This window comes from Felis catus, chromosome D3, assembly GCF_018350175.1.
Source record: "Felis catus isolate Fca126 chromosome D3, F.catus_Fca126_mat1.0, whole genome shotgun sequence".
Lineage (NCBI taxonomy): Eukaryota > Metazoa > Chordata > Mammalia > Carnivora > Felidae > Felis > Felis catus.
In genome coordinates, this window is record NC_058379.1 from 51,482,521 (window position 1) to 51,770,878 (window position 288,358).

The window sequence follows — 288,358 nt, forward strand, 5'->3', positions numbered from 1 at the left end:
TCTGCCTTTGCTTTTTCTTTTCTCTGTATTTCAGAATTATTCCATACAGTTATATAGCTTTATGCTATTTCTTCATGGATAATCTCTTTCCTGGATCTCTCTTTCTGGGTGACAGTTTTGTTAGTAGCTACGTGTGGAACGATTCCTTTGTTCTAGCTTATAATTGGTTCCCCAGCCACAAAACTTTACTCCAGAGTATTTTCCAAAGTGTCACAGATTTCTTAGCTTCTTTCTCTGACTTTACCAGAGACCCTTACTTTTTTACCCTTTCTGTTTACTGTCTTATGAAATAAAGTTATGAGAGAAAAATATCCCTCCAGGCATCATAATGTTTTTATCCAGAGTAGAACACTTATCTAGGCTGTGATTTTTTTTAAGCAGAAGGTAGTCAGACAGCCATTTATGAATTTATGATGGATTTTCATTTGTTTCATGAAAGATTAATTTAAACTATACCTGTACTTATGCATTTATTGCACAGGGTTTTGACATGGATATATTGCATTGAAATCTATTATTTTCTTTTAAGATCTGTATAATTAAGGAGAAATCACAGAAAGGTCACAGTTACTTTTCACAAGTACTGATGGTGTACACATATCTTTTGTTTCATTTAAAACCTTCCAGGTTATAGAAAATACTTCACTTTTGATGACATTGTTAAACATTTTTTCCCCATTTAACTAAGTGTTTTCATTAGTCACAGAGCACCTGGTACCCACTTAAAAAGGAAAATATCACTATTTGTAAACAGAAATGTGAACCACTTACTGTATGAAAATGAACACAAACACCTTCATGCTTATCCATTGACAGTGCTTAAATCTTAATAGTGCCTACATACATTCCTCGCATGTGAGATTCCAAGTCAGTGTTAAAATGTCATCTGGGTAATGGTGACCATGCTCAACCTTAACTCCCATGCAGTTGAAGGAGCATCTGTAGGGAATGGAGTTCAGGGGTCCACATCTTAATAAGCACCTTTGGTAATTCTTTGCATATACAATAACCATCTGTAGAATCATGGATATTTTCAGTAATAAAGCATCTGTGTCCAGTATTTTCACACCAAGGAAATGTGTTTTCTCTATACACTTATTGCCATCTAAAATATCTGGATTTAATATGTTGTGCTAATATAAGAAAAAAAAAGTGGGGTCATACACATTCAGTGAATGTTTTGTTTCCTATATTTTGATCTTGCACATTTCTTCTCTTTAGCTTGCCTATTTCCTGTACCTGGATTTTTATTATAATTCTAATCTTATGAACTGTATTAGCTCTTTACCATATAAAAATAACAATTTTTTTTATATACAATTTCTTTTTGTAGTAAGATATACCAATACTCTGTGCTTACATTTGTGGGTTTAATTTTCAAAAAAAAAATAGTTTTCCGGTCACATATCAATTCACTTCCAGTTTTTGTATTTAAGTTTCCTCATCTGTAGCACCTAACAGATTAGTTATTAGACTTATTGTAAGCGTAAGTACATACAGCAGAATGCTAGTAAATGTTAAATAATCAGCTTTCTGCAGACAAAATTGAGAAAATCCTCACTTGTGCATTTGCCAATTTTTATAGTGTAAAGCACACAAAAAAGTACCAATTGCCCATGTGAAACTCATGTCAGGCTACCAATATAACGTTTAGCATTTCACACAATTGTGAAATTATTTCACGCAGGTCTTACCTAGCACAAAATACACTCCAAATAATAGCTTCCTCTTATAATTGTTATTTTTACATTTTCGCTTTTTTTTAATTACTTATTTATTTTGAGAGAGATGGAGAACAAGCAAGAGCTAGGTAGGGGAAGAGAGAGAGAGAAAGAGAGAGAGAGAGAGAGAGAGAGAGAGAGAATCCCAGGTAAGCTCTGCACTGTCAGTGCAGAGTCGATGTGAGGCTTGAACTCACAAACTGTGAGATCATGACCTGAGCTGAAACCAAGAGTGGGAGGCTTAACCAGCTGAGGCACCCAGGCACCCCTGTTTCGCATTTTCTAATACTTTTGCAGCTAGTTTTTATTAACTTAAGTTTTGTATATATTTGAATTTTATTTTAATGTAAATTCGGTGGGGAGGCTTTAATTTTTATAACTTGTGGAAATATAACCAATTATCATTCATTTTTGCAAATAATCTGCTAATTCTCCACTGGTTTATGATCATGAACACTTCCTTTACTTGTTTGTATCTATAAGCTCCCATTTTAAGTAGTAAGAGCTATGAAAATTAATGGGAGTCATTTCATTTATGAAGACATCAAACTGTTTATAGTTCAAAGACTATTCAACATTTATAATTTAGAAGAAAAATTTCTTAATGATTCTCTATTACACATAGTAATTTACTAGTGAGGAGACTGAAAGAAATTAGCTATCTTGAGCAAGGACCTACAACTAATCATACCATTATTTATTGAGTTTCTTGTTTCCCAATATAGCACTTTCCATCTATACCATTGTTGACACTATGAATATCAGGGTGAAATTTTATAAGTAGCAGCTGATGAAAATATAGTTATATAAAATTAAAAAAAATACCTATGTCTGGTGCATACTAGTATCTTCCAGGGAATACATTCTAAAATTAAATTTATCTTTATATTACATCAACCTTCTACTGAAGAAGATATGCCTTCCAAGTACTGAAAATTCCATACACTTAAGAAATGCAGGAAACTCCACAGTGACAAATTATAAGGCCAAATTTTGAATTTCACTAGTCTTCTCTCAGAATTAACATCTCCTCTGTCTTCTAGTTGTTATATATATATTATCCAATCATTAGGTCCAGATGGCACTACATAAAAATTCAGGTTGGTAGTTATTTAGAAATATGAGCAATGGCATAAAATCACATAAAGATGCTAAAATTAAAAACTCGCATTTTTATTTTCCATTGAGTAATCTGAAATTCAGGTAAAATTAACTCCATGATTGTTAGTGATATACTCAGTCTGGAAGAATTTTGTAGGGTGTAATTTTAAAAATGATTCTGTTCTGAATGAACAGATTCTTTGTATTAGAAACATGGTACTTAAGTAATTCCTAGTAGTATTTAACTGGGGCTTATCATGAAGCCACTATGTTGGCTTCTTGGTTAGATAGAGATTGATTTGTGAATATTCGTAACCTTATCCCAGGTTTTGCCATTTAATATTATAGATTTGTTGTGATAAGTGAATTTAGCAAATATTGACCTTTTGGTTAAAGCAATTATCTTTGGGGAGATCATTTATAGCAAATGTATTAAAACCTTGGAATATTCATTACCCAACACATAGTTCACATATTTCTAAAAGATGATATAATCACCTCCTGGAAAACACTTTTAGATGATATAAAGTTCAGGAAACTCTTATTTTGCCTGAATATATCTCTGGGGTCAGTATTTTATAAGGAACTTTACATCACTACTGAATAAATAATTTCTATTTTACAGACGGAGCCAACATGTTAAGTGAGGTCTGAGTGTATGATGTCACTATGCCAAACTTATTTTGCTTCATGGTTGTATTCAGATATGGAATCATATAGCTAGATAATATAATCATTCTTACATATATGCATATAAATTATATATATTATATAATCATATCTTACATATATAAAATATGCATAATTTCTTATGCATATATACCTTAAAAATGATTTTTATTCCAGCACATTTATCTAATTCTATGCTTATTAAAAGAATTTAATTTAAAAAAAACCACAGACACAAAATTAAATTTATGTTCTATGTACAACTTTATGAACATACATTTAAGATTTCACAATGGTTATATCTTGGGAGTACATGCATGTCATAAATGTATTCAAGAAAAGAGAAAAACCTGGAAACATAAAAATTAGGAAAGAAGTCAGTAAATGAACCAAAATATTATCTCCCCAAAAGTGTCATATCACATGATAGCATTGTTGAGGTATTTTATACATAGGAAAAAAATCCCTTTTGGTATAAAATATCCAAAGTACAAAGGAAGACATCTTTACACTCTGTCATGTGAAGTTCATATCAACCAGAAACAAAAATAGGACAAATAAATGGCCATAAGTGGCTACTATGAGTGCAAAAAGATTAATAAATCATAGCGAGTGTATAAAAGAAAAGATACCTTAGTAAAATGTTTTTTAAAATACTACAAGATGAAAAAATTACAAGACAATTTAATATCAAAATAACACAATGCATTTCATCACTTCATGAGGTCAAAGGAATGAGCTGTTCGAGTATTTCAAAATAAGTCAAAATGTCAATCCAATTTAATCAAAAATTCTTAATATACAAACACCTTTCACAATCCTCCTTTGCAATGATTAGTTTCATTAATTTGAGGCTGTATACACACATATATCTAGGTTTGCATAATATATGTTATATATATGAATATATATATAATGCATGCATATTTACATGTATTTTAATTGAAATTAAAGAAAACATACATTGCTGCCTTTTATTCTTTAACAATGTTTGAGATGTTCATATAATGGCAATAAATATTGGAATAGAAATATGAAACAAAATTTTAAAAAAAGGAAGTATTGTTTTCCTAATGAATACTAATCAACTGAAATACCATTGGAACTAATAAGAATTCAAGTAATGTGACTGAACACAGATAATTACGCAAAATATTTTCAGACATTTCACATTTACAGTTGCTGCCTAATTGGTAAACAAATAGAACAACCTTCATGAGAGATGTATGAAACTGTGTTAACACTACAATATTTATTAATTTTTTTCAAGTTGGCTTTTCCCCCTTTGGAAAAATGGAGAAATGTTATATGATCCTGGATGGAAAATCAAGTGCTCATTCATCTGCCATACAAAAAGCTGCCAAATACCAATCTTTTTTGGAAAATTGCTTAGTGATAAATCCTTATATAAAGTGGCATGAACCTTTTTACTGCTCTTTTCTTCCCTTTCAGAGCAAAACCACTAGGTTTGATTATAAGAATTTCTCTACAGTATTTGTACAAGCCATATGTAGCATAGGTCCCATATTAATTCTCCAGAAGATGAAAAATTCTGAATTTTGAAACACATCAGGCCTGAAGAGTTTTGGATAAGAATTTTTTTTAATGTTTATTTATTTTTAAGACAAATGGAGACAGAGAGCAAGTGGGGGAGGGGCAGAGAGAGAGGGAGACACAGAATCTGAAACAGGCTCCAGGCTCTGAGCTGTCAGCACAGAGCCCGATGCGGGGCTCGAACCCATGAACCGTGAGATCATGACCTGAGCCGAAGTCGGACGCTCAACCGACTGAGCCACCCAGGTGCCCCAAGATAAGAGATTTTTTAAGATGTCTTTCTTTTGCAAATTAGGTGACATATTTAAATTCAGTGAAGGACAGCGGAGAATTACAGGCTTTTAGTTATGGAATGATTAAGTCATGGGAATTAAAAGGTACAGCATAGAGAATATAGTCAATAATAGTATAACAGCATTATATGGTGACAGATGGTAGATATACTTATGGGGAGAATAGTATAATATATAGATTGTTGAATCACTATGGTGCACACTTGAAACTAATGTAACATTGTGTGCCAACTATACTAAAATAAAAATAATAATTTAAATAAATATATTCAATGAAAACCATAGTCTCCAAAGGATTATTTTGGAGTGTGTGTCAAAAAAAAAAAAAAAAAAAAAGAAGAAAATAAAAGTATTTTACAAAAGGGTGATTCTTAAGAGAACTTAATAATACTTAAGATACTGTTTTTTTGTAGAAAGGATAGGGGTCCTCACAAGGGAGGAGAATCATACAAATCATACAATGAGTCTATATTTTGAATTGGTTTTCAAGTGTTTGTGAAAAGAATCTTCTGCCTTGGTAGAGTAAAAAAAAAAACAGATGCCAAATAACATTAAGTTTAGGTTATTTTCCCTATCTGTAGGATACTTTAGCATTTGCTGGTAAAAACACTTTCTGGCAGGCTGAGAAAAGTAATTTGGGGTGGAGCAGAACCTCCCAAAGTTTTGGGTAGTAACAGTGACAGTACACAGAGGATAAGTATAGTACAAGGGACACCAAGTGATGAACTAAGAAAAAGTAGCAGGATAGACATTTAGTGAATAAGAAAATCACCTCTTGAAAATTCTCAAAAACATAACTCAGAGGAATTGTTCATGAGTGCCTCCAAGAAGAAATTTCATTTCCATAGCATCTGTTTATCTATGTGACATTGTAAGCCAAGGCAGTTGAATTCTCGGGACAAAGACATGGTGTTACCTCAAAACTGCCTAATGCTCCTGAATCTGGCTGCCATAGTGTGAGGGCCAGGTTACTAGCATGTGTTAGGATTGTGTGGGGCAAAATTCCAATGAGATAAATTCCAGTCCTGTAATTCACCATCTGGGGGCTTTTCCTTGTATCAGACATGTAGCTGCTTAGATGAGCAACACCTGGACACAAGTGCCCTAGCACTCTGTGATGTAACCTCCTTTCTCTGCCTGGAAATGTTCATTGCACTGGGACCAGCAGATACTACCGCATTTAGCCAACTATTGTGACGGTTCCCCTACCTTGCTCTGAAAGAGTCCTGATGCTGCTGCCAAGGGGAGGGATAGTTAGGCTTATTTGCTCCAAGTTTTGTGTGTGTGTGTGTGTGTGTGTGTGTGTGTGTGTGTGTGTATTCTGATATATATATATATATATATATATATATATATATATATATATATACATATATATATAGATATAGATATATATAGATATGTATATATCAGATAATTCCATGCTCCTTGCAGTCTGAAATAGTTCATGATGAAACACTTCATGACACCATCCTGCTACTGCTCCCAAAGCAAAAGATTATCCAAGCCCAGTCATTGCACTACTTTATGGAACTCTGTGACCTATTGATTAACTGTATTAAATAACTAAAAAGGCATTCCAACCATAATGGATATTAACTTTGGATAAAGCTACATGAACAAGATAGCTTAGTGTGATAATTTCTGTTGAATGCTTGAAGCATGGTCACTTTAATCTTTTCTTAAGTGGGAAGCTACTGACTATTTGTGGGAAAATAGAATAGGAGGATACATTCTGCAGATTTTACTGAATATGCCCTGGTTTTTTCCATAAAGGAAAGAAAGGAGAAACTACTTATGCCTAGGCAGCTTTACTCTATATTACTTGAGATTTTAAGGTAAATAACTATAAATTTGTTTCTGATATTTTAGACAGAGAGAATGATTTCCTTACTCTTGGATTCTGCTTATCTTTTGCTGCTTTATATTCCCAGTGTCCATGAATTGGAGAGTAGCGAGGACCTCATACATCTTGCCAAGGTAATAAGAGAAGAAAATCTGTAATAATAGGGTCATATATATCAACTTCTCCATTAATTTTTTATTACATGTGAATTTCTAAGGGCTAATAGGTACATAATAGTACAAGCTCAAGACGGAGCAGGAATGAATAGCAGGTTGCAGGCTCACACCACTGGATATCAAGGTAATCCAATCTAACAACATTTACAAGCAATTAAAGGCATAACCCATTATAGGTCCCAAGTTTTTCTATCACCTTAATGTGACAGAACCAGAGCAGGTCATCTTCAAAATACTTGCCTGAAAAGTCCTTAAAGTATTTGGGTCTCATCTTTCTCAAGAGCATGGGTAAGCCAGACTGGATTAGAGGTCAAGGGACAGAAGACAGAATCATGACTGTCATCCAGAGTCATCACTGTTTATCACCAGCCCATCAATCCATCATCTTTGTTCCATGTTGCCCTCTCCATTTATCAGTCAGCCTGAGTTTTGCTACAGATCTTCCAGGTTTGGCATTTGTGTTGACCTAAATTTCCAGCTCTTGAACTCTGTTCATTATTTGCTTTATAGCTTGTGTTCCCTGGGGTATGATATTTTTAGACAGCCTTCTTAGTAACTGGCCTTTTGGCCGACTCTTAGAAATATCCCTCCTCCTCTAGCTCCAGAGAGGCACTCCTCAATTGTGGACCAATGTAATGAGATATCCTTGGCAGTGATGTTAGGAAACATTTAAAACTACAAATGTCCCAACCAGTAATGTTTTGTACATCACACCTCAACAACATCAAGAAACCAGTATTGATTTGTATCTCATAAAGGCAACACTGTTGGGGCCAGAGAGTCATGGACTAGGTGTGTGGCTTTGTAGTAATCTACCCCAGTAGATGTATAAACCTAGAGAAATCTTGAGGAAGATGCGGGGGGCTCACATTTGTTTCAAAATATCCTTACCAAATGTCAATACCCCAGGGAGACTTCTGAAGAAGCACTATATTACACAAAGATTGAATTTGATATTACGTATCTTAAACTTACTTCATTCTGTTAAAAAAAAAAAAACAATCCATACGGTCTTAGTATCAGATGTGTGGATGAAAATAAATGGTTTATTCGAAAAAAAAAGAATAAAAAGCAGGAATCACGTAAAAGTAGTTGAAGGAAGAGAAATATATGGGCACAGATATTGTTGAGTTGTTGCAATTGAATTTCCTCTAAACACTGCCACTGAAACATCACAGCATAAAATATATATGCTTATATATTATGTACTATATACCACTATCTTCGTATATACTAGAAGTTTCTACTCTAAAATTATTCTAGTTTCTTCATAGGCTATATTTCTAAATTATTGTTCCTCAGACTGATGGTATTTGCACCTACCTTTGATTTGCTTTCTCTGTTCTTGTCTGACTTATTTAGAATTCCAATGCTTCTTACTAAACTTTGAAGATAGCATGAGACATCTGTTGTTTACCTTTTTCTTTTCTTATCTGTTGTTTACTTTTGCAGCTTTTGTTCATCTAAAGTTTCTCTATCTGTATTTCCTCTTTTTGTTCCTTACCACATTCTTAAAACCGCCTTTTTTTGGTTATTCTTCTTTACATTTTCCTAAAGTCCCATTTGCTGTTTCCCTGTCCTTCTGCCTCTGATGACCATCCTGAATTCACCTCAGTATTTACTTTCTGTATTACTCCTTCAGCAATAAAATGAGAAACCAAAATACAGTACTTGTTAAACCTGAAATGAGAAGTAAAACTGGATAACAAAGTTCCCTAATTTGGACTCTGAATTTATTTCTGCTTTGAGGTTTTTTTAATTTTTATTATTGTCACATTCTCTTCATTTGTTAACCCTCTAGTTACTATTCCACATCACCTCAAATTTCTAACCTCTTCAAGCCTAAAACATCTCTCCTTTCCTCCAGTTCTCAACCAATTGCATGCCTGCTATTTCACAGAAAAATAAAAACAATTAAAACATTTCTCTTCACAAAGCTCTCAACTCATATTTTTGTCTCTGCCATCTTTCCAATGAGAAACATTTCTGTAGTTCTGTTCAAATCCAATTCCTTCACATGTTCTCTAGATTCCACAGTCTCTTTTCTACTCAAGGGTCTTGCTCTAGAAAGCCTCTGTCTCCCTCTAACGTGGACAGTTTCCACTTGATACAAGATCAGTTCAAGTGTTCACATTTTAAGATATTATTCGTTTTATCTCATACTTTTTTGGAAGCCACCAAGACACTGAAATAGTTCTTGTCTGTTTTGGGACCAACTATGACTTCCATGCTACTAAAGCCAATGGTCATTTCACATTCTTCATATTACCTGATTTATCAAAGCACTTGACAGAGATGATCAATAACTTCTTGAGATGCTTTTTCCTTTATGCCTCGTAGGGCACTACTCCCTCCATTCTCTTCCTCCTTGACTGGCAAATCCTTCTCTTTTGCTTCTTCTTTTCATCTCCCTGTCTCAAATGTGAGAATACCCCGGGGCTCACTTTTCTGAATTATTTTCCCCCTTCACTTTAGATGATCTCACCCAATCACATAGATCATGAAAAACTAGCAGGAAACCAATACCTGTCCTAGATGACAATAATTTTAAAATATCTGTCTGTTTCCCCATTCTTTTCCCTTAACTCCAAACTTCTATATCCAAAACTGCTTGGAAGTATAAAAAAGCATTCCAAGGTGATATGCTCAAAACTAAACTTTTCCTTGTTTTAATTGAAGTGTAGTTGATATGCAATATTAAATAGTTGACCTTTGAACAACTTTGGGGTTGGGGCACCAATCCCTTCTCTGGCAGTCGGAAATCTACATATAACTTTTAACATCCCCAAAACTTCACTACTAATAGCCTACTATTGACCAAAATTCTTTCCTATAACATAAAGTTGATTAATACATACTTTATATGCTATATGTATTATATACTATCTTTCTACAATAAAGTAAGCTAGAGAAAGGAAACTATTATTAAGAAAATCATGAGGAAGAGAAAATACATTTATAGTACTGTACTGTATTTAAAAAAATAATACATGTATAACTGGACCCCCACAGTTCAAACCTGTATTGCTCAAGAGTCACCTGTATTAATTTCAGGTATAAAACATAGTGATTCACCACATACATACATTGCAAAGTGATTACCATGATAAATCTAGCTACCATCTGTCACCATACAAAGTTGTTACATATTATTAACTACATTTCCTATGGTGTACCTTGTATCCCCATGTGTTATTTATTTTGTAACTGGAAGTTTGTATTTTTTAATCCCCTTTCCATATTTTGCTCATCTTCCCTTCTCCTCCCCTCTGGCAACCACTGGACTATTTTCTGTATGTATAAGTCTGTTTCTAACAAAAATTGAACTTTTACCACATGCGCGCGTGCACACACACACACACACACACACACACACACCTGCTTGTCTCCATTTTAGTAATTACAACTCCATACTTCTAGTTGTTCAGATTGAATACCTTGGAGTCAACTTTGTATGTTTCTTTCTCTCTAATACTGCATCCATATATGAACAAATTTTGTAAGTTATGACTTTAACATACAGAAGCAGAATTAAGCTTTTCTTACCATTCCTACTAATACATTCCGGTCCAAGTTACCAAAATTTCTTGCTGACATTATTAAAATAGCCTTTTAACTGGTTTTTGGCTTCAGATATTGCCTCTCTACGTTTTATCCTTCACACAGCATTAAAATATCCTATCTGATCCTGTCCTACCCTAAAATGTATCTATATATTTTATCCTTTAAACAACTTTTAATCATCTGACATAAAATATTATTTCTGCTTGCTCAGGAAAGACTTAGTAGGACAGACTAATGGTTCTGTTAACCACTGAATCCACTACACAGACACCCCCCTCACACACACACACGCACACACACGCACACACACACACTATCTGGTGTGTGTGTGTGCATGCGTGTGTGTGTGTGTATAGAAGCATATAACAACATGTATATATGTCAATATATTGTTTAAATGAATGTATGTTAAATGAATTAATTACCATCCATGATATATGGACTTAGCAGGATTTGTACACTTACATTTATAACCAAGTATAAAATATTTCTGCCAGTTTACCAAGTACAGTAGTGACAGACCAAGGTAGATTAAAAAGTATGTAAATAATTTTGAATACAATTATCCAATTTCACAAGTTTTTGAGGTGACATTAATGAGAATCTTGATATTACTGGTAGTGTTTGGGTTGATGTTTCTACAATTAAGCATTGACATATCCCTCTATCCTGTATTTTCTTTTCTATTTATCAGAGTCATCCAATGATACTCTTATTGGTTTAAAATATGTGTAGTTTTACTTCATTAGTAAGCAAAACCTGTTGTGATGTTTTTCTGATTAAACGGTACTTGGAAGGGCATAGAAGAGCCAGGATATGGAACCAGCTTAACACAAGGTAAAAGCACTTTTCCAGAGGAGATTGAATTAACATTCTGATTTAAAGATCAGAATCTCTGTATTAGAAATAGGAAGACTACTTTGAATTTATTTTAATTATTTTTTGAGAGAAAGAGCATAAGCAGAGCAGAGAGGGTGACAGAGAATCTGAAGGGGGCTCTGCGCTGACAGCAGTGAGCCCGATGTGAGGCTCCACCTCACCAACTGTGAGATCATGACCTGAGCTGAAGTTAGATGCTCAGCTGAGCCACTGAGGTGCTCTAGCAAACTTCTTGATAAAGTACCTATCCTCAGTTATTTCTTATGAATTACTTTAGTGTATATATGAGTAAACCTGAGATTCTCAACTATGTTTCATATAATTTCCTTGAAAATATTTCAAAATCATATCCAAATCCCACACTTTAGTTCCCAGTCCAATCAGGGACCATTGGATGCCACTGAGATTCAGATGGTGATGATAGCATGTGGTATTTTAAAAATGGTTTTTTAGAGTAATACCAACACAATAACCAATACAAGTTTCATCTGTTAAAACTCATCATTGATCCTCCATTGTTAACTGAATAAAATATATGTGTTATAGCATTTAATGTGTAAGATCATCTATGATAGGGTCCTTGAGCGCTTCCTACCTCAACCCTTCTTCAGGCTTTCTGCCAAAACTTTTCACATTATATTAGATATTTATTTATGAATGAGTAAACCTATGATTCTTAATGTTTTTCTATATGAAAATCACTTTGAACACTTTTATTGAAAAGGATGTCTGTACTCCATACTCTCATCCTCCATGCAGCAGAAAACTTCTGAGAAGGGTTAGGATGGAGGGGAAAATATGCGGTGCTTAAGATGTTTCTTGGTGACTCTGATATGCAATCATTGATTAAAAGGACTGAAAAAATCTTGAATTCCTAGAAAGAATTTTTTTAATTGTGGAGTCATCATCTAGCAATAATAAATGACCATATGTTTTTGATAACTTTATTTTTTAAATTCAGTACATTTATCATAGTCTTTCCAATCTTCACACTAATCATAAATCTCATTTTTACCTTTAAATCAGCACAACTTATCCAAACAGGAAGAGGTAATGGGAACCTCTGATGTTTCAGAGACATGCATTTCTGACTCAACCCTTCACTCTATTCCTGCTCCAGGAAACATATTTACACTCATAACTGACACGAACAAGAAACCCACTCTTTAAGAGATTTCCAAAAGTTCTTTAAAAAGAAGGATAATGCTATCTCTCTTTAGAAGCCTCCTTCATATATAAATATATTTTATACAACAACTATAACATTCCTATAATAAGGCATATAGAATATCAGAGAAGTTCCCTTTTGGATCACTTGCTTTCATCACAAAAGATTTAAATAAGTCAATCTGGACCTTCCTACTTCTTTTTTGAACATACATTTAAGCTTCCCTTTCAATTACAACACAATTGTTGTGAAGGCAACATTGTGTCCTCTTTGTCCACAACTGAAACATAGGCAGTTTAGGGGAAGAAAGAGAACCTTTCAAATTAAGATGCACTTTATCTAATTTAGAAGAGATTAGCAGCTGTTCAGTTGAAATCATAATAGAGTTAACATGTGGAATGATCTAGACATCAACTTCTAGTTTGATTTCCAGGTAAAATGAAAAACAAAAAGGATATATAAAAATGTGGCAGTCAGAATAATACCGACTTCCTAAGATGCTGATGTGTTAATTCTTGGAATGTGACTCTGTTGTATTACATGGCAAAGGGGAATTTAGATTGCAGTTGGAATTAAAATGCCTCACATTAAAACAGAAAGATTTATATTGAGTTATCTGGGCGGGCCTAGTATAATCACAAATATCCTTTTCTTATTTTTTATTTTAAAAAATAATATTCATTTATTGTTGGGAGAGAGAGAGAGAGACAGAGCATGAGCTGGGTGGGGGGTGGGGGGACAGAGAAAAAAGAAGGAAACACAGAATCTGAAGCAGTCTCTAGGCTCCCAGCAATCAGCACAGAGCCAGGCACGGGGCTCAAACCCACGAACCATAAGATCATGACCTGAGCCAAAGTCAGAAGCTTAACCAACTAAGCCACCCTGGCACCTCACAGATGTCCTTAAAAGTGAAAGAAGGAGATGTGATTGTAGAAAGGAAGTCATGAGCCAAAGAATGCAGGTGGCCTCTAAAAACTGGAAAAGGTAAAGATATAGATTGTTCCCTATGCTCTCTAGAAAGGAAAGCAGCCCTACCAACAACTCGATTTTAAGTTTTTATTTAAATCACAGGTAACATACAGTGTAATATTAATTTCAGGTGTACAATATAGAGACTTAACACTTCCCTACAACATCCGGTGCTCATCATAACAAGTGCACTCCTTAATCCCAACCACCTATTCAACAACTTGATTTTTATCCCAACGATATTCATGCTAGAACTCTAACCTAGAGAAGTGCAAGATAATATATTTATATTATTTTAAGCTCATGGTAATGTGTTACAGTCAGTATAGGAAACTAACTCACAATACATTCAGAGGATACCTTTGTGCTTTGATTAGTGGATATAAATCATTTGTTTCTTATTTCCATAGGATACTGTAAGAGAGCTCTTCACATCTTCAATGATCTAACAGAGTCTCAACCCTTGATAATTATGTTTGTTTTGCTTTTTTACATACATAAGCTACACACATATGGTTACATGTGACATTTCAAAATGAACTAGATATATTAACTTAAAACAAATCAAAGTTGGGGCACCTGGGTGGCTCGGTTGGTTGAGCATCTGACTTTGTCTCAGGTCATGAACTCACAGTTGATGAGCAGCCCCTCATCGGGCTCTGTGCTAACAGCTCAGAGCCTGGAGCCTGCTTCAGATTCTGTGTCTCTCTCTTTCTCTCTTTGCCCATCCCCTGCTCACACTCTGTCTCTTTCTGTTTCTCAAAAATAAATAAACATTAAAAAATTAAAAAAAAAAAAACAAATCAAAGGGTAAAGTGCTGTTTTGCATTAAAAATTCCTTTTGTATCTGAAACTTGAACTGCACTGTAAGGTGTTTCCTTGGCTATGACCTTCTATTCCCCAATACACTCCAAATATTAAATCATAAAATGATGAGGTGCCTGGGTGTCTCAGTCTGTTAAGCATCTGACTTCAGCTCAGGTCATGATCTCATGATCTCTTTGTGGGTTTGAGCCCTGCATTGGTCTCTGTGCTGACAACTCAGAGCTGGAGACTGCTTCAGATTTTGTGTCTCCCTCTCTCTCTGCCCCTCCCCTGCTTGTTCTCTGTCTCTCATAAATAAATAAATAAATAAATAAATAAATAAATAAATAAATGTTAAAAAAATTAAAATAATGTGGGAGGTGATCATGCTAAAGAAATATTCAGATTTAACATGATTGTTGCATGTTCTCATAGGTTTTTCTTTTTTCTTTTCTTTTTTTTCTTCTAATATTCATTTATTTTTGAGACAGAGAAATGGAGTGCAAGCAGGGAGGGGCAGAGAGAGACAGAGACACAGAATTAGAATCAAGCTCCAGGCTCCATGCTGTCAGCACAGAGCCTGACTCGGGGCTTGAACCCACAGACCATGAGATCATGACCTGAGCTGAGCCACCCAGGCACCCCTCTCATAGGTGTTTCTTAATAGAGTTTCCAAATTTATGGATGTGGAGAACTAAGCCATTTCAATAGCTCCTGAGCTATCCTTGGAGCTGAGTTGATTATACTCTTAAGGGAGAATTTTAATTTTTTTTTTAATTTGACAGAGAGAAAAAGAGCACAAAAAGGAGGGGGGCAGAGAGAGACAGAAAGACAGAGGATCTAAACTGGGCTGTGTGCTGACAGCAGAAAGCCCAATGCGGGGCTCAAACCCACGAACCGTGAGAACATGACCTGAGCCGAGGTCAGACACTCAACCAACTGAGCCACCCAGGCACCCCAGCTTAAGGGAGAATTTTAAACAGAAGTTCTACTTGATTCCTAAAACAGTTATTTTTTTGGTACGGGTCTGTCAACCTTCTCAAGAAGAAAAGACTCTAGCGGTAGGCCAGCAATTTTTAGAGAGAAGAAATTTGGATACTGAAATGTTCTTCAGGGAGTGGATGAGGAAGACGTCTAGCCTCCATTGTTTAGGTGCACAGACCACCCACTGTATCTTTATGTTGATTTTTACTAGTCATTATATTAAGTGAGTACAACAAAAATAATTGTATAAAATTAATTTTTATGTAGAAATATGTGCTGCTAAAGGCTAAACAAGGTTTCATTTCTAGGATAAAAGAAGCTAAAGTCAAGAAAAATTACTAGATCAACATGTTGAGGTGATATTGCATAACTTCCAAAATATGGATTTTTATTGTCGTTTTATCCTTGTGGAACCAGAAAATGGCCTGAAAAAAATATCTAAAACCAGTCACCAAAAGACCAAACATAAGTAACCAGTAGTATGTTTTCTTAATCTTGAGAATTTTGACCATAAAATGGTAAATTTAATTCAGCAGTTGATGACAGTTTATTTTAAAAAAAAAAAAATTAAGCTTATTTATTTTTGAGAGAGAGAGTGCAAACAGGGGAGGAGCACAGAGAAAGACGCACACAGAATCAGAAGCAGGCTCCAGGCCCTGAGCTGTCAGGACAGAGCCTGATACGGGCCCGAACTCACAAACCACAAGATCATGACCTGAGCTGAAGTTGGACGCTCAACCGACCGAGCCACCCAGGCGCCCCAATAGTTTATTTTTTATAAGTTTATTAATTTATTTTGAAAGAGAGAGCAAGTGAGGGAACCACAGAGAGAGAGAATCCCAATCAGCTCCACACTCAGCACAGAGCCCAATGTAGGGCTTGAACCCACGAACCGTGAGATCATGACCTGAGCCAAAAACCAAGAGTTGGGTGCTCAACCAACTGAGCCACCCAGGCACCTATAGATGACAGTTTTTATATTCTCACAATCCCCAAAGAAATGATGTTGACTTTAAGACTAATACTATAGCAACATTCAGACTTTTGACTCACAGACCTTTCAAAGCTTCTACTACTGAACTCTAATTAGATATTACTGGAATCTTAGCTATACTTAGACATCAGTTTGCTCTCTCTAATCCACTGGCTTCCTCAGACATACACTGTCTTTCATGCCACTTCTGAAGTTTGGTTTTTTATTGAACACAATATAGTCCTCAATTTAACCCCTCCATTTCCTTATGCCTTATCTACCACCATCATCAAAAATACACTGCTTCTTGTTTTAACACTTGATAACTCTGGTTCAATTCAACTCCTGAAAATAATTATATACTGTGCTTTCTAATGTTCTAATTATTGAGTTATCACTAATCAGAGTTGATTGTTAGTCTCATTCCTCTTCAGTGACAAAATCCAACTTTCAGGTAAGTTTCAAAATTAGACATTTCTCAAGATATTTTTTATTCTTTTGGAAAATCAGTGCATTAGAGTAAAGCTGATATGTGATATATATCTTATTTTTAAAAATATGTAATATGGTAGGGAAAGTTAGAAATGTGTTCAAAAAAGAATGAACAATGGCACATAAAGCGTAGAAGTTAGGAAAATGCAGCTGGACTTTATTTATTTAAATGACTTTATTTGCACTTTATTATTTATTTAAATAACTCTGAGCGCAAAATCAGTTTCTCTTTCCATATATCACTTTCTGAGAGTGTATATACCGGTGTGTATGCATGTGTGTGCTAATGTCAGAAAGAGACAGAGTACACTGGTGGAAGGGAACAGGGAAAGAGTACCCTAACTGGAACAAAGGTGTTGTCACGCAAGAGTGAGAAATGCACTCATCCATTCATTCAACAAATATTTAACGAGTACCCAAAATGTGATCCATGGTAGTTTAGGAGCTTAGGAGCTGATGAATCATTGGTGAAATGTAGCTTTGCCAAATATAAGTGGTGAATTGATGAGATTGCACAGAGTAAATAAATTCGATTAAGTCAATTTATATGAGACAACTTCCAATAAGGTTTTTGGAGACAGAGTGAGAAGGGATGTGTTTGAGATGACGAGGTAAGAGAAAGATATGTTGTTGTTGTTGTTTTAATTTCTTTCAATATTTTTATTTATTTTTGAGAGAGAGGGAGAGAGACAGAGCAAGTGGGGGAGGGGCAGAGAGACAGAGAGAGAGAGAGAGAGAGAGAGAGAGAGAGAGAGAGAGAGATGGAGACACAGAATCTGAAGCAAGCTCTAAGCTCTCAGCACAGAACCTGACGCAGGGCCCAAACACAAGCTGTGAGATAATGACACGAGCCAAAGTCAGATGCTCAACCAACTGAGCCACCCAGGCACCCTGAGAAAGGTTGTTTGGTATCACTTTTAGACATTTGTCACTTGACCCAGCTCCTTAGAAACCTGCCTGGGACTTAAAGAGCCAGGAGCGGTAATTAGAAACTGGAAGAACTGCTTTCACACTGAAACTTAGGCAGTACTCACTTAGGGTCAGTTAACAAAGTATGGGGGAAGGTTGCATTTTATTTACTTTTGCACAAAGAAGCCATGGCTTTTGTGCTTTGAACTCTTTATATAATGCAATGACACATTGGTAACTTGAAGGTTTGTAGCTTTTGGGGTGTTATGAGATAAAAGCCTTAACACAAACATCATCTCCATTAGGGCTGACACCACAAGGCTATATTAAAATAATAGAATAAGTAGCAGGCATCCAAAAGATTTGCCGGAAAAGCTGAGTGAAATTTTATGGAGAATGGATATTTTAAATTTATAGTTGCTAACAGACTTTGTTTTCAGAAAGAGCTGGAATTTAGTTCCGCTCTTTCACTCTCCAAGTTTTGAAATATTTAATAAAATCTTTTAAACTAAATTTCGCTTTTATCATTTCTAACATGGAGATAATTAACAATAGCCATGTTAAGGGATTGTTGAAAGGAATATATTAGATAAAGCAGGTAAAGTAATTAACATGATGATGGGAATAGTCCAAATGCCTCCAAAATAAAAATAACTATAGAATATTATTAAAAAATATATGCATTAAAATATTAGGAAGAATCATTGTGTTTATGCACTTATATTGAACAAGATATCTGGAAACATAAGGCACTAGAATATTATATTGGATTAACTCACCTCTTCACATATTTATTTAAACAACAAATTTATTAAGGATACAAACATGAACCTTTCTTTTCCTTTTGGAGAGCTTATTGAGAACAATGATATAAATTAAATATTATTTAAAATGCACTATGGTTAATTCCATTCTAAAGGTGTAAACAGAATGATAGAATTGTATCTAAGAAGCAACAGATTCTGATAAATGCCATAGATTATGCTGAGTACTGGAGGACAAGTAAGACTGAACTAGATGAAAGAGTTTTATGAGAATGTTTTGGACAGAGAAGACATGTGGAAGAAATAGAGGTGTAATAGTACAGTCAAGGCTCTGCTAGTAAGCTAGCTCAGTGGGGTAGAAGATGGAACAGGAGGTGTAAGAGGAGACAATGACCCCATTCCGTTCAGAATTCAGCATGACCCATAATTACAAAAGACTCTGAGGAATAGAGTTCTCACCTAAAGTGAAACCATTTGTTGTTCAGAATATCTTTATTACAGCATACTTTTTTTTTTTACCCATACAGTAGTATTTCTGCTTAGGACAAATAAATGACATTGATGATATGTTGGGTGTTCTTTGTGTTCTTACTACATTATGCAATAAGAATTACAGTCAGTAAATTAACAACAGTATGTGCTCTCAGCCCAGCAGTTAAGCAAAATTATGGGTGCTGAAATTTAAAATACTGTTAAATAAATATTAGTCTTCACTTTTATTGTGGCCTCTGTTGTGTCTGCCTTGTTCATTAGCACATCAATTTCATGATCCAGTGACAATAACACCAGGGTTTTAATTCCTGGCCAGATTTCTCATAGATTCTCTGGCTTTGTCAAAGTGGTCACTACTTGGTAAAATTGATCAATGTAGTTTGAAAATGTGAATAATTTATAAGCAAAAAATTACATTTTCTAATATTACCCAACTACTTTTGCTTTACAAATCTATGTATATTTCTAATTTCTCAGTATCGATGCTATCTATATTCTTATTCCATATTAATATTATTTATAGAGCCCAAATCATTGACCACCATATTTAAACTTATCTATTAGAAATTCAGTAGTTCACATATCTGGCAAACATCTTCCCAGTGACAGCCAGGTGGACATTGTGTAAAATTTTTGAAAACTAAAATATTGCTTGTGTATTATAAGAGCTAAATATAAAATTTTCAAATTGGCACATACAGTACTGGTTTATTATGAATAATGGTACTCATTTCATCTACTTTATTGAGAAATCCACCTTATTATTGAGTAACATGAGTTAATGAATGTTGTCATTGGGAGTAAGGTAAACATAAAACCCAGTATAGGGAATTGTCTATGGATGTACAACACAACTTACTGCTCATTTACATTTCTTGTTAAAGGCAAAATTCTTGGAATGGTTCTCAAATTTATAACAAAGGCAACTGGTTGTGTGATACACCTGTCTATCTATACACCCACATATACACGTATACATGAAAATTGAAGTCAAATAACTGTGATGATATATCTTAGAGGAAAATGAACATATTTTCAACTTCTTGGCTGTAGTTTATTTTTAAGTCTCTCTTAAAAATTGAAATGGGAAGTTTCAAAGAACTTGTTTTTCAGAATATGATATTGAGAATTGTCCTGGGAGATTCCCTTGGGTAAACTCTCTAACTCTCTATCCATGACATAGACTTCTCAGAAGTTACCTTAATTGAATACATATTTCACTATAGTTTCTAACTGAGCAAAATTCTTTTTTTTTCTATATTTACTTATTTATTTTGAGAGAGTGAGAGCCGGCATGAGTTGGGGAGGGGCAGAGGGAGAGAGCGGGAGAGAGAGAGAATCCCAAGCAGGCTCTGTGCCGCTAGTACTGAGCCCCATGCAGGGCTCAATCTCAGGAACCGCGAGATCATGACCTGAGCCGAAATCAAGAGTCAGATGCTTAACCAACTGAGCCACTCAGGCACTCCTAATTAACCAAAATTCTTAAAAAAATAAGTTATTCTGGAAGCCTCTTAGGAAGGTAATTCGAGATGCACCTTGTGTCATATATAAGACAAGTTTTATCATTTTCATGAAGGTGTAACATGGCCTAGAGATCTCTGAGTTACAAATATAAGCATATAAACCTTGGTCCACATATGTTTGAATTAAAGACCAACTTACAGTATTTGTTTAAAAATATCAGGAAGGGTCTGGGGGTCTGTGAGAAGTAAACTGGCATAATATGAGTATGACTTTCTTCCATTTGAAAAAAGAACTGTATGCACATAACCCCCTAGACCTTTACCATTTTCTAATGCTCATTTATGGTAATTAATGTTTGATTGATAAATATTAAATTTAAAATGTTAATATATTAAAGGAAAATGAATAGGAGTAAAAGTAGTAAGAAAAACACTGTGAATGAAAATAGCTAACAGATTTTACATTAATCTAAAATTTGTAAGTAGTTCTACAAACATATTGGATGCATAAATAAATATGTAATTATTTTCATAGCCTTATCTACATGAAGTTAGCATTTAAAATATTTATGTAACATAAACTAAAAATGAATATTAATAAACAACACAAAAACAAGTGGCTAGGTTGGATCAAATTGTAATGTCTAATATTCCCAAACAGATAAGCTGTGCCAGGGTTTGGTATATCTTACTGGGTTTCTGAGGACATATATATTTTAAAAATTGTATTTCTTATTCTGAAAAAGATTCTGAACACAAACACTTCTCATATTTACAGGTAAGTATCCTCAAGTTTGTGAAAAATGGTAATCTAAAACTCTCCCTGCATGCTCTGTAGATATGCAAAGAAATTCTCAGGTAACATCAAATAACATCCTCCTATTACAGTTCTGATAAGGTATGCAGGTATAGAGGATATGTGACCCAGAGAGGAGGTGTAAATATCTTCAGGCAGTTTGAGATAATATGCTCTAACTTAAGCTGTTCTCTAGAGATTGAGGATGGTAAAACTCTGCAAGGTATAATTAGAAGAGTCTGATAATTTTGTCATTTTTTATGTTTAGTTAAGACAATTTGTCTCTGAGAGATAAGAGGGATACAAAGAGTTAATATATGGAATGGATTTTTTCTATCATTACTCAATAATTTTTCACTTCTTGAAGTTGAAGCAGTTCTGTAAATTAAAGGCAAGGCTGTTACAGTATTATATTTGTCATGGGTCTTATCCTCCAATATGTTTTCTCTGTATAACTGTGATATTTAAGTGGTAGTCTTAATGCAGGATTCAAATGGCATATGTTAATTAGATGTGAATTTTAGTATTATCAATAATGCAAAATGGGATAATATATGTCATGCCACAATGATATACACAAGTTCTTTGAGTCAATTAAAAACCAGATAAATGTATAAATTTCGATTAAAATAGCAATATATTGCTTCAGTATAACTTTGAAGGTTTTCTAAGAGATTTGTTTTTCTTTACTTATCTTGCTATAGAAAAGTTAAGCTACAGTTTTTAATATATGGTCCAGAGAAAAGGAAACTTGGTATTTCCTGGCCTTCAGGTATACTGAAATGCCAATATATTGGAGAAAGTAGGATTCAAGTATTTATCCATGCAGTTGGATGTCTATTACATGTATTCAGAGGTTTTCATGACAGGTATGATTAAAAAGTTAAGTTGAGCAATACAGAATTAAATAAGGTTTCTTCCAGTTATTCTGAAATAAATCCTTGGCATCACCAAAAACCTTTTGACTTTGCATATACTTTTGTTTGTAGTCAAATCTTACCAAATTACACCTCCAGTTTCTCTTGGAAATTTCTCCTCTTTTTAAATTCCTGTCAGGCACTAATCCGTCACTTCATGTTGATATAGATTAATGAAGTAGCCTCCTGATCAGTTTCTCATTTTGTCTCCCTGCCACCATTCCATATCCACTATAATCTCTTTCTTTTTAAGCATTGACCTCCTGTGAGCAAATAAAGCTAAGTTTCTTATAGTATGAGAGCTTTTTTTATTTTTCTCCTATATATGTATTTTTTCATAGTCATCCTTCCACTTAGAAAATCTGCTGTCCCAAGTCTACCTATAATAGTTCCTGTTATTCATCAATGTGTTCCTAAATAACTTCCTTGAGTAACCCATTTTGTCTTCCTAGCCCAAAGTTATCTTCTTCTCCTACATATTGCCATAGCACTCTATAGCTCATTTATGTCATGTTTTACCATATATGTGTGTTAATGTTTTATCTCTTTTTCAAGACAGAAGTTCTTTTGTTTCATGTGTGAACATCTCATAACTTACTTCACATAATACTTTGTATAGAGTGATTAGCCATTACCTGGCAATAAACAAAGGAGAAATGAGAACATTTTACGGAGCTCTAAAAATATGACAATATCACTCATTCAAATAAATATGTCTAATATGTCGGGGGGAAATATTTTCTTCTTTCAATAAAGCTCCCAATAAGCCTTGGACAGTCAGTTGATTGAAAAGGAATGGCTCAAAGCAAAAGGAATGACAATTATTAAATGTTTATTAAGCATTAATTATGTAGCAAGTAATTCTAAAAATTTAATATAAATGATGTCATGATTACAAGAAATAATTTTAGACAGAATTAGTAACTTGCTCAAGCTCACACAACTAGCAAATAGAAGAAGACAAGAATTGCCTTGATGTAACTACTCCTTTAAGGCTTCCAACAAAAAAGTTTTAAAATCCCACTTATTATTCAAATGATGCCTCTCTCCCTCATTTTGTTCTCTCAATCTCCTCAAGAATGAATGTCTTCCCTCATCTGCCATTAACTTCATGCTCATTTCTCCTAGGGAGAACTCATCACCATTACCAATGCCTTTCTTATTACATGGACACCACCTCACAGCTGTATCTAGGCCTTTGGCAGGTGTATGCTCCCCTGTGGTCTTTGTGCAGATCTTGTTGCGCATTCATACACTTTCTATTTTTGGATGTTTATTTTTCCACAGGGCTCTTTGTGCTTTATAGGATCTGCTTAGAGATAATTGAAATCAGTAGGAAAAGCAGTAGTAGCAAAAAGTCTAATTTGCTCATTGTTAGCTAAAAAAATTTCTTGGGAATTTATAACAATCCTTATCTTCCTATCTCTGTTCAAGTGAATTTATGGAGTTTGAAAGTAATACATATTTTCCGGGCACACTCTGACCAGTAGCAGTTAAGAAAAATAAAGCAACTATTTAATTTTCATCCATGTTAAAGTTTCTATACCAAATCCATATGTAAACTGAATGACATGTTTAATACTACTAATTTTATCACTTTTTGTGCAATGTGATCTTTACCATAACAAACACTGTTTTTTAGTCATATCAGATACATATGGAGTATAGAGAATGAAAATTATCTATTTTGGAGTAAACATTGCCTTGCCTAGTACATTATAACTCTAACTCTTGAAAAGAGCTCAACAGGTTTCAGTTATTTGACATTACGATAGATTTTTTAGCATTGCTGAATTAAGTTTTGTAGTTCACTAATACTAGTGGACTCAATCTCATTTGAAATTTAAGAGAAGAAAGAGCCAGCGGCATTTTAAAAAAATACAGGATGTGAAAAGAAGTGCATGACTCAGGTTTGCATTCAACTCTTCGGATTGCTCTAAGTTACTGCCAATGAGTTTTATACGAATGCAGAACAACTAAAAAGAGTAAGATAATGCAGTGAGGAGGCCACCTTACATGCCATTAGAGAGGGCGTGGCTATTACTCATTCCTCTTTAGAGGGGGAAATGTGCCGACAAGCTGACTTTGAAGCGACTCATAAATAAGCATTCCTGATTATCAAAATATTTTAAAACTAACGAGGATCCTTTTATAAGAGACTGGCTTAAATTGCCCATACATTTAGAATGAAAATAATGTATTCTGCTCTATATGAGTTCATACAGTCATTTATTTATTCCACAAATATTTAGTGAACACTAACCATGTGCTAGTCACTATTCTAGGAACTGGGGATGTTGTGACAAACAAGAGAGGAAAGGTAACTAAGCCCATGAAATTTATTTTCCACCCATTCTATAATTAAGGATTTCTAAGCAGTCTCAGAACATTTAAGGACCAGAACAAGGTACATTGGCTTATTTCTGAAGTCATAAGGGAAAAGCATATACCTGTGGGAAATCAAAACAAATCAAACAATTAAAAATTATTAGAGAATTGTAGTATATTAGGTGAGATTAAGTTTAAAATGACATTTACCACACTAGAAAAGATCTCAAATAAGATATTGAAAAATGATATTATTTGGAATTGTTATTTAATTCTAAAACTAACTAGCATCATAAAACAGGTTGTTAGGAAAGATGGTTATCTGGTAACATGAGTAAGTTGATTATTACTAGCAATAGTCAAGAGAAACAATGAAAAGAAGAAAAGAGTTGTGGGAGTCATAATTTTTTTTTCTAATTTGAAATCACTACTTACTTGACAGAATTTAATAGTTTTATCAATGTTTTCATTAATGTTTCTCTTTGCAAAGAAAAATGCATGCCTTATGTTGTATTCATATAAATACATATTTATGATTCTGGCAGTTTTTTTTTAATTTGAAATAACCTTTTCTCAGGTGGTAATATATGCTGTGTGATTAAAGACATAGAGTAGATATGTGCTAAGAATTGAAGAATTCAGCATCAGCCTTTTTGATCCAGTGTCAAGAAAACTTTATAATCATTTTCTCTATTAAAAAAAAATCAATATCAATATTACAGTATCAACATTTGTCTCTTGTTTTGGGATCAATTACAATTCCTTTTAAGTTGAAACTGAGTGGCAAGATATACAACTTTGAGCCAGAAATCTGCTAAAATACCAAATGCTGCCAAGAAAAATTATGTTGTTCTTGTTCTTCTTATATTGAAAACTTATTGTTCCACCTATAACTATTTTTGCCCCCTTCTTAACTGATGAATTTTTGACCTTCCATAGTTTTTATCATGAATAATGCATCTTTTACACATACCTAAGCCAATTTGGCTATTATCCCTGCTGTACTTGAGAGAATAGTCTAGGATTACAACAATTATGAAAAAATTGTATTCATAGAACTTATGCACAGTTAGCCCCCTCCATCTAAATGTTTCTACATGTACCTTATATTTAGATTGTATTTTTTTTTTACATATTTTGTATCTAAATTACTAAAGCTCTTTCAACAAGAAGGAAGAGTGAGGAGGAGTCTGTGATAAATATAAGGTATTGAGAGGTTATTACTAAATTGAGGTCTCAAAAATTGCAAGCTTTTGCTCTTTTTCACTATCCTTAGTGACAAATAGGTTTTGGTGAATTTCAAACTAGATTTCTTTCTCTTTCTTTCTTTCTTTCTTTCTTTCTTTCTTTCTTTCTTTCTTCCTTTTTTTCTTTCTCTTTCTTCCTTTCAGAGAGAGAGAGAGAGAGAGAGAGAGAGAGAGAGAGTGAGTGAGAGCGAGGAGTGGGGAAGGCCAGAGGGAAAGAGAGAAAGAATCTTAAGCAGGCTCTACATCCAGCACGGACTTGGAGCCTGATCTCATGACTCTAGGATCATGACCAGAGCTGAAATCAAGAGTCAGACGCTTCACCAACTGAACCACTCAGGTTCCCCATCAAACTAGATCTCTTAATAAGTTTGAAAGATAAAACTAACCAACATAGCCAAAATACTAAACTTGATTTCAAAAATTGTTTAAATTTATTGACTTATTTATTTTGAGAGACAGAAAGAGCACAAGCAGGGAAGGGCAGAGAGAGAAGCAGAGAGAGAATCTCAAGCAGGTGCCACACTGTCAGCGCAGAGCCCAATGTGGGGCTTGAACTCATGAACCATGAGCTTATGACCTGAGCAGAAGGTAAGAGTCAGACACTTAACCAGCTGAACCACCCAGGTGCCCCTAAACTTGATTTTTTTAAGTAAAAGTAAATATACATATTCTTGATATGTGTTTCCTGGCTTTGGTTTTTACTATCAGAGATGCAACATTTGGTATTTTATCGAGAGAAAGTTGACATTTTCTAGGGAAGTACAAGTAAATAAAGGGAAATAAAACTTACTACTTCCAAAGGGGAAAAAATTACAAAAATAAAGAAAAGGAACAAAGTATTTGCTAACAATTCTCAGGGTGAGAATCATGATCCAATTCAATACGTTTTGAAACACCTTGTATAGATTGATTTTATCTTGAGTTCTGTGCTCCCCCTCACTCCAATATACTACACAAAAATTAAAGAAAAATATGACAAATTACAATTAAAGAGTATATATTGCTAAATTACTAAAGTATGCAACTAAATCATCCTATGCAAGTCATAGAGAAAGAATAAGTATCTAAGAAAAAAAACAGCTGATTTTTGTGTGTGCATGTGTATGTGATAGGTGATATTTTTTAGTTCCTGCCCCCCACCCCCAATAATATTTTGTATCAAAAAGAATGGAGTGATTTCTGCGATACATTAAGAAAATAGTCCTGACACATAATAGAGCAGAGATATGCCACTTATATATTCTTCCAAAAAATAATTAACATAATTTCCAACTCATTATTCCAGCTAACCAAGGGGGACCTCAAAATCAGTCTAGTAATGATGAGTTGTACTATAAAAATGTAGCAGTGATCACTGAATTTATTAAAATTTAAAAGGCTAAAAAAATCTTTGAAGTAATATTAAATAACAAATATTACAAAGTTTTAAATAGATTGTAGGTAATAAAATAGTATTAAATATCATATGATGTCTTGGTACAACTATTTCTAAAGCTTTATAATAAAAGTTGGAAGTCTGAAATCATTGGGAAGGTATGTAAAATGAAACAGACACCAAACATCAGCAGGAATGTAGAACAACTGGAACTTTCATACATTACTGATGGGAGCAAAAATTTATACAACCATTTTGGAAAAAGTCTGGCAATTTTTTTTTTACTTAGACATAAACCTAACTCAATTCAAGGTATTCACTCCAGATAAAAGAATATGTCCAAACAAACACACAAACAAACAAAAAAACCAAAACAAGGTGTCAAGCAGCTTGATCCAGGTGTTAGCTTGCTAGGACTGCCATAAAGAAAATACTACAGACTGACTTAAACAAAATAAGTTTATTTTCTCTTAGTTCTGGAGACTAAAGTCCAAGATCAAAGAGTCAGCAGGTTTGGTTTCTTCTGAGGCCTCTCTCCTTGACGTTCAGATGGCTGTCTTCTCATGGTATCCACATATGGTCTTTCCTCTGTGCATATGCACCCATCATATTTCTTGTATGTCCAAACTTCTTATAAGACAGTAGTCAGGGGCACCTGGATGGTTGAGTTACTTAAGTGTCTGACTCTTGACTTCAGCTCAGGTCATGATCTCACGGTTCATGGGATTGAGTCCTGTGTCTGCACTGACTGTGTGAGGCCTGCTTGGGATTCTCTCTCTGCCTCTCCCCCGCTCCTCTCTCTTTCAAAATAAACAAATAAACTTAAAAAAAAAGATTGCAGTCAGATTGGGTTAAAGCCCACTCATGTGACCTCATGTTAATTTAGTCATCTCTTCAAAGGTCCTGTCCCCAAATACAGTCACATTCTGAAGCTAAGGGTTAGGTTCAGCCTAACTAAATGCCTATCAACAGGAGAAAGGACAAAGTTAGGTATATTTATATAGCACAATGCTATTCAATTACTAAATTAAATAATCTACTCATATACATAACACGGTGGATATATTTCAGAAACATGTAGACTAAAAGAATATAGACAAAAAATGCATACTATGTGATTCCACTTTCATGACATAGGAACAAGACTTGATGTTACAAGTAAGAACATGGTTGCTACTGCAGGTTTGGAAAAGGGTCTGGAATAATTTCTATCTCGGATTCTGAGTTGTGGGTACATGGATGCATACAATTTTCAAAACTCATTGAAGCAAGAAATTCAGATATTTTAGTTTTATTGTATGTAGAATTATACTCAATTTCATAAAATGAAGTGGCAGATTCTAGACCAAACATTTTGATTATAATAAACATCAATACATTTAAAACCTTGAACTAAGTATCATAAAAACAAGAGTCACTCAAATTGAAAATACAGGTATTTGCATAATAGATATACATTTAAAAGCAGTGACTCAAAGTTCTCAAGTAAAAGGAACAATGCCAAACACTAGCTAATGCAAACAAATAAGAGACAAAGGTAAAAGTTAGTAAGATTTTATTATTTCGTTTCATTTGTTTATGTCTGTTTTTGCTAAAAACAACTAAAACAGAGGTTTAAAAAGGGAATAATACATGTTTTTTAAAAGCAGAAGTTAATGAATTGAAAAGATAAAAAACAATAGAATTATTAATGATAGATGATAGATTAAAAGACATTAACCCAAGAAAGTGGAAACGCTCAAAGATAAATAAGAAATTATTACTCTTTTGAGGTATAATTTATGACAAAACAATATAAATATATTTGAAAACGAATGCAATGGAAAAGTTTAGGAATCTATAAATTATTAAAATTGGTTTCAGAAGAATTATAAAACCTTAAATAGATGATTCTTTAAAAGCAAATAGAGAATGTTGACAAAAAAATGTTCTTCTCTAAAATGTCACAATCAACATGATTTCTCAAGTGAACAATTTCAAATTCATTGAACAAATAATCCTGGTACAATTTAATTCAGAGAAAATGAAAGATTCCCAATTCCCTTCACAAAGTCAGCATAATCATAAAACAATGTAGAGACAAATCCTCCTCAGATTCTAAACTGCACTACTTCTACAGTGTTTTCTGATACTCCTGGTTGGGCTAGAATACAAATTGAAGCCCCAGGTTTTTTGGCCAGCTGGTCCCACACTCTAAGCCTATTCCTGTGACTGTCATCCTCTTGCCTTTTCTATGAAAGGGCACAATTTGGGAGAGGTAGGTTCATATGGGATGGATTTTGGTCCATGAAAAATGAGGGGGTTTTAATTTTTAAAAAATGCTTTCTCCATTCTTCTCTCTGTAGACTATTTAGATGACGTTTCCTTTGCATGGTGTTATGGACTTAACTGTGTCCCTCCATATTCCAGTGTTGAAGACCTAACCCCCATCTCCCTCAGAATGTGACTGAATTTGGAGATAGGGCCTTTAAAGAGATGATAACACCAAAATGAGGCTGTTAGGGTTGGCCCTAATCCAGTCTGACTGATATCCTTATAAGAGGTAATTTCGACACACACAAAGACACCAGGGATGAGCATACACAGAGAAGAGGACATTTTGAGGACACAGTAAGGAGGTGGCTATCTGCAAGTCAAAGAAAGAGACCCCAGAAGAAATAAAATCTACCAACATCATCTGATAGTCATCTTGGATGACTATCCTCCAGAATTGAGAGAAAATGTTTCTATTATTTAAACCACTCAGTCTGTGCTATTTTGTTATGGTAATCCTAGCAAACTAATACATATGACCAAGCTACTTGTCATGCCTTTGCCTGGTTTGACACCAAGAAGTGGCCAACAATAATCCATGACATCATGTCACATATTTTTGCCTATTTATCTTCACTCCCTCACTCCTATTGGACATACACTTACCAATTAAAGTGTCAGCATTTTAATCCTTTTTTTCAGACTTTGCTTTCTAAGCTAAGACAGCAAACTGCTAAAGGTCTGATTATAAAAAAAACAAACAAAAAACAAAGACCAAGAGCAATTTTAGCAATACAAAAAATCTAAGATAAATGCCAATAAATAAAATCTCTGGACATTAAAATAATAAACAGAAAAATAATTTAGTATTAAGGAATTTACATTAGCTGTTAAATATTTAAATAGAATTAAATAATTCATCTTTGAGTCCAGATCAAAGCTGAAATCTATCATGAATACATATATTCACATATGAAAACACAAACACAATTATGTGAAAGCAAAATCTCTTATCTTTATTTAATAGTAATGTACTTGACACAGTCCTATTAAAATCAATAAAGTAAAAGAGGCAGAGAAAAAAGGAGGAAAAGGAAAAGAAAAATGACATGTCATGCAACTGATATTTACATTGCTCTGGAGGAATTCATCAATTAATTAAACAAAAGAAGTTACAAATATTAGAAAGTAGCAGGCAAAGTTTTCACTATTTCCTAGGGATTTGATTGTTTTTCATTTGAAAGACCCAAAGGACTCAACTAAAAAAAATATTAAATATACGATAATTTGGTGACCTTGCAGGTAGCAATATTCATTCAGATGTAGATAGATGATAGATAGATAGATGATAGATAGATAGATAGATAGATAGATAGATAGATAGATAGATAGATATAAAACAATATATAAAACATTTATGGCCACCTGCGTGGCTCAGTTGGTTAAGCCACGACTTTGACTCAGGTCACGATCTCATGGTTCGTGGGTTCGAGCCCCACATCAGGCTCTGTGCTGACAGCTCAGAGCCTGGAGCCTGCTTCAGATTCTGTGTCTGCCTCTCTCTCTGCCCCTCCCCTGCTTGTGCTCTGTCTCTCAAAAATAAATAAACATTAAACAAAATAATATTGTGGAATTTAACAGTAGATGTAATATGTATAACAAAAATGCCCCAAAAGGTCACTGGTTTGGATAGAATAAAAAAAAAAACAACAATAATCTTTGGTACTTGGACACCCTTAGTCCATTAAAGCATCAAACATCCATAATGCCCACTGTATCTCTTCAGCCTGGAGAAGCCAGGACTCTGTGGTAACTGTCATTCAAACTCAAACTTGCAGGGAGTGCAGAAGAGCAGGGTGTGGAATCAGAATACAAATTTTAGAATAGGTTTAGAATACACACTGGTTCAAGCCAAACTCATCAAGAATTATATATCCACAAAACCTGCATTCAGTGTTGTCATTGAGGGAGCTAGCGATTAAAATACTTCATTTTTTTTAAGTTTATTTATTTGATAGAGAGAGAGAGAGAGAAGGCACATAAGCAGGGAAGGGGGAGAGAAAGAGGAAGAGGGAGACTCCCAAGAAGACTCTGGGCTTCCAGCACAGAGCCTGACTCAGGGCTTGAACCCAGGAACTGTGAGATCATGACCTGAGCCGAACCAGAGTCAGACGCTCAAATGGCTGAGGCACCCAGGCGCCCCAATGCTTCATTTTTTAAGTTCATGTTAATTTACACTAGATGGCACATAAATGGCACAATCCTCATGAAAGAATGGAGAGACATTTGGATAAATCATTGGATAAAATGTATGCACAGCACATCTAACCACTCACTATGTCCTTTACAAGAATCAGAGAATTTGGTGACTCTTGGTAGAGAATTATTGTTCTTTTTAGACTAGAAATGCTGAAGAAAAAGTTTCACTTCCTGATCTCACTGACACGAAGAGAAATTCAGCATGATAGAGTTCATAGGATCCTGCTCCCCTGGCCTATATAGGGGTGCTAATACTTCTCAAACTAGGCTACCACAGAAATTTAAAATTGAGTTGGCACCACAGGAATGGAAAGACATTAGAGCTAAGGAATTGGATGATAATTGTCTCAGGAAATACCACAGTTCAGGAAAACATATCAGGATCTTAGGTTCTTATATTTTTCGAAGCGTGATAATTCCATTTCCCCTTTGATTATATGATCTAACAATATCTTATTTTTTTTAAATTTTTTTTTCAACGTTTATTTATTTTGGGGACAGAGAGAGACAGAGCATGAACGGGGGAGGGGCAGAGAGAGAGGGAGACACAGAATGGGAAACAGGCTCCAGGCTCCGAGCCATCAGCCCAGAGCCCGATGCGGGGCTCGAACTCACGGACCGCGAGATCGTGACCTGGCTGAAGTCGGACGCTTAACCGACTGCGCCACCCAGGCGCCCCACAATATCTTATTTTTAAAATGTTTATTTTAAGAGCACACACATGAGTGGAGGAGGGGCAGAGAGAGAGAAAGAGAGAGAGAGAGAATCTTAAGCAGTCCAATATAGGGCTCGATTCCACGAACTGCGAGATCATGGCCTGAGCCAAAATTCAGTCAAATGCTTAACCAAATGACTGAGCCACCCATGCGCCCCCTAACAATATCTTCTTGCTGGAGTTTGGCAGAGTTGGTTTCTTCTATTTTCTTTCCAAAACCACTTTGATAAACTAATTTCAGTATAATCATATTATATATAATTGCTATGCTTTTTCCCCTGTAGCAGGAATCTTGCACAGAGTCATGACACCTAGGCTTTTTAATTTCTAGGAAACAACTTTGTGCTGGCCCTGCTCAGTTGGGTTCCTATCCAAAGCACTGAGGACCAAACGTCACGTGGCATAGTTTTTTTTTTTAATACATTTTCTATTTCTTTGTCTCCCATATATGGTAACACACACAAACATGTAGTCTGATTAAGTGATCTCAGTTTACAAGGTCATGAGGAATGTTGTCACGGAGGCTCATAGCCAGGTTGCATTGAAGGTTTTTGTTTTTTTTTTCTTTCTCTCTTGTTTTGTTTTGTTTTGTTTTTTCTTTCCTTAGGGAGGGGACCCTACCACATCCCCAGGAGAATTCAAGAAGTAAAACAAATAAACCTGAAGTGATAAGTATATAATATCTACCTTTCTGTTATTGTAATAATTTGTACTTCATCAAGGTCAGAATGCATACAATAAATGTGTCTGCCTGAATTATCTTTGTCTTTGAATTTCATGTTGGCTTTGAGCAGTAGTCCCCCATTTATTCTCTGCATGGTAGTGTCAATGAGAAAAGACCAAAAAAAAATTAAAAAAAAATAAAATAAAAGCCTGAACCATTTAGACACAGAAGTGGCTGTTTAATTGCTCTTGAGTAGTCTCTTGAAACAATGAATGCTTATATTTTAGTATTTAAAAAAAAACAATAGATCATACATTTACCTTATTTCATCAAACCCCAAATCTGATATATATACACATTAAAGAATAAAATTTATAGTGTCAGTAAAGTATACCATGATTCTAATTTCTGAGGATAACTGTTAAGTTACATGAGTATAAAATAATGTCCAATCACAAAAATAGTGCCTCTATTTTTTCATAGATATTTGGTCATTTATTCATGAAACAACATATTCAAGGAAGTTATTAAAGTATTAGGAATGTTAACATTAGTGAAAAATGCATTTATGATTTTATGCAATTCTGAGTAAAACTGAAGAGAATGTACATGTGTAAATTTTAATGCTGTCTTTGGCATTGCCTATTTTGGATACGTGTGTCAAGTACATTATTTTGTACCTTAAGATTCTTAATTTGTAAAATTTGGAGCTTAATACTTTCCGTATTTCACTTTCTTGTCATTATATAAGATGTTTTTAAAAATGAAACAATAATGGAGAACCACCTTTGGAACAAGAACTACAAAAAAAAAAAAAGTAAAGAGACCACTCTTTTTTTTTTTTTTTTTGTAAATGCAAAGAGACCACTGTCAAAATTTGTCCAAATCAACATTTAAAGGACTCCCAAAATTGACCAAAAACTTGTAAAAATCAAAGAAGCATTTATTCAAGAAAAATATCTGAATCTCAGTAAAAGCAATAAGCCTTAGGGTGTTTTGACATAACTTATTCCCATCTTCCTTTCTCCAGCCCCAATACTAACCTTAAAACCAACAATATAACAACTACAGTCAGCATCTTAGAAGCCACTGGAGGGGGCAAGATGCGTTGGGATCCTCCCCAGAGGGCTGTCCCCAGAGAATTATTACTAATGGATCCATCTGGGCTCGTCTGGTGGCAGCCTGATAATTTCACTTCAGGTTCTGTCTTTATTTGACTTGACCTAGAGCTCTCTCTGTACAGAAGTCCTACCCCTAAGGCATTTGTCTAAAATAATCAGCTGTAGTTGTTTCCCATCAGTGACTACAGTGGCAGTAAGAAAGAGTTGGGGCTAACAGGAAGCTAATCAAATTACTTAAAGGAAAAGCTGAGGAAGAGGGATCTTTGAAATGTTCCAACATATTTGTGGAAATCTAGAAAGCACACAGGCACAAATGTATGCATTTCCAGAAAAAAATCAGAGAAGGCCCTAATCTTTCACCTCTGACTGACCTTGAGGCGTCTGCGCAGGCAGGTAGTGGAACTTAAGGCAGAGATGTGGATTGTTCACTAAAGCATTGAGGACTACCCCTAAAACAAACAGAATCCTTCAGCAAAGGCTGGGAGACTTATTAGTTCAAGACAATTAATGCAATATCTATCCAATAATTAGCTGACTACTAGGCTAATTGAACAGATTTCAGAGGCCATACATGACAAAGAATACAGACTTTACAGAATTAAACCAGGAAATTCATTAATAAAAATTACAAGAGTACCACATTATATTATTTAAAACCCAATTTTCTTTTTTTTTTTAATATTTATTTATTTTTGAGACAGAGACAGAGCATGAATGGGGGAGGGGCAGAGGGGAGGGGCAGAGAGGGAGGGAGACATAGAATCGGAAGCAGGCTCCAGGCTCTGAGCTGTCAGCCCAGAGCCCGACGGGGCGGGGGGGGGGGGGGGGGGGGGGGGGGGGGGGGGGGGGGGGGGGGGGGGGGGGGGGGGCTCCAACTGTGAGATCGTGACCTGAGCTGAAGTCCGACTCAACAGACTGAGCCACCCAGGTGCCCCCCAATTTTCTTTTTTTATATTATCAAAAAAAATTTTAATGTTTATTTATTTTTGAGAGAGAGAGAGAGAGAGACACAGAGCATGAGTGGGGGAGGGGCAGAGAGAGAGGGAGACACAGATCTGAAGCAGTCTCCAGGCTCCAAGCTGTCAGCACAGAGCCTGACACAGGGCTCAAACTCAGGAACAGCAAGATCATGACCTGAGCTGAAGACAGACGCTTAATTGACTGAGCTACTCAGGCGCCCCTAAAACCCAATTTTCAACAAAGCATATGAAAATGCAAAGAAATAGAAATGTATGGCCTCTACACAGTAAAATACTACCACTACTACTACTACTACTAGTCAATAGGAATTTTTTAATGATGTCCAGACACTGGACTTACTAGGCAAATGTTTTATTTTTTTTTTAATTTTTTTTTTCAACGTTTATTTATTTTTGGGACAGAGAGAGACAGAGCATGAACGGGGGAGGGGCAGAGAGAGAGGGAGACACAGAATCGGAAACAGGCTCCAGGCTCTGAGCCATCAGCCCAGAGCCCGACGCGGGGCTCGAACTCCCGGACCGCGAGATCGTGACCTGGCTGAAGTCGGACGCTTAACCGACTGCGCCACCCAGGCGCCCCACTAGGCAAATGTTTTAAATGAGAAATTCTAAGTATGTTCAAAGGACTAAAGAAAACCTTGTCTAAGATTAAAGAAAAATTAGATATCTTGCCAAATAGAGAATATCAATAAAAAGATGAAAATTATCTTTAAAAAGAGAACCAAATAGAATTTATGGACTTAAAAACAAAATAACTGAAATGAAAAAGTTAGTGTTGTTCAATAGCAGATTTGAACGAGCAGAAGAAAAAAAAATGATGTTAATTTTAATGCCCAAGGCAATTACAAAGAAAATACTTTTTGAAATATAATAAAACCAAAAAAATTCTAGTATATTTTAAAATATCTAATTTAAAGACAGTAATCAAAGAATAGAAACAAAAACTGACACAATTGAAGGGGGAAATATACAATTCAATAATAAAAGTTGAAGCCTTAACACTCTGCTTTCCGTAATGCATAGAGTAAATATACTGAAGACCAACAAGAAAATAGAAAGCTTGAACAACAGTACAAAGCAATTAGATATCAGATACAGTACACTCCTCCAAAAGGAATATATACATTTTTCTCCAATTACACATGAATATTCTCCAAAATTGACCATATACTGGGCCATAAAATAAGTCTTGATGAAGATAAAATTATCAATGTCATATAAAGTATATTATTCTCAGACTAAAGTGAAATAAAGTTAAAAATCAATAATAGTCATTAACAAAAACCAATAACAAACAGTATTTTGAGAAATATATAAATATATGGAAATTAATAAATTATTCAATAAGTCAAAGAAGAAATCAAAAAGGAAAGAGGAAAGTGCTTTCCAGATTAATAAAAATGAACACACAAAACTCTCAACAAAGTGGGTTTAGAGGGAACATGCCTTAATATAATAAAGGCCATACATGAAAAACACACAGCTAATATCATATTCAGTGGTGGAAAACTGAGACCTTTTCCTCTAAGATTAGGAGTAAGACAAGGATGCTCGCTCTTGCCACTTTTATTCAGCATAGAGCTAGAAGTCCTAGCCACAGAAATGAAAGAAGAAAGAAAGAAAGAAAGAAAGAAAGAAAGAAAGAAAGAAAGAAAGAAAGAAAGAAAGAAAAAAAGAAAGGAGGGAGGGAGGGAGGGAGGAAGGAAGGAAGGAAGGAAGGAAGGAAGGAAGGAAGGAAGAGAGGGAGGGAGGGAGAGAGAGAGAGAAGGAAGGAAAGAAAGCACAACTATATCGGTATGGAAGAAGTTAAACTGTCACTATTTATATATGATATGATACTATACATAGAAAACCCTAAAGACTCCACCAAAAAAATACTAGAAGCAATAAATGAATTTAGTAAAGTTTCAGGATACAAAAATTAATACTTATAAATTGGTGTCATTTCTATACACTAATAGGAAAGTAATAGATAAATTAAGAAAACAGTTACATTTATTATTACACCAAAAAGAATAAAATACCTAGGAATAAACCTAACCACGGGCATAGGAGACCTGCACTCTGAAAGCTATAAAACACTGATGAAAGAAATTAAAGATAGTACAAATAAATAGATATCCCATGCTCATGGATTAGAAGAATATTGTTAAAATGTCCATACCAGGTGAAGCAATCCATAGATTCAATGCAATCCTTATCAAAATACCAACAGTATTTTTCACGGAACTAGAACAAATAATACTAAGGTTTGTAGGGAACCACAAAAAACCCTGAACAGCCAAAGCAACCCCGAGAAAGGACAAAGCTGGATATCACAATTCCAGGTTTGCAAAACTGTAGTAATCAAAACAGTGTGGTACTAGCACAAAAATAGATACAGAGATCAATAAAACATAAAAGAAAACCCAGAAAGAAACCCACAATTATATGGTCAATTAATCTATGATAAAGGAGGCAAAAATATATATACAATGAGGAAAAGATAGTCTCTTCAATAAGTGGTGCTGGGAAAACTGGACAGCTACATGCAAAAGTTTGAAACTGGGCCACTTTCTAACATCATATACAAAAATAAACTCAAAATGGATTAAAGACCTAAGTGAAGAACATGAAACCATAAATATTCTAGAACACAGGCAGGCAATGATTTCTTTGACATTGGCCATAGGAACATTTTTCTAGATATGTCTTCTAAGAGAAGGAAAATCCAAGCAAAAATAAACTATTGGAACTACATCAAAATAAAAAGCTTTTGCTCAGTGAAGGAAACCATTAATAAAATGAAAATGCAATTTAATGAATGGGATAAAATACTTGCAAAATGATATATCTGCTAAGGGGTAAATATCCAAACTAGATAAAGAACTTATATAATGCAACAATAAAACAATCAATTTAAAAAAATGGGCAGAGGACCTAAATAGACATTTTTTACAGAGAAGAAATACAGATAACCAACAAATACACGAAAAGATGCTCAACATCACTCATCATCAGAGAAATGGGAATCAACATGACAATAAGATACCACCTCACACCTGTCAGGATGGCTAGTATCAAAAAGAAGGGGCGCCTGGGTGGCTCAGTCTGTTGAGCGTCCGACTTCACCTCAGGTCATGATCTCCCACTCTGTGAGTTCGAGCCTCACGTCAGGCTGTGCTGACAGCTCAGAGCCTGGAGTCTGCTTTGGATCCTGTGTCTCCCTCTCTCTCTGCCCCTCCCCTGCTCATGCTCTGTCTCTCTCTGCCTCAAAAATAAATAAATAAAAAACAATTAAAAATTAAAAAAAAAAGACGGGAAACAACAAGTGTTGGCAAGGAGAATAGGGAGCCCTCATACATTGTTGGTGGGAATGTAAATTGGTACAGCCAGTATGGAAAACAGTATGGAGGTTTCCGAAAAAAATAAAAGTAAAGTAACTAACTATATGATCTAGTAATTCCACTACTGGGCATTTACCCAAAGAATATGAAAACACTAATTCAAAAAGATATCTGTAACCCCGTGGTTATTGCAGCATCATTTACCATAGCTTGTTCTCCTTTAAATCTCAGAATATTTTGAAATTTATTTTCTTCACTTTAGATTAGATGCAGTAATTAGGTTAAATATTTCATCCAAAATCTTACAGTTCTTAAATGGTATCACCAAGACAGGAACCCAAATCAATTCACTGTAAAGCAAATTCTCTTACCCACTAATTATCATCTATCTATCTATCTATCTATCTATCTATCCTTTAATTCAAGATTAAATGAACAAAAAGCATTTATTCAGACCTATGGTATCTTTTACAGCTATCTTACAGATGTTCCAGAAGATTTATCATTTGAAGTAGGGTTTAATTGAATATACATTCCTATATCAACGAAATGTTGAGGAAGTAAATTTTATTTTATTTTTTTAATTTTTTTTAATGTTTTATTTTTGAGACAGCAAGAGACAGAGCATGAACAGGGGAGGGTCAGAGAGAGGGAGACACAGAATCTGAAGCAGGCTCCAGGCTCTGAGCTGTCAGCACAGAGCCCGACGCGGGGCTCGAACTCACCGACTGTGAGATCATGACCTGAGCTGAAGTCGGCTGCTTAACGGACTGAGCCACCCAGGCGCCCCAGGAAGTAAATTTTCAAGATTTATTACCATGAGCTCTTTTCACCCCATTCCTCCCACTCTGAGGTCACCTATCTTGAGGTGTTGTCTCATTTTAATATGTGTCAGTATATTGGAAAGCATTTAGAGAACACAACAATAATCATTATTCAAATGACAAATAGAAAGGAAATCCCCAAGTAAATATAGAAAGTAGCTAAACAAAAAATTGCAATTACAAATGGGAAGATGGCATTTTCACAGTAACTCAAGATTAAGTAAAGAGTTTATCCAGAATCTAAATTGTTTACAGTGGCTTCTCCCAAGTTATTAGAATCAAGTTTTGACATTCTGTACAGAAAGGCTTTTACCTGAATTTTGGATAATCTTAGTTTTGATGTGGTCTATTTGATTTACGTCTTTCTTGTCCTTCAAATAATTTTGCTTCACGTTCTTTTGTAAAGTATCTCTAACTGATGACTATAAAATCTTCAGAATCTTAGTGGCAATCTAAGCCAATATTATCATTTTACAGGAGAGGAATTTGAAGTCAAGATAGGTTAAGACTAACCCAAATATTTTTCCGTCAATATATGAGAAGTTTTCTTCCATGGGCTTCTTTATGGAAAAGCCTACTTACTCAGTTTGACTGTCAACCTATTTCAGATAATATGCTTGAATTGTTTAAATTTTACTATTATTTTCCCTAAGATTGTACTTCTATTATTAAATTTAATATTATTTTCTTCTTTTTTAATCTGAGATATTTAAATGGGTCACATATTCTCTTTATTCTCATTCTCAAATGACAAATAACTATCCAAACCAGTTAACTGCCAGAACATAGGATACAGGGTTCCTTTTAGCCTCTCTCACTATAATGCTCAGCAATGAAAGATTCTAACCCTCTAATCTTTAGAAATCTTTGAAATCTCCACATTAAAGGATTTTTAATCATGTTGCTGTGCTGGAATAAGAGTGGATATCCTCCACTGCCTTTTCCGTCTGGCTACTTGTATACAAAGAGCATAATTTATTCCCAGCAATGTGAAGCAGTCTGAGATTCTCTCAAGGTCAGAGAAAGTACATACAATGCTATACCTACAACTTATAATGTATATTGTAAAAATTTCTCAATACTCTATAACTTTACCATCATTATTTGCCCTAAATTTGATTCAGAACAATTTACAAGTAGGGCTGTCATTCATTCTTCAATAGGAATTGCACATAAATAAGAGATCTGGTTTCTTTACCATGCATAAGCTACAATTATCTTATAACCTACATATGAAGGATTTTAAAAAGCTAAAAGAATAATTTTTACCAGGATTCAGCTCAAAAACCTCAATAGCATCGATGAAAGCCAAGAATGTACTATAGGCATTCCATAAACATTTGTTCAATTGAAGTACAGAAGATTTACTCACTTTTTTTTTTAGTTCCTCTTATCTAAACCAGTGAAATCTATCCTTGTATAAGCTCATTCACAAGCATTCTACATTCTGGAGTTTCTAAAGTGCATAGATTTAGATAAAAGCAGTTAATTCTATCTTCCAGGCTGCAAGAGGCACAGGCTTTCCAGGCTGATTTAGAAGCCATTAGAGCCAGAGTAGGAGGGTTCCCACAAAAAGTGATTGGGCTTTAGTTTCAGAGAGAAATCCAGAATTACAAACAGAAATGGCATGAATTAAAAGCACACCCTAGAAGAGAAGGAGTTCCATGGGGAGCCAAAGAGAAATAGTATTTTCCTCTTTTTAGGAGCTTTGTTAGCAGTCTATTAAGAATAGGGTGATAGTTAATTATAGATACACACACAGAAATTGGATGTGGCTTTGATGTAGTGAATATGGGCATTTTTAAAAATAATTTACTAATTATATTTTATATACTATAATAATTGTTACTAAACTTATATCAAGTGCTGATCATTAAAGTGAGAACAAATTTTCCTAAGGCAATAAAAATTTCCCTGAATAAGAAAGAGACCACGGAATAAATTTTTGATGGTATTAACTATTTACTTCATTTCTGTCATTTCTTTGGCTACATTCCCTAGTTTCAAAGTTTATTTCTTGCTTTCCACCATACCCTTAGTATTTCAACCTTCTTCCTCATGGTACTTATCTCTCTGATGTCCTGTATTCTAGAATAAACACACTGTCTGCCCACTATAGTACAGATTGATTTTAATCTAGACCTTACTGTGGCATTGACAACCTGTAAGCAAAATGGGTATAGTCATTTCCATAATGTGTGCTTAGTCATTCTTAGCTCAGACATTTTTGTCCTAACAACATACCCTGTTAAAATCTGTTAAAGTGCTGTTGGGGGGAGGGGGAGGTGGGCACTGTAAACTATCATTTTGCCTCATTTTTCCTGAAATTGAAATGAATAAACCAGATGAGTGTGCTTTCAAAAAGTTTAGATCAGACAGAATTCTAGTTGCAGCAAATGATTTAGTAAACCTGCACATGTCATTATTTCAGCTGCTTGGAAAGAGAAAGATTGAGTTGAATTTTATTTTTTAATTTTTTTTAACATTTATTTGTTTTTGAGACAGAGAGACAGAATGCAAGTGGGATAGGGGCAGAGAGAGAGGGAGACACAAAACCCGAAGCAGGATCCAGGTTCTGAGCTGTCAGCACAGAGTCCGACACAGAGCTCAAACTCATGACCTGAGCCGAAGTCAGACACCTGGCCATCCAGGCGTCCCAAATTTTGTTTTCTATTGCAGCATCCATCATCTAGTGATTTTAAAATCATATAGACATATTGTCAATGGGTTATCATTTGCCTTAAATTGTAATTAATGTTTATTTATAAAGAGGGCTCTACTTTCCCCCTGTATTCAAAATTCAAATGGGACTATCAATAAAGCAGAAACAAACAAACAAACAAAGAAACAAACAAAAAAACTGCAGGTCAATAACAGTAGCTTGTCTCCAAAGTTCACCTTTTACATGCCCATTTGGTTTGAATTTTTTTGTCCATTCTCATTCTTCATAGTTTCTTATTCCCTTGACTTTTGGGAGCAACTGTTTGAACTTTTATATGTCACATTTAAATGTCTTTTAATGACCCACTTTGGCTTTATATTTCACAATTTTGTAATGAGAATAATTGGAATCACCAAAAGAACCAGCTTTGCAATATGCTAGGCTCTGGAACCAATAAATAAATCCTTATTTCCTCAACAACTTAACATTTTACTTTGGATATTATATTATCAGAACTCTTATTTCACTCCTTAATTAATACTCTATTGCTTTATAATTCTCAAGAATGGATGCACTTTGAGTAGTATAATTAAAATTGAATAAATACAATGAATATTAAAAAGTATTACCAGGATAACAGATTATCCATATACCAAGAAGGATCCTGATATTATAATTAATATTTTTGAGTACTTACCCTGTTCCAGGTCCTGTTCTACTAGCTTTACACATATTAACTAACTGATTCTTATAATAACCTTATGAGATCAGAACTATTATTACAATTTTACCCATTAGAAAACTAAAGCAGAGAAGTAAAGTAATTTGTCCAACGTTTTACCCAAACACAGCCAGTGAGTGATTGAGGTGGGCTTTAAACTCAGGCAATAGGACTCTGGATCTCAGAAGACTTAACCACAGTCTAGTTCTGAGGACTACATTTGAAAAGATATTGCCATAGAACTTACAATTTATCTTCTTCATTACGTTAATATTCTAGAGTACGAACAATGTGCTAAGCATTTTACTAGACACTGGAACAACAACAAAAAAGAGAATACAGACTTAATTGATATATACACACACACACACACACACACACACACACACACACACACACACATTAAGCTTAAAGTTTACTGGAGAAAAGAAGGCTACATTTAATTTTACAAATATTAAACAATTTTGGTACCTACTTCTAAAGGGATGTAGAGAGATAAGAGGGCATATGAAAGGTAATTTAAGACAGTTGAAAAGAGGAGTGATCAGAGAAGCAACCCTGAAGAATGGGTTGAGATATTAGAAATCATAGAGGTGGTTTGGTGAGATGAAAAAGCAGGAAGATGCCAGTGAATGGGAGGAGGCTGAAAACTCTTCCAGGCGGAGAAAACTGCATGCATGAAATCCCTGAGACAAGCCAGTGTCATGGTTTTGGTGAAACTACAGAGGAAGTATGGACCCCACCTACAGTGTAGAACTCTGTAGGTATGTTGAAGACCTTGGACTGTTGCAAGAACAATGGGAAGCTACTAAAGGGTTTTCAGCAGTAAGCAATTTATTCCCTTTAGCTGCACTGTGGAGGACAAAATGGAAGGGTACACTCATAGAATCTAATAAAGAAGTCAATAATAATTATAATGATTTAGACAAGTTTCTTTCTAGTGCATTTGGATTTATAGTAAAGGGAAATACAATAGTTTTATCTGTTAATAAAATCTTTTAACATTGTAGACAAATCTGTAGGACCACAGATAGAAAGCATAATTTTCCTTGGCTTCTGAGATGCAGCAGAGTGTTTAAAAGAGTGTATTTGTAATCTAATGACAAATTTTGAACTCTACTCTTTGCAAGTTATATAACCTTGGGCAAGCTACTCACATGTGAAGGGACAGTGGAGGTGGAGGGAGGCAAGAAAAAAAAAAAAAAAAAAAAAAAACCCCGACTAAAACGGTCCTTATTGTATAAAGAAGACACATTTGTTCAACAACTGTAGCAATATGAGGTTAATATGTTGCTTGCCTTACAGAAAAACAAATAAGTTCAGTAAAAACATTAAATTCTATTGAATTTATTACTCAAACGGGTTTGTTTTAGATATATCAAGTAAGGTTAAAATTGGCACACAAAGATGTAAACATCAGTTTACAGGAGATCTCCTTTTGTGGAATATCTCATTTCTCAAAAAAATGAAACATGACTTTACATCAAATGTGTGGTATGAAAACATTCAATGAGTTAGCACATATTTATTATGTGTTCTGTGTAGTTCACTAGATTTGACACTTCATAACCATGAGCATTCTTGGTTGATAGAATAAAAGTTCTGTAGTTCTATGCCTTAGCAATTTCTAAGCTGATTTTAATTATATTTGAATTTATGGATTAAGCATTTCTTAATGGGTTTATGAAGGAGATAAGTTTATGCTTCTAAGCAAGATATTTATGGCTTTGCAAATAACCACGATAAAGATATCCTGCTAGAAATACATCCACTTTAAAGGAAAGAAAAGGAAAACAATTCTATTCTTGCCTCAACTAAATTGGATCTAATTCTACTACTAAAAGTGTTATCAGCCCTGTATATTGATACATTTTTTACCAGTAAGTAGAAAAAGTTACTGTGGCTAATATTTGATTGAAAAGGATGTTGCAGCTGTCAGGGGAAAAAAAGGAAAGAGAAAGACACTAGATGCTTGTTCCTCAGGCTAATTTGCTGCCTCTAACCTTGTATTTGTTGACCCTCACCTTTTGTCCACATTTTCCTCTCACCACAAGTACGTTCTCATAAATTTCAGTTCCCAACCTTATTACATTTGAGATTGTAAAATGCCAGAAGCTATGGTGCTAAAAGTGCTGCCTCTCCAACAATTTTCTCCAATGATATTAACCTTGAATGCAAGAGATGTAAGTGATGGAGAGTTTACAACACCAAATAAGTTATAGTCTACTTAGTCTAAACACTTCATTTAAAGGAAAATGACTGGGATAGAGGTCAGGGGAACTCTATAATCACACTGATACTCTTGGTCCATTGATGAGTATATTTAATGTGGCATCACAACAAAAACAACAAAACCACTGTGATTTTAGATGTCCTCATTTAAGAAGTTGCTGTTAAAAATAATTTTAAAAAAAGTTGATCTAGTTGGATTACTAATTTCAGATGACTCAATAAAGCTAAGTCCATGAACATGATGGTAATTCATAGTAGGTAGGTATGTGAGATGTATAGTCTTGGTCTATATACATTGACTACTTCAAGTTTGGTTTGGCTAAATCCCATTGTTTTAATAATTATAAATAATATATAAAACCACCTGAAGTAAGTATTTTGTGATCTTAATGCCTTCATGAAAGCTTTGAATTTTTTTAAATAATCTCTACACCTAATGTGGGGCTTGCACTCACAACCCCGAGATCAAGAGTTGCATGCTCTACCTATTGAGTCAGCCAGGTGCCCCAAAAGGTGTGAATTTTAATATTATGCTGTTATATTTCAAAAGTATGGAAGTCAATCAGCCCCCTTCAAAAATATTTATAAAATCTAGTAATTTTCTAAATCTATAAAACATTTAATTTGAAGATTATGAAATTTATAAAATGTGTCTATTATTAAACCCTTGGAGATATATATATATATATATATATATATATATATATATATATATATATCCTCTTGCTTAAATTTCTCCCATGAGGGTCAATACCAAGACTCTTACTCCCTGCCAGAAGTGTTGGCTGTTAATGGCACAGCTGTACCTCGTACCTCTACCTGGGAATTGGCCTTAGCCAAAGGGACTGACTGCCTTACTCAAGGTTATGTACCCTCATAAGAAAATCTTGCATCCAATGACTGGCAGACTTGGGAGTACATATGACCAGGGCTTTTGCCACAATTCAGGATAATAGTATGTCATCCTACTTCAAGCTTCCTGTGAAATTGACAGATCTTCGTTCATTACCTTGCAGTTAAATTTTTCTCTCTGCCTTATCCTGTTTGACTCACTCAAGTATTGGGTTCTAGAATACTCTTCAATACACTTCACACTTACCACTCTGCATCTCAGAGTCTTTTTTACCCAAGGAATCCAACTTAAGAAAATGGTATTAAAGGTATTCCAAAAAAAGCAAGCTTTAAAATATGATTTTGGAGCAGGATCACCCCCTAGACAGCTGGCAATTAGGATCCTATAGTGTTAGCACTTGGCATGCCATAACAGAACAATCGTTCAATAAAACCTCACTGGTAATGGGATATTAGGGGAAGGTCATGTACTGTCCTTGGCTGATGTAATATCCCAGGCATTTCAGAGGTTCTCAGAAAATAGAGATTATGAAGATAGTAGAATTAAGTGGTAGTGTTGAATTAAATAATTTATAATAACAAAGGCAAAGACAATGAAGAACACTGGAAAAAGATAAAACCAGAAGATGATTAATGAAAATTTTAGTACAAGGTTTGAAAGACACAGGTCTCATCAGCAACATATAGTCTCTTTTCCCCTTTAGCCAGAAAGTAGACAGGCTGCTTCAGGTAGAAAAATCAGTCCCAAGACTGGGGTGCCGATATGACTCAGTTGGTTAAGCATCCAATTATTGGTTTTGGCTTAGGTCATGATCTCACAATTCGTGAGATTGAGTCCCACGTCACGCTCTGTGACGAGAGTGGAGCTGCTTGGTATTCTCTCTCTCTCTCTCTCTCTCTCTCTCTCTCTCTCTCTCTGCCCCTACCCCCTCAAAATAAGTAAATAAACACACAAAAAAAGAAAGATCAGTCCCAACACTTAAAGGATTGCAGAGACTCAGAAAGTCATCTATGATGAAGATGAGGGCCTTAACTGAACAGAAGAGGAATCTAGAATTGGTGACATCTGGGTTGGATCTTCTGAAAACTTGGAAACCTCAGATATCCCTGAACTCTAAAAGCCTGAAGAAGTTTCATGTTCCTCCCTCTCAACTGGTAGTGCTCCCCCACTGTTTGAAGGTGACACAGAGGCCCCTTTTTATGAAATAACACCGGCCCTCCCCTCAGGATATATTCTCATCTTTCTTCCCAGTCACAACCAGTAACTAATGTCGAGTTTCAACCTAACCCAGCTAGAGAAGTACTGGACCAGCTAAGGAAGAAAATGGACTATACCCCAAGGTTGCTTTAGAATGTAGGCACCATGTACAGACAGACAGTCAATGGGAGAGTATATATGTGATGGGGTTCTGAAGGTGCCGGAATGTAGAAGTCAGTAGAATATAAAGTTGGAAAGAAGTGTTTATAGGCATACGCTTTCAACCTGGCAAAAATCCCAGGGGATAGTACCAGCACACTAGTAGCTTAGCTTCATTACTGCTATATAGTTTCCATTAGGGTGGCCTGAAATGCAGCAGGTGAAAACTTCCCGATGAGTACCACTTTAGGCAGTGCATGTGGGATCCATTTTATGTGGAAAATAAATAGTACAAGTTTATAACATAGATTAATGAGCAGTGGTATAGGCTGGTCCCTGATGGAGAAAGACTGGGGCAGAAAGGTATAGGGAAGAGACATGTGAATATGCTTATGATTGCAGACAAATTAAGAGCTTTGTATCACCTGTTAATGCTTTCCTGTGAATCATCCACAATGCTCAAAAGCCAAGTATTCATAATGGCTTAATCATTTGTGATCAACCAGCTTTGCTGGAACTAGTCTTAAGTTTTCCTAGAACTAATACAATAAACCCATGAACACAGTAGCTTTGGGAGCAGTGGTGAAGAATATATACTACTAGCATGCACAACCATCATGGGTTGCTACTCATTCAATGACCATTATATGGTCTCTATCTTCAAAATTTCCTAGAATAGTCTAGGAGCTTAGGGGTAAAAGTTGAAGCAGCCCTGTGTATTAGTTATTGTTATGATAAAGTACCACAAACGTAGCAGCTTAAAGCAATACAAACATTTTATCTTATAGTTCTTTGAATCAGAAGTCTGTAATGGTTCTTGCCAAGACAAAATTAAGATGTTAACAAATTGTGTTCCTTTCTGGAGGACCTAGGGCAGACTTAATTCCTTTGCTTATTTGGAGAGTAGCAGAATTAAATTTCTTATGGTTGTAGGAATGAAGTTCCTGTTTTCTTCATGGCTGTTAGTGTACAACTGTTCCTAACTTCTAGGCCATCCATATCCTTTGGCCTATGGCCCCCTTCTTCCAGCTTCAAAAGCAACTGTGGTTCACTAAGTTGCTCTCATGCTTATAACCTGTCTGTTCCTTCTTCCATGGTTACATCTCTGTGACCTACCATTCTACCTTCCTCTTCCACTTTTAAAAGCTCTCTCTCTCTCTCAAAAATAAATAAACATCAAAAGTTTATAAAAAATGGGGAACTTGGGTGTCTTAATCAGTTAAGCGTCAACTTCAGCTCAAGTCATGATCTCACAGTTCCTGAGTTTAAGCACTGCATCGGGCTCTCTGCTGTTAAGGCAGAGCCCACTTCAGATCTTATGTTTCCCTCTGTCTTTACCATCATCCACTCATGCGCACACACATGCTCCCTCTGTATAAAAAAAATTAAACATTAAAAAAATAAGTTTACAAAAGCCATGTAATCACTTTGAACACACCTGGATAATAGAAGATATTCTATTTTAATGTCAGCTGATTAGCAACCTTAACTCCATCCACCTGCAACCTTAATTCCCTTTTACCCTGTAATACAGCTTATTCATAAGTGTAACACCAGATGGTTAATATCATGGGGCTCAATAACATCTGACTTATCATCACTTCCAGTGACTCACTTTGTATTTCCCTGTCCTTTCAAATCTGGTCTCTGTGATTTACATACGCTGGTTTTCAGAGAAAAAACACTGCCACCAGAGGACACAGCAGGATTCCCACAAAGTTTTATTTTTATTTTTATATTAAATATAATTTATTGTCAAATTGGTTTCCATAAAACACATAGTGCTCATCACAACAGGTGCCCTCCTCAATGCTCATCACCCACTTTCCCCTCTCCTCCAACCCCCATCAACCCTCAGTTTGTTCTCAGTATTTAGGAGTCTCTTATGGTTTGCCTTCTTCCCTCTTTGTAACTCCCCCACCCGCCTGCCTGAGTCTTCTGTTAAGTTCCTCAGGATCCACATAAGAGTGAAAACATATGGTATTTGTCTTTCTCTGCCTTACTTATTTCACTTAGGATAATACTCTCCAGTTCCATCCATGTTGCTACAAATAGCCAGATTTCATTCTTTCTCATTGCCAAGTGGCATTCCATCGTATATATAAACCACATCTTCTTTATCCATTCGTCAGTTGATGGACATTTAGGCTCTTTCCATAATTTGGCTATTGTTCAAAGTGCTGCTATAAACATTGGGGTAGAAATGCTTCTATGCGTCAGCACTCCTGTATCCCTTGGGTAAATTCCTAGCATTGCTATTGCTGGGTCATAGGGTAGATCTATGTTTAATTTTTCAAGAAATCTCCACACTGTTTTCCAGAGGAATCTCCACACTGCTTCACCAGTTTGCATTCCCACCAACAATGCAAGAGAGTTCCCATTTCTCCACATCCTCTCCAGCATGTATAGTCTCCTGATTTTTTCATTTTAGCCACTCTGACTGGCATGAGGTGGTATCTTAGTGTGGTTTTCATTTGTATTTCCCTGATGAGGAGTGACATTGGGCATCTTTTCACGTGCCTGTTGGCCATCTGGATGTCTTCTTTAGAAAAGTGTTTATTCATGTCTTCTGCCCATTTCTTCACTGGATTATTTGTTTTTCAGGTGTGGAGGTTGGTGAGTTCTTTATAGATTTTGGATACTAGCCATTTATCTGATATGCCATTTGCAAATATCTTTTCCCAGAAATTGAATCAGTTATCAAAAATCTCCCAACAAGTAAGAGTCCTGGACCAGATGGCTTCCCTGGGGAATTCTACCAGACATTTAAAGCAGAGATAATACCTATCCTTCTCAAGCTGTTTCAAAAAATAGAAAGGGAAGGAAAACTTCCAGACTCATTCTATGAAGCCAGAATTACTCTGATTCCCAAACAAGACAGAGACAAAAAAACAAAAAAACAAAAAACAAAAAACAAAAAACTACAGGCCAATATTCCTGATGAATATGGATATAAAAATTCTCAACAAGATACTAGCAAATCAAATTCAACAGCATATAAAAAGAATTATTCACCATGATCAAGTGGGATTCATTCCTGGGCTGCAGGGCTGGTTCAATATATGCAAATCAATCAATGTGATACATCACATTAATAAAAGAAAAGAGAAGAACCATATGATCCTGTCAATAGATGCAGAAAAAGCATTTGAAAAAATACAGCCATCCTTTCATAATAAAAACCCTCGAGAAATTTGGGATAGAAAGAACATACCTAAACATCATAAGAGCCATTTATGAAAAGCCCACAACTAATATCATCCTCAATGGGGAAAAACTGAGAGCTTTCCCCCTGAGATTAGGAACATGACAGGGATGTCCACTCTCACTGCTATTGTTTAACATAGTGTTGGAAGTTCGAGCATCAGCAATCAGACGACAAAAGGAAATCCAAGGCATCAAAATTGGCAAAGATGAAGTCAAATTTTCACTTTGTGCAGATGACATAATATTCTAGATGGAAAACCTGACAGACTCCACAAAAAGTCTACTAGAACAGATATGTGAATTCAGCAAAGTCGCAGGATACAAAATTAATGTACAGAAATCAGTTGCATTTTTATACACCAATAATGAAGCAACAGAAAGACAAATAAAGAAACTGATCCCATTCACAATTGCACCAAGAATCATAAAATACCTAGGAATAAACCTAACCAAAGATGTAAGAGATTTGTATGCTGAAAACTATAGAAAGCTTATGAAGGAAATTGAAGAAGATGCAAAGAAATGGAAAAACATTCCATTATCATGGATTGGAAGAATAGAATAAGTATTGTTAAAATGTCAATACTACCCAAAGCAATCTACACATTCAATGCAATCCCAATCAAAATTGTACCAGCATTCTTCTCAAAGCTAGAACTAACAATCCTAAAATTTGTATGGAACCACAAAAGACCCTGAATAGCCAAGGTAATATTGAAGACGAAAACCAAAGCGGGAGGCATCACAATCCCAGACTTTAGCCTCTACTACAAAGCTGTAATCATCAAGAGAGCATGGTATTGGCACAAAAACAGACATACAGACCAATGGAATAGAATAGAGACTCCAGAATTGGACCCACAAAAGTATGGCCAACTAATCTTTGACAAAGCAGGAAAGAATATCCAATGGAAAAAAGTCTCTTTAACAAATAGTGCCAGGAGAACGGGACAGCAACATTCAGAAAAATGAAATTAGACCACTTTCTTACACCATTCACAAAGATAGACTCAAAATGGATGAAGGACCTGAATGTGAGACAGGAAACCATGAAAACCCTAGATGAGAAAGCAGGAAAAAAAAACCTCTCTGACGTCAGCTGCAGCAGTTTCTTACTTGACACATCTCCAAAGGCAAGGGAATTAAAAGCAAAAATGAACTATTGGGACCTCATGAAGATAAAAAGCTTCTGCACTGCAAAGGAAACAATCAACAAAACTAAAAGGCATCTCACAATGCTTTAAACTAATATTTGGTTATTTAAGACTCCCATGCAATGGATAAGGAAAAGGACCCACCATCTATGTGGCAGGAGTGATTGGCCTTAATTATCAGGAGGCAGTAGAGATGTTGATATACGGTAACATTAGGGAAGAATGTTTGACCCTAGGTAATCATTGGGGGTGTATTCTTCTACTTTGTTCCCAGTAATTTAGTACATGGATAAGTTATTCTCCCTCCCTGGGTGCAGCCCATGTCCAATGATGATTCAGTTAGAGTTACAAATATCCAGTCACTTTACCTCATTTGTGAACATCTCTTAGGAGCTTTCCAGCATCAGAGCTCTGGCTTGGATTGGTCAGGGCTTTTATGGTGACTCAGTCATTCTTCAACTGTCCAATTCTATTTTCTCTAACAGGTGTTGTGCTCATGCTACGTCCCTCAAAACTTCTTGCAAGCACATATCCAACTCAGAGTGTGCTTTCTGAGAAACCTCACTTAAGACATCTTGTTTTCTCATTGAAATGCTTTCTTTGTAGACTTTCCTTCAAATACGGACTTTGAAAAAAATAGATTTTATTTGCTTTTAAATCGTGCTTTTGAAAATAATCTTAAGTGAGTTAATTTAAAACTAATAAACTATATAAAGCAACTCAAGGAAATACATTGGATATCAAAATATCATGCTTTTTAAAATTTTTCCTTTGGACATAGATTTTGACAATGTATGCTTCATAGAGTTATTAAAAATGATTTTCATGTGAATTCTCCTTTGAAATAGACAGGGTTATCGATAGTAGCAGAATCATTTCTTATAAACTCTCATTCTGATTTTATTTGTTAATTAGTAAAGAAACAGAATAGCTATTTTACTTTTTTAATTTTTTTAATGTTTTTTGAATTATTTTGGAGAGCAAGAGAGACAAATCACAAGCAGGGGAAGGGCAGAAAGAGAGAGAGACACTGAATTAGAAGCAGGCTCCAGGTTCTGAGTCGTCAGCACAGAGACTGATTCAGGGCTCAAACTTAAGAATCTTTAGATCATGACCTAAGCCGAAGTCAGACACTCAACCAACTGAGCCACCCAGGTGCCCCCAGAATAGCTATTTTAAATCAGTTTTTGAAACGTGCTGGGTAAAAATAATAACAAATTAAAAATTGGAAAATATAATACCACTGGAACCATACTGGGAAACTGTCCTACTTGTTCTAAATTAAGTCCTACTTGTTCTAAAGAAAACAAGTCCTACTTGTTCTAAATTCAGTAATTAATGAATAGGGCAGTCAGATAATTTAATCAGACACAGTGATAGGCACCTGGGCATGAGTACCTTACTTGAAGACATTTTTCTTAAGTACATAGAATATTCCACATATGTCTGCATGCTCCTTAAGTAATATCACAATTCCTTTCACAAAGAGTGCTTTGACCATTTGAATCTGTGTGACCTAGGAAAATCATCTCTATTAGTTCTGCAATGCATTTAAATAAATAATGGGGATAGAATTTGGGGGAAGATAAAATAGACCTTTTAAAATGTTTATTTTAGTTCATGACACATGGTAACCAATGAATAATTTTGCTGTAATTACTAATTATGTTTTAAGTTTAAACCATTTCTTCAATAAATGGGTCAGTGTGTAAATCTTCAAGTCATATTTGGCCAGTGAAAATAATATACTGTACTTGTATGATTCTTACCATGTGTCAGGCTTCTAATCATCTATTCCATATCATCTTGTTTAACCTCCACCGCAATCACCCTGGGGTAAGCTCTATTATGACATCACCATCTCCATTTTTTTACAGATGAGCAAATTATAACACAGAGGGTATGTTACTTCCCAACATTCACACAATGAGTAAGTAGCCAAATTTAAGATTTGAATCTAAGCCATCTTATTTAGATCTCTTATTTGGAGCTCTGGTCTATACTGCTTCCTGTATTGTTGAATTAGAGTTCCAGGAAAAGAATAGAGTCAGGGGGAACCATCTTCTTGGAGAGCTGATTTAAAACTTAGATACTCAGATCAGGTTTCTGGCTGGGTTATTGTCAATATTCATACAGCTGAATTGGGTCTTCAACCATTATCATTAAAAAAGCAAATAATGAAAATAGATGTAACTTATAACTTATTGGTATCTGTTCTTTCCCAAACTTAAGCTATTTCTCCAAGCTGAGACAATCTCTATGGTTTTCTAAAATGTCCTAGGATCATTCTTCATATATCTACAAATCTATTGTTGACCTCAAACTATAAAGCTAAATGTCTCTCCAGCCATCAATGTCTCTTTCCAAATGCAATACTCTTCCTTTACCTCCCAAATTCTTCCATTTAATTTTCTCAGTTTCCACTAACCCATAAGGAAGGTGGTACCCTCAGCATTATAAGAAGATTGAGAGTAAGCAAAAAAAAAAAAAAAAAAAAAAAAAAGTCCTACTCAATGGGACAGTAGCATAGTTCAGTAAAACAATCAAATAAACAACCACAAAACTACATCATGAGGAGTACAGTTAGTTTGGGTTCTATTCTAGAATACAGAGACTCTATGATTTTGAGCCATGTGGTAGTTTTAAAATATATCCTAAAATCCTTTAACTTTCTCCCCTCAAAAAGTAAATGTTAATTTTTCTTCCCTTTGAGCATGGACTAAATTTGGTTACTCGATTTTAATGAACAGAATGAAGCAGAAGTGAAAATGAAGAGCAATCCTAAAAGACACTGCAGATTTCTCCTTTGTGCTCTCTTTCTCTCAGATCACTAGCTCTTGGAGAAGCCAACTGATATTTGTGGAAATCATCCCATGGTAGAGAACTAAGGCCTCCTCTAGCCATTTTAGGGTGCCATCTTGGAAACAGATTCTCCAGCCCCAGTCTAGTCTTCAGATGAATGTAGACTTAGTTGAATGAAATTTTATGAGAGTCCCAAGACAGAATAATCCATGTGAGTTGCTTCCAAAATCCTGAGCCACAGAAACTGAGATAATAAATATTTATTGTTTAACTTTATGGCTGAATTTGGAGATAGTTTATTATGCAGAAATAAATAACAAACATAGGCAAGTTACTAGTAATCTCTGAACCATGAAATAAAATTAGCTAGCTAAAATGTTGGAAGAGGGATAGTTTTCCAAGAGCTATGTAAACAGCAGTAGCAGCAACAACAGCAGCAGCAACAAAAAAGATCTGTCTTTTCAATTGCTGTATTACTTATATCCTTCCTATATTAAAGTTGGAGACACAGAAATTTTCAAGTTTCTATTTCCCTTATTTTCCTCTCAACTTACTTCTTTCTATATATATTACTTATTCTCTACTTGGATATGCAGATATTAAACCAAGGACACAGATATAATCACCTTACAGCCCTACATATCTTGACAGAGAAAACCACTTTTCTAGTACCACTTATTTAGAAAACTACCCTATCATAGACAATGACGTTTTAATTTTGCCACTGGTCTCAGTTGAAAACCAATAGAGTATGCGTTGTTCAGCACCAACTATTTCAACAATACTGGGAAAATAGTGGAAAAGTTCAGGTCCTACTATAGATGTTATGAACACTATTATCTTCATATACAGATGAAAATGTGTGACACAAAAACATCTCTATGACTTAAACACGCTATGAAATTAGAAAATTTGTTATGAATGAGAAAAAAGTTCATTTACCTTTGCAAGTTATCCTTTTATGAACAAGGCTTCAAAACACAGTTTAAATTATTAGGAAGAATTGTAGGCTTATTGAAATAATTTGCATTAAAATATCAGTAACATGTTTTTATACGTTTATTAATTATAAACAACTGATAATATACATTTGTAGCACATTTTCAGTATAATAAGATAGGCCATTTTCTAATATTTAATGTGCAAGAAATGACCTTTGGGCTTCTGTAAGATGAACCACGGTAGATATGCATCGACCCATTTGAAGGTAGAAGTGGCATTGTGCATGGGGCGCCTGGGTGGCGCAGTCGGTTAAGCGCCCGACTTCAGCCAGGTCACGACCTCGCGGTCCGGGAGTTCGAGCCCCGCGTCGGGCTCTGGGCTGATGGCTCAGAGCCTGGAGCCTGTTTCTGATTCTGTGTCTCCCTCTCTCTCTGCCCCTCCCCCGTTCATGCTCTGTCTCTCTCTGTCCCAAAAATAAATAAACGTTGAAAAAAAAAATTAAAAAAAAAAGAAGTGGCATTGTGCAAAACAAGGGGAAAATAAATAAGTGAGAAGCAACCTGTGTTCTAGTCCTTCTTATATCAAGTAGACTTACTCTAACTATTGACCCTACAGTTAATATTGTGCTTGAGTAATAATAGAGTGGTATGAATCAAGGAAATTATATTCCTATATTGATATAAAAATTACAAAGCTAAGCCCTTGTTTACTTGTTTCATTTTTAAGCAATTAGATATAGGAACTCTGAACTTAAACATAAGAATTCAAATGAAATAAAAAATAAATGGAATAAAATAAATGAAAGAAAAAATAAACGGAAGTCAACTACACATCTAATGGAATAAAAAAATAAAAGAAAAGGAATGAAATGAGTAAAAAAGAAAGTTCCCTCATCTGTTCACTAAGAGATTATGTTGACAAAAATGCATTGAGTTGAGTAGTACTAAGTCCTAGGCACTTTATTGAGTGTTGAATATCCAAAGATAAATAATACATGGTCCATGCACTCTTGGAACTCCTTGTCTAGTGTGGAAGGACAGGTGGGTAAATAAAAATTGTAAGACAATGCAATAAAAGATAAAACAGAACCAAGTTCTAGATAAAATAGAAAGAATGGGGGCATCTGGGTGGCTCAGTCAGTGCATCCGACTTTGGCTCAGGTCATGATCTCCCAGTTTGTGAGTTCAAGCCCCATGTCGGGCTCTGTGCTGACAACTCAGAGCCTGGAGCCTGCTTCAGATTCTGTGTCTTCCTTTCTCTCTCTGCCCCTGCCCCGCTCACGCTCTGTCTCTGTCTCTCTGTCTCTGTCTCTCTCTCAAGTATAAACATTTAAAATTTAAAGAAAAAATAGAAGGAATACAATTTTGATTTGAATAAGCTAGATAAGATTTCAGAAAGGCAAGGATTCTTGGACTGTCCCTTTAAGAATCATTAAAAAAAATCACAGGTGAAGAAGATGAGACTGAATAAGGTGAAATAAGAAATGTACAAAAACATGGATATGTAGAAAAGAATTAGATACTTGGGGCTAAAATTTATAGAAAGTAGAAGTGGAATTCTATCCTTAGTTCAATTACTAGCAATATTCTTATTTGAAATAGCTCCATCTGTGAAAGCTTGGTAAAGGCCTTCAGCAAATAAGTTCATTTCTCTTGTTTTTCTTTTAAAAAGAAGTAATAATTTTATACGCCTGAGAGAAAGTATTTAAAATCAGTGAAGAAATTAAAAATGAGAAAATATTAGGGTAGTAAGAGTCCTTTCCCCTAGAAGCCAGAAGCCTGGAAACAAAGAAAATACATTAGTTTTAATTACACTGTGGACTTTGTCCCTAATGGATTTCTTTCCCAACCTACATTGAATAAAACAACTGCTATGTTTGTTTATGTGTGTGTGTGTGTGTGTGTGTGTGTGTGTGTGTGTGTGTGTGAGAGAGAGAGAGAGAGAGAGAGAGAGAGTGTAGGTGAGAGACAGAGAGACAGTAGGACAGAGGGAGACAGCTTGTACACAGATGAATCAGTACTCCTCTATAGAGACTGCATGCATCTGATAAATGAGTGTTTGAACCTCCATTTTCTTAGCCAAATTTTTGAAGAACCATCCAATTCATATGGAAGAGGTATTTCATGAGAATGTTCTACATTAAGAAGCCCTTATTATTTTCTATCCCTTAATAGGTTTAACATGAAAGCATGCTGACTGCTGGTGCCTTTTATCTATTATTAATTAGGTTTCCTTCCTCCACTAAAATGAATCTTCAAATAATCTAAGGGTTACTCTATCTCCATCCATTTGTGCATAGATTTATGACTGTTTTATCATGAATGAAGATTATTTGACCTTCTGTGAATACATTTATTACTGGGCTTGTTCCAGTTCCCTCCTCACCATGCTTTTTATTCTACCCTGGTCCATTCAAGATCTTCACTCAGGGTTCTCCATGTCTCCACAGAACCAGTACTGGAAATCATGGTTTCTTTCTTCTCGTTTCCTTAACCAATTTTTTAACTAGAGTCCCTTACTCATTTTCCATCTTCCATTAACAATATAGAAAATGAAACTCTCCACATTTTCAAAATTTTGTATGATTGACTTTCTCATTTTATAGTTGATCCTTACATAGCTTTGGGATTTTCACAGAAAAGATAAGACTATTGCTCACTTTTCAAAGAAGAAAGTAGTGATTCAGAGATGTTAAATGGCATTACCTCCTTTACCCAGATAAAAAGTGGAGTAGTTGAGATTTAATACCTATTCCAGATGAAATGTAGTGCTTCAAATCTTCCCTGCTTCTGGAAACAACTTAGAAATTCTAAAGTTGCTAAACTTTACTTCTTACCTTATATTCAATTCTAAGTAACCTGCATCTCTATTTAGCAATGTTAGCCTGCTCTTCTTACAACTGATGTTCCCTTCACCTGCTTCTTTCCCTATTATTTCCATATCTTATGTTTAATCTCTCATTTTTACTATTGTCTGAATAATAGTCATAATTATCATGAAAGTGTTTATAAAAAGGATCATTCCTTCTAAAGTTATAAACAGAGGAGCATATATTCTCAGAAAACAAAATCAAAGGAAACAGCAGCAGCAAGACTAAATCTGCATATTAGTCTTCTAAGACCTCATTTTAGAGTCTATTCCATTATTACACTAATCAGAGAGACAGGAAACTTTTGCAGAAACATTTGCAAAGAGTTTACCCTGGAGTGATGGACCATTTCACTAAAGAAAAAAAAAATTCTGGAAGCATGTCCATTGGTAGACATCATTAACCCAGGTGAGAAAGCAAAATGAGTGAAAAAAATTAATTATTAATATAGCACTTATGTGGCTGCTATTATTCAGGAGTCATATTCTAAAAATCCCATTTTCGGCCAGAAATAATTCCATAAAAAGCTCAGTTACGGACTCATATTTAAGTCGTATTTCTAAGTTCACTGAATTGGGTTATGGTGTGAATTCATGATACAAAATCAGTATTCTGGATGTATTCTGTGCATTTTATGTTTATTGCCAAATTTAGATACTGACTTTCCATTTTTTTAATTTTTCTTTCTTTTTTTGGAGTGTCTTTCTTTCAAGGATTGGTGGCTTTCCATTTCTATTGTTTACTCATGACATTATCTAGCTCTTAGTAAATCTGTCATATTTCATAATTTAAGACTTTTGAAAGACTTTTTCCAGTTTTATGGAAATACAATTGGCATATGACATTGTGTAAGTTTACAGTGTATACCATGATAATTTAATACCCATATCTATTGCAAAATAATTACCAAAGCAGGGTTAGTTAACACTTCCATCAGAACACTTCATTAAATGGGTGATGGGTATTAAGGAGGGCACTTGTGATGAGCAGTGCGTGTTATATGTAAATGATGAATCATTAAATTTCTTGAAACCAATATTACACTGTATGTTAACTAACTAGAATTTAAATAAAAACTTGAAATAAAAAAAACTTCACATGCGTGTGTTTGTGTGTGTGTGTGTGTGTGTGTGTGTGTTAACATTTAATATCTACTCTGTTAGCAACTTTTAAGTTATAATACAATACCGTTAACTACAGTCATCATGTTGTACATTAGGTCCCCTTATTCATTTTAAGGAAGTGGAAATCCATACCCTTTGACAAACACCTCTTCCTGCACCCCCACAGTTCCCATGTTACCACAAATCTACTCTCTGTTTACATGAGTTCAGCTTTTCTTAGAGACCACATATAAGTGATGTCTTGTATTTGTCTTTCCTGACTTATTGCACTTAGCACATTGCCTTTGAGATCCATCCATATTGTTGCAAATGGCAGGATTTCTTTCTTTCTCATGGTTGAATAATATTCCATTCAATAGATATAGACATAGATGATAGATATAGATATCGATATCGATATAAAGATACAGATATAGATAGATATGGAAACATCCTAAATGTCTTTCTACAGATAAATGGATAAAGATGTGTGTATGTTTATCTAGCACAGGTTGTTTCTATATCTCAGCTATTGTGAATGATTGTACAATAATGAACATGAGAATGTAGATATCTCTTTGAAATACTGATTTCATCTTTTTCTGATGTATACCCACAGTGGGATTCCTGGATCATATGGTAGTTTTATTTCTATTTTTTGAGGACTCTCCAAACATTTTTCCACAGTGGTTGTACCAACTTACAATACAATCAACACTACACATTAGTTCCCTTTACTCCACATCCTGCCAATATTTCTTTCTTTTTTTTTTTTAGTTTATTTATTTTGAGTGAGAGAGAGAGAGAGAGAGAGAGAGAGAGAGAGAGAGAGAGAGAGTGCTGAAGGGGCAGAGAGACAGGGAGAGAGAGAGAATCACAACTTGGCTCTGCACTGACACAGCACATGAGCCTGATGCAGGGCTCAAACTCACAAACCATGAGATCATGACCTGGGCCGAAATCAAAAGCTGAACACTAACTCACTGAGCCACCCAGGCACTCTGCCAATACTTATTTCTTATCTCTTTGACAATAGCCATTCTGACAGGTGTAAGTTGATATTTCATTATGGTTTTGACTTGCATTTCTCCCGATCCTGATGTGAGTAATGTGGAACACATTTTCATGTACATGTTGGCTATTTCCATATCTTCTTAGGAAACCATTTTTAATTGGGTTATATTTTATTTTTATTTTTTCTATTGAGTTGTATGAGTTCTTTATATATTTTGAATATTAACGGTATAGAGTAGATATGTTTGCAAATATTTCTGCAACTCAGAAATGAATCTTTGCATATACAGTCAACTAATATTTGACAAAGGAACAAAGAATACTCAACAGAACAAGGGAAGTCTTGTCAATGAAAGGTGTTGGGAATTCTAGATAATCACATCAGAAGAATGAAACGGGAAGCTCCAGAGAAGATGGCGGCGTAGGAGGACGCTGGGCTCACCGAGCATCCTGCTGATCACTTAGATTCCACGTACACCTGCCTAAATAATCCAGAAAACCACCAGAAGACTAGCAGAATGGAGTCTCCGGAGCCAAGGGCAGAAGAGAGGCCCACGGAAGAAGGTAGGAAGGGCGGCGAGGCAGTGCGCACTGCACAGACTGGCGGGAGGGAGCTGGGGCAGAGCAGCAGCCTGCTGGCCAAGCAGAGCCCCGAGTCTGGCTGGCAAAAGCGGAGGGGCCAGACGGAGTGTGTTCTGACAGCAAGCGGGACTTAGCATCTGGGAGGTCATAAGTTAACAGCTCTGCTCGTGAAGCAGGAAGACTGGAGGACAAAGGGAGGGAGAGTTGCTGAGCCCCCGGGAGGACAGAGCTCAGTTTGGCGGGGAACAAAGGTGCTCGCCAGCGCCATCTCCCTCACCCATCCCCCAGCCAAAATCCCAAAGGGAACCAGTTCCTGCCAGGGAACTTGCTTGCTCCATGCAAACACCCAACCCTGTGCTTCTGCGGAGCCACCCCTCCGGCAGCAGGTCTGACTCCCTCCCGCTGCCACAGGGCCCCTCCTGAAGTGGATCACCTAAGGAGAAGCGAGCTGAGCCTGCCCCTCCCGCCCTTGTGCACCTTGCCTACCCACCCCAGCTAATACGCCAGATCCTCAGCACCACAAGCCTGGATGTGTGCAAGTAGCCCAGATGGGCCACGCCACCCCACAGTGAATCCCGCCCCTAGGAGAGGGGAAGAGAAGGCACACACCAGTCTGGCTGTGGCCCCAGTGGTGGGCTGGGGGCAGACATCAGGTCTGACTGTGGCCCTGCCCACCAACTCCAGTTATACACCACAGCACAGGGGAAGTGCCCTGCAGGTCCACACCACTCCAGGGACTATCCAAAATGACCAAACGGAAGAATTCCCCTCAAAAGAATCTCCAGGAAATAAAAACGCTAATGAACTGATCAAAAAGGATTTAAATAATATAACAGAAAGTGAATTTAGAATAATAGTCATAAAATTATCGCTGGGCTTGAAAACCATATAAAGGACAGCAGAGAATCTCTTGCTACAGAGATCAAGGGACTAAGGAACAGTCAGGAGGAGCTGAAAAATGCTTTAAACGAGATACAAAATGAAATGGAAACGACTACGGCTTGGATTGAAGAGGCAGAGGAGAGAATAGGTGAACTAGAAGATAAACTTATGGAAAAAGAGGAAGCGAGAAAAAGATTAAAAAATCCAGGAGTATGAGGGGAAAATTAGAGAACTAAGTGATACACTACAAAGAAATAATATACGCATAATTGGTATCCCAGAAGAGGAAGAGAGAGGGAAAGGTGCTGAAGGGGTACTGGAAGAAATAATAGCTGAGAACTTCCCTGAACTGGGGAAGGAAAAAGGCATCGAAATCCAAGAGGCACAGAGAACTCCCTTCAGATGTAACTTGAATCGATCATCTGCACAACATATCATAGTGAAACTGGCAAAATACAAGGATAAAGAGAAAATTCTGAAAGCAGCAAGGGATAAACGTGCCCTAACTTATAAAGGGAGACCTATAAGACTCGTGACTGATCTCTCTTTTGAAACTTGGCAGGCCAGAAAGGATTGGCACGAGATCCTCAATGTGTTGAACAGGAAAAATATGCAGCAGAGAATCCTTTATCCAGCAAGTCTGTCCTTTAGAATAGAAGGAGAGATAAAGGTCTTCCCAAACAAACAAAAACTGAAAGAATTCGTCACCAATAAACCACCCCTACAAGAGATCCTAAGGGGGATCCTGTGAGACAAAGTACCAGAGACATCGATACAAGCATGACACCTACGGACATCACAATGACTCTAAACCCATATCTTTCTATAATAACACTGAATGTAAATGGATTAAATGCATCAACCAAAAGACACAGGGTATCAGAATGGATAAAAAAAACAAGACCCATCTATTTGCTGTCTACAAGACACTCATTTTAGACCTGAGGATACCTTCAGATTGAGAGTGAGGGGATGGAGAACTATTTAGCATGCTACTGGAAGCCAAAAGAAAGCTGGAGTAGCCATACTTATATCAGACAAACTAGACTTTATTTTTTTTTAAATTTTTTTTCAACGTTTATTTATTTTTGGGACAGAGAGAGACAGAGCATGAATGGGGGAGGGGCAGAGAGAGAGGGAGACACAGAATCGAAAACAGGCTCCAGGCTGTGAGCCATCAGCCCAGAGCCTGACGCGGGGCTCGAACTCATGGACCGCAAGATCATGACCTGGCTGAAGTCGGACGCTTAACCGACTGCGCCACCCAGGCGCCCCTAAATTAAAGGCTGTAACAAGAGATGAAGAAGGGCATTATATAATAATTACAGGGTTTATCAATCAGGAAGAGCTAACAATTATAAATGTCTATGCGCCGAATACCGGAGCCCCCAAATATATAAAACAATTACTCATAAACATAAGCAACCTTAATGATAAGAATGTGGTAATTGCAGGGGACTTTAACACTCCACTTACAGAAATGGATAGATCATCTAGACACACGGTCAATAAAGAAACAAGGGCCCTGAATGAGACATTGGATCAGATGGACTTGACATATATTTAGAACTCTGCATCCCAAAGCAACAGAATATACTTTCTTCTCGAATGCACATGGAACATTCTCCAAGATAGATCATACACTGGGTCACAAAACAGCCCTTCATAAGTATACAAGAATTGAAATTATACCATGCATACTTTCAGACCACAATGCTATGAAGCTTGAAATCAACCACAGGAAAAAGTCTGGAAAACCTCCAAAAGCATGCAGGTTAAAGAACACCCTACTAAAGAATGAATGGGTCAACCAGGCAATTAGAGAAGAAATTAAAAAATATACGGAAACAGACGAAAATGAAAATACAACAATCCAAACGCTTTGGGATGCAGCAAAGGCAGTCCTTAGAGGAAAATACATTGCAATCCAGGCCTATCTCAAGAAACAAGAAAAATCCCAAATACAAAATCTAACAGCACACCTAAAGGTAATAGAAGCAGAACAGCAAAGACACCCCAAACCCAGCAGAAGAAGAGAAATAATAAAGATCAGAGCAGAAATAAACAATATAGAATCTAAAAAAACGGTACAGCAGATCAACGAAACCAAGAGTTGGTTTTTTGAAAAAATAAACAAAAGTGACAAAGCTCTAGCCAGGCTTCTCAAAAAGAAAAGGGAGATGACCCAAATAGATAAAAGCATGAATGAAAATGGAATTATTACAACCAATCACTCAGAGATACAAACAATTATCAGGGAATACTATGAAAAATTATATGTCAACAAACTGGACAACCTGGAATAATGGACAAATTCTTGAACACCCACACTCTTCCAAAACTCAATCAGGAGGAAATAGAAAGCTTGAACAGACCCATAACCAGCGAAGAAATTGAATCAGTTATCAAAAATCTCCCAAAATAAGAGTCCAGGACAGATGGCTTCCCAGGGGAGTTCTACCAGACGTTTAAAGCAGAGATAATACCTATCCTTCTCAAGCTGTTCCAAAAAATAGAAAGGGAAGGAAAACTTCCAGACTCATTCTATGAAGCCAGTATTACTTTGAATCCTAAACCAGACAGAGACCCAGCAAAAAAGAGAACTACAGGCCAATATCCCTGATGAAAATGGATGCAAAAATTCTCAATAAGATACTAGCAAATTGAATTCAACAGCATATAAAAAGAATTATTCACCATGATCAAGTGGGATTCATTCCTGGGATGCAGGGCTAGTTCAACATTCGCAAATCAATCAGTGTGATACATCACATTAATAAAAGAAAAGATAAGAACCATATGATCCTGTCAATCGATGCAGAAAAGGCCTTTGACAAAATCCAGCACCCTTTCTTAATAAAAACCCTTGAGAAAGTTGGGATAGAAGGAACATACTTAAACATCATGAAAGCTATTTATGAAAAGCCCACAGCTAACATCATCCTCAAGGGGGAAAAACTGAGAGCTTTTTCCCTGAGATCAGGAACACGGCAGGGATGCTCACTCTCACCGCTGTTGTTTAACATAGTGTTGGAAGTCCTAGCGTCAGCAATCAGACAACAAAAGGAAATCAAAAGCATCAAAATTGGCAAAGATGATGTCAAGCTTTCACTTTTTGCAGATGACATGATACTATACATGGAAAATCCGATAGACTCCACCAAAAGTCTGCTAGAACTGATACATGAATTCAGCAAAGCTGCAGGATACAAAATCAATGTACAGAAATCGGTTGCATTCTTATACGCTAACAATGAAGCAACAGAAAGACAAATAAAGAAACTGATCCCATTCACAATTGCACCAAGAAGCATAAAATACCTAGGAATAAATCTAACCAAGGATGTAAAAGATCTGTATGCTGAAAACTATAGAAAGCTTATGAAGGTAATTGAAGAACATATAAAAAAATGGTAAGACATTCCATCTCATGGATTGGAAGAATAAATATTGTCAAAATGTCAATACTACCCAAAGCTATCTACACATTCAATGCAATCCCAATCAAAATTGCACCAGCATTCTTCTTGAAACTAGAACAAGCAATCCTAAAATTCATATGGAACCACAAAAGGCCCCAAATAGCCTAAGTAATTTTGAAGCAGAAGACCAAAGCAGGAGGCATCACAATCCCAGACTTTAGCCTCTACTACAAAGCTGTCATCATCAAGACAGCATGGTATTGGCACAAAAACAGACACATAGACCAATGGAATAGAATAGAAACCCCAGAACTAGACCCACAAATGTATGGCCAACTAATCTTTGACAAAGCAGGAAAGAACATCCAATGGAAAAAAGACAGTCTCTTTTACAAATGGTGCTGGGAGAACTGGACAGCAACATGCAGAAGGTTGAAACTAGACCACTTTCTCACACCATTCACAAAAATAAATTCAAAATGGATAAAGGACCTGAATGTGAGACAGGAAACCATCAAAACCCTAGAGGAGAAAGCAGGAAAAGACCTCTCTGACCTCAGCTGTAGCAATCTCTTCCTCGACACATACCCAAAGGCAAGGGGATTAAAAGCAAAAGTGAATTACTGGGACCTTATGAAGATAAAAAGCTTCTGCACAGCAAAGGAAACAACCAATAAAACTAAAAGGTAACCAACGGAATGGGAAAAGATATTTGCAAATGGCATATCGGACAAAGGGCTAGTATCCAAAATCTATAAAGATGTCACCAAACTCCACACCCGAAAAACAAATAACCCAGTGAAGAAATGGGCAGAAAACATGAATAGACACTTCTCTAAAGAAGACATCCGGATGGCCAATAGGCACATGAAAAGATGCTCAACGTCGCTCCTTACCAGGGAAATACAAATCAAAACCACACTCAGATATCACCTCACGCCAGTCAGAGTGGCCAAAATGAACAAATCAGGAGACTATAGATGCTGGAGAGAATGTGGAGAACCGGGAACCTTCTTGCACTGTTGGTGGGAATGCAAATGGTGCAGCCACTCTGGAAAGCAGTGTGGAGGTTCCTCAGAAAATTAAAAATAGACCTACCCTATGACCCAGCAATAGCACTGCTAGGAATTTACCCAAGGGATACAGGAGTACTGATGCATAGGGCCACTTGTACCCCAATGTTCATAGCAGCACTCTCAACAATAGCCAAATTATGGAAAGAGCCTAAATGTCCATCAACTGATGAATGGATAAAGAAATTGTGGTTTATGTACACAATGGAATATTACGTGGCAATGAGAAAGAACGAAATATGGCCCTTTGTAGCAACGTGGATGGAGCTGGAGAGTGTGATGCTAAGTGAAATAAGCCATACAGAGAAAGACAGATACCATATGTTTTCACTCTTATGTGGATCCTGAGAAACTTAACAGAAACCCATGGGGGAGGGGAAAGAAAAAAAAAGAGGTTAGAGTGGGAGAGAGCCAAAGCATAAGAGACTCTTAAAAGCTGAGAACAAACTGAGGTTTGATGGGGGGTGGGAGGGAGGGGAGAGTGATGGGTAGTGAGGAGGGCACCTTTTGGGATGAGCGCTGGGTGTTGTATGGAAATAAATTTGACAATAAATTTCATATATTGAAAAAAAATAAAAAATAAAAGTAAAAATGTATAAGCAAAAAAAAAAAAAAAAAGAGAATGAAATTGTCCCGATTTTCACCACTCACAAAAATTAAGTTGAAATGAATTAAAGGCTTAAATGTACGACCTGAAACCATAAAACTCCCAGAAGAAAACATAGGAGGAAAGCTCCTTGACATTAGTCTTTGCAACAATTTAAAAAAAAAATTAAGTTTATTTATTTTGAGAGACAGAGAGAGAAGAGGGTCTGAGAGAGAGGGAGAGAATCTCAGGCAGGCTCTATGCTGTCAGCGCAGAGCCTGATGCAGGGCTAGATCTCACAAACCTTGAGATCATAGCCTGAGCTGAAAACAAGAGTCAGATGCTAACCAAATGAGCCACCCAGGATCCCCTGCAACATTTTTTTCTGAGATGACATCAAAATGACAAGAAACAAAAGCAGAAATAAAGGGACTACATCAAACTGAAAAACTTCTACACAGCAAAAGAAACAATCAACAAAATGAAAGACAAACTAAGAAATGAGAAAAAATATTTCAGATTCTTAATTTAGGAATTCAGAACCAAATATCTACAAATATGGTGAATACTTTCTGAAATAAATATTTTTAAATGATAGTGTTTTTTTTTACAAATGTCAATGTAAAATTATTGGAGTATTCTATATTTATATGTTACCCCAAACTCTTATTTCTGAATACTTAGGCTAAATATAAGATGCACAAATATATGAATCTATTTGGAATTAGATGACTTCAGTTCAAATTTTAGCATTCTGTCCTTTACTGCTATGTGACCTTAGTTACCTACAACTTCTCTAGGGATCAGTATCTGTATCTTTTTTGAAATAGGGATACTGATATTGCCCACTTCATAAAGTGAGAATTAAATGATGTTAAATAATGTAAATTGCTCAAAACTTCTTCGTACATAATATGTAATTAACAGATGTTAAAAAATTATTTTCTTTTATTTTTAAGTTCACTTATTTATTTTTGAGAGAGAGAAGGAGCGGTGGAGGGACAGAGAGAGAGGGGGAGAGAGAATCCCAAGCAAGCTCCACATTGTCAGTGCAGGGCCCAAGATGGAGCTCAGTCTCACCAACCATGAGATCATGATCTGAGCTGAAATCAAGAGTCTGAGGCTTAACAGAATGAGCCACCCATGACTTCCAAAGATTAATTTCTATTATCAAAAAAATTTGTTCAAAATTGATCTATATTTATATTTGTTTATATCAGTATTAGCAAATGTGTTTTTTTAAAGGACTAGAGTAATTATTTTAGGCTTTGGAGATAATATGGTCTCTCTCTAGCAACTACTTAAATCTGCTTTGTGAGAGGAAAGCATTCATACATAACACTCAAATGAGTGTGCGTGGTTTTTCTAATAAAACTCTATTTTCAAAAACAGGCAGCAGGTCAGATTTGAGTGTCAGACTGGGTTGTGAGCCCTGGTTTCTACGCTTAAAATCAAATGCAATGGTTTAGTAAGAATCACTTAGTACGTCCTTAAAACTGTAAATTTTTTTAATGTTTATTTATTTTTCAGAGGGAGACAGACAGAAGGTGTGCATGGGGGGGGGGGGAGCAGAGAGAGAAGGAGACACAGATTCCAAAGCAGGTTCCAAGCTCTGAGCTATCAGCACAGAGCCCAACATGGGGCTCAGACTCACAAACCATGAGATCATGATCTGAGCCAAAGTCAGACGCTGAGCCCACTGAGCCACTGGGACCCAAGAGCCCCAAAACTGTAAATTTTTAAATGAACATTTAAGACTCCCAAGAAGGTATTTCTTTGCCCACAATCCTCCATATAGTTTATCTTTGTCTTAAATTCCATATCAATGTTTATAGTTTTCTTAGCAAATAGAGGTCAGCACAAGGATAAAATTCATTTTTCTTTAAAAATTAAACAATGTCACAGAGCAGTTTGTCCATTGTATATTCGGTGCATATTAAAAGCATTTATAACATCTCTTAGGATTACTAAACACATGAGAAATAAGCACAGAACAACAATAAAAATGTAAATTATTCTACTTCAATGACTTATGTTACCCTTCCCTTTGTGTATAAATGGAACTCTTTTACTCAGACAGGTCAAAGGAAAGTGAAATTATAAAATGAAAAAGAATTGGAAGGAAGCAGGAAATTTATGCCCTCTGATGTAGGTAGATACTATGAAATTATACTGAAAAACTTGTTTAGGTACAGTAACTATATGCCTTTAACTTGGGGCAGATGCCTCACAATTTATTGAAATTAAAAAAAAAAAAATAACGAAGTACCGAGTAGTGATTTCTCAACATACTTGAGGATTTGTAATGGAAGGTCTGGAGGATCAACTTAACAGAGGATTTTGCTGACATGAAAACTGATGATTCTTAATATAAAAATATGAACGCTTCAAATAAGAATAGCAAGATTGCACCAGCTGCTTGTAGATATAAATAAATCTGTTATGCGTTTATTTGATAAATTATGCATTCTGTGTTTGAATCAGTGGACTTCAATTTTACTTTCATTTGTACTGCACAATTTTCTACTTCTTTTCTATAATCTATATTATGCAATCTAATAGTAACATCATATGTACCAAACATCATACACACCAAACACCATACATACCAAATAAATCTTAACTACCTGACATTCATCCCTGCTGCATGCACATACAACCTCTCGCTCTTTTGCGCGCGCGTGCACACACACACACACACACTCACAGGCATGGAACAAAATGGCTTTATATAACACAGAAATTATATCTGTAGAAATTTTAGTATCACAGAGAATAATTTGTTTAAAATAATTTCAAGAGAGTGGCAAATAATCCTTTTCCATAAGAAGTAATGTTTTTTTCTTCTTCTTTTACAAGTTGCTTTAATGAACAAGACTTTTTAGTGTTAGTATTCATGAAACCAACCAGGTGCAACAAGCACAGAGCACAATACAAGGCCCAAAAGGCATATTAGAGTTTATGAACATGATTCTTCCTCCTCCTATTATTTTGCACATTATCCATTTACAGAAGAGTTGGAGATGTGCTCAATCTACTTATCATTCATCCATGATATATGTAATTGATTTTAAGGTGAGAAATTCCAGTTCAAATAGCTTTTGGAATATTCACTTTTAGGTGAAGTGATATTATGTCTTCTACAATGCCTTGAATATTATCCAGATTATTAACATATTACACATGGATTATCGATTATTACATGAAACAGAAGTAAAACTCTTGAGTGTACTACCTAATTTAATTGAAATTTAATTATATAATGCATTGGAAAGTATCTTGCAAAAAGTTATTGTCATGTTTCACTTCTCTAGCATAGTTATTACACATGGTACAGACAACACACTTGAAAACGTCTTGATTTTTTTTAAATGCTGAGTACAATTCCAAATGCAGGCATTCAGAAATTGTAAATCCCCTTACTTTAGTGAATTTGTCCTTCTCCTCTCTCCACAACTTTCCACCTACTCATGCTTTAGTATTAGTGTTCCCCAATTATATTATCTATTTATCTATTTACCTATCTATCTATCTAGAATGTTCTACCACTATTCTACCTTACTTCTAGCCTCTAGCCCCTCCCATATATATATATGGGACGCACACACACACACACACACACACACACACACACACACGCTCACATATTAAAAGTACAGCAGTATGGGGTCTCATACAACCAGATTTTAATAACAAATATGTATTTTAATAGCTGCATGTCCTTAAATAAGTAACTTTTCTGATTTGGAATTTCTATGTCTGGTACAAAGCAGATAATAATACCAATATGATCTTCTTTGTAAGGATTATATTAGCTTTGCAATATAAGTAAACATTCAATAAATGCCTGGTAGTACTTGTTATATTGGCATCATCACACAAAAGCTCTATTTAGAATGTTGAATGAAGAACCGAGAACCCTATAAAGAGGATATTATTTAAAAGGGTTCAGAGCTGCCTGAAGGGATACATAGCCAGTATCACTAGTAGGTGTTTGAACGTGGCTGCAGACTATGGGAAGAAACCTAGTGAGGGTGATAATGTACATTATTCCTATACATAGTAGCAGTATATCCTGGCATTCTTTGCAACATGAAAGTATCACCAAAGTACCACACCTAGTATCCCAACTTTTAAGATCTAGAGTACCAATCTAGAATATCTGTTTGTCTAGATGACCCACAACTGTCTTCTGCCTTTTTCTTGTTGTAGTGCTCTGGCTCAAGGTAGGGACTGTGGCCATGGGTATAGAAATTGTTTAAAGATAAGTTGGAGATAGCATTTTTAAAACAAGACCAATTCTATTTTAAAGGGTTGAGATTTCAACTAAGTTTATGGGAATTCAGTACAGTATTTTAAACTGCCAAATGACAGAAAAGATGCAACCTTAGAATGACTGGTCTGGAAGAAGTGTGGAAGAAGATAGACCAGAGGATAAAAGGCAGTGGTTAAAAGTATATCAGCAATCCAAGTGAAAATTTTAGTTTGGCTGGAATTAAAATAATGGTATATATTCAAAGATAACCAGAAGCTAGATTTACCACAAGGTAAATATTATTGTTGAGAGTTAAGGCTTTAGGCAGCAGGTTAGGATGGAGTGGGGAGGTAGTTTCAGATATTAGATGAGGATAGAGCCAAACATGTGACTATAATAGAATGGGTAACAGCAAATATGTGGCTTCTGCTAAAGACTAACTTGAATTTTTGCAGGAAGTCAACAGGGGACTTAGGCACAGTGGTACAAGATAGGAATAAAGAAGTTAGGGTGCATTGTGGAAGCTTAAACACTAAAAATAAGGCCATTTGCTACTTATAAGACCCAAGGCATAAGTCACACTTGTGGTTGCAACAAGTTTTGTTCAATTAATATATTCTATGTTATTTAACAAAATTTATTGGGTGTCTATGTGCCTGGTTTAGTTAGGCACAGGCATATATATAAAGAGATGGTAAGAAATGGTACAAATCATCCAAAATCTGGGGGCATGGCTAAGTCTTTGGAGCATATGGTAATAGCTGAGGTCCTTAGAAAGCTCTAGTGATAGGCGTTCAGGTAGGCCAATACTCTTAACTTCAATTTTTTTCAATGTTATGCTTGAATTAATTTTATTAAGCAAAAATTAAAAATTAAAAAATATATTTTAGTTACTTTGAATAATACTCCTATTGAACCAACTTTCTTTTTTTTTTCCCCACGTTTTTTTATTTATTTTTGGGACAGAGAGAGACAGAGCATGAACGGGGGAGGGGCAGAGAGAGAGGGAGACACAGAATCGGAAACAGGCTCCAGGCTCTGAGCCATCAGCCCAGAGCCTGACGCGGGGCTCGAACTCACGGACCGTGAGATCGTGACCTGGCTGAAGTCGGACGCTTAACCGACTGCGCCACCCAGGCGCCCCTGAACCAACTTTCTTTTAATGCATAAGATTCTTTTCTTCATCTTTTTTCAAAACTAAGATGTACTCCGGAGTCTGACTCCTTTTTTGATGCTTAACCATTGACAACTTTTAAACCTCACCTCCTGCTTCTCTGCTTCCCCTCTTACCATACATCTGCTTAAGTGGGTAAGAAACCCTATGTGTCCAATCCTGCAACTTCTACAGAAGGAAATGCAAATCGTAGAAACTCTGGCCTCAGACTGAAGAATAAAATGAAACTAGACACATATGTCACACTGTACACAAAATGAGCTATAAACCTAAGTATAAAATGAAAAATTATGAAACAACTAGAAGAAAATATAGGGGAAAAATCTATGTGAAATGAAGTCAAAGAGGTTTTGGATACAACATCAAAAGCATAACCCCATGAGAGAAAAATAGATGTAAGACTTAATTCAAATTTAAAAAAATGTACTGCAAAATGCACTGTTAATATAATGAAAGAAAAGCCACAGATTTGAAAAGATCTTTCCAGTAAACATATCTAATATAAGACTTCTAATAGAAATATACAAATAGGTCTTAAAATTTAATCATAAAAGTACGAGCCCAATTAAGAAGAAGGGGAAAAGAAGTGCCTGGGTGGCTCAGTTGGTTAAGTGTCTTACTTCGGCCCAGGTCATGATCTCACAGTTTGTGGATTCGAGCCCTGTATCGGGCTCTGTGCTGATGACTCAGAGCCTGGAGCCTGCTTAGGATTTTGTGTCTCCCTCTCTCTCTCTGCCCCTCTCCTGCTCACACTCTCTCTCTCCTTCAAAAATAAACATTAAAAATTTTTTTAAAAAAAGAAGGGGGGAAAAATCTTAGTACACACCTCACCAAAGAAGATATATATAGAGAAAATAGGCACATGAAAAGATGCTCAACATTCTTTGTCATTATGGGATTGCATTTTTTTAATAAGATAAATAATAAACCTATTAGAAAAGCTTAAGCCACCTGAAAGCTGCCCAGACTAATTGCTGGAGACAATGTGGATCAAGAGCTCTCATTCGCTGCTGGTGGCAACACAAAATAGTACAGCCACCTTGGAAGATGATTTGGCAGTTTCTTTCAAAGCAAAGACAGTCTTACAGTATGATCAAGAAATCATGTTCCTAAGTATTTTCCCAAAGTACTTAAAAACTTATTTCCCCAAATAAATAGCAGATGAACATTTACACTAGCTTATTCATAATGTCCAAAATGTTGAAGCAACCAGATGCCGTTAAATAAGTGAAGGGATAAACAAACTGTGGTACATCCCTAAAAGAGAGTTATTCAGTGACAAAAAGAAGAGAGTTATCAAGCCGTTTAAAACATGAATGAATGTTAGCAATAAGTTGCTAAGTGAAAGAAGCCAATCTTAAAGAGTTTCATACTGTATGATACCATTTATATGAAATTCCTGAAAAGGCAAACTATAGCATCAATAAACAAATCAGTAGTTGTCTGTGTTTCAAGACGGGAGAAGGTTAATTATAATGGTGGACACATACCACTATGCATTTGTCAAAATTCATATAACTTTAAAACAGAAGTGTGTGTTAATTTAAAGAAGAGATTTAGGAATTCAGGGATCCCAGGATATAATGCAAAATGTGACAAAATAACTCTTTAATAAATGTTTAAAACAAACTTATTGAAGTGGATGGATGAAAAAGGAACTGTCACAAAGATATACATATAAATCAATGGAATATAATTTAGAATCAGAAATAAGCCCTACATTGAAGGTTAATTTATTTTCAATAAGTGTGCAAAAATAATTCAATGGGGAAAAACAATATCTTCAAGTAATGGTTCTGGGACAACTGGATATCCAGATGAAAAAGAATGACAACATAGACAAAAATTAATAAAAATGTATTGTGAACCTAACACAAGAGCTAAAACATAAAACTCTCTAAGGAAAATACAAGAGTAAATCTTCATGACCTCGTGTTAAACAAAACTTACTTAGCTCTTATACTAAAAATACAAGTTACAGGAGAAAAAAGGTAAAGTTGACTTCAAAAAAATTAAGAACCAAAGAAACATCATCAGGGAGTGACAGCACAACCCAAAACTAGGAGAACACATTCATAAAGTATATATCAGATAAGGAGTTGTATCTAGAATAAACAAAAACCATTACAAATCAAAAATAAAAAAGGCTGGGGCGCCTGGGTGGCGCAGTCGGTTAAGCGTCCGACTTCAGCCAGGTCACGACCTCGCGGTCCGTGAGTTCGAGCCCCACGTCAGGCTCTGAGCTGATGGCTCAGAGCCTGGAGCCTGTTTCCGATTCTGTGTCTCCCTCTCTCTCTGCCCCTCCCCTGTTCATGCTCTGTCTCTCTCTGTCCCAAAAATAAACGTTGAAAAAAAATTAAAAAAAATAAAAATAAAATAAAATAAAAAAGGCCAATGGGCAAAGGATCTGAATAGACATTTCTCCAGAGAGGACACATAAATAGCTAATAAACACAAGGAAAGATGCTCAATCTCATTAGTCAAGAAGGAAATGCAATTCAACACAACAAATGAGATACCCAGTAGGACAGGTATAATCAAAATGGCAGATAATAACAAATGTTGACAAGGGTGTGAAGTAACAAGAACTCTAGTACAGTTGTAATAGAAATGTAATATGGTATAGCAACTGTGGAAGTAATCTAGTAGTTCCTCAAAAGGTTAAACTTAGATATGCCTTATGATTCATTGAACACACTTCTTTGTGTATATCTAGGAGAAATTAAAACATTTGTCCATACAAAATCTTGAGCACAAATATTCATAGCTGCATTAGTTATAACAGCCATGAAGTAAAAACAGCCTAAATGCCCATAAACTGGTGGATATATAAAATGGTTACTATCCAAACAATGGACTATTATTAAGTGATCAAAAAGTACTTATATTTGCTACAATATGGATGAACCCTGAAAAGATTCCACAAAGTTAAAGAAGCCAGTTACCAAATAACATGAATTTCATAATTCCATTTATATGAAATGTCCAGAACAGACAAATGTATACAGACAGAAAATAGAGTCATTATTTTCTAGAACTGGGTTCTGGAGGATTGGGAGGAAATGGAGAGTGACTTCTACTGGTCACAGGGTTTCTCTGTGGAGTGTTGGAATTGATTGTAGTAATGACCGTACAACTCTGTGAATACACTGAAATATCTATTGAATTGTACATTTTAACTATGTGAATTGTATAGTATGAATTATATCTCAATAAAACTTGTAAAAATAATCTACAGTAACCTATAGACTACTGTATTACTCAGCATGGGTAGTAAATCTGAACAAACTAGATTTTAATGCTGTAGGTAATTCTCCATTTTTCTTTAGAAAGCATTACTTATTATAGTGATATTAGTCTGTTGAAGTATTCTTTATACTGAAATTACCCTAATAAAATATTTCCCCGGAGACCCATATATATTGATGAGCTGCAAAAGGAGATTATTACTAAAACTTCATGTAGAAAAAAAAAAAAGAAAACACAGCTTGAACAACCATCCCTCTCCATAAATTTCTTATATTCAAAGGTACAAAAACAATATTGGCTCAAAGGACAGAAACTGGCTCAGGAGCTTCATAAGAGGGAAAGGGAGTACATTATGAAACATGCCTGACTAAAATAGAACAACAAAGCTGTGTATATTATGCCTAGCTGGATTTCAGTAATAACAATAGTGATAATTAATTACATGTGCAGTGTTCAGTGCTTCCCTTCTTGACAAGAGAGCAGCAACACTATTATACCTGGCAGAGAGAAATAAAGGCCAAGAGAGCTCACTCTTGAACCACCTTCCTAAAATGTCACATTTAGCTTTGCTCTCTGCGATAAGGACAACCAAAACAGGGCAGGGTTTCAGCAAGAACAAATGGACACATAAACAAACTATAGAGGACATTCCTACACTATTTTTAAAATAGCCAGAATTTCATATTTCTGACAATTATCTCTTTTCTAGTGAGGATGTGTTGTGCTACTTAAATATGTATTTTCACCTTGAATACTGTGACATTCTATAAACTAGAAATGGCATTGTCTCACATTCTCAGGCCATTGAAAGATTAATATATTTAATAGATGAAATAAGACTGAAATAATTTTATACTAGAATACTTAGAATTAAATCCCTTAGACCTGTAGCATTCTGAATAGAAAAATGATTATAGTATTACTTAAAACACAGTAAGAAATGAAATTTGCAAATTATAGCTTTAAAGTTTTCAATAGTCATTATTGTTATCAAAGGCTTTCTTCTTTCTATTACTGACATAATGGAGTTCTAAGTGTGAAGTTAAAGTCAGTAATTCTGGTTTTGTATCCTCTGTTATCTTTTTAACTTAGTATCTCTGGGTTTTGATTATTTATTTGGATATCATGTTGTGACATCTAATCTATAAGGTTATCCTGAGGATCAAGATAGATATTACGTTTGAAATACTGTGATTTTCCATAAACTAGAAGGTATCATTTTGATTGACATACAGAAGCAAAGTTGGGTAAGTAAGATATTAATGACAAATTGACTAAATTATATATAAGTATACTTTAAAAGATAATATTGATAAGAACATTACTGTAGCCCTGGTAGATGCTAATTATGACATTCAGTCTAGGATTTGGCAAGGGCCAGTATGCTAATAAGTAAATATCAAGTTGTTTATTTCTGGCACCTGTTTCTCTGATTACTTTCTATTCCTGAGACAGTGCAACTGAAGGAAATCATTCAAGGATGTCAGCTGTACTCTTACTGCTCACCTAAGCCAGATGTTATTCTGGCCCATCTGTTCACACATTCTCTGCCACAATATGAAAAACAACTGGGGACTGTGAGGTGACACAGTAATTAACCTTGTAAATGACATTAGTATCACAAATGAAACCAACACTTGGTTTTGTGACTTTTGTCAATTAGCAGCAATTAATCTTAGTTGTTTTGCATAATCTCCCTTTAATATTTTATAATTTGTTTAATGGCAGATGCTATAAAGTCACTGTGCTTTGCCCCACTTTTGTTGATGTTTAGATTTCTTTTTGTGTTATAATGAGCTTTGCAAATATCGCTCTTTAAGTTTGGAACAACTCTTTTTACTCCCTTATGAATTGTTGATTTGCTGAAAAAGACATAATGGTTGTTGAAGTATCTATCAAATAATAGTTATAAATAATTAACTTTTTGATAACTTATTGAGTCTTTTATGTAAACCTAATAAAGAAAGTCTGGAAAAATATTTAAGGGGAAAGATTTTAAGTTAAAGAAGAAAAATTTTAAAAGAAGACCCAAACTGATAGATTTAAGAGCAGATTAAATATAGAAGAAACAAAAAATGACTAAGAATTAGTAAGTTGGGATATGAATTAGTGAGGTTATGTATGCTTGAAAATCATACAGAAATAAATAAGAGATGAAAAGAAGCAGTTCAATTAAACTACAACAACAACAAAAAAATAAAGATGCTTTTAAAAATACTGACGAACTTTGGGGCTCCTGGGTGGCTCAGTCGGTTAAGCATCCGACTTCAGCACAGGTCATGACCTCGCAGTTTGTGAGTTGGAGCCCCATGTCGGGCTCTGTGCTGACAGCTCAGAGCCTGGAGCCTGCTTCATATTCTGTCTCTTCCTCTCTCTGCCCCTCCCCCACTTGTGCTCTGTCTCTCTCTGTCTCTCAAAAATGAATAAATGTAAAAAAGAAAAAATTAAAAATATTGACGAACTTTCTGATCAGGAGATCCATATTTAAAAAATGTTAAAAGTCGTTCTTCACATTGAATGAGATATCTCAAACACAGAAAGTGAAGAATTTTATTTCAAATATTAATAAATATATGTAAAATATGAATACAGCAAAGTAAATATAAGGCAATATTGATGGTTTTAAGGATAAAAATATTAATTGTTCAAAGTAAAAATAAAGAAAACATAGTAGGGGGTTATAATATACAGAAAAGTAAAATGTAGGATAACAAGAGGGTATGGGAAGAGGAAATGTAAAATTCTATTGTAAGATAATCACACTGTTTATAACAATATGTTATTTTCATGTAGAATGATATAACTTAAAGATGAACATTTTAATCCTTAGAGCAACCATTAAAAATGAACAAAAAGAGGGATAACTGAAAATGGAAATGCAGGGGATAAGATGGATTCCTAACAGCATAAAATTAACAAAAGTGAAACTAGGAAAAAATTAATAAAGGAACAAAATAGTTAATGCAAATGGCAATTTTAAGCCCAAACATGTCAATAAATATAATAAAATAAATTGAATAAAAATTTCATTTAAAAGCTAGATAATCCCAGTTGTATAGAAAATCAAACCCCTATTTATGTTATTTATAAGAAATAAACCTTAAATAACAGTGTGAAAATAAATTTGTAAAAAAATTTGTAAATACGGCACATTAATATCAGTAAAAGACTTCAACTCAAAGAATTTTGAAGAGATAAAAGGAAATATTTTATAATTGTAAATATTAAAAAATAATCTTTCTATATGTGTAAGCATATATTTATGCCCATGAATTAAAAATTGACAGAACTTAGGATAATAGGCAAAGCCACAATGAAAATAGGAGATTTCATTATTTCTCTTCCAACAACTGATAAGTGAATAAAAGCATCAGGAAAAAATGTTGAATATTTTAATCTATCAAACAACTTTCTATTGATAATTATGCTGTTTAGAATGTTTTATCTATTTTTTTTTTATTTATTTTTTTTTTTTAAATTTTTTTTTTCAACGTTTATTTAATTTTGGGACAGAGAGAGACAGAGCATGAACGGGGGAGGGGCAGAGAGAGAGGGAGACACAGAACGGAAACAGGCTCCAGGCTCTGAGCCATCAGCCCAGAGCCCGACGCGGGGCTCGAACTCACGGACCGCGAGATCGTGACCTGGCTGAAGTCGGACGCTTAACCGACTGCGCCACCCAGGCGCCCCAAGAATGTTTTATCTAATAACTATAGAACAAATTATTTTCAAGTACAAATGGAACCTTCCTCAAAACAGACAAGACGCTAGACCATAAAACTAGTAGCACTAAATATCAATAATGAAATTCTTATGAAGCACATGGTCTGATCACATGGTATTAAATTAGAAAACAATAATAGTAAGAATCCAGAAAACTATAAATATTTTCATATTAAACAAAACAACTTTAAATAAATCCCGGCTGGGATAAAAAATTAATAGGGATTATAAAATATTTTGAAGTTAAATTATAATTTTTTAAAAATACTAAAATGTGTGTCACCAAAAAGTTGTTCTTAAATGTAATTTTATAGTTTTTAATGCATACATTAGAGAAGAAGATCAGAGATCAATAATCTAAGCTTTCATCTTAGGAATCTAAAGAAATAAACAGCAAATTAAGTCTAAAACAAGCAGAAGAAAGGACAAAATAATGTTTAGATTGGAAATCAATGGAATGAAAACAGAAAGCAATAAATAAAATCAATTAAATCACAAGTTGATTCTTTGAAAATTTCCAATCCTTTATCTAAACTGACTTAAGAAAAAAAAGATAGAAAAAAACAGATCAACAATTGGACAACTTATTAATACATACAAAGATGGTAAAATTCATTAAAAAATGGTGATTGAAAGAAGTCAGAAAAAAAGAATATATATTATGTTTCCTTTATTTATTTATTTATTTATTTATTTATTTATTTATTTATTTTTTATATTTATTTTTTAAAAGTAAAACTAGGTGCACCTGGGTGGCTGAGGTGGTTAAGCTTTGGTTTTGGGTTAGGTCATGATCTCACAGTTCATGGGATTGAGCTCCGTGTCCTATCCAGCTCTGCAGTGGCAGCACAAAGCCTGCTTGCAATTCTCTCTCTCCCTCTTTCTCTGCCCCTCCACCACTCATGCTTTCTCTCTCTCTCTCTCTCTCTCTCTCAATAAATTAATACATAAACATTTTAATAAAAAGTAAAACTATTATTTCAAGAATACATATATAGGGGATAAATTTATAAATAAACGCAAGTGAGAATAGTGGTTATCTTTGTGGGAAGGAATAAATACTGACTAACGTGTTGAATCAGGGTGGCACTGAAGGAGTTGAAATGTTCTATTATTGTTTTGGGCTATGGTAAGATGGATATTCACTTTTTGGAAAATCACTGAGCTGTATTTTTTTTAAATATTTCTTACCTATATGTACCGATTTCAGAATAAAAAATGATTTTAAAATAAAGTCAATAGTTCTTATTGAACAAATACAAGTGGTCTTCCAAAATAAATACTTGTAAATGGAGTCTACAGTTGAAAAACAAAAAAACTGTTGTGTACATATTGACTCCAAATCATTAATCTCTTCTTATACAGCCACATTAAAATAACACCTTGGAGGGGCGACTGGGTGGCACAGTCGGTTAAGCGTCCGACTTCAGCCAGGTCACGATCTCGCGGTCCGTGAGTTCGAGCCCCGCGTCAGGCTCTGGGCTGATGGCTCGGAGCCTGGAGCCTGTTTCCGATTCTGTGTCTCCCTCTCTCTCTGCCCCTCCCCCGTTCATGCTCTGTCTCTCTCTGTCCCAAAAATAAATAAAAACGTTGAAAAAAATTAAAAAAAAAATAACACCTTGGATTCTAATGTGAACAAACATAAGACATTTGATCAAAGTTAAGATGTGTATTTTTGTGCTGTATTGGGAACCCAGTCTTGGTTCAATATTCTTTTCTAAACCAATGACTATAAACTATTTAACCATTTGGAGAACATCTTGATAAATGGATTTGAACCTATAAATGTAATCATTTACAACTATTAACTGTACTGAGGTCTTTATATAGATGTGTGTTGGTATGTGTATATAAATAAATTAGTTGTCAAAATCCCAACAAAGTCTAGAGAGTCAAAGACTGCTTCTTGCTAAAACTGCAGAGTTACAAGGGGGATAATTTATAACAAATGAATCAAAAAAGTAGCTATATACATTAAGGACAAATATAATCAATAGTGCTGGAAATGCCTGGACATTAGCTGAGTGCATAGCTATTGGAATACAGAAAACAAGCCAAGTTGAGTGAATAAATCTATTGAATCATATAGATCCTAATGTCTAACAGCTTTCACATACTGAGTGACAGACACTATTCTTGGTGTTGTATATTCACCATTTCCCAAACTTAAAATTTCACAAGAGAGAATTTATAATCTTCCTTTAGATACAAGTTAAAAAAGACTTGAAGGGGAAAGTTACCAAACCTGTGATTCACATATGCAAAGTGGCAGGACTGAGATTTGAATCTAAGTCTATATCCAAAGGCTTTTCACCATCTATCTCACCTTTATTATCACTTTCCACAGTCATTTTCACTTTCACTTTCACCTTTTTGATGAATGTTTTGTAACATAAAATGGAAATCCACAGCAATCTCTGAGGTTATAAACATGCACTCAATTTATTTTTCTTTCATAAATATCTTGAATAAAGAAAAGCATTTACATTTCTCCCCCTCTTGAATATCCAGTGGAACAGTTGATATCTGCATATCTATACTAGAACAGTCTGAGGTTATTTTTTTTTTCTAGTGGTGATTTGATAGTACTTCACTTGTATATTCAAAACCAACAGAGATTTGTGAAGCTGTGTATCCATTCTATACCTTCTACTGTAACAATTAAATTGCCACTTGGGTAAATCACTCTTACTCATCGACAAAAGAAAAGAGTATTTGTTCAAAAAGCTCACCACCTCCCTCGTGGTTTATAAAGATGCTTTGCAGTATTTAACACCTGCAATGGAGAAAAATGTAACTTAATTTACAAGGATCCTTCTCCCTGTGAAAGAAGAACCTCAATAGGAATAATCTATTGTTTTTTTTCTTCTTTTGTAAAAAAAGTCATTTTTGATAAAATCTAGGAAATATACATCCAGCTAGGTAACGTGGAATTTGCCACAAGTCTTATGTAACAGTCATCTGAAAAATCCAATGATTATAATGATAGAAAATCATCTTTTTTAAAATTTTAATTTCATTTTTTAAATTTTATTTTAGAGAGAGAGAGCACAAGTGGGAGAGAGGGTCAGATGGAGAGAGATAGAGAATCCCAAGCAGGCACCATGCTCATCATGGAGACTGACTCAGGCTCGATCCTACAAATCATGATCAAGAGTAGAATGCTCAACTGACCGAGCCACCTAGGTTCCCAATGATAGAAAATTCTCTAGTTCATCTCCTTATTCCTTCACTTTAGTAAAGAGTCAGTCTTTCTTAAGCATATTGCAAGGGTAGCTTATTTAAATAGGATTATACATTTATTGGTCATCTTTAAGAGCGGAATGTAACTCATCTGGTCTCCTATGATGGGAATGGCTTTCTTTGGTTCTATTTGGCTGCCTAGATACCTTTCTCTCCTAAAAGTAGCTTTTACCTCTCTTTCATAGCTCCTAGCTGAGAGGCAGGCCTGGAAAGGTTTTATACATTGCTCTCATTTGACCATGGTTATTTGCATCAAAAGAAAGAAAATTGGACCTAAAGGCACCCAACCATAGACTCTAGTAAGCAATCAAAAAAAAGGGTTTGTGAGAGCTTTGCCCCACAATTCTGATTCCCTATCTTGGTGAATTTGAATAAGAGATAAACTATATACTATCAAAAAGAGAAACAGAAAGGCACTCAGAAACAAGGAAGGGTGGAATTGACAGATGAGTCACATTAACGATCATATGTTACAGCTGGAAGAAAAAGATAAAAGCACCTCTGAAAGTTCTAATACTGAAATTTTGGTTAAATCATCATTACTTTTAAGCTACCAGATGTCGCCTTGCTGGGTGCGATGTGAGAGGAAAGGATCACTCAGAGTCCAAGTGATTTGGCCAGGAGGGACTGTACCAAGAAAAACCCCCTTAAGCAAGATAGGGCTGGGTGTAGCTTCGACCTGGGTAGCTCTCTTGTATTTATTGGACAGTGAACTATTGTATGTGGAAATGAAAACAGAAAAATAAGTTAAAAAATCTTCAAACACTTATCATGACCTTAACTACTTGGCAGCCTATGCATATACATTAGCAAACTCACGAAGAATGCATGGGGTGAAGGGGTAAAGGTGGGCTCAGTATTCCTTGGAAACCTAGGCATTTCATCTTGAAAGGAAAAATATTTCTGCTGTTTTAAGCGTATGGTGTTTCCATCATGTCTTGTTTTTTCTTTGGTTGAGCAGCCACTGTGTCCAGTGTGGGCTACATTCAGCACTGGCTGCTCTTGCCTTACTTTATCTCTTCTGTCCTCTGTATTCCCACAATCAGATCATTTGGTTTGTCCAAAAGATATACTAAGACTTCTTGAAGTCTCTTCACATAAGTGGATATAGAATGCCAGATTATGTTCAATGAGATGAAGGAAATACCAAGGGAGAAATTATGGCAAGTTAGGAACTGGAGAGTTGGGGTTATAGACTACTTTTGATATGATAGCCAGGGAAGCCAGGGAAGAGATGATTATTGAGATTGAATTGATGGGTGGGAAACACTGAGATATATGCAGTGGGAAGGAAGAACAGATATACAGCTCCAGGATTTGAAAGGGCTTGGGATATGCAAAGGACAAGAAAAGAGCAGTATGTCCGGAGAGTGGTGATCAAAGAGGACCATGGTATCAAAGAAGGTTCAAGAGATGAGCAGAAGCCAGGTAATACTGACCTCAGAAATCCATGCTAATAGTCTTCTATTTTATTTTCAGAACAATGAGAAGTCACTGAAAAATCTCAAGGAAAAAATAGGTAGTAAAAACATGTCCAGTTGATAATTATGTGTTTAACGACTCTTACCCCATATTTATATAGCTTCATTTCTATATCTAAAGTGACAGTATTTATTAACAAAACATATGTAAAATAACAGTATGGTTCTGGTATTTTATTCTTATTAGGATATTGGTAAAAACTTTTTGTTAGAAGAGGCTAAAGGATATCTCTGTTTTGGTTCTGGGAAAAGTCTCCACCATAGTCAAAACAGTTCTTGACTTCCATTGATCTAAGCCTAGTCCAAGTGCTTCCGTGGACTGCAGTATTTCTCTGGTCATTTCTTTTTAGAATTCTACTTGTGACAAATTCTCATTGTGTCCGGACATTTTCAAATTTTAGTTTTTAAGTTTTTTTTAAGTTTATTTATTTATTTTGAGAGATAGAGAGCAAGAGTGAGCACACGCTGGGAAGGGGCAGAGAGAGAGAATTCCAAGCAGGCTCTGTGCTGTCAGCACACAGCCTGTGGCTTGAATTCACAAACCATGAGATCATGACAGGAGCCAAAATCAAGAGTGGGTCACTTAACCGACTGAGCCACTCAGGCACCCTTAGTTTTTAAGTTTTAATCACTGTATTTCTAATGCTTTAAGTATTTATATTTCCATTTACCTTCTTGTAAAATTGTGAAATTGTGAAAATCTGAATGTGTGATTATGGTCTAACTCAAATGTTCTGTGTTACTATCCTCTGCAAAACTCTGATGTTAAAAGCTTTACAACTAAAATAAATTCAGAAATATACCATGAAAAAGAAAAAGAAATATACCATGAACTGAAATCAAAATCTCTAGTGATTTTTGTAGTACTATGGAAAAAGCATTTCTAAAGGCTATCTAGATGAATAAATAAAGCAAAACTTGCAAAAATTAGCAAGAAGATTACTTCATTCTAATGGAATTAAAACGATAATATATGCCCACAATAATGAAAATATAGTTGAATACCTTTCAGATTCATTAAGGAGAGAAATATTCTATTGGTACACACAGTAAAAGAAGCCATAGAAAAAGAACAAAACGAAATTTAACAGAATTTAACAAATTCATCCAACAAATATTTATTGATCAACAGTTATATGCTGTTCTGAATGCTTGGGAGGCATCAATAAATAAACCAGAAAATGACCATTGCACTTATAGAACCTACATTATGGTACAGATGAGAGAAACGATAAAATATTATCTTCTCTTTTACTGATGCCTTCTGGCTGAAACCCCTCTCTTCTCCATATGCCCTAAATTGATCTGGAGGCCTGGGGAAGGAGGCTCAGGGTCTACACTCAACTCTATTCCCCTTCCTCCCCCAGAGCCTGCAGGCTCTCACCCTTTGGACCTTGATCTGCCCTTCTGACCCTGGCTCATCCTCTTTTTATTGCCCAACTTACTAATTGTTTATATGTATGACTGAGAGGCACTGCACCACACCTAAGCTCCTGGCTTTTCTCTGGCTGGGTCCCTGCATTCCTTGCCCCTGTCCAGCCCTGGAAAATTGGCTCTAGCTCAGCAATACTTTATAGCAAGCTCAGTACAAATTAAAAATAAAATCCCTCAGTGAAAAAAATATACATATATATTACAAATATTTACATAATTATGTAAATTATATCATATATTTGATGATATGTACCTTAGAGAAAATGGTAAGAGTGTCAGATATATCACAGCACAGAGTAGTAAAGATAGCTAGACTTCACTGAAAAAAGAGATTTGAGTTAGGAATTGATAAAATGTATACTAAAAACAATGTGCATAACATCAAAAGATAACTGTGACTCTAGGAAAAATTATCACAAATAAAGCATATTTGGCTAATGTCATAAAATTATATAACTTAAGTAGACAAGTTTTTGTAATATTTCATGATGTGTATTAAAATAATGATTTTTAACCTTTAAAGCTTGACAAAATGGACATTCAATACTGTGACATATTTTCTTATTGAATTGAAGGCAATGCATATTACCACACCTTTTCTGAAAAACAAATAGCCAGTATATCCCAACACATATTTAAAATACAATATTCTTTTACCAGTAATTTCACTTATAGGAATTTATCCTAGAAAGTAATCAGAGAGGTAGTCACAGATTTATTTATATGGAGTTGCTGCAGTGTTAAGGTAATAAAAGGGGAAACGTGAAAAAAATACAAATACCTAAAAGCAAATAAATAATGAAATACTTTTTGGAACATTTTTTATTCTAATCTTCTCTGCAATTAATCATTACTACATGGATTCAATACTACTATCACCTTTTTCCATTGTCATCATTTGATGACAAGCAATTATCTCCCAGATTTTCTCTATGCATATGTTGTGTAATAAACTCTCTGACCAATGCATTCTCAAGAGGGAATATGGGCGATCTTTATACAATTAAGCCAAACATACTCACACCCTTGCCTAAAATACTGTAAGGGCTTTGTGTTGTTTTTAGAATAAGGAGCAAATCATTAGTGTATCCTATAATATCCTTAATATAGTCTATAATTCCCTGGGGGGCTGGGCCATGACCTAGTATTCAAACTTCATTCACACCAGGTTTCCTCCTCCTGATCTGAGTTCTGGTCAACCCTGCCTTATTTCAACTTTTTTAAAGTACCCATATCATGCTCATTATGGCATAAAGCAGGCAAATACACAGTTTAAAAATGAGCAAACTGATGAATTATTAAAAGAATGAATAAAAAACTAGTGCAGTTTACAGTGGACAAAATACAGAGAATATACTGCCACAGTTTAAACCATAGTCTCTGGGATAACACAAGTGATTGCTTTAAAGAGAATATTTTAAATGAAAAGTAAATATTGTGGGAAATTATAGACATGGTGAAACTGGTGATACAATATTATATTCAATAGACACCATTTATCCGGTAATTTGAATTAAAAAATAGGGTTGAGGTATGAGACAAGAATTGCATATATAAATGTTGAAGTCTGCTCATATGAGATTAAGCTGTCAGCAATATAACTCAAAATGTCTTTTTTATGTATGGGTTATGTTGAAAGCACTTTATTTGGTGATGAGAAAATAAAGCTGAAGCAGGCACATTTCCTAATATATTTTAGTCTTAATAAGGGTATTATACCATTAAAAAAAGAGTATAAGAATACAGAAAATAAATGCAGTGCATATGCATGAACATAGATATAAGGTTTCTGAAAATAGAAACTGTTATAAAAATAGAAGCAGAAATATGTCCTTACTTTCTCAATTTAGGTACACTCAATTTACAGAAATCCTTCTGAATCTAAGTAGTTTCTATTGTCTGGCAAAAACAAAATATAAGGGCTGTGAATATATAGCTAGCTCTTAACTTGTTTTGAAAAATCAAAATGAAGTGATGATGATTTGATTGTAGAATTTTTTTCTTCATGTGTCTAGTCATTGGGGGGAATTTATTAAGTGTAGATGACAAGGGTAAAATGAAAGCTAAGAAGTACCAAAGAAATTCTCTGTGCTTTATGCCAGAAAACTTAGTGATCCTTCTCCCCCAAATGAGTATGTTGACACATTTTAGCAGAGGTGCTGGAAGTTCAGGACTACAAATAAGAAAGAACGTGAAAGTTCTTTTTTTTAAGATTGATCTTTCCTTTAAGGCACAATCAATCTATCACATAGTTGACACCATTTTGTATTTTGTGTCATTATCTGAAGCAATGATCTTATGAAAAATATATGGATCACTAACCTAGTCAGTGAATGTGAACAGATTCACCCAAACTAGCTGAGTGACCTTGCACAGACCACTTAGCCTCTCTGTGCCTCAGTTAGCCAGCTGTGAAAAGATGTTTCTATAAATGCCTTTGCAATTCATTCTGGCTCTACAAATCAATCTGGAACAGAACATTTTTTTAAAAATGTAAATAATAAAATATGCAACATGTAAAATGACCGAGTATAAAAATATTATCCAAAAGCTGACAAAACCAAGTAGATACTCTGGATAAGAAACTGGTTCCTCCAAAAGCTGAAAAGGATAAGGGGGCTTCTGTGAGTGGAATGTTGCAAAGACCACAAAGGATCAGAGACATCACTATAAGCATGAAACCTACAGATAACACAATGACACTAAATCCACATCTTTCTATAATAACACTGAATGTAAATGGACTAAATGCTCCAATCAAAATACATAGAGTATCAGAATGGATAAAAAAACAAGAACCATCTATTTGCTATTTACAAGAGACCCATTTTAGACCTGGAGATATCTTCAGATTGTAAGTGAGGGGATGGAGAATGATCTATCATGCTACTGGAAGTCAAAAGAAAGCTGGAATAAGCCATAATTATATCAAACTAGATCAGACAAACTAAAGGTTGTAACAAGAGATGAAGAAGGGCATTACATCATAACTACAGGGTCTATCCATCAAGAAGAGCTAACAATTGTAAATGTTTATGCAACCCATTCAGAAGCACACACATATATAAAACAATCACAAAAATAAGAAACCTTATTGATAAAAATGTGGTAATTACAGGGGACTTTAATACTCCACTTACAACAATGGACAGACTATCTAGGAAGAAAATTAATAAAGAAACAATGGCCCTGAATGATACACTGGACCAGATGGACTTGACAGCTTTATTCAGAACTTTTCACCTAAAAGCAGCAGAATACACTTTCTTCTTGAGTGCACACAGAAATTCACCAAAATAAATCACACACTGGATCTCAAAACAGCCCTCAACAAGTATAAAATACTTGATATCATACCACGCATGTTTTCAGATCACAATGCTATGAAACTTGAAATCAACTACAGGAAAAAGTTTAGAAAACCTCCAAATGCACTGAGGTTAAAGAACATCCTACTAAGGAATGAATAGGTCAACTAGGCAATTAAAGAAGAAATTTAAAAAATATATGGAAACAAATGAAAATAAAAACATGACAGTCCAAACCTTTTGGGATGCAGCAAAGGAAGTCGTAAGAGGGAAATACATTGCAATCCAGGCCTATCTCAAGAAACAAGAAAAATTCCAAATACAAAATCTAACAGCACACCTAAAGGAACTAGAAACAGAACAGCAAAGAAACCCCAAGGCAAGCAGAAGAAGAGAAATAAAAAAATCAGAGCATAAATAAACAATATAGAATCCATAAAAACAGTAGAACAGATCAATGAAACGAAAAGTTGTTTTTTTTAAAAAATAAACAAAATTGATAAACCCCTAGCCAGACTTCTCAAAAGGAGAAAAGACCCAAATGATAAAATCACAAATGGAAATGGATTTATCACAACCAATACCTCAGAAATACAAAACAATTAACAGAGAATACTATGAAAAATTACATGCCAATAAATTAGACAACCTAGAAGAAATAGAAAAATTCCTAGACACCCACACACTACTAAAACTCAAATGGGAAGAAATAGAAAATTTGAACAGACCCATAAGTAGTGAAGAAATTGAATCAGTTATCAAAAATCTCCCAACAAATAAGAGTCCTGGGCCAGATGGGTTCCCAGGGGAATTCTACCAGACATTTACAGCAGAGTTAATACCTATCCTTCTCAAGCTGTTCCAAAAAATAAATGGAAGGAAAGCTTCCGGACTCATTCTATGAAGCCAGCATTACCTTGATTCCCAAACCAGACAGAGACCCCACTATAAAAGGAGAATTACAGGCCAATATCCCTAATCAAAATGGATGCAAAAATTCTCAACAAGATTCTACCAAATAAAATTCAAAGGCATATAAAAAGAATTATTCACCATGATTAAGTGGGATTCATTCTTGGGCTGTAGGGCTGGTTCAATATTTGCAAATCAATCAATGTGATATATCACATAATAAAAGAAAAGATAAGAACTATATGATCTTGTCAATAGATGCAGAAAAAAAATTTGAAAAAATACAGCATCCTTTCTTAATAAAAACCCTGAAGAAAGTCGGGAAAGAAGGAACATACTTAAACATCATAAAAGCCACACATATAAAGCCCACAGCTAATATAATCCTCAATGGAGAAAAACTGAGAGCTTTCCCTCTGAGATCAAGAATATGACAGCAATGTCCACTCTTACCACTGTTGTTTAACATAATGTTGGAAGTCCTAGCCTCAGCAATCAGACAACAAAAGGAAATAGAAGGCATCCAAATTGGCAAAGAAGTCAAACTTTCACCTTTTGCAGACAACATGATACTCTACATGGAAAACCCAAAGAGTCCACCAAAAGGCTATTAGAACTGATACATGAATTCAGCAAAGTCACAGGGTACAAAATCAATGTACAGAAGTTGACTGCATTTCTATACAACAATAATGAAGCAACAGAAAGAGGAATTAAGAAATTGATCCCATTCACAATTGCACAAAGAAGCATAAAATACCTAGCATAAAAACCTAACCAAATATGTAAAACTATAGAAAACTTATGAAGGAAATTGACGAAGACACAAAGAAATGGAAAAACATTCCATGCTCAAGGACTGGAAGAAAAATTATTGTTAAAATTTCAATACTTCCCAAAGCAATCTACACATCCAATGCAATCCCAATCAAAACAATAGTCAAAGTAATATTGAAGAAGAAAACCAAAGCTGGAGGCATCACAATCCCAGACTTCAGCCTCTACTGCAAAGCTGTAATGATCAAAATAGTACGGTATTGGCACAAAAACAGACACATAGACAAATGGAATAGAATAGAGAACCCAGAATTGGACCCACAAATGTATGGCCAACTAATCTTTGACAAAGCAGGGAAGATTATCTAATGGAAAATAGTCTCTTTAGCAAATAGTGCTGGAAGAACTGGATAGTAACATGCAGAAGAATGAAACTAGACCACTTTCTTACATCATACACACAAATAAACTCAAAATGGATAAAAGATCTAAATGTGAGACAGGAAACCATCAAAACTCTAGAGGAGAAAACAGGCAACAACTTCTTTGATCTCAGCCGCAGCAATTTCTTGCTCAACAAGTCTCTGCAGACAAGGGAATTAAAAGCAAAAATGAACTATTGGGACTTCATCAAGATAAAAACCTTTTGCACTGCAAAGGAAACAATCAACAAAACTAAAAGGCAACCGATGGAATGGGAAGAGATACTTGCAAATACCATATTGGATAAGAGGTTAGTATCCAAAATCTATAAAGAACTTACCAAACTCAACACCCGAAAAAAAAATAATCCAGTGAAGAAATGGGCAGAAGATATGAATAGACACTTTTCCAAAGAAGATATCCAGATGGCCAACAGACACATGAAAAGATGCTCAATGTCACTCCTCATCAGGGAAATACAAATCAAAACCACACTGAGATACCACCTCACACCAGTCAGAGTGGCTAAAATTAACAACTCAGGAAACAACAGATGCTGGTGAGGATGTGAAGAAACAGGAACCCTCTTACACTGTTGGTGGGAATGCAAACTGGTGCAGCCCCTCTGGAAAACAGTCTGGAGGTTCCTCGAAAAATTAAAAATAGAACTACCCTTCGACCCAGCAATAGCACTACTAGGAATTTATTCAAAGGATACAGGAATGCTGATTCATAGGGGCACATGTACCCCAATGCTTATACCAGCACTTTCAACAATAGTCAAATCATGGAGAGAGCCAAAATGTTCATCAACTAATGAACAGATAAAGAAGATGTGGTTTATATATACAATGGAATACTACTTGGCAATGAGAAAGAATGAAATCATGTCATTTTCAGCAACATGGATGGAACTGGAAGGCACTATGCTACATGAAATAAGCCAGAGAAAGACAGAAATCATATGTTTTCACTGATATGTGGAACTTGAGAAGCTTAACAGAAGACCATGGGGGAAGGGAAGGGGAAAAAATAGTTACAAACAGAGAGGGAGGGAGGCAAACGATAAGATATTCTTTTTTTTTTTTTAATTTTTTTTCAACGTTTATTTATTTTTGGGACAGAGAGAGACAGAGCATGAACGGGTGAGGGGCAGAGAGAGAGGGAGACACAGAATCGAAAACAGGCTCCAGGCTCCGAGCCATCAGCCCAGAGGCCGACGCGGGGCTCGAACTCACGGACCGCGAGATCGTGACCTGGCTAAAGTCGGACGCTTAACCGACTGCGCCACCCAGGCGCCCCAAGATATTCTTAAATAGAGAAACTTGAGGGCTGATGGGGGGAAAGGATAGAGGGAAAATGGGTGATGGATACTGAGGAAGACACTTGTTGGGATGAGCACTGGGGTTGTATGTAAGCCATGAACCATGGGAATCTACCCCCAAAACCAAGAGCACACTGTGCATACTGTATGTTGGCCAATTTGACAATAAATTATATTTTAAAAATAAATAAATAAGATGAAGGTGTCATGACTTAGAAAATGCTGAAAAGGATAAGAAAACCTAAGAGAAGAATAAGAGCTATTATTGTAGAAATAGTAAAGAAAACTGAAGAAATATATATTCACTCACAAATATAATTATTCCCAGGTAATACCATTTATAAATCACAGTGAGCAAGTTAAACCTCCCTTCGACACATTAACAATGTAGGGAAAAAAAATCAAACACTAAAAGAAGAAAAAAAAAAGCATGAGGACCTGAATGAATGTTTCTTTAGACTAAGTCACTGAAATCATTCTTTACCAATATTCAGATTTAAAATGTTATTTCTTTACAGTTTATAAAATATTTCCACATATATTGCTATACTTCCATGTATCTCTTTTACAGAAGAAGAAACTGACACTCATAGAAGTAAAATGACTTGTCTACAATCATTAGCCAATAATTGGAAAAAAATAGAAATCAAGTTCACATTTTTTAAATTACAAATCTAAATTTTCTCTTGATAAATGATTTTCAGGGTTAATATTTATATTTCCTAGAGGGGAAAAAAAAGCAAGTTTTCTTATGTCATTAATATAATCAAGGATATTTGCTTTGAAACAAATAGGCCTCACTGATATAGTAAATCAAATAAAGAACCGTTAGCAACCACATAAATCTATCATAAATTAATTCCATGGCTTATTGAGAAGAGCAGGACACTTAATTACAGGCAGTGACCTCGGCATTTGTTTTACCACATATGCACAGATGGGTGTCCTGTTCACCTTTTCCCTCCATCCTGCAAAATACAGGCAGGACTACTCATGATATTTGACCAGATTATAACATAATGTAATGTGCAACACTACAATTTTATCAGCTGTATCTGGAAATAAGATTCACTGGGTATGGTTGGTAAGGCTTACTACATAAGTGAATGAAGGCAGACAAATCATAAACAGTGCTCTGTGACCTTCACAAAATTAGGCCTCTTGTGCTACATAGCCCAGCCTCCACCTTGATTAGGTTGAGAATGCTTAGTTTTGTAAAATCCTGACAAAATGTCTGATACCACTTTAAATGGCTGCCTAGACCTGAATCGCTGTTAAAATAGCTCTCTGTATTTCAATTAGTCAACACTAGAAAAGACGAAATTTCTTTGAGAAGGGATTCCAATACTAGAATCATCATTGGTCTCTGAAGAACTTAAATACAATTTGGAGAACAGTGACAGTGACAATTAATCAACCTGGTTATTAGTTAGCATTATCAGGGGATACTGTGCCAATAGCTTGCTAAACAAACACATGCAATCACTCTATTCTTCATTTGAGGTGCCTCCCTATACTATGTAGTCAAATGGGGATTTGGTAAATGACCAGACTTATCAAATGTGTCATGTTATTAAGAGGAAGCTGTGATATACTAAATATAAGATCATCTTAAAAATTATTATACTATATATATATTTTTCAATATGAATTATTGTCATTATTTCTTCCTCGTCAGAACTCAAAAAAACACTATTGTGAAGGCAAAATGGTATAGCCACTTTGGTAGATAGTTTTGGGGTATCTTTCAAAACTAAACATACTCACAAAAGTATCCAGTAATTGCACTCCTTGATTATTTACCTAAAGAGTTAAAAACCTATATTTACAAAAAACCCTGAACTCAGATGTTTATAGGAACTTTATTCAAAATCTTCAAACACTAGCAACAACCAAGATATCCTTCAGTAAATGAATAGATGAACTGTGGGTGATCCAGATAATGGAATGTTACTCAGCACTTAAAATAAATGAGCTACCAAGCTATGAAAAGACATGGAGGAACCTTAGGTGGACATTAATAAATGAAAGAAGCCAATCTGAAAAGGCTATGTAGTATACCAATCCAATGATCTATTTAACATTCTGGGAAAGGCAAAGCTATGGAGACAACAAAAAAGATCAGTAGTTTCCAGGGGTGTGGGAATGGGACAGGAATAATAAAGCACATAAGATTATTAGGGCAGTAAAAGTATATGATATTGTAATGATGAATATATGACACTGTGCATTGTCCAAACTCATATGGAGTGGGTAACACCAACAGTGAACCCTACTGTAAACTATGGACTTTGGGTAGTTATGATGTGTCAATGTTGGTTTTTTCTTAGGTTAAAAAAAAAATCCATTTTCATGAGCAACGTTGATAATGGGGAGGTTATACATGCACGTGGGGGGGTGGTAAGAGGTATATGGGAAATCGCTATACCTCTCTCTCAATTTTGTTGTAAATCTAAAATTGCTCTAAAAATGAAGTCTTTAAAAAATTAACTTACATTAAATGAAAACACCATTGCAACATATGAATTGGACACATTCTAAAAGTTCAACTATCTTTTTAAATGGTAGTAGGTATACAAATAATTGTAAGCAGTATAAGGCATTAAAGTTAATATTAGTAACCAATATATTAAGTGCTTAGTACATGGCAGTCTCTGTGATGAACACTTCACATCAATTATCTCATTTGATCCTCATGGGGATTTTGTACAGAAGGAGCTACCACTATGTCAGTCTCATAAAGGAGAAAACTGGCAAGAAAACTTACACAACTTAGTCACAAAGGCAGAAAATGCCAGTGTGCTCTGGTGAGGATTCAGGATGCCTGGCTCTACAGGCCTAACATTAATAATACTAATTTTTATAGGACTTAACTATAAGATTTCTGGGTAAAATTTTTTAAAAAACTTTATCAAGTTCTATATTGTAAATCAGGAAAACATGTTTTCTTCTTTTCTCCTTACTTGACAGTCACTGCCCTTGGAGTTTGGTCTCATCAAAGTTGGCAGGGATTCCTGTTGTTTGATAAAGAATAGGAAGGAATTAGAGGCTGAAAATTCAGGAGATACAGAATTTGGGTGATGTGAATCCTCAGAGTCACTCTCATGTCCTGATCATCCTTTTCTTTATTAACTCTAGAATTTTCCTCTCTGTTTTCTTATCCAATATATCACTTGCTATTTAGAAATAAGATTTTTCTCCTTTCCTAATCCACTATAGCATAGCCATAAATATATAGATTTTCCAAACTGTCTTTTAACCTCCAAGACTTCGGAGATTTTCTTAAGGCTGAGTAACAGGGGAAAGTGAAATAATTGTGTTTTAAAGGTGAAAAGATTCACCTGCAAGGAGACTAACAGTAATGCATACCTCTGGCATTTATTGGAGTGTAAATGGAGTTAAGCTACTCCTCCTTGCTGGCTCATGTTTGGAGTGGTTTTCAAGTATATCAATTTCAAAAATATCAACAATTTAGAACTTTAATCCCTGAGTGAAATAAAGTGAATAGAGTGTAAAATACCCTCTAATGAGAAATCTTTGCCTGTTACACAAGAGAACACTGATTCACAAGAGTCCTTGCACGTTCACTTCCTGAACTCACAGGAAGTGAATGTGATGTTGAACATTCTTTCCCGGTCATAAACGAAAAGCATTCATCAAATTTGATGAATGTGTGCTCACCCAACTGCTTTAGTGTATTTATTGCCATTTTTTATATGGATATAATTTTGAAATGGTCTTTGATTTAAATGATGAGGAAATAAGGTTTGTTTTGTTTTGTTTTTACTACAGAGACTTAAGAATGATCTTTTGTATCTAGGGACCTCTAAATATTTTTTTTTACATTTTCCAGAAAAACAGTATACCTTTTGACTTAAAGCAAATATTTAGCCTGTGGCCAATTAAATAAGATAAATAATTGAAAAGTTATTCACATTGAACATGAACAATGATAGATTTATATCTACCATCTCTGCAACTCTTTTCTATTTTCCATTTATCCTTTGTTTCTATTTTCCTTGTTCTTCTGTGCTCTGATTTTAATTGAGCAATTTGTATATTCCATTTGATCTCCTATTGTAGCATATAATTTTTTGTTCCTTTTTAGTGATTGCTCTATTGTGCACAATATTTACTTTTACAAATTTTAGTCCACTTGCATTTAACACAGTATTGCTTCATGTTAGTGTAGCTCCCTTATCAAAAAATATTCTCAATTCCTCCCTCATGTCATTTGTGATACTTCCGTTATTCATTTTATTTCATGTGATATAATGCCCTAGTACACTGTTACCATTATGCTCTAAACAAACAGTTATCTTTTAGATCAATAATGAATAAGAAAAATAAGGAAGATTTTGTCTTCCTTTCATTGATTCCTTCGGAGACACTCTTTCTCATGAAGATGAAAGTTCCTGAGCCAGCCTTCTCATTTCCTTCTGCTTGAAAACTTTCCACTAACATTACTTGCAGGGCAGATCTGATGGCAAAGAATTCCCGTAGTTTTTTTTTGGTTTTTTTTGGGTTTTTTTTTGTTTTTTTTTTTTGTTTTCTGTTTGAGAAAGTGTTTACTTCTCCTTCACTTTTTAAAGTATAATTTTGCTGGATACAGAATTCCAGGGTGATAGTTTGGTTCTTTTGGTACTTTGAATATTTCACTACACTCTTTTTACTTACATACTTTGTGAAGAGAAGCTCAATGTAATCACTATTCTTGTTTCTCTGTAGGTAAGGTTTTCCCTTTCCCCAACTCTGTCTTTGATTTTCTGCAGTTTAATCGGATATGCTTAGGTGCAAAAAGTTTGGTATTTATCTGCTTCATAGTGTCGTCTGACTTCCGGCATTTGTGGTTTGTGTCCACCATTAATTTTGGAATATTCTCTGCAATTATAACTTCAGATATTTCTTCTGTTCTTTTATGTTCCTTATCCTTCTAATATTCTGATTATGCATGTTACACCTTTTTAAATTGTCCCACAGTTGGAGGATACTCTGGGGTTTTTCTTTCCAGTTTTTTTTTTTTCCTTTTTACATATCAATTGTGGAAGTTTCCATTGACACATCTTCAAATACACTGATTCTCTTCCCAGCTATGCTCATTCTACCAATGAGCCCATCAGCAATATCTTTTATTTCAGTAACAGTGTTTTTTTCTTCTAGTAGTTTTTTTTTTTTAACTTTTTCTTTGAGTTTGAATTTCTGTTTATATTACCCATCTGTTCCTACATGCTGTCTTCTTTTTTTTCTCCTTCACTACAGCCTTTAACCATTAGAAGTATTTCTCCTGTGTATAGCTCTTTAAGTCCTGACCCCTTTGGACTGCAGTTTTTCTCCCTCGGTGAGACATTAAATCTGGAAGGCTGAGGTGAGGAGGGGTTGCCATCCATGAACTGAGAGAAGACCTCCAAAATTCTTTCCCATGGAATGTAAGCATCTTTTATAGGAGTGTCTGATGGGGTTTCTGGAGGTAAATCTCACAATCTATGGGGTTTCCTTAAAACTGTACCTTCAGGATTTTTTCACACTCATGCTAGTCCACAGTAGCCTCTACCAACTTATCAAGATGTCAGTTAGGTATTCCTACCAGTTTATGTCTCTAACAGCTTTAGTTCCCTGTAAGCTCATCTTAGTTTTATCTCTCTGAAAGTACCTGTCCCTTCCAAGTTTCAGTGACGGCTTTCTCTGTCTTCAGTTCCCTGACAGGTCCAGGAAAAGTTGTCGATTTTTCAGTTTTCTACCTTTTACTTATAGTAAGAACATGAGTGACCACTACTTGTTTACATGTTAGAGCTAAAACCAGAAGTCCCTGGTAACATTTTTAATTACTTTTCACACTGTAAATCCTATGCATTTGTAATTACATCTTTCTCTTAAACAACTTCCTGTAGCACTATAGTCCTATAATAAAAGGCAGTGCATTTTCACTAGGTAATCACTAGGTAATTTATATCATAAATTACTGTCTCATGGGTTAGATTTAATCTCCTATGCTTGCTGCTTCTGGTAACGTCTAAAGTACTGGTCCATAACTTTTTTCATAAACTTAGATCAACAGGTAGAGTTAAGAGAAACTATTATACATCATCTATTTTGCCATGTAGCATACAACCAATACAGAACATAAGAAATTCTTTTTTTAATTATTTTTTAAGTTTATTTATTTATTTCGAGAGGAGGGAGGGGCAGAGAGAGAGGGAGAGAGAGAGAATCCAAAGCAAGGTCCATGCTCAGCACAGAGCCCCACTTGGGGCTCTATGTCACAACCCCAAGATCATGACATGAACCGAAAACCAGAATTGGACACTTAACCAATTGAGCCACTTTTCCTTTCTCATCTCTGTTGTTCATAGAATTGTTTTCCTTCATTATTTCCAAATTCAGTTATTTGGTTTACTTACGCTTCTGTCTCCCAGTATTTCCTTATAAAATGATAACATCATGCATACATTATTCTTTAATATCCTATAATGACAAATATATTTAAAAAGGAGAAACTGAGGAACGATAAGGTTATTTAAAAATAGAAAAGTCAGGGGCGGGGCGCCTGGGTGGCTCAGTCAGTTGAGCATCTGACTTTTGCTCAGGTCGTGATCTCGTGGTCTGAATTCAAGCCCCACGTCCGGCTCTGTGCTGACAGCTGAGAACCTGGAGCTTGCTTCAGATTCTGTGTCTCCCTCTCTCTCTGCCCCTCCCCCACTCTCTGTCTGTCTGTCTGTCTCTCTGTTCAAAAATAAACATTAATAAAAATTAAAAGAAAAAAAAGAAAAGAAAAGTCAGGGCACCTGGGTGGCTCAGTCAGTTACAGGGCCGACTTTGGCTCAGGTGCTGATCTAACAGCTCCTGGGGTTCAGAGCTCAGTGGGGCTCTGTGCTGACAGCTCAGAGCCTGGAGCCTGCTTTGGATTCTGTGTCTCCTCTCTCTCTCCCCCTCCCCAGCTCATGCTCTGACTCTCTCTGTCTCTCAAAAATAAACATTAAAAAAATAGAAAGGTGGAAAGATAATTATAAATCTTGTACAAAATACTACATTTAAATGATAATTTTTCTATTTCTTGGAATATTAATAATATATACATATACATACACATATATACATATATAACTATTGTTAGATGCAGTATTTTCTCATGTTTCACTCTTTGGTCTTCTCATTTAGTACCTTCTCCTGACATGACATCACCATTATTACAGCTTTGAAATACCATTTAGGGGTTGTTATCCAAAGAATATAAGCTAAGAATATAGTCTGATATAATCTAAGTACCAGATATTATAAAAGCCTAATTGACATATCTATGTGATACTTCATAAGCATGTTTAGCTCAAAATGTTAAAACCTGAATTTATGATTCTCTAACCAAGGGAAGAAATAGAAAACTGTGTAAAAACAACACAAAAAAGAAGGAAAGAGACTGAGATACACAGGGAGAGAAAAAAAGAAAAGGAAGGAGAGAAGGAAGGAAAGAAAGGAGAGAGGAGGGAGGGAGGAAGGAAGAAAACAAGAAAGAAAGAAAATATTCTAATACCCTAGATAGTGGCAGTATTCACCCAACTGCACAAGGCAGAAATCTGTAAGTTCATCTTACGTCCTTTCTCTCAAACTTCCATATCTGACCAGCCACCATGTTTTACAGATTTGACTTCTACATAAATTTCAGCTTCATTCCACCTTCATTATGTCTGCCCTACAACAAGCTTCCATCATATCTTGTCTGGAGAATCTTCAGTGGTAGCCCATTGTTCTTTACCTGAATCCAAACCTTTTAATTTAGACATAAAGAACCAGAAGAATCTAAATATTATCAACTTTGTGCCACTCATATTATACCTTTTTCTCCTTTGTTTTCTTCTTTCTGATCAAATTGCCCTTGTCTTTTTCTCAATGACTATGCTAGTTTCTTCTTTGTATCCTTCTTAGAAGGCATTCATCTTCCAGAATATTCTTCCTCTTTTTTTTAAGTTAATTAAGACTAAATATTTACAACTTATCTAAAACAACTCTTTCTCAAAAACTTTGTACTGAAATTTTCATCTTGATCTGCCCCTTGTCTCATATACCAGCATAACAACCTATTATTATTATTCACCACAATTCCTTTAAATATTTGATGATGTGGTTATTTTATAACTATATTCCCTATTAATATTCCTTTCCAATAGAGCAGGGTTTATATATTTCTTTTTCTTTGGCTTAATATTAGTAAATAGCATAGTCTTGATTCATGGTGGGTGCTCTATTAATATTTGTTAAACAAATAATAGTGATTTTACTAAAAAACAAAATAAAAACATAGTTTGTAATTTATTTTTCCACAATTTCCAACACATATCAAAATGTCGTATGTTCTAGCCAAGATCCTAGTAATTAGATACAGAAAGATGAAACTTTAAGTTATTTAGGATGGCTATACAGGGTTTGCAATATGCCAGTACTAATAAATAAAGTAAGTTGCATTTATATGTAGAGTCATTGTAACCATCATTAAAAAGCATATTAAGATTTACTTATGTTTACACAGGAGCACATATGCTGAGAAAAACAACTTTATTATAAATATATAATATATATTATTTATACTTTTTGTAACTCAGTGCTTCATATTTTATATAATACAATATAACATATGCATACACCATAACATAAATAAACATATAAGTTAAATAAACTACATACATTAATATGTTATATTAATATTACATATTTAATATATTATATTGTAATTGTATATAAATACGCATCACAATTTATATTATACTATATTCTAATGCAGTTAATAATATACTTTGTTAATATACTATATATTACATAGATGTGAAACAAAAAATTGTTATATAAACATATACACTTAGTAGAACATATATGGTGGATTGAGAATATATTACACACATTTAACATATGTTCACATTTCCATTAGAGAGGACTTATCCTAATTTTTTTTAACATTTCCTTAAGAATTTTAACAAACTCCTGCTTTTCTCTAGTTTTCTTATTTCCACGTGGAAGCTTTAAAAAGACCTGATTTTTAAAAGATAATTATTAAAGTCATTTTATGATATCTACAGTAAAGTTTAATTTGACAAGAAAGAGCAAGCCTATTTAAGTCCTTGTTTTAAAAACATAATGTTTTCAAATATTATTGAATCATTTAATGCCCTTTTTAATCTTTAGAGTGACAAATCTACATATATAAGACATACCTGGACATTTAGGTGATACCACTCTCAGAAATAATGCTTCTAAGTTTTTAAGTCTCCAAGAATAAAATAACATTCTGAAGAATCACCACTAGAGAACATCAAGGATTTTATCTTTTGAGTTTTTAAATTAAGCTCCAATTGAACCTTCATAAATGCTTGATTTCAGTCCTTGGTTTCTGAATTCATTTTTCCCTGGGAAATGAAATGCCATTGAACTGTCACTCAAACAGAAAACCTGATCTTTTGATTCCTTCTTACCGAAAGCAGAAGAGGTTAAATAATATCATATTTACTCATGTTTTCCTTTGGATATCATTTAATCTTCTTCCTTCACTCATCTCTGTGAAATCCTTAAATTACTATTGCTTATTTTTCATTCCCTTATTTTGAATACAAATTCTAAATAAATAACTTGATTTTTTAAAGTTATTTTTTGAGATCTTTTGGTAAATTTCTATGAGATGAGAAAAAGAAAACCTACATGAGCAAAAAATGGCATTCACTAATTTTAAATAAATGAGGAAAATCTAATTTGAATTAGTTACACACAAATCTAAGCCATAGCTTTCTTTCAAAATATATGGCTTAATTCATATTAACTGCAATTAGTTACAAATAATTTATTAACAAAGTTCCAAGTAAAGATATCATTCAGCCTGCTTTGATAAATGAGTATTTAAAAGTGTCAATCTTAATTCAAATAAAAGGAGACTGATAAAATGATTTTAACAATTACTGGAAATTAATTTGCTTTCTTAAGCAGTCTAATTACTTTTCTTCATAAGTTATCAGTTTTTTGTTTTTTGTTTAAATAAACACAATATTAGATTAAAGATGCCAATTCTTGGCTACTCTTCCCACTGAGGAATTCTCTTTGCAGGAAATGCTAGGGAGAACTCAGAAAAAAAGTGGGAAAAATGCTACTGGAAATAGTAGGAAACAGAATCCTTGTTATAAAGCTTCAAAATGCTTAGCAAATTGTGTCCTGGAGATATATGGAAAGCAGACCTTGTAAGCAATGGATACAATTTTCAAAATATTGAAGATGTTGCTTATAGTAAAATGGGGGAAGAGGGAGATAAATTAAGAGAAGATCTGCTAAACAAAACTGAACCAGAACCTGATGATTTGGAAAATTCTCAGCCTATCCAGATGACAGAAAAACACTAAAATTAAGAGATTTCTTTGGAAAGTAGAACATAGAGAAAGCTGAGGGTATGGTGGTTTCAATGCCTTAACATATCAGAAAGATCAATAGATATTCAGTCACACAAAATCAAACCAGAGTCATTCAGTCAAATCAGAGGCTCTCTAGACAGTTTAAGGATATTGCCTATCACCCATCTCAGTAGAAGCCAAAAGTAGGGAAGGGATTATTTCGGAAAGATCTGTGGAAGAGCCATGTTCCAATGAAGTGATCCCCTGAAAAATCCACACAAAATCCACCATTTCTTGAGAATTTCATATCAGCAGAAATGGAAAGGAAAGGGACAAGAAGAATATGAGAATATAACAAGAAAGAAGGCTGCTGACCCCCATGTTTCTACGGACAGAAAGCAGTGTGAAAAACTACTCAGATAAAAACATGTACCCAGTTTCATGAAAACAGAATCATGCCTCCTGGGAGTGTAAAACCAAAAGCTCAGAGGGTTGAACACAGAAACAAGAGGGTGGAATGAGAGCCAGGAGGACTCTTCCCAGCCCTGGAAACTTACCCTGGCTGAATTTCAGAATGGCTCTGGACCAGTGCTTTCGTTTTCTTCACACTTCTCCCAGTTTTGAACTCAAATGTCTATTGTTACCTAATGATTGTCTCACCACTGTATGTTGGGAATGTTGTGAGCAGATAATTTATTTCATTATCTTCACAGAACTACAGGTAGTGAAGAGTTGTGATGGGCACCTCATCACACCTCATCTACACCTCATTTGTGTTACTGAGATGCTGAGCTTTGGGACCTGTGAGCTGATGAAATTTAAATGTCATTTGGGAATTTTGAATTGGTGGGATGAGGATGAAATTTTAGACTTTGAGTTAATGCTCTAATGAGACTTCTTAGGACCTAGGGAGGAATGAATGTATACCTTGCATTTGAGAGGGATCGTGGGGCCTAAGAACAGGTAGAATTTTGGCCCCATAACCAGCTGCTGTGCTCATGAGTACACTGTATTCCATGGCAAAGGGGACTTTGCAGATGTACTTAAGATTATAGTATTAGTTTCCTAAAGCTTGGATGACAAATTATAATAAACTTAGTAATTTAAAACAATAAAAATTTAATCCCTCATACTTCTACAGGCTAGAAGTCTGAAGTCAAAGTTTTGTCAGGAACATGCCGCCTCTGATGGCTCTAGAGAAGAATCCTTTCTTGTCTCTTCCTAGGTTCTGGTGGTTGTGGGCAATCTTTGGTATTCTTTGCCTTGTAGCTATATTCATCCAATCTCTGCCTTGGTTATCACAAGACCTTCTCCTTTCTGTGTCTGTCTGCATCTGTGTCTCCTCCACTCTTTTCCACCAGTCATATTGGAATTAGAGCCCACTTTAATTCAGTATACCTTCATCTTAACTTTACTAATCATGTCTGCAAAAGACCTGTTTTCAAATCCAGTAACTTTCTGAAGTTCTGGGTGGACATGAAATTTGGAGGGATATCATTCAATTTAGTTACTAATTGGTTGACCTAAAACTAGAAAGGTTACCCTGGATTATCTGGGTGGGCCCAATGTAGTCACATAACTCATAAAAGTAGAGCTTACCCCCAGCTGAGAACAGAAGACCAAGACAGAGAGATTTAGAAGAAGGAAAAGTTGGAGATTCCAACTGCCTTTGCTAGCTTAGGGACACATAGAAGGCATAAGAAGGAAATGTATTCTTCCAAAACGCTGGAATGATGTTGAAAGTGGATTATTCCCTAGAGCCTCCAGATAAGAATCCATGCCAACTGACACCTTGATTTTGACTTTGTAAGACCTTAAGCATCATTCTGATCAAGACTGCCTGTATGACATACAGAACATTGAGATAATAAGTGCATGTGATTTACACTGCTAAATTTGTGAGATTTGGTATGGCAGCAACAGAAAAGAATACACTCTTCTTCACAGAATTACTATTTTTTAAATAAGCAATATAGTAAAGACAGCAACACATACTGTGTTATTCTTCTCATTGAGAAACTCGCAGAGGAATGCTCATAGCTGAGGCTTCCTGAATTCTTGACTTTAAAAAATCCCAAGGAAAGTAATAAGTTGTTTAGGTCACTAAATTTGGGGATAGTTTGTTATGCAGTAATAGATAATCGAAACAAACTCTATTTTCAGATAACTAATAATTATCTGAGGATATGGTTATGATCTGTACTATACTTTTATATAACATAAGCTGTCCAAGTCTGTCTTGCTGTTTCTCAGAAGTCTACGTTATTTGAGGTTACTAAAGTTAGCTTCCACTTCCATAAATCTCTTTATCTATACATGTTAGGAGAGAATCCTTCATAATTTTGGCATTTTTGCAAATCTCCTGAATAAAAGATACCGAAAGAATAACTGTATTAACAGGCAGCTTTAGAAGTTAAAGGTAGTATCTCCCTAAGATAGAGACAGTGGGAACATTTTGAGCCATGAGACCTTACTCCTCTCTCTCTAGAAACATTTGCTTACTTTAAGGTAAAAAGTACAAAGAAACTTCCTCCTTTTATCTGGAGGAGATCTGGTTAACACTGGATTTCTCTGAAGAGGAGGAGGGATAGAAGTGTTAGCTGCCCTATATAAACTCTCAGTCTTCTATGTTCAAGGTTCCTCTCCTGTGCTACATACAACCTACTGCAGATGCAGGGCAATATCTGGCTCTCATCATGTTGCCCCATGGGGCTTGAGGCTTGACGAATCCACACTAAGGTATTGTTCTAACTACTGCATTTTGCCATGAGCAATAAACTGCCTGTCTGTCTGATCCAGGAAGCCTCGTGTCATCTGTCAGAAAATATATATGAAACTGTGCAGGCTAACTTGTTAGCTTGCAGGAAGAGTAACAACTTATACCTTTCACAGTTTTGACTTAATGCCAACATAACCCAGACTACCATCTGTGACTAGGTGTATTTTTAGCCACACTACCATCATCCATTCTGACTCCATGAAATCCATTTTCCTCACAATTGAGTAGTTTAAAAAAAATAAAAATTTCAACATCTTGTTTAACGTTTTAAATAATGGACGCCATAATTCCAAACTGTATTTTGAGTCACCACTTCTACCTGCCTGTCAAAGATCATCTTAAGGTATACTTCTCCCCATCCTCCATGCAGATCATCACATGGGTGCTTTTTCAGTTCTTAGTGTACAGAATGCCTGTGCCCCCTAGCCAAGACCAAGTCCTTTCATCAGCTGATATTACTTTGAATTACTTCCTCTTCCTCTCCCTTTTTAACTTATTTGATTTTAATCACCAAAATTTCTTAAATTCTCGTCATTTTTATGGTCTCCCTCACTTCTTCAGGGAAGCATTAGTAATCCTTAAAAAAGTATACAGACTCTCATTATTTGTTCTCACCACTCTATATCTTTTCCAGAACTTACCATGGATATGTTTACATTTCATTCTGTGATTATTTGGTCCCTGTCTCTCTACACTTGACACTATGAAAGCGAGCACACTCTTTGTTGTTATGACTATTTTACTCTTATTTCTACCACAAACATGACACATATTAATTGTTTTATGTAAGTCTGTCAAGTGAATGAATAAATTCATGAATGGCAACTCTCCCCTAATAATATCAATTGGAACTTCTATTTATGCCTATAATCAAGTAGGTGAAAAATACAAAATACAAAACTGATGTAACATATTAACATAAGAGAAAGGTACAGGGGCCCTGGGTGGCTCAGTAGGTTGAGCATCTGACTTGGACTTCAGCTCAGGTCATGATCTCACAGCTCATGAGTTGGAGCCCCCCGTCAGGCTGTGTGCTGACAACTCAGAGGCTGGAGCCTGCTTCAGATTCTATGTCTCCCTCTCTCTCTCCACCCCTCCCCCCTCTCCCTCTCTCTCAAAAATAAATAAACATTTTAAAAAAGAGAAAGGTACAACAACATATTTACCTTATCACCATACTTTTTTTTTATTATGTTAGGTAAAGAGACCAGGAAACACCAAAGAAAAATATCAGTGAAATATGCCTTGACATCCTACCTCTCTACTCTATCAGAACCTCCAGAATGGCCTCCTCTACCAATCAATGTCAACAAACAAACATAAAAATAATAACAAAACAACATAAAGATCACAGGCAAAAGTATCAGAAGACCTTCATCCAAATTCTTTCCTGTAAGCTGCGTGATCTTCAAGTCTCTTCCTCTTTATGCCTCTATTTTCTAATTTATAGTGTGGGTATTAATTCCCTTATAAATCTATAGTAAGAATTAGTTATATAATATATACTAATGCCAAACACAATGTATTGTGCATACTAGGTACTCAACAACATTTTGTATGTATAAAGTGAGAGTTATATGGTATGCAGAGTAATTTGTTCTACCAGAGTTAACTTAACTCAACCAGAGTTAAGTAAAGAAGTTGCCCCTAATAGAAGTTGACAGGATTAATAAGGGACAAAAATGTTCCCTCAGTCATGCAGGCCATCTCTCCAGAATACTGGACACCGGGGTCCTATTTCTCTTATCAATATGCTACCTGCCCCAGTTTCTTGACCTCTAAAGTAGAAATCAATGACTGACCTAATACATTCTTCTAAGTTCAACTCTACTGTGTGGAACTTGATTATCTCTTCTATCTCATGAGAAATTTACTTTCAAGAAGAGACCTCGAAGCATTATTTTTAAAAGATAACATTTAAATAATATATGACATTTTTATGATATCACATTCTTATAGAGGTCTTTTGCATTGTAGCTATCTTTTTGAAAACCTACAACTTTTGGATTAGGCTGGGCTTTTGAGTTATCTGAGAACTGTGTACAAGCAGAATTGACAGAATATAGATACATTAAATGAAGACATGTTATAATCCAATTTAGTTTCTTATGATTCAATTCTGTAAGATTTACGTCACGGTTGCCTGAATGAAGAATCTCTACTATGATATTTTTATTTCTTCATTTATTTATTCCCTTCATTTTCTGCTATTGTTGTATGTCTTGTCAGTGTGTAATTATCTTATTTGAATATAGTTTATAAAAATGTACGTGGATGCCATGCACACACACACATAACTTAGGAACACAACATGAAATGAATTTAAAAGAAGACAGATGCCTTAAAAATATATTTTTTTAATGTTTATTTATTTTTGAAGGAGAGAGAGATGGAGAGTGAGCGGGGGAGGGGCAGAGAGAGAGGGAGACACAGAATTTGAAGCAGGCTCCAGGCTCTGGGCTGTCAGCCCACAGCCCGATGCGGGGCTTGAACTCACAGGCTGTGAGATCATGACCTGAGCTGAAGTCAGATGCCCAACCAACTGAGCCACCCAGGTGCCCCTTAATATTTTCTAAAGGTAGTAGAAAATATCAAGAGCAAATGAATTTATATCTTTAAAATTTTTTAAGAATAATATAATTTCCTAATATTATTGGATATCATATTCACTTATTTAGTTCCATAATCTGAATCATTGAGAATGGAATTTCAGAAAGTATTAACAGACAAAGAAAAATCTTCAACAGGTTGCAGAATATCTCCTTGTCAATCTATGCTTTCTATTTAATTCTATAAAAATTGAGGTCAGTTAATAGAAAATGCTTTAACATACTCTTAGATAATATTTTTAATATCTTTGCATAGTTTTAAAATAAAAAAATACCATACTACCATTCTTCATATGTATATTAAATTGTCGTCTGAAGTTTTCTAAAGAAAATATTTATCAATATCAATATCATAAAAAATTTGAAACTTCGGATAGAATGAAAAGATTCAGAAAGTACTTAATTAGCTAGCAACAATATACATACTTCTCTTCACCGTTCACCTACATGCCTTTTCTTTGTCTATACATGAAGAAATTTAAAATAAAATTGACAGCTCAAAATTTGTGTGTATTGTAATGGATGATAGTAAGACATTAAGATTGAGAAAATAAGTACAACTAAATCAAGGACATTTGAGTCATATATTTAGAAACTAATACCTAGCACTCTTTTTGTTATTTTACTTTTATTTTACTTTTGAGAGAAAGAGAACGAATGAGCAAGCATGGGGGGGGGGGCAGAGAGACATGGAGACAGAGAACCCCAAGTAGGCTCCATGATATCAATGCAGAGTACAATGTGGGGCGTGAACTCACCAACCATGAGATCTTGACTTGAGTCCACTCAAGAGTCCCATGCTTAACTGATTGAGTCACCTACATGCTTCAAGCTCGTATTCTACTTCTATCCACTCCTCTTTGCTTACTCTTGAAGTAATGAGTGTCTGCAGAACTCTGTCCATGGTTTTTATCTATTTCAGCTTCCACCACTCTCTCCTGGTGTTCACATGCACTCAACGACCTCTTCCCACATGTTGAGGATATGTAAATCTTCCTAACTCAGTCGTGCCTTGAGCTTGAGCTGTTCCTCTCTAAAGGCCTATTGAAAATCACTCTATAAAACATCTCATGGATACCTCAAAGTCAATACATCAAACAGTATTATCATTGGATCTCTCCTTCCTCAATAGTTATCTTCCTTTTTTGTGCACTCATTTTTAGGAATAGCATCATCTTTCGACCATTTGATCAATCTAAAGAGCGGAAAGTTTTATTGAATTGTGCCTCTCCTTTACTCTCTCCATAACCAGTTTTTCTTTAACGTTTGACAGACTGGCAATTCTGTATCAATTATCCCATTCAGTAATTCATTTAATAAATATGTACTAATCACATACTAAATTTCAGGTACTGTTCTGCATTCTGTAGTTCTAGCACATGAGTTTATATTTTCATGGAGGCAAAGAGACCATAAATGAATAAGTGATATAATTAAATCTATAATATGTTAGAAGATTCTTTTTCATAGTATATTATTGAGTGTTTTGCAAAATCCAGCTTGAAAAGAGCAACCATTACATTTTCTGCAAACTGGATGGTGCTGTGAGAGCAAATAATAGGGAGATTGATATACTTTTTTGGGAATCCAGAAGATGTGCCTAAAAAAGTGATGAAAGAATCCAGAATGATGAACTGGATTTGAAGACATTTTTAGATGAATATAAGTTAAATCATTTAAGAAGGGAGAAATAAGCAACGTATCCTATTTATCACTCAATTTATTCATCTTTAAAATGGGCATATAACAATTACTCTAAAGTTATTAGGATAAAATGAATTAAAGCAAGTTAAGTGCATGAAAAATGTGTTGTATGTGTAAGCATTAGTTGCTGTCAATTTAATATCAATATTATTATTATTTTTATTATTATTAACCATATAGTATGTGAAAGCCATCATGCAGGGTATCATGAAAAAGTGTGTGTGTGTGTGTGTGTGCATGCACGCACGCTCACATGCAATTTCAGTAATTGTTCTCCAAGTTGAATAGATTTACACATTTTTTAATGCTTCTTTGAGTCAATCACAAAGGAAATTTAATTGCACAAGTGGAACACCCTAATTTTTCATCAAAACCACACAACCTAAAAGTAGGACAAGAACAGATAATTTCTAAAAAAATGATTTTTAAAATTCTAAGCTGACATTTCTAAGATTTCAAATGAAATTTCTCTCTCTCTGTCACACACACACACACACACACACACACACACACACACACACACGCTTTTTTCTATCTGGTTTTACTTACAATTTTGCTTCTGAAATAAGATGTTAGCCTAAGGCTTTCTTTTTTAAATAATAGTTATGTTCCTGGCCTGTCCATCCACTGGTCTGCTTGTCTATTGTATTAAAGGCCTGGATGAATTTATTTATAGCCATAATCTTTTCTTTGGGTAATAGCTAAAGCTAATGGTTTATCATCTGTACAACCCCGACAGTCTATCTTCCCTGATTCCTTAGGGTAGCTATCCCCTCCACCTCATCACTCCGTTGGATCTCTGAACAGACATCATCCTTAAAATCCCATTTGTACCATTTGGATCAGGTCAGGAAGAGTAATAGCTCTAATCTTCTTGGAGTGATATTATTAATCTTGAGCAGGTGAGCTCCAAGGTACTTTCTCTAACCTACACATTTAGAAAGCAGAAGCTTTAGGGCTGTAATGAATAAAGCTAAAATGGAAGCCTGCAGCATAAGGGGAAATGATTGTAAGATTAAGCTGTCCTTTAGGTTTGTACTTAAAACTTGTTTACTCTGTTAAATCAAGAGCTTTGAAAAAACTAAAGATAAGTATTAAATGGCTTCCCATGTGAAGTCACTCAGAATAGTATTCCATTATTAATGTTCTTTTTGAGTGGAGACTATACGAAAAATCATAGAACAGTTTAAGTAGTTTTTTTTTTATTCTAAGATAATTACAATGGCTTTGAGAGGCATTTGTTTTTAAACTGTTTATAAACCTGTTTCTATAACTGACCAATAACCAAACACATTTACAAGCCAAAATAAACTCTTTTATTTTCCCTCTCTCCCCTTCTATTCAAAAACCTCATGTTTGCTGATCTAAAAAAATTCATTCTCCTGCATATAACAGAAAGGGGTGTGTCCTCTCTCTGTTATACCACCTGGCTCTCACATTTTTACTCATTAGTACCTTAGATTTTTTTTCTTTGCAGTGTGTGTATTAAACATTCTCTCCTCACATTTCAGTTTTTATTTTTCAAATCCTATTTCCACCCTTGCTAAAAAGTCTTTATGTTTCACTCACCTTGCAGTGAGTCATAAAAGGATATGATCCTGAAGCAGGTCCAGGTAAATAGGGTATAGTTGAAATGTTTAAAAGTTTCAACATACTTTTTTTTTTACTGGGTTTGTATATGTTTAAAAGTAACTGGAAATTGTTTTACCTTCCTTTTATTTTTTTATTGAAATGGCTCAAAATTATCTTACACCATATTTGTATAGTGTTCCCATGATTCATTAATCCCACACTCAGTTTTCCATATTTTATTAGCCATCATTGTTCCATGTATTTTGTAAACTGTAAATACAAACTTCTTTTGTTAGGCATGCCTATCATGGATAGTATTAAGAAATGATGGAAGAATCTAATATATGTCACCTAATATTAGCTACAATGACCATGAGCTATTTAATTATTTCCTCTGTGCCTTAGCTTTCTCTAGTATTAAAATATTAACACTGTATATATTTTTTGGATTGCTGACACACAATGTTTCATTAATTTTAGATATATAGCATAGCTAACATATATCTTTTAGGAAACAATACAACAATACAACACATTATGTTACAGTGTCACAAGCATTATTTTCTTTTCTTTGTTTCTTTGTTTCTTTGTTTCTTTCTTCCTCTCTCTCTCAATCTCTTTCTTTCTTTCTTTCTTTCTTTCTTTCTTTCTTTCTTTCTTTCTTTCTTAGAGAGAGAGAAAGAGAGCACAAATGGGGAGGAGCAGAGGGAGAGGGAGAGGGAGAGGGAGAGGGAGAGAGAGAATCTTAGAGAATCTTAAGCAGGCTCCATGCCCAGCACAGGGCCCAGCTGGGGGCTCAATCTTATCTCTATGAGATAATGACCTGGGCCATAATCAAGAGTCAGAAGCTTAACCCACTGAGCCACCCAGGTGCCCCAAGGCATTGCTCTTAAAGCTCACATTAATCCTCCTGTAAACTCTATCAGCACCATTTTACCTATGAGGAGACTAAGACACAGAAAAATTAAATAATTTTCCAAATTATAAATATATTAAGTTGTGGAACCAATATTCAAACCCAGACATGACTGGGTCAAGTCTTAAGTGTTTTAGTATAACATAATTCTGTTTTTGCTCCATCACTTAAGGTTTGACAGAGATGAAAGAATTCACAAAATGGTGATTAGAACATTAAAAGGGTCTTTATAGTATGACTACTATAATCCTGGTCATAATTATTCTAATATTCTTACTTAACCAACAGTTTTGTCATACCTCTTCTGTGTCAGGCATTATGCCAGGTATTTTTCACTAGTATTATTATTACTATTGGTATCACTAGCTTCATTTTGTAGAGAAAAATATGAAAGTCCTGATCATTTAAACTTGCTCTAATACAAAACACAGATGGCAGATATAGAAAAAGGATTGTTATTAAAAGAATGCATGTTTAAAAGTTTAGGACTGGATTCATCTAATAACTTTATCAATGACTTTGAATGAAGCTAGCTAGTTTTAATTATTTTATAAATATGACAACACAATTTATATATCCTCAAAGCAGAAAAGTAGCATGATTAAAACAAAAGAACTATAGGAAGACTATAAAAAAAATAGACAATTTTTTCTAGAAAAATTAAGCCATAGAGATTATAATAAAAGAAACTGGTCAGAATGACTGTTTTTTAAAATATATATATTTAAAAATTTTTTAAAAGAATACATATTTTTAAAAATATATGATATCTCCAATTACTACCTGTGCTGCAGCAAAGAACCTAAAATTATCCAAAGAAAGGAGAAAACACAGGATAAAATAAAGCAATCATTTATACCTCAAACTGTAAATATGATGAATTATATAAATAACTTCTAATATTAAATATACTTTCCTTTCTTGGGGTTACCAAAGTTGTTCATAATGTTTTACATTTGTTTTATAAATTGCATAGAGAATTTCCTCTAAAATGTATTCAGTAGAACAAAAGACCAAGAAAATCAAGGCAGTAAAGGGAGAATAAAATATGGAAGTATTTTCTAGTAAAATTAAAAGTTATTACAATACCCTATTAAGACAGTACAATTTTGCATACAGATGGCTTTTCTGTTTGGACTACTTAGCAATGATCACATGTATCTTTTGGATAAATAATAACAGTCTAAAAGAGCATAACTTTAAATTAATCCCAATAATAATTTATATTTAGGATGTCTAGTTCAAAATCTATTTCTAATATATCCTTTTGGATCAATAAAGTAAAACATCAAACATTTAAAATTAAATACAACTAACAAATACATGTCAGGAAAGAAAATTGTCATAACTTGTCAAATATAAGCAATTTATTATCTCTTTCATTATCCATTGCTTTTTGTTATTTTTTAAATTATATAAAATTTCTTCCAGTCTTTATGTTTATTCATATTATTCTGAAGTATTTAGTCTTCTGTATTTTAAGGCTCTAAATCATGACATATTATCAAATTAGCATATAAAAGTTTACATTGGCAAGATATACTTTTTTTTGGAAATTACTCTTTGTTAAAATATATCATTATTTTAGAAAAATTGGTTCCACATTTGAAGTCAAATATTTTCTCTATTTATTGTGTTATGAAGATTCTTTGATCTTCAGTGTTCTCATTTTTTAAATGGGATTATGTATCCCCCTATCGAATTTTTCAAAATGATCTAGTGTAATATGCCATGGAAAAGGACAAACTGATAGTCTGTGTACCAACAAATTCAGGAGACAATAACATGAACATGCTTCAGCCTTCTTATGGGTAAAATCTGTATATAGCAGGGCTTGTCTCATGCTTCAATAATAGTTTATTATTTTACTTAAATAACTGTTTCAAAGGAAAATGGCATGATTAGTTAGAAAATTTTAGTGACAAGTGTTTGTCAAACAAGCTTAAATTTTTCTGGATTGCTGGGTTGGTCAAGCTCAAATTGATAAATTTGAGCTCAAATTCACTACCCTTTGAAAATGGAAGACATTGCTTGAGAGTATAGCATAGATACTGTTTTGAATCTAACATAGAGCATGTGATTCTGTCTTCTTAGGTCAAGATCTTATGTATTTTGTGCATGTGTATTCAGCAAGAACTACAGCTGAGTAAAATTAAGAAAGAAATCCTAAGGTTATCCAGTAGAATGTCATTGACTTAGAGTAATTGTTCTTCATTGTAAGTGTCAATATTTAGTGTGCTTTGGGGGACTATCAAGGTTCTGTGCTTATAGCCACAGGATCAAGAAATTCATACTGCTCTAAACAGTTTGATCATTAGAGTTGTAAAAGGAAATGATAAAACAGACCATATTACCTAGGAGGTAAAAATCTCATTTAAGACATTTTGTCACAAGGTTAAAAAAAATCAACGTAAGTAGTAATATCTATCAGCATAAGAGTAATTATATGTTAAATATACATATTTTGCACATTTAGATAATTTTTATTCTTGCACGATTGGAAAAATGATTGTATGCTCTCAATAAGGGAAATGAAATAAGTCCTTAATAAATGGGATATAATTCTAGATTAAGGATACTTTTTAAAGGCAGTTTCACCACATTGATTCTAATGTGATTACAAAGGATTATCAAATGGCTCCCCATGATGCTGGTGAGAGTATAACATGAGTATTTTCATTCACTTCTGACAGAAGCATGAAAGACTGTAAAAAACTTTGTAAATATTCATTATCTAATTTGGATTTATTTCAAAATCAATTAGAAATTCATAAATATAATTTATTCCTAAAGATCTTAATATAATATTAATAAGGAAAAAAAATAACCTAAACGTCTACATGTGAGGGAAAGGTTATACCAATTTTTTGCACAGATGTTAGAATATTATGTATCAATCAAAATGTCTTCATATTATGAAGAAGAAGGTAGGAATAATATTATTGGGTTTACTGCATAAGCTTAAGTATGAAATGCATGTACACAATATCTGGAAATAAATTTAAAATCGTTTTCAAAAAAGCTGCCATTGTATATAGAACATGTGACCTATTCTTCTTACACTTATTGATTCTCTAAGTTTACCACAATAAACAAAGGTCTGCAATCAGAAAAATAAAAGAAAGAAAAAAAATAACTTCAACAAAAATCTCCTATACCTTTCTTCCTTGCCCATATTATGTTACAGAGCCTATGTGCAAAGTCAGAAATAATCCTTTATTCCTATCCTTCCTTGAAACCCCATATCTAACCCAATAGTAAATTACAGTGTCTATCTTAACACTATACTTATAATAAAACTACTCACTCCACCTCCATTGCCATTTTGTAGTCTAATCTACCTTTCTCTCAAGGCAGTATGCTCCTTTGCCTCCCTGCTTTGAGTTTATTCACACCTAATCTTTTCTCTACACAGAAGTTAGAACTATATAATAATATTGATAGAATAATGACACTTCCTTGATTAAAACTCTATAATTCCTTCTTTAAAAATCAAAACTTTTTATTGTGGTCTGGAAGATCCTACAGAATGTGAATCAAGCCTACTTTTCTTATCACTGTATCATTATAATCTTCCTGTCACGTACTACTGTTTGGTCCTGCCAGCCTTCTTTATATCCCTACTATGTTATCCCCTTTCCCACTGCAATACCACGTATCCTCTCTACCAAGAAATTCTATCTCCTGACTCGCTTTGGGGGGCAGCCAGGAGAATTCATCTGTCAGATAGCCAATCACAGAGAATCAAATTTATATTGGCCCTGAAATTTATCTCTGAGTTTCCACCAAAGCTCATGCTTCCCACAAACTGCTTCTGGTCAAGAGATGGACATGGCAAGGATATCAAGGCAGGCTCCTCCTAGGAGGCATGGTAATCCTGTGATGGCTGACTTTGGTTCTAGGACTCCACTTGGCCTTGCCAAAGTTTTCTTAGGCTGCAAGGAGAGTAGAACAATTTCACTTTCAATCTTCCCTTCCTCTCCCTTTGACTCAGGATCATACTTGTAACGCACTCCTACAGCTCTTTCAGACTTGTCCAGACATGTCCCAATTTCTCATAGATTTTCCCTAAGAACATCTCTTTTTAATTTAATTTTAATTTTAATTTTTAATTTTAATTTTTTTAGAGACAGAGAGAGAGCTAGCATGAGTGGGGAAGAAGGGCAGAGGGAGAGAGAGAGAGGGAGAGGAAGAATCTTAAGCAGGCTCCACCCTCAGCATGGAGCCCAATGCAAGGCTGGATTCCATGACCCTGGGATCATGGCCTGAGCTGAAACCAAGGGTTGGACACAACACACTGAGCAACCCAGGTGCCCCTCCCTAAGAAAATCCTTAAAAATTTAAGATCATTAGGGCATCGCTTCTCAGAGAATCTGGACACAGTGATTCTCTCCTTCATGTCTTAATTTCTTTTCAGACAAAAGCTACCTAATATATAACAACACTGATTACTCTGTGTCTATTTTGTTTTGTTGGTTCTATTATTGTTATTATTTTAAACAGCACTTTTCAAAATACAAAATTGTCATGTTTAATGTTTATTTTTCTATTGTATTTCCCACCACTACAATTTCAGCTTTGTAAGACCAGGAATACTTTTATCTCATTCACCAATATATCCTTTTAGTATCTGAGACACATTCAAGCACTCTCAATAAGTATTTGTTAAATTAATTTATTCCTAGCCTGTAACTAACCCAGTCTATAAAATGGACTAAGTGAAAAAAAAAAAAAAGAAAAGAAAGGAAAAGAAAAGAAAAGAAAAGAAAAGGAAAGGAAAGGAAAGGAAAGGAAAAGAAAAGGAAAGGAAAGGAAAGGAAAGGAAAGGAAAGGAAAGGAAAGGAAAGGACTAAATGTAATCAAAGATTATGTAGCAGTTGACTAGATCAACAAAATATCCCTATCAATTCTGCCATATTCTCAACTTGCTTTTATCAACACAGAATGGATCTCATGACACTGATCCGTAGAAATGTGTGTGAATGCTTTGGCAGTTTCTAAGCCACCTCTACAAGCTAGTTATGTCTTTGAAACTAAAAGGGAAAATTAAAAATGGGGCTTCTCTCAGCCTTCAATTTTCTAGCCTACCTGGAACATTTCACACTAATTACCACCACCACTTTCTTCTCTAGACAAGTGCCTCTCTTAATCCTCATTGACTTCACACTCTTCACGTATTCAGATTTACAAACCTACTCCATTACTGGCTCTATTTCATCTTCCTAATTGGTGCATGTATCGTGGTAAAACTTAGGTTTAGGTATTACTGATGAGGGATAGAAGTAGAAAAATGTTCACCTGTAACTCAGAAGGCTGACCTACAGCCTACATAGTTTTCGATAAGGATCAAATACCCGCTGGTTGTGACATTCTTAAAGGGTCTCATGATTGCCTGTAAATTTCAGTGATATATAGTATCGAACCGAATGATAAACACCAGAGAAATCTTGGTGAAAATAGTTTTACGAGTAGAAATTCAAAGACATTTAAGACCTAGTACTCCCTGAAAGTCCTCTCCTCCTTGAGCACTAAGCATATATAACCACCAGACTCATACAATAAAAAGTGCAGCTCTTTCTGTCCACGGGTCCTGTCTCCGTGCTACCTAAATAAACTTACTAATTGCACCGTAAAATGTGTCAAGAATTCTTTTGAAACAGGTAAACCACACGTTATATTCAGAATGATTATGATGTATAGTTACCATCTAGCTCTATTGGTACCTATTATTGAAGGTTAGTAAAACCATCGCTTTCTCCACTCTTTTCTCTCCCCCTTTGGCCACCGTCTGGTGCCAATGTGAAAGGACTGACTACATAAAATACCAGAATAGGAAAGAGAAAGATAAATGTGAATTATTTCAATAAAGCGTAATGTTTTTAGAAATATAAAGCTGCCCTGCTAATTTAACAAGCTGTTAAATGTGTACAAATAAACATCCTTTATCATTTGATTTAAACTTAACATACTTAAACACCATGCATACTTAACATACTTAAGCATACTTAAACACCAAGTTATTTTGGAATACAAAGGGATTTATCTATGCTAGTGGCCTTTTCTGTTAAAAGCACTCACATAGAACAAATTCTGGTCTATGTAGCTCTGAGAGAAATGCTTTCAAACAGATTGCGATTTGTATACCACCCACAAACAGCACTGAGCATTATTAATAAATACAATTCTGTTTCCTTCTCTTTTTATTAATAAAGCAATGATGATATTTATTGGGGCCAAGATAATTGTACAAAGAATTTATACTAATTTTAGTGTTTCCATGTATGAGATCATTTAATACTTTTAAATTAATAATTTATTTTCAACATTTTTTCCTTAGATCCTTATTTCAAGAATCCAGAATACTTTGAAATGTAAGTAAAAATGCACCCAGATTCAGAAAGGATGCATTTTTTCTAACCTGAATTATGGTGAAAGTCTGTTCTCTTTCCAGTAAAAGGCTCAATATCAGAATGTTATATGTGTAATGCCATGCAGATTGACTGTAAAAAAGGAAGTTAATGTGATTCTTTTGGGGCATTATATATGGGGACATCATTGAGGGGTAATAAAACTTTATTTCCTTGTGTTTTTAAAATAGACCAAAGCATATTTTTTATTCATTTAAATGTAATGATACAATCTTGCAAAATGAAAATGTTATAAACACAAACTAGTTCAATTATTTTTATTGATGTCCAGTGCCATAACTTTAAAAATGTTAAACACATAATTTTCACAAATATACAGAGTGAAAACAAATAAAAAAAACTTTAACTTATTAATAAGAGAACAGGAAGATGAAATAGCTGATCAAAAAGAGTATAGAAACTCTTTTGATTTAGATATAGATATGGTTAAAGATATAGATATATATGGATCCTGCAATGAAATTGCCCTGTTAAATCTAAAACAGAGTAACGTACTATAGGATAATAAGACATAAACTTTGGGGTTATTTTATCTAATACTAGTGAAAAAATTCTTTTGGGTCTTTTTAATTTGCATAATGCAACATCTAACTTTATAAAGGCTAAAGGGTAGTAAGTACTATGTAGGTACATTTTTCTAAATGGATAATTCTGATATGGCTTTATTAGGAAATGTTCTAGTATGACATTGTAGGGTTATTTATTTATTTATTGCCTTACTTATAGATTGGATATACTTTTTCTTAAAACTAATTATTGATTATTTAATAAAGATTAATGTATTAATTTGTTAATAAGTAGCTACTTCTATTGATCAGTCTATTAAACACAAATAATAGTTTTACTTTTGGTGGACATAGTTAAACAGATATAAATCCTAGTATTAACATAACTTTTAACTCAGTATTACAGTGATCATTAATAAAACTCTTAATCTTAAAGACTTCAAATTCCTCTGCAGAGATTAATTTCTACCTAGGATATATTTTCATGTCCTATGAAACATGGCCTCCATCATTTGAGCCATAAATTTATTAAATCACATTTAGTGAGTGATAATATATAGGCATGTATTAAATATACAGGGTTTTAAATAACACAGACAGGTATTAGAGTGAAATAAGTTTGTTTAATAAATGATCCTATATACCAAATGCTTAAAATCTACAAGAAAAATTTTAAGGATATAAATAATCAAAATTAAAAGTAATATATCAGACTGCTGATAAAAATAAAACTAGGATCATGTGTTAAAGGAATAAAATATTTCTTGCTGGGTTGATAGGAAAAGTCATTAGCAAAAGTTAGGAGATAAACAGAGGCTTGAGAAAATAGTAGGCTATTGATGCTGTAGAAAAGAATAATTTCATTGTGCTTCTGGTTACCAACATTGAATATTGATGGTTTTCAGTTCTGTTATTAGTTAACTAATGTTCAGAGATCAGAAAAGAGCAATAGGGAAAAACAAAATGACAATAAAACATTACATCATTAGTTGACACCAGAATAAATTGAGATAAAATTCAAGAAATCGATGATTCTTTATACTGATGCCCAACTCATATTAAACACTCAAGAATTTAGTTATCACTTAGGAAGGAAACAAAAAGAAGAAAATTCTCTAATTGAATTATTTTTTCCTTAAAAACAACACTAAGAAAAAGGGCTGGGATGAGTAAGTTGACCATTAATTGGCAAAATTCAATTTTAGAACCATTAGTAGAAATGTGGGTTTAACAGCTACGTGAAATTATTAGGAGATAAATATTGAGATATAATTACAGATAGCAAGAAATCAAGTATTTTTACTCTCTTGAGTTTATGTCTGTAAAAGTACCTCTCAATCCCATCCCCAGCCTAAATTTCTTACTGGCTTTAAAGACAGTTTCCTAATTCTGCATTTTTTCCTTTTCTTCCTTCCTTCCTTCCTTCCTTCTTTCCTTCTTTCTTTCTTTCTTTCTTTCTTTCTTTCTTTCTTTCTTTCTTTCTTTCTTTCTTTCTTTCTTTCTTTCCTTCCTTCCTTCCTTCCTTCCTTCCTTCCTTCCTTCTTTCTTTCTCTCTCTCTCTCTCTCTCTCTCTCTCTCTCTCTCTTTCTTTCTTTCTTTTTCTTCTTTCTTCCTTTCACACCCACATAAAACTGTTAAACTCTTTAATTGAAAAATACAGCAACAAAATGAATAGTGGTATTTTCTTATTCTGCTTTTTTAAAATATTAAGGCTTACCCTCATTCATGAAATGTTCAGTGTGTATTCTCATGTGAGATTCACGGATGTGTAAGGAAACAGGACAGTCTGTTATGAGTATTTTAAGCAACACAGAGTGCAGGCAAATATACTCGTCAAAATAAGCAAATTCACCTAAACAAGCAAATTCACCTAAAAGGTCCAAGGACTTTTTAGGAGGAGAAAAGTACTAGGAAGTTCTGAATAAGCTGAGGCAGGTTTTTTCTGCCCTGCTCTCACCACAGTATCCATTATCCTACATTTCAGCAGAAGTGACAATTTTCTTCCTTTCTTTTTCTTTTCTTTCTTTTTATTTTATTGGCAAGGTAACTCATGTACAGTGTATACAGTGTGCTCTTGGCTTCAGGAGTAGATTCCATGCTTCATCACTTACATACAACACCCAGTGCTCATCCTAACAAGGGCCCTCCTCAATGCCCATCACTAATTTTCCCTGCCCCCTGCCCCCCTCCTGTCAACCTCAGTTTGTTCTCTGTATTTAACAGTGTCTTATAGTTTGCCTCTATCTCTTTTTGTAACTTTTTTTCTCTTTCCCTCTCCCATGGTCTTCTGATAAGTTTCTCAGGATCCACATATGAGTGAAAAAATATGGTATCTGTCTTTCTCTGCCTGGCATTTCACTTAGCATAATACTCTCCAGTTCCATCCACATAGCTACAAATGGCCAGATTTCATTCATTCTCATTGCCAAGTAGTATTCCATGGTGAATATGTATATATAATATATATATACGTACACACACACACACACACACACACACACAGCACATCTTCTTTATCCATTCATCAGTTGATGGACATTTGGGCTCTTTCCATAATTTGGCTGATAGCATAATTTGTTGATAGTGTTGCTATGAACATTGGGATACGTGTGTGCCTAAAATCAGCACTCCTGTAAAGAAGTGATGATTTTCAGGGTGCCTAAGTCAGTTAAGTGTCCAAACTTCAGCTCAGGTCATGATCTTGCATTTTGTGGGTTCAAGCCCTGCATCGGACTTTGTGCTGACAGCTCAGAGCCTGGAGCCAGCTTAAGATCCTGTGTCTCCCTCTCAATCTGCCTCTTCCTGACTCATGCTCTATATCTTTATCTGCCTCTTAAAAATGAATAAACATTAAATATTTTTAAGAAGTGATAGTTTTCAATACCTACTACCCTGTGGTTAAAAACTGATACATTTGGAAAAAAAATGTTCATGTTTATTTATTTTTGAGAGAGAGACAGAGTGTGCACCAGAGAGGGGCAGAGAGAGGGAGACACAGAATCTGAATGAGGCTCCAGGTTCTGAGCTGTCAGCACAAAGCCCCACAAGGGGCTGGAACTCAGGGACCACAAGATCATGACCTGAGCTGAAGTCAGACGCCTCAACCAACTGAGCCAACCAGGTGCCCCAAAACTGATACATTTGAAATAGAGTCAAATTTAGTTTGTTTTTTTTTAAGGTTTATTTAGTTTTGAGAGAGAGAGAGAGAGCAGAGACAGAGTGTGAGCCAGGGAGGGGCAGAGAGAGAGGGAGACACAGACTCTGAACCAGGCTCCAAGCAGGTTCCAGGCTCTGAGCTGTCAGCACAGAGCCCAATGTGGAGGTCAAATGCACTAACTGAGATCATGACATGAGCCAAAGTCGGACACTCAACAGACTGAACCACCCAGATGCCCCATACATTTATTTTATTTTTTATTTTTTATTTACTTATTTCTGAGAGAACCAGAGAGAGGGTATGAGCTGGAGGGAGGGGCAGAGGGGGAGAGAGAGAGAGAGAGAGAGAGAGAGAGAGAGAGAGAGAGAGAGATTCTTAAGCAAGCCCCATGCTCAACGCGGAGCCCAATCTCATGACTGAGATCATGACCTGAGCCAAAATCAAGAGTTGGACGCTTAACTGACTAAGTCACACAGATGCCCCTATTTTATGTTTTTAAAGTAAACTTAATATTAACTTTTTAAGAGCTCTATGCCTTTGAATCCCTTTCTTTCTTTCTCTCTCTCTATCTCTGCCTCCATCTGTGTCTCTCTTATCTTCCTTCCTTCCCTCCTTTCCTTCTTTACCCTACCATCTCTTCCTTCCTTCCACTAAGGATTTCCTTTGAATATTAAAGGTGAAAGCCCTTGAACTATATATACCTTAAACCATACACTGAACAAAATGTGTACTGACACTTCTCCTTAAAAAGGATGGTTGGAAAAGGAGAAGCAAAGGACCATGAGTAGGAAGCATCTGAGAAACACCTCTTGCTCTAGTCCCAGGTATCAGGGAAAGAAACACCAAGTGGAGTGAACCAGATCTGAGAAAACCTTTGCTTTCTTTTCTTGTTTAAGCCAGGGAAAACAACTATTTTTGTGAAGATAAGCCATTATTAATGACATTGAAATTTTAAAAAATCAGTAACTCTATAGGAGACATTGTACCAATTCATATTTAAAAAGAGTTATCGAGTTATCCCTCCTTTGAATTTTCTATACACAAAAGTTTCTCACACTGCCCGTAAGGAGCAAAGAAGAAGAAATAGTGGACACATGGGATTGGTGAGGCTTCTAGGTCAAATTAAGAAGTTGGCAGCTATATCTCTTTGAGGATCATGATCCCCAGAACAGAAGGATCAAAGCACCTTCAGCAAGAATGAAATCAAGAAAATGACCAAGGAACAAACAACAAAGGAAAATAATCAGCGAATCTCATTAGTAGCAAATTTGGACATGGGAACAATAACATCTGAGAAGAAACAGAAGTCCTCCTTATATACATGAGGTGTGATAATTTTGAATAGTCAGGGAAGCCAACACTGAGATATACTTAGGAGCACAAATATTTATTGGGGGATAACACTAGTAAAAGAGAAAGAGATGAAACAAGATTGAGAAGGGGCAGCCTTTAATGGAGATGATTTAACAAACTCTCCATCAATCCAACAGGGATCTTCAGAGCAAATATAGACAATTAGATCAATGTTGGATAGAAATGACTACATCTTTGGATGGCCACCTAGCTGTTATTGGCTTTTTATTATTGGATATTACATCCCTGGATACCACTGTCTTTCTTACTAGGGTCCACCGTGTAAACAGTGTGACTTTGGCTCAAAATCTGAGCTAAAGATGAGGCTCTTGGCTAACTACCTTCTCTGCAGGTAGGCAGTAAGTCCTTTCCTGAAGAGGGATCTGAGTGTTGCATTTTCATGTCTGTCATAACAACATAGCTTTTTTCAAGACCCTCTGACTTTCATATCTCCCCATCAGTTACTCAAGGGTAAGTCTTATTTAGAGGGAAAAGAATAGTAAGGGTGATGATCTTGAACTCCTTATGCCAAGAAAAACTAAGAAAAAAATGGGATTACTGATTTCACTTGGAATTGTCAAGATTGTTTTTCCTTTTTAATAGAAATGAGATTCAAGACCTAGGTAGTATATAATTATAAAGAAATAAGCAGTTAATCTTTGTACACCAATTTTTTCCTATTACAGTAATACCCACTCTATGTATTTTTAAATATACAGAAGACATATATCCAAGAATATTGTGTCATAGATGTTTTAGTTCTTGATTTCTAGATGGATTTAAGTATAGAACTGTTAGATTATTTGCTCCAAGGGTGCATGAGCCAACCACTACATGACTTCAGCATTTCTTTTTCAGAGAATTATAAAGCTATATTCTAGAATAAATTGAAATAAACAGTAATGAATTATTCTTTCAGTGAATCCTACTAAGTGAGCTGAAAAAAAATTAGTGACAACTTCTAAACGTGAATAGAATATATCCACTTATAAGTCCCTGATAGAACCAAATAGCCATGCCATGAAAAAATATATAATACAATTAACATTTTATAGGAAAAAAAATTTCAGATAAAAATGCAGGTAAGTCAAACCAGATGAAATAGATTTAATAAAGAAAAACAAAATCAAGTGTAATAGGATTTTCATCATCATTCACTTTCTCAAAGTTTCTCCAGAAACTCCAGATCTAAGAGAGATACAATAGGTAAATACCCCCATATCATAAATAAGATGCTAGGCTACCTATACAGATGTTCTACGAGACTGTCCAAGAAGTTGTATGACATTATTGGAGTCCTACCTCCTGGTTTTAAGGAACAAGGAAGAATCAAGCAAAAAGATTCTTTTGCAAGGATTTGTCAGTACATTGTGTCTGTTCCCCTTATGTCCCTGGAAGAGGCAGGAGGAGACTGTTTCCTCTAACCGTAAGCCAGGGATAGATCCTTCAAGGGGGTCAAGTACTCAGAGAGTTTTACTTTGGGGGTCATAAAGATGCCATGAGAGGCTACGGCTAAAATGGACTAAGATGCAAAGGAAAGAATGAGGGGAGGTAATGCATTAGGAAAACATTAGGGACAAAGGTACCTGATTAAAGGGGTGACATCGTCTGGAGCCATCTTGAGAGGGAATATTTCTAAGAGAACCATCTGAGAATTTAAAAAATGGGAAAATCACTGATGTCCAAGGAATAGTAGATTCTCAGGGAATAACAGGGCCACCTGGAGAAGACAAATTTTGATCTGGGGAATTGTATGTATATGGAAGATACTAACAAGAATATTTGCAGGAAAAAAATCAAAGGTCCCTAAGAGAGAGTTAGCTTTATATATTAACACCAGATCATAAACATCACTAGCAAAAAGACTGTTCCATTTTTGTTTTCTTTAATGTTACCTCCCCCATAAGTATGACAGTGAAGAGGTCAGAACAGGAGCTAGGTAATGGGCTAAGAGTTAAGTAAGGGAAATGGAAGAAGTCATTCCCATCCTTCACTGCAGCTTCTAAGACTTGAAGATACCCAACCTGGAGAACGGATCTATCTTTTAGTAAAGTGAAGTTTGGAGTCCTGATGGTTATACTGAACACAAATTTAAGGCAAAAAAAATACAAGAGAACGTATGTTAAGTGTATAAGAGTTATAGAGAAAGTTATGGATCCTGCTCCAGCTTTGCCAAAGAAAGTTAAACCAGTAGCTCACAAAATACATTAGAGGATCTATGGAAAAAAGATCAATATTGATTTATGGTTTTGACTTATTGAATTCAAATCATGTAATAATCTAGATAAAAAAAGTTTATATCAATTAAGAAGCAGAAGCAGTTTAAATCAAAGCAGCAGGCATCAATGTTGCAGTAGTTATACTACAGTTGGTTGTGATGAAATTCATACAAATTTCATGGAAACAAGTTTTGCAAAATCTTTTAAGTACTCAATGAAGATAAAAGAGTTTTGTTTGTGGAAACATAACCTGAGGAGCAATCTAATATCTAAATAATTTTTTTTAAATATGCACATCTCCAAAGGTAAGAGAAACAAAAGCACAAATGAACTACTGGGACCTCATCAAGATAAAAAGTGAAGGAAATGATCAGCAAAACTAAATATCAACAGACGGAATGGGAGAAGATATTTGCAAATGACATATCGGATAAAGGGCTAGTATCCAAAATCTATTAAGAATTTACCAAACTCAACACCCGAAAAACAAATAATCCAGTGAAGAAATGGGCACAAGACATGAATAGACACTTTTCCAAAGAAGACATCAGATGGCTAACAGACACATGAAAAGATACCCAGCATCGCTCATCATCAGGGAAATACAAATCAAAACCACACTGAGATATAACCTCACATCTGTCAGAGTGGCTAAAATTAACAACTCAGGAAACAACAGATGTTGGTGAGGATGTGGAGAAAGGGGAACCCTCTTGCACTGTTGGTGGGAATGCAAACTGGTACAGCCACTCTGGAAAACAGTGTAGAGATTCCTCAAAAAATTAAAGGTAGAATTACCATTCAACCCAGCAACAGCACTACTATGAATTTACCCAAAGGATATAGGAGTGGTAACTCATAGGGGCACATGTACCCCAATGTTTATAGCAGTGTTATCAACAATAGCCAAGTTATGGAAAGAGTCCAAATATCCATCAACTGATGAATGGATAAAGAAGATGTGGTTATATATATACAATGGAATACTACCTTACCATGAGAAATAATGAAATCTTGCCATTAGCCATAATGTGGATGGAACTGGAGGTTATTATGCTAAGTGAAATAAGTCAGAGAAAGACAGATATCATATGTTTTCATTCATATGTGGATCTTGACAAACTTAACAGAATACCATAGGGGGAAGGCAAGGGGAAAAATGGTTTCAAACAGAGAGGGAAGTAAACCATAAGAGACTCTTAAATACAGACAACAAACTGACAGTTGACAGGGGTGGGGAAAAACGGGTGATGGGCATTGAGGAGGGCCCTTGTTGGGATGAGCACTGGGTGTTGTATGTAAGTGATGAATCACAGGAATCCACTCTTGAAGCCAAGATTACACTGCATGTTAGCTAACTTGACTATATATATATATATAGTCAATGACATAATTAATTAATTAAAGGACTGAAAAAAAAAAGCATAATAGGACATCTTGAGAATTTTCAGGTAGACTACTCAGCAATGAATCATAGAATCTACTCCCAAAGCCAAGAGCACACTGTACATACACTGTATGTTAGCTTACTTGACAATATATTTTAAAAATAAATATAAAAATGTGCCAAATAATTATCATCATGACATCATCATTCATAAAAAAAAAATGAGCAGCTGGTTTGCAATCTATGTCCCAGCAGATTACTGTCAGGAAATAAAGAAAGCAGGTGATCCAGGTGTGCTCTCTTGGCATTGTCTTAATGCAAAGGAAATCATAAGTTTGTTAAGTAAATTCCAAAATCTCACTGAGATAGAATTGAATGCATGGAAAATGTACAGTGTTCTTTGATAGAAAAAAATAATATGCAGATACAAATTTAAATTTTTGTTTTGGACATAGTTCTTCAATATTTTCTTTTTAATTTTTAAATTATCTTTTTATCACTGTATTTACTACTTATATAATTTCTTCACTATTGTAACATTCCATTAACTAGTTTCCCCTTTCATTCTTTGCATAGTTTCAGGAATGACGTTTCTAAAATTTAAATATTGTCATATTTATCCCTGTGTAAAACCCTTTAATGACTCTCTGATTTCTCATGGGTAAAAGTTCTGACTCTTGACAAAAGAATTCAGCCTCTCCAGGACCTAATGCTTGACCGCACTTCCCAGCCTATGTGTTGTTCTCATGCACCATGCTGCCCAATGCCTATCAACCAAATTCATTCTGCTCTCTGTCTATAATGAATACTCTGTTTTTTGTTTTTTTTGTTTGTTTGTTTGTTTTACTCCATTATCTGCTCAGACAACCTCTCCAGCTCTTTTAGTAATCAGTTCAAAGGTTATTCCTGGTATGAAACTTTACCAGATTCCCTATTTACTTTTATCTCCTACATAAAATAGAACACTTAATGTCTTTGCCTCCCTGAACTTAATACATGATTCTTTCGAAGTACCTATGATGCTTTATTACAACTATGCATTTGCATGCCAGTGTTATTCTATCAGTTTTGCTTTACTGATATTTGCATCCTCAGGCAAATGATTGACACAAATCAGATTTGTGATAATCTTTGAGTAAATGAATTTGTTGTTGAAGTTTCAACTGCATGGCTACATTGATTAGGCAAATACCAAATATATATCTGAAACTCTGTGCTTAGATCATTTGTTGCCATAATGTAATTACATTTCATAATCATTTTTAAAAGTACCATAAATGGAATGCTGTAGTGAATACTATGATATGCTGTCTAGATCCCCTCTCAGACCCCAGCTGCTGGCAAAAAGCCTTAGACTGTGAGAGTTCTTTATGAATTGTCACTGCTGAAGATAATCTCACCAAAGGTCAAGTGATCTTCCTGGGGCATCCCAGGAAGGCCTAAGTCCTTTGCCATAATTCAGTACAATACTGAGAGAAAAAGCATGTTTGAGAGTTCACTTTCAGGTCAGCAGAAACCTTCTATAAGGTAACATTACACCCATTCTCCCTATGACTGATCCTGACTCTTTCCCTTTCTTTACATAGGTGTTCGTCTCAAGAAAATAACTATTATATTTCTCTCATGTTTTTCTCCTTCTCGAAATCTGTTTTCGGAAGATAGATGTGTCACCCTTTGAGCAGCAAAAGTAAATTATTAGCACAGATATTTCAATTTCTTTTCGCTGTAAATGTTGGAGGACATTACAACTCACTAGTGGCTAATATGCAGACTGTCACTGGTTCTCACACTCATACTTGTAACCATGCATCATACATAATATGAGACATAACCTGAGAAGAGTAAGGGTTCCAAATACAGTGGGATTTTATTGAGGTCCTCATTCACTGGTATACCGTTAGCATACTAGGACCTATTTTCCCTTCTATGCTCCCTGTTGGATGAATTTTTAGATTAAATGATATAATTTTAGTTAAACTAACACTTATAAATTGGAAAGATGACTAACAAAGATACTTGCAGAGAAAACGGGTCGATGATACTAATGACACAAGTAAAAGCAAATAACAGTGAAGTTACAGAGATGCCGTGTCTCTCAAGTCTTGCAAAAGTTTTTATTTATTATTATTTTTTTGCCACTAACCTGGTTAAAACAAGGTATAGTCTAAATAAATGTGTTGAGAATTTAGGCAACTAAATTCTACTAAACTACTACTAAATAATTAATAGGTCAAAGAGAATACCCTACTACCAGAAATCCTTAAGTCCTTATTCCTATAGTAGAAAGCCATACTGAGAAGGTGGCAGATTCACAGATTCACTCGACATAGACACAAAAAAACCTTTCTCATGTGACTTGCTATTTTTAATTGCTATTATATTATGCCAACCTTAACAAAGTTTCATTTAAGTTCCACCTTTAACTTTCACTCAAGAGTCTGAATAGTTTACAGGCGATTATTAGCAGGTTGCCTCAGAACCTCCACCAAGATTCCATTCTCATAACTTCTCCCATTAATTTTTGTGAAGTTGTAATTAATACTCCCTTAAGCACGATTTTCATATTGCTAAGGACACTGAAGTGAATGTGCATATTACCTAACATAAAACCTAAAATTCCCAAACCATACCACAAAGCTTCTCTGCTTCAACCACTTCCTATACAATGTAAACAAACATATTTCTGTCAACTAAGCTAACCATTTGCCCTCTGCTTTACCCCAAGTTACCATCCTATCCAAAGTTTTCTTGTTGTTTTCACCATATCAATGTATTTATTTTTATGTTATATTCACTCTTCCCTATGCCTTTATACAAATGTAGACTCATTGTATCTTTTCTTTCAAATAAAAATGTAAATACAGAACAACAACTCAAAGTATTGAAAATACAAGGCCTTAAATTATTTTTTATGATAAAATGTGGCCTATTTTGACCATCATTCTGAAAGTGACAAATTCCTAAAGCTATAACTTCTAGTGAGAAAAAATAAATGCAGCATATTCAGCTACAAGTTTAGAAAGAAACCTTATCACCATTTATTAGGCTCATATTTTTTCAAAAGTACATAGTCACTTGGAAGAGTGATGTTGAGGAATACTATACTTAACACAATGTGCTATTTGAAGACATTATTTCACCCAATCAATAGTCATTGATATTAATTTCATTTTGATCTGAAAATTAAATATAATTTACATGTATATTTAAAAAATATTTTGCATTAGAACAAAAAATGTCCTAAATATATTACAAAGCAAAGTAATCAGAAAGCTCATCTTAATAAAAACAAGAAATAAAAGTGTACATCTTTAGATTTTCTCATTTGTTAAAAAAGTTAACTTTGATATAAATGTGTATGCTTTTTTTCTGTTTTGAATATTCACTTTAAAAATAAGGGCTGTATTCTACTTGTTTATGCAAGACATTATGTTTTAATGTAACAAAATATAAGCTAAAATGTGTCTGAAAAACAGGTCTCTGAATATAGAAATTGAACATTGGATGGAGGCCTTCTAAGTCATAGTGTACCTATATTGCCTTTAAGGCAGCATAAAGAAAGTGCATTTTGATATATATCTTTAATATTCTTTTTATTGAAGTGAGAGACAGTATAAGAAAGTAACTTCTAGTTTCTTGGAACAATGTATTCCCAGATTATTCTATGTGTAGACATCCTTGTTACTTTTAACATTCCCTTTACACCAATAACCCTTTACTTGGAACCATAAAACAAATATTCAAAATCGTAGAGGAGAGAAAATGCACATGTTGCCATGTTTTAATTAAATATTTATTTCATTTTCACAAGTTAATATTTTTTAGAATTAGTGTAGTTACAGTGTATTTCTGAAAATAGAAGTTATACGATTTAATAATTATGTAGAAATAGATCTGAAATAAATCTTTATATATAAACTTTTTGTAGACTCTAACTCTAAAGTTCTCTTTTGCCCAGGAAAAGAGCAGGACACAGGATGAAAAGCAAGAGATGGCTAATGTCTGCAAAATACAAGAGCCCTGAATAACCATCCTTGCCGGTATTTACTAAGATCAGAAGGCTTACAAATGTGATAGGTGTGCACAAAGAGACAGAGAAACTGTAAACATTAACTCATGGGCATAAGGGAAAAGGGGGTTTTGAAGATATATAGTGTTTGGGGTTTGGGCCAATATAAACCAAATTCCTGGCGCCTGGCAGATGGGCAGGTGGTTGTTAATGGCAGACAGGAGGCGTCGTGTCTGTTTATTTTAGCTAGTCTAGGGGATAAGACAGATAGAACAAATAACCTCAGGGTTAACAAGGCACCTTTTCTTTTGTTAATCAGCTCCACTCTGGGCAGCATCACCCCCAAAGCAGCGGTCTATAGCTCTATTTATCTGTTTCCCTAACTTGGTCCTTTCCTCCTTAAATTCAGCTTTGTTATAGCACTAAATTGGGGGGGTGCTTCTGCCCTGAACGCCTAATCTTGCTTACTTCATGTACCTTTGTATTGGGTGCCTTTGCACCCTTCTCTATTCTGAGGCCCTTTGCCCCTCCATGTCTAATCTGGGGGCTCTGCACCCCCTCTCTATGTTGGGTTCCTTTGAACCCCCTCTCTATTCTGGGGTGCCTTTGCACCCCCCTATTCTGGGGTCCTAATCTTGTTTACCCAAACTCGGATGTGAGCATCCTATGGCTTTGTGCTTCTTTATGCCTTGTTAATCCATTGGTATAAGCCCAGGGAATTCTTAAGCTTATTCCCCACATAAACTATCATAAAATCTACATAAAATTATACTAACTTAGGTAGAGTATATCAACTTTTAACATATTATGATAATTTAGAGCATTTTATTAGGTGAACATTGTCAAACTGAACTTAAGTTAAAAGTCTCTCCTAGGACATGTAACTAGCCATTATGTATGTCATTAGCCAATATTTCTTCTAAAGTTTCATCCGTATCATTTGCACTCTGATTATTTCATTTTCTTTTTATCCATTTCCTAAATTTGTCTCATTTTAAGACTTTATCTCTTTGAGCACATACTTAAATATATGTCTTAATCATATTTTATACATAATAAAATCTATTTTTAATGTTAGCAAATATAAACTGCAGCATTGACATATAACTTATAAAATGTTATCATTTTTATTAAGACCACCAAAGATTTCTATTTTAATGTGTGTTTATAGATTTGTTAACAATATGAGTATCATTACCATCTTATTCCAAATGTTTTCAAAATCATTTAGTGATATTCCTTCCAGATGGTCTTATAGAGAGCTGTTAGAGCAGTGTTTCATCTTAATGTTAAAATTCTTATATAATAATAAGTTGATTACATTGTTTAAGTGGTTTTGATATGTTCAGAGGAAGACTTCTACATAATCACTTAGTAAGTTTAAAAAGAGAGAGAGAATAATCCATGGCAAAAATCATATAATGTTGTTAATTTCAATATCTCATTCAAACAGGTTTTAGGTTCTCTTCTGGTGCCTATGTTAGAGATTTGTAAATAACTCATCATAACCTAGTTAGAGGCAGAAAACCTGAATAAATTGGATATAAGCATTTCAACAATTAACCCTATCTTCATCTTCTTAAAACAATTACAGCATTAAATATAAGAAAATAATGTGCTTTTCCTTCTCAATGCCAAATTCATCAGACAGACATGTCTTCAGTTGCTTCTGTCTCTATATAATTAAGAATTTTTGATTCAAATATATGTTTGAAGGCTTATGGCTATCTATATACATATAAACACATACACACTATAAGCTAGTGATTAGATAGACAGATAGACAGATAGATAGATAGATAGATAGATAGATAGATAGATAGATAGATAGATATCAATGGCTATATTCTGACACTCAGAATCAAAAAAGTCTAATATCTACAGTTGATTTACATATTACCATAAGTAAAGTCAGAAATATGAATCTTTAATCAAAGTATATACGTGATATACGCTAAAACCCACTGAAAATGACTTGATTTTTCATTAGTCAAGATAATCACAGATCAACTGTCATACACAATGCAAAATGGTAATATATTTGTTTAAACATTTACGTAACATAATTGCTTTCAAATACTTGGTAGTAGTTTAACTGAACCAGTTAATTTTGGGAAAAAAAATTCTTCTCTATTGCATCCATGTGAAAACATTTATTTTAATAGTCTGCCTGTATTTTTCCAGTGTGTCCAGGGAATCAATTTTCCAAAAGAGCAAGGTTATTCCTTTGTTTTATTTGTTTGTTTGTTTGTTTTAATGTAATGTGAGACTAAAAACATTTCTCTATGACTCTTCCATTAAACCAACCCTGCTAGTCATATGCCCTTTCTTTGTATGTATACACAGATTGACAATTCTCTATACAAATCCATTCTCTTATTTCCTTTCCTTTTGTTACCTTTAATTGTGGTATTTGATTTTTCTTGTAAAGATAACTGTCCCAATTCCAATAAGCATCTTTCTGCAGGCTTACCAGTGTTCACATTTGTCTCCAGATTATTAACTCAGAAAATCATTTGGACAAATTTAGACCTCTAGAGATTAGTTCAGGTCATCTTCTGCATTAGTTTTCTTAAGCAACTTGTCCACTGTGAGTTATTTCTGAGACAGAGATTTGGCTATGGCTTTACTATCATGTGTGTGTGTGTGTGTCTGTGTGTGTGTGTGTCTGTGTGTGTCTCTATCTATCTATATCTATATTTGACTATACTCCGAAGGACCTCAATGATATTCTTACCTTAGAATAAATTTTAGAGAAAATGCAATGTACTTCAGAACACTGTCAAGTCTTTAAAATGGAATGTTTCCATTTAAAGTTAAAATTTGCTAAACACTGAATGTGATTCATTAAAATGATATAATGTTAACTTTGTTCATTTTGATGGGAATGTAGAAAATATTGCCCTATGCCAGTGCAGGTTTAAAATCTAAATTCATGCATACACTTCACATAGTTTCCTTTGCATTCTTATTATACCACCAGCATCACAGAAAGACAATAAAAACACAGTAAGTGTTTTAACTATTATCAGAAGGAGATAGGGACACTGTCCACAAAGGAACTATTCTGAGAATAAAGACAACCTAGCTCTAATTCTGACTGTACCAGTGATTAGCTCTGGGTCTTTAGAGAACTCAGTAAGCAGAGGATCCTGAAGAAAAATTATCTCTAAAGCTGTCCTAAGTACATCATTCAATATTTCTGAGTTTTAGAACACATGAATTTGCAAAAGGAGAAGGCCCAACAGTAAAGTAACTAGCTAGATATGTAATATAAATATTTCAATCATATTCTAGTTTAGACTTCTAGTATCAGCCACTTCAAGTTCCACCAAAGGTAAAGTATCTATTCTATATTTTTCCAAAAATACTACAATGTCAAAAACCTAAGTATATTTCTTTCTCTTAACTTTAGATTCTGTCTTCTTAGCATATTCAAGCAAAAATAAAAGTATTGCAGAACTTCTAAAATAGTTATTTTATTAAACACACTATATGTGTGTCAATTCTGACTTTTGCACTAGTGCTTGAATCAGTTATTTTTTAAACCAGAAATGACATCTGTTACACTGTTACATTGTGAGGTAAAGTTTTCCTCACAATAAAAAAATGTAGGTCTTCTTACTAATTGGTGAAGTGGATACTCAATTGAAATTTACGGATTTACTAATGTTCTAAGAAAAATGTATTTTTTATTGCCATGAATTGAAAGGATTTAAACATTCATAAACTAAAAATTCCTCTTAAAGCAACTAATACATTTTACTGACAAGTTTGACTTAATTCTTTGTCTCTGAAGAGGACTGACTGAATATTTGTATATAACAACTGAGCACATGCCATATTGCTTTGCGGGTTAAAAAAAACTTCAAAGGAATAATTTTCCATCAATCCTGTTTATTAATGCAGCATAATACATTTTATAAAATTATATAATTCCTATACTGATATTTTTGAAGTGAATATTTTGAAATAGGAGATATACTATGGGGTATACATAGATAAAATATTCAAGAGAATTCACCTTCTTAGGTCTGAGAACAGTGCCATAGATAGGGATCCTCTCTAAATATCACATTACTTTCTTATTCCATTGGTAAGGAATATTAATTACATTTTGTGAAGTATATTCAATTTTCTGAGTTTCTATTTAGACAAGTGGTAATTGTTGGAAAAAAAATAAAGATAGCACATCGATAACATTTCTCCCTGAAACTTATCCCCTTACTGGTCTGCTGTAAGGAACAAGAATAAACAATAGTCTTTTCTTCTCTTTGGTCCATAAGCAGGATCCCCAGAAATCTAGGTAAAAGTTCATTGATCAAGTTTTTCTGAACGTTCCCACTTTTGAAGAAATTCTCTGTTTAAAGCCTGGGAAAGTGTTTAATGATAGCTCTCATTATCTCTCACTATGGTATCCTGCATAACTTTAGTGTAGTCTAATAATCATTGTCTGGTAGTTGAAAAGGGAATTCTGACTTATATATATTTTTTGAATTTGGTGGATTCAAGTAAGGCAGAAAATGTACTTTTACTCTGCCATCTGTGATGCCATGGTTCTCATAATTTTTTTTAATTTTTATTTATTTTTAAGTTTATTTATTTTGAGAGAGAGAGAGAGAGAGTATGTGTGTGTGGGGGGGGGGGAAGGGCAGAGAGATAGACTGAGGGAGAGAGAGAAAATCTAAACAGGCTCCATGCTGTCAGTGCGGAGCCACCCTATGTGGGGTTCAATCCCACAGACCATGAGATCATGACCTGAGCTGAAACCGAGAGTCCTATGCTTAACCGACTGAGCCACTCAGGCACCCCTCTCATCATTACCCTTAATGTCAAATAATTGAACCATCATCACTGAAGCCAGGAATAAGACATAGAAGTCTATTAGCACTCCACTAATTCATCCAGTTATTCAGGTAACAAAAATGTATTCTGTGGGATGTAGTTTCCTTATTCTATAGTGCTGTTTGGGAAATTCTGGAACTACAAAAACAAGACAGGTAATTCTTTTTAAAAGCTTAATTTTGGAAATCAGGTGCCAAAATACCATTTATAGATGATTTAGTCATCTATCTACAAAACTCAAAGAATTAATAAAGCACTATTATAAATGTTCAGAAAGTTTAAAAAGACAATTCAAAATCAGCAATATTAAAAATTTTTATTCATAAAATTATATCCTAATTATGTTTTCTCTTTATTTTTATATATTTTTTGGATCTTTTATATAATGGAGAACTTCAAAATACATAAAATTAGGCTATAGTAAATCTCTATCTGCATCTAAGTAAAACCTGTTCTGTCCCACTTATATCCCCACACATCCTCTCCCCATATTATGAGGGAGTTTATCTGTTTAATCATGAAAATTTCAGTATGTATTTCTAAAGAAGTACTCCTTTTAATTAACTGAACTGCAAATAGGGTTATCACACCTGAAGAAATAACAATACTTCCTCAGTAAACTAAATATTCAGTTAGTCAAATTCTCTTCCCATAAATATTCAAAATCAGAAAATATTTCAAAATATTTCAAATATCTCTTTTCTATAATGAACATAATTTTATATTAACTTTCACCTTCATTTTTTCTATATATCCCCCTACAAGTCTACTTGTTATTCAGATATTTTCCTCTATAATGTAATTTAAAAACTGTAACTTAAGTAATTATTCAATATATAAAAAGCAATTGACTACAATAATACTACAAAAACTGCAGGAAATATTTTGTAAGGAAAAGATGACCAAGCAGATTTTAGTGATTTTAGCCTCTAAAATATAGATACACACACACACACACGCACACACACACACACACACACACACACTATTTATGATTGCTGTAGTAACAACTTAGGGCAAGGCCTTCCAACTGATTTTCAGAGTATACTGTCCTAATTTACAATTTCTTTGGCATCCATATAACTCTTTCTGGAACTTCTTCCAGAGGTTTTTGCTGCTTCTCATTCCCAAGTGACAGACGCAAAAATTTGTTTTTCCTGGAGCTAGAAATGTATGACTGTAATAGTACAGTACTTCCAAAAGCCACATTCAGAGAAAGAAGATATTGATGCAAATAGAGGTGTACATCTTGTGCTGAGCTTTGGAGCATTTAGGATTTGAAAATACCCTTCCTTATGATGTCTGTGATGTTAGGTTTCAGATGCAGAAAACTGATATACAACGTGTTTTACAACCTACTCAAGGCTGCAATTGATAGAGTAAATTTAGTCCATCCTCCTAAATAGTTTGAATTACATTTTCTATTTACATTTTTTTCATATTTCCTATCAAGGGCAAACCATCTATGAGTTGTTAGTTTGGGCCCCCACTCCTGGAAACAGAAGAACTAGGCTTTATTCCCATTAAATGTCCACTGAGTATGGATAATAAATAAGGCATTATTTTTTTTCTATACAGCTGTGTGTGACATAATATTGTTAGTGACATAGGAGATACTCATAAAAATGTATACTAATACAGGGTTCTGCATAATAAATATATCTAAACTGGTTTGACATTTCAAAAAAATTAAACAATAATATTTAAAAAATTAAAGACTTTATGTTTTAAAGTTAATATATAGAGTGTACTGATTTAATGATTTTTTCAATAAATATTATTAAAACATTGCATTTTTTTTATTGAGGTATTAACAATTCCCTGAAAGTGGATTTTAGCTTACTTATTGCCCAATGAGTTGCAGTTTTGTTGCTCAAAATGATAATCATGTGCAGCATTTACTAGATGTTTAAATATCCACATATAGATTATTAAACATTTTTAGGGTCCACTTAGTGTTATGAAGCTTAGTCCTTGTTAGAATTTCACAATCACATTGAAAAGGCAAATAAACAAATACAACTAATAGTATAAACCAGTAAATTGTACATTCATGATATATATACCGGATTTGGGGAGTGAACATACTTGAGGGAGTTTAAAGGACAGAGTTGATATTGCTTGCTATTGTCATAAAGTTTTAAAGAGGAGATGATCCACAAATAAATTCTTAAAAGATAAAAAAACCCATAGGGAAATACACTAAGTTCTCAAGCATATTTATGAATTAGAGACCTTCAAAACAATATATAACATCATCAGATAATACAGGAAACATACATCTTTTGAAGCATATTCTTCCATTCCTGCTTTTACTGAAAACCTGTTTTTCCCATGGCAAAAGTGTAATTCATGCTCTAGTGAATCCCCTCTCTAGCAATGTTAAATAGTGAAGAGCTCAAAATGACTTTAGGAATTTTTTTCTTATTAATTCTCACATTCCCATAAGGCAGATGGGAAGAATTACTATCCTCATTAAATAAACTGATAAGCTAGGACACTAAGTATTTGAATGGATACAAAGAGCACAAGGCTACAAAGATCTTTGTAGTATTGAAAATATCCAATCTGACCAATCCACTAACCACAGCACTTCTAACTTTATGACTTTATGTTGACTTTTTTACTCTATCAAATGTTTGCCAGTAAATATTCACTGAGTGACCAGATTCAAAACCTGTTCCTAACCCCAGTTCTTTTCTCCTCTTTCCCCATCTCCATTGATTCCATGATTTCCTCAAATCAGTATCTTATCCATTCCCACTGCCACCATCTTCACAATTCCATATCCAAACTGCCTTAACAGTCTCCCAACCGATCTATGTTATGACAGACCCTATTCCAAATATTCCAATATGCACACATTAAATTTTCTCCAAAAGAACCGCTTTAAGAATTGTAATAACATATGTACAAATAAATTCAATATATTTAAAATTTAAGGGATTTCCTGGCACCTGGGTGGCTCAGTCGGCTGAGCGTCTGTCTCTTGATTTGGGCTCAGGTCATGATCTCAGGGCCATGGGATCAAGCCCTAAATCAGGCTGCATGCTCTCTCTTTCTTTCTGTCTCTCTCTCTCTCTCTCTCTCTCTCTCTCTCTCTCTCCTCCTCCTCCTCCTCCTCTGCCCCTCTACCCCTCTCCCCTGCTCATGTTCTTCCTCTCTCTCTCTCTCTCTCTCTCTCTCTCTCTCTCAAATAAAAAAGTAAAATTTATAAAAAAGAATTTAAGGATTTTGCTCCTCTGATTCCAAGTACAGTGGTGTCACCCTGTGCATACCTTTAAATTATAGAACTGTACTATGTGTCATGAAGAAACCAAAGGGAAAATTAATTTAATAGCCATGGGAAAACCCATGCTGTTCTACTCAGAGAGCTTATGCCTAAGAATGATTACAAGGAGGGTGACTTTTGTCTTTCCAATTCTCAGTGTTCTCAGTTCCATCGTGCTTTTTTTTTTTTTTTCAGGCAAAAGCATATCTCAATAGGAAACCAAATTCCAAAGTTTTAATAAATGTGTTTCTAAAGCATACCTTCTAAACCCATGCCAGCCATTTTATTAGAAGTCCCACTGTAGAAAGAGCTGTCAGGGCACCTGGGTGGCTCAGTCGGTTAAGCGTCCGACTTCAGTTCAGATCATGATCTCATAGTTTGCTTGGTGAGTCCCAGCCCCATGTTGGGCTCTGCGATGACAACTCAGAGCCTGGAACCTGCTTCATTTCTGTGTCTCCCTCTCTCTGCCCTCCCCACTCACACTCTCTCAATCTCTCAAAAATAAACATTAAAATTTTTTTAAAAAAAGAAAGAGTTGTCAAGGATCATTTCTTTTAATAAAGTTTTTATAATAGTTTCAGCGTTACAGAAAACTTGTGGAGGTAGTGCAGAAGAGTTCTAATATATGCCTTACACCCCATACACAGTTTCTACTATTGTTAACATGCTACATTAGTATGGTACTTTGGTCACAATTAAAGAATCAATATTGGTATATTAGTAGTAACTAAAGTCAATATGGTATTCAGATTCTTTTAGTTCTTACTCAATGTCTTTGTATTGGTCCAAGATCCCATCCAGGATACCATGTTATATTTAGTTGTCATATCTCCTTAGGGTCCTCTTGGCTGTGATAATTCCTCAGACTTCCTTTGTTTTTAATGACTTTGACAGTTGAAGAGTACTAGTTAGGTGTTTTGTGAAATGTTTCTCAACTCAGATTTGTCTGGTAATTTTCTATGATTGGACTAGGATTATTTTTTAAGGGACTGGAAAAAGTGTAAAGACCACAGAAGTAAAGGTAACGTGTTATTTCATTACGTTTTCCTTTTATTATTATTTTTTTCATAAGAACATTGAAATTCTCTTAGAAAATTTAAATTATGCAGTACATTCTTATATAGTTACCATGTTAAACATTAGGTCCTCAGACTTTATTCATTTTATAACGGGAAGTTTGTATAAAGGGTAATTTTTCATATGCTATTTTTTGTTTCATACAACTTTAGAAGCCTAACATCAGTACAAGAGGAAACCACACTATATTTCCAACTAATCATATTGGAAATCTCACTTTAAGCCACTCTGGTTAGCATATATAAACATTTTCAGAATTACAGTGTTGAAGATATAGTGGTTCACAAGGAGAATATTATGGTTCAACATAACTTTTTCACTTTATTTATGTATAAGTGAAAATTATAAAACTTATGTAGAAGTAGCATTTTTTTTACAAATGAAGAAGTAAATTGTCTTTTGCTACATTGAAAGAAGTCATGATATGTAAATAATCATTAAAAGATTATAGCTCCAATCTTACCTATCTATAAGTATCCTGAGTTTGTAGTAAATGTCCATTCCTAGTTCCCACCCTCAAAGATCTCAATACAGAATAACAGTGTGCTGCTCAAGAACATACAATTTAAGAAGCATTCCGTGTAATTCTGATTGTTCAGCATATCATATTTGAGAAACAATCTTGTCAAAAAGACAGCTAAATCCCTCCAGTGTCTAACACCTATTCTTCTAGTGATTATCTGTGCTGTTCTCTGTCTCTGTATGATTATTATTTTTCTTTTTGTCAGCTTTGTTATAGCAGCTTAGCTAATACTTTAACAACAATTTTCAGGAATTGGACCAATTCCTTCCAATAGTCATATAATGCATATTTATTAATATTTCAGTATTAGAGTGACCATATATCCTATCCTGACCAGAACTCTCTTTTCTTTAGATGTGCTCTGGTTGAAATGATAAATTAGATAGCCACTTTAGTTTTAAGGGACTTGGCCTGTTCAATGATATATCAGAATCTTAAAAGGCTTCTCCTGAACGTTAAATTCCAATTCAGGTAGAGTTCAAAATCATGTTGACTTCATAAACTTTGATTAAACAAAAGGATTGAACACTCTACACTAATGTTATTATACTATTATGTACATGTAATATTATAGTCATTGATTAGAGGGTAAAAAAGATAAATAGGCATATCTAGTCTAAGATGATTTATTTCTTTTTATTTCTATTTAAATCATTTCACAGCCTCTCCAATCTCCTCTGGCATCTAGAAATTAATGAGCCAGGAATTCTACAGCCCATTGGCAAGTGCCTATCACTCTTCCAAGTTTCTGAATAAGTGGAATGATTAATTCATTTAAATTTATTGCCCTGGGAATATCAGAGGTGACATACTTTTCTCAATACTGATTTACATTGAGAAGAAAATAAAAATTCTGACTATTTTAATTAGGCGAATACACCACTAAATCCAAGACCTTTTCCCTTGCAAATTCTTTAAGAAGTCAAATTGCTCAGCCTATTTGTTGTTGTTGTTGTTTGTTGGTTTGTTTCTGTTTGGTGGCATAAATTTTTGCCATACTTTTCCTTGCCTTAACTGGGTAGATGTCCCTAGAGATTGCTGCCTTGGAAACTGATTACTCTCTAGTCATTAAAGCTCTTTACTGACATTGCAGAAAAGTGGTCCAGATCTCTTCATTAGCCTTCAGATGGGAAGCTTTAGATAAGCACAACTAAACAACTCTAACACCATCCTCAGGGCGTATTAACAATACAAGCTTTCATAGCGTTTCCGGACTAATATTTTCTTCACTCAGATATGTTTTTATTACAGAAATCTGCAGGACTATATATCTGCAGGACTATATATCTGCAAGACTTAATAATACTCAAAACTGCTAATGTAGGACCTGAGAATATTACATAATTGGAACTTGTTATCAGTAACTTCTTCCTACATTTTTTGGTGATTGAAAGTGATGTGACTTTAAAGAGATGTACCAAGTTGATTCACTCTTCTTTTTCTGTAAATCACACTCAAACCAGAAGTATGATCTTTGATTTAAGAATTTTCATTTAATTACTACATTCCAGTCTGTTGTTTTAAGTTAAAAAAAAACCACTTAGGATGTATGTATGTATGTATGTATGTATGTGTATGTATGTATGTATTTAATTTATCTAAAGCCTGGTAATTATCAACAGGATATACCAGTACCAGTGTTCTTACATAACTGCACCTATCCTACCAAACTAAATTTAAGACATTGAAATATTAGTATAGTTACACTACTTAAAATTCCAGTTAAATATAAGCATGTAAATATTATGTCCCGTCGACTTTTCTATTCTCTCCAAATTAATAAAGATAGATATCTAAAAAGGAGTAATGTTCTACAAAATTGTCATTGGTTCATTCCATATGTATTATCACCCTGAGTACCAATATCCACCCTTCCTTTACTTCTTATCCAAATTGGAGAAATGACAAGTTTTATGTGCAATTACTACTCTTTTTCCCAAAGGTGAATTCAATCACAAGGAGGGGAAAAAGAAGTATTGACATAACTCAATTTCATTTCTATTCATCTTTATGTCTCATTAGGTTTATAGTCCTAATATATTTTAGATCAAAATAAGATGTCAGAAGTAATTTCAGTGACTCTTTATATTTACTTTAAACTTATTTTCTTCTATGTCTTTTTCTCAATGCAATTATATGATAGAGTAATAGAAAAATAAAAACTAAAATTTACTTAGAAGACATGAATAGCAAAACATACATATATATATATGTATATATATATATATATATATATATATATATAACTTGCTTTTCAAAGTAATTAAACATATTTTTATTGAGTACTTTCTAGTTCAAGGCACTAACTATAGTAAAACATATGTTATTACAAGAGAAATTGTGACTAGCATATAAATACTAGGAGAAAGAGGAGAGTTAAATCATATTGGAATCTGTGAGAATGTGTTCTGGAACATATTCCAGAACTTTCTAGGTTTGGAAGTATAAACATGCCAGATACAAATGTGGAAACTGCTTGAAGAAAACCACCTGATGCAGCAAGATGTCTCCAGAGAATGGTTCAGTGCTAAGCAGCACTACCCCCAGGCAAGGCACTGATAGATAATGTAGGAGAGATGGGCAGGATTGGTTTACTGCTACAATGTTTTTCTATGATACAATGCCTGAAATGGATTTGAGTGAGTATTCTATTTTTTTTTTTTTACCAAAGTACAGACATAATCACAGATGTAATATGTATTTGAAGAAAAAGAAGTCTGGAATTCACCTAATCCAAACTATCACGCTTGAGAAGAAGACAAGGCAGATTAATTTATGTACCCAATAATTCACTTCTAGTGAGTGACAAATTTCTATTTTACCTAAAACACCTTATATAGGGCAGATATAGTATACATATCTAAAGAATATTTTTATTTAAGTGTATTTTGTCCCAAATTTACTTTCTCAAACTGTCCTTCCCATTTCATATTTTTTGGGATGATACATTTTTTTGTTATGGTAAAACATATATAACAGAAAACTTTCTATTTGGGCAGATTTAGTGGTGTTAAGGTCATTCACATTGCTGTGAGCCATCATCACAATCTGTCTGCAGATTTTTTCATCTACTCAAACTGAAAATCCATTCTATACCCATTAAATAATAACTCTTGTTCCAGAGCCTGGAAACCACCATTCTGTATGCTCTCTCTAGGAATTTGACTAATCTGAGTACCTCACATAAATGGAATTAAATATTACTTGTCCTTTTGTAACTTCCTTATTTAATTTAGTATAAAGTCTTAAAGGTCCATCCATGTTGCAGTATGTGTCAAAATTCCCTTTCTTTTTAAGGCTGAATACCATTGTATTGTAAGAACTTACTAAATTTTATTTATTTTTTCAGTCATCTATGGATCCTTGGGTTCCTTCCATCTTTTGGGTATTGTGAATAATACTGCTATGAACATGAGTGTAGAAATATTGTTCAATCTGCTCTCAATTCATGCCATCTTATTTTGTTCATTGTCATCTTTGATAATCTTAGTTCATATTTCTCATTACTCTTCTGATCACCAAAGATCTTTACTATGACTCAGCTTCATCGTAACTATCAGCTCTGTGAAGACTATTTTAACTAACCACAATAGAATCTTAGACTGACACAAAGCACACATAGTAATTGATACCCATATCATTAACCAAACCCATTATATCAAATTCTGCAGGCAAACTCAATAGATAGCAACATACAGCCCTATCATCAATGTAAATATACTAAACCCTCCTTAGAAATCACATTCAATAGAGTTACCCCAGTCATGCATTAATTAACCTGTGATTTGGTAGTTTTATGTTCCATGGGTTAAACTTTTACCAATGGAAGTTAGAGACCAGAAGGATCCAACAGGTAATGTGCCCACCCTTACTCTTTCTGATCAAATGTTCTCTTTCACAATGATTCCATATAGTCTCTATATGTATGTTTCAAATGTCCAATTAATAACCAATTATTTCTTGAGAAGTTGCAGGCAACTCGAATATATTCAACCCTGTATTTGTTTTCCTCCTTCCCAGATTCACTTCCCATTTTCCATCACTCTCACCAGCATCGGGGCTCTTACTACCCTTAAACCAGTAGGCAATAATCTTCAAAATCCTATACAGAATATCTACTTCAAGTCTACACCAAGAACCAAATACAAGAGCCCTAAATTCCTGAAAAACAGAGCCATAAGTAATGTTTTATTTAATGGGTTTATTATGCATTTTATGTTGTTAACAAAACAAGAACATTTTTTAAATACATGTTTCCCCACATGTCTCCTGTGGTTTTCACCCCTTTGTGATTCAGTCTATACTCTACAGAGTATATTCTGTGTTCCTCTGCTTCTTTTTTCTTTTTTTAAGGATTCAAACACTTGAGAATGACTTACAGTTTTTAGTCTATCTAGGCACTGAATCGCTTTCCGGAATGGATTATGTAGCCTTGCAGTTTGCAACTCTCAAGATACCCATCCACCTATGTTAGTTTCTCCTTCAAACAGCTCACTTGTAGAATGCACTGGTGTGTACCAACCCTTTCAGAAGTTTTAGGATGATGTAGATTTTACACTGCTATCCAGTTTGGCACCATACTTCATGTAAATAATCTCTGATTCCTGATTTTTCAAGTCTCTACCTTTTTGGATTTTGTCAGAAACACAAATTTCTTGATATTATTTTGCAGAAGATCAGCTCTCCAAAACCCTTCTTATTCTAAACTATCTTCCTGTACTGGGCCTCCTGAATATGCCCTGCTAACCAACAGGTTACCTACCTACCTTCAGTGCAGTGACTGCACTTAACTTGCAGAGATTTCTAAATTCCTCTATTCCTTTCTTCCTCTCAAACTGTCTTTAGTAAGTCCAAATATGAGAGTATTAGTTGATTTCCACAATGATTTTAAATATGTTTCTTCTGTTACAAAAACATACTTGGGCACAATTTTGGTTCACATGTGTTTTCTCCCCTACACCCATGTATATGTGTATAGTTATAACTGATGTAGTCATTGTGAAAGATCTCTCAGTTTGGTTTGTTCTGTTAGCTAGTTTCCTTCTCTACACATCTAGTCCATTATTGTGGCTCCTGGACAGAAAGGGGATTGACAAGTATATTATCTCACAAAGGAGATGGATATGACATAGGGAATATTCAGACATGAAGAGCAATGTGAAATCTCAGGCAAGCATGGAGTCAGAGAATGAGACTATTGGGTTAAGAATTTACCTCACTAAAGATTCCTAAGGCAGGAACATTGCCCCTTTTCCACTGCCTCTTTTTCCTTCAGTGTCAAGAGATCATGTAAGGCTCTCATGCAAGCCATCTTAGAGAAGAGGGAGAGGAAATGATCTTAATCTAAAATTATATTTTATAATTTATGAGATCAACAATTATTTGAGAATACTATTTTTGTTTCATTTTATTTATTGCCCAGAAGTTTGACAGGTAGAAGGAAGAGATAAAATGAGTTTAAGGAAATAAAACAATGTTATTTCCTACACATGCATCAGTGGTTGTATGTAAATTACAATGTAACTCAGCTATATGTGAGTTATACCAAAGCCAGTTACATATGTACACTTAGACTCAGCTACATATGCATTTTGGACCTATGAGAAATAAACGGTAAATTCCAGTGTTGATGACACTTAACACATCCTACAGTTCCAAATGTCATAGCATTCACTAAACATTTTATTTATTCATTTTTAAATGTTTATTTATTTATTTTGAGAGAGAGCACAAGCAGGGGAGGGGCAAGGAGAAAGGAAGAGAATCTCAAGCCAGCATGACACTCAGCGCAAAGCCTGACACGGGGCTTGATCTCACGAATCCCTAGATCATAGATCATGACCTGAACCGAAATCAAGAGTGCAACACAACCAAGTGAGCCACCCAGGCGCCCCACCACTGAAACATTTTAAATGCATTCTTACTTATTTAAGTCACTTATGTTTACTTTTTAATGCAATTCTATTCTTCATGTAGAAAATCTAAAATACATTTGAAAGCAACAAGAACAAAGTAAAAAGTCGTATTTAAGAAGCCAGTACTACTCAGTTGTGGGGAATAAGCTTAGGAATGCCCCAGGCTTACACCAATGGGTTAACAAGGCATGAAGAAGTACAAAGCCATAGGATGCTAACACCTGAGTTTGGGTAAACAATATTAGGCAAATAAGGATAGAGAAGGGGGGCTTAGGCCTCTAGAATAAAGGGGGGCTGGGGCCCCCAGTATAAAGCAGGGAGGTGCAAAGGCACCCAGCATAGGGAGGGGCAAATGCCCCAATATATAACACAGGTATATGAAATAAAGATTAGGTATTCAGGGCGAATGTGCCCCCCAATTTAGTACTATAGCTGAAAGCTTATTTCATAGGAAGGAAGGACCAGATTAGGTAAACAGGTAAATTGGGCTATAGACTGCTGCTCTGCCCTGCAGGGCGAATTTGCCCAGAGTGGAGAAGATTCACAAAAGAAAAGGTGCCTTGTTAACCTTGATATTATTTGCCCTGTCTTATCCCCTAGGCTAGCTAAGATAAACAGACATGGCGCCTCCTGTCTGCCATTAACAACCATTTGTGCATCTGCTCAGTGCCCAGATTTTGTTTTATATTGACCCAAACCCCAAACACCATATATATTCAACACCCCTTTTTCCATCATGCCCATGAGTTAAAGTTCACCGATTCATTATCTCTGTGCACGCCCATCACGTTTGTAAGCCTTCTGATCTTAATAAATATGGGCAAGGACCCTTATTCTCAGCTGTTGTCTTTTCCCAGACATTAGCCATCTCTCGCTTTTCATCCTGCATTCCACGCTTTTCGCTGACCAAAAGAGAACTGTAGACTTAGAGTCTACGACACTGTCCTTTTCCCCTCTCTCTCTTCCTCTCCACACAGCCACAACTACTAGTGTTGCTCTTATAATAGAATAAAGCAATCAAAATTGTTTATGATAATTCTCTCAGGAAACTTCCTTTGGAAGCTCCATCACACCAAATCCTTCTAACTTAACCTTACAATTTTTAAGAGAAAATATCAATAGTTAAGCCAAATATTTGATGAGAAGAACTGAAGTCTTAGGCTAACAAAAGAAACGATTCAGTAGGGAGAAAATAGTTGGGAGTATGTAAACAAGGCATTATTACTAGAACAAAATGAACTTGTCATTATATACATTAAAAATAAAAATTTATTTCTTAAATTGTACAATCCAACATCTTTAAGTGAAAAAAACCTGGTAATATTGTTAATAATTTCATTTCCACTAACTCCTTTTCTGACAAAGCACTGTAAAGCCCCAAACATGGACTATTCTGTGATGATAGACTACTAAACACATAAATAGCAGAGGGTTTTATTTCCTTTTTCTTTTTTATTTTTATTGAGGCCATACAGAATTTTTTTTTTATGTAATAAGCCATCCAACCTCGAGGTTTAAGATTTCTAAGTTAATCATGTGTTCTGAACAAAAAGTTAGATATTTTTAGTATCCAACAAAATTAAATTAAGCTTCATTAAGCCAGATAAATAGAAAATAAGCAGTAGTCAATCCCTAATATGTACTAGGCACTGTGCTTTTTAAATACAACATAATTAATTCTTTTAAGGAATCTCTAAGGTGAGGACCATTATCACTATTTTATAGTTAAGAAAACTAAAGTTCAAACATGTTAAGAATTAGTCCACAGGTTCATGATGCTGGGAATAGTACAATAAAAAGGAAGACGTAATTTTCAAAGAGACAAGGCCAAAGATTTTCTATTTGATTAAAAACACCAATTCTTAGATCAAAAAACCCCAGGAAACCGAAAGCTGGGAAATAAAATAAAATAAACTTTAGAGGAGTAATGGTGAAACTGTATTCAAATTAATTGATTGATTGATTAATAAACATAAGGCAAGACAGATCTTGAAAGCAACCTAGAAGAAATCTCAGATTATGGGACATGAAAACAGTAATAGACTGATACCTGACACTCAACCAAGACAATTAGAGTGGGAAAACGATACAATAGTATATTTACTGTGTAGAGAGAAAAGAACATTTATTCTATACCCAAAACTGAATTTATTTTTCAAGTTATAGAATAAAAGAAAGACATGCTTAGATAAACTTTGAAAAGTTCAATCAACAAATCTTATCTAAAGGAAATGATACAGGTTGCTTAGACAATGGTGATGTGAAATATAAGATGTGATGTGAAATATAAGAAATGGTGAGCAACACTATTGGTAAATATTTCTAGGAAATAGTGCATATATCAAAACAATGATTGGCTGTATACAACAATAATATAAAAATGCCTAAATATAGGAAGAAACAAGACAGACATTAGTTACTCGAAATAGCATATAATGTAGACAGTACGTAAAGCGCTTCAAAAGTACATAAAGTTATTGATTAGTAACACATAAATTAGCTTTTCCTAAAATTGTTTCATAAGCAGACAAAAGTAATTATACAGTATAAAACTTGCTGGAAAATCTATTTGAAAACATGGGGGAAAATAAAATAAAATAAATCCTTTCAAAAGAAGTTTAAAAAAAAAAAAAACAGTGGGAAACAGAAACCCAATTTAAATATAAATAAAAAAGAAGGACACCCGGGTGGCTCAGTCAGTTGAGTCCAACTCCTTTTTTTTTTTTTAATTTTTTTTAATGTTTATTCATTTTTGAGAGAAACAGAGCATGAGTGGAGGAGGGGCAGCGAGAGAGGGAGACAGAACCTGAAGCAGGCTCTAGGCTCTGAGCTGTCAGCACAGAGCCCGATGTGGGGCTTGAACTCATGAACCTTGAGATCATGACCTGAGTCAAAGTTGGACACTTAACTGACTGAGCCGCCCAGGTACCTCTTAAGTGTCCAACTCTTGATTTTGGCTCAGGTCATGATCTCATGGTTTGTGGGTTCAAGCTCTGCATCTGGCTCTGTGCTGACAGGATTCTCTGCCTCCTCTCTCTCTCTGACCTTTCCCTGCTTGCATGCTCTCTCAACTAAAGTAAATAAGTAAAACAAAAAAAACCAACCCCCCCAAAACATATATATATATATATATATATATATATATATATATATAAAGAGAGAGAGAGAGAGAGAGAGAGAGAGAGAGAAGGAAAAAGAGAGAGAAAGCACATGGTAAAAGAATAGGAAGGCATATGTCAATATAATGAAAAAATATAGATTAAATTAATAAATCTACCTTAGAAAAAAACAAAGTTTAAATATGTTATTTACAAGGAAAATTTCTAAAACATAAGAATGCAGGAAGCCAGAGAGTTAAAGAATGAAGAAAAAAAAATAACCTGGTGAAAGATATTAAATGGTCAAAAAAAAAGACTTTAGGATAAAACACAAATCAAGAGAATCTCCAGAAAATGATATAATGTTCAACTCAGTAACAAGATATAATAATTACAAATTTGTTATGCCAAATAACTTAGCTTCATAATAGATAAAATAGGTAGGACTTCACGAATCCAATTTTAGTAGGAATTAACTAATCTAAGAACATGCTAGAATGTTTAAGCACTATTCTCAGAAATTAATGGGTCAAATAAATAAAAATAACATGACATAGAAGGTATTAATTGAACAGTTTGCATGCTTAATTTATCAGGAATATTTTGGACAGTATTGGAATATAACATTTAAGAAGTGAAGAACACATTTTTCAAGCACAAATTGAACATTTATGAAAAGTCTCTTCACAGTAGACAATATAATTTAATATAATTTCTCTAATTATATTCCCCTTAGGATCACATCTCTGATCATAATGCAATTAAGTTAGAAATCAATAGTAACACCACCAACAAAAACTAGAAAACTCTCTGTGACTGGTAATTAGAAAAAAGATGTCTAAAATCACTGAACAAAGAAGTAATCACTGTAAAAAGTGCAAAGTTTAACTAGACTAGATTATTCTAATGGAAATACTATATGAAAAAACAAATATGTTACTGTTGGAGTAGAAAGTATATAAACTTAAATTCAATATTAGAAAGGCAAACAAATGAAGATTGTTAAACTAGATGATCTTTTTTTTGTATATTTCACACAAAATGTTATATTAATTTCAAGTATATACCTTGTCTCAATTTCATTCCTCACTTAAAGTTCACAGCTGCTGAGTTTTATCTAACTTTTAAACAATTTTGCTATTTAGTTATTTAATTAAACAAGGATGTAGGGAAAAATATTAAATTCATAAATGTACTTTAGGAAACTAGTTAAGTTTTACTACTGAAGTCTGTTAGTATTAAAAAAATAAAGTTTTGTCTATTATCCTACTTATAAATACAGGTATAAATAGTCACTACTAATCACAAACAAAAAATAACAAAGTTAAAATCTAGTGGGATGCCTGGGTGGCTCAGTTGGTTAAGCAGCCAACTCTTGATTTCAGCTCACGTCATGATTCCAGGGTCATGGGATTGAGCACTGTATCAGGCTCTGCCATATTAATGGAACCTGCTTGGGTTCTCTCTTGCTCTCTGTCTGCCCCTCCCCAGTTCCTAGCAAAATACCAAACGGACAATACTCAATAACAAGTAGATTTTATTTGTAAAATTCATAGGGACTTTAATATAATAGGAAAGTAATTCAATTAGCTTAAAAACACATGAAAATAAATTGAAATTCAGTTGTAAGATGTTAATGTAGGTTGTGAAATGAGTCAAGGAAGTTAATTGCAGGGACATAAGAGGAATGGGGGAGCCAAACAAAAAAAGGAACAAAATATATATACATAAACATGAAGAAATACTTATTTACATTCTAACAAGAAATTGTACATATTCATAAAACAATATATGTGTGTATATTTAAAGAATCTGAATAATTAAATAAAATGCAAATAGTTGCAGGAAATAAAATTTTATTATTTGTAAACATCCTTTTTTTTAATGTTTTGACTTTTTAAAAGTTTATTATTTTGAGAGAGAGAGCATGAACGTGTGGGGGATGGGCCGAAAGAAAGGGAGAGAGAAAATCCCAAACATACTCTGTGCTGTCAGCACAGAGTCCAACACAGGGCTCAAACTAATAAACCTTGAGATCATGACCTTAGCCAAAATCAAGAACCAGATGCTTAACCGACTAAGCCACCCTGGCACCAATAAACATTAATTCTGTATTAAACTTATGATCAAATTATAGTCCAAAGTTAACACTGTATTTATTTCTTGATCCAGAAATTCCCATGAAAATGATTTCACTCTATTAACTACAACTATTCAAATTATGGTTAAGATTATGTATTGAGAAAGCAAAGGCCATTATCATATATATGAAAAATGAGGTTTTTAATGTATATTCTAATTTTCAACATATATTGAACTCCTACTTAATGTCTAGAAAGAACAAATAAACACTAAATAAAGTAAAATATTCATAGAAAGTTTACTAAGTTTAGGATAGGGACTATAGGGTCAAATCTTTCTCTGTTATGCAAAATCTTTTTCACATTAAAATTCTCTTTGCCTTTCAGAATCTTCATATATGTAGATGTACATGCATGAAGAAGGGATATCTGTAAAGTCACACGTTTGTGCTGGGAACAAAACAAGACAATATATATGGAAATATGTGATATAGAGTAAAAAGCTAGAGTTGAAATCAGCAACTGACCCTTAAAAATACCAGAAATTTGAGATAGGAGGCTTCTAAGGTGAACGTTTTCTTTTTCTTTTAAAGAGAGAGCACATGCAATCTGGGGGTGGGTGGAGAGGGTCAGAGGGAGAGAGAGAGAGAATCTTAGGCAGACGCCACACACAGCACGGAGCCCAATGTGGTTGTGGGGCTCAATCCCATGACCCTGTGATCATGATCTGAGCCAAAATCAAGAGTCCAATGCTCAATAAACAGAGCCACCCAGGCACCCCTCAAGGTGAACTTTTATCTTTCTCAATTTTATACTGAGTTTTATATAGGAGTCACTGAATCTATAATATATTTACCATACTATCAATTAAAACAATATTTGATGCAATAAATAATAAAACAACTGACTTTTTATTAAGTAGTAAACTTTATCCGCAAGTAATCAAAGCAGAGCCATAATTTGCCTACATATATAAAATTAGGAATGATGTCAAGCAACCCAAGGTCTTCAGAAAGATGTATTCCATAATAATGGCAAATCTACATATTGTGGATATAAGATATATACATATATGTATATATATATATATATATACACACACACACATACATATATATACATACATAATAAATATATTATACATAATAAATCCATATAATCTATATAATCTATATATAATCTATCTATATATAATCATTATATATACTATCATCCTATAGGAGGTTGACTGAAAGCACAATCACTCTGTTCAATGTAAAATGCATTGTGCCAATAGCAGAGCAATTTTATAAGACCAAAGGAGTCAGGGACAAAAAAGTAAAAATCAGAAGGAAGTGAGCAGGCAGTTTTTAGATATTAGAATAGACAACTGATGCCTCTCTTGCCCTGTCATATTTAGATGTGTCAGTACTCTTTTCCAACCATCAATCATTGCTACTCAATTTAATTATCCCATAATATCTCCCAATACCATTTTATCTGAGTTAACATTCACCAATGACCTTCTAAATGGTAACATGCTTTTTAACTCTACAATCATATATGTATACTTCAGAGCACATTTATCCCCACTCAAAGTTAGTTTCTTTATTTATAAAATAGAGAAAATAATACACATACCTCCTGTGAGCATTAAATGAGACAGTGTTGTAAATAGGCCATTGTTACACCACAAATGTTAGTAATATATTAATTCTATATACTTCTAACTTTATTTTTGGTAGTGGATACATAGGTTTTATTCACACGAGTATATACTTCAAGACATGTGACAATTGCACATATTACTAAAAGTGGGTGAATTAATTTAATGTCTTGGTTAGTGGCAGTCACATTCACCAGTGCTTGATTACAATAATGATAATTATAAATATTATTTTGGGGACTTGTCTAGTAGAATAACAATCATGTTACTACAGATGTTGTTGCCAAGATTTAATAACTTCTTGACTTTTAGGCAAGGCAACGTGCTCACTTAATTATATTTTCCTCTATTAATATGCATTTGATTTAATACATAGGATTGTCTTAACCACACTGATGTTAAAAAATAAACATAACAGTTTCCCATATTATATTTCAAGATATGCACTATACTTTATACATGTGATAACATATCCTCTGCTGTTAGCAAATTTTGGCTCATGGTGAATGGGAAGATTTTACTTTAGACACCTTGGAGAAGGAAGAAAACTTGGAGAAAGAAGAAAACTAGGAAAAGTCTTTACATATTTAGGTGTCATTTAGGAACACTCTATGTCATTCTTATTCAGTAGTCATTCTCCAGATATGTGGCAGTAATATAGGTTAAGATGTAAAGGAATACACATATGTTAGCCTTTCACATGAGGTTTATTTTTGATGCCAATTATCAGAGTAGATTTTTCAGTCTAGGGTAAGATACAAACTCATTTCACATGGGCCACAAACAGTCATTGGGGTTAATGATTTTTTGTTGTTACTATGTGGACCCAAATCTGATCTGGTCACCTAGAAGTAAGTAACTGCATGTGTCATAATAAATTATTCAATAGGTTTCTCTAGTTTATATTTTAAGTATTTTACTTACAAGAAAGTATATCATCAAACTCTTGAAATTTTATGACACCATTTAAAATTTTTTTCTTTAAGATATAATTGTTACCTTTAATTTGTTACTATTATATAGTACTACTAATACATGGTATTTCTCAGAATTTAAATGTGTAAATATATATATATACATATACACACACATATACATATATACATATATACATATATACAGATACATATATATACATACACACACACACACACATATATATATATATATATATATATATATATATATATATATATACACACACACACACACATACACACATGTAATTTTCATGAATTTTCCCAAGAGGTTTAGATTCTCACTCATTTTCATGGCATTATAGAATTATAATCACTATCATCACAGCATACAGATAAAGCTATCACCTTCTTAAATAATACATAGAATGCTGATTGCATGTAGCTGACTTTTCTACTAGTGATTAGCTCTGGTTTGCTGGTTTACTGTATTTTTGACTGTTGGGTGAAACCACTTCTTTCATTAGTTAAGTATTGTAGGTGTAAATTGTGTTTATTCCCACAATGCTATTGGTAATTAAGTATAACTAAGGTTTACCCTATTTCTTTCAAGTTAAAAACACAATTTATAAATGTAGATATCTTCTGAAGACAGAAAGGCTGTTTGGAACCTAGATTTAACTTGTTTATGAAAGAAGTGCAATTCGGACAGATATTATTTCAGATTTGGAAATCTCCAGCACCCTCTATTTTGTAATGTTTAGAAGAGAATAGACTAAGTGTGTACCTTACTAAATTATTACTAACAAATGTGGTAAAAGTCTCCCAGGACATATACCATTCTTTCAAATACTGACCCAGAAGGGGTACTTAGATGCTTTCCCTTCCTCCTCCTCTTCTTTCTTCTCTTGTTCTTTCTCTTCTTCTGCCTTCTTTTCCTCCAATGCACAAATGTGAGTTAAGTGCAATCTCTCCCACTGAAATTGTTTGGAAAAAAATAACTCAGGAGAGAATATCTAACAATTTCTGGGATTTAGGGTTTGCAAATTGTGTGTGTGTGTGTGTGTGTGTCCTCTGTATGTGTATATCAGTGTGTGTTTCTAGGTGTTATGGATAGAGAAGTTGTGATAGAAACTTTTCTTTCCATCCATAGACCAACTTTTGTAAAGTAAATGTGTGCTATATTGCTAAATTTAATATAGTTCACATTTCCTTCAAAATCATTAAGCTTTGGAACCTCTTATAAGGGAATTACAGATAACGATAGTATGAGCAATTCTCTACAAATGAGATTTTTCTTCTATTTAAAAATTTTAGGGCCATTGTATCTTTATGGCAATACTAAGAAGAAGTAAGGTTAAACGGAAAAATTTTTATCTTTTTGGTATAATCCCAAGTGCAAGTCTAACTTTTACAAAGATTGTTAGAGCTACGTATCCCTTTCCCTTTTCCCCCAAAAAAGCCTCAACAATTCTAATAACAATCAGTAAATACTTTCAAATTTGGCTTGATTATCTCATGTAGGATAGAGACACATTAACAAACCAAGAACCATTGTCACAGAACTAACAACAACAAAAAGTAAATACAGATATGATGCCTGCATATGCATATGTCGATGTACAGTGAAACATAAAATTGTGAGTTAGTGGTTCTGTATGTCTCAGTTTTGTTAATAGTACATTTATTTCTATTTCTGATCTTAACAATTATGTATCTGAAAGTTAAGGTACAGGCTCATTACTGAAATTATAGTTAGCTCACTTTTGTGTATTCTGTTTTATTTAAAAAATGACAATTCTTTTTTATGTGTACAATGCCATCATGTATATACTATGTGATACAAATTATTTCAAGCCCTTTAAAGATTCTTGGTATTTAAAATGAACTTTGCCTTCATAGAAAAACAACAAAGTTATTCTGTCTCACGCATGTGGAAGAAAAAATAGATGAGCTCAGAGAAAAATTATAGCATTATATTGGGCACCTCCGGGCTAAAGTTGACTGAAACAGAAAAGATTATCTTTGGTTTGATGAAACTAATAAATCATTAATTAGGTTGAAGGGAAGCAGTAGCAATCAGCATAGCTGTCTGACAGCTGGATTCTGTCAGAAGATTGTCAGGTACTCTATTACTTCAGAGTGACATGGAATTGGGAACTGAATGACAGCAGTTGACAGAAATATAATTTTTTCAAGAAACATATATTTAAAGCTCTAATTAAGCATAATGACAAGGAAAAACAAGGATACCCTGCTGAGAAACAGAGGATGTATGTTCTCATTCAACTTTATCTTCTCCGGGATAGTTAAGTAAATTAGTAGTCCTCTTTGAATTAGATGAATTAGATGTTTATTCATGTTTTGGGAAAGCCTTAAATTGACAGAATTCTCAACTAAAGTATGAAAACAAACAAAAAAATAAATAAAACTGCCAATAACTGTTTTCCAATTAAATCGTATAGCATGACTGTTAAATTTGTGAAATCTTTAAACTGTAAGAAAGAAAGTAATATTTACTGGAATCAAGCATATGCACTGTAAGAATCTTAGACTGTCCAGGGTATTGTATGCGATATAAAATTGTTGTGAAGGTGACAATGATAACAACGACGACTACTACTAGGATTATCATTCTATCCTTATCACAATAAATCGAGACTAGTATCATCATCATTTTGTAGAAATGGAAATTGAAGTTAGTGACAACACATGCTCACTCATTTTAGTAGTCATATATTTGTTGTGCCTGTTACTTCTCTTTAGAAGTAATGCTCTTACTTGTTAAATGAAATAAGCACTAGTAGGTTCCCAGGGGATATTTAAAATATTCCTTTCTTATTCCTGGAATAAAAAGATTTTCTAAAGTTTCATGTGCATTTCTGGTGTTATTTTTAGTAATAGAAGTGTTCATGGTTGTGAGTTTCTCTTGAACATAATGAGTTAACTCGCATTATCAAGTCAAATAAGAACTTAGAAAAATAAAATAACAGTAACAAGAAGAGTAACAGAAGAAAAGAATAATGAGGATAACAGCAAAGTTGATATAGTTTGTCAAATTCACCTAAACTAATATTTAAAGGAAAGGAAAACAAACAAAAGTTTATGAAAATAAGAGATAACACAAGCATACAAAATAGGGAATATGAAATGTGAAACAACAAAAATGAGAGAAATTTTTACAGTTTTGAGGGTCATCGGCCAAATTATAAGAAAGTATATTTGACTACTTAAATATGTGAATAATTTACTAAGGAATCATTCAGAACAATTTGTCAAAAGAAATGGAAGCCTAACATGGAATACTAAAAAGTACATAATGCTAAATAACTCAGAAAATGAGATAAAGTGAAAAAAACAATATATGGGCCAGTTAGAAAAAAGAGCAAGAGGATTACTTAATCAAAACTTATCACTAATCATATTAATGTATGTGTTCACAACTCCCATATAAAAGGCCAAAAGTATAAGACAGTATAAAACAAAATGTTCAGTTATAGTTATCAAAAAGAAATATGTTTTAAATGAAAGGACACAGCAGGGTTAGAAGCACAAGAATTAAAAATTCTATGTATAAACGTATCAATGTACAGATATATATGTGTGTACATATTTGGTAATTTTTGTAATACAGTTAAAATCAGTAGTATCCTGGATATGTTTAACACATTGATCTCTGGGAGAATGTAAAAACAATGACAACCCCAATTAAGGTAGACATTACAGTTCTTAATAAAATAATAGGAAATTAAACTGAATGATACACAAGAATGTTAATACACCATAACAAAGAGTACTTATCAAAATCACACAGGTTGGGTTAACATTCAAAAACCAACTGATATAATTCACTTTCTATTCAAAACAAAAGAAAATATGTATCATCTAAATACATGGATAAGGCATTTGAAGAAATCTGTCACCCATGCATCATTTAAAAACAGAACAAAAGAAACACAGAACATAACATTTTTGCAGCAAACTGAAAATAAAAGGGAACTTCCTTGACCTGATAAAGGGCATATATGAAATATCTATAGACTTCATTATATGCAATGACGAAAGCAAGAACATATGTTATCCCTCAGAGCAGTAACAAGCCAAGAATGTCTGTTCTCCCTATCTTCCTTCCCTATTATACTGGAGGACATAGCCAGAAAAATAAAGCAAGAAAATAATTAAGGACTAAAATATTTGCAAGGAGAAAATAAAACTTTCGTTATTCACAGATGACATAAAATGTGCATAGAAATCCTCAGATACTAGGAAATTGTAAATACATTCACCTAGTTCATATTATGTAAGATAAACACCCAACATTGTTCAATTATATTTCTTTAAACTAACAACAAATAATTTAAAATAAATATTTAGAGCGCCATATACAATATTGTGACAAATATTAAATACTGGAGTTCAATTTAATAAAACATGTTCAAGACTACTAAAAATGCTGTCACAAACAAACAAACTAAACAAACAAAAAGTAGAAACAGACCCATAAATACAGAGAACAAACTGGTCATTGCTGGAGGAGGGGAGAGGGGTAGGGAGATGAGGGGAAAAAGACAAAATGCCACTAAGAGCTATTGAAAAGAAAGAAAGAAAGAAAGAAAGAAAGAAAGAAAGAAAGAAAGAAAGAAAGAAAGAAAGAAAGAAAGAAAGAAAGAAAGAAAGAAAGAAAGAAAGAAAGAAAGAAAAGAAAAAGAAGAAAGGAAGGAAGAAAAATAAATGGACAAATATAACAGTTTTATGGAATAGAAATTTCTGTATTAAGATGTTATTTGTACCAAAACTGTTCTATGAATTTAACAAGATTCATTCAAATTACCTGGAGGTATTTTTGTAGAAATTAATATGGTGCCCTTGTGCAAACCACTTCAACTTCCAAAACAAATTTAAAAAAATAACATTTATTTTTGAGAGAGAGAGAGAGAGAGAGAGAGAGAGAGAGAGAGAGAGAGAGAGCAGGGTAGAGAAAGAGGGAGGCTCTGAGCTGTCAACACAGAGCCCAATGCAGGGCTCAAAGTTATCTACCGCGAGATCATGACCTGAGCTGAAGTCAGATGCTTAACTGACTGGGCCACTCAGGTGCCCCTTCCAAAACAATTTTTAGGACAAAGAATAATGTTGGAATATTTCTACTACCTGATATGAAGACATATTGTAAAGTTACATTAATCAAGTGAATGTGGTAGCTGCATTAGGATAGGGATATAGATCAATAGAATAGAACAAAGAACAGAGAAAGAGTCACACAAGTTTTTAATTAATTTTGAAAAAACACTAACATGCAATGAGGGAAATTGTTTTTTTCAAGAAATAATGCTGGATGAACTGAATATTCATATAAAAGTTAACATTAACTCATCTTACACCATATATAAAAATAACTCTAACTGAATAATAGACTTAAAAACAAATCATAAATAAAGGATAAATCCATAAGTACTTTAAAGAGAAACTTTAATTTTTTAATAGTTATTTATCTTGGAGAGGGAGAGAGAGAGAGAGAGAGAGAGAGAGAGAGAGAGAGAGAGACAGAGAAGGGCAAAGAGAGAGGGAGACACAGAATCTGAAACAGGCTCTAGGCTCTGAGTTGTCAGCACGGAGCCCGACGTGGGACTCTGGCTCACAAACTGTGAGATCATGATGAACAAATGAACCATGTATCATGACCTGAGCCGAAGTTGGATGCTTAACTGAGACACCCAGGCACCCCATAAAGGGAAACTTCTAGAGAGAAAAAGTCTTTGCAATTTTGGGGCAGGTGAAAATTTCTTAGGACAAAAAATAATGTATAAACGAAAAAAAAAACATAAATTGGATTTCATTAAAACTAAAAGTGCTCTTCAAATGACACCATTTAGACAATGAAAGGGCAGGCAAGACAATGGAAGAAAAATATATATAAAAGTCCTCATATTAAATATATAAAGAAGTCTTATAACTCAATAGAAAGAAGACAATTCTTAAAAGTGAGCCAAATATTTGAAGAGAACTTCATGAAAGAAGATACGCATTTGATCAATGAGCACATAAAAAGATAATATCAACAGCAGAAAAATGCAAGTTGAAACTACAATGCAATAGCACTATACATCAACTAGATTGACTAAAATTTGAAAAGCCTGACAATGACAAGTTTTAGCATGGTTGTAAAGCAACTGGAATCTTCACACATCGCTAGTAGGAATGCAAAATGTCACATACAACTTAGAATACAATTTGGAGTTTCTTATAAAGTCACAAATGCACTTACTATACAACCATAAATACCCTTTCCTTAGTATCTATCTAAGAAACATAAAAACATGTAACGACAGGGAGATATGTATAAGAATGCCCATAGAAACTTCATTCTCAATAGCTAATAGTAAACAACCCAAGTGTCTGTCAACGCATAAATGGGTAATTAAATTGTGAAATAGCCATATAATGCAATTCATTATGTCACTGAAATGACATAAACTATAGATAAATAAAACACAGATACAACTCAAAAACATAACTGAAAGGAATGAAATCATGCATAAACAGAATGCATACTGTATGTTTCCACTTGTTTTTGGAAATTCAAGAGCAAGCAAAAGTAATCCATGGTAACAGAAATCACATCAGGGATTAGTCTAGGACCAGAATTGGGGGAATTTACTAGAGGACTATGGGGAAACATTTTTGGGATGATAGAATGATTCTAGTTCTTCACTGTGGTGATGGTTCCAAAGAATATACCTTTGCCAAAACTTACCAAGCTGTACAATTACAATAAATACATTCTACCACATGCAATTATAACTCAAAAGATTATTTAAAGATGGATCATGCGTGAGAAGCAGTACACAATTTTAAGAGTGATATCTTGGGTAGGTAAAAGGTGTTGAGATCCAAGTGATGGGATTAACACTGAGATCTTAGGTACAGTTTTGGAGTAAGGAGACATTGAGAGATAATCTGTATTTAGTGCATAGTTTAGTACTTTAGCTATCTTTTCTTTATTTTTGCCAGGTGAATAAACAAAGGAGAGATTGGCCTTTTTGAAGGAAGCACACTTTGCTTCAAGTAATGCAAGAGGTAAGGATTAGTTCTTTGGCAAGAGTTGAAACAGAGAAAAAAATGCAAGAATGAAATCCAATGGTGGTTTGAAAAAAAAAAAAAAAAAACAAAGCAAAGCAAACCCAACCCAACCCAACCCACACAGGACCAGGGGACAGATTTAGAACAGATTTAGAACAGATTTGGGAGGCACTGAACAGAGGAGAGGCACTGAAAAAGGACGAGGAGGGGAAAATGAAATTTAAAGGATAGTTCCTTGAAAACCTGCCAGAAATGAAGTCAGCAAAAACATAGTTGGATACTTATTCCAACCTTCAGAAGAGTCTCAGAAGAGGAGATGTTGGCCCTTTTTAAAGTCCAGGGCCAGTCTTTACATTTATGTTCTGTATTTCTTCTAGGTTTTAGGCCCTAAGCCACCTGTGATTCCTTTACTATTCTCTTCCTTTTGAATCTTCCACTTTTCTCTCACCATTAATTCCTTCCCACCAAAGTACCAGTGTGCTGATGTGTTTTTCATCTTAATAACAACAACAAAAACCTTCCCTCCAGCTTGCTACTTTCCCCAACTACCAACCTATCTTTTCCTTCCTTTAAAGACAACCCCCACCCTCCTGCCCCAGAATATTCAACATCCCTTCCTATTCACACTGTGGTCTTCAGATCAGCACCATTATTACCTGGAAGCTTATCCAAAGTGTAGAATCCCAAGCATTCTCCTATTTACCCCATTTTTTCTGATTTTTTTCCATGCTTTGGTAATGGAATTGATATCATTCCATAAATTTTCCCAATCTGAGCTATAGTTCAGAGCCATCTACCTGGATTCACTTCACTACACATTGAATTTATTGCAAAAAAATAAATTTCAAGATACCTAGGATCCAAAATTAAATCCAGAATCCTTATTTAAAAAGAAGCATAGTTTATCTATTATAAAAATGAATTGAAGATATATGCATGGGAGTAATTGTAATTATGAACTATAAACTGTACAATATAACCCAGCTGAGCAAGTAAATAATGCATAAATGAGGTGACTGGACGGTGAAAATTTGTTAGGGTCAATTGGTGGTACACCTTATTGCAATCTAGTTGGTAAATTAGCAAAAGTAGTTAAAAATATAGAAGATGACATACAGTAGAATATTTGAATTTGAAACAGATGAAATGACAAGTCAATTACAACTCTATTTGTGATAAGCACAAGACTGTGGCTCCAACATTAAAGGCTAGATAACAAGTAGTCTATCCCCACTGTCCTTAAGGTTTTTCATCTCAGTTTTCTCCTATTTTCCTCTGATCCTCAGTATCTTCATGTTATGAGTATAGCAACTGTGCCTACATCTTAGCTTTGTTGTGATTATTAAATGAGATTAGAAATGTAGGACACTTTGCACATTGTCAGGAACTTTGTTAGTCTTTGTAAATGTTAGATATGGTTTTTTATCCTTTCACTCCTCTGTCCCCTCCCCCATCTAATTCTCCTACTTTTTAGGACCAATACTAGTATTCTTAGATACTACTGTGACCATCCTTAACATTCTTTTTATCATAATTATGCTACTCTTCCATATTGCTTAAAATTTGGCAGGACTTCTACTAAATTTATAGAATATGCCAATGTCATTATACAGAACACATGTTTGCGAGCAAGTAAATGCATTCCTAATGCTTTAGTATGCTGTGATTGCTCATTTATTAGCATTGCCATATGTGCACTATGTTTATATAAGGGAGACTTGTTCTTACAACTGAAGGGAAAACATCACATTATAATTAAGAATGACAAGTGATATGGACTTGACTATACTATATTAATGATCTGTCACTCTTGTTAATATAGTAGTCACTAAATATAATAGTATTAAAAACATTATTAAAGAAATATTTGAAGTACATTGCAAATATTTGACATATCACATGTTTTTCCAATGCTAATTCTTCTAATCAAAAGTCACAATGTGATAGACATTGTTCTATCATAGATAGAAGTTCTGGGGTGACTTCTATTCACAAACTAGATACTCAGTGACAAATGTTGGCAGAGCCAATATATTAGTCAATATATTAGCATAAAACATAATGCATACTAAAAAAAAACTGATGCAGCAGATTTAATGGGGTGGCAAAGATAATTTAACTTAGCAAATATTTGCAAAGGTGTGATCAGGGACAAGGAAACTAACAAGGAGCAGAAAGATGCAATAGTGGGGCCTTTGAATGGCAAGGGGAAAGACAATAGTTACAAGAACCCAGTTGAAACGTGGTGCTATGGAAAAGACTTCCAAACAGGAGAGGTAACTCTAGTGGAATGCAGTAACTGCCAGAATTGTATTGGGGTAGGTAAACAAAGGGGATTATAAAATTCCTGACCTCTTTTCACTCTCCTCTGATTTCCTCCCTATCTCTTCCAATGTCCAAATCCAAGAAGACAAAGTGTTATATAGTCCAAGAAGGGGAGCCTGTAGCTGTCACCTCCAGCATAATAGAGCAAGGTAGAGAAAACAAGAGGATGTTTCTGAGAGAGGCTAACAAAAAAAAAACATATATTAAGACAATAATAATCTTTCATCAATCAAAACTGACATGCACAGAATTTTCCAAAATAGGCCCATACTGATATTATCTTTTACCTTTGGTATCAGGATGCATGCTATTTTTTATTTGATCAAACTTACACAACGCTATATGTAAATTATATCTCAATAAACAGGAAAGCATTCAAAACCAATTTATAAATGTCTCTGCAGGATAGTCAACTGAGGAAGAGTGGATATGAAGTAGAAGATGCAATATACAATACACCTAACTGTTACTTTTTTTTCATCAGTGGCTAAAGGGCTGGCTAGATGCAAAGGAGAAGATTGTGGATCGGAAGAAGTATCAGAGGAAGGCATATGATTCACATTTCAGTATAGACCCAACTGATGAAAATATTCAAATCTATAAAAAATGCTCATCTAAAGTATTTTACTGAAAAATATGTTCTTCATAATAAGTTAGGTAGAATGACCACTCTGTAGATGTCAGTTGTCTATCTTCTCTCTACAACACAGTATGACAGTGTGTTGTTTACTGCGCTCATACACAAAGAAGGAATGGGGTAAGACTGAGGGTCATTCATAGTCTGGGAAGCACAGACATTCCCTAATCAAGACCTCCATTTTGAGCCCTCAATTCTCTTAAAACAGCAACCAACCCCATTTCTTGCTTTCTGGGAACAAATAACTTTAGTACCATCACATCATGTTTTGGCCAGCAATTCAGTCTTACAAAATAATGACTTAAAGGCCTCAACAAGTACAAAAAGATTGAGATCATATCATGTATATTTTCTGAGCACAATACTATGAAAGTTGAAATCAACCACAAGAAAAAATTGGAAAGATCACAAATACATAGAAGTTAAAGAAAATCTTACTAAAAAATAAATGGGTCAATCAGGAAGTTAAAGAAGAAATTTAAAAAAAATACATGGAAATAAATGAAAATGAAAACAAGAAGGTCTAAAACCTTTGGATGCAGCAAAAGTAGTCCTATGAGGGAAGTATATAGCAGTACAAGTCTACCTCAAGAAGAAAAAACAATCTCAAACACACCACTTAAACTTACACTAAAAGGAGAAAGAAATAGAACAACAAATGAGGCCTAAAGTCAGCAAAAGAAGGGAAATAATTCAGATAAAAGCAGAAATAAATGATACAGAAACAAACCCCAGCCAACTTATGAAAAAGAAGAGAGTGACACCTAGGTGGCTCTGTTGGTTAAGCATCCAACTCTTTTTTAAAATCTTTTTTTTTTAACGTTTATTTATTTTTGAGACAGAGAGAGACAGAGCATGAACAGGGGAGGGGCAGAGAGAGAGGGAGACACAGAATCTGAAACAGGCTCCAGGCTCTGAGCTGTCAGCACAGAGCCCGACGCGGGGCTCGAAGTCACGGACCACGAGATCATGACCTGAGCCGAAGTCGGCCACTTAACTACTGAGCCACCCAGGCGCCCCAAAGCATCCAACTCTTGACTCATGATCTCACGTTTCATGAGTTTGAGTCCCACATCCACCTCTTCATTGACAGTGCAGAGTCTACTTCGAATTCTCTCTCTCCTCTCTCTCTGCCCCTCCCCCATTCTCTCACATATTCTCTCTCTTTTCCTCTCTTTAAATAAATAAATAAATATTTTAAAAATATTCTCTTTTAATAGTTTGTATTTCTGTGGTATTGGTTGTGATCTCTCCTCTCATTCATGATTTTATTTATTTATATCCTTTATGTCTCTTTTTAAGTTTATTTATTTTTTTTGAGAGAGAGAGAAAGAGCACGTGAGTGGTGGAGGGACAGACAGAAAGGGGGAGAGAGAGAGAATCCCAATATATAGATAGCACAGAGCCTGACATGGGACTCAATCCCATGAACTGTAATATCAAGACTTGCACTGGAATCAAGAATTGGATGCTTAGCCAACTGAGCCATCCAGGTGCCTTCAATTATAAGAGTATATGAAAAATTATATGCCTACAAATTAGACAACCGGAAAGAAATGGGCAAATTCCTAGAAACATATAAACTACCAAAATTGAAACAGGAAGAAATACAAATCTTGAATAAGCCAATAACCAGCAAAAAAAATTGAATCAGTAATCAAAAATGTCCCAACAAAAGTCCAGGGCCAGATGGTTCCACATGGGAATTCTACCAAACATTTAAAAAGTTAAATCATATTCTTATCAAACTGTTCCAAAAAAAAATAGAAATGGAAGAAAAACTACCAAACTCATTCTATGAACCAGACATAGACTACATTCAAAACCAGACATTCCAAAACCAGATATAGACTACACACACACACACACACACACACACACACACACACACACACACAGGAATTACAGGCCAATATCCCTGATAAAAATGGATGCAAAAATTGTCAACAAGATAATAACAAATGGGGTCCAACAGTACATTAAAAGAATCATTCAACATGATCAAGTGAGATTTATTCCTGGGTTGCAAGGGTGGTTCAGTATTCGCAAATCAATCAATGCGCTACACCACATTAATAAAAGAAAGGATAAGAACCATATGATCCTCTCAAAACATGCAGAAAAAGCACTTGACAAAGTACAGCATCATTTCTTGATTAAAAACTCTCAACAAAGTAGGGATAGAGGGCACATACCTCAACATCATAAAATCCATATATGAAATACCCACAGCTAATATCCTCAATGGGCAAAAACTGAAAGATTTTCTGCTACAGTCAGCAACAAGACAGGGATGTGCAGTGTCATCATTGTTATTTAACGTAGTACTGGAAGTCCTAGCTTCAGCAGATAATAAAAAGAAATAAAGGCATCCAAATCATCAAGGAAGAAGTCAAACATTTACTATTCACAGACAACATGATACTCTACATGGAAAACCCCAAAGACTCCACCAAAAAATTGTTAGAACTGATACATGAATTCAGTAAAGTTGCAGGATACAAAATCAACATACAGAAATCTGGTGCATTTCTATACACCAAAAAATGAAGCCGCAGAAAGAAAAATCAAGGTATTGATCTCATTTACAACTGCACCAAAAATCAGAAGATACCTAGAAATAAACCTAACCTAAGACATAAAATATTTGTAGCCTGAACTGTATATAACACTAATGAAATTGAAGATGACACAAAGACATGGAAAAACATTCCATCATCATAGATTGGAAGGAAAAATATTGTTAAAATGCTTATACTACCCAAACCAATATACATATTTAATGCAATCCCTATCAAAATACCACCAGCATTCTTCACAGAGCTAGAACACACAATCCTATTATTTGTATGGAACCACAAAAGATCCTGTTTAGCCAAAGCAATCTTGAAAAATAAAACAAAGCTGGAGGCATAATGATTCCAGACTTCAAGCTGTACTACAGAACTATAGTCACCAAGACTACAGAAAAAATAGGTACATAAATCAATGGAACAGAATAGAAAATGAATAGATGGACCCACAACTATATGATCAACTAACCTTTGACAAAGTAGGAAAGAATACTCAATGGAAAAAAGAAGGTCTCTTCAACAAATGGTGCTGTGAAACCTAGACAGCTACATACAGAAGAATGAAACTGGACTACTTTCTTACACCAGACACAAAGATAAGTTCAAACTGGATGAAAGACCTAAATGTGAGACAGAAAAACATGGAAGTTTTACAGGAGAAAACAGGCAGCAACCTCTTTGTCCTAGGCTATAGCAACTTCTTACTTGACATGTCTCCAGAGGCAAGGGAAACAAAAGCAAAAATGAACTATTGGGACCTCATCAAGATAAAAAGCTTTTGCATGGTGAAGGAAACAATCAACAAAACTAAAAGGCAACTAAAGGAATGGGAGAAGATATTTGCAAATAACATATCAAATAAAGTGTTAGTATCCACAATCTATAAAGAACTTACCAGGGGTGCCTGGGTGGCTCAGTCAGCTGAGTGTCTGACTTCGGCTCAGGACATGATCTCACAGTTCGTGAGTTTGAGTCCCGCATCGGGCTCTGTGCTGACAGCTCAGAGCCTGGAGCCTGCTTTAGATTCTGTGTCTCCCTCTCTCTCTGCCCTTCCCCTGTTCACACTCTGACTTTCCCTCTCTCTCAAAAATAAATAAACATAAAAAATAAAAAAAAAGAAATTACCAAACTCAACACCCAAAAAAACAAATAATCCAGTTAAGACATGGGTAGAAGACATGAATAGACATTTTTCCAAAGAAGACATCCCGATGGCTAACAGACACATGAAAAGATGCTCAACAGTGCTCATCGTCAGGGAAATACAAATCAAAACTACAATGAGCTATCACCATACACCTGTCAGAATGTCTAAAATTAACAACAACACAGGAAACAACAGGTGTTAGCGAGGATGGGGAAAAAGGAGAACCTCTTATAATGTTGGTGAGAGTGTAAACTGATGCAGCCACTCTGGAAAACAGTATGGAGGTCCCTTTAAAGTTAAAAATAGAACTATGTTAGAATCTAGAAACTGCACTACTAGGTATTTATCCAAAGGATACAAAAATACTGACTTGAAGGTATATGTGAACCTGATGTTTATAGAAATAATAGCCAAATTATTTATCAACAATAGTCAAATTATGGAAAGAGTCCAAATGTCCATTGACTGATAAATGGATAAAGAAGTGATATTTACATACAAAGGAATATTACTAAGCCATTAAAAAATAAAATCTTGCCATTTGCAAGACATGGATGGAGGTAGGATGTATTAGGCTAAGTTAAGTCAGGGAAAGATAAATGCCATATGATTTCACTCAAATGTGGGATTTACAAAACAAAAAGGCTGAATGTAGGAGAGGAAAAAAAAGAGAGTGGCAAAACATAAAACAGATTCATAACTACAGAGAATAGACTGAGGGTTGCTGGAGGGAAGGTGGGCTAAATGGGTTATGGGCATTAAAAAGGGCACTTCTTTTGATGAGCACTGGATGTTATATGTAAGTGATGAATCACTAAATTCTACTCCTGAAAGTAATATTACACTATACGTTAACTACCAGAAATTTCATAAAAGCTTGAAATGAACTATGAAATAAAATGGAGTGTTTTCAAAATAATAATATTAATAATAATAATAATAATAATAATAATAATGACTTAATATAAGTTAGAAATTGGTTTCTCTGGTCTTCATGAGTCTGCCCCATCTATTATGTATACCATCAGTGCATCTGACTCTATATTAATTCCAGCCAAATAAGTCATTTACCAGACAAAGAAAGGAATCAGTGGAATTCACTGGTTCCATCTCAACACAGCTTGAATACCCTGATAGAATGGGTTACAGATAACTTATACATGATGCCAGTGAAGAAAGAACACAGTAAAAGACTGAGTTATTATTTGAAAAATGAGATATATGTTTCTAGCCCAGTACCAACACGTAGAACTATCTCTCCCATGAATCACGTAAGTGTTGAGTTAAAGAGCAAAGTGAGTACCTCTTATCACCTAATGAAGCACTAAAATATTGTTTCTTGCCCCTTCCATTCTCAGCTCTTTGGGTCTCAAAGTTCTGGTATCTAAGAAAAACTTTCTTTCTTGTTTTTTTAATAAGAACAATTTATTTTATTTTATTTTGTTAATTTAATTTTATTTATAACAAATAACATACAACATTATATTAGTTTCAAGTGTATAATACAGTGATTAAACAATTGTATACATTACTCAGTGCTTATCATCATAAGTGTACTTTAATCCCCTTCACCTATTTCACCCATCCCTCAACTCACCTCTCCACCGGTAACCATCACTTTGTTCTCAATAGTTAAGAGTCCGTTTTTGTTTGTTTATCTCTTTTCTTGTTTGTTTTGTTTCTTAAATTCCACACGAGTGAAATCATATGGTATTTTTGTTTCTCTGACTGGATTTATTTCACAGCATTATACCATCTAGATCCATCTATGTTGCTGCAAATGACAAGATATCATTTTTATGTCTAATATTCTACTGTATAAATGCACCACTTTTCTTCATCCATTCATCTATGGATGGACACTGGTTGCTTCCATACTTTGGCTATGGTAAATAATGCTGCAATATTCATAAGAGTGCATATATCTTTTTGAATTGTTTTTTTTTTTTTTTTTGCATTCTTTGGGTAAATACCCTGCAGTGGATTACTGGATCATATGATAATTCTATTTTTAATTTTTTGAGTAACTTCTATACTGTTTTTCACAGTGGCTGCACCAGTTTGCATCCTACCAACAGCACAAAAGTGTTCCTTTTTTTCCACACCCATGCCAACACTTGTTGTTTCCTGTGTTTTTGAATGTAGACATTCTGACAGGTGTGAGGTTTTTATTTGCATTTCCCTGATGATTAGTGATGTTGAGCATCTTTTCATGTGTCTGTTGGCCATTTGTATTTCTTTGGAGAAACGTCTTTTCATGTCTTCTGCCCATATTTAACTGGATTATTTGTTTTTGGGAGGTGCTGAATTATGTAAGATTTTATATACCTTGGTTACTAACTTTTGCTGGATATGTCATTTGCAAATATCTTCTAGTCACCAGGTTGTCTTTAGTTTTGCTGATTGTTTCCTGTGCTGTGCAAAGCTTTCATTTTTATGTAGTCACAATAGTTGATTTTTGCTTTTGTTTCCCTTGCCTTATGAGACATATCTAGAAAAATGATACTCTGGACGATGTTAGAAAAATTATGGCCTGTACTCTCTTCTAGGAGTTTTATGGCTTCAGGTATCACACATTTAGGTCTTTGAGTTTATTTTGGTGTATGGTATAAGAAAGTCGTCCAATTTCATTTTTCTGTATGTAGCTGTCCAGTTTTCCAAATATCATTTATTGAAGAGATTGTTTTTCACTCATTGCAAATTCTTGCCTCCTTTGTTTAAGATTAATTGGCCATGTAATTGTGGGTTTATTTCTGAGTTCTGTATTCTGTTCCTTTGATCTATTTTTGTGCTAGGTTCTATACAGTTTTGGTAACTACAGCTGCAACTACAACTACAGCCTTGTATTTTATCTTGAAGTTTGGGATTGTTATTTCTCCAGTTTTGTTTTTCTTTTTCAATATTGTTTTGGCTATTTGGGTTTTTTTAAGGCTCTATACAAATTTTAAGATTATTTGTTCTATTCTGTGAAAAATGCTCTGGTGTTTTGATAGGGATTGCATTTGGGTAGTATGGAAATTTTAACAATATTTGTTCTCCCAATCCATGAACATAGAATTTCTTTCTATTTGTTTGTGTTGTATTTGATTACTTTCATGAATGTTTTATAATTTTCAGAGTACAAGTCTTTCTCTTTCTTGGTTAAGTTTATTCGTAGGTATCTTATTTTTTTTGTTGTAATGGTAAATGAGACTGTTTTCTTCATTTTCCTTTCTGCTACTTCGTTATTAGTGTATACAAATGCAATGGATTTTTGTATATTGATTTTACATCCTGGGCCTTACTGAATTCATTTATTGCTTCAAGTAGTTTTTTGGTGAGGTCTTTAGGGTTTTCTATATATAGTATTATGCCATCTGGAAAGAGTGAATGTTTCACTTCTTTACAATTTGGATGTCTTTTATTTCTTTTTTTTCTTTTCTGATTGCTATGGGTAGGATTCCCAGTACTATGCTGAATAAGAGTAGGTGAGACTGAACGTCCTTGTCTTGTTACTGTCCTTAGGGGAAAAGCTGTCAGTTTTTCACCACTGCGTATTATGTTAGTTGTGAGTTTTCATTTATGGCCTTTATTATGTTGAGGCAAGTTCCCTCTAAACTTACTTTGTTGAGGGTTTTTATCATGAATGGATGCTGTACTTTGTTAAATGCCTTTTCTATGTCTCTTGAAATAATCATATTTTTCTTTTCTCATTCACGTGACTTATCACATCGATTGATTTGCAAATATTGAACAACCCTTGTATACCAGGGGCAAATCCTACTCATTCATGGTAAATGGATTTTTTAATGTATTGTTGGATTCTGCATCTAATATATTGTTGAGGATTTTTGCATCTGTGTTCATCAGATACTGGCCTATAGTTCTCTTTTTTTACGGTGTCTTTATCTGGTTTTGGTATAAGGGTAATGCTGGTCTTATAGAATGAATTTGGAAGTTTTCTTTCCTCTTCTATTTTTTGGAATAGTTTTAGGAAAATAGGTGCTAACTCTTCCTTAAATGTTTGGTAGAATTCACCTATGTAACCGTCTGGTCCAGGACTTCTGTTTGTTTGTTGGGAGATTTTTGATTATAGATTCAACTTCAGTGCTGGCAGTCAGTGTGTTCAAATATTCTATTTATTCTTGATTTAGTTTTTGGAGGGTATGTATTCTTACGAATTTATCCATTTCTTCTTGGTTGTCCAGTTTGTTGGCATATGATTTTCCACAGTATTCTTTTATGATCCTTTGTATTTCTGTGGTATTGGTTGTTACTTCTTTTTCATTTCTGATTTTGAGTTTTCTCTTTTTCTTTCTTTCTTCCTCCCTCCCTTTCTTTCTTTCTTCCTTTCTCTCTTTTTTCTTTCTTTCTTTCTTTCTTTCTTTCTTTCTTTCTCTCTTTTTTCTTTTTATTTATTTATTTTTGTGATCAATCTGACTACAGCTTTACCAATTCTGTATGCCTTTTCAAAGAACCAGCTCTTCGTTTCATCTATCTGTTCTCTTGTGCTTTTAGTTTATTTTTCATTTATTTCTGTTATAATCTTTATTATTCCCTACCTTATACTTGATTTGGGTTTGTTTGTTCTTTATCTAGTTCCTTTAGGTGTAAGTGTAGGTTGTTTACTTGAGATTTTTCTTCCTTCTTGATTGCTATCAACTTCCCTCTTAGAAGAGCATTTGCTGCATACAAATGATTTGGCACTATTGTGTTTTCATTTTCATTTCTCTCTCTCCCTCTCCCTCTCTCCCTCTCTCTCTCTCTCTCTATGTGTGTGTGTGTGTGTGTGTGTGTGTGTGTGTGTGTGTGTATACACACACACACACACACACACACACATAGTTGAATAATATATGAACATTGAACATATTCATATATATATGAATGACCATGTTATGGTCTAACATATGATCTGTTCTGAAGAATGTTCCATATGCACTTGAAAAGAATGTGTAGTCAACTGTTTTTGGATAGAATGTTCTGTATAAATCTGTTACATTCATCTGGTCCAATGTGTCATTAACAGCCATTGTTTCCCTGTTGATTTTCTGTTTGTACGATCTATCCCTTGATGTAAGTGGGGTGTTACAGTCCTCTACTATCATGTATTACTATCAATTACTTCTTTTATGTTTGGTATTAGCTACTTTATGTATCTGGGTGCTTTTATGTTGAGTGCATAAATATTTACAATTGTTTTATCTTCTTGTTGGATTGTTCCCTTTATGATTATGTAGTGTCCTTCTTTGGTTCTTGTTACAGTGCTTGGCTCTTGTTTTAAAGTAGATTTTGTGGGGTGCCTGGGTGGCTCAGTTGGTTGAGCATCCAACTTCAGCTCAGGTCATGATCTCATGGTTTATGGGTTCGAGCCCCGTGTAGGGCTCTGTGCTGCAGGCTCAGAGCCTGGAGCCTGCTTCAGATTCTGTGTCTCATTCTCTCTCTGCTTGTCCCCAACTTGTGCTCTGTCTCTGTCTCTCGAAAATAAATAAAAATGTAAAAAAAAAACCTAGAGTTTATTTTGTGTGACATAAGTATTGCTACTCTGGCTTTTCACTTCCATTTGCATGATAAATGTTTCTCCACCCCCTGACTTTCAATCTGAAATGCATTTCTTGTATGCAGCATATAGATGGGCCATGCATTTTGTCACTCTATGTCCTTTGATTGGAGCATTTACTCCACTTACATTCAAATAAATTATTGATAGGTATGTACTTATTGCCATTTTGTTACCTTTTTTATGTTTGTTTTTGTAGTCCTTTTCTGTTCCTTTCTTCTCTTACTCCCTTCTCTCATGGTTTGTTGGCTTTCTTTAATGATATACTTAGATACTTTTGCCTTTATTTTTTGCATATTTATTACCAGTTTTTAATTTGTGGTTACCATTAGGCTTATATATAACATTTTATGTATATAGCAGCCTATATTAAGTTGATGGTTGTTTAAGTTTGAACTCATTCTTTACTTCTCTCCCAGCTTACATGTTTTAGGTACATGGTGTTCATACTTTACATCCTTTTCTGTTGCGAATCTCTTGACTGATTTTTATAGATATGTAATTTTACAGCTTTAGTGCTTCCCATTTTCTTAACTCCTACTTACGGTCTTTCCTTTCCACTCAAAGAATTCTCTTTAACATTTCCTGTAGGGGGTGGTTTAGTAGCCATGAATTCCTTTAACTTTTGTTTGTCTGGGAAACTATCTCTCCTTGTATTCTGAATGACAGCCTTGCTACATATTCATTATTGTAGTTTGGTTTTGTGTTTGTGTGTGTGTGTGTGTGTGTGTGTGTGGTTTTTTTTTTTTTTTTTTGGTTTTGTTTTTCTCTCTCACTTTCAGTATTTTAACTATATCATTCCACTCCCTTCTGGCCTGTAAAGTTACTGATAGCTTTATGGGGTTTTCCTTGTATGTAAATGTCTTCTTTTCTTTTGCTGCTTTTAAAATTCTCTCACTACTTTTTGCCATTTTAATTACTATGGCTCTTGGCACGGACCTCCTTGGGTTGATTTTGTTGGGGGCCCTCAGTGCCTACTGGATGTTGATTTCTGTTTCCTTCCCTGTGTTCAGAAAGTTTTCAGCTATTATTTCTTCAAATAATTTTTCTACCCCTTTTCTCTCTCTTCTCCTACTGGTATCCCTATAATGTGAGTGTTATTATGCTTGATTGCCCTTAGGCTATTTTTGTTTTTCATTATTTCTCTTTCTCTCCTCTATTCAGTTTCTTTGCTTTCCATTACTCTGTCCTCCAGGTTGCTGATCTGTTCTTCTGTTTCCTCTAGTCTTCGATTTTTCTCTCTAGTATATTTTTAATTTCAGTTATTAAGTTCTTAATCTCTGATTAGTCCTTTTTTATGTTTTGTATATCTTTGTTGATGGTCATTGGCACCCTCCTCTTTTCTCAAGTCCAGTGATTATTTTTATAACCATTACTTTAAATTCTTTATCAGGCATATTACTAATATCCTCTTCACTTAGGCCTCTTGCTGTACTTTTGTCCTTATTCTTTCATTTGGGACGTTGTCTTTTGTCTCCCCATTTTCTCTAACTCTCTGTGTCTGCTTTTATGTGTTAGGAAAGTCTGCTAAGTCTCCTGCTCTTGAAGTAGCCACTCATGGCAAAATCAATATGTAGAACTTCAAATTCATTTGCAATGATCCCCCACACTCCCTTTTCTCCTCCTTACTGCCCCAAAGAGAAGATACAAAGGGCCTATTATAGATGCCTGCACACAGTGAGTTGCATTACAAAGGAGAAATACTGCTGGAGAGATTCACCATGTAAAAGGAGCAAGCCATCCCATCTCTCCAATGCAATTCTCAGAAATATCCAGGATAGAGTGGTCAGAGTTTTGAATTTTTGCATATGCAGTAAGAGCAGGAAAGAATGGTCAGGATCTGTGGTAGACTGCCTCTCCCAACAGAGCAGGAGGGCACTTAGGAATTAGTTCTTTGTTCATGAATCAGGGCAGCAGTGGTGAGGATGAAGATAACAGAATGATACTCACTAAAAGAAAAATGCTAAGACTATGAATAAATACATGCAAAATTATATTCACACACATATGTGCATATGCATGTTCATGTATGGGTAAAATTTCATTCAGTCTGCAAAATACATTTATGAAGACCGATCTGTGGGTGAATATATAACCCACATCTCACAGTCAAAGAAACACCATTTGCATCCAGACTTGCCTTACTCTGAAATTTGTTTTTCTTTTACTACAAATGAGAAGGTTTTTTTGCAACAAGAACGAAAAAATTTGTAACAAAATGGTTAATATTAATACCAATTCATAGTGAGTTTAATATAAATAGTAATAATAAAAACAAAAATTACCCTTGGTTAATGTTGGTAAGATTCAACTAAGAGATTTTGATTGTCTTAGAAGCTGATAAGGATTTTATAAATCTTCAGATTTTCCACCTGCACTTCTTGAGATTAATCTACATTTACCAGATTTACCACCACATAGTTTATTTGCTCCTCAACTCACTGCATTCTGATTGTTGAATCACCAGTCTGCTAAACCTGTTCTCCTAAGACCAAAAATAGCATTTTCTTTCTCCATACCCCACCAGTCCTACATTTCAAGCATTTGTTAAACTTTCTTTCTCTGTAACATGATACTCTATATAGAAAACCCAAAAGATTCCACCAAAAAAATTGCTAGAATAAATGAACTCAGCAAAGTCATAGGATATAAAATCATAAAATCAATGTACAGAAATCTGTTGAATTTCTATACACCAGTAATGCAGCATCAGAAAAAGAAATCAAGGAATCTAATCCATTTACAATTGCACCAAAAACAATAAGATACCTAGGGATACCTAACCAAAAAGGTAAAAGATTTGTATTCTGAAAACTATAGAACACTTAAGAAAGAAATCAGAGGACACAAAGAATTGGAAAAACACTCCATGCTCATGGATGGAAGAACAAACATTGTTAAAATATCTATACTACTCAAAGCAATCTACCCATTTAATGCAATCTGCATAAAAATACAACCAGCATTTTCCACAGAGCTAGAACACACAATCCTAAAATTTGTATGGAACTGCAAAAGACCCAAAATAGCCCAAGCAATTTTGAAAAATAAAATCAAAGCTGGAGGCATCATGATTCCAGACTCCAAGCCATACTACAAAGCTGTAGTCACCAAGACTACAAAAAAACAGACACATAGATCAACTGAACAGAAGACCCATAAATGGACCCACAACTATATGGTCAACTAATCTTTGACAAAGCAGGAAATAATATCCAATGGAGGGGCAGTCTCTTCAACGAGTGGTGTTGGGAAAATGGGACAGCTACATGGAGAATAATGAAACTAGACCCCTTTTTTACACCATACATAAAAATAAATTCAAAATGTATGAAAGACCTAAATGTTAGACAGGAAACCATCAAAATCCTAGAGGAGAACAAACATAGGCATCAACCTCTTTGACCTTGGCCAGAAGAACTCCTTACTAGACATGTCACCAAAGGCAAGGGAAACCAAAGCAAGCATGTACTACTGAGACTTTATTAGGATAAAACGCTTCTGCACAGCAAAGGAAACCACAACACTAAAAAGCAGCACAAGGAGTGGGAGAAGATATTTGCAAATGGCATATCCAATAAAGGGTTAGAACCCAAAATCTATAAAGAACATAGCAAACTCAAAACCCAAAAAGCAAACAACCTGATTAAGAAATGAGCAGAAGACATTTATAGATACCTTTCCAAGGAAGACATTGAGATGGCTAACAGACACATAAAAAGTGCTCAACCTCACGCATCATCAGGGAAATACAAATTAAAACCACAATGAGATACCACTTCACACCTGTCAGAATGGCTAAAATTAACAACACAAGAAACAACAGTGTTGGCAAGGATGGGAAGAAAGATGAACCATCTTGCACTGTTGGCGGGAATGCAAATTGGTGTAGCCACTGTGGAAAACAATAAGAAGGTTCCTCAAAAAGTTACAAATAGAACTAATCCTGTGATCCAGCAATTGCCCTACTAAGTATTTCCTTAAAGGATACAAAAATAGAGATCCAAAGGGGTACATGTACCCCAATGTTTATAGCAGCATTATTAGCAATAGTCAAACTATGGAAAGAGCCTAAATGTCCATTAACTGATAAATAAATAAATAAATAAATAAATAAATAAATAAATAAATGTGTGGTGTGTATATATACACCAGCCATCATATACTACTCAGCCATCAAAATGAATGAAATCTTTCCGTTTGCAACCATGTGGAAATAAGTCAATCGGAGAAAGACAAATACCATATGATTTCACTCACATGTGGAATGTAAAAAACAAAACAGCTGAACACATAGGAAGGTGAGAAAAAAGAGAGAGGGAAACAAACCATAAACAGGCTCTTTATTATAGAGAACAAATGGAGGGTTGACAGAAGGTAGTGGGGGGATATGGGATAAATGGGTATTAAGAAGGGTACCTGTTCTGTTGAGCACTGGGTGTTATAAGTGATGACTCATTAAATTCTAAACCCCTGTAAACAATATTACCTGTATGATAACTAACTAGAATTTAAATATAATTTTGAAAAAGTAAAATAAATTAGATATAAAGGAAAGAAAGAAAGAAAGAAAGAAGAAAGAAAGAAAGAAAGAAAGAAAGAAAAGAAAAGAAAAGAAAAGAAAAGAAAAGAAAAGAAAAGAAAAGAAAAGAAAAGAAAGGGAAAGGAAATAGAAAGGAAAGGAAAGGAAAGAAAGGAAAGGAAAGGAAAGGAGGGGAGGAAGAAATAATTAGCAGCATCTATGAGAACACTATTTTCATTTGCCTAAAATAATTTTGGGTGTTTTCTATTTAAAAAATGTATGTGTGATCTAAATCAACTTATTTAGGGCTCCAGGGTGGCTCAGTCGGTTAAGCATCCAACTTCAGCTCAGGTCATGATCTCTCAGTTCGTGAGTTCGAGCCCTGGGTCAGGCTCTGTGCTGACAGCTCAGATCCTGGAACCCACTTCACATTCTGTGTCTCCTTCTCTCTCAGCCCCTCCCCCACTTGTGCTCTCTCTCTCACTCTCTCTCTCTCAAAAATAAAAAAAAAACATTAAAAAATATTTTAAAAATTGAATAAACTTATTATGTACAAAAAGAACTTTGTCTCTCTGCAGCAATGGTGAAAACTCACTCAGCAATGGTGAAAACAGTGTTTTGTTGTTGTTTTTTTCCTTGATAACTGCTTTTTAAAAAAGTGACTCCTGGGGTGCCTTGGTGGCTCAGTCAGTTAAGCCTCTGACTCTTGGTTTCAGCTCAGGTCATGACCTCACAGCTCCTGTGTCTGAGCCCCATGTCAGGCTCTGTGCTGACAGCATGAATGCTGCTTGGGATTCTCTCTTTCTCTCTCTCTCTACCCCTCCTCACTTTAAACAAACAAACAAAGAAACAAACATTGTTTTTTTGTTTTTTTTAAAGTGACTTTCCTGACACCACACATTCTTGATTCCTTGCATGCATTTTTGATGGTTTCTGCTCTCTTTCCTGAGCCCATATTCTCTGACAAGTGTTGGTTCTTTTTCCAATTTGCACACCCCCTCTGGTGACTGCATCTACCACCATGGCTTCAATTACTTTTTATATATATGAAGAACTCCCAAATATATGTTTCAAGCCAAGCACTTTTTCTCTAAGCTCCAACTGCTAAAGATTCATTGAATATCTCCATTTGATCTACAGGAAATACAAACCCAGAAAAGCCAAAGATGCCTCATTTTGCTTTCACATCTCCTCCTCCCTTATCAAACCTTATACAAACCTCATTTTATTTTTTATCACTGCTATGCAATAAGTAGAGGAAGAAAGAAACTTTGGGGTTACCCCTTTTCTATTTCCTTACTTACCATACTTTCTTTTACTAAGTTCATATCCCTTCCACTGCCCTAGTTTAGGCACTCATCATTTCTTACTCTAAATCATGCAATAGCTTCTACCTCAGTTTTCTATATCCATAATTTCTCAAATCCATCATTTACACAAATGACTTACTTGCTACTTTGACCACACTGCTTCTCTTCTATTAATTCTTCAGTGATTCCCACTATAAACAGGATTAACATTCATACTCTAATACGTCTCCTTGAATAATTAGCTCTCTGACCATGCTTCCTTCTATTGCTTTAATTTTTGTCTCTTTGGCCAATCATGTTGTAGATGATTCACCAGACTGAACTGCTTACATATCTTGCTTCCCTGTCTGTCTCACTTCTGTTTGTCCTGGAATATCCCCCCCCCCCCATTTCCCTCCATTAAGACCTAGCTCTGATGTCATCACCTATGGGAACATTTTCTAAGATATTCTTTCTAGTTTGATTAAATGTCCTTTTCTAGTTGCTTGGTAATGCCCTGAATACTTTACTGCCACTGGTAAAAGCACTCCCAAGTTTCCACTACATTATTCTATGATTATGTCCTCATGTGATCCTGTTTCTGATCAGCGGTCTCCAATGTGTGGTGTCTATCCCCTAAGAACACAGAAGTAATGAGTGGAACATTTATAGAATCCTCTACTGCTTTTTGCTTTTTCCTTTAGTTTCTCAATTACTATTTATTTCTCTAAAATGTACATAACTTATTATATAAGGTGTTATATATACATTATAAGTAAATTAATATACACATAAAAAGGACATAAGCTCAAAAATTTTCATATTGGAGGTAATATCAATACATATGGAGCCCTCTGCCCTTTCCTCATAACCACATTTTTCATGAGGCAGGGGCTGCGGTATTTAAACCTGGCATTTCTAATCCTTTGGCTGAGGGACTGCTTTCATTTAAGCCAGTGTTTCTTAAATTGTTATGCTTAGACCACTTGGGAAAGATTTCCCTGATAACCTGGTTAAAAATGAAACTTTTGGGGTCTCCTGAATCAAAATCTGTGATTGTGTAGCTTACAAATTTCTTTTTAAACAGCAGTCTAACATGATCCTTATGGATATTACAGTTTTAAATTAATCATAAGTGGTAAGTACTCAACACACCCTTATGTGGAATTAAAAGTTTGCACATGCAGAAGAGTTCATTTTGTAACAGAGAGCTATTGCTGGCCCCACAGGCAAGCCTGGACTGGAGATCTGATGGGAACTGGGGAGAAAACAAACAGAACATTACAGGAATAGTGGCCTGGAAAAGTATGGGCCAAGGGGGATTTGAAATGTTTCTAAGGATGAAAATAATGAGAATAGATGAAATTAATGTTTTGCTAAAGTTTCTAAGTGAAACTGTGATTAAGTTTTTTGTAGGAGTCTGTACTTTTGTAAATCTGTGTTCCAGATGCTTATCATAATCTAGAGAACACATCAAATACAACAAATATTTGCACAATATATTATAATTATAAATAACATAATAATGTTAATATGATAATTACCCAAATAAGTTGATATATAGTATCAACTCTAAAATCATCACCCAGAAAAAATTTATGTTACACAGAGCACTTGCTCTTAAAGAGATACATAGGAATTTGTCCACTCAAATCCTTGCATTTCCAGGGGTCTTCATATGGATCAATATCACTTGGAGCTACCAATTAATCCCAACTTGATTAAAATTTAAAATATGGGAGAGAACACAATTCTATTGTGACATTAAAATCAATGTCCTTATTGATGTGAAAGCACGGACATGAAGTAGGCATTATTTGTTCTTGGTTTAGGCTTTTCTAGAGCATGATGAGTTCTCTACGAGAATATTATTTCTTCTGATACTCACATGTCTCTCGACTTTGCTTTCCTTGCTAAGATAGATATCTCACTGTCTAGAACACACTGTATGTTTGAATTAGAAATGTAATTCTGATATGAAGACTCAAAAGTATTCAATATTTCAGGGGCTCCTATTATATGGGGTGCTATATCAATCACAATCCAAACAGAAAACAAAAATCCAAGCATTTAAGACAGAGAGAATTAAAGAATACAAATTATTAACACACTTTGGCATCTGTTTTTTTCTTTTCCTCATATGTAATTTCCATTTAATACATTAATGGGTCTGCCTTCATAAAAATAATCCTAGTCTCTCCTCAAAAAAAGTGGCTACACAAAGTCTCATCAAGTGTTTGCATTCATCTCAGATTCTGGATTCCATGAGAATAAGATCTAGATAGATAGATATAGATAGATAAGATAGATAGATAGATAGATAGATAGATAGAAAGAAAGAATGAATACAGAGCAATGTGTAAAAATAAAAATAATCTGTCCAGCAACAGATATGATTACATGTTGGTGTAACTTGTCGGTTATTTCGATTATGTGTACTTCACCGTAATGTGTTTTCGGTCATGGTACATGGATGGTTTCATATCAGCTTTTACTGTTAAGAATAGTATCATGAGCTCTGACTGACTCAAGTCATTAGTTTTATAAACATAATTTTAATCAGTGCATATATTAAAAACAAAAATTGATGTTAGCCATTCAAACTGATAAACTCTTAAATCTTTGTGGCTTTACACAATATAGATTTACTTTGTCAGTTAGATACAGTCTGATGGTGCTCAGGTGGCTTACTTGCTTGGTGGCTGCACCATACAGAAAACCAACCTCGAGGTTATCATAGTGGAGATGAAAGCAAATGAAGAACATATTATCTCTTATCTGCTTCAAACCAAAAAATGCCACACTTCTCTTATGCTCAGAGGAATCTGGCCAAAACAATTTTCACAGGCCAACTTCATAAATAAGAACATAAACGTAAGGAAGCACATTAAACATTGATGAACGCTAATAGTTTCTGCTAGTCCATGACTTTGATTTTATCAATACCAATCCTACTCTTAACTCTTTTCAACATGTGTGTATGTATGCAGTTTTTTTGTTTGTGTGTTTGTTTTGCTTAGAAATTTTAGCTTCTTTGCTATCCTTGTTTTAAGTTGCCTCCTTCTTCATTTGCTCCCCCAAATCCCATTCTTCACAATGTATTCATTTAAAAGTTATAAATCAGATCATGCCACTTTCCTATTTAAAACTATCTAAAGGTTTACAACAACAGTTTACAAATTCAATTATCTTTTTTGAAGGGTCAACAACCATGACTAGTACCTCCTTACCCATGTGACTCCATCTCATATTCCCCTACACCTCTCCTTCCATGCTATAATCATGTTGACCTTTATTCTCTCTTCATAAACACCCTGTTAGCTACAGCCTTAAGGATTTATATGAGTTTTTCTCTTTGTTTGAAGTGTTCATCTCTTGATTATTACAAGGCTCGCTGTTTTTTGACACATCACAGAAAGAATATATTTTTCTGCCCAAACTCTCAGTAACCAAACAAAAGCATTCTTTATAGCCAATCACTTGCTATCACATCACCTTATTTGAATATTTGTCATACATTCCGTACCTATTTATTTTTAGATTTGTGATGCCAGTTTTCTAAATTTCTCTTTTGCAATGATTAATTATAGAAAGCATGCCCTTATTCTGTTTTTTGTTTTTTCTCCAGGATGATTCTCCTGTTTTCCAATTTCATAGTATTACATTTAATACACCAATATAGTTTTCTCTTATCATCCTTGCAAATGTGAATATTAAAAAAAATAGGCATAACCTTTATAGATATTGGAATCAAGTAGTCCAATCGCAGTAGTGAAGTACTATTGAGGAACCACACTTCAGACTACTACTACTACTAATAATAATAATCCAATTTATACTTTCTTTTCCTGAAAAACATTAAAATTTATATATTCCACAAATCTCAGTAACATTTCTATTAACCCTTTCTTTTCTATTTTCCCCAACTCTGATTTTATCTTTCTCATGTTTAATCCTCCAAATTTTTTTTCTGTTTTTCTTGACATCATTCTATATATTTCTTCCCTTGTTCTAATTTTTATGTCCCTACTTTCTCTTAGACCTCAATCTAAGAAAATATTAGAAATTATCTGGAAAAGGCAAATCATTTTATAATGTGAAAGGAAATTTATTCTACAATTAGGCTAAAATTCTTAGAGTTACATTTAACATCATTTTTTAATTTATTTTATATCACATAGGAAATTATCTTGATGAATCCTGTCATTACTTAAAACATTTCTTGTTAATTTAGAAATTTTAGATTTACATAAAAGTCACTACCAATTTATGTATTTCTTGTATACCCCTTCACCTATTTCCCGGAAGCTAATGCCTTACATTATCATAGTCCATTTATTAAAACTAAAATCATCATTGGAACAATAACATTAATTAAACCAGACTATATGAATGATAGCAGATTTCATAATAATGCCATTATTCCCTTCTAGGATCCAATCTGGGATCTCACCTTGAATTTAATCACCATTGACCTTAATTTCCTCAGGTCGGTGACAGTTTCTCAGTCCTTCTTTGTTTCCTATGACTTTTGAGGAACATTAGTCAAGTTTTTTTGTTTTGTTTTGTTTTTTAATGTCCCTCAGTCTGGGTTTGTCTTATGTTTTGTTATGGTTAGACTGGGGTTCTGGGGAAGAACATCACAGAAGTGAGGCGCCTTTCCAATTAAATCATACTGGGATGGAGGAGATGCAATATTTTTCCAAAGTACCTAGAATCAAACTTCTTCATCTCATCTCTAATACATCTCTTTTGTTTGGCTACTACCTTCTTCTTTCTGAAGCATTATAATATCGTCCTAATACCCACCATCCCACTTCCTCCTTTTCCATCTACCATGTATTTAACAAAAGCAATCAAGAGTCCCCATTTTAAAGGAATTGATATAATTCCTCCCTAATTCAAGTAATAATTTCCTTTAGGCTTAGCCTCCGGTAGTGGTAGTGCTGTGAATGTTCTTTTTAATTGTGTGTGTTCTTTGTATGTGAGAACATGAACATATGTGAGTACATTTGTGTCCCTGTGTTCCTACGTATATGCATGACCTGAACATGACATTTTCTTTTATTAATGTCTATGCATTTTTGAGAGAGAGAGAGAGAGAGAGAGAGAGAGAGAGAGAGAGAGAGAGACTGAGCATGAGCGGGGGAGGGGTTGAGAGAGAGAGGGAGAAACAGAATCCAAGTCAGGCTCTAGGCTCTGAGCTGTCAGCACAGACCCCAAGGCAGGCTCCAACCCACAAACTAAGAGATCAGGACCTGAGCTGAAGTTGAATTGTTAACCAACTGAGCCACCCAGAACCCCCTGCATATGTTTTGCATGCCTGTCTGTATGTGCATAAGTGTCTGCACGTGCTTTGAATTTATAAGTATTTTCATAAATACTTGGGAAATTATATTAAAAATACTATTTTTAATTGGAATGCCCAAGCATTTCTATTGAAAATGTTATAGGGCATTCAGAAATAAACCTAACATAGACAAATATCGAGTCTGGTTTTAAATTAAGCCAAGAAGACTGCAATGTAACTTCTTAACACTTTTTAAATGACACAAAAGATATTCCTCCTTCTAACAGGCACCAATATAAAATAAAGCCTCAAATATGCCATTTTGAAGATTATTTTTAATGAAAAAAAAACCTCCCTGATGAAATCATGTTAGGTTTAATGATATCGTATTGGAAAATACAATAAACAATGGTGTTCTGGAGTAAGTAGGTTGTTCAAAACGACTTGGCTTCTTAAATGACATTACAAATTAACGCTAATTGACACAAAATGACACTGCATAATAATTAAATATAGTCATAATTTGACTGGTATTTAACCTCAAGAATAGTGTTTTGTGGGAAATCTGAATACACTTTATAAAATAATTTTAAAATGGAAGCTGAAATACAGAGCGTGACGAAAAAAAGTGCAAAATAATAAGGACACAGTTGACCAATTTGGATTGCTACTTAAAATCCTCATCCTCCCTTCTCTTTTTCCAGCACACACTGAAAGAGCAGTCTGCCAGAGTCTAATGCAGAGTCATTTTCATCTGCTCATTTTCTATTGCCAATTATCCTTAATTATTGAAAACTTTTTTTCAGTGTGTAATGGATGCTGAAATGTTAGTATGCTCATTAAACTGAAACTCTAGATAGAGCAATAGATTCTGATAAGCACTGGTTTGTTATAGTTCTGAATTTTCAAGTATTCCTTACTCTATTAACTTTGAATTCATATTCCACAAAACATTTACTCAGAATTAATAACTATTATTTTTTAAAAGCCAAAGAGCCCTCACAAAATGACTTAAATGATAAAAATGTAAGAAAATTTAAATTGGCTTCCATGAAGGACATCAAACCAAATTTGCCCTCATCTGAGCAGCAGACCTTTAGAAGGAAGCAAAATGCTTTACACGTTGCCACTAACTCCTTTGATACTACTTCCTTACTACATAAGTATGCCCTGTCCACATTTCAGTAAATTGGCATCAGCTGATAAAATGATAAATCCATACACAAAGTATCCTGAAGGTTAAAGATTATATTGTAGATGTGAATATATGTGTTTGACTCCATTATACTCAAAATCCAACTCAATATTTCAGCACTTCCTTTTCTGTAGGGCTTCGGGTTAATATTAGCCTGAATATTGTGCATTAGATTTGGAAGGACAAGTGCATATGTATCTCTATGGTAACGGGCAATAATTTCTTTGGCAAGCCCTCCACAACATCAAGGTAGAAAGTAACAGAAGCCAATTCTATTATGCCTTGCATGTTCCAGTTGCCCCCCTGGGTTCCAGGTTATCTTTGCTTTGCACATTCAACTTTCCTTCTCAACTGCCAACCCAATTGACTTCCAGTGACCTTAGGTTCCATACTAGATACAGAAACACCAGCTTACAGAAGGTGCTCCATCATTTCCTACAATTGTGGAAAGTCTGAGGCCTATAGAAAATCTTTATATTAAACACTAATAGTGGTTTGGCTTTTTTCTTATCAACGTTTCGCTGTCACCCGCCATGCACTCTTTCTCTGTAAGCTATTGGAAGATACGTCCTACAATGAGACAGTAAATGTGAGGAAGATGTGAACTCCCTAAAATGGGGATCCAGTGATTTAAAAAAAAGTCCATAATGTGGATAAGGTGAAATCCCAAAAGAACAGCCCTCCAGAAAATCCAGATAGCAAATAGTAAAGACTTGAATATAAGAGCAAAGAACTATAATAGAAATACCTCCATTATAAAAGAGTTAGATATATGATCTTGTGTAGTTAAACACATTTAAGGATGAAATTTTCTGTACTGGAAGAAGATTTAAGATCAATTAGTAGTAAGTACATTTAGACAATTCAAGAAAAATGAACAATAATTAATTCATGTACTTCCCACTTGCAAAATACATTCCATCTTGAGATCTTCAAAGTCTTAACTCATTCCACTATCAACTAAGTTAAAAAGAAACATACCTAAGTATAGTTACCACAAAACTAAAAGATCCCCAATCCCATATAATAAATCATATTAAGTCAGGTACGGGTGAGACTCTAGATATGCTTATTCCTGAGGCAAAATTTCACTCTATTTGTGTACCTGTGAAACCTTAAAAGAAAAAAAAAAAGCCTCCAAAATACCATGGTAGGACAACATAGAATAAACACTCTCATTTTATAGGGGAGAAAATGAAAGCAATGAAGGAGTCATTCATCTAAAGCAAGTTTGCAGCCCATTAAGCAAATTTCTCTTAGATTTCCAGACCTGAGAATAATCCTGGGCAGTTTCTTCCTTCTCCGGGCCTGCTGAGGTGGCAGCTCTATCCTCTTGCACACCAGGCAGTGCAGGCCTGTGCATTCATCACTGTACTTTGCAAGTAAGTTGCCTTCATTTTGTCTCATTTTAGTCCTTTTCAGTCCAGGCTGGAGTGCTTTTGCAGGTATAAAATTCTCAAAAAACTTGTCAGTCTCCCCTGCAACTCATGGTGGTCCAAGCCCTCAGACAAGAGTCCTCTGCATACTTTTCCTGAATAACTGCATCACTATTTCTGGCTTCTGCTGAGGAGGGTGAATGGATCCAGAAGCCACAAACCTGATCTCTTTAGCAAAGGTTTGTCCAGATACAATCCTGCCCTGTTTCCAGACAGTGCTATCTAAATAGGCTAAGAATTTTCCAAATCAACAAAGGGTGGTTTCTTTTGCTTAACAATTCCTTCCTTGGGTGCCTGGGTGGCTCAGGCAGTTAAGCATCCGACTTCACCTCAAGACATGATCTCTCGATTCATAGGTTCAGGCCTGCGTCAGGCTCTGTGCTGACAGCTCAGAGCTTGTAGCCTGCTTCAGATTCTGTGTCTCCCTCTCTCTGCCCCTCCTGGCTCACACTCTGTCTCTCTCCTTCAAGAATAAATAAACATTAAAAAAATAAAGAATTTCTTCCTTAATTTATCTTTTTCCTCTCACATTTTACTATAAACAGTAAGGAGAAACAAGATTGCACCTTCCATACTTGGCTTAGAAATTTCCTCCACTAAATATCCAAGTGCATTGCATATAAACTCTGCCTTTCAGCTATCACAAGAAGCCAATTCAGCCAAATTCTCTGCACTTTACGAGGATCACCTTTCCTCTAGTCGTTAACAGATTCCTCAATATTTTGAGACTTCACTAGAAGTATCTTTAATATTCATTATTTATAGCAGCACCCACTTCATATTCTCTAAGACAATAAAACCTTTCTCTACTGCTCTTCTTTGCTGTTTTTGAGCCTTTGCCAGAATTGCCTGTATAGTCCACACTTCTACCAACAGTTTGTTCAAGACAATCTAGACTTTTCCTGTTAAATGCCTCAAAATTCTTCCACCCATTACTCTTACTCAATTTCAAGCTACTTCTATATTTTCAGGCATTTCTTAAAGCAATACCTCACCTTCTGGTACCAAATTCTACATTAGGTTCAGAGATCTATCTTAACAAACTACCACAATCTGGACGGCTTAAAAAAAAACATAAATTTAATTATCTCACAGTCTGAAAGCTTGATGTCTGAAACCTCTGTCAATAAGACCATGTTCCTTTTAGAATCTGTAGGGTAGAATCCTTCCTTGACATTACCTAGCTTCTGGTGGAGATCACCAATAACTGATATTACTTGATTTATAGATGCATCATTCCAGTCACTGCCTCTTCCATCAATGGAAACTCCTGTATGTCTCTGTGTTCAAATTTTCCCCTTATAAAAACACCGGTCATATTGAATTAGGGCCTACCCTAACTAACTCATTTTAACTTGATTCTATCTTCAAAGACCCTCTTTCCAAATAAAATAACTTACTGCAGGTTAGGACTTCAACATATCTTAAAAAAATCTGAAATTCAACCCATAACAATGTTATAATAAACAAACAACAGGGGCGCCTGGGTGGCTCAGTAGGTTGGGCCACCGATTTCAGCTCAGGTCACGATCTCTCAGTCCTTGAGTTCGAGCCCCGCGTCGGGCTCTGGGCTGATGGCTAAGAGCCTGGAACCTGCTTCCGATTCTGTGTCTCCCTCTCTCTCTGCCCCTCCCCTGTTCATCTCTGTCTCTCTCTGTCTCAAAAATAAATAAACGTTAAAAACAAACAAACAAAAAAAAAAACAAACTACAAAACAGAGCAAATTTAACTTAAATTAAGATACACCTAGATTCTAGTGTGTTTGTTTCCACTATTTTTCTTCATCTTGGTTTACATTCCGTATCGTGTAATATGCAGTGGTAGAGTACATGCTAATAACCTCTATTTTATCATCTTATAACAAAAGTGCCTTAAAGCTAAATATCTGTCTGTAGGAACATATCATAACAAGGATAGTAACAATAAACCCAACAGGATTCCAGGTATATGACATATTTTGACCTAATCATATGACTTCCCCCCAACATATATAACATTTTTATTTTTGTTCTTTTGTTACCAAAATGAAATCTTCCGTAAATGAAATCTACAATCATCCCTCTAATGTGAACAAAACACAGGTATTTCCTCTTGGGAGGTGGTGGGCATTCTGCAAATCAACCTAGACTATGGACAGTACGTCAGTCTAAAAACGCACTTTAAGTCAAACATATAGAATAAATTTATTTATTTGGTTATTCTTTGATTTTGCAGGAACTTTAAAGCAGTCAATGAATAACACCAATGACTGATATATTTGTCTTATTAACAAAATCAGAGAAAATAAAATGTAGTGGGTTTTTTTTTGCTTGTTTTTGTTTTGTAGGTTGAACCTGGGAAGGTAGAAATCCATTTCCCTCTCTTAAACAACATTAGATTTTAAACTTTTTGTAATTGAATTTACAAATTCTCCTACAATTCATGAAGCTCACTTTCAGAGATGGACAAGTGTTGTCTTTCCACTTTTACTTTTTTACTCTCCATCTTTATCTTGCTCCTTTCCTTCTTCTCATGCAATTTACTTGCATCTCCACCGTGTATTTTCAGACACTGCTCAGCCTTGTGTCCTGCTAAGCTAAAACTTTATCCCAAGTTTATCCCCGCCTGCATTTCCAATACCCAACAAGATCAAATTTCACAGTATTTCATCTGCCAGCCTTTTTATGATGCTGAAATTTTAATGTTTAAGCCTCTCCCAAAAGGCAGATTTATCAGTAATAATTTCCTTTCCACCTTCAGACTTTTTTTTTGCCTTCATTTTGAGGAAACACACAAAGACTTGATGAATTAAATCAGTTACTCAATACACTTTACCTCAGTAATTACTACCTGCTAGTCACTAACCTAAGTGATAGAAATGTCAAAAATTAATTTTTGGTTTTGTGCCATAAATGCTAACAAATACATTGAAATGAATACCTCTTTATGTCTAGTATTGCGCATTTTATTCTCTTCTTTTTCAAAATTATTTTTTCTTAATTATTTCTTGTACTGGAATGTAATTAAGCCATGCACATGCTTTTCTAATACAAACTGATATAATACTTCCTTTCTATTAATGAGGCAAAGTTATTCTGACTTTAAAGGATTTATAAATGAAAGTATGATATGATAAATTTCAATTGGAACATTTTAGCAAAATATGAACCAAATAAAGCAATTTTTAGTGCTTTAGCAATTTTTATTTAATATCTAACTGGAAAATATGAAACTCCTTCTGCTCTTAAACAGCATAAAGGGTTATTTGAGAAGACAGATGTCCCAAGAGAGACTGTTCTTAGAGTAATTTTAGCCTCATTTTGAAAAGATTAGAAAACCACGTTCTCTCCTCATGGTATTTAAATATCAGGTTTTTACATTCAAAAGGTTCTGATAGTGTGAAATAAAACATTCAGAATTTCAATTTCTTTTTTTTTAGAAGAGTGTTCTATTAATCCTTGTGACTTGACTAGCAATAAAAATTCAATATTTTTCAACCTCAAAACCCCAAAGTGTTTTAAGTACTTTAAATTTAATCTCCATTTAAATTCTTCCCAGTTTCAGGTCATTTTGGTATGACATAATGAGACTGTGTCACAAAGTTGTCCCTGATAATCAAGAGTAACTGAAAATCTTAATATCCGAATGGCAGATAGCTGACAGTTTTTGATAAAATGGCTAGAGGATGGTGGTTAAATTTTTTAGTAATCATAAATCCAAACTTGTATTCAAAATTACATCTCTAATTTGTTTTTATAATTTGTTGAAAGACTTTAGAAAAATCCTTTAACTGTTTTTAGATAGGCTATTTATTGATAATGTCTACATATTCCCAAATAAATAACTGAAAAAAAATAAAGTATATCCCCTCTCCATAGCTTGATGTGATGATGTTAGAAATTGATGTTAGAGTTATATTTCCACATTTTTGAGATATACATAAAATTAATATTAAATCTGATTCATTTTGAATACTTGATATATGTTCATTAAAATACAGGAATTCCTTTTTTTAAAAGGAATTCCTTTTTTTAGTCTCCTATAGTAATATTGTTTTATAGCTAGTTCAATGAAAGAGTTTTTCTATTTCCATAATTTCCATATTCAAGCTGTCATATTTGACCTTGTATCTATTGTTTTCAACTCTCTTAATGTTAGTACTCAATTTGAATGTAAATTTATTGATCATCTCAAATCTTAGATTTGAACTCTTTGGCCATTTTTATTCAAAACAGTTTATTAAACACTCTGAAGCCAGCAATTTGCTTATTTCTTAGGGAATACAAAATATATGGAAATATTACAACTGGCTTAAGTATTTACATTTTGCTTATAAAATCAGTTTTTGCTTGATATATGGCATCAGGAATAAACATGATAGATTATTTAATTATATTATAGGTCAACATGCAATTGGCACTTGAAGATTTGAAAATTTTAGATTAGTCAATTAGCAAGAAAAACTACACTTGTAAATGTTGGTTTCTTAGTTTTATTAAAGAAAATAATACATTTCAAAATGAGAACTGAAGGGGAGAGGGTAGTGGAAAATTAACAGAAAACCTTTCTCTGTGGGGCATGATTTTAAAGAATGGTAGAGTAAAGGTTAATGATGAATCAATTGTACTCTAGCGACAGCCCAAGTTATGAGGAACTTTGAATAACCAAATGAATTACTTGGACTTGGTCTACTTTATGACAGGCAGAAAATGCCATTATCTGTCATTTGTTCATCTGATTTTGTTCTTATTTACATAAAAATATGTAAATGTTTAATGTATTTTTTAACCAAAACTCATGGAAATAATAAATGACTTGGTAAAATCAATGCAAAATATGATAAATGCATGACAGATATTAAGACTAAAGCAATACTTGACAGCACAGGCCAGGAAACAGCAAACTTTTTCTATGTAGGGTCAAAAAATAAATATTTTAGCCTTGATGAGTCATTCTCTGTCTCTGCTATTCAACTCTGCCATTGTAGAATGAATGCAGCCTCAGGCAACGTGTAAATGAATCAGCATTGCTATACTCTAATAAAATTTAATTAAAAAACAGTAACAACACTAACAAAAAACAGGTGGCAGGCAGGATTAGGCCTGTGGACCAGTTTGCAAATCTCTGTGTGTTGTAGGCAAAAAGATCATGCATTTTTTGAATGCCAATGTTCATTAAACACAGTAAGACCAAGAGCTACTCCAGAAAATTGTTACTTTAAGAAAGATTTAGTAGTTCTTACAGATTGTAGTGGCAATTTCTCAAATTCCAAACATTTAAATTGAATGTGGCTGAAAATTTACCCATTAAACAATGATTAGATTAGAAGACGGGTTCTGGTCAAGAAATGGGAGTTTACTTAGAAAAAGATTTAGTCTTTCTCTTAATTAGATAAGAAGGTGCTGGTGGGCTGTTTTCCATGTCAGCCTGCTGAGATGTCATTCTAGTTAAATGAATCGAGTATCCTGTGATTGAAAACCTATCTGGTGATAAAACAACATATCCCTTAAAGTTAATGAACACTCTTTCAATGTAAGAATGTGGAAAAATATTAAGTAAAAATATAAAAATTTCAATGAAGCACAACTCCATTCAGTAAAATGTTTTAAACACAAGTTCAAAATTCAACTCAAAAGAGTGACATGAATCATTGCTAAAATTATGGTCAGTAAATCATCCCAAAGCCCAGTGCCTCAAATCAATAAGTATTCATTTAGTTCACAAATCTGAAGTTCGACAACTTAGTCTGGGTTTATCACTACTGTGTCTGATGGTCACCTACAGATTGGCCTTGTATGGGTGGATTTGTCTCTCCCATTTACTTCATTATTTTTAACAGAGCATCATAAGAATATGCTCCAGGTGAAGGCAGAGGAACACAAAAGCAAGTGGAAAGGCAATGTTATACGACAAATAAGATGGCTACAGAAAAAGGTAAGGAATTAAGCCCTTTGATACAAATAAATGGTTTAGCCATTAGTATATTTCAGTAGGTCCGTGCAGATTTTGCAATTTCTGCAAACATTACTGTCAGTTACGTTGATTAGCTTCAAATTCTGGGAGTCAATCTCTGAAATAAGACTAAAATAATAATTTTCCAGCCTGGACTTCAGGCATAATGTAAGAATAAATTTAAAGTAATGTAACAATTTTAGATGGAAGTGATAATTAAAAGTGTTTTTTTTTTTTTTAGAAATAAAGGACATGCATTTCAAGGTAAAGCATTTAATTTGATATTTTAGACCAAACTTGCATTTTTCACATAGAGTAAGAATACTTTGGAGATCCAACTGTGTCAATCTTTGTTCTGGTACTTTTAATTCACCTACTAAGTATTTCTTATTAAAAAGTTTTGCATGTATCACCAGTTCCTTGGTAGCTTTCTGGTTGAAAATGAACATGTTAATGATGTGTTTTAAAATATATTATGTTAATTGTCATATCACGTAGAGAAAAATCTATGATTTCTTTTTTTTTTTAAGTGAGAAAGGATTACAATTTAATTTTGTCTTCTGTTCATCATTATCCTGGTCTAAGGTTCATCGTTAATGTTAAAGAAAGTAGGAAACTTGTGGTATGTTTGAATGCTGTTAGGAAAATCAACACAGTGTGCCATATGCATTCACATTTGTATTTGATCCTCTATGTGACAGCTAGAACAATCTGGTTTGTCTGTAAAGTTAGCACATATAATTAAAGCGCATGTGGGATAAATTTTCATAATGCTGCATGGGGCTTCAGCCTTGCATCTGTCATTAAAGTCATTAGAAGCAGAATTGCTAACGCCTTTTGTTACTCTCTGACATTTTATTCCATGTGAAGCATAAAAAAAGAAGCAACACACTGTTACTATTTTCTTTTTCAATTAAATAGTTTGTATGCGGGTTACATTTGAGCCTTGAAGATGACAGATCCTATTCTTACAGGTAACAGCATTCCAATTTGACTCATTATATACAAATACGCACATATACACTCTGCAGATTCAAAATTATATGTCTTCAAAAATAAACCTCTTTTATGTAAATGTCCAATTTATAGATATTCATTCAAGAATTCCAAACAACTTCCGATGCTTCCCCTAGAATCAGAAGCACTTAACATTTGAATTCAAATTATGCTCTTTGTATACTTTGTTTTTAAAATGTCTGTGTAGATTGAATTTTAAAGGAGTAATAGAATATTTAACAATAAAACTGCTTTTCCCATTTTAATGTTGATAGTAATTGAGCATGGTACATTCTTTGCAGGGTCTAAATTACATCCTGAAAATACATGAGTTATTTTGGCTTAGTAGGGTACCAGTTATTTCATTAACCTTATGTTTTATTACATTATTTAGAATCTGACAGAGCTGCACTCCAGTCTCTATCTACATGACCTTAACTATTTGAGGCTTCAGTTTGCTCATTGGTGAAACGGCAACCTCATTGGTTAGTCATAAGAATTAAAGGAAAGAATACAGAAGCACTTCACCTTACGTTTATCACAGAACTAGGACTCAATGCATAGTGATTAATATTAATATTTTTGTCTATTATAATTTGGTATTATTATCATATGTTAATGCTAAAATCCATATAACCCCTGATCCCCTGAAATGTGAAGGACCTTACTGATATTGTGACAAAACAGGACAAAAGTGGGAACTGTCAGAGAGGCGTCTTCCCAGATTATACTACAACTGGTTTCATGTGACTTAAACCACACTAGTAATTAAGTAAGTTTAGGGAATTTGCAAAAAAATTGATGCTGTGTAATAATACAATGTTTTAGCAGAATTTAAGATGTGAAGACCTTTTCTAAGTGGCTTAATTTGTCCATACAAAGAATAATAGAAAAACTGTTACATTTCTGAATAAACTGTGGATAATTATAACAAGGCAAGAACAATTTAGTGAGAGCAAGTAATCCATTAATTAGGACCGAAAAGCTGAATAAAATCTTAAGTGTCTGATTTAAAACTCCTCTACAATGTCCCCTCCTATAATCTGCCTCTTAAATACTTTTACAGCTTCATCTTTGGCTGTCTCCATTCACTTTGCAAATAATTCAGTTGCTATTCTGCTTGTATATACTAATTTATCTTTCTAAAATGACTACTTTTTTTATTTTCTACCTGGCAAACATAAGGTAATTCTTGAAGACTAAGTTCAAATCCCATCCATTCTTTAAGGTTTTTCTGAGATCAAGAACATATCAAGAAATAGTAACCACTCTTTCCTTATGTCTCCCATTGTTCCCTAAATACAGGACTGCCAACTGTGAAATTTTACCACATATACTCATTTATAAATCTGTCTCCACCTTGAATTTAGGTTCTTCAGTATAAGGGTTTTGTCATCATTTGTATGTTAACTTCAATGTGGAAAAAGATGCTCACTGACTAATGATGATTTGCCAATTAATGTCTCTCTAATTTCATGACTAAAGGCTGATTCAGTTGCAGTAGTCTTAAGAGTTTCCAGGAACAGAGTCAATTTACTATAACTTGACTACATTGTTTAGGTTGAGAATGTTCAACAAGGTAGAGATCATGGATACAAATAAAGCAGTGCATTATAAAGATAATATGTACAGTTTGGACTGTCATGTAGCAGTGCTGCTCTAAGGAGTAGAGATAAGGGGTAAACCATGTTTAATGGTTTGATTTAATTGACTTATACACTGGAAAATTCACTTGTCTCAATGAGATCAGAGAGGTCAGATCCCTAGACTGTTCTGCAGGCAAATGGCTAACATTTAATTTATATCAACCAATAATTAGCATACACTCCATAGCAAGCAACTTAAGCTGATTACAGACTTTCCTTCTTGAGGACAGAGTTCCATATAAAAATATACCATAGGGAAAAGGGGTCATAGAAATCATCTACCACCTTCAACCTTTCTTTTTCTTTTTTCTTAAATCAGTTTATTGATGAGTTGACATATAATCGATTCCATATACTTAGAGTCTTCAATTCAGTAAGTTTTAATAACTGCATACACCTATGAAGCCATCACCATGATAAAAATAATAAACATTTCCACTACCTCCAAAAGCTTCAATATACCCTAATGTAATCCTGTCCCACTACCACTCATTTTCCTCATTGATTTTTTTTGTCACTATTCATTTGCATGTTCTACAGTTTTATATGAATATAATCATACTTTATGAAATAATTTTGTCAGGCTTCTTTCACTCAGCAAAACTATTAAGAGAGTCATCCATATTTTGGTGTGATGTTGTTCTTGTCATGCATTTTACTTTTAAACATGCACTACATTGTGTTTTCTGTTTAAATAATCAAATATCTTTCAAGAGATTTAAAGAACAAGAAAAATATGATATATTTATCAATGTAGTTAAGTTTTGGGATCTACATTTTGTAGAGTCCTATCTTATGCCATTTTTATTCTGTCTAAAGAAGTCCTTTTAACATTTCTTATAGCGTGGGACTTGGACTTCTGGTGAAGAATTCTTTCAAAGCTTGTGTATCTGAAAAAAAAGGGGGTTTGTCCCATATATTTAAAATACATGCTAGCCGGGTATAGAATTCTAAATTCACATCTTCTTATCCATCAGAATTTTTCTGCCAGAACTTTCAGACAGAACTTCTGTCTCCTTTGTTGTATTGTTTCTGATAAGAAATACACTAGAATCCTGAAGTTTCCTAACATTTTTCTCCCTGTTGCTACTTTTAAGACTTTTTTCTTCATTATTCATTTGGACTTGTGTTTTTCTTAATCTTCCTTGTGGTTGGAATTCATTGAACTTTTTGCATTGGTTTCTACCAAATTCAAAAGGTTTTCAGACGTTATTTCTTAAATATGCTTTTGTTCTCTCCCTCTGGGGACTCAAATTATACATACATTAGGTTGTTTAAAGTTGTCACAAAGTTCATTTATGACTTTTAAATTATTGGTTCTTTTTTTTTCTGTGTGTTTCATGTTTGTTATCTTCAAATTCATTAATCTTTCTTTCATACTGAAACATTAGCAATTATCTTGTTGAGCATGTTTTACATTTAAAATTTTTTAATGTTTATTTATTTTTGAGACAGAGAGAGAGACAGATTGCAAGCAAAGGAGGGGCAGAGGGAGAGAGAGAGAGAGAGAGAGAGAGAGAGAGAGAGAGAGAGGGAGACCCAGAATCCGAAACATGCTCCAGGCTCTGCGATGTCAGCACAGAGCCCAACGCAGGGCTCGAACTCATGAGAGCGTGTTTTACATTTTAGATACTATAATTTTCAACTCTACAAATTTGAATGGATCACTTTTAAAGCTTCTATATTTCTGTATAACTAACGGGACAACAGGAACACGGTTTGGATAAGTGTTTTTAAAGGCCTTGTCTGCTAATTCTAGCATCTATGTCACTTCTTGGTTGGCTTTAGCTGGTTGCTATTTCTTCTCTTATGGGTCATAGTCTTCTGCCTCTTATCATCCTTACTGATTTTTGACTAAGTACTAGACATTGTGAATTTCACATTGTTGTGTGCTGGATATTTTTATATTCATAAATATTCATGAGATTTATTCTGGGATGCAGCTAAATTACTTAGAAACAATTTGATCCATTTGTATCTCTGTGATTAAGATCTGTTAGGTAGGACCAGAAGAGCATTTAATACAGGGTTTATTATTCCCCACTACTGAGGGAAGGCCCTTCTGAGTACTCTACCCAACACCCTGTTAATATTGATACTTTCCAGACTGAGGACAGGCTTGGAACCGACACATCACAGATATGTATTACCCAGCTTTAGGTAATTTCCTCATGTGCATGGGATTGAAAATACTCAGATGAATATTCAAGGAGACCCTGTTAGATTTGTAGTTCTCTATGCAGCTCTCGTTTTTAGTTTTCTATCCTACAAACTTAAGCTGGCTTCGTTGCCCCAGATTTTCAGTTCTGTTTTATGAACTCAGGCATCTGCCTGGATCTAGAGGAATTCCCTATTATGATGCGATAGCCTGGAAACACTCTCAAGGCAGTAAACTGGAGCACTCATAAGGCTGACCTTATTTCTCAGGAATTATTGATTGCCCCTCATTGCCTGATGCCCAGTGTCTTGAAAACATTGTTTCAAATATTGTGTGTGTGAGTGCAGATATGTGTGTATTTTAAGTGTGTAGGGATGGATAAATCTAGTTCCTGTTACTACCTTGGCAGGAAGAAGAAGACCAATCACAACCATTAAACCAGCTCATTACATGTATATTCAAAGTTTGGTAAAGCCAGCTGCAGACACATCAGTTCTGTTGTCAGTAATCACTCAAATAGAATCGGTTTCATGCAAACCTTGACTTTACCTCTGATTTCTTACTTTAGTACTTACTTTTAGAATGACTAATTTTCTTTTTTCTGTCTTGGTAATCTAGATACTCTTAAACTTTATTTAAAATAATTTTTCCAGCAATTTCTGCTCCTGTCTACCTCAGATAGTTTACCCCAGAGGAGTACACAATGTTCTGCTCATATAGCACCCTCTTGATCTTCCTGAGAAATGTTAGCATATATGCATTCCAATATTCTCACTTTACACACAAAGAGAGAGAGAAGTGGGGAGAAAAAGAGAGACAGAGAGGAGAGAACGAGAGAGGGGAGAGAGAGAAGAAAGGAGAGACAGACAAATCAAAAACAACCATCCAGAACAAATGGTTGGCTCCATCTACCCTACAAAGACATTTTAGTTTTAAGAAATAATTGTTTTTCTTTGTCTTGTTGCTGCTTATCTTTAATTACATCATGCTCAGTTTCCATTTGATGAGATGCAGCTCAAAGATTTTGATTCTCTTGTTAAATGGTTGGCTCACAATATCCAAAGTGACAGAATTTGCCATGATATATTAAAGGGAGAAAGTTTAAGCATTCAAAGACAGAAGAACGCTCCTCATAAATTGCTCAGTTCTTAGGTCCTTAATCATTCACAAATTAGAATTTGAGAGAAGAATAAAATGACAGTATGTTACTTCTGAGTAGGGATCTTAAGGCATCTAAAAATTTCAGGCTCTTAGTATTACTGTTGCTTTTTGGATTAGAGCCATCCCTACATCAAAATTCAAAAGAGATGGTATATTAGGGGAAATCAATGTTTATTAAAAACCTACTATGCCTTACCATACTCCTTACTATACATTCTACATTGTTTGCACAGATTTTTATTTCCACATGAATCTTAATAACCAGTTAGTAGTTCTTACATTTTACTGATGAGGTTTAGAATTATTATGTATTCAACAAATATTTATTGACTACTTATCAAATTCAAGGCACTGTGTTAGACTTTAGAAAATGAAGATCACCTAAAATAAATGCATGGTGTATAAATAATTCCTGAATTTGAACCCATAATAAATGTGGGTAATGGAGCCTGTCACAACTGCTTACCTCTGCAATTGTAATATGAAAGCAGCCAGCGATAATATATAAACAAATGAGTGTGACCATTTTTTCCAATAAAACTTTATTTAAAACAAAAATACGCAGTGGACTTCCTTGAGTCACTTTTTGCTGAGCCCTGTACTTGACAGAACTGCAACATGGCAGGTTTCAAATGAATATAAAGGAACAAGGTAAATCACAATTGCATGACACCATCCCCACTAAGAATAGTCTAAGTAACTAAATGTTTTGTTTCGTTTTTTTGCAGAGTTTAAAAGAGCTTGTGAACAGTAAAACCTTTCTCTCATAAAATGTTATGTTTCCTCTGAATTTCAATGTAAAATCATTTATTTTTATATAGTTATTATAGGTAAGATAGAGATGATATAGATGTAGATAGATAACATATTTCTTAGTAAAGAACCGAGTTCAGAGATTATGAGGAAAAATAATTATAAAGTTCAAGGAAAGCTGTCAGAAACAGATAAAGTTAAAAAAATACTATATTTGAGAACTCTGTTTAAGGTCCACTCCACTCATTACTATTCATTATAGCTCCTCATTGCTGTATCTGGCCTCAGCCTGACTTTTCATTTCTGTATGTGTTTCAAAATTCCAAAAAATGATGTCAGAAAAATGTTCAGCTCATGAATAGTTTCCATTTTCTTAAATCACTTCTAAATAAAAGTCTATTTCCCAGAACTTACACACACACACACACACACACACACACACACACACACACACACACAGAGATACACACACACAAACACACACACACACACACTTTAACCTCACTACTGTTGGTAGATGAAAGTGCTTATTAACATAGTAAAAATTATTTCAAGTCCAATCTCATGGTCAAAACTTTATAGAAATGTCAAACTATGTATTCGCTCTTCCTCAAGGTTGTGGTGCTGTTATTTGTCCAACATTTCTTCTCTTTTTCTATAAGCCTTAATGAGGCACTAAACAAAATGCTAGGGTACTGGCACAGTTCCACAGACTATTTAATTCTAGTTAGAAGATTTAAGTTTAATTGGCAGAACAAATGTATATTAGAAAATAAAAAGTTGAAAAGAACCTAAATGTTGAAAAATTGTCTAGGAGTGTATAAAATATTACTTGCCAGTTAAAATTCATAGATAATGATGTTGAAACAGGTTCTGGAAGCAAATCTGTTAATAATAAATAAAAAATGGCATATTCAAATTATGAACAAATATGAACTAGCTAACTACATCTGGTATGTAGGCTTAGAAGGGATAGTACTGATAAATAGGCATACTCATGATACTAGGTAACTCCTACTAAATATGTATGTAGGTATATATGTTGTTTATTTATTATTCTTAATGTTTATTTATTTTTGACAGACAGACAGAGAGAGAGAGCACGAGCTGGGGAGGGGCAGATAGAGAGGGAGACAGATGATCGGAAGCAGGTTCCAAGCTGTCAGCACAGAGCCCTATTCAGGGCTTGAACTCAAAACCTGAGATCATGACCTGAGAGAAATCAAGAGTTAGCTGCTTAACTGAGCTGCCCAGGTGCCTCTTAAATATGTATTTAATAAATGGATGTTTTCATGAAATTATGAACAAAAGCACTTACGCAGAACACAGGGGTATCAGAGAAACTCCTCAGCTAGAAGGTGAACCCATGTAAGAAGCTATATTTGTTTTCTATTGTCTTCAATGAATTATCACAAATTTAGTAGATCAAATTAAACCAATTTCATTTTCTTACAGTTCTCTAGTATAAAAGTCTGACATAGGTCTCACTAAACTAATCAAGGGGTCAGCACTGCTGTATTCTTTCTGGAGGCTCTAGAAGAAAATTCATCCCAATGCCCTCTTCACCTTTCAGAGGCTGCTCACATTCCTTGGCTCCTGGTCCCTTTTCTCCACTTTCAAAGCCAATAATAGTACATCTCACTGGTGCTTCCTCCATAGTTCACACTTCCCTCTGACTCTGTCACCCTTTTCCATTTCTAATGACCCTGTGATTACATTGGGCTTTTTTAGAAAAAACAGGATAATCTCTTTAAGGTCAGGTGACTGGCTACCTTAATTTCATCTGTAATTTTAATTTCCACTTGCCATAACATAACATATTTACAGGTTTCAGGAATTAGGATATAGACGTCATTGGGAGGCCAGTATTCTGAGTACCACAGCAGAGAAGAGAGTTCTAAAGGGGCAGGATGAGGAGTAGGGTAAAGAATAAAGGTAATTTCTAAAGTAATATTGGGTTCTGCATAAGAAATAGGAGTAGAGGTGAGAGAGATGAGATTCATTTATTTATTTATTTTTTAAATTAGGAGAATCTAGAGCTCATTTTTATGTGAATAGGAATGATGTAGCAGAAAGGGAGCAATAGATAAAAGAGAAGGACATCACAAGGGTGCCTGGGTAGCTGTCAGTTAAGTGTCTGACTTTGGCTCAGGTCATGATCTCACAATTTGATTTGAGCCCCGCATCTGGCTCTGTGCTGACAGCTCAGAGCCTGGAACCTGCTTCAGGCTCTGTGTCTCCCTGTCTCTCCTTGCCCCTCCCCCACCAGTGCTCTGTCTCTCTGTCTTTCAAAAATAAATAAATGTTAAAAAAAAATTAAAAAGAAAGAAAGAAACAAAGAAAGAAAAAAGGCCACATCAGTGACACAGTCCTTGAGATTTCCAGAGTCAAATCTGGTCACAAATGGAAAAGCTCAGTTTTGAAGGAAGCAGATAAACACATTCATATTAGGAAGAGAGAGAGAGATAGGGAGGGAGAGAGAGAGAAAGAGAGAGAGAGAAAAGAAAGAGAGAGAGGGAGAAAGAGAGAAAGAGAGAAAGAGAGAGAGAGAGAAAGAAAGAAAGAAAGAAAGAAAGAAAGAAAGAAAGAAAGAAAGAAAGAAAGAAAGAAAGAAAGAGGAAGGAAGGAAGGAAGGAAGGAAGGAAGGAAGGAAGGAAGGAAGGAAGGAAGGAAGGAAAAGAAAATGAAAGAAATGAAAGAAGTAAAGAAATGAAAGAAATGAAAGGACATGCCATAGAGGTAGTATAGCATAACAATTCAGAGCATAGACTGAAACTAAGTCACTTCCCGTACTGCCAACATGACTTAGTTTCATCAGCTGTAAAATGGTTCTAAAAACATTATATATGTCATGGGTTAGTTATGGAAATTATGTATGTCAAAGCATGGTGCAGAGCAAAGTAGGCACAACATTGTGAATGATTTTTATTACTGTTTATTATAAGTAGGAAGTAAAATATACTATGTTAGTACCATTGAATAATCAGGCAATTTTGACTATTTGACTTTAGTTTCTAAAAATTTTAAGAATCCTATAACTATATTTTCTCATTATTCTCCACCATCATTTAGCTATTGAGATATAGATGCTGAATGGGTGAATAGTTTTATACAGTCTGAGTTTGTTTGTTTACTTGCATTCCCAGGTAAATGATTTGAAGTTTTCATGGAAGAGGACCATGTAAATGTTGGAAAATGTAATACAACTAGATAAGATGAAAACTGAAGATATTAATGCAACAATTGATAGTGAAGAAAACAGTAGGGTTCCAAATAGGTATTGATCAGATAAAAGAATTGGCAGTGTGAATGTATATAATCTAGAAGGGTATGATATAGTGAGAAATGAGAATAACTGTAGCAATGAAATACTGGAGTGGCACAAGTACTGTTGAGAGTATGATCGAAGGAAAAATGACTATTGGAATAGATTGTTGCAGGTGAGGAGGTAGACAATCTGAAAAAAGGAAAAGTGTTAGGCACATATGCGTATGTAGTGATATATACATGAATTATGATAAGACAAAGAATAAAATAAGTAATGCAGGTGGTAGAAGCATTAATAAATGAGGGGAAAGAATCAAAAGACAGCTACAAGGAAAGGTAGTAGCATAATTATGATGTTACAAATGTCAGGGAAATTTGGTGTTTTTGAGGAAGAAGGGAGATGAGTGCTCTAGAAGTAAGTATGGGCTTTATGGACACTGGAGGCAGACACAATTTCATCGATAAAACAGAAATGCTTCTACCAGAAAGGAAGAACAAAACTGATTCCTCAAAAGTAATCTTAGCTAACTTAAGGCTGGCTGCCTAAATACTGAGATAGATTTTTCACTTTTATTCAGATTAGACTATGAGGGCATTAGATGAGGGTCATATGAATTCCATTATAAGAAGTAGCAGCAGACCAAAAAAGAAAACTAACTTAGTAACATTCTACTCAAAGTCCCCTACTTTCTTTTTTGTGCAAACCAAGAGACTTTTAATGGTGAAATACGGCATTAAAGTAATTAAGATTACTGTTATTATTAATTGTTGTTGACTAAAATACCAGTTTCATTATATTTGTGGACCTTTAAAACCATTCTGATTGAAAACTCTATTCAAAAATAAAATTCTTTCTAAATAAGATATGTGTTTTTATAGAGTTTAGAAAAAAATGTTTTGGGATAGAATTTTTTTTAAGTTTATTTATTTATTTTGAGAGAAAGAGACAGCATGAACACAGGAGGGGCAGAGAGAGAGAAAGAGAGAGAGAGAAGAGATAAAATCCTAAGCAGGCAGTTCGAACTCATGAAGATGAACCTGGAGATCACGACCTAAGCTGAAGTCAAGAGTCAGATGCTTAACTGAGTCAACCAGGTGCCTGTGATAGAAGTTTTTAATATAATGCCCCCAAATGGCAGTTGCTTTGGTTTCTATAGAATAAAATTCCAAAACTTCAATTTAATTTGAAGAATTGAACTAAATATATCTTATGACAACAGTGTAAACCTGCCATCGTTTAAATGTTTTTAACTAACAATAAAAATTTGCTAATCTATAAAATAATGGTTATTTGAAGCCCCATGAGATAAGATTGCAAAGTAATTTAGTGAGCTAAAGTTTAAAGAAGATGAACTTCTCCTTGGAGAAATGAAACCCAAGCTGTTTCATCTTTGGTAGAGTAACACTAAGAGGTGGTTTAGAACCCCAAAGAGCTTTGAAATTACAAGGGACACCTGCCAATTTTCTACATAGGCCTCTACTATTTGCATTTTGCATATGAAACATTCAGTGGCAGGCGGGAAAATGTATCAAAACATCCTCCTGCTGTGTCTCTGGTCCTGGGGGATCTAAGGCAGCAGTAGAAGACCTGGAAAAAACTGTTCCACCTTAGCCCTTACACTAAGAATGAGGCAATAAGCTGCCTACCAGTGGAGGAGTGGCAGGGGAGTTCACACAGATCCACTGAGCTGCAAGTCACTGGGCTTGCTATAGTGTAAAGCCAGAAAGTAAGAACTCAAAGAAACTCTACAGATATTCCCCACTAAACAAGTCATTGGTAATATATCATAGTGGAGAGGCAAGGGAGATAAGAGGTTCAATACTGAAGAGAGGCACATGGACCCTGATAAAGCCTCAGCATAGGGCAGGAGACCTGAGAAAAAACCACCAGGCACTAAAATTCCAGTCTCTGCTCTAAAAACAAAAGTCTATGACCCTGTCTGCAAAGATTATGAAGGCTGTGATGAACAAAATATAACATAAGGGGAAAAAAAAAGAACAAACCAAAACCCAGACTCAGACTAATTACTGATTACCCTGACTCAACACACTAATGACCTGACAGAAAAAGAAGAAGGAGGAGGAGAGGCAGGGGGAGGAGGAGGAGAAGGGGAGGAAGAAGAAGAAGAGGAAGAGGAATTTATCTGTGCATAAGTATAATTTACCTCAGTATTCAGTGTTCTTTTACTGTAATGTTCAACATTTAATAAAAATAACAAATACAATGTGATGCCTTAAGAGAGACACAACCAAAATATCTTACTCAGGTAGCAGAGATGCTAGAATTATTACATAGGTTTTTAAAATATATTTAATTGTATATTACTCTTGTCTTGAGGCTCATTGCTATTAATTAAAATGGCATATTCTAAATAAGAAAGAAAACACTGCTAACAAGTAAAGGAATACATATTTATAGGAATACTTCATGAAATATATGGGGGAAAAGCTCTAAAGCTCTAGTGAATGTTGAGATTACTCTCTATATGTTCATATAAATGATTTGTCAGCTTCTATTTTCTACAAATATTTTACGTACATATAACCTATAATTTCCTCCAGACCTTGGTGATTGGTGGCTTTGAGACTCTGTGTGTGTATCTTCCAAGTCATGGCAAGGAAAGTGGTCTGCAGATGCAGCAGCATTGGATATTTCTCCCACCACCATTAAAACCTGGAAAGAATAAGTTATTCCTAGCTGCTTCCGTCTGAGTATCAGAAACCACATGTACACTGTACTTGAATAGGAGATATCAGTTCCACTGAGGATGAGAAAGACTGTATAAAGAGAGAAATCGTTTTTCACTGGTAGTCTCTCTCTTAACCAAGGATGATAGAACTCTATTGATTACATATATAACTCACATACTATTAACAAGACTATGTCAGAAATGGGAGTATTATAGTAACCCAAATAAAATACTTATAGCAATCATTTTAACTTACAAAAAGTTATATGCATATGTATACGTGTATGTATATGCGTAAACTTTATACAAAGTGGCAGTCTACCAATCTTATTTTGCCTTATTTATTGCAATTAAAGTAACAATATTTTATTTAAAATAAAAATCTAAAGCTAATACAAAATCAGACTGGACATCAGGTAATAAATATGGGCAGCCCCAGGCTAACCAAACAATCTTCCTTAAAAAACTTATATTTGTGTATATAGACATGAATTTATAATGAAATCAGCCATAATTCACATTTATAAAACAATGAAAGCATTGCCATGTCTTGCTTTTAATTGGAAAACATGTGCTGACTGAATATAGTGTAAAACCCAAGCAATGAGTCTCCCATATCTATTAAAAAAAGCCAGTATGACATAATAAATACAAGCAAACATACCGACTTCACTGAAGGACTTTAAAGAAACTAAATAGAAAAAGTAAGTCTTGGAATGTGAAAAATGTATACTGAGGCTGGAGTCATAAAGCATGAATCTGACTGCATTATATACATAAGTTTTTTTAACTTTTTAAAAAATGTTTATTTACTTTGAGTGAGACACAGCATGAGTAAGAGAGGGGCAGAGAGAGAGGGAGACAGAACCTGAAGCAGGCTCCAGCTGCTTCTGTGCTGTCAGCACAGACCCCAACACGGGGCCCGAACTCACAAACAGCGAGATCATGACCTGAGCTGAAGTCTGACGCTTAACTGACTGAACCACCCAGTTGCCCCTTTTTGTAAAAATTTTTCTTAATGTTTCATAAGTTTTAAATGATAAATGTACACATAACAATTTTAGATGCCTTCCAATGACAGTACAGAACTTAACTGGTATCTTTGAATGCAAGTATGCATATAATAAAACTATTTTCAAGTTTAAATGATGGTAAGATAATACAATAAGTGATAAAACATAATACTTTTGAGACTGTGATTAGAAAAACATGTTGAATCATTTATATGTTTTATATAAGCTAATTAGAAGTTATAAATATAGATTTATTAACTTTAATTTACAAACCAATAATATAGTCTATATTTTTATAACTATTCATTTTTTAGAAACTTCTTAGTTTTTGCTTTATCCCCCAATTCGAAATTCACAAGTTCCCCTTATTCTTTCCAAGTTTCTCAGGGACACTAAAAATAGGGTATGTCAGAGGAGAAAGGTTTCAATTGAACTAATATTACATCAGCAGATTTGTGTTAAAGACTCAAACATCAAAATATCAGTAATGATAAGAGATTTATTCATCATTCCTTCATTCAGCTTTGAGCTTTATTTTGTTTCAAGCTCTCTGATACTGGTTTCTAGGCACATACCTGCCTTTTCAAAAATTTCCAAAATAAAAAATATTGATTTCATTGGTAGAGAGAAGAAAAAGAATCTTTGTTGGATAATGCAAACTCGGGATATGAGATGGCTCAAACTATGGAACCCTCAGATTAAATAAGGAGTTCACACGTGAACATCAAACCATGACATTTGAGAAGAGGAATAATCATAAATTTTGAACTCATTCTAATTCAATGATACATAATTCTGGTGAGAGAGTTACATGTAATATATGTGTAATTTATATAATATGTGTATGAGTACTATGTCACATATATGACATACAATATACTATATATCTAATCTAATAGAATAACATTATTACATTAAAATATATCAAATAATGATAATTAGAATATTCATATAATTAAGAGATAAATTTTTTGGTATAAGAAAAACTCCTAATAAAAAGAAAAGTACCAACAAGGTACTGCTCAGGACACAAGAATGAGCATAAAAAGAGCATTTGAGTATCTGAATGGTGAAACATATATGAGAAGTGCCACAAGTTTTTTTGTTTATAAGCTTACAAAGCAGGTCTATTTTCACAGACATTTTTCAATTTTTGTTACTACTATAAATAATGATCTTCTCATTCAAGTATGTCTATCAACCTATCAAAATAGATAAAGAATGACAGAATCATTTCACTATTAGAAAGATTGGCTAATTGACTTTATACTTTTCATCTTTTTGGTTTAGTCACTAGTCTTTGTAAGTAAATATAACTATCACATAATTATTTTATATAGCACAACTTATACATTTATGCAGAATATTTATGATGGTTAGAGAAAAGTCAAGAATATTATAAACATAATTTATTCCTGAAATGAATAAAATATTTACACAATCCATATGCACATAACATCTGTCAAATCAAAATAAAATTATAACAATAATCTCAGCATTTCCTTTTTGAATCTTGGCAATTCCATGTATAAGCTATGTGACATTAAGTTATATAAACTTAGTGGAATTGCCCAAAAAACCCCAACAAACAAGCAAAAAACAGTTCAATTCTAATGCTGCAGAGAAGAAATCTGCTTACAAACCTTATGACGTTTTTCCCCTAGATTTTATTCAACCATATTTCAAAAATGTAAAACAACATTTAAGCCAAGGAATTATGTACAAATATGTAAATAAGCCACATAATATTAAGACATGCAAAGTCAATAAGATAGAAGTTCGACAGGTTCATATATTCAGAACTGACTCTAAAGTATATGCCAACTGACAATTTTGCTCATGAAAATGTGTAACATTTTCCCTCTGTTAACAGTTGTAGAGAGAAGACATGAGCTCTGTGAAGGGAGAGAGAAGAAAAGATAGGCCATTAGCTCTCCCAATTTAACTGTTATCCTAATTTTTATGAGAGGAAGGATCCTAATATTAATAAAGGAGCAAGTATATTTTCTTCCATCATAGGAAAAAAAATTGGTGTTGGAGGATTCCAGCAATTGGGGTCTCCTTTTCTTTCAGGGTAGGAATTAAGTTAGAAAAAAAGGGCCTGATGTTCAACTAAGTTGAATTTAGTTCAACTAAGCTGAATTAAGTTCAACTAAGTTGAATTAATGTTCAACTAAGTTCAATTAAGTTAGAAAAAAAGGGCCTGATGAATTCCTGGGAGTGCAGATTGGGCATGGGGCTATTGTAAATCTGTTATTAAAAATAAATGCAGGAGTGTGGATGCTCAGGCCTTAGGTGATCGTGCTGGATTGCCCAGACCCAGGCTGCATTTTTTCAGCCAGACTCTCCACACCCACAGGCATCCAGGGGGCAGCAAGGTGAGGCCAGCTAGGTAGTGGCTTGTACCATTCTGTTTTGAATATCCTTGTTGCCTGGGTTTATATGGCTCCCATAAAGAAGGGTGACAAGAAAAAAGGCTGCCTTCCATTAACAAGGTGGTGAATAGAGAGTATACCAGCAATATGCACAATCATCCACAGAATGGGCTTCACAAAGTATCCCATTTGGCATTCAAAGATATCCAGTCATTTGCCATGGAGATGGAAAAGCCAGTGTGCACACTGATAACTGATTCAACAAAACTGTATGGGAATAGGAATAGGAAAGGAATAGGAATTTTCCTATCCATGTTTGGTTGTGCATCAGAGTGTAAAAAGGATTACAATTCACCAAACAAGCTGTATACATAGTTTACCAACATACCTGTCACTACATCCTACCCCCAAAAAAGGCAAGTTGTTCCCATTTACAATGGTCGATTGAACATACACATCTAACTTTTCTCTCTCTCCTATTAAAGCTGCAGTCAAAAGGCATGTGTTTAAGAAGCATAAATCCACTAGACTAATGAACCAGTATCACTAGAAAATAAAAAAGAATATTTAAGAAGGACTCAAATCTCCATATATTCTCTCTCTACTCAGTATAATTATCCTAGGAGAGGGCTAGTTCCTCCTGCTGGCAAAATCTAGAGGTTCTCTAAAGAGGGTATGAGAATCTTTGGGTGGGGTGCACCAGCATTGCTTAGATCATGAGTACTAACATAAAAATAGGGATTGGTGACTGTAAATTTTGAATACAGAATGTGAAGGCTCTAAGTCTTTTTCATCTAAGTGCTACCAGAACCCTGGCTGTCAAATCTGCATCCTGAAGTCAAAGAAACTAGAATAGTACATGCTGGATAATCTGATTAGTCCCAGTTGAAATTCCAGACACTGATAAAAGGTCTTCCTAAAATGGTGCACCTAGAATATCTAAGAGTGAATAAAGTACACTAACATGCTCAGAGATTCAAGTCATATTTTCAATTTCTCAGTCATGATGATACAACCAATATACCTGAAGAGAGACAATAATATAGAAGATAAAAATCAAAGCAAACAGAAAGGAACCACACAATTTGAAGCAGAAATTATGCTGAGAAAATAAATTTGAAAGAAAAATGTTGCATCCATGTTAAAAGATATAGATGCTATATATGTATATGTGTATATATATATATATATATATATATATACTCATACGTATATTACAGATACATATATATTTATGTGTGTGTATGTGTGTGTGTATGCTCTAGCAGATACAAATATGATAGTAGAATTGAAAAAGCATTTGGGGGGCGCCTGGGTGGCGCAGTCGGTTAAGCGTCCGACTTCAGCCAGGTCACGATCTCGCGGTCCGTGAGTTCGAGCCCCGCGTCGGGCTCTGGGCTGATGGCTCAGAGCCTAGAGCCTGCTTCCGATTCTGTGTCTCCCTCTCTCTCTGCCTCTCCCCCGTTCATGCTCTGTCTCTCTCTCTCTGTCCCAAAAATAAATAAACGTTGAAAAAAAAAATTAAAAAAAAAAAAGAAAAAGCATTTGGAAAATAAAGCTGTTACATAAATAAAAGTAAAAGAACAAAATATTGAAAATAAATAGGAAAATAAATATTTAGAATGTTATAGGCCTTGTGTGCTTTGGAGAAAATCCAAATAAGAGATCAAACAAATGATGAAAATAGAGAAGGGGCAAAAGATGGCATAATTATAAAAATAAGAACTGAATGTGTCTTATCCCATGTCCAACAAAATGGGTGAAAAATCCCACAACAAAACACAAAATGGAAATATTTCAAAACACTAAGCAGAAGAAAAGTCCTATAAACGTCTGGAGAGAAACAAAAACAAAAGCAAAAACAAAACAAAACAAACGAACAAACAAAAAGCAAACAAAAAAACCTCAGCAATCCACATGGCTTCAATTTCAACAGCCCTGGAAACACGAAGGTAATCCAGGAAATCCTTCAAAAATGTTGATGAAAATTAATTTCAAAAACCAAGTTATTCATCCAACCAAACAACCAGGAATCAAATACATACTAACGGAAAACATTTCCTCAGAGGACTATTGGAGGATGTCTTCCACCATAAGTAAGAAGTAATCCAAGTGGAACTTATGAGAGTTCAAGAAAATGGGAAATCTGACATAGAGAGAGGTCCAGGAAATCTCTGGAGCCCCTTTGCACCATGTGTACCTGACAGCAACCTCAGAATGATGCATGAGACAGCTATATGAAGGCCGTCATCACTTCCTCCTCTGCATTTGCAAAAACTTTAAATTTTATGAAGTTACCAGAAAATATGCTCTACCAAAACATGGGATAAAACAAAAACAAACAAACACCTGGAAGACATGAGATTCAGGAACCTGGGAATCCAATCCAGGGATCAGGTAAAGGAATTTAAGGATATCATCAAAGGGATGTCCTGAGATTACCATTATTCATCAGACCAAGAAAGTAACCACCTTTGAAGGAGTTATCTAGGAGGAATGTTACCAATGAAACTTGCAACTAAAGAACTATTTGAGTTGAAATTGGCTTTGTGGAAAATTAAGGGATTTTTTTTTTAAATCAAGTTAGTTAACATACAGCGTAATCTTGGCTTCAAGAGTAGAACCCAGTGATTCATCTTTCATGTATGACACCCAGTGTTCATTCCAAAAATTGCCTTCCTTCTTAAAAGTTTTAGCAAGAATTAGCAATTTGCACAGAGAAAGGCAAGCTAATGAAGAAAGTATTGAGTATATTCAGGAAAACATAAAGAAAGAATTGGTGATGGTAGTTCAATAAAATGGTTAGCTCTAGATCACATTTGCATAGGCATATTGTTTAAATATTGTTATTGACTTAGTATGATTACACTGAGAGGATGGAGGAAAGGAAGTAGAGAATATGGTGGCCTAAAATAGCTAAATCTCCTTCACCATAACGGCAAATCAAAAGATACTATCTCAAATTAATACCAAAAAGATACCAGTATATCATTTTGACATTTACCATGTGCCAGGATATCACATTTAAAAGGACAATAAATGAATGTACAATACTTGAATGAGCTTGTATTGTAACATTAATATTATTGAGAGTATCTGCTATCCAGTCTGAAGGAATTCATTCATTTTCCAGTCCTGCTTTTGTCCTTTGTAATTTGTTATAGTTATGCTTTTCTTTTTAATACAAAAAAATGTATAAAAATAAAAACTTGAAAAGGCAAAAAAAAATTGGCAGAAGAAACATCTAAAACAACTTGCTTTGGGGAAGGAAGACCAACGAGAGTGAGAAAGGTTAGGGCAAGAAAATGATATATTTCTTAAAAAATAAAAAAACCATTAATGTATGATTTAACTTTATAAATAATGGCATCATTATGTTGATAGATTAGATTAATTTTAAATAAGTAATGCAATTATGCATTATTCTGAAAATTGGGAAAAGCCTAGGTAAACGTTGCTAATAGGAGAGGAAATCAGCACAAATTCCATCTTTCATAATTCCATAATTTTGAGTTGAAATTTGTTTCATTTTGCTTTTAAAAATTATTAATCTCCAAATTTGATTAAAATAATATAAGATCTCTTTATTTTGATTAATCATTTAAATTCATATATATGTATACACAAACTCAGTCTCCAATTTTTCCCCAGATCCATTTAAAATGTCTACTAATTACATCTCCTATGAAGTCAAATCAGCATACCTGACATTAAATTCAGCTTCCCAACTCCCAATTCAGATCCTATTATTATTATTATTATTATTATTATTATTAATATTATTAATTTGTTAAAAATAATTCTGGTTTGTTATTTTAATATTACATTTAATTTAATTTAAATTAGATAGCCCATATTTATAAATGAGACCCTCCATAATCATCTCCAGGAACACCATAGTTGCTATTAATTCTGAACCAAATTTTTCAAGTCTTAATGTTTATGAGTCCTTCAAACTTTCTAATAAACTCTTATTTTGCTTATGTTAAGCACCCTCTGTCTCTTTTTTTTTTATCAATGAAAGAACTTTTTATAATTGACAGAATTAATGTTCTAAGGTCCAATTTGTTTATGCTAAAGACTTTCTTTTATACCTATCTGTGAATAGTTTAACAGTAAAGACTGAAATACTTAGCATACAATGCCAAACGCTCTACCACCTGGTCTTAACCTACCTCTTAGATTATGGCTCCTATTCAGTTCTTGTTATACTCTGGGATGCTCATGATTCCCTGAAGACACACTATCTATTAACACTTTGATGTGATGTCTTCTCTCCTATACTCACACACACACACACACACACACACACACACACACACACAGAGTGCTGCCAAATTTGATTCTTATTTTGGAATCAAAGTTAACTTCTCCACAATGACTTCAACAATAAAAAAGTTAAGAATTTTTATTAATCCACAGTGTTTATTGGTGCCCGTTACATGCATTTTTTTATTCTGCGTTGTTTATAATTATTCCTACTTGGATACTCTTTTACTCAGAACAGGGATAATGCCTATATAATCTTTCATCCCCTGCCATGGCTGGCATAATACCTTACACATAATAGACTAGATGATTTGTCCCTTGAATTGCACACTGAAATTATATAACCATATTGAATTTAGTTTCTATTTCTTTTTCTTTCCCTTTTATGCAATACACATTATTACTAATAATTAATATTATTACAAGTAGAAAAACTCCAAAATACTTATAAAATTAAGGAATGTGCAGATAGTGATTATTTTCATAGTTCTGCCAGTCAAATTCCAAGCAAAACAATTACCTCCCTTGGGTTCCCAGTAACCCAGAGGATGCAATGTATATAATAATAATATATTTTAAGTATGATTCAGAAACAACATTAAAGTATAAAAAGAGCGGTTGGGTTCGCAATCTAAAATTAAAGAGTGCTATTATATAATTAGTAACACCGAATCAATTTTTTTTACAAAATCAATCACAAACTGTTGAAATTATTGCTCTTAAGCCTACTGCACCAGATTTTACTGATGCACTTTTACATGTCTTTAGTACAAGTATATTGGTTATTGGAAAGAAAAGGTGCTTCCCAGTTATATACTGTATAAAGGATTTAAGAATGTGGGATTATTGCAGAAATTTCTCATTTGCAAAGAATCCTCATAAATCTTTTCATGTGGAAGATACCGCAGAGATCATCAAACTCCAAACCCCCTACAAACATTATAAAATGTTTGTTAAAACATTTTTAACAAAAAGTGTAGGAACTATTAAAGCTGAGGAGATTTCTTTCTTCCTTTCTTTTTTTAATTTTAGAATTTCCTTTTTTTGTAGAGTAGCAACACAATGATACAGATTTTTAAGGCAGAATACTGCTAATTTCTATACTTATCCATTAAGGCAAGATTTTTTTTGTTCTTCTGTGACTTGCTTATTTCATGTAGCATGATGTCCCCTAGGAGGTTTATCCATGTTGTCACATATAGTAGGATTTCCTTTTTTTTTTTTTTTTTTTTTTTTAGCTGAATAATATTCCAATGTATGTAGGTACCACATTTTCTTTACTCACCTGCTGATGTGGGCATCTAGGGTTTTTTCTGTATCTTATTTATTATAAGTATCTTGTCTATTGTGAATAAGCCTATAATGAACATGGGAGGTAGTTCTTTGAAATTCTAAATTCAAATAGTCAAACTCATCCCAGCAGAGAGTAGAATGATGGTTATCAGGAGGTAGTTGTTTAATGGGATTAAGTTTTAGTCATGCAAGATGAGTGAGTTCTAGAGATCTGCTATAAAACATAGTGCCTGTAATTAACAATATTGCATTATACACTGAAAAATTTGTCAAGAGAGCAGATCTCAAGTGTTCTGACCACACATACACACACACAAAAGATAAGTGGCTAGAGGAAACCTTTGGAGGTGATGGATTTGTTTACTACCTGGATTGTGGTGATGGTTCCCCAGGTGTATGCATATGCTCAAATGCATCAAATTGAATATATCTCATATGTGCAGATTTGTATAAAAAGCATTTCTTAATAAAGTTGTTTAAAAAATAAAATACATCAATCATTAATGCTAATAAAAGAAAAATAATAAAAATGCCACTAATAAGAGACACTTGAAAATAAAATGTTTTGGGAAAGAAAGAGATAAAGGTTAAACTTTAAAGAAGATTTATATCTTTGAATTTCACATAGAGTTTACATATACCTGCCACACATTCACCTTAACGTAACTTTGCTGGTCTTGATGCTATACTTTTCTAGACTGCTTCTGATGTACTTTGCTTCCCACATTTAAGGAACAAAATAGATTTATTAAATATGAAAGAAACTCCATCATCCACCATTTTACAAACTTTGAGACTTCAACACCTGGTGAAACACACAAGTGAAATGTCAGAGTAATGGTCTCAAAATTCTAAAAAAGCTGATCTCTCTTTTCTACAGAAAGGCAGCCCTTCTGTACAATACTAAGATATATCACTTATTTTGATCAGAAAAAGACACTAATGATTCCATTGGAAATGTCAAACCAAGAGCTCACTGATATAAATATTAATCATGGTATACTAAACTTTTTTATTTATATGACTGAAAGTCAGTGACATTTCTCCCATATAATTAATATTTTTAATATGCTCTAAATACCTCCAAGACATCATGAAATATCCAAAGGTGATCTATGAAAAAAAAAATGAGTTGTCTTGAATATATATCTCAGAAAAAAATTCAAGCATTAAAAAACTTTTGTTTTTCAGGTAACATTTTCTATTATGTTCCAACTTTAAATATAGCTAGTATTTTTAACTAGCTTTCTGACAATTTAGATAATAAAAGATAAATTTGAGCAGACAATGACAGAATGAGAAGCAAGAATTCAAGAGGATCAGTCAAGATGGAAAATGTGATAAAATATTCAGTTTTCTGATTATTAATTATATAAACTCCAAAAGTCTGTTATTTGGCCCTTTGGAGAATTTATTTAAAAAAGATGCTAGGAGTTTTGACACCAATAAAAGAAACTTCCTTGACAAGAATGAATTCAAATCTGAAATAACACTTACTTTTTTTGCAGATCTTCTGCCTACACTAGATTAATGTCTGAATGGTCATGAGTTGAAAATTGGCATTTGTTTTAAATTCTAAACAAGGCTCTTGACCATGGTGACCTAGAAGAAAATTTATACTTGTGGGGAAACAAATGAAATTGTAATAATGAGAGTAATAATACAGGGATTCAATTCTGGAAAATAAAAACAACATTGTGGGACACCCATCCTTTATAGCCAGACATTGGTGCTCAAATGCCACCTCTGCCACTTAGAGATTTCACCAGGCTGAGCTTCAGTATCTCCCGCTACAAGAGCCTCAGCGCCTATGTCAGATGGTGGGAGACTTCAGTGAGATCAAATGTAAAAATCCAGCCCTGGGAATAAACACTAGCTCTGGCCATTATTTTCCAGTTTGGGGGTTTGTTGGTTTGGTTTTGTTGTTTTTCACTTCCCCTACAGATTATTAATTCTTTTAAAGAAATGGGGAAAAAACCATGGTACAGAGAAGTATAGAATATAAAATAAATATAAATGTAAGCTATTTTGCTAACTGTCTTATAACCACAACAAATTAGTACAGAGAATGCCCTGTACAAAACCACGTGATAAAGGTTCAGAGATTGAGATGCTCCCTGAGGCAGTCCTGGAGATTTCAGTTTCTGGTATTTGGAAGTTAGGCTGCAGTCATTTTCTAGATGGATCACTAAGTGTGTGGCACAATTCATGCTTTTAACCAGATTTGAACAGAAGAATGACCACTAGGCCCAGGAAAAAGTGGAGTAAGTATTTGGTTTCCTGTAGCAATCTGGCAAAAGTTGTCATATGTTATAATATGTACCCAGTACATTAGAAATGAATGCAACTTTAATTTCTTTACTAACCCCTCCTAAATCTGGTATACAACCTTAATGCAGGCAATGAAAACTGAATTATTACTTCCATTTTACTATAGACACATACATGTGACATTTTATTATTGTGACATTCTCTAATCGTTTACGATTGTGGAAGAAGAAAGACTGACAAGTAAAAGATGTGTTATAAAGCATTTCATTAATTTTTATGTTGCTATGAAACATCCTAACTCTATGTTCCCTATTTTTAAGGGTTAACATTAATTTAAAAGTAAATTGTTTTTCTCAGAAAATGACAAAAATTTTTGTTTCAATTGGACTGTTTATTGAAATTATAAATAATAATCTGTTGGAGAAGTCAGTATTTAAAAAGATAATAATAATATCCCAAAGATACATATATCCTCCTGAAACCTATGAATGTGTTACTTCATAAATGGAATTTCTTTACACATGGGATTAAATTAAGGATCTTGGCAATGAGAAAGAATAAAATCATGCCATTTGCAGCAACATGGATGGAACTGGAGGGTATAATGCTAAATGAAATAAGTCAGTCAAAGAAATACTGATATCATATGTTTTCACTCATATGTGGATCTTGAGAGACTTAACAGAAGACCATAGGGAAGGGTGAAAAAATAGTTACAAACAGAGAGGGAGGGAGACAAACCATAAGAGACTCTTAAATACAGAGAACAAACAGGTTTGATGCAGGGTTGGGGAGAGGAGAAAGTGGGTGATGGGCATTGAAGAGGGTACTTGTTGGGATGAGCACTGGGTGTTGTATATAAGCCAATTTGACAATAAATTATATTAAAAATAATTAAGGATCTTGATGTGGGGAGATTATCCTGGATTATCCAAGTTGATTTAAATATAATGACATGTATCTTTATAAGCTAGGGGAGATCTAACTACAAAAGAAAAAGTGATGTGAAGATAGATACAGAGATTGTAATGATGTGGCAATGAGCCAAGAAATGCCAGTAGTCTCTGGAAGCTGGAGAGGCAAGGATTCTCCCCAGAGCATCTAGAGGACTAAACCCTTGTAACAATCTGATTTGAGCCCCATGACCCTGATTTCAGATTTGTGGTCTGAAACTATTAGGATAAATTTGTATTGTTTTATGCCACCCAAGTTTGTGGTAATTTGTTTGTAGCCTAGTATGATATTTTAAATATGAAGTACACCCTCAAAAGTTGATGATTTTTGCTGTCAAGCAGAAAAATTAAAAAAAAACATATAATATGCAAAAATGTTAAGTATTTGAGAAGTTTGTTTTCAAGGTGGCAATCTCTCCCCATAGACATGCATTAATGAAAAAAATATTTTATAATAGAAAACAAGAAGCATGTCCTGAAATTATCAATAAGAGTTCATTCTTTCTTCTGGAAAATGTGACCTTGAAACGTCCAAGAACAGTTTGGCACTACTTTTCTGAACTAAAGTGTCTTCCCCCAAATTTTAAGAACTAAATCTACTTATGTCCTTCTGCAAGTACATCTGTTAGCTTTTATTTATTTATTCATGTTTTATGTTTTTTTATGTTTTTATTTTATTTTTTTAAATTTATTTTTGAGAAACAGAGTGAGACAAAGAGTGAGCGGGGGAGGGGCAGACAGAGACGGAGACACAGAATCTGAAGCAGGCTCCAGGCTCTGAGCAAGTGGTCAGCACAGAGTATGATGAGGGGCTCGAACCCACAAACTGTGAGATCATGACCCGAGACGAATTCGGACACTCAACCGACTGAGCCACCCAGGTGCCCCTATGTTTTATTTTTATTTTTGAGAGAGATAGACAGACAGAGACAGCACATGAGTGGAAGAGGGGCAGAGAGAGGGAGGTGCAGAATCTGAAGCAGGTTCCAGGCTTCCAGCTGTCAGCACAGAACCCAAAGTGGGACTCGAACCCACAAACCATGAGATCATGACCTGAGCTGAAGTTGGACGCTTAACCAACTGAGCTCCCTAGGCGCTGGAAATAGGCTTAGCTCTCTCTGGTCATTCAGAAGATATTTTATAATTGTCATCCTACATGTTTTTTTTTGTTTGTTTGCTTGTATATATACATTAAATCAATGAGTGTGTGTCTAGTGCTTATGTGTGTCTGAGTTTTTATGCGTGCTTTTTAATTTTTGAAGTAAAATTTTTTATAAACATATACATAAATTGTTCTATACTTTTATATTTTGAATTTTCAGTTGACATTTTTACACTTTATCATATAAATTACAACTATCTTATTGATTATCAGAATATAATGGCATTCCTTTCAGAGGCTACTCTTTAACTTATTTATAATTATTTAATAATATAGAATTTTTCTACCCAGTAAATTTTTGTTGTTTTTGTTTTACTTTAAAGCAATTTATTTCAGTACCTACAACTTTGGAATCCTAATGGTCTCATATTAATGATTCTTTCCTTCCAACTATTAATATCATGTATGTCAATACACAAAATATCTGCAATTTTCAGCTATTTTTTTCTCAGTGACATTTGGGTTTCTCATGAATGTAAAAGAAAAAGAGGTGATTATAATTGCGATAGTTTTTTATTTGTCCTCTATTTTACAACTTAGACAATGATTATTTCTCTATTGAACACTGGAAAAAATAAGTCAAACATTAAATTAGTGATGATTTAAATTTAAATTTTAGTATCCTAGAGAAATCATAACTATTTTCAAAGGACACTATTTCTTGAATCACATTTTAGTATATATTTTATTTTTTCCTACTGAGATTCTTTGAGGCTTTTGAATACAAGGGATTAAAAAATATATGATTTAAGGATTTATCTTCGTTGTAGTTGATAATGACCCAAATAATATTCTGATTATCTATGATGCTGATTCTCATTTCCTGAAAAAAAACTCCTAATTTTTTTTAAAAACCTTTACTACAACAACATAAGAAAGTGTGAATCCTTTCACATAGATTCTTCATATATTCATTAATTCAGTTAGAAAGATGTGGCAGTGATGAGGTGTGAAAAGAACAGTGAATATGGAATGAAAGTAAAATATGTTGCAAACTACACTATGCTATATGTTGGCTTTGCAAGTTAGGAAAACTATGTAAGGTCAGTTTCCTTACATTTAAAATGTGACTAAAAATACTCTGATTAAAAGTAATTATTGAAAAACTTAATGAAATAACTGTAAAATCCTCAAGCACAGTATTTGAGATATAGTGAGCCTCAACTGAATATTTCCTTGCCTTAGTCATTATAGAAGCTTTTGACTCCTTTAAGTCCAGTAAATGCTTATTACATTTTATTGCTTTGAATATCCCAGTATAGTTCCCTGGTGAGTTATGCTAAAATTCATGAAGGACTCATATTGCTTAGGATACAGCCTATGCAGCCTCCTTCTACTTCTCTGTGCCTTCTACCTTAGACACACTACAGAAACATACAAAGGAGAACAAGGAGAAGGGTTGCCTCTTAGCCACATTTTTGAAAATATTCCCTCTTTGTCATCTCTAAGATAACATTACCATGACAATGTCTAACATTTTGACATGACAGGTGTTAAAACTCTGATGAGAAACATAAGAGAAAAGGCAGTGAGGAATTAATAACTGATCCCATGTTAAAAACTGAATCATGGCGAGATGGTGGGCAAAAAAGGCTTCCTGTTTATGTATGTGCCTCCATTAACTGATAGCTGACTCAACCTCCACACCATCCAATGTACATGGAAATTACTGAATTTTCATAATTACTTAACTATCCACTTGCTATAAAATTAGCAATTCATTGTTCATTCATCCTTTAGAGTTAATACATAATTCTTTAATATCCTAAAATTTACATACCTTTTTTTCTGTAAAGATAAATAAATAAAGATAAAAATATTGTCACAGGTCTAAAATAGATAATTTTGGTGGTGCCTGGGTGGCTCAGTCGGTTAAGTGTATGACTCCTGATTTCAGCTCAGGTCATGATCTTACAGTTTTGAGAGTTTGAGCCTCACATCGGGCTCTGCACTGACAGTGCGGAGCCCAGTTGGGATTCTCTCTTACCATTTCTCTCTGCCCGCCCCTGCTCTCACATGCTTGCTCGCTCTCAAAATAAATGAATGAACTTTTAAAATAATAAATAAATAGGGGCGCCTGGGTGGCTCGGTGGGTTGAGTAGACTGAATCTGCAGCTCAGGTTGTGATCTCATGGTTCCTGAGTTTGAGCCCCATGTTGACAGCTCAGAGCCTGAAGTGTGCTTCAGATTCTGTCTCCCTCTCTCTCTGCCCCTCCCCCACCTGTACTCTGTCTCTCTGTGTCTCAAAAATAAATAAATGTTATAAAATAATAAATAAAATAAAATAAAATAAAATTGATAATTCTGTGCTAACATTGAGAAACTACCTAGAAAATCTGAAATGAAGAGTTCCTAGAAGGTAAAGCATGTGTCATTTCTTTTGTTTCCTTGGAGTTTCTCAGATTTCCACAATTAATATTGGTAGAATAAATGAAACAATATTATAATGCAATATTTTACTCATTTTGCACTGTTAGGTAAATAGATTTTATTCAGGAAAATCATTTTTGGGAACATGAGCGCAATTTAAAATGTGTTTATAAAAAAATATTCCAGTGAAGTGGGAAATCAATAATACTCTAAGAATTTAAATTCCATGAAAATTATATTATACCTCAGTCATGTTTACTTCTTTAATAACTGATTTTTTAGGAGAGTTTGGTCTTTTTTCCATGAGATATGCTTGTTGTCTTTAAATGATTCTTCATTCAATAATTGTTGATGTCAAATATCCAAAATATTGCATTCACACTAAAACTGGGCTTAGTAACATATCATTCTAGATTTGCGTATTTACTTATTCATATAAAACAACAAGATCCTCATTTTTTTAAGTTTATTTATTTACTTTGAGAGAAAGTGTGTGCAAAAATGAGCGGGGGAGGGGTATAGAGAGAGGGAGAGAGAGAATCCCAAGTGGGTTCTGCACTGTCAGGGCAGAGTCTGATACAGGGCTCAAACTCATGGACTGTAAGATCACGACCTGAGCCAAAATCAAGAGTCAGATGCTTAACCCACTGAGCCACGCAGGAGCCCTCCCAAATTCCTAATTTTTAATAAAGTAACTATTATACTGTATACTTACAATTGTTTTTTATGAAACTAAAAATAAACTAGTGATATGAGTATAGGTTCAGACAGATTTTGTGTCAGTCCCAGCAAATAATGAATGTCACACAAAGGCCCCTGCATCTATAATAAATTGGCCTATGTTTAGGAGAGCTCATTGTCAAAGATACATTATTAACTTTCTCTCATTTTAATTTAGATGCCCAAATTAAGTTCCAGACATACAAATTACTTAAAATATCTGTTTTTAAAAGAGAAAAATTAGATTTTAATGTGAATGATATCATTCACATGTCTTACATGATATATATGTCTTTGCCAGGTGACTTTCAGGCTTAATAGAAAACTTACTTTCAAATTACTGAGTATCACTTAATTGTTGTGGGACTTTTCTCAATCTCATTTCTGAGCACTAATTTATAAAACTGGCATTTTAATGTCTGTCATACCTATCTTATTGAAATTGTTTCTATTCAAATAAGGTGTTATATGAGATAATACTACTATATCTGAAAATTTCAATTGTTATACCAATCATACTTGTAGTGATATCAGTAGCAATAATTATGCATACTTCAATTTTCATCAAGTATACTAAATAAATATATTTTCATTTTTAATGAATATATTACAAATGAATATAAATCTATGTCTATGATATAGTCATAATAGCTAGAGATTGAAGTCATTATATAGATACAACTGTGTCACCCTAGTCTTAAATACCTCTTCTGGTCTTCAATTTTATCAGTAATAAAATGAGAATAACACCTGTTATAGAGTCGTACTATGATTACAAAACAGAATATAATATAAAATACTTGGCTCATAGTAAAGACTCAAAGCATTTCACTAAAATATAGAAATTTGTAGTGTAGGTAATTCATATAGGTCTGTAATACTGAGAAAAATATGACCATTTGTTGTGAAACAAGCACTACCCTCCCCACCCCCCCCCCCCCCCCACTCAGGGAAGAATTGTCAGGAGAATAACAAAATCCATATGAAAATGTTTTTAAAATTAGGAAGTTAAGTTTCAAAATAATTTTTTCACTGCTGTTATGCTCATTTTAGAAATGAAGAAAATGTTTTATAACAATGATTTATTATAATTTACTTCAGCAGTTATGCCCAGAGTCTCCTGTTATTACAAGTGTATATCTCTACATATCATAATTCTTAAGCATAACTTTATTTGCAATGTTATGAGGTATGAGTTAATTTATTAACTTGTAGATGCAGGGAGGTAATGACCTACAGTTCACAGAGTCAGTAATATTTACTGAGCAGAATTGGGGGGTACATTAAAATTATAGCATACTCTAAATTCAGGCCCTTTGTAATTATTCTCCCCTTTGCCTTGATCAGTCTTCCTTGAAATATCAACTTATTCACTCTCATAACATCAAACTCTTCTCAAATGTCACCTTATTTGAGGTGTCCAATAACATCATCTAATTGTACCCTGGAACTATTCATAACCTCTACTTCATAGAACTTATTTGAAAGATATTACATTTTAGTAGACTTTATCTTTAAAGTAGTTTTAGATTCACAACAACATTGAGCAAAAGGCACAAAAATGTTCCCTATATTCCTTGCCCCCACACATACATAGCCACCACCATAATCAATATCCCCACCACAGTGGTACATTTGCTACTATTGATGAACCTAAAATAACACATCATAATCACTCAAAGTCCATAGTTTACATTATAATTCACTATAACTCACTGTATATTCCATGAGCTTGGACAAATGTATAATGACATGTACCAAATCACCATAGTATCATATAGTATAGTTTCACTATTTTAAAAATCATATAATGAAAAGATATGAAGGAAATGTAAATACTACTACTAAGTGAAAGAATCTAATCTGAAAAGGTTACATAGTGTATGCTATGATCTGAATGTTTATGCCCACTCCTGCCCGCAGGTCATGTTGAAATCCTAATTACCAAAGGTAATGATGGTAGGAGATGGGACCTTTAGGAAGTGCTGAAGTCAGAAGAGTAGTGCCCTCATGAATGAGATTAGTGCCTTGTTAAAGAGACTCTAGACAGATTGCTAGAACCTTCTATCACGTGAGGACACAGTAAGAAGGCACCCTTTTGAACAAGGAAATGACCTCTCACTGTCTGCCTCACTGAATTTGCTGCCTGTGCCATGATCTTGGACTTTGTAGCCTTTAGAACTAAGAAAAATAAATTTCTGTCTTTTATAAGCCATCAAGGCTACAGTATTTTGTTACAACAGCCCAAACAGACTAAGACACTGTATGATTCCAACTATACAACATTCTACAAAAAAAAAAAAAAAAAAAAACACTGTCATCATTTCCTATAGATTATTTATGAGGTTTATCATTTTGGATAGTGTAATTGCAGTACAATTGTAGTATTGATTTTTTGTACTAGATGGCAGGAACTCTGTTCAACTCACAGCCCAAAACTCTTATCTCCTCTCTGGTGGACCATGAATGAAATGTCTACTTTTGTTTGTTTGTTTAGACTTCCAGCTGTTTATTTTTTTTCTGGAAATTTGAAGTTTCCTCTAAATAGGTGCAGTTCAGCAGTCAAAGATTTATGCAAAGTATACACCCAGAGTTTGGAGGACTTTCTCTGCTCTTATTACACGACCAGGACTGTATTTCCTCTCTAGCAAAAAGACTTATAAAGGCAAGTCTCAGTAGTTTGATTTCTTGTAGTCTCCATATCCCTTCAATTTCTGCTTTTTTGGGGGGGAGGGTTATTTTTTAAAGCATTCTTTAGCCTTTAAACAGTTATTTTTATATAGTTCTTCAGAGTTTATATTGGTTACCTGTGAGTAGGTTAATTAGGCCAGATATTCCATCATTACTAAACTGTATTCATGTTAGAGCATATTTAAGGAAGCAAGTCAAAATATTCTAGAGTTTTTAAAGTGTAGGGTTAAAGGATCATGAGATAGAGTTTGCCCAATTGAATGTTCTATATAGAAAGAATCTCTTGCAGCATGCTGCTATTTTCCAGTAAATTTTTTATAGAATTTTTATACTTTTTGCCTGTCTGAATGTTACTAATAACCACTAAGCATCCAGGCAGGTTTAAATATCTTTAATGCAGGAAAAAAATTTGTGTATGTTATAGTAGAATGGAAGCTAAAATTGTTGTTATAGAGATTTGATAGTGGCTTTTTGAAAATGTAACTGTAGTAGAATTATCTGATGTGTTATATGACGAGCCAGTAATGTGTGTGTGTGTGTGTGTGTGTGTGTGTGTGTGTGTGTGTGTGTATGTGCGCATTCATATTTATCAGGATTCAAAATTTGGCCTTCAGAATGGAGGTCATGGATAGTGGATAAGAATGTCTTGATCTATGGTTTTTGGATACAACTGGGAAACAAATAAAATACTGAAATTGGATGTAAATTAGTTAGTAGTTGTATTTGAAGATCCTTTTGCAGTGTTTTATTGAGAAGCACCAAGGAGGAATAAAATGTGCAGATGACAAGTATGTATCCCTCAAGTACAACATGAGATATTTTCAAACATTGTATATTTATACCCATTGTGTCTTTATTCCTATAAATGTTTCTTATTTTACAGATGAGAAATCCAGCATTTGTTGAGGTCAAATATTTATCTCACATGACAAAAATTATGAGTGGTGGAACTAGAATTAGAATCTAGATCTAAGTACCCGCCTCTAGATCTCAAGTACTTTCAAGGCTATATGCACCATGGTGTCTTTTTGCAGAATCCATGTGCTTGAATATAAGTATCCCCGCTCAGGAAAGGCATGCAGAAACTCAAATATAACAAATTTCCTTAAGTTTATAGATGGAAAAAGACTGAAGAAAAATATTACAGCATATTATTCATGTTTGGTCCTACTGGTTGAGTATGCAGGATCCACACAGGTGGCTGGAAGCAAAGTTTTAACAAAGGCATGTATTTTGAGATCTATCAGATGTCCCCAAGATTAGATACATGAATTTAGTAACGTCAGAATTTTTCTGGTTTTCCCCTGAGCTTACAACCATTCTATTTTGCACTTGTTTGTTGGTCTTTTTGTCTTTTTTTTAATCTTTTCAATCCCTTGATGAAATCAAATGCTCTATCTCATAAGAAGACTTCATTAGATAGTCCATCTGTGATCGACATTGCTATTTTTAAATCTTTTTTTTTAATTTCAGAGAGAGAAGAGAGGAAAGGTACAAGGGAGTGAGAGAGAGAAACTTAAGCAGGTTCCAAGCTCAGCGCGGAGCCTGGGGCGGGGCTTGATCACACAACCCTGGGATCATAACTTGAGCTGAAATCAAGAGTCAGATGATCAACCAACAGCCCCTCAGGTGCCCCAGCATTGCTATTTTTTTAAGTGCTAAATAATGTTTGAAGAACTTATTTTATATTATGCTAACCATACAGTTATTTACTGTGTGTACAAATATGACCCACGAAGATGCCAATACCATAAAGTACAGGAGCTAACTCTGGCTGTTAACACATTAAACACTTAGTAGGTAATCCTTCAACATTTCCTACTTTTAATAGTGGAATACTTTGTAGTAGTTTAAATTGGTAAATTGGCCCACAAATTTAGAAGTCCGAAGTTTGCAGTTGAACTTTACTTTCTTCTTACTTTTGATATTAAACAAAATATATCCTTTCAAGTTATCTTCCAAGAATTTTACTGTGATATGGTTTAAAGTGGATTTTAAAATGCTACTGTAGAGTAATGGATTTTACTTTCTTTCAAGCATGTTCTTAAGGAACAAAATCATTAATGTAGCTACAACCCACTAAATTAATGTTGTGTCTCTTTTACAATATTTCAGTCAATATTTCCTATCATTTTACTATGTGACCATGTTTGAATAGGTTTATATAATTGACTGCCCCAACTGCAGCATTTACGAAAGTTATATGCAGTTGGCACTAGGATATCTCAAGTTCCTAAGCTCATTACATTTATGACTTTTGAAAGCTAGCAGTCAAGTCATGTCTCTTCAGCGTAAGACTCCAAGGAATTGCACAGATAAAGAATTAAAAGAAAAAGTGAGTTGAAAAGAGTCAAAAGCAAGCCAGACTAGTAGGAGACACAAGCAGCAAGAAACAGCAGAAAGCAGAGCTTCAAAATGGGATATGTGGACTCTCGTGGTACACACAGATATCAAAAGAAAAACAAACGGTAACGTTTTGGTATTCACCCAACTTTCAAAAGGAAGCCTCCAGAGAAACTGGAAAAAGTATCTTAAGGAATTTTTACCTCTGAGATTAAACTTGTTGAAAAGATGTAGATTGAGATGAATAATAGCATTCTTTCAGATTGTGATTCTATTCTCTACATGTGGAAATAGTGGCTTTACATACACATAGGCATATCCCTTTGTTCTCACGAAGAAAGCTGTGATTTTGAGGAGAATGTAGCAAGTATTTTCAGGTTAGAAATAGAGGTACTTCTGTTTCACTTACACAAAAATGCACCTGATAATGAGTTGCATTTATTGTATGCTTAATTAAAACTGTGTTTCCATTTACATATAATTTTTGAAACATTGTTTCATGAAGATAATTAATCTCACTATAAGTGGTTTTTTTCATTAGTTTTAATAAAACAAGTTTTGAAATATTCAAGCCAGTCTTTATATCAAATACCCTTACCTGATACATACTAATCTAAATATATAGGATATTGTCCTTCACTTTTAAGGCAGCTTCCTGGTGTTATAGTGAATATTGAGATTTAAAGTTAAAATGGATATTCCTTTTTTTAAGTTTATTTATTTATTTTCAGAGAGAGAGAAAGGGCACAAACAAGCCAGCACAAATGGGGTAGGGACAGAAAGAAAAAGAAAGAATCCCAAGCAGGTTCCACACTCAGTGGGAATCCTGATGTGGGTCTGGATCCCGTGAACCAGGAGATCACAACCTGAGCCCCTGAGCCAAAATCAAGAGTCGGACACTCAAACCAACTGAACCACCCAGGCATCCCAAAATGGGTATTTCTAATATAACTTTAATTTAAAATGTATTCATATGTTTTTATGCAGCCAGGGAGTTGGATAATTGAGTCCAAGTACAAAAATTCCACTAGAACTATTATTGCTTAGAAATCAGATGGAATGATGATTTGTGTCTGCAGTCAGATGCAGCATCTGTTGCCAATCAAATCATTTCTTTCAAATGAAATCTTGTTTATCTTAAAATGCAGTGATCTACATACTTCAAAGCCATCTATTTTCAAAATAAAATAGATATAGCTAACAAGCTGGGATTTCTTTCTAACAGAATTCTTTTATTTTTTTAACTGGCAGAATATGTATAAAACATATTGAGACATTTAGGTAAATTACAGAAAACTTTAAAGAAAACAGTTAATGGCAAGATAAAAACTTTTTGCATTTTTCTAAAAGAAAACAAATTGTTTTTCATATTCTTTGGGGCCATAATGTTAATAATGGAAGTGCTTCTTTCTAGGTGGTTATATCTTCCTCACTCAGCCTGAAAATTGTACATTGGAAATTAAGTGAAAATGGATTTCACAACATTTTAAATAATAAAAAAATATATGTATGAAACTAGCACTGGCCAAGATGGATTTAACCTCCTACTTGAAGCAATCCAAAAAAAAAACAAAATAAAATGTGATTTTCAAGATATCAGGCATCAAAGCGGGTATCAAATATAAGGAAATTAAAGATAATCAACACTGAGAAATGGGAAAAAAACAAATAAGCCCTAAAACTGTATCAGCTTACTCTGTTGATAGTTTCTGACCAATGGTAAAGAGAGAGGACTATGAGTTAGTGCCTGGTAGGCATGTTAATTTTAGGAGCTGGAGCTGAGAGAACATAGAAAGTAATCATTTAAAGTAAGAAAGACAAAGTCTCTGAGAGCACTTTATCCATCCCTGAGATGGATATTAATCAGTTAATCATGCTGGGGGGAAACAACCTAAGATGGGAAAGAACCATCTTAGAGCAGTAGAGGGAACTGTATCCAGTGCTCACACAGAGCCTCATTCTCTTAGACAAGAAACCTCATGAGTCACAGGCACTGAATAAAGGATTCAAAAGAGTTTAGTAACAGTAGTAGGATGATTATTCAGACTGAGCTATCATCCAACATAACCCTAAAAGCAATATGTAAAAGGACGAAATCAGTTCCAAGTAACTGCACCAGGCAAAGCTCAAAAACAGTAATAACACAAAACAATATCTAACAACTAACCAAGTATTTGTCTGGCATCCAAACAATACCAGGCATGCACAAAAAGCAGAAAAATGCAATTCATAATAATGAGAAAAATCAAATAATCGAACAGACGCAGAAATGATAGAAATATTAGAATTAAAAGGCCAAGGCATTACCACTATTATTATAAGTTCAGAAACTTAAGTAGAAGCACTAAGGATGTTGAAAAAAGAATACACAAATTGAATTCCTGAGAGATGAAAATTATAATGGATATAATAAAACTATACTGTAGAAGGTTAACAGTAGATTGGAAACTGCAGGAAACAAACAAAACAAGATTACCAAAGTAGAAAACTAAGCAAAATAAATTATCTACAAACTATCCATTAATCTAAAAGAAATCAGGGATCTATACTACAAGAATGTTATAGAAAGTCTTTAACAATAAAGAGAAATAACACAATTACAAAATATAGATTTACACAAAGAGAAACGAAGATGTTAATTTTGTAAGATATGTTAATTTTGTAAAGAGTTAATGTTTTTATTAACTAAATCCTATTAAAATATAATTGAATGCTTAAACAGAAATGATAACAATGAAGTATGGGGTTTACAGCACACATAAAAATAAAATACATCATACCAGTAGTACAAAGGATGGGAATGGTTTAATGAAAATATGTAATTATAAGTTTTTTATACTGTACTTGAATCAGTATAATATCACTTAAAGTCAGACGGATAAATTTTACATGTATACTAAGGCAACCACTGAAATGATGAAATAAAGCTATCATGACCAAGGTAGTCTCAAGGTTCCCCTCAGCTTGACTAAAATTTTTTTTAATTTTTGAAAATTTTTATTAATGTTTATTCATTTTTGAGAGAGAGAGAGAGAGGGAGAGAGCACAAGCAGGGGAGGGGCAGAGAGAGAGAGAGAGAGAGAGAAGGAGAGAGAGAGACAGAGAGACAGAATGGGAGGCAGGCTCCAGGCTCTGAGGTGTCAGCACAGAGCCTGATGTGAGGCTCGACTCACAAACAATGAGATCATGACCTGAGCCAAAGTCAGACGCTTAACTGAGCCACCCAGGCTCCCCATGACTAAATTTTAGACAGGTTTTTTCCTAACTACAGGTCCCTGACCTTCTCCTTCTTAAAGCATTTATTCTAGAATACTTGCAAATGTAAATTATTTTTCTGCCTTTTCAAGATATAAATATTCTCCTATATCTTTATACCCAGTAATACCTTTCTTAAGTACCTGAGAGCCATCCTTCGAAATACAATCATCAAAAAAATAGCCCCTCTCTCAGTTTGTGGAAGTGAAGGGTTTCTGTGGAAGACTCCAAAGAAGCCTAACTTATTTAAGCACCAAATAGCAAACAAAGGTGTCTTAATTTCATTGACCGACTTCCCCTTTAAAGTCCTCTAGTATTTTCCCTAGCTCACTTCAGCACTTAAAAACTCTCCCATTTGTTTTAGCGAGCTAGAGTTCAATCTCTCTTTTGTAATAGTTTTGATCTCTATTTAATAATCTTGAATAAAATCTCTCATGCTTGTTTCATTCCATCCAGTTAATTTTTCTTGGAGAGTAATTAATGGAACATCAAAGGAGATGATATTAATCATAAAAAGCATTTAATTAATTCAAAAAAAGAGAAATAGGAGAACAATAAGAGCCAATGAAACATACACACAAATAACAAGGGCTTAGAATTAAACCTGACCTTATCAATGTTCACATTAAATGTTAAGTATTTAAAATACACCAACTAAAAGACAGAAATTTCTAGTTTGCATTAAAAAAAACAGATATGTGCTGTCTGTAAGAAACACACTTTAAGACACAAAAACATTAAAATTAAAACATGGAGGGAAATTACCAGGGCTAAAGAAGCTCATTTTTGAATGACAAGGGGATCAATTCATTCACAAGAAAAAAAGATCCTAAATATTTATGCACTAGTAATGGACCTTCAAAATGTATGAAGAAAACATTGATAACATTGCAAACAGAAATAGACAAATCCATGATTACTGGCACAAATGCCAATATTCCTCTCTCTCAATAACTGATATAACAAATAGAAAATCATAAAATGTGCAGAAAAGATGAACAATATCATCCTCCAAGATGACTTACTAAACATTTATGGTACACCTCACCCAATGACAACAGTAAATGCATTTTTCTCAAATATGCATGGAATGTTTACCAAGACAGTTAATTTTCTGGGCAATAAAACAATTCTCAAATTTAAAAGATTCAAATAATACAGAGCACATCTTCTGAATAATTATTTTATTTACATTTATTTATTTTTGAGAGACAGAGAGAGAGAGACAGAGCACAAGTGGGGGAGGGGCAGAGAGAGAAGGAGACACAGAATCTGAAGCAGGCTCCAGGCTCTGAGCTGTCAGCACAGAGCCCAACACGGGGCTCAAACCCACAAACCGTGAGATCATGACCTGAGCTGAAGTCAGACACTCAACCAACTGCAACATCCAGGTGCCCCTGAATAATTATTAATCAATAGTGGAAAGATCTCTAAAAATACTCCCATAGCTTATTTAGAAAATAAATAGTACATTTATAAACATCCCATTGGTTAAAGAAATTAAAAGGGAAAGATAAAATATTTAATCTGAATAAAAATGAAAACACAACCCAACACAATATGGGCTAGAGCTATGCGCAGAATTAAAATCTGTACAACAAAACATTCGCAAGTTTTGTTGTACAAACAAATAAAACAAGTCAAAAATCAATGACTTCATTTTTACTTTAAGTAACTAGAAAAACCATAGCAAAGTAAAGAGAAACAGTGAGAAGCATAATGGAAATTAGTATAATGGGATTCAGAAAAACAACAGTGAAATCAATGAAACCAAGACTTGGCTCTAAAAAAGAACAAAGATGGAGGACTGGCACTACCTCCTATACTTATAGTATACCATACTTATAGTATGTCTTTAAGACATACTGTAAAACAAAGTAATTATTAGAATGATTAGGTGTAAAAATTGGAATATGGATAAATGGAGCATGATAAAGAGTCCAGAAATAGTTCCACTCATATACAAACACATGATTTACAAAGTGAAAGAGATTTCAGTAAATAAATTTTCCATGAATGCTGCTAGAAATATTGTTTAGCCATTGGTAACAAAATTCACTTTGAGGCATGTTTTACACCATATACAAAAACTATTCAAAATGAATCCCAGACTTAAATTTAAAATCTCAAACCATAACATTTTTAGAAATAACCTTAGGAGAATCTCTTTATTATCTTGACTGAGGCTAAGATTTCTGAGAATCAAAACAAACAAAATCCATTAAAAAAAAAAAAAAAGAAAACAAACAAACAAACAACTTGAAGCATAGGCTAAAGTGCAGGATCTTGAAGCTTCCAGCTTTAATTTTCTTTTTCAACACTACTTTGGCTATTTGGAGTCTTTGAGGTTCCATACAAATTTTAGGATTGTTTGTTCTAGCTCTGAAAAGAATGCTGGTGCTATTTGGATTGGAATTGCATTAAATGTGTATATTGCTTTGGGTAGTATCAACATTTTAACAATATTTGTTCTTCCAAGCCATGAGCATGGAATGTGTTTCCATTTCTTTGTGTCTTCTTCACTTTCTTTCATAGGCTTTCCATAGTTTCCACTGTACAGATCTTTTACATCTTTGGTTAGGCTTATTCCTAGGTATTTTATGGTTCTTGGTGCAATTGCAAATGTGATCGATTCCTTGATATCTCTTGCTATTGCTTTGTTATTGTTATATAGAAATGCAACCAATTTCTGTACATTGATTTTATAACCTACGACTTTGCTGAATTCATTATCAGTTCTAACAGTTTTTTGGTGGAGTCTTTCAGGTTTTCCATGTAGAGTATCATGTCATGGACTTCTTTTTTGCCAATTTGGAAGCTTTTTTTTTTTCATTTTGTTGTCTGATTGCTGAGGCTACGACTTCCAACATTATGTTAAACAACAGTGGCGAGAGTGGACATCCCTGTAGGTTCCTGATCTCATGGGGGAAGCTCTCAGTTTTTCCCATTGAGAATGATATTAGTGGTGGGCTTTTCATACATGCCTTTTATGATGTTAAGGTATGTTCCTTCTAACCTGACGTTCTTGAGTATTTTTATTAAGAAAGGATGATGTATTTTGTCAAATGCTTTTTCTGCATCTACGGTTCTTATACTTTCTTCTATCAATGTGATATATCACATTGATTGATTTTCGAATATTGAACCACCCCTACATCCCAGGAATGAATCCCACTTGATCACGGTGAATAATTATTTTAATATACTGTTGAATTCGATTTGCTAGTATCTTGTTGAGAATTTTGGCATCCAGATTCATCACAGATACTGGCCTATAATTCTTTTTAGTGGGGTCTTTGTCTGGTTTGGGAATCAAGATAATGCTAGCTTCATAAAATAAGTCTAGAAGCTTTCCTTCCATTTCTATTTTTTGGAACAGCTTGAGAAGAATAGGTATTAACTCTGCTTTAAATGTCTGGTATAATTCCCCTAGGAAGCCATCTGGCCCAGGACTCTTATTTATTGGGAGATTTTTGATGACTGATTAAATTTCTTCATTGGTTATAGGTGTGTTCAAGTTTTCTATTTCTTCCCATTTGGGTTCTGGAAGTGTGTTGGTATCTAGGAATTTGTCCATTATGGTGTTGGTTGTGATCTCTCCTCTTTCAATAGTGATTTTTACCTATTTGGGTCCTCTCTCTTTTTGAGAAGTCTGGCTAGGGGGTTATCAATTTTGTTTAGTCTTTCAAAAAAGCAGCTCTTAGATTCATTGATCTGTTCTACTGTTTTTTTTTCTTTTAGATTCTATATTATTTATTTCTGCTCTAAACTTTATTATCTCTCTTCTGCTTGCTTTGGAGTTTCTTTGCTGCTCTGTTTCTAGTTCCTTTAGGTGTAAGGTTAGTTTCTGTATTTGGGATTTTTCTTGCTTCTTGAGATAGGACTGAATTGTGATGTATTTTCCTCTTAAGACTGTTTTTGCTGCATCCCAAAGGGTTTGGACTGTTGTGTTTTCATTTTCATTTGCTTCCATATATATTTTTTAAGTTCTTTAATTTCCTGGTTGACCCCTTCATTCTTTAGTAGAATGTTCTTTAACCTCCTTGCATTTGGAGGCTTTCCAAATTTTTTTCTTGTGGTTGATTTCAAGTTTCACAGTCTTGTGATCTAAAAATATGCATGGTATGATCTCAATCCTTTCATATTTGTTGTGAGCTGTTCTGTGACCCAGTATGTGATCTATTTTGGAGAACGTGCCATGTGTACTCAAGAAGCATGTATATTCTGCTGCTTTTGGATGAAAAGATCTGAATTTATTTGTTAAGTCCATCTGGTCCAATGTATCATTCAGAGCCATTGTTTCCTTACTGATTTTCTGCCTAGATGATCTGTCCATTGTTGTAAGTGGAGTATTAAAGTGCCCTACAATCACAGTATTGTTATCTATATATTTATGTTTGTGATTAATTGATTCATGTATTAGAATTCTTTCATGTTGGGGACATCAACATTTACAACTGTTAGTTCTTGATGGCTAGACCCCTAAATTATGATATAATGAACTTCTTCATTTCTTGTTCCAGTCTTTGTTTTAAAATCTAGTTTGTCTGATATAAGTATGGCTGCTCTGGGTTTTTTTTTTTTTTTTTGACATCCTGTAGCATGATAGATGGTTCTCCATCCCCTCACTTACAATCTGCAGGTGTCCTCAGGTCTAAAATGAGTCTCTTATAGGCAGCATATAGATTGATCTTGTTTTTTTATCCATTATGATACCCTATATCTTTTCATGGGGGCATTTATTCCATTTACATTCAGAGTGATTGTTGAAAGCTATGGATTTAGTGTCATAGTGTGACCTGTAGGTTTCACGCTTGTGGTGATGTCTCTGCTCCTTTATAGTCTTTGCAGCATTCCACTCAGAGTCCCCCTTAGGGATCTCCTGCAGGGCTAGTTTAGTGGTCATGAACTCCTTTAGTTTTTGTTTGTCTGGGAATGCCTTTATCTCTCCTTCTATTCTGAATGACAGCCTTTCTGGATAAAGGAGTCTTGGCTGGACATTTTTCCAATTCATCACATTGAATATTTCCTGCAACTCCCTTCTGGCCTGCCAAGTTTCAGTGGACAAGTCTGCTACTAGCCTTATGTGTCTACCCTTGCAGGTTAAGGTCCTTTTGTCCTTAGCTGCTTACTTAATTCTCTCTTTATCTTTGTATTTTGCCAGTTTCACTATGATATGTTGTGGTGTTGACCTGATATATTGATTTTGAAATGAGTTCTCTGTGCCTCCTGGTTTGGATGCCTGTCTCTTTCCCCAGATTAGGGAAGTTCTCAGCTATAATTTGTTCAAATAAACCTTCTGCCTACGTCTCTCTCTCTTCCTCTTCTGGAACTCCTATTGATACAGACATTATTTCATTTCATTGAATCACTTTAATCTCTAAATCTCCCCTTGTGGTTGAGTAATTACTTGTTTCTTAGCTTCCTCATTTTCCATAATTTTATCTTCTATTTTACCTATTCTCTCCTCTGCTTTCCCATCCTTGCTGTCACTGCATCGAGTTTATTTTGCATCTCATTACATTTCTTAATTCATCGTGACTATTTCTTAGATCCTTGATCTCTGCAGCAATAGATTCTCTGCTGTCTTCTATGCTTTTTTCAAACCCAGCTATTAGTCTTATGACTATTATCATAAATTCTTGATTAGATATATTGTTTGTGTCTATTTTGAGCAATTCTCTGGCTGTCGTATCTTCCTGGAATTTCTTTTCAGGAGAATTCTTCCATTTCATCATCTTGGGTAGTTTTCTGTCCTTTATGTGTTTTAATACACATAGACCAGTGGAATAGAATAGAGAACCAAGTATTGGACCCACAAATGTATACCCAACTAATCTTCAACAAATCAGGAAAAAGTATCTAATGGACAAAAGACAGTCTCTTTAGCAAATGGTGCTGGAAGAGCTGGATGTCAACATGCAGAAGAATGGAACTGGACACTTTCTTACACCATACACAAAAATAAATTCAAAATGGATGAAAAACCCAAATATGGGACAGGAAACCATCAAAATCCAAGAAGAGAAAACAGGCAACAACCACTTTGACCTCGGCTGCAGCAACTTCTTACCTGACATGTCTCTGAAGGCAAGGGAAATAAAAGCAAAAATGAACTATTAGGACTTCATCCAGATAAAAACCTGCACAGAAAAGGAAACAATCAACAAAACTAAAAGGCAATCAATGGAATGGGAAAAGATATTTGCAAATGACACATTGGAGAAAGGCTTAGTATCAAAATATCTATAAAGAACTTACAAAACCCAACACCTGAAAAACAAATAATCCAGTGAAGAAATGGGTAGAAGACATGAATAGAGACTTTTTCAAAGAAGACATCCAAATGGCTGACACATGAAAAGATGTTCAACGTTGCTCATCATCAGGGAAATACAAATCAGACCACATTGAGATACCACCTCATACCAGTCAGAGTGGCTAAAAGTAACAATTCAGGAAACAACAGATGTTGGCAAGAATGTGGAGAAAGAGAAACCCTCTTGCACTGATGGTGGGAATGCAAACTGGTGCTATCACTCTGGAAAACAGTATGGAGGTTCCTCAAAACATTAAAAATATAATTACCCTATGACCCAGCAATAATACTACTAGGAATTTATCCAAGGGATAGAGGAGTGATGATTCACAGCAGCACATGTACCCATGTACCCCAAATGTTTATAGCAGCACCATCAACAGTAGCTAAATTATGGAAAGAGCCCAAATGTCCACCAACTGATGAATGGATAAAGAAGATGTGGTGTACACACACACACACACACACACACACACACACACACACACACAATGGAATACTAATTGGCAAATAAAAAGAATGAAATCTTGCCATTTGCAACAATGTGGATGGAACTGGAGGGTATTATGCTAAGTGAAATAAATCAGACAAAGACAAATATCATATGTTTTCACTCATATGTGGAGTTGAGAAACTTAACAGAAGAAAATAGGGGAAGGGAAAGCAAAAAAATGTTACAAACAGAGAAGAAGGCAAACTATAAGAGACTCTTAAATACAGAGAACAAATTGAGGGTTGATGGGGTGGGGGGACAGGGAAGGCAGACAAAATAGGTGATGGGCATTGAGAAGGGCACTTGTTGGGATGAGCACTGGGTGTTGTGTGTAAGTGATGAATCATGGAAATCTATACCCAAAGCCAAGAGCACAGTGTACACATTGTACATTAGCTAACTCGACAATGAATTATATATTAAAAAAAACTTGATACTGGGTCGGGGTTTCGTAAAAAAAAAAAAAAAAAAAAAACTTGATAAATTGGTCTTCATGAAAATTAAAATGTCTACTTCTTCAGATATACTATAAAGAAAATAGTATAGTAGTAAACAATAATAAAATATTAAATATGTAAAAACAATAATCCAAACTGGGAAAAATATATGCAAATAATAATTAAATTAAATTATATGTATTCATATTACATATAAACAAATCTCAACATTCAATAATTAGAAAAAAACAACTCTATTAAAAATGGACAAACACTAGGGGCGCCTGGGTGGCTCAGTCAGTTGAGCGTCCAACTTCGGCTCAGGTCATGATCTCACAGTCTGTGGGCTCGAGCCCCGTGTCGGGCTCTGTGCTGACAGCTCAGAGGCTGGAGCCTGTTTCAGATTCTGTGTCTCCCTCTTTCTCTGACCCTCCCCTGTTCATGCTCTCTCTCTGTCTCAAAAATAAATACATGTTAAAATTTTTTTTAATATACAAAAAGTTAAAGTGATATTTTCCCAAAAATTACTTATGAATATAAATAAGACACGGCTACTAAATTTATTGTGCAATCTTCAGTGAGATCATAGAACAGAAAAGGGACATTAGGTGAAAACTAGGAAATCTGAATAAAGAATGCACTTCAGTAAGTAATAAACAAACAATAAGTTATGTATAGCTCCTTTTCATAGATCTATTCTTTCTTATTTAGTGATTTTGCATCATTTATTTTGTGTGGCTGTGGTAGGCAGAATAAGGATCTGACAAAAATATTCATGCCCTAATCATTGGAGCCTATGAATATTTTTTCTCTACTTGGCAAAAGGTTTTTTTTTTTCTAGTTCTAATTAATGTAAGAACCTTGAAATAGGGAGATCATCTTGGATTGTGCAGATAGAGCCAATATAATTACATGAGCCCTTAGAAACCAGAACTCTTTGCATCTGGAAGCAAGAAAGAAATTTGGCAGAAGGGGAAATCAGTGATATCCCAAGCCTGAGAAGGATTTGGTTCATGTTGTTGGCTTTGAGAAGTAGGGACTCATGTGCAAGAACCATGGATGGATTTCTAGGAGGCAAGGGCTCTCTCAGATGGCAGTCAGTATGGAAAAAGGACCTCAGAAACTGGATTATGACAACCACTTGAATGAACAGATTCCTCCCAGAGATTTCTGACAAGAGCCTATCTGGCGGACAACTTGATTTCGGTCATGTGACACTGGAGGAAAGCAACCACCTGAACTAACCTGGACATCAGACCTAGAGAACTGTGAGATAATACATTTGATTGCTTTAAGACATCAAGTTTTTAGTAATTTGTTATAGTAATAATGGAAAAGTATAATATTTTCTGTTTTATATAAAATAAACACAAAACTTTGTCTAGTATTTTGCATCTTACTCTCAATGAGTCAAAATTCCAATGGCTGTGAATCCTCGCTAACTGTAGTTGTTGTGTAATGGTGTCTAATTTTGAACTTAATTTTATTCTTACAAATGACTAATAAGGTTGAGCATCTTTCATGTGCTTTGCTATTTGTATATATATTTTTGGTGAAGTGTATGCACAAAACTTTTGCCAATATTTTTATTGGGTTGCTAATTTATAGTCAATTTTCATTATTCACAGATTTTGTATCTGCAAATTTGCAGGTTTGTAAAAATGTATTGGTAACTCTGAAATCAATATTCAACATCATTTGCATACATCCATATAGCAGAGCAATGAAAAATTTGAGTCACTCACTATGCCTGTTCCCAGGTGAAGTCAAACAGACCACTCTCTGTCCCATTGTTTTAGCTCTCACACTCAGGTTTCCTTTTGGCAGTCTATTTAATGCAATGTTTTTCACATTTTTTGTGTGTTGTGTTGGTGATTTCACAGATTAAAATGTCCTTCAAATGTAATGTTGAAATGATGTGTGATGTTCTTGAATGTAAGAAGGATACATTATGTCTTATGGAGAAAATGGATCTGCTAGATAAGCTTTCTCCAGCTATGAGATATAATGCTGTTGGCTGTTATTTCTATTTTAATTATTCAATACTGATATTAAATAAGGTGTCTTAAAACAGCAAAACACATAAAACAAGGTTATGTATTGATCGGTTAATGAAAATGTTTCAATCAGAGACTTGTTAGTAACCTAACCCTATATTTCCCCTAGGAACAATGTTCTATATTCAGAAATTCAGTGTCTGACAACTTCGCAGACAGAACCATCATGAATAATGAAAATCCAGTGTACTTACTTTGAGTATTCTTCATATATTCTGGATATAAATCTTCTCTCTGATAAACGTTTTGCAAAGACTCCCTGTTTATGGCTTGCTTTTTAATGCTCTTTAAATAAAAGAGTATTCTTTATGGAACAAAACATTTTAATTTTGATAAAGTTTAATTTGTAGATTTTATTTGTTATTGTTTGTGCCCCTTGTGTTTTATGTGAGAACACTTGGTCTAAAATGAGATTTTAATGATTTTCTCCTAGGCTCTCCTTTAAGAGTTTATAGTTTTACATTTCAGATTTGCTTTACGATCTGTTTAGTTTTTCTATACAGTGTGAGGTATAGGTTGATGTTCCTTTTTTTTTATTTATTTGTTTTTTTTCAATATATGATATTTATTGTCAAAATGGTTTCCATACAACACCCAGTGCTCATCCCAAAAGCAGCCCTCCTCAATACCCATCACCCACCCTCCCACCCAGCATCAACCCTCAGTTTGTTCTCAGTTTTGTTTTTTTTTTAATTTTTTTTTTCAACGTTTATTTATTTTTGGGACAGAGAGAGACAGAGCATGAACGGGGGAGGGGCAGAGAGAGAGGGAGACACAGAATCGGAAACAGGCTCCAGGCTCTGAGCCATCAGCCCAGAGCCTGACGCGGGGCTCGAACTCACGGACCACGAGATCGTGACCTGGCTGAAGTCGGACGCCTAACCGACTGCGCCACCCAGGCGCCCCTGTTCTCAGTTTTTAAGAGTCTCTTATGCTTTGGTCTCTCCCACTCTAACCTCTTTTTTTTTTTCCTTCCCCTCCCCCACGGGTTTCTGTTAAGTTTCTCAGGATCCACATAAGAGTGAAAACATATGGTATCTGTCTTTCTCTGTATGGCTTATTTCACTTAGCGTCACACTCTCCAGTTCCATCCACATTGCTACAAAGAGCCATATTTCATTACATCTCATTGCCACATAGTACTCCATTGTGTATATAAACTGTAATTTCTTTATCTATTCATCAGTTGATGGACATTTAGTCTCTTTCCATAATTTGGCTATTGTTGAGAGTGCTGCTATAAACATCGGGGTACAAGTGCCCCTATGCCTCAGTACTCTTGTATCCCTTGGATAAATCCTAGCAGTGCTACTGCTGGGTCATAGGGTAGGTCTATTTTTAATTTTTTGAGGAATCTCCATACTGTTTTCCAGGGTAGCTGCACCAGTTTGCATTCCCATCAACAGTGCAAGAGGGTTCCCATTTCTCCACATCTTCTCCAGCATCTATAGTCTGATTTGTTCATTTTGGCCACTCTGACTGGAGTAAGGTGATATCTGAGTGTGGTTTTGATTTGTATTTCCCTGATGAGGAGCGACGTTGAGCATCTTTTCATGTGCCTGTTGGCCATCCGGATGTCTTCTTTAGAGAAGTGTCTATTCATGTTTACTGCCCATTTCTTCACTGGGTTGTTTTTTGGGTGTGGAGTTTGGTGAGCTCTTTATAGATTTTGGATACTAGCCCTTTGTCCAGTATGTCATTTGCAAATATCTTTTCCCATTCCGTTGGGTGCCTTTTAGTTTTGTTGGTTGTTTCCTTTGCTGTGCAGAAGGTTTTTATCTTCATAAGGTCCCAATAGTTAATTTTTGCTTTTAATTCCCTTGCCTTTGGGGATGTGTCAAGTAATAAATTGTGACAACTGAGGTCAGAGAGGTCTTTTCCTGCTTTCTCCTCTAGGGTTTTGATGGTTTCCTGTCTCACATTCAGGTCCTTTATCCATTTTGAGTTTATTTTTGTGAATGGTGTGAGAATGTGGTCTAGTTTCAACCTTCTGCATGTTGCTGTCCAGTTCTCCCAGCACCATTTGTTAAACAGACTTTTCTCCATTGGATGTTCTTTCCTCCTTTGTCAAAGATGAGTTGGCCATACGTTTGTGGGTCTAGTTCTGGGGTTTCTATTCTATTCCATTGGTCTATGTGTCTATTTTTTCTGCCAATATCATGCTGTCTTGATGATTACAGCTTTGTAGTAGAGGCTAAAGTCTGGGATTGTGATGCCTCCTGCTTTGGTCTTCTGCTTCAAAATTACTTTGGCTATTTGGGGCCTTTTGTGGTTCTGTATGAATTTTAGGATTGCTTGTTCTAGTTTCAAGAAGAATGCTGGTGCAATTTTGATTGGGATTGCATTGAATGTGTAGATAGCTTTGGGTAGTATTGACATTTTGACAATATTTATTCTTCCAATCCATGACCATGGAATGTTTTTCCATTTCTTTATATGTTCTCAATTACCTTCATAAGCTTTCTATAGTTTTCAGCACACACATCTTTTACATCTTTGGTTAGATTTATCCCTAAGTATTTTATGCTTCTTGGTGCAATTGTGAATGGGATCAGTTTCTTTATTTGTCTTTCTGTTGCTTCATTATTAGTGTACAAGAATACAACTGATTTCTGCACATTGATTTTGTATCCTGCACCTTTGCTAAATTCATGTATCAGTTCTAGCACACTTTTGGTGGAGTCTATTGGATTTTCCATGTATAATATGTCATCTGCAAAAAGTGAAAGCTTAACTTCATCTTTGAGAATTTTGATCCTTTGATTTCTTTTTGTTGTCTGATTGCTGATGCTAGAACTTCCAACACTATGTTAAACAACAGCGGTGACAGTGGGCATCCCTGTCGTGTTCCTGATCTCAGGGAAAACCTCTCAGTTTTTCCCCATTGAGGATGATGTTAGCTATGGGCTTTTCATAAATGGCTTTTATGATGTTTAAGTATGTTCCTTCTATTCCGACTTTCTCAAGGGTTTTTATTAAGAAAGGTTGCTGAACTTTGTCAAAGGCCTTTTCTGCATCGATTGACAGGATCATATGGTTCCTACCTTTTCTTTTATTAATGTGATGTATCACACTGATTGATTTGCGAATGTTGAACCAGCCCTGCATCCCAGGAATGAATCCCACTTGATCATGGTGAATAAATCTTTTTATATGCTGTTGAATTCGATTTGCTAGTATCTTATTGAGAATTGTTGCCTCCATATTCATCAGGGATACTGGCCTGTAGTTCTCTTTTTTTGCTGGGTCTCTGTCTGGTTTAGGAATCAAAGTAATACTGGCTTCATAAAATGAGTCTGGAAGTTTTCCTTCCCTTTCTATTTTTTGGAATAGCTTGAGAAGGAGAGGTATTATCTCTGCTTTAAACATCTGGTAGAACTCCCCTGGGAAGCCATCTGGTCCTGGACTCTTATTTGTTGGGAGATTTTTGATGACTGATTCAATGTCTTCGCTGGTTATAGGTCTGTTCAAGCTTTCTATTTCCTCCTGATTGAGTTTTGGAAGTGTGTGGGTGTTTCAGAATTTGTCCATCTCTTCCAGGTTGTCCAGTTTGTTGGCATATAATTTTTCATAGTATTCCCTGATAACTGCTTGTATCTCTGAGGGATTGGTTGTAATAATTCCATTTTCATTCATGCTTTTATCTATTTGGGTCATCTCCCTTTACTTTTTGAGAGGCCTGGATAGAGGTTTATGAATTTTGTTTATTTTTTCAAAAAACCAACTCTTGGTTTCGTTGATCTGCTCTACCGTTTTTTTAGATTCTATATTGTTTATTTCTGCTCTGATCTTTATGATTTCTCTTCTTCTTCTGGGTTTAGGCTGTCTTTGCTGTTCTGCTTCTATTTCCTTTAGGGGTGCTGTTAGATTTTGTATTTGGGATTTTTCTTGTTTCTTGAGATAGGCCTGGATTGCAATGTATTTTCCTCTCAGGACTGCCTTCGCTGCATCCCAAAGCGTTTGGATTGTTGTATTTTCATTTTCATTTGTTTCCATATATTTTTTAATTTCTTCTCTAATTCCTGGTTGACCCACTCATTCTTTAGTAAGGTGTTCTTTAACCTCCATGTTTTGGAGGTTTTCCAGACTTTTTCCTGTGGTTGATTTCCAGCTTCATAGCATTGTGGTCTCAAAGTATGCATGGTATGATTTCAATTCTTGTATACTTATGAAGGGCTGTTTTGTGACCCAGTATGTGGTCTATCTTGGAGAATGTTCCATGTGCACTCGAGAAGAAAGTCTATTCTGTTGCTTTGGGATGCAGAGTTCTAAATATATCTGTCAAGTCCATCTGATCCAATGTCTCATTCAGGGCCCTTGTTTCTTTATTGACCGTGTGTCTAGATGATCTAACCATTTCTGTAAGTGGAGTGTTAAAGTCCCCTGCAATTACCACATTCTTATCAATAAGGTTGCCTATGTTTGTTAGTAATTTTTTTATATATGTGGGGGCTCCCGTATTCAGCACATAGACATTTATAATTGTTAGCTCTTCCCGATGGATAGACCTTGTAATTATTATATAATGCCCTTCTTCATCTCTTGTTACAGCCTTTAATTTAAATCCTAGTTTGTCTGATATAAGTATGGCTACTCCAGCTTTCTTTTGACTTCTAGTAGCATGATAAATAGTTCTCCATCCCCTCACTCTCAATCTGAAGGTGTCCTCAGGTCTAAAATGAGTCTCTTGTAGATAGCAAATAGATGGGTCTTGTTTTTTTATCCATTCTGATACCCTATGTCTTTTGGTTGGCGCATTTAGTCCATTTACATTCAGTGTTATTACAGAAAGATATGGGTTTAGAGTCATTGTGATGTCTGTGTTTTATGCTTGTAGCGATGTCTCTGGTACTTTGTCTCACAGGATCCCCCTTAGGATCTCTTGTAGGGCTGGTTTAGTTGTGACAAATTCCTTCAGTTTTTGTTTGTTTGGGAAGACCTTTATCTCTCCTTCTATTCTAAAGGACAGGCTTGCTGGATAAAGGATTCTCTGCTGCATATTTTTCCTGTTCATCACATTGAAGATCTCCTGCCATTCCTTTCTGGCCTGCCAAGTTTCAAAAGAGAGATCAGTCACGAGACTTATAGGTCTCCCTTTATATGTTAGAGCAAGTTTACCCCTCGCTGCTTTCAGAATTTTCTCTTTATCCTTGTATTTTGCCAGTTTCACTATGATATGTCATGCAGAAGATCGATTCAAGTTACGTCTGAAGGGAGTTCTCTGTGCCTCTTGGATTTCAACGCCTTTTTCCTTCCCCAGATCAGGGAAGTTCTCAGCTATGATTTCTTCAAGTACACCTTCAACACCTTTCCCTCTCTCTTCCTCCTCTGGAATACCAATTACACGTAGATTATTTCTCTTTAGTGCATTACTTAGTTCTCTAATTTTCCCCTCATACTCCTGGATTTTTTTTATCTCTCTTTTTCTCAGCTTCTTCTTTTTCCATAATTTTATCTCTTAGTTCACCTATTCTCTCCTCTGCCTCTTCAATCCGAGCTGTGGTTGTTTCCATTTTATTTTGCAACTCGTTGATAGCATTTTTTAGCTCCTCCTGACTGTTCCTTAGTCCCTTGATCTCTGTAGCAATAGATTCTCTGCTGTCCTCTATACTTGTTTTCAAGCCCAGCAATTAATTTTATGACTATTTTTCTAAATTCACTGTTATATTGTTTAAATCCCTTTTGATCAGTTCATTAACTGTTGTTATTTCCTGGAGATTCTTTTCAGGGGAATTCTTCTGTTTCATCATTTTGGAACGAACTACAGGGCACTTCCCCTGTGCTGTCTTGAATAACTTGCGTTGGTGGGTGGGGTCACAGTCAGAACTGATGTCTGCCCCCAGCCCAATGCTGGGCCAGAGTCAGACTGGTGTGTGCCTTCTCTTTCCCTCTCCTAGGGGCGGGATTCACTGTGGGGTGGCGTGGTCTGTCTGGGCTACTTGCACACTGCCAGGCTTGTGGTGCTGGGGATCTGGCATATTAGCTAGGGTGGATCCGCAAGGTGCACAGGGGCAGGAGGGGCAGGCTCAACTAGCTTTTCCTTAGGAGATCTGCTTCGGGAGGGGCCCTGCGGCACTGGGAGTGAGTCAGACCCATCACCGGAGGGATGGATCCGCAGAAGCACAGCATTGGGTGTTTGCACAGTGCAAGCCAGTTCCCTGGCAGGAATGGTTCCCCATGGGATTTTGGCTGGGAGATGGGCGAGGGAGATGGTGCTGGCGAGTGCCTTTGTTCCCTGCCAAGCTGTGCTCTGTCGTCCGGGGCTCAAAGATTCTCCCTCCTGTTGTCCTCCAGCCTTCCCGCTCTCTGAGCAGAGCTGTTAACTTATAACCTTCCAGATGTTAAGTCCTGCTCACTGTCAGACATACTCCATCTGACCCCTCAGCTCTTGCCAGCCAGACTGTGGGCTCTGCTTGGCTGGCTGGCTGCCCCTCCACTCCGGCTCCCTCCCACCAGTCCCTGTAGCTTGTAGTGTCCACCCCCTCTCCGCCCTTCCTAACCTCTCCTTGGGCCTCTCATCTGCACTTGGCTCCAGAGAATCCGTTCTGCTGATCCTCTGGCAGTTTTCTCGGTTATTTAGGCAGGTGTAGGTGGAATCTAAGTGATCAGCAGGACGCGGTGAGCCCAGCATCTTCCTACACCGTCATCTTCCCTCTCTCTTCCAGCGCTGCAGTCTCGATGTTCCTTTAAATGATATGCATGTCTACTCATTCCAACACTATTTGTTGAAAAAATTGCCTTTTTGCTATTGATCTATTGCCCTTTAGCTAAGACATATTTGTGTGGGTAAATTTCTGGAATTTCTATTCTGTTTCATTGTGAATGATACTGACTTTATAAAATTTTGTTTCTAACATTTTATTTTTAGTGTATAAAAACAAGGTTGATATTTTTATATTTATCTTGTTAAATTCACTCATTCTAAGAGCTTTTTTGAAGATTCATGGGATTTTCTGCATAGACAATTATGCCATCTGTCAATAGGGATAGTTTAATTTTGTCCTTTCCTATCCAAATGCCTTATATTTCTTTTACTACATTTATGCATTTGTTCTATCACTCCATTATTTTTATTAACTTCTTAATATCTATAGGTCATTAATGATATCCCCTTTTTAGTCTAGACATTGATAGTTTGTGTTCTCTCTTATTTATTTACTTATTTAATCAACGGTGCCTCAGGTTTATCAATTTTATTGATCATTTTGAAGAGCTATATTTTATATTATTTTTCCTAATATTTTTACTTTTCAAAGTTTATTGATATTGCTTTTCTCCTAATTATTTCCTTTCATTTAAAGATTGAATTTGTTTCATTTCACTTTTCATTTCTAAGTGACACTTAAACTATTCACTTGAAACCTTACTTCCAATATGACAATCTCTAACATTTAAATGTTTAGACTGTTCATGTGTCTAGAACATTTGATGTGATAATTAATGTGGTTATTATTAATATTATCATCATTGTCATCATCTCTTTTGGATTTTGTTCCTGTTTCTACTACAATTTCCACCTCTATTGTTTTAAAATATTTGTATATTGGTTTCAGTATTCCATTTTAATTTATCTCTTGATGTTCTAATTTTATATTGTTAAAATGTTTTAGTGGCTGTTTTAGGAATTTTAATATTCTTTTAAACATTACACATTTACTCGAAATTAATATTTTGTCACTTCAAATAAGACATATAAACTTTACAACATATAGGTCCGTTTATCCTTTCCCATTATGATGCAGTTTTCAGATCTATGACAGCTATATACATTGAAAATCCCATCAGATGATACCATCATTTTGATTTCCATAGATTTACATTTTTTACAAACTTCAGAGGTAAAAAATATTTTACTCACCAACTAATTTAAAATCTATGCTGTTTTCATTCATTTCTGGCATTCCAGGATGCCCTTTGCTATCAATTTCCATCCATGTGAGAAATTTCCTTTAGCATTTCTTTTAAAATACTAATACTCTGTATAAACTCTCTTTTTCTTCATTTGAGGTGCTTTATTTTATCTATACTTCCAAAGCATATTTACTGAATATAGGATTCAAGATTGATGATTCTTTTGTTTCAGTACTTGAAAAATATTATTCCATCGTCTTCTCAACTCAATGGCTTCTGATGAGAAATCTGCTATCAAATCAGTTTTCCTATATGTAATTTGTTGCTTTGGGGGTGGCGGATGCTAATAAGATTTTTTTCTTTATTTTTGGTATTCAGATAGTTGATTATGATATCACGTGGTTTGGATTTCTTTAAGTTGATCTTATTTGGAGTTTACTATGTTCTTGAATATGTAAATTTTTATCTTTAATGAAATTTGGGAACTTTTCAGGAATTCTTTTTCTATAATTTTTGTCTGCTACTATCCATCTTCTCCTTCTGGCTCCTATCACATAAATATTGGACTTTTTGACATCGTTCTACTGGTCCCCAAAAGTCCTGTCTTTTTAAACTTCTTTTCAGGTTTTACATGATTCCAACATTTGAGCATTTGAGGTTGACATTCATTGATTACCTTTTCAGTTGAATATAATTTAGGTTTCCCTTTTTATGTGTATATTATAAAAAAATTTGGTATGTACCTTTGTCGTTTGGAATGTCATGTGACTCTGGGTCCTGTTTACAACTTCTAGATAATGTTGATTTTTGTTGTTTTAGCAGGGAGTCGATTAGGTTAAGACAAAATGTCATTCTTAATTTTCTGCTGACTGCTTCTGATGTGTATTTAGTTTATAAAACCTTTGCAGCAGTATCATGGCCCATCCTTATTTTATAGTTCTCAGTCTGAAATCTGGAAATTGGTTTTTAAACTGTATTTCAATGTTCAAAACCTTTTCTATGCTGACTCAAGTCAGTTTCATGCATGTACAGCTATGGGGTAAACATTGGTCTTGACACCGCTGCTGTTAAATTTAAAGCAGTCTTTCTCCAGCCCCTCTTCCTTTTGTTATCTTTCCCACTCCATTCTATGTTTCCCAGTGTTCCTCTTCCCAAGGTTCTTTCTATGAACAAGGGTTTTAGATCTCCCTCACTATTGTCAGAATTCTATTTCCTAAGGTCTGTCACAATTATGTTGGTTGGAAATTGGGCAAGTCTCCTCTTTACTGGCATTCATCTGGTGTAAAAGAAAAAACCTTCAACATATTCTAAAATTTTGTAAGAGAATGATATGACTCATGGAAAGGTGTTTTGGCCCCAAAATTCTATAGAACACTCTTTGGAATATTAGTAGTTAGAAAGAATGATAATAATCATAAAAAAACCTGTAGAGTGTAATCTGTAAACGTTCTGTTGATTCTTAGTGTCTGTTCACTGAAATACAGTATTCCAGCAATCTAAGAGATAAAAGATAATTTGTTCCCCCGCATCATCATAGTTTCTCATTTGTTAAACTTCAAATTTCATAATTACTGTTGTATTGCTCTTCCTTTCCACAAATGACTTGCTATTCTAATTAGTAAAGATTTAGGAGCAGATGACAAAAAGACTAGTAGCATAAAAATACCATCTCTATTCACTACGAAATATAAGAATGTTTGCTCAACTCACTTTTCTCTCTAATTCAGTTGCCAAACATCATTTCTATTTTGAATACTTTTTCTATTTTGCAATAAAATGCATCACTTGATTACCAAAGTCATACCAGAACAGTCAAATAATTCTGTTAAAATCCCATGTATATCTATCTTATACATAAGAATCTATAACAACCCAACATAAAATGAGCAGATAATGGTTTTAAAATTCTAACACTTGAATCAAGAAAAGCAAATAATTAACAACAACAACAACAACAACAACAACAACAACACATTAAAACCTTTTAAAAATGCACAAAAGTCTCCTTCCATAAATGTAAAAAAGTTTTCTTCCACTTCTTTTCTTTTCACTAGGGTCTTGCTAATCATTGCATATCAGCATCAAGAAAATTAAAATTACTTCTTATTACATTTTATTGTTTTCTGTTTTGTCTCATTAGTAATATTGCATGAGAGTTGTTTTCTATTATGTTTTATTACTGCATTTTAGAGTAAGTAATGATTTGGGAGATGGTTTGAAAACATGAATACTCTTTACTACTATTGGGAAATATTTTCTAATTTCTAATATCTACTTACCAAAGAACTTCTGGGAAAGAAAAACATTTAAAAGTTTATGAATGTGTAATATATAGCAGACACTAACAGAAAAAAATATATTAAAGTAGCATTTTGTAGAAGAGCTATTACCTAATATTTCCCACTGTAAGCAGCTAAGTAGTCATCCTTATCAGGTGGACTCCAACATTCCATCTTATCCAGCTACTCATTCATCTCAAAAATGCCTTTTTTAAAATTTTTAAATGTGCATTTTTAATATGCATTTTTAAACATCAAAAGATTGAGATTGTTCAAATTTTTAGTGAAAAACAAGAATTATACTAGGCCATTATTCTAATCATGATTACATAAAACAATGAAAAGTCTTTGATTCAAGCATATACAATGAAAACGGTAACAAGATTTTATTATTCCTGAATTTCTTCTCCTCATTAGAAACCAGAAAGAACTCTTGCAACAACATGTAGGTAAGATAAAACTCTGCCCTGGACTAGTCTGTATCCCTCTTTGTTATTCTTCTGTTGATATTATCCTCACCATTTTCTGCCAAATTTTCTTCCCTGGAAATAAATTTTTGAGTGTGGTTAGTAAAAAAACCTGGTTTCATACCTTAGTTCAACCAAATTACCAGCTGTGTGGTCCTGACTAAAATATTTTATCTCTCTTGCTTAAATGTATAATATATCTCTCTTTAATTTCTATGGTAAAGAGAACCATAGCTTGCTTCTTGCTAACAAGAAGCTTCCTTTGCCATTCCTCTAGGATTTATGTACTTATTTTCATTAAAATAGTGAAAGATATTGGCTGTTTGCATGTGCTGTCCTGCATGTTTCCTTAGCCCTGCAGCTCTATGTAACTGTGTAAGCTGTTTGTTCTTCTCAAGGCATTTATTGGTATTAAAGTGACATATCATATTATTTCATATGAAAATAAATGGTTTGTAGTAGAGTATTATAATGAAAAATCTCCTCCTTTAAAAATAGTAACATACCGGGAATGAATACACTGTATAGACTACGGGTAAAAACTCCTTAATTGTTTTTACTTACCAGCATCATAGAAACTGACATATACAGTCCGTGGTCCTTTAAACAATGCTAGTATTTATATACTTTTAATTTTTTATTTGATTTTTAATTAATTTATTTATTTAACATTTTTGCAGCTTTATTGAGTTATGACTGGCAAATTGTATGTGAAAAAATTGTACAGTCAAGGGGTATAAAATTTTAGTTATATGATAACTTCTAGGATCTATGTTTTAGCATTGTGGTTAGGACAAAAATACTGTACTATGTCCTTGAAATATGTCAAGAGAATAGGTCTGGAGTTTCTCACCCCCCCACACACACACATAATGAAAACTATGTGAGGAGATCCCTGTATCAATTAACTTAATTGTAGTATTCATTTCACAATATGTACATATATGAAATCATCACACTGTAGACGATTTAAAAAATCATGTTGCACAATCTGTATTTTTATATATTCCAACAACATGCACATATTTTGAAATGACATCTTGATATAAACAAGGCAGAAATGGCAATTGAGAGAGTCCTGAGCCAACCAATACAGAAAGAGTAAAAAAAAAAAAGAAACAAATATATGATCATGCTTTTTCTTAAAGTATCAGACATATAAACATTCAATGTATAATGAGAATTTGAAAAGCAAGGTTGTTTGTTCATCCTCCCACAGAATAGATAAAAGAGATCACAACAGGTAGGGAAGATGGAAGAAACCAAGTAGATGGTAGAGGATGAAATTGCAAAGCTGCCAGATTTTGCTACATCAAATTCTGCCCTTCTCCAGCATTGTGGAGCTATGTGGAAGTTGAGTCAATATTGCCAACTACAAGCTAATAATAAAAACCCATTGATCATTATGGGAAGTAACTCTCATCTATGGCTCATTCTATTTAGAAACTCCTTTGTCCCAGAAAGTCCATTCTATCCCATCTAGACAACCTCCACTACATGTATCATCACTACTCTCCCTTCTAATATAAGTTTTCATACTTTAAAGAGTGAGGTTACTATGAGGGGAAATCTTTATCTCACCAAGGACAAATTAAAAAAAATTTTTTGTCAGAAATATCCCAACTAAGCCATTAGAGTACTAGAACACATCCTTCACAAACCGAAGGCCCTCCATGGAGGATCTCAATTTACTTTCCAAATCTCATCTTCTCACTAGGTAGCATTCATTCTGACCACACTTTGACATGTGAGGCTCTAAGGAAAGGCCTTCCTTATAAACTTTTCCATGGTTCTCAACAGGCTACCTATGCAAAAGCTAGCCAGGGTGTTGGCATTTTCTCTTAGCATTTAAGGTTTGGCTTGTTCCTTATCTTTCTTCTGACTGCAGTTTGACTATTAATTTTTAGCACTCATATCAAATATGGTAGTTATTTTTTCAGGTGTGTAAGTCCTCCACTAGCCTGTGTGCTCTGCACTAGAATGATTAAACATAGCAAATACTCCTACACTCAAAACTACATCATGCACAAAAAAGCCAGTATGCCATGGGTAATGACATCTGTTCAATAAAATGTCTTGAACACATTCTTTCTCCTGAATAATTATGACCCTATCATTATTTGCTATTACATAATGCCTTGTTTCACTAGTAAATACCTGACAGCTTAACTACCAGACAGGATTAAAATTTAGATTAATCAGTAAGAGTAGATACAAAAATTGGTGTTTGTTTAAGGCAACACAGTTAACATGTGGTAAGCCAAAACTGTAAGAAAGTTTCTGGACTTAACTATTTTCCACTAGATAATAAAGTGATATTAAATAAATAATTGCAATCACTCCCAGAAATGCATTAAAAAACATTAGCTTCCCCTATTTCTAGACCATTTGTCTCTGGACTAATAAAATCCTTATGACACACAGAGACATAGGAGAACTTTTTGTGCGCATTTGCCTTTCTTTTTGCATCAAGCTTCATTCCAACATGAAGGAAAACATTTGAAAAAACAAAATCATTTGCCAAAATCAATCCAGCTTTAATTCTTTTTTTAAAGAAAGGTTAATATGACACCAAAATTGCGTTAAAGTCCTTTAGGCCATTAACATAGTTCATATGTGCTACCTGTGAGTGGTTTGGGCCAGACTACCCTATGACATCATATGTCAAATGCCAACCTTAATTATAATTGCAGAATCTTATAGCATTTTTAACTCAAATGGGAAATCTACTCACTATGGCCAAATCCTACACAGGAGAGTAAAGATACAAATCTAAGAGATCCCATAAATAGTAATTTGGATTAAAAAAATTTTTTTATGTTCAATTACCCTTTAAATGAAGCTGAGCTGCCAAACTTTTCCCTTAGTTTTCCTCTTTTGCCCTGGTTTGTTAACACTTTGGAATTGATTTGTAAACCATTTTCTGTTCTTCAAATAGATTTCTTCATATTATATACTTGTGTACTACTACAGAAACTTTCTGTATCCAATAGCCAGGATGACTATACAAAACATTTTAAAGTTAAAGAATTTGCCTTAATCTCCTCCTCCCCACATCATATTTCATATCCTACCACAAATCTCTACCTATCCCTGATAATACATAAATATATAGCTGGCTAAAGATTTCACATATTGTCTATCCTTAAGGCAGATTTTATTTCCTTCATATCCAGTTTATGCTCTTCTTCTTGCCTCTAGTATTTGTGTCACATATCTGTCTGAAACAAAACAATTTTATATATCTGCATACATACATAGAAAACTAACAACTCAACAACAATTCCGTTCCCATCCTGCTAATCTAGTTTATTTAGGCTGAGATAACTTACAATGCTTATTATGTCATCCTTTCCAGAAATGTATCAATTACAAACCTCAATCAAGGAACTACAATCTGCATAAATACTACTTTACTATATAGGGTTGAATAAATTAAAATTGACACAAGCTCCCATTCTACTGAACTGGCAGAAATTTAATCTCAGTCATCACCTGGGCTTCCCTATATGTACTCTTACAGAATTACACATGAATAAAGCAGGCTTTACAGAGAGCATGGGATGAGGGAAGAGGAGAAGACCCCTAATCTCCATTCTAATCTCCACCAGGGAGCAACTCCTCTCTGAAATTTTACCATTTTCTCAGGAACTGTCAAAGCGCTCTGCAAAGCCCACTGCATGCCAGTGTGATGGGATCCACAAATTTGTGTATCTTCTCTAGTAAGAAAACAACTAAGACTATCAATTTATTCTTTTTATAGCTGTCAACAGTAAGATGATTTCAGTTTTCAGGTAAACAACAGCCAAGACATATACATGCTTTTCAGAAAATGGGTAGACTTTTTTTTTTCTGCCAGTGTAAACTTTAAATCATCTAAGGCAGAGGGTTTAAGGCAGAGGGCTTGAGGGTTTAAAATGTTGTGTGCCAAAAAAATGAGTTATAGAATAGTTAGTAGGGATGGTTTTGCACCCCAGTCTATACTTATGGTGGAAAAACTTACTGGAGTAGCCTATCTCTCTGCTGATAACAATTAACTCAGAAACAAAAAACAGAACTGTTTGAAGGTAGCAGAGCCCAAAGGGAATACGACCTTTGAGAGAAGGTAAACATGACAGGCGAAATCTACATTCATTCAGCTTTGTTTCTGAAAGTACTGTTCTATTTTCAGGATGCTTCTGAGATGAAGCTCAAACAGAAGGTAGTCACTTAGGGCTGAGGAGTCAGAGATTACAGTTCGAGGCCACAAGAGCAAATGAAAAGGATGAAGCCACAAAGGTGTAGGAGTCCCAGAACTGAATAGAAACATACCATACCTACTTGTTCCATACCTGACCTCCAATTCTGCAGGGAAAGACTCCAAGCAGCCCAGGGAAACACTACAGACAGAACACTAAAAGTTCTCAGCAGAGATTTCATCAACCGCCTGCCACTGGAGATACAGCATTGGAAGCTGTAGTCCTGCTAAGTCAGAGGGGCTTGGTAAACACCTCAGACTTGAGATTAAAATGAAGAAAGGCCACACATGTCAGAAATTAGGATCCACTTTCCATAATGACAACTGTCACATGAAATGCTAAACCAATCATCCATAACATGAAGATGATCTTGCAGCCGTATCTGTTTACTGGAACAAAATTCAAAACTTCTCAGAAGATTAAAGACTTCAGACTTTCCTTACAATGTAGGATTGACAATTTTCAGTTTTCAATAAAAAATTAAAAGGTATATGAAATTACCGGAAAATGTGATCTACATAAAGGGCCACAGTCAATAAAAACAGATCCACAACAACCAAGGTGTTATAACTAGCAGAAAATTAAAATTACTATGATAAACATGTTCAGAATCTAGAGAAAAAGACTGAGATGAATCACTAGATGGGATATTTTAGGAGATGTATGAAGATTTTCATGGAAATATATAATAAAAATCTTAGAAGTAAAAAATACAATACCAAATACATACATACATGCACACTCACACCACACCAAGGTGAACTGGATAAACAGTATAGTAAACACAATAAAAGAAAGGATCAATAGGAATAAAGGTAAGTCAATAGGAATTGTCCAAATGGAAGCCCAGACAGAAAAAAAAAGTTTGAAAAAAAAAGAATGAAAGAAGTCTGTTTGAAAGACCTGTCTGACAGTATCAAGTAGTCTAACATATGTGTATTCAAGTCCCAGAAAGAGAAGAAAATGAAAATAGGGCAGAAAAATATTTGAAAATTATGAGCCAGCATTTTTCTAAATTTTATTCAAACAAACACAAAACTCCAACTGTGTATGCAGAAATTACAGCAAACCACAGCAGAATATAAAGAAAACCATACCTAAAATATCATGTTTAAAATGATAAAAAAACTAAGATGTAGAGAAAATATTAGGAGCAGCCAGAGAAAAGACAGACTATACACAGTAGATCAAAATTAACATTCATGGCTAGCTTTTTATCACAAAAAAAAATAGAAAACAGAAGACAATGAAGAAACATTTTTTAGTGTGCTGAAAAAATAAATAACACAACTGTCAATATAGATTTCTACATACAGTGAAATTATCTTTCAGAATCAAAGGTAAAATAAAGCCTATGTCAAATAAGTATTTTGATAAACCAATACATGTAATGACAGAGAAAATTCTTTATGCTTAATGTATAGATGCTGACTGTATGTAAGTTTAGATCTATAGCATGAAAGAACTGCTACTGAAAACAGTACATATGTGAATAATTTTAAAATATAATTTTTCTTTTCTTAAATCACTTGTAGTCAAGTAACTTTTCAAAGGCAAAAATACAATATATGCTGCAGGGTTTCTAGAATTTCTAGAAGTAAAACATTTCACAAAAACAGTACAAACTACATCTGAGATTATAAGTAGAAATAAACTATCTGCCACTTCATGATATACATTATTTAAAGTTGCATAAAATTAACTCAAGATCACAGTAAGAATGCATAGTGCATTTCTAGATCAACTATTAAAGAAAGGCACAAAGAGATAAAGCTTAAAACCAGTAGACAAAAAAAAGAATGGCACAGTAAAATATATTAGAATGACCAAAAGAAGATAGAGAGAAAAAAAGAATAAAAGAAATATAGGGAGCACTTAGCAAGATGGTCAACAAACATTCATTCATGTGAGAATAATTTATATGGACAATACCCCCCAAAAGTCATGTTTTTTTAAATAGGACAAGAAAGTTTGACTAACATATATGATGCTAACTACAGGTGCACTTTAAATGTAGAGATAGAGACATGTGGAAAGTCAAAAATGGAAAACTATGTTCCATACAAACATTATACGTAAGAAAAATAGCATGTCTAGATTAATATAAGGCATAATGGGCTTAAAGAAAAGGATTATTATTAGTAATAAAAACTATATTTTATAATCATTAAAGGGTCAATATTTCAAAAAGACATCACAATCCTAAATTTGTCTATAAACTAATTACAGAAATTCAAAATATCTGAAGCAGAAGTGTCAGAATTAAAAAGAGAAATAGACAAATACACCATTTTACATGGATATACGTTTCTCTTGTAATCAGCAGAATAAAATCTTCTGAAAACTAGGAACAGAAGGAACTTCCAAATTTGATAGAAAATCTTTAAACAAATATCATCTACTATACTTAATGATAAAATATTAAATAATTTCCCCCTACATATTATGTGATGAAGCTATTCCACTCTTAATTATACAATAAAATGAAAAGTATATGTCATATATATGTCAAGAAAATGAAAGCATACTTGTACTCAAATTATCATAGAAGTTTGATTGGTAATAGTCAAATACTGAAAACAATTCAAATACTTCTCAATAGGCAACTCAATAAACAAACTATGGTATAGTCATACAGTTAAATATTACTCAACAGAAAGGAACAACTTATACACACCACAAAATGGATGATTATAAAAATAATTATGCTGAATAAAAGAAGCCAGTTTTAAAAAGCATACACTGTATGATGAGGTTTCTATAATAGTCAAAAAATGTGTACTAATACACAGTGACTGAAAAATTAGCTGTTGCCTGGGGATAGTGGCATGAGATACAGACATGTAAGAAAACTTCTGGAGGTGACTGATAATGCTCATGATCTTGATTGTGAAATTTCATGGACATGTGTGTGTTCAAACTTAATTCAGGATAGCCTTTAAACATGTGCAATTTATTGTGTCAGTTATACCTCAGTAAAGATTATTAATAAAGATAGATATATTAGGAATGTGCAAGATCTGCAATTTTAAGAAAGTACTGTTGGTTTAACAAAAGGATATAATTAAATGTAAAGACATATAATGATAATGGAATGAAACACCAGTATTTAATGATATATTTTTTTTCCATCTGTAGATTTGTGAACGGACTGTTTTTTTAAACAGCATACTTTTTTTCTTATTTTTTATAGAAAGGCAAAGAAACTGGAATATCACATGCATTCTTTTAAAAAATTAACATTGGAGTACTTAGTACCTGGTTTAACAAGTTTCTATAAAGCTACTGTAATTAATAAATATGCCGCCATGAGGATAGACACATACATCAATAGAACACAGCAGAGTCCAAAAGTACATTGTCATATACACAATGGCAGTTCAGTGGAGAAGGAAAAATGTTTTCAATCAGAGATACTAGATAATTAAGTCCAAAGTATGAACTACTAACCCTATCTCACACCAAAAACAAAAATTAATATGAAATTTGTCATATACCTAAAGGTAAAAGCTAAAATTCTAAAGTTCCTAGAAAAAAAATAGAAAAATATCTCAAACCTGTGCAAAAGAAAGATTTCTTTGACAAAATGAATTCATACATTGCTGGTGGGAATTTGAAATGATATGTTGACTCTGGAAAAAAATTTGCAATTTCTTATAAAATTAAATATAGCAATTTGTTTACAGCCCAGTAATTTCATTGTTTGGCATTTATCCCAGAGAAATTAAAAGTTATATTCATACAAAAACATATACACAAATGTTCATAGCAGCTGTATTCATAATTGCCCCAAATTGGAAACATGTTAAGTGTCATTAACTGGGCAAATGGTTAAACTGTGATATACCTATATCATGGAATTCTATTAGTCAGAGAAACAAAAAACTAATACATACAACTTAGATGGATCTCAAGAAAATTACAGAGTGAAAAAATTCATTCACATAGGGTCACATATTATAGAGAGAGATGGAGGACAGACAAGTGTTCCAGGGCTTAGGGGTGGGTGGTGGTGGGTGATGCCTAGAAAGTAAGACTGTGCAAAAGCTTGTGTCTCGACTGTGGTGGTGGTTCCATGAATCTACAAATATCACAAAATTACACACACATGCACACACATACACACACACATGAGTATGTGAAAAGCAGTGAAATCTGAATACTCTTTGGATTGTATCAATATCAATTCCTAGATTTTTATATTGTGGTACAATAACAGCAGATATTTTCATTGAGTAAACTAGGTGAAGGATACATGGGCCTCTCTAAAAAATTATCCAAATTTCTATTGAAATATTCTGTAATTACTTCAAAATTTAAAAAAGATTTTAAAAAAGCACTAAATTCAAAAAATAATACTTTAATTCATTCATCAAACTGAATTGATGAAATTTAATTCACGAAAATTAAATTTACCAAAATTTAACTATATGCTCATCAAAAAACAGCAGTATTATATGATAAGGCCAATATAAACATCAAATGATATTCAATGTTAGTAATCTTCAGAGACTGCAAAGTATACCCTCAATGAGGTACAACTTCATATCCTTCAGAATGTTTAAAATTAAAAAGCACACAGTACTAATCCGACAAGGATGCAAAACAGTCAAAATTTGCATACATTGCCATTAGATTTGTAAATGATACAACTATTTTCTAAAAATGTTTGGCAGTTTCTACCCTATGAGCCAGCAATTGTACTACTAGGTATTTATCCAAGGGATACAGGTGTGTGGTTTCAAAGGGGTACATGCACCCCAATGTTTATAGCAGGGCTATTGACAATAGCCAAAGTACGGAAAGAGCCCAAATGTCTATCAACAGATGAATGGATAAAGAAGATGTGGTGTGTATACACACAATGGAATATTACTTAGCAATCAAACAGAATGAAATCTTGCCATTTGCAACAACATGGATGGAACTAGAGGGTATTATGCTAAGTGAAATTCATCAGAGAAAGACAAACATCATATGACTTCACGCATAAGTGGAATTTAAGATACAAAACAGATGAACATAAGGGAAGGGAAGCAAAAATAATATAAAAACAGAGAGGGGGACAAAACATAAGACACTCTTAAATATAGAGAATAAGCTGAGGATTGCTGGAGAGGTTGTGGGGGGGGAGTGGCTAAATATGCAAGGGGCATGAAGGAAGACACTTGTTGGGATGAGCACCAGGTGATATACTTGGGAGATGAATCACTGGATTCTACTCCTGAAATCATTATTGCACCAGATGCTAACTCACTTGGATGTAAGTTAAAAAAAAAATGCTTGGTAATTTCATATAACAATAAACATTCATTTAACTTCATACATGTAAACATGAAATAGACTCAGCTATCCCACCTATGAGAATTAAAATTGTATATCTATACAAAAAGACCTTATGAGAATACTGATAGTGACTTTATTCATAATAGTCAAATGCTAGAAATAACCCAAACATTCACTGGTAAGAGCAAGGATAAACAAATTATGGTATATTTTTGAAGTAAGCACTCAGCAGTAAAAAGAATAAACTACACAACACAAATTGGGTAAATCCCAGAGAAATTATATGAAAAAAGCCAGATACAGAAAAGGAAGAAAAGTAAAAGTATATACTGTATGACTCCATATATAAAGGTAGAGAGATTGGGAAGAGAAAATGGAATTTGTGGCAGATGGAAATATTCTATATTTTGACTGAAGTTATGGCTACATGGACATATAAACTTTTCAAAACTCGTCAAACTCTACACTCAGATATGTGTATTTTACGAGATGTATATGACATTTCAATTTTAAAAACTGACCTTAGACAAGCTGATTTAGTTGTGAAATGTGGGCGTTTAATCAATGACTTTCAACCTTCCATGCACATTATAATCACCTGGCTATTTTTAAAAGACTACTATGCATAGCAAGATTCACCCCCAAAGCATCTCATGAACATTTCCTGTGTTAAGTCCCTCACGATGGTATTTCTTAAAATTTCAATGGTGACTGTTATGGGCAAACAGGATTGAGAATCCTGAATGAGATGATCTCTAAAGTATCTTCCTCTAATAAATTTCAAGAGCTCTTACAATAAATGGCCTAAAAATAAATTACATAATTATGACAAAAATGTTACTTTTCAATAGCCTGAACATTATCACTTTCTTTTTTTTTTAATGTTTATTTATTTTTGAGAGAGAGACAGAGACAGAGTGTGAGCCGGGGGTGGGCAGTCTCCAGGCTGTGAGTTGTCAGCACGGAGTCTGATGTGGGGCTCAAACCCACACACTGTGAGATCATGACCTCAGCCTAAGTTGGATACTTCATCCACTGAGCCACCCAGGTGCTCCAGAGCATTATTACTTTCTAATCATTTACAGGAAATGTTTTTCATATTTTCTTCCATACCTGACTTTAATCCTTTAATAAATTGTAATGTTTATAAATAGCCCTTAAACATATGAAAACATACATATCTTGTATGTAAAGATTACTATATGTAAAAACCAAGCACTTACTAAACGTAAAAATCAAGCTAAACTTTCAAATATTAGATTAGGAAAAAATCTAAAGTTTGAATGCATAAAATACTAGCAGGGCAATATTAAAAAGATTCATATATTGCTGGCTAACATGCAGAATGGCACAATACCACGTAAGTTGATTCGTCAGTATATTATTGTTAAATATACAATTGCCAATTCTAGAAATCTAAACAAATGCCTTAACAAATATAAAACAATATATGCCAAAGGTTATTCATAATGGCATTATTTTTAATATTAGCAATTTTGAAATCATCCATTATCTATCAATAGGGGATGATCGAATACACTGAGGTATGTTCACACAATAAAACTGTATGCATTACTTAAAAATGAGTGAAGTCTATGTACTATTACAGAATGATTGCAGGGATATATAGTTTAATGAAAAAATTCTAGAAGTAGAGTGTCATATATAGTATGTCATCTTTTTAATTGGTGTGTCATTGCACACATATACATAATATTTTAGTGGACAGAGATAAAGTAGTTTTAATTCACATTATATATATATAATTTTATATTTTAATATAAATGTAAGTAGACTTTATATTTATTTTAGTTTTATATTCTTAATGTAATGATTATAGGTATATGTATACATATGTGTATAGCCACAGCCACACCCACATCTATATCTATGTCATATCTTTATCTATACTGAATTTGATAAGAGAAATGACACTGTAGTAGGAATAGTCACACTAATATAAACACACCTTAGTTTCACTGTAGAAAACAAGAAAACTCTTGGAGAAGTTATTTATTTTAGATTACTAGAAGATAATTTTATTAGGACTGAAATAAAAAAGAAAAGAAAAACCAGGACACCTGGGTGGCTCAGTTGGTTAGGCATCTGACTTCGGCTCAGGTCATAATCTCATGGTTAGTGGGCTCAAGCCCCTCATCAGGCTCTGCACTAACAGCTCAGAGCCTTGAGCCTGCTTCGGATTCTGTGTCTCCATCTCTCTCTGCCCCTCCCCTGCTCAAGCTCTGTCTGTCTGTCTCTCTCTCTCTCAAAAATAAACATTAAAAAAATTTTACAAGAATAGAAATACCAAGAAAATTTGGGCAAGTAGCTTAAAGGGATTCCACAGGCTAAATTTGAGATCATCTGAAACAAACAAAAAAAAGGATTGTAGCTAACTGTAATATTTTGAAAAAATAACAAACTCATGAATCCCTCTAAAAGATGTGGAAAAATCATTTAAATGTTATCATTGTGCTAAGAACTTGTAGTAAAAGAGGATAAATTAAGCGTCCATTCTGTCTTTCTAAGGGGAGTTATTGCACTCCCTAGTTGGTGGAATAAATCAGTGTGTGTGTGTGTGTGTGTGTGTGTGTGTGTGTGTGTGAGAGAGAGAGAGAGAGAGAGAGAGAGAGAGAGAGAGATTGAGAGAGAGAGAGATTGAGAGAGGGAGAGATGGTTTTAAGAAGAGTGAATAGAACTTTGTAAAGAAATGTTTTGGAATAACTGTCATTCTATGCTTGATTGAAAAAAATAATGTTTATTTTTGAGAAAGAGAGACAGAACGTGAGTTGGGAAGGGACAGAGAGAGAGGGAGACATAGAATCTGAAGCAGGTTCCAGGCTCTGAGCTGACAGCACAGAGCCAGACACAGGGCTCGAACTGACAAGCTGTAAGATCATGACCTAGGCCAAACGCTTAACTGACTGAGCCACCCATGCATCCCTATGCTTGATTTTTAATAATTTTGTTTAGTTCATTTTTGGGACATAGGATGATGACTTCTTTTGACATATCATCATCAATGACCTTAAATAATGGGGAAAATATTCTTCTTGAAAGCTTTTGTTAGCAGAGCCACTTTCCCAGAAATGATAATATGGTTATTGATCTTCAGCGTATTATAATGCTTAACTTTGTTTTCCACATTCACGAATAATACTGACTTCACTGAAGCAACATTTCAAAATATGTTTATGCACTAAGTGGTAAGATGGTAATGGAACTCCAGGAAGATAATATATTATTGAATATTTTTAATTCAACATCAATCCTAATGGCATTGTTTCCAACCATTTTTATAGTTTTTATTTGAAACAAAAACATTTTATTTTATACTGAAAAGAATATTATATTTGCACAATAGGACCACTGCCTCTTGAAGAAATTTTGGTTTCAACTTTCCATGTTAAATGAGAATATCATTATATATACTACATACATATATATATTTTTAAAAAATATTAAAATCTAAAGCTCCTGAAAATATACAGTAAACAATAAATATAAAAACAAGTATGCTTTTCTGAAATGTAGCAGGTGTGTTTGTATATGAAGGATAGATAAAATTATCACTGCTACTAAATAAATAAAAGAAATTATAAACAAATAAATAAATATAAATACATATAAATAATATTACTAAAATTTAAGGATTTAAAAATTGATAATATATTTCTGCATTTAGCTTTAGTCTTTCTAAAAATTTCATAGGGGCACCTGGGTGGCTCAGTCGGTTGGGCAACTGACTTCGGCTCAGGTCATGATCTCGCAGTTTGTGAATTCAAGCCCCGCGTCAGGCTCTGTGCTGACAGCTCAGAGCCTGGAGCCTACTTCGGATTCTGTGTCTCTCCCCTCTCTCTACCCCTCCCCTGCTCACGCTCTGTGTCTGTCTCTCAATAATAAACATTAATTTTTTTTAATTTCACGACTATGTACTTTTATTATTAATTTTGCAACTGCTTTATTGAGGTATAAGTGACATAAACAACCTAAACACACTAAAAGTATAATTTGATATGGTTTTGATGCAAGAACACATTTCTGAAATATGACCACAAACAAAATATTAAACAATCCCCACAACAGCTTCCTTATACCCTACTGTACTCCCTCCCTTTGGTCCTCTCAACACCATCCCTACCTATCCTCAGGCAAGTGCTTATCTGCTTTCTTTCACTATAGATTACTTTGTAATTTCTGGCAATCTATTTTATATAAATAGAACCATATATACTTTTTGTCTAGGTTCTTTCATTTGGCATAATTTATTTTGAGATTTATCCATATTGTACTGTGGAGAAATAGTTCATTCCTTTTATTAAATAAAATTTTATTGTGTAAACATATGTATATGGTGTATGTATGTGTATATATATATATATATATATATATATATATATATATACATATGCATGTATGTGTATATATACATATACACGTACATGTGTATATATATATATATATATATATATACATAAATATATATTATACACATATACACACACATACAGTTTATTTCCAGTCTGGGGCCATTATGAATATAGCTGCTAAGAACGTCTGTGTAATAGATTTGCATAGTTTTCATATAGACTGCTTTTAAATAAATATCTAGAAATAGAATGGATAGACTACGTGGTAGGTGGTAAGATGTTATGGTATAATGTTAAACAAAATGAAGGGTCACCTGGTGGTTCAGGTGGTTAAGCATCCAATTCTTGATTTTGGCTCAGATCATGAGCTCACAGTTAATGCAATCAAGCCCCTTATCAGGCTCCACACTGACAGTGCAGGGCCTGCTTGAGATTCAATCTCTCCCTCTCTCTCTCCCCCTCCCCCAGTCATGCCCCCCCCATCTCTCTCTCAAAATAAATAAATAAACTTAAAAAATGAAAAAAATATTATAAGAAAATCCTGCAAAACTCAACTTTTACTTGCAGTAATAATGAATGAAGTAATAAAGAACCAAATCAGGCCCTTAACATTGGAGAAACTCTGGTTAAATATATGAAACAATGGTTTTGAAGACGTTGAGCATAAGACAATAAATGGGAGTGATTTCTTAGAGAAAGGAACCAAATTAGGTGAGCTTTTTGATTAGCCTAATTTACTGCCTACAGAGAGTGTGTGTCCAAGTAACATTGCAAAAAGAGGAAATGCAGGCAGAGCCCAGTGTTCTCCCTAAGATGAGGATATGGCACTCAGAGTTCAGTGAGGCAAAATGCTAGAGTTTTTATAGCAGAATACTGGGGAGTACAGAACTCAAAATCTGTAGAGGGTACCTCCTCCAGTTCAGTTCAGTACCATCATATGCATGTGAAAAAATAACTGAAAAGCAGGAAAAGCACCACACAAAGATTTGAGGGAGAGCAGTCTGGAACTACCAAAGGCCAGGGATAATTTCTGTTACCATCAGTAGAATGGAATACTTCATAACTGAAAGGACTTCAGGTAGATTACTAAAGAGGGAGTTACTTTATTAATGAGAAAATTACCCTAAATTGAAGCCTTCACTTATTTCACCTAACAAATGTAAAACCAAAGCCCTATCACTGTTTCCACATGGCTTAACTACATGCCAAAGGAAGTTCAAGAATATTTATAGAAGTACAAAAGTATTCATGATTCAACAAGGCAAAACTGATATAGCTTTGCATCCAATCAAAAGTTACTGGTCACAAAAAGAAACTGGAAATTATGACTCATATTTAGAAAAGAAAAACTCTACCAAAACTGACCCAGAAATGACAAAGATAATAGAATTAATTAAAAAAGGACATTAAAATGGTTATTATAAACATATCATACGTTTAAGAAACTAGAGAAACGATTGAACAAGTTAGGTAGACATGTGGAGGATATTGAAACATTCCAAATCATATGAAAAAAAATAAAGAAATCAATACCCAAAGGAACACCCAATTAATAAAAACTTAACTCATTTTATTACTGATCAAAGTAAACAGTCTAAAAGTGTGCAGTTAGCCCTAAGTCATGAGTTGAATTTTGTCCCTCCAAAAGATGTTGAAGTCCTAACCCCCAGGACCTGTTAATGTGATCTCATGTGGAAATAGGGTTTTGGCAGATTATCAAGTTAAAATGATGCAACTGGGTTTGCCTAATCCAATATGACTGCATCCTTATAAAATGGAGAAATTTGAGAACAGAAACAGATAGGCACAGTTAAAGTGCCATATGAAGATGAATGAAGAAATCCCGTTGATGCATCTACAAGCCAAAGAATGGCAAAGATTGCCAGTCAAACACCAGGATGTAAGAAAGAGGTTTGGAACAGGCCTGGGAAAGAACCAAACCAGCTGATACCTTGATCTCAGTATTCCAGCCTCTAAAACTGTGAGATGATAAATTTCTGTTGTTCTAAGCCACCACTTTTTGGTTCTTTGTTACAAAAGAAAACTAATTAGGCCAGCAATTGGCTACAAAGCTAATTTTTTTCAGGTTTGTGGATATGGAATTAAAGCTACAATTGTTTTACATCATCCTACTTTTAGAAAACAATCAACAGATATTCAATTTATGTTAGCAGTTACATTGAGTTTAGTTTGATGTCCTATTTTTCATAGTTCATTACCATGCTTACTCCGTACCTTGTGTTCCCTATTAATTGTAAGTACCTCCTATGGATGCCCCGACCATGTACTTATGACATACAACTTGTCACATCCTTCATCATTCCTCAGTAAAGTTAGATTAAATTCATTTACACACAATTATTTTCCCTGTTGTATTATTTTACACTTTTAGATTTTCCATAAATGTGCATTGCACTGTTGATCTCTCTTTGAACTGTTAATTTTCTACATACTCAACAATTCCAAAGCAGTATACATAATAAAGTGATGATAAATAATATGATAATAGAAAATTAAATTTTTAAAAGAATATTTGTTTCAGGCGAAGAACTTGAAAATATACTTAATATATATTTAAAGCAGATTCTTGATTAGCTAGATGTAAGAATTCTCGTTCAATATATAAACAGCTTTACAAAGAGTTGATTAGTTTTAGTAGCTCATTTTTCTAAATGCTTTACAATTTGAAAGTTATTTTTTAGTTCTCATTTTATATTTTCTCAATTAGATCTGCCAATTATGACTAATTCATAATCAACATAGTCTGGTCAACATAGATAGTCTAAAGATTTGATTCAAATTTTTTCTTGCAAAGGCTCAATATATTTCTGATAAATATTCATCAATTGTGCAAGTTTTTTTTCTTAAAGATTAAATCAAGGCCAACATAAATAGTTCCATCTTCCCAAATAAGGTTTTCAATATAGAAAGACATGTTCCACCAAGCCCATTATCCATTATTGAAGTGCATTATAGGATACTTATTGAAGGTACATGTAGAACTGTTAATTTTTTGGAAAGCAAATTTTAGTTCGCTCTAAACCATAGGGACAAACCCAGTCAACTAGCCATTTCTTACATCCATCAAAGTCAATGCTGATATTTAAATGCAGTCAATTAAATCTCCTTGAATGTCAAGCATTCATCTAACATATTTGTTCCATATCTTTATAGGAAACATACATCCTTAAGTAAAATTATGTTGGTTTGATTTTTCAGCAGTTTCGATCTGTAAATGACATTTTCCAGCTCCTCTATAAATATCATAAACCTTCTTATATAATATTTAATCTCCCCATAAATAAAACCATAACCAAAATCTACTGTTCCCACGTGGAGATACAATTCTGTAGTTCAGTACTAGTAAATATACCCTGTAATTCTTTGTCTTTTTGTTATAGAGGTGAGGGCTTGTGACTATTCTTTAGCTATATCTTGTTGGAATAAGATTTCAGGCCAAGCTATCCAATTTCACGTTCTTTCCCAAATTCCTTCTAATTTTGCTCTGATCTCTATATGTCATATTACATTCTGATTCAATTCTGTTTGCATCTGAATTGTGCTTCTATAACTTCCCCAGTGTATCAAGTTTGTCAATATTTTTGTATCATAACAGTTTAGAATTCTAGCCCTAGTTTCTATCCCACAATATAGTATTTAATAAGTCCCTTTGAGTTTGATGATGGACACATTTTAATCCCTGTGTAAAAAAAATCTCAAAATGGAAAAGCCTCTTAGGTACACATAGAATTCAATCAAACAACATTAATGCAAGAAGATTAAGAAATAACGTCATTTAATTATTGTAGGGGCCTCATATATGGGGACTGGAGATTGCTATATTCTAAACAGGATAGTCATCATTACAGAAAACTGTATTTCAGGCCTTTTGGAGAAACCAACCCAACATTTGGGCCAGAATATTTTTCTATTTTATATCTATACTCAGTTTTGTTAAACCCCAGATGGCTAAAATATATACAAATCTGAGTCTTAGGGTAATGTTGAGTCTTTCAACTTTAGTACCATTATTTTTAGCTCAACTGATTAATAACTCCTTCCTTTTGGTATATTAAAATATTTAAAAACATAATGGGTGATGAATTTAAAAGTGTATTTATTAATCTTTTGTTAATATTACTTTCAGACTATGAAAAGACTTGTTTTTCATTTCTTCTAAATTTATTTATATTTATTTATTTATTTACTTATTTATTTATTTAGAGTACATGCATTTATGTGTTCAGCAACAGGAGAAGATATTATTTTAGATACGACCCTAGCTTTTTAGGGTCTTATTTATTTGGTATAAGTTATGACAATAGGATTGACATCTTTATTAAACTTGTATAATTTGCAGGCCTCATAAACATGGGTCTATTTCTTGTAAATCAGGTATTTTTTTTTCTAAGTATAATTGACACATGATATTACATTAGTCTCAGGTATACAACTTAGTGATTTGACAAGTTTATACATTATTGTAATGTTCATCACAAGTATAACTACCATCTGTCCCATTCAATCATTATTACAATATTATTGACTGTATTCCTTATGCTCTGCTTTTTATTCCCATGACTTACTCATTCCACAACTGTAGGCCTGTATCTTCCTCCCCCTTTCATTCATTTTGCTCAACTCCCAACTGCCCCCCTCAGCAATCATCAATTTATTCTCTGTATTTATAGTTTTGAATCTACTTTTTGCTTATTAGGTTTCTTTTTTAGTTAAGTACTTTTTAAAAATATCAGATGGGGCTGCCACTCTTCCTTGCCCCCTTTTTGGTTAAGAAGGCACATATTTACAAATTCCAGTACCTTGCCTCAAAAGGAATCACAAAAAAACTCCATGTAAAGTATGGTAGCCTTAGTGTACACAGAAGGTCCCTTCACAACAGGTAAACAGGCACATCAAAATACAAAAGAAGGGTATGATTCTTTAATAGAGACCTATTTTCATGGGAACCTCAGAGGTACAGGTACAAGGTTGTCAAAATTGCCAATATTAGGAATGAGAGAGGTGACATGATTACAGATTCTACAAATATTAAAAAGATAAGAGGATGTTATAAAATACTTTATTTCATGGATTAAGCAAGTTATATAAAATGGGCAAATCATTTGGGAAATACAAATTCCCAAAGTTCACTTAAGACAAGAAATGATAATCAGAATAGCCCTTACAACCATAATTAAAGACCTTTCAAAACCAAACCAAACCAGGGCACCTGGGTGGCTCAGTTGGTTAAGTGTCTGACTTCAGCTAGGTTGTAACCTCACAGTCTATGAGTTTGAGCCTGGCATCGGGCTCTTGTGCTGACAGTTCAGAGCCTGGAGCCTGCTTCAGATCCTGTCTTCCTCATTCTCTACCTCTCCTTCACTTGCGCTCTCTCTCTCTCTCTCTCTCTCTCCCTCAAAAATAAATAAACATTTAAAAAAATTGAAGAAAATCCAAATGAAACAAACAACAACAAATAACGTTTAGGGACTGTTTACTTTACCAATGAAATATTTATGAAAAAATACTTGAAATAATAAAATTTCTGCAAAACTTTTCCATTGAAAGTGTGGACGTACTCCCATCTCATTCTATTTGTTACTCTGATACCAAAATAAGGTTGTTATAAAAAGGAAAAGCACTTTTATTCTTTATTTATTTTAAAAGAATTTTAATGTTTATTTTTGAGAGACAGAGAGAGAGCAAGTGCATGTGAGTGGTGGAGGGGCAGAAAAAGAGGGAGGCACAAAATCCAAAGCGGACTCCAGGCTCTGAACTGTCAAGACAGAGCTTGATGCGGGGCAAAGGAAACAATCAACAAAACTAAAAGGCAACTGATGGAATGGGAGAAGATATTTGCAAATGACACACTGGAGAAAGGGTTAGTATCCCAAATCTATAAAGAACTTACCAAATTCAACATCCAAAATAATAATAATAGTAATAATTCAGTGAAGAAGTGGAAAGAAGACATGAATAGATACTTTTCCAAAGAAGACATCCAAACATATGAAAAGATGCTCAACATCACTCATCATCAGGGATATGACAAATCAAAACTACAATGAGGGGCGCCTGGGTGGCTCAGTCGGTTAAGCTTCCTATTTCGACTCTAGTCATGATATCAAGGTTCATGGGTTCGAGCCCCACATCGGGCTTTGTGCAGAGAGCTCGGAGCCTGGAGCCTGCTTTGGATTCTGTGTGTCTCTCTCTACACCTCCCCCACTCGCGCTCTGTTGTCTCTCTGTCTCTCTCAAAATAAATATTTTTAAAAATTTTTTAAAAGTACAGTGAGATATCACCTCATACCTATCTGAATGGCTAAAATTAACAACACAGGAAACCACAACTATTGTTGAGGATGCAGGGAAAGGGGAACACTTTTGCACTGCTGGTGAGAATGCAAACTGATGCAGCCACCCTGGAAAATAGTATGAAGGTTCCTCAAAAAATTAAAAATAAAATTACCCTACAACCCAGCAATTGCATTGCTAGGTGTTTATCCAAAGGATACAAAAATGCTGACTTGAAGGAGCATATGCACACCAATGTTTATAGCAGCAGTATCAACAATAGCCAAATTTTGCAAAGAGCCTAAATTTCCAACAACTAATAAATGGATAAAGAAGATGTGGTTTATATATACAATGGAATATACTCGGCAATGAAAAAGAATGAAATCTTGCCATTTGCAACAACGTATGTGGAATTTGAGAAACATAACAGATGAACATAGGAGAAGGGAAGGAAAAATAAGATAAAAAGAGAGAGAGAGGCAAACCAAAGAGACTCTTAAATATAGAGAACAAAGTGAGCGTCAATGTAGTGGAGGTGGGGAGGGGGGATGGGTTAAATGGGTGAGGGGAATTAAGGCAGGCACTTTTTGGGTTGAGCATTCTTTTATATAGTTTGAATGCAAAAATTTATCACACAAATCCTTTGCAAAGATGTTCTCTCTAAGCTATTGTTTGTCTTTTAATTTTTTAGTTGCGCATTCCAAAGAGCCGAAGTTGTATTTTTTAAATCTAAATGTTCAACCAGTTTGTTAACTAATCTTGATTATGCATCCAAGAATTGCCTAGTTCAAAGGCAAAAATCTTTTCTCCTAGAATTTTTATAATTTTTTTGGTGTATAATCTGTTTTTAGTTAATTATTCATAGAGTATAAGTGTGACCCAAAGTTCTTTTTTGTTTGTGTTTCTTTATTTTGCATACGGACATCCAACTTTTCCAGAACCATTTGTTGAAAAGACTATCCTTGGGGGGGTCTGAGAAGCTCAGTTGGTTAAATATCCAACTCTTGGTTTTGGCTCAGGCCATGATCTCACCATTCATGCATTCAAGCCCCATGTCAGGCTCCTCACTGACAGTGTGGAGCCTGCTTGGGATTCTCTCTCTCCCTATCTCTCTGCCTCTCCCCAACTCACGCTCTCTCTCCCTCTCTCTCAAAATAAATAAACTTAAAAAAAGAAAAAGAAAAGACTATTCTTTTTCAATCGCACCACATTGTGAAAAATCACCTTTGTGAAAAATCAATTCCCCATTTAGATCGGTATACATTTCTGAACTGCCTACTCTGTTCCATCGATCTATTTTATCTATCTACATAAATATAATTCCTTTATGATCCTTTTAATATTTATAGAATTTGCAGTGATGTCACCCTCTCATTCCTGAAAAGGTACTGTACTCTAATACTCATTGATTATTCTAGTTAAAAGTTTACCCATTTTATTGATTTTCTCAAAGCATCAACTTTAAAAATATTGACTTGCTATACTTGTCCTATTTGTTTTATTTTCTATTTCATTGACTTACTATTTGATCTTTAATACTTCCTTTTTTCTATTTGGGATTTATTTGCTATTTGGGATTTATTTTTTAGTTTCTCAGGGTGTAAGTTGAGAGTTTAAGGTATCTGTTCTCTTTCAATGTAGGACTTGAATGCTACAAATTTCCTCTTAAAATGCTCTTCATTAAATTATACATTTACATTATGTGATTTAGTATTTTATTTGTTGATTAGGTTTTATTGTAAATCTTGTGAAATTATCACAGTCTGCCTTCAAGTGATATTTTAATATCTCATGTTTAGTTATAAGAAATTTAAAATAATATACTTTCATTTATTCCCTCCCAAACTTTGTGCAATCATTAATTACTATTTCATCATCTCTGTTATAAATCCTGAACTGCTCATTATTTTTTTTAATGTTTATTTATTTTTGACACAGAGAGAGAGAGACAGAGCAGGAGCGGGGGAGGGGCAGAGAGAGAGGGAGACACAGGATCGGAAGCAGGCTCCAGGCTCTGAGCTGGCAGCACAGAGCCCAACGCGGGGCTAGAACTGACGGACTGTGAGATCATGACCTGAGCCGAAGTCGGACGCTCAACCAACTGAGCCACCCAGGTGCCCCATGCTCGTTATTTTTTATGTAAAGAGCTAATTACCTTTTTTTTTTAATGTTTATTTATTCTTGAGAGAGAGACAGAGCACGAGTGGGGGGACGGGCAGAGAGACAGGGGAAGTATCAATTACCTTTTAAAGAGATTTAAGTAGTAACAAGAATGTTATATATTTATTCCTATGTTCTTTGTTCCTTTGTGTAGATAAATATTTCCCTGGGGTATAATTTTCCTTTATTTGAATAACCTGAACTAGTTCAGGTCTGCTGGTTAGAGATTATCTTGGCTTTTGTATGCCACAGAAGTCTTTATTTCAACTTCTTTTTGAATTACATTTTCACTTACTATAAAAGTTCTATATTGATATTTTTTCTTTAAATACTTTGGAGATGTTGCTGTAAAATCTTCTCACTTGCATTGCTTCCAATGAGAAACCTGCTTTTATCTTTATCTTTGATATTCTGTACATAAAGTATCTTCTATCTCTGATGACTTTCGGCTATTTATCACTATTTTCAGAACGATGATGATGTGTGTTTGTGTGATTTTACTAATGTTTGTTGTACTTGATGTTTGTTGAGTATCCTGGAACTTTGGGTTTACATTTTTTATTAAATTTGAGTAACAGTCAGCTATTATTGTTCAAATAAATTTGTCCCCCCTGACTTCAGGGTTTCCAATCACAAGTGTATTGATCCCTAGAACTTATCCCCTAGCTTACTGATTTGTTTGATTATCTGTTTGTTTTTGTTTCTGACCTCATCTTCTCTCTGGGTTTCATTTTGGATTACATTGCTATATATTCAGGATTGCTAATCCTTTATTCTACAATATCTACTCTATCCTTAATACTCTCTAGTTTTTATTTTTTATGTCAACACTGTAGTTTTAATTTCTATAAAGTTGATTTCCATCTTTTTAATAATGTGCATATCCATACTTAAGTTTTGAACGTATAAAAACATTTTTAATAATTGTTTTTAATGTCCTGTGTCAATTCTAATAGTTGCATCAATTCTGGGTTGATTTTTACTCGTTGCTTTTCTACTTGTTAGAGATAGTTTTTTCATGCTCTTTCCCTGCCTGTTTTTGTTTATTACATGTTTGTTTGTATTTGTTTTTTCATGCCAAATATCATGAGTATCTTGTTTAGTGCTGGATTTTTTTTTCTCTTAATTACCACAAACTTTCTTGAACTTGATTCTGGAATGTAGTTAAATTACTTAGACATTTATTCTTTCAAAACTTTCTTTTAATATTTATTAAGTGGTGCCAGAGCATTGCTGAATCTAAGAAAAATTATTCCCCAATGTAAAGCAAGATACTTATTCTGTTTGTCATTAGGTTCTTTGTTTTTTTTTTTTTATTTTGCTGTATTTGACATACAATGTTATATTAGTTTCAGGTGTACAACATAGTGACTCAACATCACTATACCTTTTGCTGTGCTCAGTACAACTGTAGCTAAGGTAATAATTTCTGATTATGCGATTCAATGCCTTGTAGGTCATGAGGCTTTCCATTTAGACTATTGAGAACAGGTATTTTTCTTGGATCTATGTGACATTCAGGCACCATTAACTCATAGTTCTTAAGCTTGCCTCATATGTATGTATTAATATGTAATTACCTGAATATTTGAGAGCACTCTTCTGCAGATCCACTTTCCCTCTCTCCTCTCCAAGTCTGTACAGAAAACCTTAAACTTTAGGTCTCCACAGATTCTCAGCTTTGTCTCTTCAGTCAGGGAGTATGCTGGGTTATGCCTGTGTGCCATCCTCACATGGCCACCTGAAGTCAATCTTAAGATAGGAAGGTGGGCATTCACAGGGCTGAACTTGTTTACCTTCTGTAAGGGATACTCTGTACTTCATTGTCTAATATCTAGTTTATCAAAAACCATTACTGCAAATACATTATGAATTACTGATTGTTTCAGTTTTTATAAACTGTAAACCAAAATATATCCTCCCACATTTACAAATCTCTGTAATATTTTGTTTGTTCAAAGAAATATTCCAGATAACTATAATATTGAGGAGAAATTATATGATGATGTACTAAATACTCTGCTCTATCAGCAATAATAGTCTTAGGTTGACATTGATGATTAGATGCATTAGACACAATAGGTTTTACCCCAGACAAATTTCTCTAACTTTAAAAAGGATTTAGAATCATTAACAGCAAGAATAGCAACAGCATAGCAAAATTCTGGTGACTCTAAAGCATAGCTTCTAATGCCCTCCACTTTGTCCATGGCATGGTGGGTAAGGTCGCAAGTCACAAAGCTTGTAGGGTACAGACCACCTCTAGCTCAGAAAAATAGTAAACTCCAACATCCCTTGAGTTTTTACATTTCCTTCTGAGGTTTATGAATAGTACCTATTTTCTATTACAGCTCAATATAATTAGTTATCAGTAACTTATCAATTAATGATTTTTCAATAAGCAGTCTTAAATACACTACATGTTCTTTTTTGGTACAGAGCATTTATATGTTGGACCTAACATATTTTTATAAATCCATTGAGTTAGTTGCAAGAATGATTCAATCAAAGATTTTCCTGAAGCTAATGGTAGAATCACAGACCACAGGTCAATACTTTCCTCATAGATAACATACTCAATACTTGTCTATTATACTATTTATTTTATATGGACTCATTCACATCTCATTATCCTACTCTGAATAGTCAGTAGTTAGTTCTATATATAGAATAAAGAGAATATTTAAATCAAGGGCTAAATGGTGGTGGCTGGAATGAGAATGGAAGGTGAAGGGAATATTTTCCTTTTCCTCTAAATATTATAACTTCATGGATTTCAATATCAGTGTCGTTGGAAGTAATTTACTACATGTGCTATAAGAACAATTTATGGCATTTTGTTGCTCTGGAAATTGGTAATCAATAGTCTCCGCTGTTTGAAATATACAAATCATTTCAGATATCAACAACTCAATTTTCTAACAGTATCACATTGTAGATAATCTACTATGCATAAGGCACTATATTCTACATGTATCTGGCTAAGTAAATTTAGGCTTTTTTTCCAGGCTCACATACACAGAGAAGCATACTATCCAATGGAACTGGATTAACCCATAACCTGTACTGCCCATCATATAAATATTATTGTTGAATATAACACATAACCTCATTCTCTTTGAGGTATTGTAAATATATTTAGATACTAAAGTCTTTTGCAATTAATATAAATATAACCAAAATTTATCTGTCTTATACCACGTGATATTTCTATTTCAGCTGTAAAACGAAAACATAATTCCTATGCATGTCCAGCATACAAACTGATGTGATAATCAAATAAAATTATATATGTGAATCATCACTGTGAACTTTAGTGTCTTGTCTTGAAAGAGCAAAGCGTCAAATAACTACTCAGCTATTTCTATATTCAAGACTAAATGGAGAATCTTGATTATTATCTGTATTATTCAAGGATAAAATTCTACTGTTAATTAGTTTTGTCAAATTCTTTAATTTTATATTAGGCATAAATAAGCTGATTTCACCTCAATTTTAAATTGTATTATAATAGCCCTCATGATATATTGATTGTATAGGATTACTACTCATTAGATTATATAATAAAACTTAATAATTATCAATAATTATTATATTATAATTAAGATATTATAATTAAAAACATAATGATTATTATGTTAATATGACTTAATTTTGTATGTCCATTCACATAAATTTAGGTAATTTGAAGGTATTAGAAAAGCCAACATAAAAGAACAAAGACATTGTCTTTATATTTTAGAAATCACTTATAATTCAAAGCATGCTATTGCAGAACAGTTATGGAAATATTAAAAATAAAAAATTCATTGTTAAATTATATTAAACAGAGAAATGAATTAGCTTCAAAGTATTTTAAAGTTAAAATAATTTTAAATATAAATCAGAAGAAACTACAGACAATTTCTATTTCTCTAGTAGGTATTCTAACTTTATTCTTTGCATATTCATTATAAATGACAATCCTTTTGATCTTTTAACTTCATTAGAACTTCTTTTTCTCTTTTAGAACTTCTTATAAATTTCATTCACTTGTGGCAAGTTTATCTTATGTGAGTTTGTAAATTAAATTTACTCCTCTACTGCAAAAGATTCCCTTTCAAAATAATGCAATAATTATTTATGTTAATATTCACTGTGTAAACATTTATTGAACACCACCCCCCATGATGTGCCAAACACCACACTATAAAACAAGAAGACAAAAGAAATGAAGAGTTTTGAGCTAAATTAATCCACAATACAATCATTTTCAGTGTACCAACTAACCAGATATAAGACATGGATGTGCCTTCAGGACACGGGTGACCTAACAGCAAGGAGAGGCATATATGTGAAACAGTAAGGAGCAATATAAAATATTGTAATTAACAGTAAAACCTACTCATTAATCAAACATATTCATATTATTTGGTCTCAGATACTTAAATTTACAACTTGAAATAAATGGTAAAATTTTTTTTAAGATTATGAAACAAAATTCAATTATTTAAACTCCAGGTAAATAGCTTAATTCTTACAGGTGTTTCTAGACATTCCAGGATTTTAATTTGCTAATAAAGCTTGCCTAGAATAAACCTTGAGATTTCAGAATAAAGCTTGCCTAGACAGAGGGAAGTTTGATAAAATGACTTAATGGTAAGTTGCCCCTTGTATAGCTACAAGATATAGCTATAAAATAGCTATAAGATAGGTTAAAAAATCTATCTAGTTCAAAGCTACTTACAAAACAAGTTGAATTTAAGCTTGGTTTGGGCAGACTCCAATACTCAACTACTGCAAGATAAAAACTTTGATTTGATTTGATTTAAAAGATTTGCAGTGAACAGCAATATGGTTACACTTGTTCACAGTGACCCATAACCATTTTTTAAAGTACATGGTGAGAATTCGGCAACCTGTGTACGAAGAACAGTGTAGTAAACCAGATAAAGTTAAAGGAAAGTAAATAGTAAAGCAAATAGGTACAGCAAATAGGAATTAAAAATGGAAATATATTTTGCTAGCAACAAATTCGAGTATGAGACAAGGAAACAAATACAAAAGCCTCATATGAGTAAACAGAAGGGAGCCAACACCTTACTACCACCTTTTTTGCCTGGAAAGTACAAGACTCCCCAAAAGTACTCTATAAGCCATTGTGCCAAATCCTGGGCAAAAGCTGATGGTCCACTTAGTTCTTGACACAGGCAGGGTAGATTAGGAACTGCCTTTTGCTAAACACAGCTGGGATTTCTTCCAGCTGAGGTAAGTGAGGAAGACAGGATTATCATAAAATTATTTTTTAAATCTATTTTACATCGATTCTAAAAGTAGTATTTTGTTATTATTATCTAGGACTTTCAAGAAAACCCAATGGACATATGTAAGTGATGAAATTGCCAAAACTGGAAGACTTTGAATTCTAGGATACTGAAAAACACTGGACAGTGAATGATTCTTTTCACTTCATGTGTATTGAGGCAACAGTGTGGAGAGATAGGAACTGAAACAGCTGACTGACCAACTTACTGATTCCTTCCTTCCTTCCTTCCTTCCTTCCTTCCTTCCTTCCTTCCTTCCTTCCTTCCTTCCTTCCTCCTTTCCTTTCTTTTCTTTCTTTTCTCTTTCCTTCTTTTTTTCTTTTCTTTTCTTCTCTTTTTTGTTTCTTTCCTCCCTTCCTTTCTTCTTTCTTTCTTTTCTTTCTTTCACTAAAGGATGATCTACAGTAGATCTTATACCAACAACTAGTTTAAATTTGGTAGACAACATCAGATAAACAAAAACACCTTAAAAGGATATTCCATAAAGCATGGAGAATTACTGATGAATTACTGTCTTCCACATCTCTTTCTTGGATACTTCCCTAAATAATATGACAAATTTTCTAAAATACCAGTAAGGACAAACGGTATTTGACATACCCTGTTAGTTTCTACCTTCGGTATCACAGATCTCATAAGAAATAACAACTCAAGGTTTCCCCTGATGAGGTCTGCCATAAAACCAAGAAAACAACTACAATGCTTTCAGCATTAATGTGAAATAGTTCAGTATTTAGAATATTTAAAAAATGATTAAAATCTAAGTGCTTATACTCAAGGATGACAATTCAGTAGCATTTTGTATTTTTAAAAATGATGATGATGATAAATAGATGTAAAATCTATCTATCTATCTATCTACCTACCTACCTACCTACCTAGCTAGCTACATATTTATCTATTTATATATAGTGACAATCTTACTCTTGGATAAGAAACTAATATTCCTAGCTCTCACCTGTTCTTCCAGGAATGAGAGGGCTGGATTGGAAGATAATTCACAATTGAAGATTTAAGATTCACTTCTTAAATTCAGAGATTATAAAAATAAGTTATTAATAACTCAAGTGTTTATAATGGAATATTTCAAAGAATTTTTTAAAATTATTTACCATCATAATGTGAAGAAGAATGTTGCTACTGAGAATTATCCCATACAGTTATATTGGTTAATACTAACAAAAACAGTGTCACTAATATTAATTTCTATTTCATTTATTTTAAATCTGAATGTACTTGAAAGAACTAGTGACACCTTACCTCAGTCACTCATTCTAAAGGCATTAAAGAGAATCTTATCATTACTTAAAATTCACTTTCTGCTCAAAGAAGTGTAAGTAATTTTTTTAGAGAATGGCACTGAAGTACAAACCATTATATTTTGATTATGATAATAAATTATTCTAATAGTGTAAATCTAAAATGTATCCATATCCAAGGAAACTGAGTTGAAGAGCTATTTTAGCATTGCTGTTTATATAATCCATACAGAAGTTTTCTTAATGAGCTAACAAAACCTAGTGTTCAAGTTGTCCACCCAACACATACAAAAATGTTTTCAGATGGCTGGACACATGCTTCAAACATAGTATTGAAAAGATACATGCTATTTCCAGACAGTATACTTTAACATCAAAGGTATTATGTCATATTATTCAGTACTGAATTTATATATTGTGGTAGAAGGAAATAAAATTTTCAGGTAGGATGGGGAAATATACCATTGAAATATATGACCAAACTGACAAATGAATCTTCCCTGAAGAGAGGCACTTTCAAAGGAGCATCCTTCAGCAGCTATGTGAGTGACTAGACTGTTTCTTCACAGCTTATGTTGTGATAGAAGGTAAAAACTTTTTTTTTTTTTTTTTTTTTTTTTTTTGGTGATGGTGCCTCACTCCATCTGTGCACAGGAGCTGCTAAGTAGACTCAATTAGGTAGAGTTTCCCAATGCACTACCTACTCCCTAGGTAGACCTATGTACCGGAAACTGACTTAGCAGCTTGTTGCTGGATCTAATTACGAAATGGATACCTAAGAAAACTGGCTGGGGTAGAGAGCTGGAAGAGAGGATTTGACGAGAACTGATTCATTTCATTTATCATTAAGTGAAAATCTACAGACTCACCAAGAATAAAACATAACTGGGGTAAAGATTTCTTTTTTAAGTCTCCATGTTCATTCCTATTGCTTAATAGATTATTTTATGGGTAATTTTATGGCCTGATATCCAGTAACTCATATTTATTAATATTATTTCTTATAGCTCTCATCAGAAATGGCACATAATACCATTATCTTGTTATTAAAATGTTGTCCCACTATGAACAAGGAGCTTAAGATGTCTGTCAATGGAAATCATTCGCATATTTGTTATCAATTTTGTTGATTACCTGAAGTTTTAAAAAAATAATTATTGAATTTAAGAAATCTTGTGTTTTTTAATAGTCTATACAAAAAGTAAGCTTAATGTATGGTAAAAAATTTAATATCATGAACTTTGGAGTCTGAAAGAAATGTATTAAAATATACCTTTGCCAATTTTAAGTATACCATCTTGGGGATATTCTTAACTTCCAGTGCCTTAATTTTCCCATTTTAAAAACAGAATAATAATTAGACCATAGTTTTATTTGTGATCAAATAAATTTACAAAATAAACATTAACTAATAATCATAAGTATTTTTAATAGTACCTGCAATATAGTAAGCAATAACTGAAAACTCTTAGATTTAATAATATTATTCATTTTCTTTTTATCTCACCTTCTTCCTCCCTTTAAGATATTCTAATCTGGCAACACATGCTGACTTGATTTTTCCTTATATTAAGAATGCCAAAAACAATTTCTAAAATGAAATTCTTGTTCTTGTAATCAATAATTTTTGATATGTTCTGAATCAATATGTTCTGACTTGGTATATCATATCATGCTGAAAATTAAATCACTATCTCTGATACTTTTTTATAAAGTCATGTTTTTGATGTTTTAATTTATTTCAGAATAATTAATAAATGCACCTCGTATTGCCAATAATAACAGCAGGTGTGTTACTTCCCTTTCAAAGTTTCTAGTATTTCTACCATAGATAGAGAGGCTAAGTCCAGATGGATATGTAAATATCTTAGTCATATTTCTTTAATAATTTTTATTTTCAACGTTTATTTATTTTTGGGACAGAGAGAGACAGAGCATGAATGGGGGAGGGGCAGAGAGAGAGGGAGACACAGAATCGGAAACAGGCTCCAGGCTCTGAGCCATCAGCCCAGAGCCTGACGCGGGGCTCGAACTCACCGACCGCGAGATCGTGACCTGGCTGAAGTCGGACGCTTAACCGACTGCGCCACCCAGGCGCCCCAGTCTTAGTCATATTTCTAAAGTCTAGTATTCCTTCTGTCAATTCAGCTCTTCTGGACGATGTAGGTTTTCCTCATACCCTCATCATCTAGTTCCCTGACTTTCAGGAGTGAGGACATGAAAAACCTCTTCCTAGTGTATGGTACTACTCAGGTTTTCCCTGCCTCCACGTTGGCCTACAGAGGTTTACTTCCATTTCCAGGGTATGTCAAAAGAAGTCTTCCCACATTTTTGTTATTTGTAGGGATTTATGTCTCTGAAAAACTGATGAAATGGAAAGACTAATGGTGGAAAAGGAGGTGTAACAGAACTTAGCTCAAGATTATCATTGCTGACACTGTAGTTGCTATAGAACCTACTACTGATATAATTAACCCACAAAGACAGTGTGCATTCCTGTGTACTTTGTTTCATACTGAGAGTTTTCTCGATTTCATTGGATGAACCATGGGTCCCTAGTCAATGACAGTGATCAGTTAAGTCATACTCTATCAATGGAATGAAATCTGTAACACTGATGATAAGTAGCATGCCCAAAATAATTTCTGATATTGCTATGAATATTAGTGATTTCTGAATTTTATCAAGATTTTAGAAAGGGTTCAGAACAAATTTCTTCTCAGATGGCTATGCTGATGGTGTTTGAAGTAAGAAGTATCTTTTGGCTGTCCTTATAAACACTTATAAATATTTCAAATGAGTGAAATTTTTCACTGGTATCAATACCAAGTGTAGTTAAAAAAGCTCTAGAAAAATGTGGTGTATGTGTGTATGACTTAAATAAGTTTATTTTGGATTTTCATGAACATATCTTTGATTTTGCTCTTGTATATTTAAATGATACCCTGTAATCAAAGCAAAAACATTGCATAATTGGCACTATGATTTTTTTTAATGTTTATTTCTTGAGAGAGACGGGGAGAGAGGAGCAGAGAGAGAATGAGAGAGAGAATCCCAGGCAGGCTCCACGCTGTCAGCACAGAGGCCAACATGGGGCTTGATCTCACAAACTGTGAAATCCTGACCTGAGCCAAAATCAAGAGTCAGAGACAGTTAACTAACAGAGCCATCCAGGTACCTCTTATTATATTAGCATTTCTTATAATTCCAAATATTTGAGGATTTTAGAAAAGATAATTTGCAAACCTGTTTTAGATGTATTTGTGTACAACTTAAATTTATACTGGTATAAAGATTAGGGAAAATAAGTGATGAAAAATTATTTGTATTAAGTGTGATGGTAAGCAGAGACAATCTTTCCACTATTGTTCTCCTAGTAAAGTTTCCTTTTTTCTTCACCTGTTCAATAGCAGAGATTTGTAGTTTTTTAACCCCACTGATTTGGGGTTAAAAAGCTACCATGAATTGCCCTTGAAATAAAGGTAAACAGAGGAAGTATTTTAAGGAATTGCTGTTCCTCTTACTTAGCTCTCTCAGCTTGATGCATGACATAGTCTCCTGCATTCCTATTTTGTAACAGCTCCTGATCAAAGGGTAGTAAAATTCTTCAAACTTCTGGGAGTAGCAGTTGTTACGTTTAGCATGTTCTGCATACTAAATAGTAAAATGCTTACATGTATGAGCATTTGGATCAGATAGACTGATTTTAATTCTTGACTCTAAAATTTATTGGGGGGTATATTTTGTCCATATTTTACTCAGCTGCTGTTATTGTTACTGTTTTTCTTTTTGTTGTGATAATTCTCTCTGATTGATTTTTTTGTCTGGCTGAGATAAAAAGGAAACGGTTGGTATCATTAAAAGTAAGAGTTTTCATTATTGCATACTATAGGCCAAGAGCTGCTACAAATGTTTATGTGTATTAATTAATTTGATCTCACCATGCTACTGCCTCAACCAGTAGTCAACTCTACACAGTGTACGATGTATACTATGTATTCTATAATTGCAGCCCACAAAGAGCCCCTCTTCCTAAAGATAGCTGAAGAAGTTTGAGAATTTTTGATTACAGCTTGGGCCATAGAAAAGCTGTACTAAGCAGCATCTCCATTCACAGTCATTGAATAAAATGTGTATTACCTTTCAGTGACCCTGCTACTTTCTGAGTCACATTCTTGGGAAAAGGCAGTGGAGTAAAAAGAGATCGAGTGGTTAGACTACTATCTCTCTCAGAGGAACAAGCCTTTAAGACATATAAGATCAGCTGCTCACTTGGATAGCAATAGAAGTCCATTGTCACATTCTCTATGCATAAGTATTAATTTGAAAGCGTACTGTACTCTTCCATTTTTTATACTTTCTTCTCTTCTAGAAGATAGAAGATAGCTAGTGTAGTTATTAATAATTTCCAGAAACCCCAGAATAGATACAATGAGTAACAGCACAGACATCTGTACTTAGATTCAATTGTTTAGACCATGTTGGGTTGGTGCTCTGTGTTGAATCTGAATTTCTTAGAGATTATCCAGTTGCACCATTAGGATTTGATCTCTCAGTAACTACACTGACTATAAGTGATTAGCACTATCATACACATAGCAAGAGTTGATGGGCAAGCTTAGGTCTCCCTTATAAGGATTCTACCAACTAAAATCCTTGACTATTTTTATGTAAGTGCTTCATATTTTAGAATCTCCTCCATCTTAACTACAAACTATGTAAGAAATTTCCAGCATATACAGTAAGGAGGATCAACAAACAAGAAACACAGTCATTGTTCAGTCTGGCCCTAGTGATAAAAATACAGACGGATTTGATATATATCCACTGCCAGGAAGATTCTACCAATCTTCAAATATGGCTCAATTGGGTAAAATCTTTACAGAAAGAAGCTTTATGAAATGACTCATAGCAATGCATAAGTCTATCTCACAGTAAACAGGAACTTCTTAAACAATTGAATATCAGTCTAAGAGAGTTTGAAAACCATGAAACATTGTACCTACAGTGATGAAAGAGAATAAAATGTGATGCTGAGTTCTCAGTTATCATGATTAGATAACTAAAAGCCTTGATATAGCTTTGCGGTTTAATGATAAACAGTTTATATCCTTAAACCATACCATATAGCTATTGGACAAATCTCTATGAATCCAAGTAACACTAACTTGTAACACTAGTCCTAGTAACACTAGTAAGTGTCCTAGTAATACTAACTTCTTCATTTAAAAAATTTTGTCTAAAATGCACTTTAGGAGCACCTGGGTGGCTCAGTCGGTTAAGCGTCCGGCTACTGATTGCGGCTCAAGTCATGATCTCACGGTTCGGTTCATGAGTTGGAGCCCCACATCAGGCTTTGCACTCCCAGCGCAAAGCCTCCTTGGGATTCTCTCTCTCTCTCCCTCTTCCCCTCCCCTTCTCACACACTCTCCCTCTCTCAAAATAAACTTTAAATAAAATAAATTTTAAAGAGAAAAAATTTTCTTCTTGTAGTAATATTAGTCATAGAACACTTGAAAATACCAAATCATTGACACAAATATTCCCAATAGAAACAAAAGTGTGTTTTGAATTTTACCAAGACATATTAAAAACTCAAGTCAGAAACAAACCTCAGTGTTGATTTCTTGATGTGCTTTTTTAAAATAAAACTATTACTTTTTTTTGTGGGCATGTAAGTCTCAGTAATCCATGTTTGTCTTTGTTCTTTTTTTAAACATCTTATTCATTTTTCCTCCAGCGAGGTGCGTATGCAAAAATATATACAGAAGGAGGTAGAGTTTTATATATTAATTTATGATAGGAAGGTCTCAAAGAGGTGGTTGAGGATTTCTGGTCAGACAAGACCAAAAAGGTTGTATTTTGGTGAAATACACCTAAGCCCTGGAAAGAACACAAGAGAAAACCAAAGGAGAACAGTGAAAGGTAATATGAAGGTGAATTCATTTTGTTATGGTGATACCTGAGGACTAGAAGAACACAGCAGAAGGTGACAGCCCAGTCTTGGCATTTCCGAAACTCCAATCCAGCAGATCAGGCAGGCTCCTTGGGTGGCTCAGACGGGAGTTCTGCTGACATTTTCTGGCAAGTTTTGCAGAACCAGCATGGCAGAATCTATCAGAATCTCTGTTCACCACCAGCAAATACAGGAAATTAGAGGATAATAGTTTACTGGATTTCTCTAAGGGGGTTTGAATTCCTCAAACAAAATTCAAAGATATCCATCTCTCTGAGGTCAATCATTGGAGTTTTAGTAGTGTTGTTTGGTGGTATCATGTTCCACCGTGTCCAATCGTGACAATCACGATCCTTGTGGCATTGTGTTGGTGTCTGCACATATGAAGACGTGGTACTTCTTCCAGTTTTATAGCAGGCAAAGCCCTTCACCAGTCAGCCCCTCAAGGGGGTCTGGTGGTATCCACAGATGGACTTGTTCTTGGAATCCTTAGGCAGGTGGACTGGCCTGGAGTTTTGATACATGGAGCCCAGCCTGCTGCCTGGATATGTAGGAGCAGGCATGGAGCCTAGGTTCACTGAGGTGTGCCTGGCCCTTGAGTCTATTATGATGGACTTGGACCTACATTCTGGGCCCACAGAGGCCAACCAGGTGCTAAGGACAAATAGGGTGGGCCTGGACTCTGGGCACACAGGCCTTTGCAAGCATTGGTCCACAAGAGCTGAGGGAGCCACAGGTAATGTAGTGGATCCAGAACCTGGGCTTGAGGAAATTCACTGAGAGCCTGGTGCCCAGGAACCTGCCTGGCGACCAAGGAGCCATCTAGGGCTGCTGGAGCCTGCCAGTGCCCAGATATGCTGGGAGCCTGCATTTATGGGATCTCTGGGAGCCTGGAACTGAGGAAGCCACTGAAGTCAGGGGCTGGATTCGCAGGAGCCCCCGGAGAGCCTGGTTCTGAGGAAGCCGCCTGGAGCCCATGTGGCAGCCTATGCCAGTGTGGAGCCCCGGCAGCCCATGCCAGTGTGGGCTGGGGCCTGCCTTCAAGGCGCGCTCAAGGAGCCTGGAGCTGAAGCAGTCACCAGAAGCCGCTGGGGCCGCCCGGGGCAGCTGGAGCTGGCAGGCACAGAGGACAGCAGGAGCCTGGGTTTGCAGAAGTTAGGTGGGAGTTCGGTGCCGGGGGACCTGACTGGGGCCGGCAGACACCAAGAAGTGCCGCGGCTACGTTCCTGGGAACCTGGGAGCCCACTGAGAGCCTAATGTCGCGGATGCCTGCCGTAAGGCGCGGGGGAGAGCGATAGCGCCGTGGTGCCGTAAGGCACGCTGAGAGCTGGGAGCCTGGTGCCCCAGACGCCATCACGACTGCGCAGCCGCTGGGCGCCGTGGTGAGTAGAGCCCCGGTACGTGGGAGCCCGCCGGGAACCACGTAGGGTTACAGGAGTTTAACTGGTGACCGGGCGACCCGCTTTGGGGTCTGCCCTCGTGAGGCGCACATTCACTTCACTGTCCCCCTGTGACTGCCTAAGGCTGCCAGATCCTGAAGGAGGGAGGAGGGGTGTGAAGCTTACTTTCCTGCCCTCCTCCTCAGTGTGCCCTTCTTTCTGTTCTTCGTCCAGATGCTGTAATTCCGTGCTTGGAATCCTTGGCTCCTATGAAGGTATTGTTATATCCAAGGGCATTTTCGGTTTTATCAAGTTATGTTGATATAAACGTGTGCATACTAGCCATGTACTATTTAATCTTTATGTTTGTGATATTTGTTTATAATATCACTTCCTCATTTCCGTTATTTTTGCTAAAACGTGTTTCTTCAATCTCATAAAAACTTGAAGTGTTCTATTGGGTTATTTAAAGCAACTTTTTGCTTCGTTGTTCTGTCTTTTTAATTCAACCTTTTATTTCTCTTTTATTCTGTCTACTTTCTTTGGATTTATTTTGTTTTTCTTAACCCAACATTTAAAAATGTGCCACTTAATTACGGACCCTTAAGTTGGTCTATTCAACCCCTACTTGTAAATCTGGGTCTTCTTCTTCATCTAAGTAGGAATTTCAAGCAGAAGCATCTGAATTCATTAGCCTAACTCTAAACCAATTACCTGCATTCTTTCCACTCCAAATCCAAATCCCATGATGCAGTATTTTGGACATTAAAGTTTGGGTTATTTTCTTTGAATGGGACACAGGAAAATATTAACAGATGAAATAGTTCTTTTTTTTTTTTATTAGCTGAAGCCTCTATTCTTAGTGTAGCTTTCATTTTTTTTTAATTAAGGATAAGCGTTTGAAATTATCAATTATATTTTGTGCATCTACTGATAAATGATTTTTAATTGATTTATGATTATAATCAATTGGGCATTAAACTACAGGCCTTTAGTTTCCTGAAAAAGATGTTGTTTGAGTGTGTTGTAATCTTCTAGTCAGATTACTAATATTTACTTTGTTATTCCTCTTCATTTGTAAGGGAGACATATGTTTCTCTTGCAAC

The 288,358-nt window shown here is 34.5% G+C and overlaps 2 long non-coding RNA genes across 10 annotated transcripts in view; both read left to right on the plus strand.

The window, feature by feature from the left end:
* The first annotated feature begins 53,658 nt into the window (after window positions 1-53,658).
* On the plus strand, window positions 53,659-205,304 carry LOC109493053. 9 transcript variants are annotated; one of them, XR_006588217.1, is made up of 9 exons: window positions 53,664-53,741; window positions 84,210-84,249; window positions 118,662-118,695; window positions 131,333-131,414; window positions 161,764-161,829; window positions 193,604-193,698; window positions 193,958-193,980; window positions 194,638-194,690; window positions 203,577-205,304. It is a non-coding gene; the product is annotated as an uncharacterized LOC109493053 (long non-coding RNA). The 9 variants fall into 9 exon arrangements; XR_006588216.1 differs by lacking the exons at window positions 53,664-53,741; window positions 84,210-84,249 and adding exons at window positions 105,036-105,483; window positions 106,722-106,915; XR_006588215.1 differs by lacking the exon at window positions 84,210-84,249 and having other exon boundaries at window positions 53,659-53,741.
* An 81,966-nt stretch (window positions 205,305-287,270) lies between these two features.
* LOC109493388 overlaps window positions 287,271-288,358 on the plus strand; it is a 441,201-nt gene continuing 440,113 nt past the window's right edge. Inside the window, exon 1 of the long non-coding RNA XR_006588213.1 lies at window positions 287,271-287,527. This is a non-coding gene — a long non-coding RNA (uncharacterized LOC109493388). The remainder of the gene's footprint in view (window positions 287,528-288,358) is intronic.